Raw genomic sequence first — 288,358 nt, 5'->3', positions numbered from 1 at the left:
AGTGTAGGGTTCTTACCCAGATGGGGTTTGAACCCCAGTCTACAGCGTAGAGGGCAGAGGTGTTACCCACTACACTATACCAACCAATTGTAATGCCCAAGACATGTCCAAATTAGTCTCCTGGACTGTTTTTTAATTCATGTGGCTATTCACAGAGTAAGCTGCTTGGCATAATGGATCTAATTAAGCTTAACTATGAATCAGTTACTCAGTGTACTCAAAAGATCTGTCCTTTTCTGCATTTTCCAGACAAAAACGCATAGCAGAGCTCTGAAACGCCCACAGGTTTTATAGAACCTGAAAGGATCTGTATAGAGTCCATTACATTGCCGAGAAATGGGGTTTTCTTGGACAAAGACGTGCTGCCTACCTCTCACTCATCTCACTAATTTGCATCCTTACTGCACTCTGTCTATGTCTCTCTCACCCCTGCCTGTCCATTTCTCTCTCTTTCACTCATCAGTTTCTCACCTTTTCTTTCCCTCTATAGTAAATCCATATAAATAAAAGTGTCCCACTGCACTCAAGGGGGTTCCTAAGGACGACGCCACAGGAGAATTACTGTTGGATCTCTAAAGAACCTTGCAATAGAGCTCTAATTTATGGTTGGTGCCACAAAGAACCACTTTTTTGGTTCGTAGCCTCTTTCTACAGAACCCTAATGGCCACTTTGCTGTTGAAAGGGAACTGACTCTATATGTAATCAGTGTAATCAAATTAAATATTTTCTCCTGTAACTCTCTTATTAGATTAACTAGGACACTGTTGACTCTCTATGTGTGAAAAAAGACTTTGTGTTGAGCTGTTAGTGAGCAATGAGGGACGGGGAGGTGAGAACCAGCACAAATGCAGCTTTCTGCAGTTTTGTAAATTAAGAACATGTCTATTGAAATATATTTCATCAAAGTTATTGTAAAAAAAATGCATGGGACAAAAAACAGGCGGACTCCAAAACAGGTGGAAATTGCAGCTTGTGTGAAAAGACCATGTGCCTGGTCGTATTAAGCATGATATATCTTATCATTTCAATAATAAGCCTTAGTAGGTAATAAGCCTGGGATTTAATAAAATATATAAAAGGGCTTAATAGCCTTTTCTGTCTTCAGTCCATCACAGGAGTTAAATAAGAATTAAGAAAACAATAATGTTAAGCACTTGGATTGTGCACATGCCTATTCCAAAATAAATATAAACCTGCTGCCGAGAGATATGCCGATGTGAAGTTTAAAACTTTTTTGTGGTGAAAGTTTAAAATGTCTTTCACCACAAAAGACAATCAAACATCAAATCAAATCAAAATGGCAGAAAAAATCATGCCTTATCCCGTTTTATTGAGTCTGCCCGTTGTGCTGTGTAAATACTTTGTACATGATAATGTACATATAAGAGACCTAATTTCCAGTCAAAAAAGGTCATTGAATGCAAGTTATTCATTTTTCAACATCAGGAAAAAAGGAGAAAACATGTATTTAACAGAAAACTACAAAGAAGCCTTAATAACTAATATAATATCAATTTCAATTAAGTGTGTACACCCTTTACCTTTATAACAGCTTCCATTCTTTACTTTTATTAGAGTTTCCATTCTTTACCTTGTAATCAATGTAATCAAATTAAATATTTTCTCCTGTAACTCTCTTATTAGATTAACTAGGACACTGTTGGCTCTCTGTGTGTGAAAAGTGACTTTGTGTTAAGCTGTTAGTGAGCAATGAGGGACAGGGAGGTGAGAACCAGCACAAATGCAGCTTTCTGCAGTTTTGTAAATTAAGAACATGTCTATTCCAAAATAAATATAAACCTGCTGCCGAGAGATATGCCGATGTGAAGTTTAAAACTTTTTTGTGGTGAAAGTTTAAAATGTCTTTCACCACAAAAGACAATCAAACATCAAATCAAATCAAAATGGCAGAAAAAATCATGCCTTATGCTGTGTTATACATTCTGTATTGTGTGGGAATGTGCTGAAGTTGTATTTTAGGCTGCCTATCTTGTGTTTACCCCTATATGGTCATGTTTGTCACACCTGTTACTTGTCCTGTATAAGCTGGGTCTAGTCTTGGCATCAGTCCAGCTATAAAACTGTGTCAGTCCAATGTCTTACGGGCTGGCTGGATGTCTGGTACTTGCGCGCACAACGAATAAACTTCACTTGTCCAGACAACAGACTGCGTCCCCTGGTTTGGAGAGGTTTCGGATTTGTCACTTGCCAAAATTATTCGCTCGTCTGCCTTCACACGCATATGAACTTGAGTGACATCCCATTCTTAATCCATAGGGTTTAATATGATTTCAGCCCACCTTTGCAGCTATAACAGCTTCAACTCTTCTGGGAAGGCTTTCCACAAGGTTCAGGAGTGTGTTTATGGGAATTTTTGACCATTCTTCCAGAAGCGCATTTGTGAGGTCAGACACTGATGTTGGACGAGAAGGCTTGGCTTGCAGTCTCCGCTCTAATACATCCCAAAGGTGTTCTATCGGGTTGAGGTCAGGACTCTGTGCAGGCCAGTCAAGTTCTTCCACACCAAACTCGCTCATCCATGTCTTTATGGACCTTGCTTTGTGCACTGGTGCACAGTAATGTTGGAACAGGAAGGGGCCATCCCCAAACTGTCCCCACAAAGTTGGGAACATGAAATTGTCCAAAATCTCTTGGTCTGCTGAAGCATTAAGAGCTCCTTTTACTGGAATTAAGGGGCCGAGCCCAACTCCTGAAAAACAACCCCACACCATAATCCCCCCTCCACCAAACTTTACACTTGGCACAATGCAGTCAGACAAGTACCGTTCTCCTGGCAACCGCCAAACCCAGACTCGTCCATCGGATTTCCATACGGAGGAGCGTGATTCGTCACTCCAGAGAACACGTCTCCACTGCTCCAGAGTCCAGTGGCGGCACTTTACACCACTGCATTCGATGCTTTGCATTGCGCTTGGTGATGTAAGGCTTGGATGCAGCTGCTCAGCCATTGAAACCCATTCCATGAAGCTCTCTACGCTGTTCTTGAGCTAATCTGAAGCACACATGAAGTTTGGAGGTCTCTAGTGATTGACTCTGCAGAAAGTTGGTGACCTCTTTGCACTATGCGCCTCAGCATCCGCTGAGAGGAAATATTCTCAATATATGTTATTTCCCCTTATGTTATTTTCTTAAGGTCTAAACCATTTTCATTGTAGAGAGCAAACGGCAGAGAGGTGAAACTTGTCGCAATCTCACCTTGCCCGATCACTTCTTCGTTTGTCTCACGACCTTAAGGTGATACCATCAACCCCCCCTTATCTCTACCCCCTACATCTCTATTCATATCCCCCGTCTACAACCCCTCCTTACTCCTCCTCAAAGTCTTTTTGTTCCTCCGTCTCCCTCCTTAGTTTATAAGGTTCTTTTAAAATATTCTTATTAGACTGGACTGCAGACTGGAATGCAGACTGGACTAGACTAGACTGGTGACCAGACCAGACTGGTGACACACTGATGACCAAGCTGTGCTCGTGCATGATTGTCCGCATGCACGTGAATAAGACTAGACTCCTTATCTTGCTGATTGACTGCTGATCGACCACACTGTACCCATACTCTGTATGTGGAAATAAACTCCAGTCAACGCTGAAGCTCCAGTCTCCTGACTCTTGGTGCCGAATTTCTAACACCGCTGACCCCGCTCTGTCATTTTACGTGGCCTACCACTTCGTGGCTGAGTTGCTGTCGTTCCCAGTCACTTCCACTTTGTTATAATACCACTGACAGTTGACTGTGGAACATTTAGTAGTGAGGAAATTTCACGACTGGACTTATTGTACAGGTGGCATCCTATCACGGTACCACGCTGGAATTCACTGAGCTCCTGAGAGTGACCCATTCTTTCACAAATGTTTGTAGAAGCAGTCTGCATGCCTAGGTGCTTGGTTTTATACACTTGTGGTCATGGAAGTGATTAGAACACCTGAATTCAATGATTTGGATGGGTGAGTGAATACTTTTGGCAATATAGTGTAGATCAGCAACGGGGTCTGTTTACTCTCCCTGTGAAACACTGACTTACATCAGTTTAAAACAACCTGATGTGTAGATGAACTGTTGAATCTCACAGTGTGGAGGATTCTACACTCAGATCACTTTAGATCAGCATTTGAATAAACATGCATGCCTGGTTTTATCTTTTGCTGCATAATATCTGTAAAGTGTCTCTCAGTGTCTGTGTTTTTCTAGTGGACTTACTATGAGTCAAATAACACATATTAGAAGCTTATTTCCAGGAACTTAGACTCTTTTGCCTTTATTTTGTAGCATCTATCTAACTATTTTTAAAAGCTGTTGATCATTTTCTAATTCTGGTCTGAGTTCTGAGTTCCTCTTTACAATCTTACTGTCTGATACTATCTATAATCTTCAGCAGCTGAGTTACTTCATCAGGCCTTATTTCAATATAAGAGCTCAGAGTGAGAGAAATATTCACATAAAACTAACAGGATTGTGTAGAACTGCTCACTCCAAGTGTTCATGTGTGTTCTTTGTTCTCAGATGTATCTGTAACATTACGGTCTTATTCATTAAATGTCTGTCGAACCACAAGGGCTTCTCTATGATCTCTAAGAGGAAACAAACAGGTTGTTCGTTTGGGGAGACTCCATTTGGACCTGCCCTGATCTGCACTGACTCACTCCAGCTCCACCTCCATCTGACCTCCCCCATCTGCACATATAGGCTACATTTGAAACTGAATGATACCATAATAAATAGTACATAAAAATAGTACACCATCAATAGAAGTGCATTCATTAGTGTAAAATTGTGTAGTACAGTAGTATGTGGTTTTGGACGCAGCTATACTCTCCTGTTTTGAATTGACTCTACTCAGCTGCTGCTCTGTTCTGGCTCCACCCTCGTAACTTCACACACCTATAATTCATTCTATGGACATTGTCACTCCTACATCTACCTCAGAGTTTGGCTTCTCACTTTTCAAAGTCTCTGTCGCTCCAACTGAATTCTGAGCCGTAGTTTTCCTTGTCTAATATTTTCCTGTTTGACCCCTGCTTTGTTACTGGTTGTTGCTCATGGATTTGCCTTCTGTGTATCTGCCTGTCTGTTTTCTGCTCCTGTTTGTTGAGACTATGACTGTTGGATTGTACCTACTAATGTTATTCTGCATATGCAGCCTCTACAAGCCCTTATCATTATATCAAGACTATTTTACTGCATTTTCATTTTACAAATAAACAGGAGAATTCGTGTTGATTAGTGGCTGTGTTTGTTGAGGGATGTGTGAGTTGTGTTGGGTGTGGAGAGTGAATGTAACCACAAGCATACACATTGCACATCACCGGTTAGCTGATGTTCTGAGAAAGGGGAAGTTGCCTGTTGTCCTAAAATGCACCATGTGGTTACTCTGACAGGTTGTCTCTCACAGTGTGTTTCACTGCATGAAGTTAGCGAAGTACAAAAGTCATCTATAGTCTTCTGATGAATTCAATGACCTCTGAAATGTGAATTCAGTGCCTTTACTCTCCTTGTGCTCTGTCTGATTAAACACGTTTATTGATCACATACAGTAGACAAAGTGCACATAAGCAGAGTGAAACTTGTTAGTGATCAACAGAGGCACTGGAGAGGTTGTGAAAAAGGAGAAATGACGTAGTGATTGTTGAGGTTTCCTGAGAAGCAAAGAGAATATGAGAGAGAGACACACAGGCAGTGTGGTAGAGAGAGTGTGTGTCTTTCTCTCTGAGGGACATTAGTGTGTGTAGAAGAATCAGTGATGATGGAGTGTTTGTATCTTCTGCTTGTTGTGTTTCACTTCACTGCAGGTGAGAGCAGTTATTTCACACCTTCATTCAGAGTTCTGGATGTTTTTTCTAATTCATAATAAGATGTGAGGTGTTCTTTGTATGTGTTTGTCAGGCTGCTCTCTCTCAGGTAATCAGACGAAAAAAGAGGTCAGAGGACACACTGGTCATTCAGTACTGCTGCCCTGCTCCTGCACTGACCTGCAGACCAAACCAAACACTGTTATATGGGAGATTAAATCAAAAAAATCTGGAACCTCAGAATATGAAGAAATATACTCTTCACAGACTGGACAGCACAGAGACAGAGTCAGACTGACCAATGAGAACTCAGGAAACCTCTCTCTACTCATATCAGACCTGACTGAAGAGGATCAGGGAGACTACAGGTGTTCAGTCCAGGAAGATTTTAAATTTATCAGACTTCATATTGAAGGTAAACCACTTTTTTCAGCAGTGACTCTAAGTTAGTAGTGACTTTCCAGGAATAATCAGCAACCTCTCTCTGAGTTTTATGGTAATATAAGTGAAGTGAATGAACAGAAAGTGAATTATTGTGTTTGTGAGTGTTTAAAGTTCATGTTTTTGGTCATTGTTTATCTCTGCAGTGAGAAAAACTCCAACACACTTATGGACAACAGACCGAACAACAACTGCATCAGTCTCTCCACCAGAACTGCCCACTACAGACCAACAGACAGACAACCTACAACTAACTCCATCAGTAGATCCTCCAACTACAGCTGCAGAACACACAACATTCAGTCTACAGCTAGGTCAAACTGCTGTCCATTTTAATCATCACTGAAAGAAAGAGCCTCTCTGCTTTCTTAATCTTTACATGCGTTTGTTTTATTATGCAGGTCTGGGGATCCTCATAGTTATGCTGCTTCTGGTATTTGGAGTAGTGATGGTCATCTGCTGGAGACGCAGAGGTGCAACACACACACACACACGCACATTCTGTATTGGCTGAAAATGGATCTTTCACCTCTTTACAAAAACATCTACATCTAGATCTTAATGAATTGTGTGGATGTTGGCTTTAAAGCCTGATTAAATATTTCATTTGTAATTATGGGATAGTCCAGCTTGATTGTAATCCCCCTTGTTCAAATACAGCTTTTCCAAAAAAAGCAAGTGAATTTCTTTTAAAGCAAGTATAAAGTACAGACTGTTCTGCACAATGCTTATAGGAGACCTATAGATGAATCAACAAGCGGCAAACTTAAAAAAGCAACAGCAAACTAGATTTGCATTTCCTGAAGGAAATACAGTGCTTTCAAAGCAAAAAATCATACAGTAATATTAACATGAGACAGAAGCAATGAAAAGAAGGAAAAAGAAAGGAGGAAAGAAATAAAGGACTACAAAAAAGGAAAGAAGTACGAAAGAAAGAAAGAAAGAAAGAAAGAAAAGGAAAGAAAACAAAATAAAGAAAGAAATAAAGTAGGAAGAAAAAGAAAGAATGAATAGAAAAATGAATATCTGGGGAAAAAATCTGATAAAATCAATCAGCCTATAGCATGAGGTTTGATAAGTTTCAGATGACTTACATGTTAATAATGATGAAAAATGAAATTAGCTGCTTTAAACGTAAAGATGAAGGAGTAAAAACATAAAGGATGAACAAAGTGAAGTGACAAGGTTGAAAAGACAGGCTGAAGGGAAGAGCAGTGTTCAGTAGAACATGCCTTAACCATTTAAAACATCTACTATCAGTACCACAATGAGCTATCAATTTACATCAGAGATGTCCAGTCTTATCCACAAAGGGCCGGCATTGGCTGCAGAGTTTCATTCCAACAAAGCAGGAGCTCACATGATCAGATAATGAAGAGATTAATTGATTAAACAAGTGAAATCTGGTGAACGTCTTCTTGTTTAGAGTGAAAACATACAGCCACACTGCAGTGGATAAGAATGGACACCCCTAATTTACAGCCTTGTGTAAATGATGTTGGATGTTGCTCTTAGATCCTCTTTATCTCTTTAAACACACTAACATTCCTCCACACCTCCCATATAAAGCTTAGTGATGAATTATGTTTCCCTTTAGGAAGGAGAAGTGGAAGGAAAGTGACCGCTGAAGGACATTTGGGCTTTAACAGAAAGCAGGAGAATCAGGTTAGCACACTTTGTTTTTGCTGCTGTTGATATGGACCCAACTGTGTTAAAGCAGTGCATCACATTCAGTCAATGTGATGCATTTTATTTCTTTGCCTGTGTAGGTGAATGTTAGGAGTCCTGCTTAAGGACACTTATTGGTGTAGCATTGAGTGTTACCTACTGCGCTTTACTAACTACAGATTGCACTGTATGGGTTCTACATTAACAGATAGGATTAAACTTTATTAAATCATTATACAATATGCATTTGTATTGTTAAACAATGTGTAGGTAGAGTAATGCCTATGTACATGTTCTCCATTTGGTAGTGAGTTACAGAATGTTTTCTTGTATTGTTTCTTTTGGAACAGCACCTGTTGTAAAAAAGCCACTAGAATGTGTATGTGCATGTGTTAGAGAGCTCTTGTATGTATGATATATATATATATCTATAATTTCATCATTTTTCTCTCTCCACAGACTGTGTCTGATGATGTGATGTACTCTACTATAACCCACAGTAACACAGCCACACCAGCACGTGTTCAGATCAACACTGGAGAGCAAACTGAATACGCCTGCATCAAAACAAACTAAACCAAATAAATATACAGACATGCACTCAGAGTCTATCACAGAGTAATGCACAAATATCCTATTTTCACATTTTCTTGTTTGATGGTCATGTTTAAAGTAATGCTTTAATTACCATTTTACAATTTTACCACTTTTTATTGTTTATCTAGTCGCTTACATCACAATAAACCAACATATATATACAACATATATATACAACATAAAGATTATGGCACTGAATATTTTACTGCACTTTCAAGTTACTAATAAATAGCAGATTTGAATTTGATAGATTTGTGTTGATTATGGTTGCTGTGTTGTTGACAGTCTGTTTAGTGTTGTGTGAAGAGAGTCAGTTCATATGTAATGACCAGTAAACCACAAGTATGTTGACTGCATATCATTGGTAAGCTGATGTTCTGAGAAAGGGAAATATTATGGGGTAAGTTTCTTACAATGTGCATTACAGTGTGCAGTGCAATTCAAGTGAATTCGGTCAGCCAAATGGACAATTCGGCCATTTTCTTCTGGTGAATTCAGTGACTGAATCAAATCCAGACATCATTTTGGAGTGCTGCCTGAGTTTGTTGCAATGCTAACTATTTCTAAAAGTTCTTGACCACTTCTTCATTCTGGTTATGAGTTCTGGGTAAACACACAAACCCTTCTGTTCCAGCTTACTGTCTGATCATTATCTACCATCTTCAGTGGCTGAGTTATTTCATTAGGCTTTATTTCAACAGATGAGGTCAAAGGTAGAGATAAATCTGCACATAAAACAGGATTGTGTAGAACTGCTCACTCCAAGTATTCATGTGTACTCATTGTTCTCAGATGTAGCTGTAATATTACGTTCTTATTCATTAAACATTTGTCGAACCACAGGAGCTTCTCTGGGATCTCTAGGAGGTAAATACATGATGTGGTTAAAAAATATGCAGCTAAAAGCTAAAAACCGGCTTGATTCTTATCTGATAGCATGATGCTAGTGCTACAGTGTTCTTGAGTACATTACTGAAAACCCAAACCTCTGTGTTCCGACTCCTTCAAAAGTAAACTAGTTAATATCCGTTTCATTACTACAGGTCTATTATATTTCCTCCCAAAACTCTCATTAGAAGTGTAGTTTACGCATCTTTGAACAACTTCCATTTCACTTCTGTGTGGGTTCAGCAATAACAGTCAGGATTTTACTTATACACATAAAACACTTCTATTTATGAAAGATGTGTATATACAGAATCTATTCTCTTCTTTTATTGTCATGCTTCAGTTACTATTCAGTTCACTACTTAACTTCTTTCTGGACACAAGCACTCTAATGCTGAGATAATAATTAGAATTTTTAATTATTTGCTTTAGACAGAATTGAATGGCGAGATGTCTTCACAGCAGTCACATGCCTCTTCTACAGTGTGCTGCACCAGCTGGAGGATGGTCTCCTTGACTTGTCCAGCAGTGTTCACCTCTTCTGCTGTCATTACACGTTTATTCGCTGCTTGCAAGCCCAGCTTGATATATTCAGAGATGGCTGGGACAATCATCCCATTTCAAATTCACTCCCAATCAACTGTGGCACACGGACAACAACACAACTCCATAGATGAAATGATGAGGTAAATATTTGTGAAATGTACTCAGCACAGCTTGGAGTTAAGACAGGAGAAATAATGACTACTTATCTCACAGGATTTGCACATCTCTCTGATTGACTGGGAGAGCAGTGGCCTTATACCCTGTGAAACCAACTGTGGTGTCCATGTTTCTGAGAGTGACTGCCCTTTGAGACCTGATGACCTGGCTGGACTTTGTGCAGCTGTGGACCCAATGGGACCCTCAACATGCATGGAGGTAGCAGACAGTTAGCACCACTGAAGTATATGCACAGCAGTGGCTATGTATAAGGTCATCTCTATGAACTGTTTCTCATATCCCTCTGAAAAAAAACCTTATTGAAGTCCTGTTGTATGAGCTGGATCAGTGAGTTCACAAGCATTAGCTGTGTGCTCAGAACACTGCTGACTAGCATAATCTACTTAATTAAAGTTAGGCTACTAATGCTAATGTACTCTAGTTTTTCTACTGTTATTCAGATGGGGGAGGGATCATGCTTAGTACAACTCCAGTGCGTCATGATTTCAGGGCCACCTAAAAAATCCTGAACACAAAAATCATGAAAAACAATTTAATGGTCCAACTCCACAATTCTGTAATACATAACTCAGTCTTTTCTGACTCTTTTCTGCAAAGAGAATATGAGAGAGAGACACACAGGCAGTGTGGTAGAGAGAGAGTGTGTGTTTCTCTTTGAGGGACATTAGTGTGTGTATAAGAATCAGTGATGACAGAGTGTTTGTATCTTCTGCTTGTCTTTTTCCCTTGTTTTCTGCATGGAAATTTTAAATATATCAGACTTTATGTTAAAGGTACATTATTATCCTAGTTTTTCTGTAATGACTGTGAACAGCATTAACCTAATGATGTTTGGATTCCATCATTATGGAAGTGCAATGAAGATGACTTATATTGGAGAAAATAGGAGGTAAACAAATCCAGCTGGTGCAATAATGGACCTTATAGGTTTAACAATGACTTTTGTTCCAGTATCAGATGCTTCTCACATTAAATTGAGGACAGAAATAGACATTAAAGTTGTCAAATCTTTGCACATTTGATTAAGATAACCTCATATTAAAGTTTGTTCTGACAATTCATAAAGACAAGGTTCCGTTTAGATTAACAGTAATGTTAATACCCAACTCTGGTAGCCTTAACCAAGTTAGCAAAGGCCAAGTTGAAAGTTGTATATAGGTGTTTATGTCTAGTTTTATGTCATTTGTAATGTTGAAGTATTGCCAACATTGCAAGTGTTATCCTGTTTGTAAGCTAAACTAAAATTAAAAAAAATCCACCTCCATGAATTCAGACAAACAAATACATGAACGTGAATCACATCACAGATGGAATAACATATAAAAACCCTCTAAAATCTTTGTAAGATTTAAGATTTTCAATGAGACAAACGATGCTGCATTAAATAAATATGCACCTACGTGATTGTCTTCACTTAACTAATATTTATATACTTTAACCAGCCACTTCATTAGGTAAACCTCCTTGTCATTGTCCATTTTATTAGCTCCACTTACCATATAGATACCATATAGTTACAGACTGTAGTCCATCTGTTTCTCTGCATACTTTGTCCATCTTTTACCCTCAACTCCTTCCTCAGTTGGGAGTAGGACAGGTTCATTGGTAGAGTTATGGGGATGAGGAGACAGGGCTGGTTCTTCCTTTTTTTTTGGGAGCCAGATTTTTCTGACATGATGCTCCTCCAGCACTTCATTGCTAGAAAGTGAACTCTGGATGTTTACTTCTTGACAAAAACAAGAAAAAGAAGTTAGTTTTATGAGTACATTGTAAATAAAACATTTCATTAATGATGATACGTTAATAAAATAGTACAAAAAAAAAAATGTAACATCCTAATAATTTTTTAGGGCCCCAGTCAGTCACAGGCCTTTAGAACTGTTCTTACTTTTCACCCCATACAGCACCCCTGGTTGCATCTAATTGAGTGGACAGTGAGTGGACATAGTGTTTAAAAACTTCTTACCAGAACAACACACATTAACACACCACCACCACGTCAGTGTCACTGCAGTGCTGAGAATGATCCACCACCCTAACAATACCTCCTAGTGGTGGTCTTGTGGGAGTTCTGACAACTGAAGCATACAGTGAAAAGAGGCTAACAAAGTATGCAGAGAAACAGGTGGACTACAGAGCTACAAAGGGCACCTGTATGTTAAGTGTGGCTGATAAAATGGACAAAGACTGTAGATACAAGGAGGTATCTACATATTTAATGAAGTGGCCGGTTGATGTGTAATAAACTGGAGCGACATATTTGATCCAACTTTTCAAGAGCAGTGTGACATCATAACCTACAATCATTGAGGCCACTGAATTATTTTAGATGTAAGATTTTAAATGATCCCAATCTCCAGCTTTCTTTAGATAAACTGAGCAGATGTTCCCTTCAAACCTCCCTCCATCACAATGTTAGAATAAGAGCTGAAGCCATGAGGAGGTATTCATTTTCCTATGGACTCTACTAAGTATTTAACTGAAGTGCTTTATATAGTCATGTGCAAAAAATTAGGACACCCCATGAAAACCTTTATCTTTTTTAACATACTTAAACATGTGGACATTTGATCTTTATTTCATCAATATTGAGAGATGGAGGTAATAGAACTATACATAACTAAAGAAATATAATTTGTAATATGTGTAAATAGAAATGCAATTTTCTTGTGAAAAAAAGTTTAGAACGCCCTCACATTTATTACTACTAATAAAAATGCATAAAATTAGAATCAGGTGCACCACATCAGCTGCAAATGATTAAAACATTGTTAGAGAAGATTTTGGAGGAGACTGTCTTATTTAAACCTCCGATATTTAGTTTATTTTGCTCTAAAATGCTGAAGTGTGTGGAATCAGGCTGTCTTAGCAAGTTTAGCCCAAGAGCAGATCTCAAGATGTATAAGGAAGTCTCTAACAATCCTAAAATGTCATCATGGGACCTACAGGTAGCTCTTGCCACAGTTCATGTCAAAGTACCTGCACCTGCCATCAGAAAGACATGGCACAAGTTTGATTTTCATGAGATCTGTGCGAGGAGGAAAACCTTGCTGTCAAAAGAAATCCCATCAGGGCAAGACTAAAGTTTGCCAGAGGACACTGAGACAAAGACCAGGACTTCTGGAACAATGTGTTTTGGACAGATGAATCCAAAGTTGAATAATCTGGTCACAGTAACAGAAGACATATTTGTGTCAGGTTTTGGGGCTGCTTTGCTGCAGCAGGGCCTGGCAAGCTCTCCATTATAGAATCCACTATGAATTCCTTACTGAATCACAGGGTGCTTGAGGAAAATAGTCATCTGTCTAAAAACTTACGCTAAAGTGGAGGTGGACCGTCAACATGACAATGACCCAAAACATTCCAGTGAATCTACTAAGGATTATTTTTAATAAAGAGCTAAATATTTAATGGGGTGTCCTAATTTTTTCACATGACCGTGAGCTACTTAGCTAACTTAGATTGTGGGTGATTTTAATGTTTACTTTTGATGTTGTAACCAAGAACATAATCTCTCTTCCATATTAGTGTCACACCTCATTAAAGCACTTCAGTGAAATCTTCTCCTCTATTAATCAACAAGGTGAAACTACTGAGTCAGTTTCATTTAATGAGATATTTTTGTTATTCAGAGTCAATTAATGGTTTTCAGAAATATACTAGATTACACTATGACACATCTACTGAACATGCTCTCTAACTGACTAGTTGAATCAGGTGAGTTTGAGCAGAAAATCACCAAACAGCTCTAAACTCTACATCTAGGAGGATTCAGCTGTACTGTTTCCTCCTCTGGTGCAGTTTGTGGTTAGGAGTCCTGCCTATGAACAGATAGCAGCGGTCAGTTGCTCTCAGCTAGGATCAAAATGATCTCTCCATTCAATGGCAGCTCTCTGAGTGCAGGTCTACCACCAAACCACTGCACATCATATGTACTTCCTCAGAGAGATTTGCTCAAACCAACCAAGAATGCTGAAGCTTTGATCAAAAACACATTTGATTACAATTACAGATTCACGATCACTGAAAATGAGCAGCATCGCTAAATACTGTTTATGGTGACGTCTGTCTTAGTATTTGAAGATGTTCAGTTATAATTAAGCCTGGTGTAGCAGAATTATTTGGTAACACTTTATAATAAGGGTACATGAACTGGCAGTAATTAAGGCATTTATTAATGAAAAACTATTCAGAAAGTAATGAGTCATTAATCAGGAACAAATGAATAAGTCATATATGAACTACCACAAGACTAAATTACTAACACATGTACTAATGAATGAATATGAAAGTAATAAAGGTTTTATTCAGTGTCTGAATTTATTAGGAATTCATGTGTTAATTAATGTTGTCACAAGATCCCACTGAGACACAGTGCTCTGGAATATTATGCCTATCAAAGTCAACTGTTTTTTTTTTTTTTTATAGCTCCATCCTCTCATCATCTTGTCCTTCTTCTTCATCATGTTGTGTAAGCAGCCTTTTTATTTGTCTGTTTCTATCTGTCAGGTCTCGAGTTTGTTGTTTTTGATTTCTTATGTTACCTCATCTGTTTCTACCCACCTAGTGACTGTTTAGTAAAATTAAAAGCTTACACTGACATTGTTTTGCAACTAGTCCTCATTTGTGACAGTTGCCATAGTTTTAATTCATCTTTCATGTTAATAATATGACATGTTTTAACTCCTGTATTGATACACAGTGCCTCATGAGGGAATAGTTTAGCCTACAGTTACCACTGAACTCAGAAATGAGTTAATTATTGGAGTGTCTTTCTCCTGGGGTCATAAGAATCCTTAATTGTATGCACATTTTTGTGCTTTCCCAGATCTAGTACACCTGATTGAACTCAACTGCTAATTTACAAGCTCCTGTTGTGCTGGTTGAGGTGTGTCAGAGTGAGAAAAATACAAAACTATGCAGTGTCAATTCTCAATTCACTATAAAGAAAGCAGTGATTACTGATAACTCATGATGAATTCATAATGTTTGTGCCACCTAAAGTAAAGTGATGAACCAGTCACACTTTATTACTCATTAAATACTGATTCTTCACGATGAATTCATGTTTGTGCCCCTGAAAGTGATGAGCGAATCACAATTTATTACTGATTATATACTAATTCTTCATGATGAGTAAAATAGCAGGGGTTGATCATTTTACTTACCAAAATGACAGTCATTCTTTTGCCCTCTCAAGAACAGTGATGAAGGATAAGTAGCTACAATATGGCTCATATGAAAACATGACATTGACGAAATTCACAGGAATAAAAAAGCATATTTTATTATCATCTTATGGCTTCTAAGCTACACAATACACAGAACAAGAGCACGTGAACATGTCACTGTAACACGGAAAATGAAGAGAAACGTGTTACATTGCAAAATGCTGTGTTTCCATTAATAAAACATTTAGATATAGCATATTTTTGAAAAGAATAATAGATGTATAATGGGAAACACATTTTCATTTTCTGAAGGTGGTATTTCTCAGAATAACTGTGGCATATATTAAGATAATTCACAGCTTTATTTAAATTAAATGCCTATTTTCAGTAAATAAACTAGTTTACAGTTTATTAAACATACAACTGTTTATGTTTCTGTTGTAACAGTATGACATTGCAGTATGACATAGGTAATCATAAATTGCATGAATAGAATGAAACTAACAGAGCTTCTAGCAGCTCGCCAATGTCTACCAACATTCTTTTTGTATGCTTAATTAACACATGAATTCCTAATTAATTCAGACACTGAATAAAGCCTTTATTACCTTCATCTTCATTCATTAGTACATGTGTTAGTAATTTAGCCTTGGGGTTGTTAATATATGACTTATTCGTTTGTTCCCGATTAATGACTCATTACTTTCTGATTAGTTATTCATTAATAAATGCCTTTATTACTGCCAGTTCATGTACCCTTATTATAAAGTGTTACTGATTAGTTCAAGATAAGTTGAGGGGGAGATGGGACTGTGACTGAAATCAGCTCCACATTTTACATTTAGAAGCCAATTTGCACTTTCAACCAATAGAAACCAAAGAATTATCTACTGATTCCTATAAATTATATGATTTATTATACATTTGATTTAGTGCCTTACTGTTATTTCATAAGTATTTGTTTTTGCAATAATAAAACAGGCCAACAAGTTGATTCCTGGTTGTGGCTTTAGGTTCAGTGTTTTATTTATAAAGAGTTTAAGTGATTTGGACAGTCAAAACATGCAGAAATGGAACTGATGTGAAAATAGGTGTTCATGTACTCATTCATTTGAACAGCACAGGGTAGGTAATGTAGATGGTGAGAGGATCAGTGAGGTTTCAGTTTTAACGCTTTGGCGCCACCTGGTGGATGATAATGATAAACACACAGTTGATTCAGCTCAGCAGCGTCTATCAAAATATTATAACCACAATAATGTCTTTAACAAGAGAAACACTGCATTATTATGAAGGTAAATCACATCACATCAGTCTTCTATAAAGAAATGATGCTGTTTGAAACCTACAGTGAGAGTGTGTGAGCCCAAAGTATTAAATAATTCAAGAGAAATCTCATCACTGACACACTAATTCACGTTTCTGCAGAGCTAAAATGTGTAGAATATTCACTTTTCAGATTTTAATGATCTTTATAAAACGGATAGTTCCGATCCCAAAATCTGATTTTCTGAGCCGCGTTTGAAGCCGTTGTAAAATCCACAGCTACGACCCCCTCACAACAACTGGACTTAGTATTACTGCGCTACGGCTCGAAAAACCCTTCCGCTGTTAGTGGATTAATCTTTGACTCTAATGCTAAAGTACCGAGTGTACTGATGAAGTAAGAATCTAACGAATGTCACCTCAATGGCTTACACGCTTCAAATGTCCGTGTTTCAGTTAGAAGTAGGTTAGCGTCAAACCCAGGCTGAATCCCAAACGGCTCCGTACTCCCTAGCTAACTAAATACTCCCTAACTAAATAGTGCGCTGTGTAACATTACGTTTAGAAATTCTATCTTCTTCTGTCAGATAGTGCACTGTTTGTCGAGGATTAATGTGGATGAATCCCAAAATGACCATTTTTAGCGATATTTTCATGGTTGCATAAATTCCTACGTAGCTAGTGCACTATGTAGTTAGGGAGCAGGGAGCCGTTTGAGGTTCAGCCCCAGCGTGAGAAAAGTGGCCTCGTTACACTGACAGAAAGTGCTTATGAACTGAAAGTATTTGCATTAACCAGTGCTGTGTTACATATGTTCACTTTATTAATCAACAGCAGAATATTTCTGTTGTTTTATATGCTGTGCTGTTTATTAGGTTGTTAAAACTCGTTTTAATGTTTCTTTCTCTGAAGTTCTTTACACTCCTGTGGGAGGATTTACAATAAATATGTCTTGTTTAAAATCTTACATTTTATTTAGTGCTTTTAGTTTAGTTTTATAGAAAAACTAAACATTATAAATGAGAGTTAGAGCTTTAAAATTGATATAATCAGTCACTTGACTGCGGTTTATTGATTGACGTCACAATTAAGTTCCGCGGTGACGTCACACTCGGTGTAAAAGCAGCTCTCACTTCGTATTTGGTCATTAATATTTTTGACGACCGAAGAGAGCGTCGCTGTACGAGCAGTGAACGAGAAACAACACTTTACTGTAAGTTCTTTTTTATTTATTCACTTATAATAATTATTATTATTATTGTTGTTGTTGTTGTTGTTGTTGTTCTAGTGTCGACGCTGAAATGAAAATCCACACCTTACACATGTAGTTTATAACCTCATTTGTAGTGAAGTGGAGAACAGTGAACAATTATAATAGACCAAAATCTGTTAGTTCTACTAGTGAAGAATGTAAATGATTAACCGACAGATAAACAGTTGTTCGACCGATTAAAAAAGCACATTAATTAATTTAATTATAATTTAATTAATTTAATTTCCCATAAAAACAGTTTTGGCCATAAAAGGGTTCTTCTTTTGTTAAGACGTAAAGCTTGTAAAAATAGAAGAACCCGTTTTGGTGCTATTTAGAACCATTTTCAGAAAGGTACTGTATAGAACTACACAACACATTCTCTATTAATCTAAAGAACCATTTCACCATGCAAAGAACCTTTTAAGAGTGTAGATAGAGCTGCTAAAAACAGTGGCCCCACTTTTTGAGAAGACGACAGCAAAACTACAACAAAGTACCAGATCAAAAACAAACATCCACAAGTGATGACAAGACAGACAACTATCTGGTCCATGTTCTCTGAGAGAAAGTGTTGCTGCACGGCGCTGTGAGGCGCTTTCGAGAGTTACTGAGCTAAAGCTGCTCTGGTCATTGGCATTCATCTTTTTTTTTTTTTACTTGGACTAGTAATGAGTGGAAAATAGAGGTTAACAATATAGAACCTTTTTTAGCCGCTTGGTTTAAGATCAACAGGATTTTTACGTAGGATATGTTTACTATGGTTTCAAGCTGTTTACATCATATACATACTGATTCCTGACCCCACCTATCAGTGCTACGATCCACACTCCATACAAGGAACACTTTGTAATATCTGAGCACATTAATACAGAACTCAGTTCATCAGAATTCAGTCAGCTTTTAAAGCAGTTTGGCCAATCAGATTTCAGAACCAAAGCTATCAGTTTTGTTAATGTTTTTATGGATCAAGTTCTTGATTTTAGGTTTGCTGGTTAAAGATTAATTAATAGCTACTGACGGCATCTTATTTGTCGAAAGAATGTGCCTTAACATTCTAATATAGTGAATTTGTGGTAAAGTGCAGAAATTAATGTTTTATGTATTTCTAAACAATTTCTTTGTTATTTTTGCTTATTTCTGCTTTCTAAAATTTCTGCTGTATTATTCTCTCCACGCAATAGGTTGAAAGAAAAACGATGAAGAAGAAAGAGAGAAGAAAATGCTGTCCTCTTATTTGTTGTGCAGCAGTGGAGGATGATAAAGTGAGCCAAGAGCTCCGTGTGCCTCCCTGTGGGACAGTAAGTCAATTGAGGAACATATTTCCAAGAAGAGTAAGTCGAATTGTTCAGTTCCTTTTCAAGTTTGCTTTAATACTAAAATATATCATGTGGAAAGAGAGCATAAATATGCGAATGATAAATTTAAATCTTTGGCCAAAATGTATGAGCTGATTAGAGTTCTTATAACAACTGCTAATGTTTTAATTGGCCCAATCTGACATCGTCTGCAGGTTTATCACTGCCTCTTTGATCATTTGTTCATCTCCACTTCTTTCCATATCCATAACTTCATATCAGGGCTTGGCATTTTTACATAACATGTTTACTTTATGAGGTCTGTCTAACTTATAGGTTCACTATAGAAGTGTACAGATACAGACCGCAGCCCATCAGTTGTGCACCACTCGTTATGTGCCCTCCACACCAGCGGCGTCTAGATTTGGTCCTGGTGCAACACCCACTACCATGCCATTACCATACTATTACGACTGCTAGACTGAGAGTATGTTGTGTGGAAACTCCTGCACTTCAGTGATTTTCAGATCAGCAGTCGTACTGGCATGGTAATGGTGTGGTGGTTGAGTTTTGTGATGGTATGAGTGTATCAGGCACAGCTGTGTTGCTGGACACAGAAACTACATCTATGACAACGTATTGGCTATAGTCTATAACTACACCAAATAACATACCTGCAATGTTGGTGTTTCCGATAATGTTTCAGTAAAGATTACTTTAAACAGAGCTCCAAAGAGCTTCAAGGAATGAAAATATAATCCAGAAATGATTTATGTAATTTGCTATGAACAAAAATGCGGCTTAAAACATAATAATATTTGACTGTCCCTGAACAGAAACTTTAATTGAATATTTGTTATCTATCCGTTTATGTTGTTCTGTGTGGCCCATTAGCTTATTATTTATGTCTTACCTCAAAACTTGCAGATGCTTTTTTATTGTCTCGCGTTATTTCATTAAGTGTATTATTTTATAAGATGTGTATGGCATGTGTCTGGTATTTTAGTGCTTAGACTATAGATTCATTCTGTTATAATGATAATCTCTAAATGCCATTTGTGCTTTTCCATATATTTCACATCATTTTGTTTATTGCCTGTCATGATGCAAGAATCCATTTATCGGCCATTGTGTCTATGCACTGAACATTATGCTCAGTCTGTACAACTAAATTTAACAGAAACATCAAATTTTCATCCAATTTAAAGCTTGAGGAGAACCAACTGGTTTTAGCTTTGTTTCTGAGTTCTGCTTTTAAACTTTTAAACTACTACTTGGAACATCTGCTGTTTTTCTAGGTAGAACATTGCAAAGCACACAATAAAAATGACCTTCAGCCAATCCACTAATTTGATTTAGCATTTTGCCTGTAAAAACTGCAGTTAATTTATTAATGATTTTATTCCTCTGCTGTTCTCCTTATTCCCTTTTTGAACCTTAAAATAGATGACGCCAGAAGACTTCATGAAAGGTCCTGGAGAACAGCCTTGACTGTGCTGAAGCAGTTGAGGAGAAAGTGGTGGAGACAGACACTGGAGAGACTGTCATCTTCATGAGGTCATTAGAAAGTATCTCCAGCAGCCTCAGTGGAGTGGATGAGCAAATTGTCAAGATGCAAAATGGACTTAAGTGCTCGTCCATGGAGAGCTGCAGTGACAGTGTACCCATTAAGATCCGTCTCAAAAATGTATTTAACATCACAAAAGGCATCTACTTTAGCAAAATCCACGATGAGGTCATCAGATCCATGAGATTAATGCTGCCACAAGAGACGAGGGACACTGTAAACATAAACACAACTTTCATCATCACCTCCAGCATTTATGATGACTTACTTGAGAAGGTGAGAAACTTTAACTTTGATGTAATTTATTTCAATTTTTTATCTTACATTTCGTTCAAAGTTGATGGATTTAGATATTTATGAGAATTGAGTAAGATATAAAGCATTTAATATACATATGAGTAAATCTTACGCTAATATATAATAACAGAATATCGCTGAAACTAATTTATCTAATCAAAGCAGGATTGTGAACATTGTGAGTGTTATTTAATCATGTTTTCCCTCCATGACATTAACAGTTCTCTTTCTTGCGTTATTGTTTCTCTAGATGAACTCTGCTCTTTTGGAGATGAATCTTCGAGCTCAGTCTTGGGACAATTCTGCTCTGAATGAAATCATGGATGTTGCCAAAAGTCTACTTTTAACAACTACGAAGCAGCTGCAGGATTTTTTGGAAATCTGTAGAGTGTGTGGCTGGTTCAGAGCGTCTCGAGGTTCTCCCGTCAACATTCAAAATGAGCTGGAAGCTATGGAACCGCCTCTATCAATGAAAGTGGTTGGAGGTATTTTTCAGACTATGCTGAGCATCAGCTCTGAGGAAATGTCAAGCGGTGCTCTGGACTGTGGTTCAGATACACCCCTGAGAAACTTCCTCCAGGCTGTGGCTGACAAAATCAAGTCAGAGATTTCCTGTGAATCAGGCACGCCGAGGCAGTCGAGCAGTCCATCTGATACCAGCATGGTCTCTGAACAGCCTTCCCCTCAGGAGCAAACTGATATTGCCACAAAAGAAAGACGTCTAGTGGCCATCTATTCTTATCTGACAAAGAAGCTCCGGATCGGCTCTAATCGCCCTCGTTGTGAAAGAGTTTTGAAGAGCATCATCTTTAACAACGTTACTGAGGATAATAACACGAACTCTGTTAAGGGCTTTCTGGTTAAGGCGTCCAAGATGGTCTGCCAAATCATTAACAAGGAGACCTCTGAGACTGTTACGACATCAGAAAGCGACAAAAGCCAACAGACGAGTGTGGAACCTCCTGTGTTCGACTCTGAGCTGGAAAGCATCATGTTAGCTGCAGCCTCAGGAGTCGTGAGTGCTCTGGTCTCTGAACTAAAGAGCACCTTCAAGGAGGACTTTGAGCTGGTGGATCCTTCTGTTGATCCCACTCTGTACACCACACAAGTCCACATGGTGTCTGATAGAGTCCTGAAGTCCATCCAGGCTGAAATGAAGAAAGTTCTTATTACAAATATTTTCATGAGAGCAAATGGAACCATGAACATTGAAGATGATTCCCAGCTGAGACTGAATCTCCTGTTAATCTCTAGGGAGATACTTCACAGCATTATTCAGACCATCATGGCAGTTCTAAAACAGCTTAGAGTGACGGACTCTACAGAACTTTATAAACGATTTCTGCGGAGTTTGCAGGGATGTCTGCTTCGATCCTCGTGGCATCTGTCAAAATTCTGTGATGTGTCCAGTGAGGACTCCTGTGACCTGCAGCCCAAGAAGTGTAGCGTCCTTAAAGTCAGGATTCCCAAGATTATATATCCGAAGCTGAGACTTAAGGTACTGTTTTATTCTTATTTTCAGGAACAGATCTTCAACCTGTGCACTATTCTGTTTGGTCATTAAGTCATTTTTCTGGTTTCTTTTCTGCGTATATTTTCTTTCAAATCACTGCTCTTTCAATATGTGTAACATTTCAGTGGATTATTGACATGTTCTCCTCTTTTTAATGTAATACAGAAAAACAGGATAGAACCCATGACTGATCCCGCACAAGACCTGACCCAGAATCAGCTTGTTCCAAATGGTAATTATGTTAGTATTCATTTCTCTCGCTTCAGTTCAAGAAAGTACTTTATACTATCAGGATTTTACACATTGTTTAAAACATGTAGAGAAAAGAGGAGGATCTGAAATGACTGTTAGTGAGGGCACATTAGAGGCTACCAAACAAACTGTGCTCTGAAGCATTAATGTTATAAATACAGCAAACCACACAGCTTCATACTGATATATTGTTTGCCTGTTGCCCACCATCCCAATATTTAGACCAACAATCCATTATTAGCAATAGTTGATTCTGTTTTGAGTTTTTAATGTGAAATCATTTTCAGATCTTTCTCTTGTGTGTTTAAAACTGCATCTTCTCTTTTCCCTCCTCTAGGAGAGCCATCAAACTCTCAGGCTCCCAGTACATCTGTGACCATCCCTGTCCCGAAGAGAAAGACCTTCTTCTCCAGGGTTTCTGCAGCTTTCTCCAGGGTCTTTTGTAGAGCAGAAAAAACATCAGCTTAATCACACCAGCTGCCGATTGAAAGGGGAACTTCACTGTTTAAAAACAATTATGTAACATTCAATATTTAAGCTGTTAACAAGGTCATTCTGAGTGTTTTTTTTGTGAAATGGTTCATTGTACAGAAACGTACCGAGTCAGAATTTTTCATAATTTTTTCATAGGTGATATGAACCAGACTTTGGAAGAATTTAATGCCTCTAAAAGCTCCTTCACAAATAAGTATTTTGTTAAATGGTTATGAATGTGCTGCCTGATGCCTGATTGCATTGTTTTGTGGTAGTTTTGAGAAGATTTGGCCAAAATCCAATTATGGCAGTAAGTTTTTTAAGATTTTCACTATTTTACCATCATCAGCATTAAACATAAAAAATATAATATTTTTTTAGTTATGTTTAGGTTAGCTTTCGTTTTGGATAGCAAATAAAATGGCTGAATTTGCATTGTAGACATTGTGACCCCTGGTTACTATCACCACCACTGTAAAGAAATCTGAGTCTGTAAGTTTCTCTACAAAGAACCATTTCACTTCAAACCACTGTGAATGATCTTGTTTAGATCTCATGATTAAATTGTGCAAAAAATGGAATTCTCCCCTAACCAAGACATCTAACTATTGAAATAAAAAATAAAATACAGTTTTATAGTGTGTCGTTACAGAATCAATAACTGTATAAAATGATGCTGAGTCTGACTGTAAGCATGTAGAATTTTGGGCATGTTGGCTTTATTTTCATTCAGGTTAAAAATCTCTCTCTCCTGGAGAATCGTGTTATGTGTGCAAACATCAGTGCATATTCAAAATTAATTATATGAGTAATGTTTGCTGACTTTCCTTCAGGATCAATAAAGTATCTATCTATCTATCTATCTATCTATCTATCTATCTATTAGATTTTTCAGATAAAATAACACTCAGGGAAGGCAGTTTTAGTGTATAGTCATTCGGGCTGGCCTGAAGAACATTTTACAGGCTTTGAATACACATTGATATTTTCTAATGAGATCCAGTCAAATCACTCAGTTCCACTGTCTATAGTGTCTAAACTGTATTTCAAATAATAATTTCCCAAAAATATGATCTTGTTGGTGTGGCAGTAGCAGAGCAGCAGTGTGGATTGAATGTATGGCAGCACTCAGATAGAGAATCGTATTACGTTATGTTTAATCAAGAAATCAGTATGAATTGCTGTCAGAAACTGTAAATCATTCATTTCAGTTAAGAAACCTGAGAGCAGTTAATCCTGACCAACCTCTGTAGTCGAGGTTTGAGCTAAACAGAAGTCGAGTGTTACTTTGGTCTTTCTGTTGCAACACAATATAGAATATAACTCAACCAGTGTTTCCCACTGATTTGAAATATACATTAGTGCTGAGGTGTAGTCCAGGGGATGGGGGTGGGGTGGTGGTGAAATGATAGTCTGAAATGTAATTGTGCTCACCAAAACAAACCCTCATCCCGCAGTTTATTGCCCTTCGAACTACTTCCGTTACACATCAACAATAATGCTCAAGATCCCACTTAATACTGTTTTGTTTGATACTTATATGAGATACATATAATTCACTTGCATTGATAAGAGATGTGTGTATATACAGCAATGCACATGTACATGTATGCTCTCCACTGAACAGTGGGGTTAATGCTTATTTCTCCTGCAGCTTCCATCAGAACAGGATATAGTGTAAAAAAAAGTCATCAGAATGAAATCTAGACAAAAGATCAAACTGATTTTCCTCATTGTATACAGACTTTTATGTATCTGTGCATTCATTGGAAAGCCCAAAATGTATGTATTATATGTGTAATTTCCTCATTCTCTCTCTTCACAGACTGTTTCTGATGATGCGATGTGCTCTAGTACAACCCACAGGTACACAGCCACACCAGCACATGTTCAGATCAACACTGGACAACAAACTGAATACGCCTGTATCAAAACAAACTAAACCAAATCAATAAACAAAGACATACTAAGAGTCTATCACAGAGTAATGCATAAATGTCCTTACATAAATGTAATACTTCAATCGGCATTTTGTTTAGACTAGAGTTTGATATTTAAAGGCATTTCAAACTGTCCTCATCCATAACTAAAAGGACGCCATAGTTCAAGTTCAAGATCATGGCTTTGTTTATTTTACTGCACTTTCATTTTACTAATAAACAGGAGAATTAGATTTGTGTTGATTGTAGTGGCTGTGTTTGTTGAGGGATGTGTGACATCTGCTTGCTGTTGGCTGAGTTTCACCTCGGATTGATCATTTTGATTATTTTTCTCATTGTTTGTGAAACTAAATGCCCTCTTTGAATGGCAGGAAGATGTAGCCCCGATAGCCGCGTAGATGATCATTGCCTGCGATTCTCCTGCAACATAACAGACAGACAGTTTCCTCAGAGTCTGTCTGGTTCTTTATTCTAAATACACACAGTTTCCTGCTCAGCCTTTTCAGTCGTTTCTTATACTAATAACAATCTGGCGCTGATGTGTCAGGAGAGACAGACTGAGTATTTCTTTATGGGTGAAATCGATATGAAAGTATAGCTCCACCAACTCCTCACCGCCCCTCATTTTAACACGAGGAGGTGCTGCTTTCCCTTTGCAAAGCCTTCGGCTACAATATTGTGACCTTTCCTGGTATTAATCCCACTTTAATGTCATAATTCTACGACTCTTTTTCTCGAAATATTACGACTTTTTTTTTAACTAGTACGACTTTTTTCTCGAAATATTACAACTTTATTCTCGAGGTCTATTATTTTTAGTTTTTATTAACAGTGGCCCTAAAACGCTGTTGTATTCAAGGGTTAAAACCCTTGCTTAATGGATTGAAAGTGAAGTCAATAACTGTGTCTACACAACCCCAATTTTCAGTAAAGTTATCTAATAGTCCCAATTTAAAGTATTTTTTAATGAAATCAGCTAGCTTAACCACTAAGGGAGCTCAAAGGGGTCAGAAAAGTGCTGGAACACAATGTCAGTCACTCTGGCCAAGGCTAGCTTACTCACTGAGATCATAGCAAAACAATATATTGTTTTAATCTAAACTATCTGTTGTGTTCTTCCAGCCGTTTACAGTGACACATATGTGGGCCCACACTCTCATAACTACATTACGTACAGATTAGTTTCATAACAGTTACTGAAAGATTCATAGCAGTTTCTGAATAATAAGTCTTAAGATTAACAGCTGAACAAAAACACTGAGAAGCCTGATCGTTTCTGCAGAACCCAGAGTTCACTGCAGGATCCAGAAGGGTTTTGTGGAGCTTTAATGGACGAGGCCAAGCACTTGAGTAACCTCAATTTCAGAGTCTGGGAGAAGATGCTCCCTACTGTAAGTACCTTCAGAAACACAGTGAGGCAATGATGTACCACTGCTGACAACCTTCCATTTGAAGGAACAAGAAGACAAGCCACTCATGATCAAAGCTTTATTCTGAAAAGATTCTAAAGCTGTTTTGTTAGAGATGTTCAATAAAACATCTGTGGTAGTGGTTCTCAATGTGGGGGCTGTGGGGCCACTAATGCAGCCACAGAAATATAAGTTCCAGTTTTGTTGGTTTCCTTAAAGGCCTTCACTTTTCACACAAATGAAAATAGCATTAACCACAAATCTTGCCTATTTGCACTCCACCTAGTAAATAATGTGACTAGCACACCAAAAGCTTATTTTTGCAGCCATTTTATACTTTCCATGAACAAAAGCAAGGCAGCATTTATAGAAGCTATGTTCAAAGGAGAAATGGAAAAGATAGTTATTTAATATTAATCAGAAAATAAGAGTGTGATTTTCCATTTACTATGCAATAAATATTACATGTAAAACATCAATTTAACAATAAAAATCACTAAAGGTTAAACAGTGTTATCTAGGACAGTAGAATGGTGCTGGTTGGTATAGTGTAGGGAATAATGAAACTGCGCTCCACTAACTATAATAGTTATTGTTTTTTGTGCTTATGTACTTCACATGGTTCTAAATGCACTGCCCATTATTGTTGTCTTAATAAAAAAAAACAAAATACATTTGATTACCCCTTCAGATCCACTTAAGTTGCTGCCATTAAAATTAAAATCTACTTTTAAGAATCATGTTGACATAATTTGTATTATGTACATGTACAGGAATAAGCTTGTGCACATAGCAACTTAGAACAAATGCAAGTCGAGAGAGTGTGATGAATTACTTCACACTATGTCACAATATACTTTTCTAAACATATCATAACTGAGTATCATAAAAACACTTAAAAACACTTCCTAACAGCATGTTTGATTACAAATAAAGCTGAATTACTCCGGTTTAATTTGGCTTTATGTAACAAAATCATTGAATTCATAAAATCATAATATTTTCATTAAAACACAAAAAGTTTGCTTTATTGCAGAAAATATTTGTATGGCTACAATAAACCTCTGCCTGCAGACTAAAACTCGGTGTTTCGGGATTGACATGAAAACGTGGGCCAGCATTTTTTAATTGTTTAATTTTTTTGCATTGTTTTTTTTAATTAAAGTCATGACAAATCCAAATCCAAAAGATTTAAAACTAAACATTAAAAAACATATAAAAATGTAAGTATTATTTTCACAAGTGTAAATTTAGGGGTTAGGGTTTGGGAAGGCCACCTCCCAACAGAAAGTACCCTACAAATTATGATTTTGTATATTTTTAGTTTATTATTATCTCAATTACTGCCTTGGATTTAAATAGATTCTAACATAATCTTCGTAAATATCTAAGGTCATAATAATAAATTGTTTTTTTAAATAGTCTTTTTTTCTGTGGGACCTCAAATTGGATTAATTCAGTAGAATGGTCCATTTAGAAGAGCATAGCATAGGCAGCATAATATAATATCTCAATTTGCAAATGTGTATTTTTTACTGTATGCTGTGATCATTCTTACCAATGACATATTACAAGACATATCACAATCATGATATTTAGCAGAATCATCGCAATACTAATATTTCATCCATATCATGCTGCTCTTTGGTAGTGTTTTGCTTGATTTATGACAATATCTTTTTAGATGAACTTTTGGCCTGGTTCGTACTTCTCTGTACAGTTCCTGTGACCGTGGACCTAAAAACAGCCCGCCCCTGTCTGTACCAGTCCGATGACCTCACCTCTGTCCACTGCAGCAGCCCATGTCCTTCTCTCCCGAGCAACCCTGAGTGTTTCCACATCAGTGCTGAGGTGCTGGGCCACACTGCCCTCTGCTCTGGCATCCACAGATGGGACGTGGAGGTAGGAGCCAGTGATAATTGGTTCCTGGGGATAGCCAGTGCCTCTGTTAGGAGGGACACAGAGTTTTCAGGACGTCCAGAGAACAGCTTCTGGACCCTGTGTCTGAGGGACGGAGAAAACAGGGCCATGGCTTTCTCCTGTCCTGTGGAGGGGGGTACCCTATACACGTTCACGCACACATTCACAGAAAAGGTGTTGCCACACTTTTATACGTAAGTAAGTACCAAAGCCTGTGCTTATTTCAGTGATGGAGAATTGACCTCTACTGAAGTTGACGTTTAAGTGTAAATAACATTGAAATATGCTGCTGTCACTAACAACACTGTGCTTAAAGCAATAGTTTGAGAAAAAAATCAAGTACACACAGTGTTCGCCAGACCCTAAATGTAGTTGACCAACCAAAACATGTTAGGGTTGAAAGTTTTGCACTGAAGCTACAGCAGTCGGATGCAAATGTTTGGTGGGGTCAAATGAAAATAATTAGAAATTGTGCATTAAAATTGACATGCCAAGTACACTTGCCTTTATAGCAAGTGTACTTATTTTGATGTAGAAAATCAGCAAAATATGAAATTGGACTTGGGGGGGTTCAAGACTATACAAGACTAATGTAGCTAAAGGTAGTGAAAGCTTATAGCTCACCAGTTAGCAGAATGCAAACTGCAAGCCTAAATCATGATGTCAACCTCGTTGTTAAGACTTACGCATGTGGTGTCTGACATTGTATGATATACTGTTATCTATTAAAATGGACAGACAAAAGGCTTCAAGGTGGCAGTGTTTTAGATATGCAACATTTTTTTCACTAGTGCAAAATAGGAGGGGGGCAGGGAGGACGTGTCCCTCCCAGTTTGGAATTATGTGTGATAAATTCAGGGGGTCTTGGGATGATTAAGTACATACCGTATATTGCTGCTTACAAAGTTTTTTAAAGATGGCTTTTTTCATAAAACCTTCCACACCACTGATGTAGTAAGCTTTGTAAGCTAAAACAGAGAGGTTGGGTGAATAGATGCACTATGCACACACTGAGCTGTATAGAAAACATTCTCTGTTAGTGAGCAGCAGCCCTCAGCTAACAACAAATCTGACATTACTTCTATCAACATTATGTGATCAGTGTCCAAATACGCTACAGAGCGCCCACATTTGGAGCGCTGGTTTGTCAGGAAGGGTCAGCCACTTAAAGGAGAGCATTGAGGTACCTCTTATGACAATGTATTTCTGCTTATTTTTCTCTGTATTCAGTTTATAAAGTTGCCACATCACTTCGCTCAGAATTCTGTTTTTTTTTCACATTAAAAAGTTAAACCCATAGCTTGATTCTGTGGTCAGTGAACCATTTTTGTGTGCTTGAAAGCCCATTTTGAATCCTACTGGAAGATCCAGTCTGTGACCTGGTTTCAGCTTTTTGCCAAACAAAGACAGAATTCTTCTTTCAATCTTCCATTTTTTCCTACAAAGTTCTAAGGTAGGAAAAACACACCATCACACCAGATCATCCACCATACTTAGCAATGTGGTTCTGTACAACTGTCCTTTAGCCCAAACTTTTCAAGAGTGAAGTGAGTTATTGCCAAAAGCTTTATTTTTGTCTCATCTGACCACGGAACCCAATCCCAGTCAAAGTTCCAGAAGTGTCTGCCAAACTACAGGTGCTTACATTTGTGATTAGAAGAACTTTCTTCTGGGACATCTTCTGAATACTTTGTTGGCAGGGAGGTGGCATCTAATTTTGGGGACTTGGAGACCTTAAAATGTGAAGTGTTTGATATGGTATAATCAGTCTGTAAACAGAATTCAGCACAGCATGCTGTATAAAAGTGTAGAACACATTTAAAGCATCATATTGGCTTTTTTACAGAAATTACAGAAGTTCTTTACATGCTTTTTATATAGCCGTCAAAATTAGCTAATGAGGTTGATGGTAATCAAAGTTCCTCCACTTTCCCATACTCTGGAAATCAGAAATTTAGTTCAGTGAGGTGTGAGGGGCCTAGGCCAACCCCTGAAAAACAACCCCATAACATTATCCCTTCTCCACCAAACTTTACAGTTGGCACAATGCAGTCAGGCAGGTAATGTTCTCCTGGCATTCGCCAAACCCAGACTTGTGCATCAGACTGCCAGATAGAGAAGCGTGATTTCTCACTCCACAGAATGCGTTTCCACTGCTGCAATGTCCAGTGGCAGTGTGCTTTACAAAACTGTCTCACTGTATGGTCTCACTGTATGTTTTTGACTTTTCTATTTTTTTTTTTGTTCCTATGCTCTTAGAGAGTTTTTCCTGACACTGACTCACTTGGTGAGATAATATTATTGTGGGTCTGGACTGTTGCTGTGCTTTGCTGTCACTATAGGCTATAACAGGTGTGCCTGGGGATATCTAGAGAAACAGCAGGCGCAGTCCATGTCCTACAGGCTGTAGAGGGGGAGACCACCGGGTTAATCCTGCCATTAACTCAGCTCAGAGGATCTCTGTGAGCTGTAAAGAAAGAAGGAAGCCACAGTAGGATCAGGACTGACTCAGTCTACCATCCAACCAAGCCACAAACATATTGCCTTGACTGGAACCACATGTGGTCACAGGAAGTTGGTGAAAGGTATTAAAGTAATGCCATCTAAATTTGAACGATGTCTGTATAAAACATGGTACTTCATGCCTATGTTTACGTCAAATATATAAAATGAATCATACACATAAGCATTGCCATGTATTCAGTACCTTGTAAGTGCACATTCAGTGGACGCTGCGGATATGAATGTGAATTCCAAAGATTTGTACACAAATACTGAGCACTGAATTCTCCACTAAAGCATTTTCAGTAATGACACTTCACTATGTAGCTGTTAAACATATATCATCTGTAACTGCATCAGACTGCTGAGAAAAACAAGACAGAATCAGTCTGTAAAGTGTAATGTACTTACCTGAACACATGATGGCGCCACAGTCTAACTAACAAATGCTCTAACAGATGAGATGGGCAAGGTGAAACAATCTATTCTACCCTGTCAGATCTAGTTTGGCAAAAAACTACAGTATGTTGAAAAGCATCACTGCATTGGTCTAGAGAATTTTGCCTTTGCCCTCTTTAAAATTTGAATTTTCTCACAGTTACTTTTTAGTAATTTAAGAAAAATGCTTCAAGGAACAAAATTACCATAGAACCAGTACTCGCTAATTCTTTTAGTATTTTTAGGTTTCTTATTGGTACCATACCCTATAAAAGTTTGGAATCACTTGTCATATGATAATTGCTGTTATTTTATACAGCAGTAACTTATACAGCATATATTTAAATATTATTAAACTAATCAAAATGTTTTTTGGGGTGTTTTTAATATTTTCAGTTTGTTGAGAAGGTCAAGTTGTTAAATGATAATATGCTGCAGTTACTTACAGCATAAACAGTAATTATACTTTAATTGCTAATTATTAGTCATTTTTTTATGTTATCTGCCTTCAGTTTTGATAACCTTTCAAGTACAAGCTATGCTGGATGTTATCTTTTTATAATTAATTATGACTTGTGATAATTATGAAGTTATTTACAGCTCTGTTCACTACTGTGGATGCATTAACATTTCTTCGTTCTTCACAAGTTCCTGCTATTATACTAAGAAGTTGTAAAGTAGTGGTATCATAATAAAATCATTCTATACATGCATTTTTAGATAAAAATGGTTTTATATGATTAAAAACAGTGATAACAAACTACAAACTTTTAAATGTATATAAAGACCAAGTGGTCCTTTAATAATGATTTGACAGTTTTTCTTTCTTTTCTTTTATTAAAAGCACTTACTGAGACTCTTTTATCCCAAGGGCAGTTATGACATTTGGACTTCATTTTGAGTGTGGGTACCTTAACTCTGAACATGAATAGTATTGACTTTTTTATCTTAATTTTTGGTCCCAAATTATCCATTTATTTTTCTTATTAATTTTACAAAGTCGCATTAAAGACTGAAAAATGTCAGCCATCGTTAATATTCATTTATATTAATTTATATTCATTTCTGACTTTACATCCCAAAAAGCTTGCAATTTCAATAAGGGTGTGTATACTTGCTTAACATAAACGCAAATATGACCAATATGGTAGAAAAACATATCGCTGTTGTCGGAAGAAAACCTTTGTGTTTTTCAGTTTTTGACATAATTTAAAAATACCTGTTGCCCTTTACATTGTATGTACATTTCATGATGAATGGACTAAAAGAATTGACCTAAAATGACTTTGAAAAAAGTCTGATCCCATTAATATACATTAAAAATAAAGTATGTTTTTTCCTTTTGCTGTAAAGTTCTCATTTTGGAGATACAAAGTTTTCTTCTGACAACAGTGATATGTACATATATTTGCTCATATTAAAATATATGTTTAATATATTTTGTTCTACAATATACCTTTTTGAATATTTACATATAAGTCAGTTCTTCACTATACAGATAATTTCCTGTTCTCTGAAGTGTTAATTCGAAACACACAAACGTGAGGAATGACTATTAGGACAATTGATTTGAGATGAGATAACGTCCACTAATCTAACACCTGAGACACATTGTGTGGATCACAGTGTCATGTTTCACTGTCAGAAGAAAAATAAATCAAAGATAACAAACAGCCCAGAGTGTCTGGAGACTGGAGCGTCTGCCCCTCAGGGCTGTCATTCTGTTATCCTGCAAACGTGTGCCAAATCCCACAGGGGAACAGAGAAACAAACAACAAAAGAACACACAAATACATACCTGTGGACGCGGCCCACCATCATCTTCACCCTGTAATAGATAACACCTGCTGTTGTGTTGAAAAATTACCACGAGGATAGAACCATTCATCCCTGTTGCTCTGATGCTTGTGAAATGCCACAAAATTAATACACAGCTAGAGACTGTTGATAACAATGCCTGTTGTGCATGTGAGCAATCTATTTACAAGGAGATACGAGCACAGATCATTCTCTGAGGTGTGCTAATGATGGCCTGTTCTTCCAAACAGCCAACACGATGTGTTTTGGAATCTGAATCAGCACAATCTCATGAGTGTTCCTTATCCATGCAAAGTCACCTTGAGGCGATTGTGGTCATCAATTAATTATAACAGCTGTAAAATACATACAAAAGAAAATGTCCAGTTATGCCTCCACTTTAAGCAAGGCCTCAAAGCCTTCATGAGTTGAATTACACATCCCCGTACAGTTGTCTCAATATATTGTAGCGTTGATTGCTGGGTGGTTTGCCAAAATGCACTCAATTTCTTGACTTTATTTTCTTTCTCCTCTTGCTGATGCTCTCCCAGTGTATACTGTAAGAAAAAAAGAGACTTTTTTGTTCAAGTTAGAAACAATGTAAATGTATCCTCAATGGTACAACAATGGTTTCAATGTCCAACTGTGTACCTTAAATATGTTTTTCCCAGAGGAAAAGTACTGTACCTTTTCATGAACAAATGCTTTAAAACAGAACAATAAATTTAAAAGCCTGGAGACGAGACAGGGTGCGTGGATTATGGTACAATCACGCTCCCTGACTAAAGGTACTGAGACATACCTTTGAGGGTACCACCCCAATGTCAAGAAGGACACCACCCCAGTGATAGTTTCATACCTTTTTTTTCTGAGAGTGTAGCAACATTCTACCACTCAGACTAAGTAAACTGTCAAGATACTCTTCATTTCACAAAACTGAGAAGTGTTTACAGGAGACTAAATATGATAAGTAGCAAAACATGTTTTCCCAACATGAGGTGACATCTGAAAATCGCAACAATGTGTGTCCAGACAGGGCTAAAATTATTAGACCACTGCTATCTTCAATAAAAAACAGTAAGTATTCTGGCTATATTGCCAGAAATAAATTCACAGAGCACTGCCTGTAAATGAATGTTGAAATATATATATATATATATATATATATATATATATATATATATATATATATATAGAACATTCATTTGAAATTACTCCAGGACCCCATGTAAACGTAATCCCATTGAAATCAGGCTCAGTGCTTTGTTTTTCATGATTTAACTCATCAGCTGACATTGTACCCTCCATTTTGAGTGTAATGTGTCAGAACTAGGAAAACTGTGACCAACATCCTCTCGGGTGCAGATTTAGGTATGTGAGGAGGCGTGATGAGCTTCAATCCGGCCACACTAAGAAAATTAACATTCAGTTTACTGCGGCTACAGCTAGTCGTGCAAACTGTGCATAATCCCGCAATCTAAGATTGCGTTCAGCTTGTGAGCAACATGGTTTAATGCTTGGAAAAAAAGAAAAAATGTTTAATGATTGGTGTAATTCCACTCCAGTAAAAAAAAAGACACTTGGGAAAATAATTGGGAAACAGTACATTTCATAGGAATTACTGAAAGTTGTAAGTCTTTAAAGTTCTGCTGTTCTTTTGCAGGAGTGTTATTCTGGTGGTAAATATTCTTGTAGCATGTGTTTAAGGCCACAGCCTGGCAGCAAAAACTGGTGCTTTTTTGACCAGATTTTATTCCATTTGCGCCTGAAACCAGGCAGAAACGGTTCAGTACATCTTTATTACTCCTTTTTAGCTGAGTGGGTTTTTAGCGCCAGCCTGCAAGGATTACAGGGTCTACAGGACAGGAGCACTTGCAGCTGTTTTATCTTTTGTTCAGTATGCCAAACTCAACAAATAAATATCATTCAGTAAAATTAGCCGAGAAATGTCAGTGGTATTCTCTATAGAGGATGTGTTAACTTAAAAAATCAATAAAACATGCAGTATTTTGTATTTGACAGGATGTTCAAAATTTTCCATTTGACTGTAATTTGTGTTATGCTAAAGGTATAAGCTCTACCAGGAGTGTCCACAGATGTCACACATCTCTCCGGCTCTGAGGCACACTCAGACTCCATCTCCCAGAATCCTCTGAGAGATCACCTGACTCACGTGACCCCTGACCTTCCCTCATGCTCCAATTAGTGCTCACAGTCTCCTGAATACTCACTTTGTTCACCTGTGTTCAATGTGACATGACTTGTTTAGTTTAGTTTAAAAGCCCGGGCTTTAGCTTAGCCAGATTGTGAGATATTGCTTCTCTTGTAGAACTACTGAGTGTTTCTCCTGTGTTTTTGTGATTGCCTTTTTGTGTTTGGACTGTTTTTCTGGATTTCTGGTTTTTCTCTTTTGTGTTTGCTCTCTGGTTATGGTTGCCATTTTGTGCCTTTTTGCTTTTTTGGATCTGACCCATGCCTGTTTACTGACCACAATTCTTGTTAAACCCTTGGATATTAAAGCCTCATCTTTTGTTTTTTACCACGAGCGTCTGGCCCTTTCTGTCCTCTTTACAACAGATAGTTAGAGATGAAAATCATGTCCTGCTGGATGTAGAGGAGACTGTCAGAGTAATCCTAGGAGGCCTGAGTCAGGGTTGTCATGAACATTAATGTTCTGAGGCCATTCAGAAAAGGGGAGTTGATAGTATTCTGAAGACAGCAACACTGCATTGCTATCATTTTGGTAGGCAACATCAGGTTCATGCAGCAGTGCTGTGGAGATTTGTAATGAGGTAACAAATCCATAACTGATCCAGCAAAGGCAGTTAAACACGTTTTTTTATATCACTTTTGAAATCCTCATATTTGAGTATATAGCCTTAATTTTATTTTATTTGTTGCTGTAGTGATAAATAACGAAAGCTGAAAGCTAAATGGCTGAGATTTCCTGCTGCATTGTTAGTGTCCCATCCCAAACTGCATTATAGTACACTAAATAGTATGTAAAGATAGCACATATACCATTAGAAGCACACTCAGTAGTGTAGTAGGTGAAGCACAGGAGTGTGTGGTTTGGGATGCATTGTTAGCTCAGCCAATGAGACATGTTCGACAGCTGCTCATTAAACATCTCCTAGCGAAAATTTTATGCATTTGTTGATTAAGGATGATTTATTGAGGTAAGCTGATGTTAACTTCGCGATGTTAACTGCAGCACCATTTAAGGTGGAACGGAAAATTCAAATGAGAAGCTGGCAAATAAGAAGCTGACTTCAGCTTTAAATATGTGTGAGTTTACTATTTAAGCGCTTTGGCAGCTGTGGTGACCATTTTTTTAGTTTTTGTAAAATCTCATGGAACTAAATGTTCTGAACTCTGGAGATGTGCAGGCTGTACGGATTCAGTCCACCAATCTAGCTGATCTTCTCTTCGTAGCGTTTTCTGGAGACTTCATCTAAAGTGTTCACATAATGTTTTCATCCTTTTTGTGGTCATTCTGCTCTATTTTGCTTTGTTTTTATCCACCTACAGGGTTGTAACTACAGTAACAGTAATGAGTCCAGCTCTATCAGAGCACAGTCAGAGTTACAGCTTGCCTACCAACATGGCGATGTGGTCTTCCATGACACAATCAAATACTATGAATAGGAGACAGTTCTCTGTAGGGCCATGTAGACCCAATCCCACTTCTTGTTTTTACCCCTACCCCTTGTTTTCAAATGTCATTTTGCCCCTTGGTACAAAGTTACAATGGGTAGTGGTTGAAATTTCCGAAATGGGACAACCCTCAAATAAAAACGAACACTACTTCATTAACAGGCTCCTAGCGGTGCTCTGTAGTCTGCAGTGATAGCAGAGGAGGGTAAAGTTCAGCAATCTTGTTGCTGGTCTTCAGTTAAGCATCATATGCCTTCAAAGGAGGGGGTGCGACAAATGTTTATTATTGCCCACCCTACATTTTTTCTTTCCTCGTAACAGTCAGTTTGTAGTGTGCCTCTAAAAAACCTCCGTTTGGATGGCCAGGTAGCCCTCTTCACCCTACCCCTCTATCTTAACAAAAATCGGGACACCCTACCCCTAAATATGAATGCCCAAACTGGAGGGATAAAGGCAAAGTGGCATGGGTCGAGGGGTGAAATGGGATTGGGTCGTAGTCTAGAACACGGCTAACCTAGGCTTTGCTGTCAGGTCAAAAACAACTTATTGTAGAATATTGGCAAAATGTTTTACAGTTCGCTCATTTTGATCAATGTCTTTGTCTTTGTATATAAATGTAAATCTACATGGAAACACAAATTAAGTCTGGGATAGTGAATTAAATGATTATAAACAGATGAGCCAAGAAATTATAACCATTCAAAAATGAAGTGAATGGCAGCGCATGTAAAGGTCTGGGATATATTTGATGAAAAGTGAACAGTCAGTTCTTGTAGTCATCATGTTGGATATGGGAGAAATGGGCATGTGTGAAGACCTGAGTAACTTTGACAAGGACCAAATCATTACCAGTGGGTCGGAGCAAATGGTAAGGCTTGTGGGGTTCTCCTGATCATCAGCAGTACTTACCACCAGTAAGTAATGTTCTGGAAAACCCTGGGTCTGGGCGCCACCTACCTAAATATCGTTGTGGACCAGGTATATCCCTTTATGGCAATGGTATTCTGTAATGGCAGTGGCCTCTTTCATTATAGTGTACTGTGCCACACTGCACACATTGTTTGGGAATGGTTTGAGGAACATGATAAAGAGCTCAAGGTGTTGCCCTGGCCTGCTAATTTCCCAGATCTCAATCTGATTGAGCATCTGTGGGATGTGCTGGCACAACAAGTCTGATCTGTGGTGGTTCCACTTCACAACTTACAGGATTTAAAGGATTGTTTTGGTGGCACATGGAGGATCAACAGCATATCAGGCAGGTGGTCATCATGTTTTGGCTCATCTGTGTATGTAAATAGAATATTACAGTGCAGAAAATGTAGACGGCTTTGACACATACATGCAAATTTGGGTAACACTTTACAACACTGGTCCACAAATAAGCATGTATTAATACTTAACTAATGCTTTCATCACAGCGAATTAATGCATGGACTAATACTGAACACATCAGGAAATAATGAAGTGTATACATTAATAAAGAACTGTGTCAGATATAAATAGTCATTAATAAAGGTAATTATTAAGTATAAACATATTTCTAACTCCTTCTATTAATTAATACCATGACTTGATATATTATTTAAAACCCTTTCTATAATGCATAATGTTTGTTTGGAGATGATGTAGGTTAACACAAATTATAATAACACAATAGGCTAATAACTCATCTGCAGGAAAATCAGTGGCTTGCATCCAGCAGGTTAAACATGTTTACCAAAATGCAATATTACAGATTTTTAGTTTGGGGGCTGAGCTCAGATTGAAAAAATCACATGATGTGCTGTTTAGGACAGGAAAAAAGTGGGTATGTAATGATAAATTAGCAAATTTATGGCTTAACGTATTTATACATTATCCACATTATAGGCATATAACCAATGTCAAAAAAGGTAGTAAACATGCTCAGAATATTAAAGAATGTATAATTTGTATGTGTTGTGTCATGCTTAATTACATTCTATTGGTTAATATTAGGGGTGGGAATCTTCAGGCACCTCACGATTCGATTCGATTACGATTCAGAGGGCTGCGATGCGATTATAAAACGTTTATTGATACATCTCAATGCATCTTTTTTTTCTATACATGATTTCTATTTTCTTACTGTCTGAGGACTTGGTAGTTTTAAAACAAAGTATTTGTAATGATCCATAATGCATTTACGTCCAATATCTTTTATTAATAAAACAAATGGAAGTGATGTGGCAAGTGAACTGGAAGACTCTCATTCACTGCTCTTGTTTGGAGACGCTGCTGCCACTCATCTGCGATAAAATGCACTGTTAGGTTGAAATAAGATCCAGTGGTAATGGATGATCACGCAGCACATTATATAGTCTTTAGTGATTTTATAACTTCAGTTTTGGTCTCGTGATAGGGAGGGGGTGCTCGAAAGACTGCAGGTCACGTAGCAATGAGGTTTTGCCGAGCAAGTAGCGAATGAAAAAGGAAAAGAGAAAGACAGACGCACATTTGGAGATGAATGGACTTCGCATTTATAAGTAGCGCACTTGGTTTCCTGGTACGTTAAATCTGCAACGAGAGACTGTCACACACTAAGTAAAAAAGTTGCGAAGATGAAGTCGCTTCTCTTTCTAATTTTCCCGTTCCACCTTAAATGGTGCCGCAGTTACATTCGGCGTCTCAGTCAGAATTTAAGGTGGAACCGGAAAGTTCAGCAAGAAGCTGGCGGGTGAGAAGTGACTTCAGCCTCGTAAAACAGCCGAAAGCTGAGAGACATTTTACAAGAAACTATTCAACGTTTGAGGAAAGGTTTTCTGGCGGAGATGGAAGAAAAGCGGCTATAGCTAAAGCTTAAACCAGAGCAGAGTAAGTCCGCGTTTTCGTTTATATTGTTTAGCCTATACTAGGACATTAACACATACTGAGACATACTGGACGTAAATGTCGTGGCTCCCAAGGTGGTTTGATTTTTATTGAAAGGACAAAATGGCTCCTCTTATCATTTGTGTTGTGACTCCTGACCTATCTTTTAATGCAGAGGGAGCCGGTCGGATTTCTCGCTCATCCAATTGTGTTTTTGTTATGTGCCGCCACACGACTGTCCGGGCGCTGCACTTACCCACTTCCAAGTTCCACCCTTTGCGTTCCGTCAACATTACATTATAAATTAAATATTTAGAAAATCAATTTTTGACATTTGTGAATCGATTCAGAATCATCCATGTCTGCATCGCAATGCATCTAAGAATCGATTTTTTCCTGCACCCCTATTTAATATCATTAGTTGACATATTTATTTATAGTCTATTTGTTCTATGTTCAGCATTAAGTAATGATGATGTGCCCCACCAAGTAAAGTCATGGTGTAAATACCTTCCAACCTTATTTATTGCCATTCTTTGGTTATGCCTTTTTCAGTTATTGCTTCTAATATTGAACTAAAATTTTCCCAAAGGCTAAAATCTCATTAATCGACGGTAAATAAGGTTGGAATGATTTAAAAATTAGCACAAATGCTACTCATATTCAACAGAAACGCGGTGCTGCAGAGCGCATGCGTCGAGCGAGAGCCCTCTGTGTGCGACTGAAATTATGCCTGAACATAAATACCCTGTGGGCTATGTAGACTTAGTGACGTGAACCGCGATGGGAAAATCAGAAAAATAGATAGACAGTATTAAAACACTCTGTACACCCGCTTCATCTCGAAAAATTCGGACTAATTTTAGTCTATGTTTGTCCGGCACGACTGTCCCGCGCGCGCTCGAGTGGGACAGAAAGGGCGGAGAAACCAGAGCCGGTTTCGTTTTTTCAAACTTCTCTGTTTCGGTGTTTCAACAGCGCTGATTTGACATGAAATGCATAATGTTAGTTAACCTATATTGTTTTTTTCTCATATGATGCTCAGTTTTGCTGCAAGTTTAAAATTGTGTGTTTCAATAAATGATCTTCACTGATAATTCTGTGTAGTGCTTTTCAGTCATTTCACTGATAAGGAATTTCTTATATGCTGTAAATTAATGATATATGGATGTATTAACTAATGATTTGTAAATACATATTTACATCATGACTTTACTTGGCGGGGCACATCATAATAAATTAATGATGAATTTAGACAAGTTACATGAAATATAAATGTAATGACTAATGATGCACAGACATCATATCATTATCGAATGTATCGTTACATACTGTCATTTTTCCTGGCACATTATTACTGATTAAGTAAATCAGCATTACGTTGCGAGGGCATGGAACTGAGTCCAGCCCTCGTCATGTAATTGTAATGAAATGTCTAATAATTCATTAATTATAAAATGTTCACACAGTGATGCCATAGAGTTTCCTGCAGATTAGTGTATTGGTTATTAGCCTCTAATGTGGTCAACCTACATCATCTCCATCAGACATTATGCATTATAAAATGTGTCCTAATTGATATATTAAGTCATGGTATTAATTAACAGGTTGAGTTAGAACTATGTTAATAATTAATGACTGCCTTTATTAATGGTTATTCATAATTGATTCAGTACTTTATTGATATTACACTTCATTATTTTCTAATGTATTAAGTATTAGTCCATGAATTACTTTTGATTTACTGTGATAAAAGCATTAGTTAAATATTAATATATGCTTATTTGTGGACCAGTATTGTAAAGTGTTGCCCAAATTTGCATTCCTTCACCTGTAGATTTGATTTACTGCAGGTAAAGATGAACCAACATTATGATAGTGTTTCATGTTTAGTTTATTTATGCTTCAAATTGATTAGATGGATCTGATAAACATCATCCTACATCCATTAACTCGTAACAGTATACAAATGCTGTGAAACTAAGACTCTACACAGAAATATTGCACAGTATTTGTTGTGTTCTCAGTGTTTTTTAAAAGCACTATTAAACTATTACATATTTATTTCAGTAATTAGTGAGAGAGACATTAAGATTGCCAAGGCAAAACCAAATTTATGTGGATGATATAATGTTATTTATTTGTCTGAAACACATGATGGCGCCACAGTTCCAATCATATCTACAGTCCCAATCATATAGAAGTAGAACCAACAGCAGCTGGAAACCTGCACTTTCTTCCCAAGTAGGGATTAGTGTCCCTGTGTAGTCCCAGTGGTCAAATGGTATCCTGTGTTGTGCCAGAAAACATGTTTCTCCATAGACTTCCATTCAAAAATACCTACATTTTCTGGTTACATACATTTTTCGAAACAATGTTTCAGCCTCGAATTATTAGTTTTATTATATTTCTACCAGTGCTCATTTTAAAGGCAAACAAAGCATAAAAAGTGCATTTTCTTAGCTTTTATGTTGTCTCCTCTTTGACTCAGGATACACTGCGGTTTTAGGATTGTGCCTCCTTGCATTTAGAAGCAGGGTAATTACAGTCCCTCTGCTTTTGCAACTAAAGGTAATATTTCTTGTTATGTATCTACAAGCTAATTTAATATAAGCTGATGATTGAGATTACCTTGGACTAGCTGGCTAGATAATAACTTTAACTCTAAACAAGTAGCTCAAGTAAAGGCCTTTAATTCGTTTTTATATGACTTTTCCAACCTCTCTTTATCTCTTAGCTGTTTTTGTTACTGTGCTCTTAAGACTAATATAAGAAAAATGAACTCAGTTCTGATTGGCTGCCTCATACATAAAGCACTGGGATATAATAACTTTTAATGGATGCGGCTAAACTGCTGTAGGCTGAATAAGTGGATATATACAAATCAGTTGGTTCTCATGCTGAATTCAAAATAGGCTGTTTTTGCAGCTTATAGTCATGTGAAGAAGTGAGTGCACCCATGAGAAGTAACACTTTTCCAACAAGTGGTTTAACAACATGCAGAATTAACATTTTTGTCATATTTTATACAATTGAAATGAACAGTAATGCAATTTTCTTATGTTGAAAAGGTAAGTACACCCCAACATATATCACTACTTCAAACAAGTCAAATCAAAATCAGGTGTTAATGATCAGAACACTGTTAGAGAATATTTTGGAGGGTCTTATTTAAACCTCAGGTATGGTTTGATTTGCTTTTTGTTATTGGAGTGTGTGGTATCATCATGCCTAGATTAGAAGAGCCCTCTGAGGCCTTCAGAAGGAAAGTTGTAGATTATTCCACTGTCTGGAAGATCATCTGCAAGAAATCCCTCAAATATTTTACATGAATGAGGCATGGAGAAATATGCAAAAATTTCTTCCAGTAGATGTCAGAAACTGCTAGGCAGTTATAAGAAATGCCTACATAACGTTGTTTCTGTCAAAAGGGAGCATTACCAATTACTGAATCTAGGGGTGTACATAAGTAAAATATTAAACACAGTAAAATTATTTCTATTGACAGTTTAAACCTTTTTTTTCTGAAAACATCTTGACATGCAAAATAATGTCACATTCAAAACATCACAAGACTAGTCTGGGGATCAGGTCTCCTATGCAGATCCTTTATTCCTCTATGCTGGTGAGAGCTCTTTTTTCTTTTTGCAGGAGAGCATCTTTAAGATGGACTGGGGCAGAAAGGGCACCTTTTCTAGGCGGGACAGGTAAACGAGGGGCTGGATGGTGCTGCTGATGTTCAGGAAGGCGAAACCCACTGGCTGAATGTAGCAGCCGAAGGCCATCGGAGAATAGTGATCCTGGAAGGGGAATAACGCCACCGGAGGCAAGTAGTTGCACACAATAATGCACAGCAGCGACAGCACCATCTTGAAGGCCTTCTTCTTCATCGGGTGCATCTCGTCTTTGCCTGCACCCCGTGAGCGCTTCAACGCCCAAAGAATGGATAGGTTGCACACTATCATCCAGGCAAACGTGGCCAGGATCTCACCTGTGAAAACCTTCTCAAAGTTTGGGAGGCCTCCGATCGTTTTGGCTGAGGCGTAAGCAAAAGTGAGGCACAGGACGAACACGGAGAGGCTGATCCTGTACTTGATGGCCTTCAGCTGGCTAAAGGCTATGGGGAAGAGCACAGCCACAAAACGGTCTAGGCAAATGCAGGAAAGGAAGAGAGGGCCGCTGGTGTCCTTCACACCATAAGAGAACTTCAGGGCCATCCAACCTTTCATGCTCCTCCAGTGGTAGAGGTTGATGAAGCTTATAGGGGCCATGAGCCCAAAGTAGGCATCCATGAAGGCTAGGCAGCCGAGGAAGATGTCAGATGTGGTGGGCTCATGCCTGTTGTGGATCAGGATGGCGATGACCAGGATGTTGGCTGGCACTCCTATGGCTATGTTAAAACTTTGCACTACCATATCAAAGAGGATGCCCTCCACCATGTGTTCACAGCCCTCAAACGCACTAAAGGGCTTATTAGTAGCGTTGACCTGCTCCAGGGTGATGTTATACGGGGAAGGAGTAGGGTCGAGGGTGTAGTTTGCTCTGGAGTAGATGTTGTATCGCTCCCACATGGCTTCAGTACAGTTGTTCCTGCTGAATGTTCCTGCCGACAGACAAAAACAGTAGCTTTTATTAGCTTCTATTGTGGAGTAGGACAGTCTTGCATAATTAAACTCTTTCTTGTCATTATCACCATCATCACTGAAGTGGGAGTTGGTAGCTGATGCAGTGCTGTATTAACTAGTGTTGTGAACAATCGATTGATACTATTCATTTCACTTTTTTTGACCCACATAGACCTCTGTGACCACCTCGCTAGAGGTATGGTTTGTTATGCTAAAGTGAGCGAGTTCACAGCGTTTGCGACCAATCTCAGTCAACAAAGAAAACAGTGGCAGAGCTGTGTGGATTATTTTGGTTTCAAAGCAAATAAGGATGGAAAAACTGTTCTGACTGATTGTGCTACCTTGTCAAAATGTTCTACTGTAGCATATATTTGTAGGTAGCTGTGTACATAAAACTCTAGATAGGATATTTTTATAGCTTAAATCACCATATTCAAAAATACTACCAGCTTTCAAACTACGAAGCTGAAGTCAGCTAGCTAACAGCCAATGTTAATACTAGCTAATTCTACTTTCCCAAACAAGGCCCTGATCTGTGTTTTTTAATTTGTCTGAAATATGACACAATACCAATATGGTACAGCAGCTGTTGCCAACTCAGCCACTGTGACTAGGTGGTTGTGTGATTTTCATAGTGTCAGTGTGCGCCCATACAATTACAACTGAACAATTTTATAATTTAAACATAATCCAAATGCATTTTTGAAGATTGCAAATGTGTATAAGTTAAATCACATATTAATTTACACTTTGACACCATTATGGCATAATCACATAAGACATGAATAAGCAGCTCCAGAAATGCATTTTAATTTAAGCCAAACTTAAATCAGTACTGGTGTATCAAATGGCAAATTAAAATGGTACAATTTCATTTCATTTTTTTTATTCAATTCCAAAAATGCACATATGAGTGGGAATTTTAAATTCACACATATGAATGCGCTTATTACACTTACTCACATATTACATTTTCATTTAAATTTTGCAACTGATATAATAAGGACAGGGATAGAGAGGTGGGTTTCTTCCACGTTTTAACCAAGTTTTGACATTTATGGCCCAAATTAAAGGCCTAATAATTAATAGTCACGATTTGCCACTGGTATGGGCTGAGTTGTGAATAGTGCGTTTTTAAATGTTTCAATCAAAAGTTTTTATTTCAAAGTCAACAAAGATATTTTACCATTTTATTCTTTATTATAAAGATAATTCCATTTCCTGTTCTCTGAAGTGCTACATCTAATTTAAAACTCACAAACATGTGGAATGCCTGAAGTGCCTGAAGTGCCATTTTGCCCAGAACAAGAGATGTCCAATAATCTCACACCTGAGCAGCAGTTTATGGAATGCAGTGTCGCATTTCACTGTCAGAAAAATAAATCAGTGACTACAAACAGCCCAGAGTGTCTGGAGACTGGAGCATCTGCCCCTCAGGGCTGTTATTCTGTTATCCTGCAAGCTTGTGCCAAATCCCACAGGGGAACAGAGTCTCTGCACAAACAGAGAAAGAACGCACACACACACACACACATCCATGCTTGGACAGGGACCACCACAGAGAAAATTAGCCCACTTCCTGAAACACTAATGTACTTGTTGACTTCTGAAGAGTGCGAGGTGACCACCCCCCACTTAACATCACTGGCTCTGCTGTGGAAATCGTCCAGAGCACCAAGTTCCTCGGTGTCCACATCACAGAGAACCTCACCTGGTCCCTCAACACCAACTCCATAGCCAAGAGAGCCCAGCAGCGCCTCTACTTCCTACAGAGACTGAAGAAAGCTCTTTTCCCCCCTCCCATCCTCAGCTGAGCAGCTGCATCATCGCCTGGTTTGGGAATTGCACTGCCTCCGACCGCAAGACCCTACAGCTCATAGTGAGGACAGCTGAGAGGATCGTCTGGGTCTCTCTCCCCTCCATCATGGTCATCTACACCAAACGCTGCATCCGGAAAGCCACCAGCATTGTGAACGACCCCATCCATCCCTCACACAGACTTATTTCATTGCTGCCGTCTGGTAGAAGGTACAGGAGCATCCGTGCCACCACTGTCAGACTCTGCAACAGCTTTGTCCCTCAAGCAATCAGGTTTTTAAACTCACAAAGACTGAACTAAATCCCCCCCTCCTGCCAACACACACACACACACACACACCTCTTTTGATGCTCTACTTGCACTATCTATCTGGAACATTGCTGCTAATACTGTGTTTACACTGTTTTACTACCTCAGTAACTGCTGTGTTTATGTATGTTATCTGACGTAACTTACAGATCACAGCATGTTAAATATGTCTGCACCTTATTCCACTACCTCATGTCCAGAAATCTGTGCTGTGTTGGTGCTACACTGTCCGGTCTGTTTACTGTGTCTAATGTCTGTTTAATTTATCGTATTTATTGTATTGTTTCTAGCTTAATTTTTGTTTGCACACTGTCTGCACGTTCGCACTTTGTAATTTTGTACTTTGTACTTTTGTACTTTTGCTCCTTGTTGCACCTTGTTCCTGGAGGAATGTAATTTCACTCCACTGTGTACATAGATGGAATGACAATAAAAGCCGCTTGACTTGACTTGTAAGCTTCACCGTCCCCCTGCTGTAGTGGAGAGTCAGTTTGAAAAGCACCAAGAGGACGAAACCATGTGTTTCTCACTCAAACTGACTCTGTTGCTGTTGCTATAAACACTAATGTATCATTTAAGCAATCAGTTTGCTTCAGAGTGAAACCCAAGTCACTCAGCTGACATAGTTTACTGATACAAATGCTTCCTTGTGTTTAATGGTGAGCGTGAAAATTACATCAAATGAACAGATTGTGGCCCAAAATCTCCTGGTGTTTAGTGGAATTCATTATGCCAGTCATTTTCACCAGCACCTCTAGACCGCAAACAGCAACACAGACCCATAGCATCAATGATCACCATATTTGACAGAGGGTGTCAGGTGCTTGTCATTGCATGCAGTTTTATATTGTTGTTGTTGTTATTTTTATTATTATTATTATTATTATTATTATTATTATTATAAGTATTATTATATCCTAGAGAAACAGGAAATGGTCATAGATAACAGTGGAGATCCTGAAGACTAGGAGCAATAAAAAGAAAGATTTTTCCCCCAAATATGCAAATTTCTTTGATTTTATTGAGAATATTCTTTAGGGATTCCAATAATTTTGCTCCACGTTTTTAAAGAATTCACTACTTTTAAAGTAAGACAACACTCTTGTAGAATGACCTCTATTAGATAAATGGTTAGCAATTTCACAAAACATTTTTGAGGAATATTTGAATCATTATATGTATTTTTTACTTTATATGAACGTTTTTGCTCGGTTTCCTGAGTGTTGCCAATAATGAGGAATATTTGAATCATTATATGTATTGTTTATTTTATATGATTGCTTTTGCTCAGTTTCCAGTGCCAATAATTCTGGAGTTGAAGGTATAACATTACTTACAATACTGCACATTGTGAAAAGATGCAAAACTACAGGGACTTGTTAATAAAGATCGTTGTCTGAGTCGGGTTAATGACATTAATCCGATCATTTCCCCCACATCCAGAAGGATGTAGGGTTGCACGTTTTGTTTTGCTACATTTCTGAATATCTCCTTGTGTTTGACACTAGTGATAGCAATCACAAGTACAGCTTCAGCTCATCAGCTATTTATCCAGCCGTGTATTCAGTGTGATGTGTCAGAGCAGAGAACACAGTAACTGTGATTGAAAAACACACAGTCTTTTAAAACACAATCTTTTATAGAGGAGTGAGTGCTTAGCACCACCCTGCGAGGTCTATCGGGATGGGAGTTGCCCTTCAGCTGTGAGCCTGCCCGGGCCGTCTGCGGCACTGCAGGTCCCTCACGGCTCCTAAACAGGCTTCATCCTCTTCCCTCTTGCTCCAGCCTCGGGCTAACACAGTTGCTGTTTGCTAAACAGGCTCTCTAGAGATGACCCTCATATTGAACTTTGTTTTCAACTTTGTGGCTCTGGGAATTGTGACCAGTTGAAAGGTAGAAAACAGACAGCTGATTTAATAAGATGTGTCACTGGAGGGATTAGGCTGTGAACTATTCATTTAGGTACCGATGTGCTCTTGCAAGGTTTAGCGATTAAGAAAAAAGTGTTAAGCAAGGAAATTTAAAATTGAACATGTTTATAATTCAGAAGACCATGCCTAAATAACAGATCAACAGTCACTTGAATGTGGTTAGAAAAACTGAAGATGATGATGATGGTAATGGATCATGATACAAAAACTTACAGCCAGTACCTGAATGACTACTTCAAACCCCTAAAACCATATATTACTATTTGGTATGTATAATTAATTACTTTATGAACTTCTATCTATATTAACATTAACCACATTTGCATATAGTGGCTTAATGTTTTTCATCTACAACTAATTTCCACAGAGTACAAATAAGCCTCTAAACAACCAGCATGGGCATCTGAAACTAAAGACATCAAGCTTAGTGCAGCGAGCGCAGACAATCAAAATGAACGTACAGGAACTTATTAAAACTGCCCCACCAAAACAAGCACACTTATATACACAATTGATGCTACGTACCTTCTCTATCCTGGGGATATCTGCAGTCTCGTCCACCACAGTATAAGCTGAAGGGCCCTTATGGAAAGGTGTGGATAGTTAGAGACAGCTCTTTATAAACTTTGTTAAGCCCTGAGGAATTAGGCATATTAAGGAAAGGGAGGGTCTTCTTGATCAAAGCTTTTTGGACCACATCCCTGGAGAAATTGCCGGTAGGCTGTTTTGTTCGATGTTCTCCAGTGAGATGTTTCGTCCACAGGTGAGAGCGGGACCCAAAGGTATTTTTTCAGGTCAGACAGTAAAAGAAAGGGTGATACAAAATGTTTGTGCATATGAACCGACTCCCTCAAGGAGAGCTGTTGACTCTGGTGGTATTTTGAAAGTGGCATCTGAAGGAACTGGCAATTGATGGAAAGAAATGACAAACAAGGCATGAGGAACCTAAAGTGTACAAACCAAACTAAAATTTACACAGCACAGGATCTTCACCTCAAATGAAAAGGCAATGTCGTCAGGAAGACACTGTAGAGATGAATGGACATATGTGGATTAATGGACATGTAAAAGTAAAAGATTCTAGTTGATGATCCTCTTCTGAACCAGTGATTTTTCTGCAGTCTCTCTGTTAGTTGATTTATTACATTTAGAGATCCACTCTCAGTATTTCTACATCAAGTGACTATAGTATTCATCGTTTTCTCCAATTCTCAGCTGGCTTTTGTTCATCTGAGAGATCGAGTCTCTGATGAGACCAATGATGCTACACCTAAAGTCATAATTTACATTATAAAAAATAATCCATGTTGAGTAAAAAATTCTTAAATAGTTTCTTGGGCATTATTATTGTTATGCCTATGAGCATCTATAACCATTACACTGAATAAAACAGCAAAAATGTATGAATATGCACAATTATGCAAATTAAAAATGTCTCTTCGCCTACTGGTTTCTGAACTGTGCCCACTCCCTCCACTACAACGCATGCTGCATTTCACTTTGGCGAATGGGGAATATATTTTGAGCTTTATTACCACTTCTAAGTAATTTAGGTATAAAATCTAACTTTATATTCTTTTGGCCTTTCAACTCGTGTCATGGCATGCCACATTTTGGCTTCAATTTCATTTTGGCTGACTTGCGTTGTAACATAATTAACTACTCATAAAATTTCGTTACAGATATAACAGGTATATGAGGTATTCATAGACAAAAAAATAATGAAGCCAAGCCAAGCTGTTTGGCTGGGCTGCTTCACGCTAGGCTGTTGAAAATGGCATCACATGGCACAATCAATGGATTCCATGTGTTTTTTTTAGCTTAAACATACACAACATTTTTCCAAAATGTTGATTTTTGCAGCTGAGTGTGAGGAGGTATAATAGGTCTGGAGGCTGTATATAAAGTAGTGATATTTTTAATCCATCACCCAATTGCTAAATGTTTAATGTGCTAAGGGGAGCAAAGCAGAGCTAATTAGCTATTGCTAGCTTAGCAGGCTTATAACATAGCTCCCCAGCTACAAAAAAACAGCATAGCTGGTCACTAGAAAAAACACACAATTACACCACAAAACATGTTAAATTCTGTGTTTATGTCACTTCAGCACAAGTTACTTGACTTAACTCACTTAGTTTTGAGTCTTTATTCTCTAAATCTGTGGATATTGAACCTGTGTTGTGGTGCTACCGAAGACAATGCTTTAGCTAACAACTGCACATATTTGCTCCCTTGGATTTGAGTCTTCACCCTCTATTGCATCAATGGAGCTTCAGTGGCCCAGAGTCGAACCTGTGCTGTGGTGTGTCATGCTGTAGCATGTTACACTACTGGTACCTGCTACTAAAACAGCCCTTCACCAGTTTATTAGACAGATGCTGAACATAGATTTGACACTGTTGTCAGCGCCATTACTCTATTATAGATAATGGCTAACTGCACATCTCAAATAAGGTAGCTACATTATGTTCTGTAAGTTTCCCGTTGCCACATTGTAGCATATTTTATAGGGTGACCAGGAATCCCAGTTTTTGGTGGCCTGTCCCTGGCTGGAACTGTCCCTGGTAATGTCCCCATTACACCGAAAAAAGTCTCAAGAAAGACCTGGCAGCAGAGCAGATGGGCAGACGTCTTGCATTATGCTTGTTTTGGCTGACAGAGGTTGATCTCTGTCTCCCCAGAACTGGAGCTGCCCAAGGACGTGTTCAGTGCTTAGGGACTGGCTATTGGCCACAGGTCTTTTTTTTCTGTAGCCATGAGTCTCTTTTTCCATAGTTTACCTCAGCTTCACTCACCAGGCTACTGTATGATTTTCTGACACGGTTTACAAATTTACTTACTTAGAACCCAATTTTTTCAGTCGGCCTTCACCAGAGTTTGTTAATGTACAGTTAAATGAAAATACATGAAACTGCAAATTATTGCAAATAACAGCAATATTTAACAAATAAAAGCTGCTAGCTGGGCAGTACATCTCTCTCTAGTGTGTTAGAGAGAAATTCAACTATTTGTTATATTATAAAGAGAAAAATATATAATATATATATAAAGAGTTCAGTCCAGTCCAGACAATATATGGGCGTGATGGCACACTCTTCATAGGTGCACATCATTTTAAAACAAGACAATGATTATCTAGTCTCTCAGTTAAGGTTTAGCTACAACTCTGGATTAATGCAAAATGGAAAGCAATGGATTAACATTGACTATTGAAAAAATATTGGATTTAGTTTGTTTGTATCTCATTCTGTTCTGTATAGGTCCACTTCATCTTAGACTGACAGATGCAGCAAACTAAAGGAATGATTGTGGTGGGAGCACTGGGGTGTCAAGTGTGACTGTGTGGCAATTGCAAATGGTTTACACAGCTCATGGGTCAGGCAGAAGGGCTCCTAGCAGAATTTTGCTTAGGGCCCCAGGGAGGTCAGGACTGGCTCTGCTACGAAGATGAAGCACAGCCGCCCATGTGAGGCTGAGACGTATGAGCGATGAGGCGTGAAACCCAGAGCAAGTGTATTTCAGCTCTCTTTAACACCAGCGCTCCCCTGACTCTCTCTGGAGCTCTCTTAAGCCCAGTGTGGGGCCTGATCTGCGTTCTGGGACATGATAGGGTCGTGTCCCACCAGCCCAGAGGCCCTGGAGTTACTCCCACCCCACACACACGTCACTCTTGATCCCCTATTAAAGCTCCTGTTCCTCACACACACTAGGATTAGGTGTAGGACTGAACATTCAGCCTGCATTTGATGCTGAACCTGATCATGATGAAGAGGTGATGGACGTTTAAACTAGAATGAAGAGGAAGTCTTTCGTACCATGTATAATACACTGCACCATCTTGAAAAGCCTCAAGAAATGTACATATGTGTATTTGAAAAGGGCAAAAGTGAAACATTGTATAAATTCTCAAACAGCTGTGCCCATTGACTTGATTAGGATGCTGCATTTCAGAGGTTTTCTCTGTCTAATAGTAAATGATTTTAAAGATGCACCTTTTGGATTGTACGCCATGTAGTCCTACGCTCAGTATACGATAAAGGTCTAAAGGCCTCTATTACATTTAACTGTGCATGTGTCTATGCTCTGGTGGATGTGCTCTGTTTGTTTTCTGTGTGTTCCAGATCCACTCTGGTCCTGTTCTGATGCTCCTGACCATGTTTTCCCTTATGCCCCACTCTCACCTGCACATCATCAGCTAGAAGCCTCAAAAGATCCCTGCTTGGTGGATGCTGCTCTCTTGATTTTTTACTTTATACTGTTTAACTGGTTGTTATATTGTGGCAAGTTAATTGCCTTGTTTATGCTTGTGGCATGAAATCATGCCTTATCCCATATTATTGAGTCTGCCTGTTGTGCTGTGTAAATACTTTGTAAATAATGTACATATAAGAGACCTAATTTCCAGTCAAAAAAGGTCATTGAATGCAAGTTATTAATTTTTCAGCATCAAGAAAAAAGGAGAAAACATGCATTTAACAGAAAACTACAAAGAAGCCTTAATAACTACATATATAATGAAATATCAATTTCAATTTAATGTGTCCACCCTTTACCTTTATTACAGTTTCAATTCTTTTCCTTTCAGACTTGAAAAGAAATCTGCAGGGACATTTTCCACACCTTCAGTCTTAGAGGTTGGTTGTATTTTCTGCTTCTCACAACTGAAGTAATCCTGATTACAAATGTAGATGCAGTCTACTGTCCAGTTTTGATGTTCTAGTGCAGATTTTCTTCTTTTTTGTCTGTCCCCTTTTCTTAGTGAGGGCATCTTGACATCTACACATCCTTTCAGACCATCGGATTGTCTTCTCACAGTGGAAGGATGGACAGAAACACCTGTGGATTTTTCAGATCTGAAGCAAGAGTGGAGCTTGATTTTCTCCTCTCTCTCAAAGACAAAAGATTTAAGTGCTGTTTTGTCTGATGGCGACAGTTTTGGTGTTCTGCTTGTTCTTTTATTTTCTCTGTATCTTTTAGTAGAATTTTCAAATCTAGTTTTGGCAGCTCCTGATTTTTAACTTTCTCCTTCCTTATGCAAGTGGATTATTTTATATTTAATCTCATCAGATTAGATCTTCTTTAGTCTTTTTGGATGCACATTAGGAAGGTAATTAAGGTGTGTAACCTTGAGTAGTTGCTTGTGTGAATGTTAATATCTCTCTAAAGGGAAACATAATGTCTGTGACTCCTTTGGGAACCACCTTTGTTGGGAGGACTCAGCTGTAGCGCATTAGTTTTAAGAATGGAAGTGGCTGTAATTAAATGAATGATAAATGAAAGTAAAGATTTTATCATTTAAAGACCAGAAAGCCCCTTTCAGATGATGGACTTTGGAAGTGGAAGGAGGAGGCAAAACACATGAGTGCAAGTTTTGTAACCTGTTTTCTGCTACTCTGTACAGGTGTTTAATGAAGGTACAAACAATGTAAATATCCATCAAAGGTACAATATTTGTGTATTTTAATGAGTTTTAAAGGTACACTATGCTTACCTCTGCAGGGAAAAGGGCTGAATTTGTATCTTTAACCTAATGTTTTTAAATATAAAAATAAAATATGAAGCCTGAAGTGAAGACAATGTGTATAGAGTAAATGCAACTTGCAAAATATAACTGTGATGGAATATATGGAACAATTATGTTCCCTAACTAGATACTGAAGATGTACCCTTGAGGGTACCACCTGTGACACGAGGGGGGATACAGTGGATTTATTCACAGCTGTGGGGTTTTATGGTGTTGTGTATGATGAAAAGTCCGGCAGCAGGAGCGCCAGACAAAACTTGTTAATTAACAGTAAAAGCATGTTTTCTCGATGATGGTTAAAATCTGTAAATAGTCATTTAATTCATAGAAATACTGACTTTACTTTATTACTAGTGATTCTGACAGCAACAACCATTAAAATAAAACAAATGTCTGTGAACTAAAAGCTTTTTTTCTTTTTTCACACTCTACATGGATACAATCTGTTTGCTGCCAGATCAGCATCTAATTGATCTTTCCATGATGGCTTAACTGAGTATTATTTATTTATTGATGTTCAGTGGTTACAAAATTATTTCTATGTTTTCATTTAATAACAAAAATGGATGTACATTGTTTCGTTTATGTTCTGTTGACTTTAGATGGTGATTCTGAATTTTTCAGAAGTTTCTGATTTTGAAGTTTTAGAGAAGAAGGAACTGAGAAGAACTTCATCATCATTTACTTCCAAAAGTTACAATGTCAAGTCAGACTAAGACTATAATATAGCAATAATTCTCTGTCTCTGAGAAGTCTCTGTCTTGACTCAGACTTGTCTTAACTACACTAACACTAACTACACTTAACACTAGAGAGGACATTTTTGGACAAAAACACTAAAAAGAAGCACATTTCTGAGTTTTGTCAGCCTGATGAGGCTGGGCAATACAGTGCTGCGCTAAAGAAAATTACATGACAGGACATATAACATAGTTTTAGGCCAGAATGCCCCTTTATTGAACAGCTGTACTCTATAAAAATCAACACAGTGTGTGCTGCACACCCTTCAGTGTGCTTCTTTATAGAAGAAAGCAGTTAAAGAGTGATTCAGAAACTCACTGCAGCTGTGAGAAGCTGCTTTAGAGGCACTGAAAGCTCAAGAGGGCAGTAGTGATCTAGGTTGCTGTGCATGGCTTTTGGTGGGAGCATAACCGTCCACACTCTCATCAGCTGTCCAGACTTGTAATGCCCAAGACATGTCCAAATTAGTCTACTGGACTGTTTTTTAATTCATGTGGCTATTCACAGAGTAAGCTGCTTAGCATAATGGATCTAATTAAGCTTAATTATGAATCAGTTACTCAGTGGACTCAAAAGATCTGTCCCTTTCTGCATTTTCCAGACAAAAGCTGTGTTACATATTTCTTTCCCTCACACTCTGGCTCTGTATAATGGCATATAATGAATGAGCTGTAGCTGGTTATGTCATATCAAAGCTGAGAAGGGTGGATAGATGTCATTTAGCTTAAATGGCACTTTAGTGCCTGTGCCACTCGAAGCTGTTTAGGTCTAAAAGTCAGAAATGGATGAGGTGCTGGTGGGGTGACACATAGCAGAGCTCTGAAACGCCCACAGGTTTTATAGAACCTGAAAGGATCTGTATAGAGTCCATTACATCACCGAGAAAAGGGGTTTTCTTGGAAAAAGACGTGCTGCCTACCTCTCACTCATCTCACTAATTTGCATCCTTACTGCAGTCTGTCTATGTCTCTCTCACCCCTGCCTGTCCATTTCTCTCTCTTTCACTCATCAGTTTCTTACCTTTTCTTTCCCTCTATAGTAAATCCATATAAATAAAAGTGTCCCACTGCACTCAAGGGGGTTCCTAAGGACGACGCCGCAGGAGAATTACTGTTGGATCTCTAAAGAACCTTGCAATGGAGTTCTAATTTATGGTTGGCGCCACAAAGAACCACTTTTTTGGTTTGTAGCCTCTTTCTACAGAACCCTAATGGCCAGTTTGCTGCTGAAAGGAAAACTGACTCTATATGTAATCAATGTGTTGTTTATTTAGTGGCGATGGTGTTTAGATGTTGTGAAGAAAAACTCCGCCGATACTGAGTTGCCAGTAAAAAGGTTTATTACATAGTAAAACAGTATCATATCAAGCACTATAGAGTACCTGAGAGAGGATCTGTGCCAATTCTAAATGTCCCCTCCCGAACAGACTGACCAACAAATTAAATTAAGAACATGTCTATTGAAATATATTTCATCAATGTTATTGTAAAAGAAAATGCATATTTTTGGCCTACATACAGTTTGTGTAAAAGGAACAGAATTAATAGGCATTTCATTTAATTCTCAATTTGGTTTATGCTGGGGTTTGAATGCTGAATTTACAGAAACATTAAATTTACGAGGGAAACTCTGCTTTTAAATTTGCCATTGTTAAAGTTCTGAAAACTACTACTCACGTAACATCTGCTAATTTTCCAGGCAGAACATTGCAAATTGTACACTGATCTTCAACCAATCCACTTATTTGAGTTTGTATTGTCTCTGTAAATCTGCTGTAGATGTATTCATCATATTTTACTCTGTTAAAACTTTCAAATAGATGACGGAGAAAGACTCCATGGTGGTGCTGGAGAACTGCCTTAACTGGGATAAAGCAGTTGAGGAAATGATGGATCCAGATTTGGAATTGGACACGGAGGTGACCGTCATCTTCAGGAGGTCATCAGAATGTGTCTGCAGCAAACTCACTGCAATGGATGAGCACATTGTTAAGCTGCAGAGTGGAATGAAGTGCTCACACATTGAGAGCTGCAGTGACAGTGCGCCCATCAGAATGTGTCTCAGAGAATTATTTAACATCACGTAAGGCACCTATTTCAGCAAAATCCACGATGAGCTCATCAGATCTGTGAGATTAATGCTGACACAAGAGATGAGAGATGCTGTGAACATAAATACAATTTTCAGCCTCATCTCCAGCATTTATGAAGACATGCTTAAGCTTTAACTTTTGATGTCATTTATTTTAATTTTCTATCTTAAATTTCATTCCAAAGTTGATGGATTTATACATTTATGAGAATTGAGTAAGATGTGAATCATACAACATACAAATGAGTAAATCTTACACTGATATATAATAACAAAATATTTCTGAAACTGATTTATCATAACAGAACAGGATTGTAAACAATTAAAGACAATGTTATTTATCATGTTTACCCTCTGTGACATTAATAGTTCTTTTCTTGCATTATTGTTTCACTAGATGAACTCTGCTCTTTTGGAGATGAATCGTCGAGCTCAGTCTTGGGACGATTCTGTTTGGAATGAAATCATGGATGTTGCCAAAAATCTGCTGTTAACAACTACGAAGCAGCTGCAGGATTTTATGGAAATCTGTAGAGTGTGTGGCTGGTTCAGAGGGTCTCGAGGTTCTCCTGTTGACACACATGACGAGCTGGGAGCTATTTTTCAGATTATGCTGAGCATCAGCTCCGAGGGAATATCAAGCGATGCTCTGGACTGTGGTTCAGATACACCTCTGAGAAACTTCCTCCAGGCTGTGGCTGACAAAATGAAGTCAGAGATTTCCTGTGAATCAGGCACGCAGAGGCAGTCGAGCAGTACATCTGATTCCAGCATGGTCACTGAAAAGCCTTCCCCTCAGGAGCAAACTGATATTGCCACAAAAGAAAGACGTCTAGTGGCCATCTATTCTTATCTGACAAAGAAGCTCCGGATTGGCTCTAATCTCCATCATTGTGAAAGAGTTTTGGAGAGCATCATCTTCAGCAACGTTACTGGGGTTAATAAGGCAAACTTCACTGAAAGGGAATCATGAAGTCTCTTCAGGCTCTCCGCTAAGTGCTTTGTGGGGAAGGCATCCAAGATGATCTTCCAAATGACTAACAGTGAGACCTCTGAGATTGTTATGGCATCAGAAAGTGACAAAAGCCAAAAGACAAGTGTGGAACCTCCTGTTTTTGACTCGGAGCTGGAAAGCATCATGTTAGCTGCAGCCTCAAGAGTCGTGTTTCAGTCTCTGAACTAAAGAGCACCTTCAAGGAGGACTTTGAGTTGGTGGATGCTTCTGTTGATCCCACACTTCACACCACACAAGTCCAGATGGTGTCTGATAAAGTCCTGAAGTCTATCCAGGCTAAAATGAAGAAAGTTCTTATTAGAAATATGTTCATGAGAGCAAATGGAGCCATGAACACCCAAGATGATGCCCAGCTGAGACTGAACCTCCTGTCAGCTTTTAGGGAGATACTTGAGACCATTACCAAAGTCTGCAGGAATGTCTCATCCAGTCTTCGTGGCATCTGTCAAAATTCTGTGATATGTCCAGTGAGGACTTCTATGACCTTCAGCCCAAGAAGCATAGAGTCAACTATATTTACATTGTAGACATTAAGCCCCTGGTTACTATTACCATTGCTGTAAAGAAATCTGAGTCTGTAAGTTTTTTTACAATCACCACTTCACTTCAAACCACTCTGAATGACTTTATTTACATCTCAGTGATTGAATAAATTTGGAATTCCTCTTTAAACAGGACATCTAACTATTGAAATAAAAAAGTAAAATGCAGTTTTTAGTGTGTCGTTACAGAATCAGTGACTATAAAATGATGTTCAGTCTGACAGTAAGTATGCAGAGTTTTGGGTGTTTTGGCTTTATTTTCATTTAGGTTAAAAATCTGTCTTCCTGGAGAATCATGTTATGTGTGCAAACATCACTGCATGTTCAAAATAAATGATAAAATGATATAAAATTTGGTTATTCAAATAAAATAAAATAACACTCAGGGAAGGCAGTTTTTAGTGTGTAGTCATTCGGGCTGGCCTGAAGAACATTTTACAGGCTTTGAATACACATTGATATTTTCTAATGAGAATTTGAATATTTGTTCTAAAAGTTACCAGAGATCAAGAGAGTCCAGTCAAAGTGATCCAGTCAAATTACACAGTTCCACTGTTTATAGCATCTTAACTGAACTTCAATTAATAATTTACTAAAATGTGATGATTTTGTTGGTGTGGCAGTAGCAGAGCAGCAGTGTGGATTGAATGTATGGCAGCACTCAGATAAAGATCACTGTACTTACATGTTTAAGATGATTCATCAAACGTCTTGGGTCTCCATGATATACCAGCCTCTTATTGCAGATTTATTACTGAGCATTTTTTGTTCTCTGATAAGTTAACGTGCTCCTACATGTGATTTCTCTGGCTTCTCTGTGTGGAAAGTGGTGCAGCTTGTTGTGCTGCACCGCTGAGTTTATGTGGATGCTTGGCATGAATTTATGATGCATTCAACTGAACCACCTATAATTTATTTTTGATATTTTACACATATAATAATCTCAGTTGATTATCACTGTGTAATGCTTCTTCTGATGAAGTGTTGTAGTTCAGGCTACAATTTTTGTGGGTTACAAAAAGATGAAGCTTCTGAATACTAAATAAAGAACTGAATATCAACATAATCAATGACTACTCAACTGTTCAAATTATTCAGGTGTATCCGTATGGTCACATAATCAAGACAGTTTAATATCACTAACAGCAGAGTCTAACAGCAGAGGTGGGGTGGTGGGCATGTGATTTGGTGTTTTCCCACTTGGAAGACTCTAAAGCAAAAATAAACGTATAACAATTTATATAAAAAAACATCAATTTACAATCATTGCACTCAGTTATTATAAATACACACACTTCATTATTCATGAGACTTTGATGGTTTCAGTTACATATAAATATTAAAAACATTACAAATTCTAAAATACATGTTTAATATATATCTATTAAGAATTGCTGCTGTGCTGGTCTTTAAGACAGAGTGAAACTATCAGGCTAATGAGTGAATATCAGTTTGTTTGAATGTCACTTTTTTGTCAACAAACTCACATAATTACACACACACACAGACACACACACACACACACATATATATATATATTGACATCGAAAGCCTGGCAATCTCACCAAAACACACCACACAAGCCAGCAAGCTTTGCCAGATGTAGTAATTAAGTTACTTTGGTTGTGTTAGTGTAAAGTTTGAGTAGCTGTTGTTGGTATATAATAGTGTGAAAATGAACAGTTTCATATGACATCATTTTACTGTGTAGGAGTGTTAGCTTGCTTGTAGCATGTATGCATTATTCATATTTTGACTGCTAAATGACACAATTCAGATGGTCCAGTGTAGGAAAATGTACATACTGCACAACTGTGCTGGAGCATTTATGTTTATTACAGGCTGAGACAGCAGCCAAAGAAAACCAGCGCAGGAGTTCCATGACGCCATCTTCAGAGTAACAGTTGGACTTTAGAGGTCTATACTTATCAAGGTATCAGCCTGAGGATGGCTGAGCCAAGCTGGGAAGTTAAGGAGAACACACAGAAAACCAAAAATTGATTTGAAAATATAGCCTGCTAAGGCTACTCAAAACTTCAGTTTAAACTCTCTCTCTAAAGCCATCTCTCCTACTGGCTTGGAGAGCCTCAGTTTTTAGGGTCCCAGCTCCTTCCCAAATCAGTCCCAGGGGATGAGCCTTAGACACCTGGCTTGGGGCTCTAGTGGAAGCTCCGCTTCCAACCACTGCAGTATGTCCACTATTAGATACTTAGAAATCTACAAAAGTATATTAGCACCTCAAACTCAGTCTGCACTGTTTCAGGTGAGCTTAATCTAACATCTAGAACTGCTTTTATCCTGTACTACATTTACTGCATCATATCTGTCTAATGTTTCTCACAGAGCATTCTGTCCTTATTAATAAACCTGCTATTAATCATATCACACATATTAGACTCTTATTTCTTTGCACGTTCTTATTTTGCATATTCTTGACTACTTCCTGATTTTGTTTAAAAAAAAATTTCAAACCTTCCTGCTCCATCTCTCTGTCTGGACATCAGTTTTACTTCATTATTTCAACACATGAACTCAAATCTTTGCAAACTCCAGGTGCTAATATGTCCTCTTGGTTCTCAGCTCTGTAAAGCCTCGGTTCCACCACAGGTTCTTCTTTACTATCTCTAGGAGGGAAATGCCACACAGCTCTCAGAAAAGTGACACAAAATGTGTTGCTCTTAATCAAAAACATTGATGTGTCTAGCTAAGGACAGAATGGACGTTTTCAACGCATCTGTTTTAAGATTGTCCAAGTCTGCTGCATTTACTGCTGATCCTCCCAACAGTTTCCTTTCATCTGAGTTAAGTCCTTCATCAATGGACCACAGCTGTCAGTCTCTTTGTATAATAATAAGTGTTGTACTCCTGTTTTATTCTAGTTTTCACTGTTTAAGTGTGTTTAATGGTCACACACACTAGACAAAGTGCACATAATCAGAGTGTAACATGTTAGTGATCAAGAGAGGCACTGAGAGGTTGTGAAAAAGGAGAAATGACAGTGATTGTTGAGGTTATAAATACATTAGTGTAAGATTCTCATTTTGTGGTCTTTCTGTATGATTTGAGAGATGAAGAAGTCAGTACTGAATCTGATGTGTTTAAGGGAGTAAAACAGTGAGAGGAAATCTGAGGAGTAATCGTGAAGGAATCTGATTCAGCATGACTGCTCACTGTTCTGTGGTTGTTAGAGGGCAGAATTTGGAGTTACAGAATTAGTGTGTCATCCTAAATAATCTTATTTTAAAGTGCTCATTTCCTACATCCATATTAATCCATCCATCCACATTCACACATCCTACATTCCAACAACCACAAGGTGTTTTGTTTATGGACAAAAAACAATTAAGTAGTTGCAAATTATTTTAACATGACAATTTATAAGTTACTGCACATTTAAGAATGATCTATGTAAATGAACTTTGTACTGATTGGCTGATGTATTTGCACCTTATTTCAAAAACAGTCTGACTCAAACACACGATCAACATTAATGGGCGGGGCTAAATTGTTATGGGTTGAATTGGTGAATGTATATAAATGTTTAGTTCTTTGTGACTTTACACAAACAATTGGTTAATAAATGATTATTTTGCATAAATTGACTGCATTTGTGGACTAAATGATACATTTTTTAACTTCAATAATATTTACATACTATATCAAAATATAAAAAGTAAAATGCGTTTAAAACTGCTCAGGTTAATTTAACCTTCATACACGTCTTAATCCCTGAATACAGAGCAGACATGATAAAACAGTCTGTATGATTCTGAGTCCTGCAGTAATAAACCAGCATCCAGTTCAATCTGATATCTATCACACACTGTAGAGACACAGAAGAATAGATTGTGTTGTTCAGATTCAAACTTCATTCTGTCGTGTTTACTCTCTGCCTTTTATTTTCATAGAAGCAACAGCAGAAATATTCAGCTGTTGCTTTTCCATTAAGTATAATTGCTGCTGAAATGCAGACTTCCAGAAACAGCGCACACTCGTGTATTTGTGTCTTCTGTAGGCACAAAACATCAGTTCAAATCAAAATGGCAGAACAAAATCATTATGCTATTTACACCCACACTCTCTAAATTTTAAAGTTTTCGATAAAAATAATTAATTTTTACACTATGATTAATCTGCTGTTTTATTTCTTGATAAAAGTGTAATTGTGTATTGTGTGGTGAGTCTTACTAAGCTGGATCAGCTGTATGTTTTTCTCTAAAATACCACCAGGGGGAGTCCCAGTGCTGTAACCCTGACTGCACTGCTCCTCTAACCATGTAGATCAGCAACTGTGTCTGACCTTACTCTCCCTGTGAGACACTGACTTACATCAGTTTAAAACACAGTGTGGAGGATTTTACACTCAGATCACTTTAGATCAGCATTTTAGTAAACGTGAGCCTGGTTTTATTTTTTTGTTGCATAATATCTGTAAAGTGTCTCTCGGGGTCTATATATTTCTAATGGGCCTACTATGAGTCAAAAAACACATATTAGAAGCTCCAAACTCCATTTGGACCTGATCTGCACTGACTCACTCCAGCTCCACCTCCATCTGAACTCCCCATCTGGAGATTCAGCACATATAGGCTACATTTAAAACTTCATACTACCATAATAAATAGTACATAAAAATAGTATACCATCAATAGAAGTCCATTCATAAGTGTATGGGTTCTATGGACATTGTCACTCCTACATCTACCTCAGAGTTTGGCTTCTCACGTTTCAAAGTCTCTGTTGCTCCAACTGAATTCTGAGCCGTGGTTTTCCTTGTTTGATATTTTCCTGTTTGACCCCTGCTTTGTACTGGTTGTTGCTCATGGCTTTGCCTTCTGTGCACCTGCCTGTCTGTTTTCTGCTCCTGCCTGTTGAGACTGTGGTTGTTGGATTGTACCTACTAATGCCATTCTGCATATGCAGCCTCTACAAGCTCTTATCATTATATCAAGACCACTTTACTGCATTTTCATTTTACAAATAAACAGGAGAATTCATGTTGAATATAGTGGCTGTGTTTGTTGAGGGATGTGTGACAGTCTGCTTGCTGTTGGGTGTGGAGAGTGAATTTGTATTTGATATTGAGTCTGTAACCACAAGCATACACACTGCACATCACTGGTTAGCTGATGTTCTGAGAAAGGGGAAGTTGCCTGTTGTCCTAAAAAGCACCATGTGGTCACTCTCACAGTGTGTTTCATTGCGTACAGTGAAATTCAGGTGAATTCTGTCAGCCAAATACAAAAGTTATCTATAGTCTTCTGATGAATTCAATGATCTCTGAAATGTGAATTCAGTGCCTTTCTTCTCCTTGTCTGTTTTGTAACTAATCAGATTTGCTTTACTCAGTATCATAATTAAATTATACTGTAACTGCTGTAAGAGTAGAATGAAGCCATTAATCTACTGTAATAACAGCCTTTTTATCAAACCAAGCACGCAGAAAGGCTCAGAACATACAGCCAACCGGTGGGGGAGGTCACCACCATCCACACACTTCACACTACCAGTGACTCCCCTCCCACACACAAACACCCTCACCCCCAACACAGAACAACACATATATTACATACCTTTTGCCTAACAACAACAAAATATAAATCATAAAGTGTATCTCTTTTAACTGGGGTGTCTGCCTCTCGTGAGCCTCTTCCCAGCATGTCAGCTCCTGGTTGGCAGCGTGCCCCATGGCCGTCGTAACAATATTAAATCCATACATTATAGTGTGCTGACTGGATTTGTAGATCTTCACCCTACACTGTCAGAAATAAAGAACTGTGCAGGTACATTTTTAGTCCTTTATATTATTCTCAACAGTTACAGTAATGAGATATTAGACATTTATTTCATTGCACATTAGTCATCGTTTTACTGCTCTTTATTCTACTCATCTCTGATTAAATGTGTTTATTGATCACATGCAGTAGACAAAGTGCACATAAGCAGAGTGAAACATGTTAGTGATCAACAGAGGCACTTTTGAGGTTGTGAAAAACGAGAAATGACATAGTGATTGTTGAGGTTTCCTGAGAAGAAAACAGAATATAAGAGAGAGAGACACACAGGCAGTGTGGTAGAGAGTGTGTGTTTCTCTTTGAGGGACATTAGTGTGTGTAGAAGAATCAGTGATGATGGAGTGTTTGTATCTTCTGCTTGTTGTGTTTCACTTCACTGCAGGTGAGAGCAGTTATTTCACACCTTCATTCAGAGTTTTGGATGTTTTTTTCTACTTCATAATAAGATGTGAGGTGTTCTTTGTGTGTGTTTGTCAGGCTGCACTCTCCCAAGTGATCAGATGAAAAAAGAGGTCAGAGGACACACTGGTGATTCAGTACTGCTGCCCTGCTCCTGCACTGACCTGCAGACCAAACCAAACACTGTTAAATGGGAGATTAAATCAAAAAAATCTGGAACCTCAGAATATGAAGAAATATACTCTTCCCAGACTGGACAGCACAGAGACAGAGTCAGGCTGACCAATAAGAACTCAGGAAACCTCTCTCTACTCATATCAGACTTGACTGAAGAGGATCAGGGAGACTACAGGTGTTCAGTCCAGGAAGATTTTAAATTTATCAAACTTCATGTTGAAGGTAAACCACTTTTTTCTAGCAGTGACTCTGAGTTAATAGTGTCTTTCCAGGAATAATCAAGAACCTCTCTCTGTGTTGGATGGTAATATAAGTGAAGTGAATAATTAGGAAGTGATTTATTGTGTTTGTGTTTATGTGTTTGGTTGTTATTTATCTTTGCAGTGAGAAAAACTCCAACAGACCCAACAAAAACTCCATCAGAACCGCCCACGACAAACCAACAGACAGACAAACTATATCTAGGTCAAACAACTATCCATTTAATCAGCAGTGAAAGAAAGGGCCTCTTTCTGCTTTCTTATTCTTTACATGCGTTTGTTTTATTTCACAGGTCTTGGCATTCTCACAGCTTTGCTATTTCTGTTATTTGGAATAGTGCCGATCATCTGCTGGAAACGCAGAGGTAACCCCCCCCACACACACACACACACATTCTGTATTAGCCTGAAACTGTAGCATTCACCTCCTTAGAAAGTCATCTACATCTAGATTTTCATGAGTTGTGTGGATGTTGGCTTTAAAATCTGATTAAATATTTCACTTGTAATTGTGGGATAGTCCAGCTTGATTGTAACCCCCTCGTTCAAACACAGCTTTTCCCAAAAAAGCAAGTGAATTTCTTTTAAAGCAAGTATAAAGTACAGACTGTTCTGCACAATCCTTATAGGAGACCTATGGATGAATCAACAAGCAGCAAACTTACAAAAGCAACAGCAAACTAGATTTAAATTTTCTGAAGGACATACAGTGCTTTCAAAGCAAAAAAACACAGTAATATTGACATGAGACAGAAGCAAGGAAAGAAGGCAAAGGAAAGGAAGAGAGGAATGAAGTAAAAGAAAGAAAGGAAGGAAGGAAAGAAGGAAGAATGGAAGAAAAGAGATGGAAAGAAAGACCAAGAAATAGAAAGAAAGAAAGAAAGAAAATAAAAGAATGAATAGAAAAGTGAACATCTGGGGAAAAGATCAGATAAAAAGCAATCAGCCTATAGCATGAGGTTTAGTAAGCTTCAGATAAGTTATATGTTAATAAATAATAATGAAAAAATGAAATTAGCTGCTTTATACGTAAAGATGGAGGAATGAAAAACGTAAAGGATGAACAAAGAGAAATGACGAGGTTGAAAAGCCAAAAACGGCTGAAGGGGAGAGCAGTGTTCAGTAGAACATGCCTTAACCATTTAAAACATCTACTATCAGTACCACAATGAGCTATCAATTTACATCAGAGATGTCCAGTCTTATCCACAAAGGGCCGGCATGGCTGCAGTGTTTCATTCCAACAAAGCAGGAGCTCACATGATCAGATAATGAAGAGATTAATTGATCAAACAAGTGAAATCTGGTGAACGTCTTCTTGTTTAGAATGAAAACGTACAGCCACACTGCAGTGGATAAGATTGGACACCCCTAATTTACAGCCTTGTGTAAATGATGTTGGATGTTGCTCTTAGATCCTCTTTATCTCTTTAAACACACTAACATTCCTCCACACCTCCCATATAAAGCTTAGTGATGAATTATGTTTCCCTTTAGGAAGGAGAAGTGGAAGGAAAGTGACCGCTGAAGGACATTTGGGCTTTAACAGAAAGCAGGAGAATCAGGTTAGCACACTTTGTTTTTGCTGCTGTTGATATGGACCCAACTGTGTTAAAACAGTGCATCACATTCAGTCAATGTGATGCATTTTATTTCTTTGCTTGTGTAGGTGAATGTTAGGAGTCCTGCTTAGGGACACTTATTGGTGTAGCATTAAGTGTTACCTACTGCACTTCACTAACTACAGATTGCACTGTATGGGTTCTACATTAATAGATAGGATTAAACTTTATTAAATCATTATACAATATGCATTTGTATTGTTAAACAATGTGTAGGTAGAGTAATGCCTATGTACATGTTCTCCACTTGGTAGTGAGCTGTAGAATGTTTTCTTGTATTGTTTCTTTTGGAACAGCATCTGTTGTAAAAAAGCCACTAGAATGTGTATGTGCATGTGTTCGAGAGCTCTTGTATGTATGATATATATATATATATATATATATATATATATATATATATATATTTATAATTTCATCATTTCTCTCTCTCCACAGACTGTGTCTGATGATGTGATGTACTCTACTATAACCCACAGTAACACAGCCACACCAGCACGTGTTCAGATCAACACTGGAGAGCAAACTGAATACGCCTGCATCAAAATAAACTAAACCAAATAAATATACAGACATGCACTCAGAGTCTATCACAGAGTAATGCACAAATATCCTATTTTCACATTTTCTTGTTTGATGGTCACATTTAAAGTAATGCTTTAATTACCATTTTACATTTTTACCACTTTTTATTGTTTATCTAGTCGCTAAGATCACAACAAACCATACAACATAAATATTATGGCACTGAATATTTTACTGCACTTTCAAGTTACTAATAAATAGCAGATTTGAATTTGATAGATTTGTGTTGATTGTAGTTGCTGTTTGTTGACAGTCTGTTTAGTGTTGTGTGAAGAGAGTCAGTTCATATGTAATGACCAGTAAACCACAAGTACGCTGATTGCATTTCATTGGTAAGCCGATGTTCTGAGAAAGGGGAAGTATTATGGGGTCACTCAGAGTTTGTAAGTTTCTTACAATGTGCATCATAGTGTGCAGTGCAATTGAAGTGAATTCGGTCAGCCAAATGGACAATTTCGGCCATTTTCTTCTGGTGAATTCAGTGACTGAATCAAATCCAGACATCATTTTGGAGTGCTGCCTGAGTTTGTTGCTATGCTAACTATTTTTAAAAGTTTTTGACCACTTCTTCATTCTGGTCTGAGTTCTGGGTAAACACACAAACCCTTCTGTTCCAGCTTACTGTCTGATCATTATCTACCATCTTCAGTGGCTGAGTTATTTCATTAGGCTTTATTTCAACAGATGAGGTCAAAGGTAGAGATAAATCTGCACATAAAACAGGATTGTGTAGAACTGCTCACTCCAAGCATTCATGTGTACTCATTGTTCTCAGATGTAGCTGTAATATTACATTCTTATTCATTAAACATTTGCTGAACCACAGGAGCTTCTCTGGGATCTCTAGGAGGTAAATACATGATGTGGTTAAAAAATATGCAGCACTCAGAGAACTGGGCTGCAAAGCTAGTGCTACAGTGTTCTTGAGTACATTACTGAAAACCCAAACCTCTGTGTTCCGACTCCTTCAAAAGTAAACTAGTTAATATCCGTTTCATTACTACAGGTCAATTATATTTAGAGCTGATCCTCCCAAAACTCTCATTAGAAGTGTAGTTTATTCATCTTTGAACAACTTCCATTTCACTTCTGTGTGGGTTCAGCAATAACAGTCGGGATTTTACCTATGCATATAAAACACTTCTATTGATGAAAGATGTGTATATAAAAAGATTCTATTCTCTTCTTTTATTGTCATGCTTCAGTTATTATTCAGTTCACTACTTAACTTCTTTCTGGACATGAGCACTCTAATGCTGAGATAATAATTAGAATTTTAAATTATTTGCTTTAGACAGAATTGAATGTCGAGATGTCTTCACAGCAGTCACATGCCTCTTCTACAGTGTGCTGCACCAGCTGGAGGATGGTCTCCTTGACTTGTCCAGCAGTGTTCACCTCTTCTGCTGTCATTACACGTATATTCGCTGCTTGCAAGACCAGCTTGATATATTCAGAGATGGCTGGGACAATCATCCCATTTCTATAAACTGCTTCTCATATCCCTCTGAAAAAACCCTACTGAAATCCTGTTGTATGAGCTGGATCAGTGAGTTCACAAGCATTAGCTGCGTGCTCAGAGCACTGCTGACTAGCATAACCTACTTAATTAAAGTTAGGCTACTAATGCTAATGTACTCTAGGTTTTCTACTGTTATTCACATGGGGGAGGGATCATGCTTAGTACAACTCCAGTGTGTCATGATTTCCAGGGCCACCTAAAAAATCCTGAACACAAAAATAATGAAAAACAGTTTAATGGTCCAACTCCACAATTCTGTACTACATAACTCAGTCTTTTCACAATTTCTAACATGTATGTGTTTTGAAACAAATCTCTGAATTTACTTAACAGGGTCTTTAAGTGCTGCTCTGTGTAGCAACGTTGTTTTGTGACGTCTTAGTATGCAGCAAAGGGATTGAGAAATAACGTAGTGATTCTTGAGGTTTCCTGAGAAACAAAGGGAATATGAGAGAGACACACAGGCAGTGTGGTAGAGAGTGTGTGTGTGTTTCTCTTTGAGGGACATTAGTGTGTGTATAAGAATCAGTGAAGACAGAGTGTTTATATCTTCTGCTTGTCTTTTTCCCTTGTCTTCTGCATGGAAATTTTAAATATATCAGACTTTATGTTAAAGGTACATTATTATCCTAGTTTTTCTGTGATGACTGTGAACAGCATTAACCTAATGATGTTTGGGTTCCATCATTATGGAAATGCAGTGAAGACGACTTATACTGGAGAAAATAGGAGGTAAACAAATCCAGCTGGTGCAATAATGGACCTTATAGGTTTAATAATGGCTTTTATTTCAGTATCAGATGCTCCTCACATTAAATTCAGCACAAAAAATAGACATTAAAGTTGTCAAATCTTTGCACATTTGATTAAAATAACCTCATATTAAAGTTTGTTCTGACAATTCGTAAAGATAAGGTTCCGTTTAGATTAACAGTAATGTTAATACCCAACTCTGGTAGCCTTAACCAAGTTAGCAAAGGCCAAGTTGAAAGTTGTATATAGGTGTTTATGTCTAGTTTTATGTCATTTGTAATGTTGAAGTATTGCCAACATTGCAAGTGTTATCCTGTTTGTAAGCTTTCCTGTGTATCACCCGTTTTTTCATTTTACTCTGACTTGTCTTTTCATGTGTCCCTAACTTGCTTTATTGCTGTATTTTTGATTCTCTTATATATTTGACCCTGGACTGTTTTTTGGATTTCACCTCTTGGTTGCCGAGTTCTCTGGTTCTGACCCTTGACTGCTGTGACTACATCTATCATATTAACCCTGAGATCTCTAGTAAAAACTGTCCCGCAAGCATCTATTCTGTTTTGATTTCATAACACATAACACACAGTAACACAGCCACACCAGCACACAAGTCTGCATCAAATCAAACCAAATAAATATGCACTCAGAGTCAATAATAGAGTAATGCACAAATGTCCACAACTTGTATTTTCTTGCTTTAATGCTCACTTTTAAAGTAATGTTTCTCATAACATGTTGGTTAGAGTGTTACATTTAAACAATAAAACCAAAAAAATCTACCTCCCTAGAACATCAGCATACAATATTCAAGATTGTATGCTGATATAATAAACAAAAACATTTTATTTGTATTGATTATGGTGACTCGGTTTGTTGTTACTTGCTGTTGTTTGTGGAGACTCACCTCATATGTAATGCTGAGTAAACTATAAGTCGATGGTAGTTGGTTAGCTGATGCTCTGAGAAAGTCGAAGTTGCTAGCTTTTCTAACACCATATGGTCACTTAGATGCAGTGTGGGTCTCACAGTGTGTCTCATGGTGTGTAGTGGAATTCAAGTGAATTCAGACAGACAAATACACTAATGTGAATCACATCACATATGGAAGAACATATAAAAACCCTCTAAAATTTTGTAAGATTTAAGATTTTCAATGAGACAAACGATGCTGCATTAAATAAATATACACCTACGTGATTGTCTTCACTTAACTAATATTTATATACTTTAACCAGCCACTATTAGGTAAACCTCCTTGTCATTGTCCATTTTATTAGCTCCACTTACCATATAGATACCATATAGTTACAGACTGTAGTCCATCTGTTTCTCTGCATCTTTTGTCCATCTTTTATCCTCAACTCCTTCCTCAGTTGGGAGTAGGACAGGTTCATTGGTAGAGTTACTGGGATGAGGAGACGGGGCTGATTCTTCCTTTTTTTTTTGTAAGCCAGATTTTTCTTTAGGAATCTGAGACATGATGCTCCTCTGGCACTTCACTGCTAGGAAGTACCGACCATGCGTGGTTTTGGGGTCAGATTAAACTATTTAATGCAAATTGGGGGAGGGGTTTGTTGGGCAAAACAGAGGCTCTCTGGATAATTACTTCTTGGCAAAAAAAGAAAAAGAAACTTTTAGTTTTATGAGTACATTGTAAATAAAACATTCTATTAATGATGATAGGTAAATAAAATAATACTAAAAAAATATATGTAACATCCTAATAATTTTTTAGGGCCCCAGTCAGTCACAGGCCCTTAGAATCATTCCAACTTTTCACCCCATACAGCACCCCTGGTTGCATCTAATTGAGTGAACAGTGAGTGGACACAGTGTTTAAAAACTTCTTACCAGAACAACACACATTAACACACCACCACCACGTCAGTGTCACTGCAGTGCTGAGAATTATCCACCACCCTAATAATACCTCCTAGTGGTGGTCTTATGGGAGTTCTGACAACTGAAGCATACAGTGAAAAGAGGCTAACAAAGTATGCAGAGAAACAGGTGGACTACAGAGCTACAAAGGGCACCTGTATGGTAAGTGTGGCTGATAAAATGGACAAAGACTGTAGATACAAGGACGTATCTACATATTTAATGAAGTGGCCGGTTGATGTGTAATAAACTGGAGCGACATATTTGATCCAACTTTTCAAGAGCAGTGTGACATCATAACCTACAATCATTGAGGCCACTGAAATATTTTAGATGTAAGATTTTAAATGATCCCAATCGCCAGCTTTCTTTAGATAAACTGAGCAGATGTTCCCTCCAAACCTCCCTCCATCACAATATTAGAATAAGAGCTGAAGGGATGAGGAGGTATTCATTTTCCTATGGACTCTACTAAGTATTTAACTGAAGTGCTTTATATAGTCATGTGTAAAAAATTAGGACACCCCATGAAAACCTTAACCTTTTTTAACATATTTAAATGTGGACATTTGATCTTTATTTCATCAATATTGAGAGATGGAGGTAATAGAACTATACATAACTAAAGAAATATAATTTGTAATATGTGTAAATAGAAATGCAATTTTCTTGTGAGAAAAAGTTTAGGATGCCCTCACATTTATTACTACTAATAAAAATGCATAAAATTAGAATCAGGTGCACCACATCAGCTGCAAATGATTAAAACATTGTTAGAGAAGATTTTGGAAGAGACTGTCTTATTTAAACCTCAGATATTAAGTTTATTTTGCTCTCAATTGCTGAAGTGAGTGGAATCAGGCTGTCTTAGCAAGTTTAGCCCAAGAGCAGATCTCAAGATGCATAAGGAAGTCTCTAACAATCCTAAAATGTCATCATGGGACCTACAGGTAGCTCTTGCCACAGTTCATGTCAAAGTACCTGCATCTGCCATCAGAAAGACATGGCATAAGTTTGATTTTCATGAGATCTGTGCGAGGAGGAAAACCTTGCTGTCAAAAGAAATCCCATCAGGGCAAGACTAAAGTTTGCCAGAGGACACTGAGACAAAGACCAGGACTTCTGGAACAATGTGTTTTGGACAGATGAATCCAAAGTTGAATAATCTGGTCAGAGTAACAGAAGACATATTTGACGCAAACCAAACACATTTGGGCACAAAAACCTCAGACCAACTGTGAAGCATGGAGGTGGAAATGTCAGGTTTTGGGGCTGCTTTGCTGCAGCAGTGCCTGGCAAGCTCTCCATTATAGAATCCACTATGAATTCCTTACTGAATCACAGGGTGCTTGAGGAAAATATAAGACCATCTGTCCAAAAACGTTTTACTTTTAATGTGGTAACCAAGAACATAATCTCTCTTCCACATTAGTGTCACACCTCATTAAAGCACTGAAGTCTGTCTCTGTACTGATCACTACTAAACACTTCAGTGAAATCTTCTCCTCTATTAATCAACAAGATGAAACTACCGAGTTTGTTTCATTTAATGAAATATAATGTTTCTGTTTTTGTTATTCAGAGCCAATGAATGGTGTTCAGAAATATACTATAAGATTACACTATGACAGGTCTACTAAACATGACTAGATGAATCAGGTGAGTTTGAGCAGGAAACTTACCAAACAGCTCTAAACTCTACATCTAGGAGGATTCAGCTGTACTGTTTCCTCCTCTGGTGCAGTTTGTGGTTAAGAGTCCTGCTTCTGAACAGATAGCAGCGGTCAGCTGCTCTCAGCTAGGATCAGAATGATCTCTCAGTTCAATGGCAGCTCTCTGAGTGCAGGTCTACCACCAAAACACTGCACATCATATGTGCTTCCTCAGAGAGATTTGCTCAAACCAACCAAGAATGCTGAAGCTTTGATCAAAAACACATTTATTTACAATTACAGATTCACGATCACTGAAAATGAGCAGCATCGCTAAATACTGTTTATGGTGACGTCTGTCTTAGTATTTGAAGATGTTCAGTTATAATTAGGCCTGATGTAGCTGGATTAGTTCAAGATAAATTGAGGGGGAGATGGGACTGTAACTGAAATGAGCTCCACATTTAACATTTAGATGCCAATTTGCACTTTCAACCAATAGAAACCAAATAATTATCTACTGATTCCTATTAATTATATTATGTATTATACATTTGATTTAGTGCCTTACTATTATTTCATAAGTATTTGTTTTTGCAATAATAAAACAGGCCAACAAGTTGATTCCTGATTGAGGCTTTAGGTTCAGTGTTTTATTTATAAAGAGTTTAAGTGATTTGGACATTCAAAACATGCAGAAATGGAACTGATGTGAAAATAGGTGTTCATGTACTCATTCATTTGAACAGCACAGGGTAGGTAATGTAGATGGTGAGAGGATCAGTGAGGTTTCGGTTTTCAGCGCTTTGGCGCCACCTGGTGGATGATAATGAAAAAAACACAGTTGATTCAGCTCAGCAGCGTCAAAATATTATAACTACAATAATAGCTTTAACAAGAGAAACACTGCATTATTATGGAGGTAAATCACATCAAATCAGTCTTCTATAAAGAAATGATGCTGTTTGAAACCTACAGTGAGAGTGTGTGAGCCCAAAGTATTAAATAATTCAAGAGAAATCTCATCACTGACACACAAATTCACGTTTCTGCAGAGCTAAAATGTGTAGAATATTCACTTTTCAGATTTTAATGATCGTTATAAAACGGATAGTTCCGATCCCAAAATCTGATTGGCTGAGCCGCGTTTGAAGCCGTTGTAAAATCCACAGCTACGACCCCCTCACAACAACTGGACTTAGTATTACTGCGCTACGGCTCGAAAAACCCTTCCGCTGTTAGTGGATTAATCTTTGACTCTAATGCTAAAGCACCGAGTGTACTGATGAAGTAAGAACCCGTTTATGTTTAATCTGAGGGGCTGAAAACTTATTTTCTTCACTAGAACTAGGCTGGTCAGCTAGCTAACAGGCTAAAAGATAACGCTAGCAAACATGCTAAACAACTCCAACATTAATATCACAGGCTTGAATTAAAGTACTCACGATATGCTTCACTGAAAAACGGCAAAATAAAAGTCTAACGAATGTCCGTGTTTTAGTTAGAAGTAGCATGGAACCCAGGCTGAATCCCAAACGGCTCCGTACTCCCTAGCTAAATACTCCCGAACTAAACAGTGCGCTGTGTAACATTACGTTTAGAAATTCTATCTTCTTCTGTCAGATAGTGCACTGTTTGTCGAGGATTAATGTGGATTAATCCCAAAATGACCATTTTTAGTGATATTTTTCATTGTTGCATAAATTCCTACGTAGCTAGTGCACTAGCTTATGTAGTTAGGGAGCAGGGAGCCGTTTGAGGTTCAGCCCCAGCGTGAGAAAAGTGGCCTCGTTACACTGACAGAAGACTCGCGGTGGTAATTTGGTGACCGAAAGTGCTTATGAACTGAAAGTATTTGCATTAACCAGTGCTGTATTACATATGTTCACTGTTATACGAAAAAAGTTTTAAAACATCATGAAATGTCTGCAGTTTACAGTGATTGGCGCCCCAGCGTTTTTCTCCTCATTCAGCGGTCAGTGGTCGCTCAGCAACGATACCTACATTTCCTGGCCGAATACCTGTTTATGTCGATTATTATTAAGAACAAAATGATCATCTAAAACATTGCGTCTTTTAATATATTTTATGTTGTGTCCCGTTTTATAAAAGCAAAAAGCCACTGGAGGCACTGCCTTACTGCGATTTTATCACGGGGAAGGGTTTTCTTTCTCCCTTCCCCGTGAAAATCGCAGTAACCCACGGCCTCTCGTTTACAGCTTATTGCTTTATTAATCAAAAGCAGAACATTTCTGTTGTTTTCTGTGCTGTTTATTAGGTTAATGACAGTAACACACATTCATGATACTGAATGAATATTGAATTAAACACGTTTTAATGTTTCTTTCTCAGGAGTTCTTTACACTCCTGTGGGAGGAATAGACTTTACAATAAACACGTCTTGTTTAAAATCTCACATTTTATTTAGTGCTTTTAGTTTAGTTTTATAGGAAAACTAAACTTTATAAATGAGAGTTAGAGCTTTAAAATGTACCCAATCAGGCACTGGCTGCGGTTTATTGAATGACGTCACAATCAAGTTCAGCGGTGACGTCACACTCGGTGTAAAAGCAGCTCTCACTTCGTATTTGGTCATTAATGTGTTTGACGACCGAAGAGAGCGTCGCTGTACGAGCAGTGAATGAGAAACAACACTTTACTGTAAGTTCTTTTTATTTATTCACTTATTGTTGTTGTTGTTGTTGTTGTTGTTGTTGTTGTTCTAGTGTCGAGGTTGAAAAGAAACCCCACACCTTACACATGTAGTTTATAACCTCATTTGTAGTGAAGTGGAGAACAGTGAACAATTATAATAGACCAAAGTCTGTTAGTTCTACTAGTGAAGAATGTAAATGATTAACCGACAAATAAACAGTTGTTCGACCGATCGGATTAAAAAAGCACATTAATTAATTTATTTTATAATTTAATTAATTTAATTTCCTATAAAAACAATTTTGGGTTCTTCTTTTGTTAAGAAGTAAAGATTATAACAATAGAAGAACCCGTTTTGGTGCTATTTAGAACCATTTTCAGAAAGGTACTATATAGAACTATACAACACATTCTTTATTAATCTAAAGAACCGTTTAAGCAAGAAATGGTTCTGTATAGAACTCATGGTCCTAAATAGAACCATTCCTTTTACGACAAAAGCCATGAAAACCATTTTTAAGAGTGTAGATAGAGCTGCTAAAAACAGTGGTCCCACCTTTTGAGAGGACGATAGCAAAACTACAACGAAGTACCATATCGAAAACAACTATCTGGTCCATGTTCTCTGAGAGAAAGTGTTGCTGCACGGCGCTGTGAGGAAATCACACATGGGTGTGTAAAATTATAGAGAAGGTCGTGGTGACGGTGACGGCTTTCGAGAGTTACTGAGCTACACTGAGCTAAAGCTGCTCCAGTCATTGGCATTCATGTTCAAAGAATTTGCCTAAATGTTCCAATAAGTGAATTTGTGATAAAGTACAGAAATAAATGTTTTATGTATTTCTAAACAGTTTCTTTCAATTATTTTTGCATATTTCTGCTTTTTAAAATTTCTACTATATTATTCTCTCCACGCAATAGGTTGAAAGAAAAACGATGAAGAAGAAAGAGAGAAGAAAACGCTGTCCTCTTATTTGTTGTGCTGCAGTGGAGGATGACAAAGTGAGCCAAGAGCTCCGTGTGCCTCCCTGTGGGACAGTAAGTCAATTGAGGAACATATTTCCAAGAAGAGTAAGTCGAATTGTTCAGTTAAATATGCGAATGATATATTGAAATCTTTGGCCAAAATGTTTGAGCTGATTAGAGTTCTTATAACAACTGCTAATGTTTTAATTGGCCCAATCTGACATCGTCTGCAGGTTTATCACTGCCTCTTTGATCATTTGTTAATCTCCACTTCTTTCCATATCCATAACTTCATATCAGGGCTTGGCATTTTTACATAACGTGTTTACTTTATGAGGTCTGTCTACCTTATAGGTTTACTATATAAGTGTACAGATATAGACTGCAGCCCATTAGTTGTGCACCACTCGCTATCTGCCCTCCACGCCAGCGGTGTCTAGATTTGACCCACTACCATGCCATTACCATACTAGTACGACTGCTAGACTGAGAGTAGTAGGTGTGGACAGTCCTGCACTTGAATGATTTTCAGCTCAGCAGTCGTACTGGCATGGTAATGGTCTGGTGGTTGAGTGTTGTGATGGTATGAGTGTATCAGGCACAGCTGTGTTGCTGAACACAGAAACTACATCTATGGCAACGTATTGGCTATAGTCTATAACTGTACACCAAATAACATACCTGCAATGTTGGTGTTTCCAATAATGTTTCAGTAAAGATTACTTTAAACAGAGCTCCAAAGAGCTTCAAGGAATGAAAATATAATCCAGAAATGATTTATGTAATTTGCCATGAAAAAAATGCAGCTTAAAACATAATCATATTTGACTGTCCCTGAACATAAACTTTAATTGAAATACTTGTTATCTGTTCTATTTGTTTATGTTGTGTTCTGTGTGGCCCATTAGCTTATTATTTATGTGTTACCTCAAAACTTGCTTTTTTATTGTCTCGCGTTATTTCATTAAGGGTATTATTTTATAAGATGTGTATGGCATGTATCTGGTATTTTAGTGCTTAGGCTATAGATTCATTCTTTTATAATGATAATCTCTAAAATGTCATTTGTGCTTTTCCATATTTTTACATCATTTAGTTTATTGCCTGTCATGATGCAAGAATCCATTTATCGGCTATTGTGTCTATGCACTGAACATTATGCTCGGTCTGTACAACTGACTTCAACAGAAACATCCAGTTTTCGTCCAATTTAAAGCTTGGGAAGAACCAGTTGATTTTTAGTTTTGTTTTTCAGTTCTGCTTTTAAACTTGTCATTGCTAAAGTTCAGAAAACTACTACTTGGAACATCTGCTATCTTTCTAGGTAGAACATTGCAAAGCATACACTGAAAATGACATTCAGCCAATCCACTAATTTGATTTTGCATTTTGCCTGTAAAAATTTAACAGTTAATTTATTAATTTATTCCTCTGCTGTTCTCCTTATTCCCTTTTTTAAACCTTAAAATAGATGACGCCAAAAGACTTCATGAAAGTCCTGGAGAACAGCCTTGACTGTGCTGAAGCAGTTGAAGAGAAGGTGGTGGAGACAGACACTGGAGAGACTGTCATCTTCATGAGGTCATTAGAAAGTATCTCCAGCAGCCTCAGTGGAGTGGATGAGCAAATTGTCAAGATGCAAAATGGACTTAAGTGCTCGTCCATGGAGAGCTGCAGTGACAGTGTACCCATTAAGATCCATCTCAAAAATGTATTTAACATCACAAAAGGCATCTACTTTAGCAAAATCCACGATGAGGTCATCAGATCCATGAGATTAATGCTGCCACAAGAGACGAGGGACACTGTAAACATAAACACAACTTTCATCATCACCTCCAGCATTTATGATGACTTACTTGAGAAGGTGAGAAACTTTAACTTTGATGTAATTTATTTAAATTTTTTATCTTACATTTCGTTCAAAGTTGATGGATTTAGATATTTATGAGAATTGAGTAAGATGTGAATCGTACAACATACAAATGAGTAAATCTTACACTGATATATAATAACAGAATATCTCTGAAACTAATTTATCTAATCAAAGCAGGATTGTGAACATCTTGAGCGTTATTTATTTTCCCTCTGTGACATTAACAGTTCTTTTCTTGTGTTATTGTTTCTCTAGATGAACTCTGCTCTTTTGGAGATGAATCTTCGAGCTCAGTCTTGGGACGATTCTGTTCTGAATGGAATCATGGATGTTGCCAAAAATCTGCTGTTAACAACTACGAAGCAGCTGCAGGATTTTTTGGAAATCTGTAGAGTGTGTGGCTGGTTCAGAGCGTCTCGAGGTTCTCCTGTCAACATTCAAAATGAGCTGGAAGCTATGGTGCCCCCTCTGTCAATGAAAGTGGTGGGAGGTATTTTTCAGACTATGCTGAGCATCAGTTCTGAAGAAATGTCAAGCGGTGCTCTGGACTGTGGTTCAGATACACCCCTGAGAAACTTCCTCCAGGCTGTGACTGACAAAATGAAGTCAGAGATTTCCTCTGAATCAGGCACGCCGAGGCAGTCGAGCAGTCCATCTGATTCCAGCATGGTCACTGAACAGCCTTCCCCTCAGGAGCAAGCTGATATTGCCACAAAAGAAAGACGTCTAGTGGCCATCTATTCTTATCTAACAAAGAAGCTCCGGATCGGCTCTAATCGCCCTCGTTGTGAAAGAGTTTTGAAGAGCATCATCTTCAACAACGTTAATGAGGATAATAAGGCAAACTCTGTTAAGGACTTTCTGGTTAAGGCGTCCAAGATGGTCTGCCAAATCATTAACAAGGAGACCTCTGAGACTGTTATGACACCAGAAAGCAAGAAAAGCCAACAGACGAGTGTGGAACCTCCTGTGTTCGACTCTGAGCTGGAAAGCATCATGTTAGCTGCAGCCTCAGGAGTCGTGAGTGCTCTGGTCTCTGAACTAAAGAGCACCTTTGAGGAGGACTTTGAGTTGGTGGATCCTTCTGTTGATCCCACTCTGTACACCACACAAGTCCAGATGGTGTCTGATAGAGTCCTGAAGTCCATCCAGGCTGAAATGAAGAAAGTTCTTATTACAGATATCTTCATGAGAGCAAATGGAACCATGAACATTGAAGATGATTCCCAGCTGAGACTGAACCTCCTGTTAATCTCTAGGGAGATACTTAATACAGTTATTCAGACCATCATGGCAATTTTAAAACAGCTTAGAGTGACGGACTCTACAGAACTTTATAAACGATTTCTGCGGAGTTTGCAGGGATGTCTGCTTCGATCCTCTTGGCATCTGTCAAAATTCTGTGATGTGTCCAGTGAGGACTCCTGTGACCTGCAGCCCAAGAAGTGTAGAGTCCTTAAAGTCAGGATTCCGAAGATTATATATCCGAAGCTGAGACTTAAGGTACTGTTTTATTCTTATTTTCAGGACCAGATCTTCAACCTATGTAATATTCTTTTCGGTCATTATGTATCATTTTTCTGGTTTCTTTTCTGTATAAAGTTATTTTATATTACTGCTATTGGATTATTGACATGCAATTTTTTCCCTCTTTTTAATATAAAACAGAGAAGCAGGATAGAACCCATGACTGATCCCGCACAAGACCTGACCCAGAATCAGCCTGTTCCAACTGGTAATTATTTTAGTGTTCATCTCTCTCGTTTCAGTTCAAGACAGTATTTTATGCTTTCAGGATTTTACACATTGTTTGAAACGTAGAGAAAAGAGGATCTGAAATGACATTAGAGGCTACCAAACAAACTGTGCTCTGAAGCATTAATGTTACAAATACAGCAAACCACACAGCTCTGTATTGATATATTGTTTGCCTGTTGCCCACCATCCCAATAATTAGACCAACAATCCAATATATGTTTTTCTGCATACTCTTTCTCCCTTGTGTAGTGTTTTAAACTGCATCTTCTCTCTTCCCTTCTCTAGAAGAGCCATCAAACTCTCAGGCTCCCAGTACATCTGTGTCCGTTCCTGTCCCAAAGAGAAAGACCTTCTTCTCCAGGGTTTCTGCAGCTTTCTCCAGGGTCTTTCGTAAAGTAGGAAAAACATCAGCTTAATCACACCAGCTGCTGATATAAAGGGGATCTCCACTCTTCAACTTCTTCCAAATACTGTATAATTCAGTGTTTAAAATGTAAACAGTGTCATTCTGAGTGGCTTGTTGTGAAATGGTTCATTGTAGAGAAACTTAGAGAGCCAGAATTGTTCACAGTGGTGGTGATAGGAACCAGACATGTGAAGAGTTTAGTGTCTATAAAAGCTCCCTCACTGAAAATTATTACATTAAATGGTTATAAATGTGCTGCATAATGCCTGAGACAATGTTTTATGGTAGTTTTGAGAAGATTTGGCCTAAAACTAAAAAAACAAACATTTTCTGAATCCTTTCATGACTGACAGTTTCATCCATGATATTATGAAGCCAAATATTCCCACAATTTTATCAACGTTACATATTAAAACCTAGATGATTTGTAGGTTCGCTTTTCCTTATGGACAGTAATTAAAATGGCTATATGTGCATTGTAGACATTGTGACCCTTGGTTACTATCACCACCGCTGTGAAGAAATCAGTCAGTAAGTTTCTCTACAATGAACCATTTTAATTCAAAGCACTCTGACTGACTTTGTTTACATCTTTTGAATTTGAATCCTTTGAATTATGCAGAAATTTTGGAATTCCTCTTTAACCAGGACATCTAACTATTGAAATAAAAAGTAAAATGCAGTTTTTAGTGTGTCGTTACAGAATCAGTGACTGTATAAAATGATGCTGAGTCTGACAGTAAGCATGCAGAATTTTGGGCATGTTGGCTTTATTTAATTCAGGGTAAAAATCTCTTACTCCTGGAGAATCGTGTTATGTGTGCAAACATCACAAACAATAATAATAATAATAACAACAATACTAATACTCCCCCTGAAACCCAGAAGGACAAGCGGTTTGGAAATCGAAATAAAAACAGCAACAATAATAATAATAATAATTCATTATTCAAATAAAATAAAATGAAAACATTCAGGAAAGGCAGTTTTGGTGTGTAGTCATTCGGACTGACCTGAAGAACATTTTACAGGCTTTGAATACACATTGATATTTTCTAATGAGAATTTAAATCCTTGTCACCAAAGATCAAGAGAGTCCAGTCAAAGAGATCCAGTCAAATCACACAGTTCCACTGTCTATAGCATCTGAACTGTATTTCAAATAATAATTTACTAAAATGTGATGATCTTGGTGTGGCAGTAGCAGAGCAGCTGTGTGGCAGCACTAACATAAAGATCACTGTACTTACATGTTTTAGATGATTCATAAAACATGTTGTGTCTCCATAATACACCAGCCTCTTATTGCAGATTTATCACAACACATTTTTTGTTCCCTGATCATTTACAGTGCTCATACATGTGATTTCTCAGGCGTCCCTGCTTTTTTAGCTTTATTGTCTGTGTGTAAAGAGGTGCAGTTTGTTGTGCTCTGAACCAGCTATAATTTATTTATTTTTTAAAGTTTTACATATATAATAATCACTATTCTATCTAAAGGCTTTTTCCCGATTAAGTATGTTGCAGTTCAGGCTACAGTTTTTGTGGCTTAAAAAAAGACGAAGCTTCTGAGTACTAAATATTGAACTGAATACCGACATAACTAAGGACTACTCGATTATTCAAATTCTTTAAGCAACCCTAAAAATCACCGAGTCTGACAGTAGAATTTTGGGCATGGTGGTGTTTACGTTTCATGCAGGTTGGAAATGTCAGGCTCTTGGAGAATCATGTTACTTTACATATTACATGTGCAGGCATCAGTTCATATTCACAGTTAGATATTTACACCAGTGAGCAGTTGCTTTTAGCAGAAAGGAGAATAGTCGGATTTCAGCACGGTGGAGGGGAGCCTGTGCTATATTGATTTTCACCCCATTGTAGAACAAGCTTGAATTTGGAAGTCACAAACTTAAAGACTATCAGAAATTTAGGATTAGTTCCAAGATTAGTTATGATTTCTACTAGACTCATGGCTTTATATGATGTACCTGCAGTTCAGTAACTGTAGGATAGTAACCTCAGTTTGGATTGTGTTACCGTTCGAATGCAGTGTTGTCTAAAACTATTGAATATGGTGTTTTGTAATGAGATACATAAAGTTATTTAATATGACACTGAAAAAGAGCAGAAAGAGAATGTAATCAGCACTATTTCCCTTTGACTTCAAGTCATCAGTTAACAATTTGAAATGATCTTCTGAAGTATTTTGCAAATTCAGAGACAGAAAGCACAGATCTTTGGCAAAACTCTTTCCAAAACTGTTCAAGTTTGACAAAGAAATCAGTATGAACTGCTGTCAGAAACTGTAAATCATTCATTTCAGTAAAGAAACCTGACAGCAGTTTATCTTGATCAATCTCTGTAGCCGAGGTTTGAGCTAAACAGAAGCTGGGTGTTACTTTGGTCTTTCTGTAGCTACACAATATAGAATATAGCTCAACCAGTGTTTCCCACAGATTTGAAATATACTTTGGTGCTGAGATGGGGAAGGGGGTGGGGTGGTCGGCTTGTGATTCAGTGTATTCCCGCTTGGAAGACCTACCAGCTCGAAAGCATAAAAATATAATAACACAATTTATATAAAAAGCATTTATTTACAATCATTGTGCTCAGTTATAACAAATATACACAATTATTTATAAGACTATGAGGGTTTCAGTTACAAATGTTAAGAACTGCGCTGGTCTATAAGACAGTGTGAAATTATATCAGGCTAATGAGCGAATATCAGTTTGTTTGTTTACACTTTTTTGTCAACAAACTGCCACATAATTATATATAAATATGGATGGTCTGACCTGCTGCTTGGTGCACTGTGCACACTGCCGTTTGTCATATAGCTCAGTTTTTATCTGCTATCTTTGTAATAATAAAGACTAACACTAACACAGTGTATATAATCACTGGCAAAAAGGATTAAATACACCAAAAATCAAGATGTTAGCTAGACTCGAATAACGTTTTTTATTCAAATGTCTGCTGAAATGACCAACATGCACTTCACTAATTCATAACTATTTCTTCAGACTTTATTTCAGTGAGGTTTCAGTAGGTTTAAGTCCAGAAAGGAATTGCAAAAAAATGAAGGTCTTTGCTGAAAGTGAATTTGCACACATTATGGTTCCTGAGCTGTGGGTCTCTCAGCCTCCTCCCGTGACCTTAAAATATCTACTTAAAATACTCATCTGTTAAGTAAATATTAGATCAATCACAAGTGTAACTGCAACTAGGTGTTCTTTATAACTAAGAGACATAAATTTTAGTCAGGACATCTTTGCTAGTGATGGGTGGTCTTTAGCTAACATTTTGCAAGTGCTGCATTGAGTCTTCTTGCTCACTCCCTCTGTCTCCTTCACTCTTTCTTACTCCTGGCTGGATGAAAACACTTCAAGGAAAATTACACAGTTACTGTTTTTCCATTGGTTGACATGAATGGACACACATACACACACACACACACACACACACACACACACACACACCCCACAATTTCTAAACCGCTCATCCTTCTGGGTTGCGGGGGCTGCTGGAGCCTATCCCATTGGACAGGAAGCAGAATACACCGAGGACAGGTCACCAGTCCATCACAGGGATATGAATGGACAAACTGACACAAAGCTAACCCAGAGTAAAGACAGGCACCACCTGCTGTTAAGGTGTGAAAGTAAAATATTTTATCTCTAGCTTCATGCTGAAGGCTGCTTCAGACAAGACACTCCAATGCAGTCAGGACTGAAGGAAGTGGAAATGTTTTTAAATGTTATTTACGATGCATTGTTTTAATGAAACTTGAAGAATAATTTTACACCCATTTAAGATAAACAGTGAATAGTTACTGTAGTGCTGATCACTCTTAAATGTAAGTTTTATTTCTAGGAGTTTAGATCAGAAAAACCTGGAACCCCTCACTTTGAAGAAATATACTCTTCACAGACTGGACAGTACAAAGACAGAGTCAGACTGACCAATAAGAATTCAGGAAACCTCTCTCTACTATCAGACCTGACTGAAGAGGATTAGAGACTCTACATGTGTTCAGTCCAGAGAGAATTAAAACACGTCATACTTTGTGTTAAAGGTAAATTATTATCCCAGTTTTTCTGTAATGACTGTGAGCAGCATTAACATGATGTTTGGGGTCTCTCTCTCCACACACTGTTTATGATATGATGTACTCTCATATGTAATGCTGAGTCAACTTCAACTCTGTAGATTGCACATCACTGGTTAGCTGACGTTCTGAGAAAAAGGAAGATGCCAGTTGTCCTAAAACACACCACGTGGTCACTCAGATACTGTGGGGGACTCACAGTGTGTTTCATCATGTGTAGTGGAATTCAGACAGACAAATACATGACAAAATGATCTCTCAGTTCAATGGCAGCTCTCTGAGTGCAGGTCTACAACCAAACCACTGCACGTCATATGTGTTTCCTCAGAGAGATTCGGTCAAACCAGCCAAGACTGACATGTTGAAGCTTTGATCAAAAACACATTTGTTTACAATTACAGATTCACGATCACTGAAAATGAGCAGCATCGCTAAATACTGTTTATGGTGATGTCTGTCTTAGTATTTGAAGATGTTCAGTTATAATTAGGCCTGATGTAGCTGGATTAGTTCAAGATAAGTTGAGGGGGAGATGGGACTGTAACTGAAATGAGCTCCACATTTACCATTTAGAAGCCAATTTGCACTTTCAACCAATAGAAACCAAATAATTATCTACTGATTTCTATTAATTATATTATGTATTATACATTTGATTTAGTGCCTTACTGTTATTTCATAAGTATTTGTTTTTGCAATAATAAAACAGGCCAACAAGTTGATTCCTGATTGAGGCTTTAGGTTCAGTGTTTTATTTATGAAGAGTTTCAAGTGATTTGGACATTCAATACATATACAAAATATATATTCATGTACTCATTCATTTGAACAGCACAGGGTAGGTAATGTAGATGGTGAGAGGATCAGTGAGGTTGCGGTTTTAATGCTTTGGCGCCACCTGGTGGATGATAATGATAAACTCACAGTTGATCCAGCTCAGCAGCGTCTATCAAAATATTCTAACCACAATGATTTTGTTTTTATTTTTACCCAATTTTCTCCCCAGTTTAGTCGTCTCCAATTCTACCAGCTAGTTAGGACTCCCCCAATCACACAATACTATCAACGATACTGTAAAGTGGAGAACAGTGAAAAATTGTAATAGACCGAAGTCTGTCAGTTCTAATAGTGAAGAATGTAAATGATTAACCGACAAACAAACAGTTCTTCCACAGATTGATTTAAAAAGACATTGATTAATTTAATTATAATTTAATTAATTTAATTTCCAGTAAAAACAGTTCCTGTTTGAATCAGTGAGTTTTCCGTTCAGGTTGAGGATCGTGTTTGAATTGTCCGCTTGAGGGCGCGATAGGCAACTGGTTCCGCTACTCTCTTAAAAAGATGCTTCTTTACAGGTTCTTTATTAACAGGAATGGGTCTGTTTATAACCATGTGTTCTGTACAAAACGTCTTAGAAAGTCGTTCAGAAAATCCGCCCATCCGCGGCTCCATTCGCAGTAAAATCCAAGTCTCCAGGCTGCTGCTTTCCTCACAGCGCGGCTTCGCTCCGTCTGCCAGGCCCGCTGGTCTCTCTTAGCGGCAGCTACAGTGTGCTGACAAAATGTACTGTGGCGTCTCCGCGCCGCGTTGTAAGTAGTTCAGTGTTTTTAAAGAGAAGTAATGTTTATGTTGGGCTGTATTAGGTTGATTCGTAAAGGACTTTTATGTTGAAGAGCCTGAATGCGGGTGGAGTGGTGGGTTTTCCGGAGTAGAGCAGAGGGCTGTGTTTTTAGCTGTTGCGCTGGAGAAGCTGTGTTTCTTCTCCCCGTGTTTGGCTCTGATGTCAGCAAATTAAACACAAAACTGCGTTATGGACCAAAAACTGGAGTCCTCTAAGTTTCTCCAGAGAATCCTGACCGGTACAATATTTCTAGTTCGCCTTGGTTGATTGTCTACATGTAGCAAAACAACAACAGAAAAAAAACGAATTTCCCCAAATGAAAAAGCGAATAACGTTGGTTAACAAACAAATATCTGAATAGTTGAATATTTTGGTCCAGCTCTAGTTGTATATGGTTCTATATGGCACCAAAAAGGGTTCTTCTACTGTTAAGAAGTAAAGTTTGTAACAATAGAAGAACCAGTTTTGGTGTTATTTAGGACCGTTTTTAAAATGGTAACTTAATAAATAGAACCATACAACACATTCTCAGTTAATCTAAAGAACCATTTCACCATGCAAAGAACCATTTAAACAAGAACTAATTCTGTGCAGAACTCATGGTCCTAAATAGAACCATTCCTTTTACTAAAGAACCCCTAAAAACATTGTTTAAGAGTGTAGATAGAGCTGCTAAAAACAGTGGTCCCACTTTTTGAGAGGACGACAGCAAAACATGTTAGTGATCAACAGAGGCACTGAGAGGCTGTGAGAAATGACGTAGTGATTGTAGAGGTTTCCTGCGAAGCAAAGAGAATATGAGAGAGAGAGAGACACAGGCAGTGTGGTAGAGAGAGTGTGTGTTTCTCTTTGAGGGACATCAGTGTGTGTAGAAGAATCAGTGATGAGTGTTTTTTTAAACAGGGAATTTAACAGCCCTGTAGACAACATGTAACTTTGCATTTGAATCTAGTTTGATTATTAAATTTTCTGCTAAATTATTATGAGCTATTTCATAGTTAAATGTTGGAGCAATTTACTGATTCACAAACAGTAAAATTCCTTAGCCTGTGTGTGTGTGTGTGTGTGTGTGTGTGTGTTAACGTCCTTATCAATACAAACTGTCAGGTCTAATAGCTTGGCTGATAGCAAAACTTACTGTTTTATTATTGTTGGCCTACATATAGTTTGTGTAAAAGGAACAAAATTGATGGGCACTTCATTTAGTTCTTACCGGTTTAGGAATGTTGTGCTGGAGTTTGAATGCTGAATTTAACAGAAACATTAAATTAAGGAGGGAAACAATTGATCATCTACTAATTTTCTAGGCAGAACATTGCAAATTGTGCACTGATCTTCAACCAATCCACTTATTTGAGTTTGTATTTTCTCTGTAAAAATGGCTGTATATTTATTCATCATATTATTTCTTTCCCTTTTAAAACTTTTAAATAGATGATGGATCCCGATTTGGAATCGGACACGGAGGTGACTGTCATCTTCATGAGGTCCTCAGAAAGTGTCTGCAGCAAACTCACTGCAATGGAAGAGCACATTGTTAAGCTGCAGAGTGGAATGAAGTGCTCACACATGGAGAGTTGCAGTGACAGTGCATCCATCAGAATGTGTCTCAGAGAGTTATTTAACATCACGAAAGGCACCTATTTCAGCAAAATCCATAAAGAGGTCATCAGATCTGTGAGATTAATGCTGACACAAGAGATGAGAGATGCTGTGAACATATATACAACTTTTGATGTAATTTATTTCAATTTTCTATCTTAAATTTCCTAAGCTGATGGATTTATACATTTATGAGAATTGAGTAAGATGTGAATCATACAACATACAAATGAGTAAATCTTACACTGATATATAATAACAGAATATCTCAAACTAATTTATCATCACAAAACAGGATTGTCAACAAGTCAAGGCAACGTTATTCAATCATGTTTACCCTCTGTGACATTAACAGTTCTTTTCTTGCGTTATTGTTTCTCTAGATGAACTCTGCTCTTTTGGAGATGAATCTTCGAGCTCAGTCTTGGGACAATTCTGTTCGGAATAGAATCATGGATGTTGCCAAAAATCTGCTGTTAACAACTACGAAGCAGCTGCAGGATTTTTTGTGTGCGGCTGGTTCAGAGCGTCTCGAGGTTCTCCAGCGAACATACATGATGAACTAGAAGCTATGGTGCCCCCTCTATCAATGAAGGTAGTGGGAGCTATTTTTCAGACTATGCTAAACATCAGCTCTGAGGGAATATCAAGTGATGCTCTGGACTGTGGTTCAGATACACCCCTGAGAAACTTCCTCCAGGCTGTGGCTGACAAAATGAAGTCAGAGATTTCCTCTGAATCAGGCACGCCGAGGCAGTTGAGCAGTCCATCTGATTCCAACATGGTCTCTGAACAGCCTTCCCCTCAGGAGCAAACTGATATTGCCACAAAAGAAAGACGTCTAGTGGCCATCTATTCTTATCTGACAAAGAAGCTCCGGATCGGCTCTAATCGCCCTCGTTGTGGAAAAGTTTTGGAGACCATCATCTTCAACAACATTAATGAGGATAATAAGGCAAACTCGACTAAAGACTTTCTGGTTAAGGCATCCAAGATGGTTTGCCAAATCATTAACAAGGAGACCTCTGAGACTTCTATGACATCAGAAAGCGACAAAATCCATAAGACTCTGGAAAGCTGGAAAGCAGCATGTTAGCTGCAGCCTCAGGAGTCGTGAGTGCTCTGGTCTCTGAACTAAAGAGCACCTTTGAGGAGGACTTTGAGTTGGTGGATCCTTCTGTTAATCCAACTCTGTACACCACACAAGTCCAGATGGTGTCTGATAAAGTCCTGAAGTCCATCCAGGCTGAAATGAAGGAAGTTCTTATTAAAAATATATTTATTAAAAAAAATGGAGCCATGAACACCCAAGATGATGCCCAGCTGAGATTCAGCCTCCTGTCAGTTTCTAGGGAGATACTTTAGACCATTACTGTGGCCATCATGGCAATTCAAAAACAGCTTAGAGTGACGGACTCTACAGAACTTTATAAACGATTTCTGCAAAGTCTGCAGGAATGTCTGATCCAGTCCTCGCGGCATCTGTCAAAATTCTGTGATTTGTCCAGTGAGAACTTCTATGACCTTCAGTCCAAGAAGTGTAGAGTCCTTAAAGTCAGGATTCCCAAGATGAGATTTCCAAAGTTGAGATTTAAGGTACTGTTTTATTCTTTATTTCTGGAACAGATCTTCAACTTATACAATATTCTTTATTTGTCATTATGTCATCTTTGTGTTTTTCATATCACTTTGTCTTCATTAAGTGTAATACTTCAGTGCTGATTCTGCTGGATTATTATTCACATACAATTTTTTTTCTTCTTTTTTAATATAAAACAGAGAAGCAGGATCGAACCCATGACTGTTCCTGCACAAGACCTGACCCAGAATCAGCCTGTTCCAAATGGTAATTATTATTCATCTCTCTCGCTTCAGTTCAAGACAGTATTTTATACTTTCAGGATCTGAAATGACTGTTAGTGAGGGCACATTAGGGGCTACCAAACAAAACATGCTCTGAAGCATTAATGTTATAAATTCAGCAAATCACACAGCTTCATACTGATATATTGTTTGCCTGTTGCCCACCATCCCAATAATTAGACCAACAATTCATTACTAACAATAGTTGATTCATTGAGCTTTTAGTATAAAACCATTTTCAGATCTTCAGTTTTTCTGCATGCTCTTTCTCTCTTGTGTAGTGTTTTAAACTGCATCTTCTCTCTTCCCTCCTCTAGAAGAGCCATCAAACTGTCAGGCTCCCAGTACATCTGTGTCCGTTCCTGTCCCAAAGAGAAAGATCTTCTTCTCCAGGGTTTCTGCAGCTTTCTCCAGGGTCTTTTGTAAAGTAGGAAAAACATCAGCTTAATCACACCAGCTGCTGATATAAAGGGGATCTCCACTCTCCATCGTCTTCCAAATACTGTATAATTCAGTGTTTAAAATGTAAACAGTGTCATTCTGAGTGGCTTGTTGTGAAATGGTTCATTGTAGAGAAACCTAAAGAGTCAGAATTGTTCACAGTGGTGGTGATAGGAACCAGACATGTGAAGAGTTTAGTGTCTCTAAAAGCTCCCTCACTGAAAATTATTACATTAAATGGTTATAAATGTGCTGCCTGATACCTAAGACATTGTTTTATGGTGGTTTTGAGAAGCTTTTCACCTAAAACTAAAAAACCAAACATGTTTTCTGAATTATTTAATGACTGAGAGTTTCATCCATGACATTATGAAGCCAAATATTCCTCAAAGAAAACATTTCCACTATTTTATCAACATTACATATAAAAACTTAGATGATGTGTAGGTTCACTTTTCCTTTTGGACAGTAAATAATAAATAAATCAGAGTCAGTAAGTTTTTTTTACAATGAACCATTTCACTTCAAACCACTCTGACTGACTTTGTTTACATCTTATATATTTAATTATGCAGGAATTCTGGAATTCCTCTTTAACCAGGACATCTAACTATTGAAATAAAAAGTAAAGTAAAGTTTTATAGTGTTTCGTTACAGAATCAATGACTCACTCCTGGAGAATCATGTTATGTTTGCATGCTGTTATCACTGCATGTTCAAAATTAAATATATGAATAATATTTGATTATAACATTCAGGGAAGGCAGTTTTTAGTGTATAGTCATTTGGGCTGGCCTGAAAAAAAGTTTTTCCCACTTGGAAGACCTACCAACTCTAAAGCAAAAATTTATATAAATTGTGTTATAAATTATTTATAACACTTATTTACAATCATTACACTCGGTTATTACAAATACACACAATTCTTCATTTATGAGACTTTGATGGTTTCAGTTACATAAAAGATTAAAAACACTAAGAATTCTAATGTACATGTTTAATATATGTCTATTAAGAATTGCTGCTGTGTTGGTCTTTAAGACAGTGTGAAATTATATCAGGCTAATGAGCGAATATCAGTTTGTCTGAATATCAGTTTATTGTCAACAAACTGTCACAGTTTGCTGCAACATGCAGCACTGCTGTGCAATAAACTGACATCATAAGATTGACAATCTCACCAAAACACACCATGCAAGCCAGCAATCTTTGCCAGATGTAGTAATTAAGTTACTTTGGTAGTAACAGAGTAAAGTTTGAGAAGCTGGTGTTGATGTATAATAGTGTGATGTGACGTCATTTCACTGTGTAGGGAGTGTTAGCTTGTTTGTAGCATGTATGCATTATTTACATTTTAACAATTCAGATGGTCCAGTGACACTTGAAGGAAAACGTACACACTGCAAGACATGTCTGTGTTGGAGCATGTATGTTTAATACAGGGTGAGACAGCAGCCAATGTCAAAAACCTCATTCATTTTTCCAAAAGAAAAACATCTCAGCAGTTCCTAATATGGGCAGGACACCAACGTCAGAGTAACAACTTGACTTTAGAGGTCTATACCTATTGTGGCGTCACCCTGAGGATGACCAAGCTATGCTGGGAAATGAAGGAGAACCCCAAGAAACACACACAGAGACCAAACATGGTGCACAGTGGAGCTTTTATTTTAACATGACCAAAAAACAAAACCAAAACTTAATCTGAAAATGCAGCCTGCTAAGGCTACTCACAACTTCAGTTTAAACTCTCTCATCAAAATCCTCTCTCCTACTGGCTTGGAGAGCCTCATTTTTTAAAGTGTCCCAGCTGTCTGTAATCAGGGGAGGAGCCTTACACACTTGCCCTGAGGCTCTAGTGGAAGCTCTGCCTCCAACCACCACAAAATGTTCAATTAGACAGATACTAAGAAATCTAGTATTAACACATAAAACTCCGTCTGCACTGTTTCAGGCGAGCTTAATCTAACATCTAGGCCTGCTTTTTATCTTGTACTACATTTACAGCATCATTTCTGTCTAATGTTTCTCACAGAGCGTTCTGTCTTCTATTAATAAACCTGTTATGAATCATATGACACATTTCAGACTCTTATTTCCTGGAATCTCTCAGTCTTGTCTCTATATGTTACACATTCTTGCCCACTTCCTGGTTTGTTTAAGTTGTGGGTAAAACTCACACAATTTTCAAACCTTCCTGCTCCATCTCTCTGTCTGGACATCCATTTTACTTCATTATTTCAACACATGAGCTCAAATCTTTACAAACTCCAGGTGTTAATATGTCCTCTTTGTTCTCAGCTCTGTAAAGCTTCTGTCCCACCACAGGTTCTTCTTTACTATCTCTTGGAGGGAAATGCCAAACAGCTCTCAGAAAGGTGACACAAAATGTGTTGTTGTGCTTTTTGTGTTTCACTTCACTGCAGGTGAGATCAGTTACTTCAAACCTTCATTCAGAGTTCTGGATGTTTTTTCTAATTCATAATGAGATGTGAGGTGTTCTTTGTGTGTTTGTTCAGGCTGCACTCTGCCAGAAGGACAAACAGTAAAAAAATGTCATAGGACACACCAGTGGCTCAGTACTGCTGACCTGCTCCTTCACTGACCTGCTCCTGCACTGACCTCCACAAACCTCAGACAGTCACCTGGAGGATTAGTAGAAATGAAAGAGAAACTGAAGTGTTCAGTGATGATCAGTACAGAAACAGACTTCAGCAGTTTAATGAGGATCTCCTGCTAATCTCTTTCTGCTCACATCTGTCCTGAGAGAAGAAGGTGAGGGACCTACAGGTCTAAGTCTTTCCATTGTCTCCATACACCTTTAGTGTCCTGATGGTTCAGATGAGCTGTAAAATGATGGAAGTATAACTTCATGAATTTTCACAGGCATCTACAGCGGAATTCCAAACTGCCTCTGCTACAGTGACAGAAAATGTAATGCTCATGGACAAGACTTTGAAACACACTCATTACATGTGCATGTGTAGCAGTCTGAAGTTTCTCCAAAAGGTTTAGCTTTGTGTGTGTCATGTGAGTAGCAAGAGCTTTTAAACTGTTTCACAATTTTAATTATCATAATATGTGTCTTATTCAATAGCAAAGATAATGACAGACCTTTTAAATGATGGTTAGCGTGTTTGGCTATTTCTTTAAATTTATTTAGAAAAGGACTTCGGGGTTTTCGCTTGTACTTTCCACTTGGTGCAGGTGTTTATCAGTTTTAGAAGGTAAGTAATCTCATCACAGTGTGAGAGAAGTAAATAGTCATTTTTAATAGTTTGCTTTTTTTGAAAAACTAACCCAGCACATTGATGGACAGGACAGAGGGCATCTGATCAATTGTGCAGCAACAGATGGGCTACAGACATTAAGATATGAAGTGCACCCATATGTGTATGTAAGTGTCCTTCACCTCTATAAGTAGTTTTATCTCATAACAGCTACACTGCATTTTATTGATCAAGTGTCTGGGCCTTTTCTGGGCCCAAGCTCATTTAAGATGGAAGGTGGTGAAGTGGAAAAGTGAATACCAATCAAAATGGGATTTTTTTTTGGAAATTATGGATGCTGCATCCTCTGGACGGAAGAGAAGAGGGATAAAGTTGTTATTGGCGAACAGTTCAAAAGCCAGCATCCATGATGGTATGGGGGGGCATTAGTGCACATAACACGGGTGACTTGCACATCTGTGAAGGCATGTTTAATGCGGAATGATATATACAGGTTTTGGAGCAACGTGTACTGCCACATCTTTTTCAGGGAAGACGTCTTTTTCAGGGAAGGCCTTTTTCAGGGAAGGCCTTGCTTATTTCAGCAAGACAATGTCAAACCACATTCTGCATGTATTATAACAGCATTGCTGGGTGCTAAATTGACCTGCCTGTAGTACAGACCTGTCACCACTGATAACATTTGGCGCATTATGAAATTAAAAATATGACAAAAGAGATCCTGAACTGTTGAGCAGCTGAAATCCTATATCAAACAAGAATAGGAAAACATTTCCCTTTCTAAACTACAGCAATTAGTCTCCTCAGTTCCCAAACACTTACACAGTGTTATTAAAAGTAGAGGTGATTCAACGCGGTGGTAAACACGCCCCGTCACAACTTTTATGTAACGTGTTACTGGTATCAAATTCAAAATAGGCATATATTTTTCAAAATACAATAAAATTTCTCAGTTTCAACAGTTGATATGTTGTCTTTGCACTATTTTCAATTAATGTTATGCCCCAACCATAGGTTCAGGTCTAGGAGGAGGGAGGAACAGTAACTAGAGGATGGAGGAGTGCAATAAAGGGGTACAGAGACCAATATAAAGCAGCTAAAGTTTAACAGTTTTATTATACAGACAAATAAACAACACACACACACACACAAGTTAAGCTACAAATAACAGGGTACTGTAGTACAGTTGTTACAGTGGTACTGGCAAGCTGGGCAATCCACCCAGGAGGGGACCACAGACAGTACAAAAGGAAAGAAATAAACAAAAAGTAACTATTCTAAACTAAGAGCTAAAACAACTCTAGCTACCACCCTATGCTAAGCTAATAAAACATACAGGGAGTGGTACCTGCCTCTAATCTAGTGTGTTTAGACAATCATATACCTACTGATGTGAATGTAGGTGCGCGCACAGTCTAACCTGCCCTTCCTCCCGGGAGAAAAGCACCAGTTTAAGAGACTTTAAAGCCAGTACACTCAGACAAACAACAAAAGCTAACAAAACAGCTAAAGCTAGCAAGCAGAGACTAAAGCAAGCTAGTGCACAGGCACTGACATGTAACAATTAAATATAGAGTTTAAATTACTTGCACATCATTGCATTGTCTTTATTTACATTTTGCACAGCATCCCAACTTTTTTGGAAACAGCGTTGTATTTACATACACATATGTATATTTGAATATCCCTGGTCAAAATACATGTACAGCTTCTTAGTGAAAATAACATATCCGCCATCTATAGTGTCAAATACAAGCACAATCCTATGTGACCCACAAAGTTATGTTCAATTTCTGTTAATAATAGCCTGTTTCACAATGCCTTGCACTACAATCCACAGCATGCACTGCAGTGTACAGTCAAAGGGACAGTAGTTACACCACAATTCTATGCTATTCCACACCAGTCATTTCAGCAAATGCAATAGCTGTGTTTGAGCTGCAATTCAACCAATTTAAACACTTAGCTCAGCAGCTCAGAAAATGATCTCAAGAATTAATGAACTTGCTGCAAAGAAAAGATGCCAGGTGTCTAGATCAAGCACCTAGGGAAGTTTAAAAGACCTGTTCAAGGTTTAATGCAAGTGCCTATATTTTGCTGTTGATACTTTGCCGCATGTGGAATAAACAATGGCCAGTTTGTATTATAGCAAAATGTTATTTTACAATGAAGTAAAAATGTAGAAATTCTCTGGCCCACAGATCTGTTGAGATTTTTTTAATATGGCCCTTTTAGTGGTTGAGTCTGACACCCCTGATCTACAGTTTAAGAAAAACTTAAATGTCATTATCTTGCTTAGTGTTGTGCACAATTAATGTTTTTAAACGTAAAATGTGCCCTAGCTTTTGCATAGCCATGTTTTATGCTTTTTTTTTCTCCCAATATGTGTAATTCAGCGAATAAACAGTAATTGTGCATTAAAAGTGTATTCTCTGTAGAGCATGTGTTAACTTATTTTCACTTAGAAAATCAACAGTACGTGTAATTTGGACCAATTTTTCCATACGACTGTACATCCTATATTCCCCCTTCCCCAGTCTATGGCTGTTAAAGTGTAAAACGTTTCATTATCTGTACACAATTATGTAAGCAGGAATGCGTCTGCTGAATAATGACTCGCAGGTGAGAGAACAAACAATGAAAGATGGAAGAAACGTGAGGCTGGAATTCCCCAAACCAAGAGCCTTCATGCATTCCGGAACAATGAAAACATCCAAGACAAGCTTTTCGACAGAGTTAATATGAAAACGACATATGTGTTTATGTGCTTTTTAAGCAGGAAAAATACAACCGGTTTTCATCTGGTCACACTAGAGATGCATTTTAAAGAAAAGTGTAAATGGAATCTGGCCAGATTTTATCCAGATGTGATCCAAACACAAAATACATGCTAATACAGGTATAAGACTCTTTAAGACTGATAAATGTAAATGACCTCTGTACTGAGTGGCAGTGGTGTGTTGCACTTTTTTCAAAAAAAGTTCAAGATGAAACACTCACATATTAAACTTGAATGCACATGGCTAAAAGGCTATTCGTTGAATAGTTAGATACATGTAAATGTGCTACTTTTTGTGACATCACACAGTCAATCAATTGAATTTGGATGGTGGATTTGGATAGTGTTTGCATAGACTGATATTATTTATGGATTGAACAACACATTTTTAAAATCAATCTATCACACATTGTACAGACACAGAAGAATAGTTTGTGTTCTACAGATTCAAACTTCATTCTGTCATGTTTACTCTCTGCCTTTTCTTTTCATAGAAGCAGCAGCAGAAATATTCAACTGTTGCTTTTCCATTCAGTATAAGCATTGCTGCTGAAATGCAGACTTCCAGAAACAGCGTGCACTCGTGTGTTTGTGTGTTCTGTTGGTATAAAACATCAACAAGATAATGAATAAATTCAAAGCCAAATCATAACAGCAGATTAAGATCTTATTTCATTGTGGTGTTCAGACTCAGACCCTCTAAAATCTTTAAACACAGTTCTCTTTGATGTGATTAATCTGCTGTTTTATTTCTTGATAAAGGTGTGATTGTGTATTGTGGGATGAAAGTTACTGAGCTCGATCAGCTGTATGTTTTTCTCTAAAATACCACCAGGGGGAGTCACAGTGCTGTAACCCTGACTGCACTGCTCCTCTAACCATGTAGATCAGCAACTGTGTCTGACTTTACTCTCCCTGTGAGACACTGACTTACATCTGCTTAAAACATACTGATAAATGTAGGTGAACTGATGAATCTCACAGTGTATAGGATTCTACACTCAGATCGTTTTAGATCAGCAAAAATGTGACTGTTTTTTTTCTCTTATTACAACTCCTGTCAAGCGTCTTTTACAGTATCTGTTTTTTTAATGGACCTACTATAAATCATATAACGCATATTAGAAACATATTTCAATTTTCAACGTATTTAGAATTTAGTACTTTTTTCAGCTTTTACATCATTCTAACTATTTTTAAAAGTTCTTGACCACTTCCTCTTACTGGCCTAAGTTTGGAGTAAACACACCTCCATTTCCTCCATCTCACTCTTTAGTTATCATTCACCATCTTCAGGGAAGAACTGACTTCATCAGGCCTTATTTTAGGACATGGGCTCTGAGAGGTTACGATAAAGGAGGTTTCCTGAGAAGCAAAGAGAATATGAGAGAGAGAGACACAGGCAGTGTGGTAGAGAGTGTGTGTTTCTCTCTGAGGGACATTAGTGTGTGTAGAAGAATCAGTGATGATGGAGTGTTTGTATCTTCTGCTTGTTGTGTTTCACTTCACTGCAGGTGAGAGCAGCTATTTCACACCTTCATTAAGAGTTCAGGATGTTTTTTTTCTAATTCATAATAAGATGTGAGGTGTTCTTTGTGTGTGTGTGCAGGCTGCACTCTCTCAGGGGGAACAGAGGTCACAGGACACACCGGCGACTCAGTACTGCTGCCCTGCTCCTGCTCTGACCTGCAGACCAAACCTCAGAGAGTTACCTGGCAGATCTATAGAAGAGAGATAGAGTGGACTGAAGTGTTCAGTGCTGATCAGTACAGAGACAGACTTCAGCAGTTTAATGAAGACTCTCCTGCTAATCTCTCTCTGCTCATATCTGACCTGAGAGAAGAAGATGAGAGAGAGTACAGGTGTCAGACAGAGAAGGAGCACAGAGACTTCAGCCTGTATGTTAAAGGTAAACAGTTCAAACATTCAGTGAAAGTTTGTTATGATTGAAAGTCTGTTGTGTCAAAGTGATGAAACATGCAAGAAAACTCTGACATAATCATATGAAAGTGGCATTAAATTAGCAAACGTGATTGTTTAAATTTGTTGTTTGGATGCCATTTTGTTTTTTTGTTTTTTTGTTTTTTTTTAGCAGAGAATATTACCTCAAACAACTATGATTAAAAAGCAGTGAAGGTGAATAATTACTGTACTGCTAATGAAGCTGTATTTAAATGACCTCTGTTTTGATCGACTGCTGTGTTTTCCAGTTCATTCAAGAAATATTTCACCACATGAGCTCAAAGTGGGAGAAATCTTCACATAAAACTAACAGGATTGTGTAGAACTGCTCACTCCGAGTGTTCCTGTGTGCTCTTTGTTCTCAGATGTATCTGTAACATTACGGTCTTGTTCATTAAACGTCTGTCCAAGCACAGGAGCTTCTCTATGATCTCTAGGACGAAAATACATGATGTGGTGAAACAGACACAGCACTCAGAAGCTAAAAACTAGTTTGATTTTAGCTAATAGCATGATGCTAGTGCTACTGTGTTTTAATTTCATTTATATTCTTTTTTAAAGTGTTATGACTTTAAATGAGTACATAAATCCCCCCAGCATCTATGCACATTTAAAGGGTAAGGATGTAAACAAATTCTTTCAGGAATTGTTCACAGTGGTGGTGATAGGAACCAGATGTTGCCTCTAAAAGCTTCCTCACAGAAGGTTATTACAGGAAATGTTATGAATTCACTGCCTTATTTCTGTTCGTGTCAGAGAGGTACATTCAGGGTATTGTGAGGCAGCATTGTGCCCAAAGAAAACTTTTTTTTCCCAGAACTATTAGCACCACTTTTACCATTACATATTAAAACTAAGAACACACCTCTAGATTCTCTGGTGGTTTTGGTTTGTAAATAAAATTCCTATTTTGGTAAGCAGGAAAATGGCATTATTTTGTTCTTTTTCTGCTATGCTACAATATATTTGCACTGTAGATGTTGTAAAACAATAAATTTAATATAATAATTCTCATTTTGCTGTTTCTTCCTGAAGAAGTCAATAGTGAATCTGATGTGTTTAAAAAGGTGAAATAGTGAGAGGAAATCTGAGGAGTAATTGTGAAGAAATCTGATTTTCATTTACTAATTCAGCATTCAGTGCTGTAAATTCAGATTTACCGAATTAGTTTATTCTATGTTTAATTTTGATTTAAAGGCTACATACATATCAATCCATCCATCTACATACACACATTCTACATTCCTGCAAACACATGGTGTTAAGGTTTATGTACCAAAATAATACGTCTTCATTTATTTTTTCAGTCTAGGTCAGATTTAGTTGCTGTGCCTTTAAGACTGATCTTTGTAAACTGATTGGCAGATGAATATTGCACCTCATGCAAAAACAGCCCAAGCAGAAACATTTGTTAGTCAAACTTGAATGGGCGGAGCTAAACTCTCTACAAACAATACAACTTACAATCAGGAGAGCAATTTCCTTAAATCAATCAACGTTATTTTGTATATATGGACTGTATTTGTATGTTTTTAAAGTTGATCAATGTTTACATTCTATACCAAAGTTGTATTCGAAAAATGAAAATGTGTTAAAAACTGCACAGGTTTATGTAACCTTCATATTCAGCAGTTTACAAAGGAGAGTATGAGAGTATTTTCTATCAACTGTCACTACGCTTTCCAGAGTTTTACAGATATCCAGTGAAATTCTGTGTTTTCTGTGAGAGCTGTGTTAGTGTTTTGTAAACGTATGTGATGAGTGACATGGGAATGTGTTACAAAAGGACATTTTACAAAATTTGCTAAAGGACACTTCTGCTTTCCTAAGAAAGTAACTGTAAAGATTAACTTAACCCCAGATTTGTTAAATGTGTTTTAACAATTGTGAAAAACTGTCATCTTTACCATAATATGAAGATTCACATATCCAATTACACCTGAACACTTTTACTTTTTAGCAGAAAAATCTCAGATTTAAAAAAAAAAAACAGTAAAAAGTAAATATTAACTGTAGTGCTGATCACTCTTGAATGTTTAATTTTTTTTAGGTTGTGATCTGGTGAAAAGTCGAAAGGTAGAGGAAGTGATGAGGTTCGCAGGAGAGTCTGTAGTCCTGCTCTGCTCCTGCACTGACCTACAGACCAAACCAAACACTGTTAAATGGAAGTTTAGATCAGAAAGATCTGGAACCCATAACTTTCAAGAAATATACTCTACACAGACTGGACAGCACAGAGACAGAGTCAGACTGACCAATAAGAACTCAGGAAACCTCTCTCTACTCATATCAGACCTGACTGAAGAGGATCAGGGAGACTACAGGTGTTCAGTTCAGAGTCATTATAAAGATGTCAGACTTTATGTTAAAGGTAAACTATTCCTCCAGGTCTCTATGATCATGTAAATTAACATTTATTAATAATTACTGTTATTGTCAAAATGCAGTGATGGTAACAGAGATTAAATGAATAATCAGGAAGTGATTTATTGTGTTTGTGTTTATGTGTTTGGTTGTTATTTATCTCTGCAGTGAGAGAAACTCCAACGCACTTATGGACAACAGACCCAACAACAACTCCATCAGAAGATCCTCCAACTACAGCCACGACTGAAAGTGAGAGAATCATGTGAGTCCCAACAGCCTCACTGAGTCACATTTACTAAATTATTTAAAACCCACTAAACACTCCATCAACCTGAAGACCTTTACTCAAAGTTCTGCACTGGAGCTGAAGAAGCTCTTTATGATTCATTTTGAAATACGTCACATACACAATCATTAATATTGACTACAGTTCTGTGTTGAATTCAGACTCTGTTTTATACATTGATCTACTGTTGTTGAGACGTGTGTGTGTGTGTGTGTGTGTGTGTGTGTGTGTGTGTGTGTGTGTGTGTGTGTGTGTGTGTGTGTGTGTGTGTGTGTGTGTGTATGTGTGATCTCTCTACAGGTTGTGTGTTGCACGTTAATCTTCACTAAAACTGATAAAGCTACACACACTTGCTGATTTCCATCTGAAGAAAGAATGAATCCACACTCACACTGATCTCTCTGCAGGGTTTCCACTGAACTGTTCACTGCTTTATGGAAATACTGCCATATCTGCACCTAAATAAGATTCAGATCTTAATGTCAGAGACTGAAAGAAAATCTTCTGTCTCCTCTCCTCCTCTTCCTTTAATCACACCACTGAGATTGAACTCATTCTGATGCTCATCTTTAACACTGATTTAACCTCAATACTTCTGCATTTTCATCACTCTCTAACCACAACTTCACATTTTTATATTAGAGACAGAGCTTAGAGCCTTTTACACCATTTTAGTCTTCTCTCTGTACAGACAGTACGACATAATAAATACATCAGGATTCTCATTTTGTGGTCTTTCTTTGTGATTTGAGAGATGAAGAAGTCAGTACTGAATCTGATGTGTTTAAGAGAGTAAAACAGTAAGAGGAAATCTGAGGAGTCATTGTGAAGGAATCTGATTCAGCATGACTGCTCACCATTCTGTGGTTGTTAGAGACTAGAATTTGGATTCAGAGTCACAGAATTAGTCTCTTATCTTATATGTTTGATGACTTAATTTAAAGGCTTATAAATCCACATTCCCACATCCTACATTCCAACAACCACATGGTGTTTTAGTTTACATACCAAAAATTAATTCCTAAGTCAAAATGTATTTTTTTCATGATGATTCTTCAATCTATGTCTTTTTTAGTTACTGTGCCTTTGATTATATTTGCACCTAACTTGAAAAACAGTCTGACCTCAAACACTCATAAGTTATACAGTAATATTTACATATTACACCAAACTCTTATTCCAAATAGCATAATGTGTTAAAAACTGCACAGGTTTATTTAACCTTCATACACATATTAATCACTGAATACAGAGCAGACATGATGAAACAGTCTGTAGTTATGAGTCCTGCAGTAATAAACCAGCATTTCAATCTGACATCTATCACACATTGTACAGACACAGAAGAATAGATTGTGTTGTACAGATTCAAACTTCATTCTGTCATGTTTACTCTCTGCCTTTTCTTTTCATAGAAGCAGCAGCAGAAATATTCAACTGTTGCTGTTCCATTCAGTATAAGCATTGCTGTTGAAATGCAGACTTCCAGAAACAGCGTGTACTCGTGTTTTGTGTGTTCTGTAGGTATAAAACATCAACAAGATAATGAAAAAATTCAAAGCCAAATCATGATAGCAGATTGTGGTGTTTAGACTCACACCCTCTAAATATTTAAACACACTTGTCTTTGATGTGAACACAGTTTTTTATTTTATTTCCTAATGAAGGTGTGATTGTTTATTGTGTGATGAGTGTTACTGAGCTGGATCAGCTGTATGTTTTTCTGTAAAACACCACCAGGGGGAGTCACAGTGCTGTAACCCTGACTGAGTCCCTAATGACGCTGCTGCTATGCATTCAGCTATACCTGGTGCAAATTTATTGCATACTCTCCACTTTGCCTGTTGTATGGAAGCTCTCCAAGATTATCCGTTTACATGCCTTTAGTACTGAATTGTGAAACATCTCAGCAGCCAGAAGGGATGGACAAAATGGAAATGTATAACAGAGGAAGCATATGAGAGTGGCAGACAATGGGCTCAGAGGACATCTGAAAAGAGCAGAAAAACATTAGGATAGAATGGCCAGAACATCTGTGCTGCAGCCAGGCGTCTGTGTGCTTATGAAAAATCTTACACTGTGAGGTGGCCTGGGCAAACTCTGCAAATGCAGAGATGACTGCATACACACTGATGTACAACAAATGCTGTGTTCTTCCAATCTATAAGCTCAAGCCTGAGAAAGGTAAAGGACGTGCAGAGTGCTGTTGCTGTTAGGCAAGTTGAACAAGGGGTAGGTACTGATGAGGGCGCACAGACACCGGATGAACTGCAAGTTTAGACACCAGCAGCAGCTCTACTTATAGACATACATTAAGAAGAAAAACCAAAAGTTTACCTACCAGTGAACAGGCCCCTCATTCCAGCTACAAGTGACAGTGATGGTCATGAAGAGCTTATCATGTTCCAAGAAAAGAGATGCCCACAAATAGTCTTCAGATACGAAAGGCTTTGAACCTCTGCCTGTTGTGCTGCTGGCCATTAGACAGTTTTATGCCGCTTCTGATACAGGCATTGCCCTAAACCACTTCACAAGGGCTGGTCCCATGGCTGCCTCATATTCAGCCATACTTTGTCAACCTCCTTATGTATGTGGATTTCAGTGACAGGATCGAGTGAACTATTGATACCATGGACTGTTGGTAAGTACTGTTGATGCCAAAACCACTGAAGGAGACTGCTGGGTTTAAGAATTGATTTGAGAACTGTTAAACTCAGGGACTTTGAGACTAACAGCCTTGAATATTTGGCTGCTGTATCACTGACTACTTTGAAGACTTTTCTGCCTGTGAAACAGGCAAAGAGGAAGAAAAGAGGGTTACAAAGATATTTAGGGCCCACATTTAAGCAAAAATGTATGTCTGAATTTATCTTATTACAACTTCTCTCAAGCGTCTGTTATAGTTTCTGTCTTTTTATCTAATGAAGGTGCTACATGTCATGTCACAAATATTAAAGGGTCATTTCCTGGAATTTAAAGCTGTCTGCCTTTAGTTTTGCAGCATTACGTCATCCTATTTTTAAAAGTTATTGACCACTTCCTGGTCCACTCTGGTAAGGTACGTTCTGAGTAAACAAACCTGTTCCACCCCTGTTTGATCAGCCACCTCATCTTCAGTGGCTCAGGATTGTGTAGAACGGCTCACTTTAAGGGTTGATTTGTACTCCTTATTCTCATAGTAGCTGTAACATGTAACAAAACCTCTGGGTAAGGAGCTTCTCTACAATCTCTAGGACTAAAATACCTACATAAAAGTTTCTGTTCATCTGATTTTAGTAATTTCTGTTATTCTCAATATTTATAGATATTAGTAAGGATTGTTTTCTATTATTCTACTTAAGTGTGTTAAATGATCACATACAGTAGACAAAGTGCACATAATCAGAGTGAAACATGATCAACAGAGGCACTGAGAGGTTGTGAAAAAGGACAAATGACGTAGTGATTGTTGAGGTTTCCTGAGAAGCACAGAGAATATGAGAGAGACACACAGGCAGTCTGGTAGAGTGTGTGTATGTTTCTCTCTGAGGGACATTAGTGTGTGTAGAAGAATCAGTGATGATGGAGTGTTTGTATCTTCTGCTTGTTTGTGTTTCACTTCACTGCAGGTGAGAGCAGTTATTTCACACCTTCATTCAGAGTTCTGGATGTTTTTTCTAATTCATAATAAGATGTGTGTTCTTTGTGTGTGTGCAGGCTGCACTCTCTCAGGGGGAACAGTAGTCACAGGACGCACTGGTGGCTCAGTACTGCTGCCCTGCTCCTGCACTGACCTGCAGACCAAACCTCAGAGAGTTACCTGGCAGATCTATAGAAGAGGACAGGAGTGGACTGAAGTGTTCAGTGCTGATCAGTACAGAGACAGACTTCAGCAGTTTAATGAAGACTCTCCTGCTAATCTCTCTCTGCTCATATCTGACCTGAGAGAAGAAGATGATGGAGACTACAGGTGTGAGACAGAGAAGGACAGCAGATTCTTCAGGCTGTTTGTTAAAGGTAAACAGTTTAAATACTCAATAAAAGTTCATTATAATTGAAAGTCAGCTGTGTCAAAGAGACTGAAATGTAACTCTTACAAAGAAAACTCTGACATAATCATGTGAAGGAGGCATTAAATTAGCAGCTGTGATGATTTAAAATGTTATGTTTGGATGCCATTTTGATTTTTAGCAAAAAATGTGAATAAAAAGCAGCGAAGGTGAATAATTACTGTAGAACTGATCATGCTATATGTAAATGACATCTGTTCTGATTGGCTGCCATGTTTTGCAGCTCATTCACGAAATATTTAGCACATAAGCTCAAACTGTTAGAGAAATCTTCACATAAACGATTATCGACTATGTAAATCACAGATCCAACCCAAATATAAGTTGGTGCACTTAAGCATCCACTATACTTAAAATCCATTTTTTAAACAAAATCTCAATAGGTAAGACTGCGATTGTATAAATCACCTTTAAGCAATAATAGACTTATCAATAACACATGCTTCTACTGACAAATAACAATCTCCATCTCAAGTTTGGGACATTGTTGCTTTCTGCTTACATTTTTTCTCTTTTTTGCTGAATGGGGGTGTGCAGTGCATTGTCTTGAAAACACATGGTTACAGTATCTGGTAGAAGCCACTGTCTAAAGGGGTCCCAATCAGTTTTATAATAATGACAGTCTTACCTGTTACTTCATCTGATAAATATGTGTCTACAATCTCCTTTATCCATGCTTACAGTCCGCAACCAATGACAGCTGATAGCTGAGTCAACAGCTGTGCACTATGCAGTTTACTTATCTATAAATATGAGAGTATTTTCTATCAACTGTCACTATGTTGTCCTTAAGTTTTACAGATATCTGGTGAAATTCTGTTTTTTATGAGAGCTGTGTTAACTGTTTTGTAAACGTATGTGATGAGTGAGTGAAAGCAATGAGAATGTGTTACAAAAGCACACTTAACAAAATTTGCAAAAGGACGCTCCTGCTTAAGAAAGTAACAGTGAAGATTAAATCGATACCAGTTTTGTTAAATGTGTTTCAGCAATCATGAAAAACTGTAATCTTCACCTTCAAGATGTCAAGGTAGAGCTTGAGTACTTGAGGCTAAGGGACACAATAGTGGTCAGGGACACAATAGTGGTCAAAACACTCCAGACCAAAAGAATCATAAAGAGAAGTCCAAACGTAGTCCAGGGTCAAACACAGAAATGCAAAAATGACGACAACTGACCAAAAAGGAAAAGGCAAAAAGGTCATATACAAGTTCTTCTTCTACTAGGTTTTTTGGCGGTTTGGATCATGGAGCACCAATATCAGGATTTAACATGTATCGTCTAAGCAGACTAATAGGTCATTTAACAGGGATTATGATGTAACAGGAGAATCAGCCATTAAAAGAAAATTTAAAAAAAACTAAATTCTATCAAACAATCCTGAAATTTTCAGAAATCTAATCAACTTTCCTTGCCTACACCCTGTGATATCTTGCAGCAATTTCTTAATCGTTAACATTACTATTTCCCCATAATCAGCGAAAACCTCTTTCCTTTCATTTTCATATGTTTTGCAATGTATTAATACATGCTCCACAGTCTCAGGCTGCTCACAGTGTGTACATTGACCAGTTAAATGTTTCCTAATCCTGAATAAAGAATGATTTAACCCACAATGTCTGATATGTAACCTAGCAACTACAGTATCTTCCTTCCATCTGTTTACAGTTGTCACTCTGGACCTACTTGTTTTTAAATATTAAAGATGTCACCCTCTCATTTTCTTATCCCACATTTCCTGACACATCTTGATAGCATTAACTCTTATAATCGTTTTTGCTTCCAATTTACTCAACGGTACTATAACTTCAATATGCTCAAATTTGAGGGGCATACACAGGTAAGGCGGCACGGTGGCGCAGCGGGTAGCGCTGTCGCCTCACAGCAAGAAGGGCCTTGGTTTGATTCCCGGCCAGGCGACCAGGGTCCTTTTTGTGTGGAGTTTGCATGCTCACCCCTAGTCTGTGTGGGTTTCCTCCCATGGTCCAAAGACATGCAGTCAGGCCGATTTGACATGCTGAATTGCCCCTAGGTGTGAATGTGTAAGTCTGTCTGCCCTGTGATGGACTGGTGACTTGTCCAGGGTGTATCCTGCCTTCTGCCCAATGACAGCTGGGATAGGCTCCAGCACCCCACCTTGACCCAGAAGGATAAGCGGTTTAGATGGTGTGTGTGTGTGTACACACAGGTAATCAACAATAAAAAGAAACACAACATGCAACTGGAGATCTTCATAACTGACTAACCTAAAGCCCAGGCTTATATGCTAGGGAATGTGAAATGTAGAAAAGAGAATCCACTAGCTGACAGAGATGAGGGTGGAGACATAGGTTCCCCCAGAGACTCATGGGACTTGTAGTACTTATCACAGTCCATGGATACTACAGAATCTGCTGGGTGCAAGGAACAGACAGACGGTGTAAGAAGGTCCTCAGCAGTAGGTGTGACACAGACATAATATGAAGACGCACAGATCCAGTTATACATGGACACTTTTGGATTTTAGCAGAAAAGTGCTCTCTCAGTAACAGTAGATAGTAAAACAGTAAAAATAAATATTAACAGTAGTGCTGATCACTCTTAAATGTTTCATTTTTTTCAGGTTGTGGAGAGACAGAGAAGGTGAAAGGGTTCTCAGGAGAGTCTGTAGTCCTGCTCTGCTCCTGCACTGACCTACAGACCAAACCAAACACTGTTAAATGGACGTTTAGATCAGTAAAATTTAGCATTTATAACTTTGAAGAAATTTACTCTACACAGACTGGACAGCACAGAGACAGAGTCAGACTGACCAATAAGAACTCAGGAAACCTCTCTCTACTCATATCAGACCTGACTGAAGATGATCAGGGAGACTACAGTTGTTCAGTCCAGGGAGATAATAAAGATGTCAGACTTCATGTTGAAGGTACACTATTCCTCCAGTTCTCTGTAATGACTGTGATCATGTATATTAACATTTATTAATAATTATTGTTTTTGTCAAAATTCACAGTGATGGTAACAGAGATGAAGTGAATAATCAGGAAGTGATTTACTGTGTTTGTGAGTGTTTGTGTTTATGTGTTTGGTTGTTATTTATCTCTGCAGTGAGAGAAACTCCAACACACTTATGGTCAACAGACCCAACAACAACTCCATCAGAAGATCCTCCAACTACAGCCACGACTGAAAGTGAGAGAATCATGTGAGTCCCAACAGCCTCACTGAGTCAGATTTACGAAAGTATTTAACACCCACTGTTGCATTCATACAGGCGAACGAGACAGTCAGCAAGGGTTTCAGAATGTACCAAATGTATTACAAACAATTAAACTACATGGCAGCTGATGCTTACAGGTAGTGATGGGGTCCTTCTTTCTATATATATATATATATATATATATATATATATATATATATATATATATACAGTCTCTTCTTTGCATGGTTGAGTTTTAACTTGTGTTTGTGGAGCACGGCCATCCACTACTGGTTTTCGGCCTTGCATACAGAGATTTCGCTGGATTCTCTGAATGTTTCAATGATATCATGTACCATAGATGATGAAATCCCCAAGCTGTTGCCAATTATCCTAATTAGTTGTGAGATGTTCCACCTGTTTTTTATTTTTTTAACCGTTCCTCAACTTTACCAGCCTTTTGTTGCCCTGTCCCAACATCTTTGAAATGTGTTGCTGGCATCAAATTCAAAATGGGCAAATATTGTTCAAAAAACAATAAAATTTCGTGGTTTCAACATCTGATATTTTGTCTTTGTACTATTTTCAGGTAAATATATGGTTTGTTATGACCCACAGTATGTTGTCAGGGTTCTTAACAGAGACAAATAGCAATGTTGACTTAAGGTTTGCCAATGCTAAAAATAACAAACAAAACCCTCGAACTAACTACGTAGTCACCTTCTACCTTATCTGGCTGAAAGAAAAGGAAACGAAAGACAGCTTATCTAACTCCCCACATAACCACTAAACAGATGAACAAAAAACCCACGCCCAAAATAAACCGCAACCAACCCTACAACTGGTGAATTTATATACAATATATACAAAAGGTGGACTAACGTTAAACAGTACAAGGGCAAACTGATCTCAGGGTCAGATAACAAGCAAAGGTCGAAACACAGAACAGCAGAGTGACACAATCAAACACACAGTAAACAAGCTAGAGAGCAAGTGAGTACTAAGCTGTAGCAGACGTGTATGTTCCCAGTATGTGATGTGACAAAATACACAATATGCTGGAGGTGAGGACAGCTGCAGCTGGACCAGAACATGGAGTGAACTCTGAGTGGAGATATGAGACACGAGCTGGAGCGAACTGTGTGGCACTGCAGATAAAAGTGAGAGAGCGAGAGAGAGCCATACACACAATACCCACTGCATTACAGTGGAGTGTAACAGGTTTAAATGATTTGCACATCACTGCATTCTGTTTTATTTACAATTTGCATAGCGTTCCTTTTTTGGAAACCAAATTGTATTACAACTCCAATCAAGCGTCTCTTTTTCAGGAATTTAGAATTAAGCCCCCTTATTTTTGCAGCACCTACATCATTCTAATTATAAGTTATTATAATATATAAGTTATATAAATATATAAGTTATTGACTACTTCCTCATTTTGGCCTGAGTTCTGAGTAAGCACACAAACCCTCATCTCACTTTTTAGTTATCATCCACCATCTTCAGTGGCTGAGTTACTTCACCAGGCCTTATTTCAACACATGAACTCAATATGAGAAATCTGCACATAAAACTAACAGGGTTGTGTAAAACTGTTCACTCCAAGTGTTCATGTGTGCAAAAAGGAGAAATGACGTAGTGATTGTTGAGGTTTCCTGAGAAGCAAAGAGAATATGAGAGAGAGACTCAAATGAGAGAGACTCAAAAAGTGTGTAGAAGAATCAGTGATGGTGGAGTGTTTGTATCTTCTGCTTGTTGTGTTTCACTTCGCCGCGGGTGACAGCAGTTATTTCACACCTTCATTCAGAGTTCTGGATGTTTTTTTCTAATTCCTAGAGGCATTAAACCAACAGCTGTAATGTTTTAAAATATAGGCAAGGCAAGGCAAGTTTATTTATATTGCACCTTTCATACACTGTGGTCATTAGAAGTTCTTTACAAATGATACAAACATAATTCAAATATAATTTAAAAAGTAACAAATTAAAGCTGAATAGAATAGGAATTAAAGCTGCTCAAACAGGAACATTTTAAGCCTGGATTTAAAAGTGTCCAGTGTCGGAGCTCATCTAATGTTCTCTATCAAATGGTTCCATTTAAGAGCAACATAGTAGCTAAACGCTGCTTCTCCATGTTTGGTCTTCACCTTCGGCAGGACTAACTGACTAGTTCCTAATGATCTGAGAGTTCTGTTCTCCTCAAATCGCTGCAACATATGAAATAAATATGCTGGTCCTGCACCATTGAGTGATTTATGTAGCAGTAATAGTATCTTAAAGTCTATTCTGGTAGCCAGTGTAAGGATTTAAAAATGGGGTGATTTATTCCTTTTTTACTCCTAGTCAGAACTCGGGCAGCTGCATTTTGAATGAGCTGTAGCTGTTTGATTATCTTTTTTGGGAGTCCAGTTAGGAGACCAGTAATCAATCCTGCTAGAAATAAAGGTGTGGATGAGTTTTTTGAAGTCTGGTTTAGTTAGAAAATCTCTGATCTTGTTGATGTTCTTGAGGTGATAAAATGCTGATTTAGTGGCTGCTTTGACGCGACTGATAAAACTGATATCCGAGTCCATTAGTACACCAAGGTTGCATGCTAGTTCTTCAGATTTAGATAGGCAGCTAGTCTGTGTCTCAAATTGCTGTTCCCAAATAAAATAACCTCTGTTTTATCTCTATTCTGTTGCAGAAAGTTATGTCCCATCCAGTTCATGTTGTACACAACTGAAGCACTTTCAAACAGATTCAAGGGGACCATAGCTGTTCGGGGAGAGGGCCAAGTAGATCTGAGTATCATCTGCATAGCTGTGGTAAGATATCCCATAGTATTCTTCGAAGGCTGGAGGTCGTTCTTCCATCTGCTCTGGGACCACCTGTAAAGAGAATGAAAGAGAGAGGTGATTAAGACACAGTATGGACAAATGTTTAATGTAGTCAAACACAGTTGAGTGTTCAGCATGTTACTGATTGTGTAAAGAGTGTATGCGGTAGGGGAATTACCACAACGTTGTTATAGTGTACTGCATTTATGTTTGGTGGGAACTGTGAGCTTAATAGGGGCTGCGTTTTCCTAGTAAGGAGGTTCTTTAGCAAGGGATTAGCCCTTATACCCTTTTGTTTGTTTGGACTAGTTAATGTAAAAGTCAGTTAGTTAAAGGCTGGCAATACGCCACAATTATTTTCTGTTTCTTAGTGTTGTGTGTGTTTGTATATCTCTTTTTCTTCTCGTTTAATCTTATGTTGTGTTAACTGGTTTGCTGAGTTCTCTCAGAAGAATGGCTACCTTGGCACCTTCCCTTAACCACTCGCACTATACATCCCACGCTACTGGGGAGAAGCGGCCCCTCCTTATCACAGTAACATGCTGGCGGGCTATCACACTTGGTACTATGATTAGTTCAAAATCCTGACTGAAATTTGTCTAGACAGCTATTTAGGGACAGATAGCCAGTAAGTTGCTTGAAGACTACTTTCTCAATGATTTTCCAATGAAAAATAGATTTAAAATTAGTCTGTAATTACTGAATATAGTTGCTTCTAGGTTTTTCTTTCACAATTGCACTTTTGCATATGTTAGAAAAAACCCTCGTCTATCTATCTAATGGAGAGAACACAGGCTCGTGGTGGATATACACTGTGTTCCAAATTATAATGCATGTGATATATCAGTAGGATTTCAGTATAATGAACATTTAGCTTTCAGTTTTTCAAATAAAGTGTTTGTCTGTTTTATTTCCAGGTGATCTTGATTAAAGGGAAACTTAAAGAGATTCTTCCACATTATTAAGCAAGTCACAGTTCTCGTGCAGTATGGGGAGGAAAAAAGATCTTTCTGAAGACGAAAAGCATGAAATAGTGCAATGTCTTGCAAAATGCATGAAAACAATTAATATTTCATGAAAACTGAAGAGAGATCAGAGAGGGCCGCCATAATAGCACCACAGTTGAGCAGCAAACAGGTGTTTGAAGCTGCTGGTGTCTCAGGAGAGCTTCTTGATGCAGGATCTTCCACAGGCTGGCAGCTGTGCATACAGCTGTATTTCAGCCACTCCTAAGCAAAAAGAAAAGTTTGCAGTGGGCTCAGAAATACATGAAGACTATTTTTCAAACAGTTTTATTCACAGATGAATGCCGTGCTACACTAGATGGCCCAGATACACACCTGCTTTAAGAAAAAAATTATAAATGACAGCACAGCTATACTTTTTATGAGCAAAATGTGCTACATGAACAATGATCCAATGTGTATTCAGCCAGTAATGAAGGAAGCTTTGCATTCAGTTTGGAGACTGATGTTTGGGGACCAGGGACCAGTGGCTCTACAGGGGCGCTCTGACCAGCTGACTCTTCAGGTTCTTTCTGCATTATGTTCACTGCCTTTATTTTATATATATATATATATATATATATATACATATATCTGGATAACCGTTAACCGTGAGGATTCTCCTCAGAGCATTGCCCAACCAGACTCACCCATTTTATCTCTGCGCTTGCCATCACCGTCAGGTGGCGACACCACTTTGGTATGGCTCACATATATCCATATTAGTTTTCCCTGACATTTTACAGCAGAGGGTGTGGTAAGGAGGACCTGATATGACTGGGTGTTGTGCACTTCACCCACTGTCTTCTTTTCTGAGCAGCAACGGCTTCAGAAAAGTCTGTTAAATTGTCTGTCAACGTCACTCTCAAATCAACAGGCCCAGGGAGTGACATGGGATGACCTGTAATAGTTTCATATGGTGACAGATGGGTATTATTATTTGTTGATGCTCTGATGCTACAAAGCACAGCGGGTAAGGCATCCATCTATGGGACCCCTTCATAGTGTAGATTGGTCAGTCTGGACCTTAAAGTTCTATTTGTTCTTTCAACCTGACCTGAAGAGTGAGGTTGATAGGGACAGTGGAGATGCCACTTTCTTGACAAACTTTCCCAGTAAAGTGAGCCCCATGATCATTCTCAATAACCTTTGGAAGACCCCACCGTGGAATAACATCCTTCACCAAACATTTGGCAGTGTGCAGTGCAGTACCTTTGGTAGTGGGATATGCCTCTTGAAAATGTTCAAACTATTACTAAACAAGTCTACTTTCCTTGACATCTTGGCAAAGTGATGTAATCTACCTGAAATTCCTGGAAAGGCCCACTTAGTGGTTCCATAGTCTGGTAGGGAAGTGACACTGCAGGGCCAGAAATACCCTTAAAGCCGGTGGAACAAGCAAAACAATGGCCCTCTCCATATTTGTGGAAATTAGGATTCCACCACACTTGGTTGAAGCGATGAACTATCTGGATTACTCTGGGGTGGCCTAGGCTATGTTTAGTAGTCAAAAAATAGGGAAGGAATGTGTCAGGAGCCACATATTTATGCCCCTTAACCCAGAGTACATCTCAAAGAGTCACACCATGCTCATCCAAAGTCCAACCTTCCAAGCCTGAGGCCTCTTGGTTTAAAGCAAGCAGGTCATCCAAATTGATAACAACAGATTGTTCACTGGGTGACAGGACATATTCAGTAGGCAGGAGACAAGCCATTATAGCTTCAGCTAAGTAGTTCCTATGGTATTCAAAAGAAACAGAAGAGGAATGGGCCTGTATTTTAATAGTGACTGGGACTTTGCATCAGATCCAACACACCCTGTCCAACCAAATCCTCCACAATGTGTTGAATACCTGAAAATGCTGTAATATTAATTAGATACTGCTTGGTATTTGGGGGAGGAATACCAGTCAGTTTGACAGCTTCAACCTTTAGTAATCCACAGTCTGTGGGAGATTTGGACCAAGTAGGGTGTTCTTTAATAGTGGACAACCTAATGGCAGCTAATAACCAAGTCTCATAATATAGAGAAATTGTAGGATTAGACACAAACTGGATAATTATATATATACTTAAAATAGGAGATATGCAAATCTGTCCCACCCACCTGAGTCTGACCAGTAACTCTAGAAGCCTAGCCTTCTTTTTTTTAACAGAGGTATTTTTAAACAACTCGCCAGTGTTGAGGGTAAGACAGACATGTAGGTGTAAAATAAAATAAAAAAAATATTTGTTGCACAGAGTCTATCAATTGAAAGGCCCTGCATCCTGCATTCTGTCAGAAAGTGGTGGGTCTACTTTGAAATGTGATGAGTCAAATGCCTGCTTGCCTTCATGGTTATGGCAGCCCTGGGACCTATTATGAATCATATAACACATATTGGAAACTTATTTCCAGGAATTTCAAATTTAGCACCTTTATTTTGCAGCACACCATTCTAATTATTTTTAAAGGTTCTTGACCACTTCCTCTTTCTGGCCTGAGTTCTGAGTAAACACACAAACCCCCCTCCATCTCACTCTTTGGTTATCAACCACCATCTTCAGTGAAGGACTGAATTTATCAGGCCTTGTGTTAGTACATGGGCTCAAACTAAGAGAGAAATCTGCACAGAAACTAACAGGACTGTGGAGAACAGCTCACTCTAAGTGTTCATGTGTGCTTGTTCATTAAATGTCTGTACAACCACAGAAGCTTTTTTACAATTTCTAGAAGGAAAATACATGAACTCATTTAAAGACGTTTTTCCAAGAGTGCTGCAGAATAGCCAAACTTTTTGTTTGTTTTCCAAAAGAAAGTGACTCCTTCAAAAGTAAACTAGTTGATCTCTGGTGGTTTTATTGCTGCAGGTCTACTACATTTAGAGCTGATCCTCCCAACAGTTTCCCTTCATCTGATTTTAGCCTTTTATCAGTCATTCTCTACAGTTATAGTAACGAGATATCAGACATTTATTTCGTTGCTCATTAGTAAATATTCTACTCCTCTTTTACTTTACTCATTTTTATTTAAATGTGTTTACTGATCACATGCAGTAGACAAAGTGCACCTAAGCAGAGTGAAACTTGTTAGTGATCAACAGAGGCACTGAGAGGTTGTGGAAAAAGGAGAAATGACGTAGTGATTGTTGATGTTTCCTGAGAAGCAAAGAGAATATGAGAGAGAGACACACAGGCAGTGTGGTAGAGAGAGTGTGTGTTTCTCTTTGAGGGACATTAGTGTGTGTAGAAGAATCAGTGATGATGGAGTGTTTGTATCTTCTGCTTGTTGTGTTTCACTTCACTGCAGGTGAGAGCAGTTATTTCACACCTTCATTCAGAGTTCAGGATGTTTTTTCTAATTCATAATAAGATGTGAGGTGTTCTTTGTGTGTGTGTTCAGGCTGCTCTCTCTCAGGAGAACAAACGTTAAAACTGGTCACAGGACACACCGGCAGCTCAGTACTGCTGCCCTGCTCCTGCACTGACCTGCAGACCAAACCTCAGAGAGTCACCTGGAAGATTAACAGAGGTGAAAGAGAGTGGACTGAAGTGTTCAGTGCTGATCAGTACAGAGACAGACTTCATCAGTTTAATGAAGACTCTCCTGCTAATCTCTCTCTGCTCATATCTGACCTGAGAGAAGAAGATGATGGAGACTACAGGTGTGAGACTGAGAAGGAAAGCAGAGACTTCTGGCTGTATGTAAAAGGTAAACAGTTTAAATACTCAGTGAAATCATATGTAATCAAATAAAGGAGGCATTAAATTAGCAGCTGTAATGTTTTAAAATGTAGTTATGTTTGGATGCCATTTTGTTTTTTTAGCAGACAAATATTACCTCAAACAACTGTGATTAAAAAGCAGTGAATGTGAATAATTACTGTACTGCTAATCATGCTATAAGTAAATGACCTCTTTTCTGATTGGCTGCTGTGGTTTGCACCTCATTTGTGACATATTTCATCACATGAGCTCAAAGTGAGAGAAATCTTCATATAAAACTAACAGATTGTGTAGAACAGCTCACTCCAAAGGATCTTTGTTCTCCGATGTATCTGTAACAATTTGTTCTTGTTCATTAAACGTCTGTCCAACCACAGGAGCTTCTAAATGATCTCTAGGAGGAAAATACGTGATGTGGTGAAACACAGGACTCAGAAAACTATAAGCTAAAAATAAGTTTGATCTTGGCTGATAGCATGATGCTAGTGCTACTGTGTTTTTAATTTCATTTATATTCTCTTTTAAACTGTAATGCTTTAAAAAGATTAAATTATTAAGATGTAAAACAAAGTCTTTCAGGAATTTTTCACTGTCATCTCTAAAAGCTCCCTCAGAGAAGGTTTTTACAGGAAATGTTATGAATTCGCTGCCTGACTTTGTTTCACGACAGTTTTAAGAAGGTTTTGTTCTAAAACTCATTTTTTAAAAGCTGTTAATGTCAGAGAGGTACATGCAGGGTGTGCGTATGTGAGGCAGCATTGTGCCCAAAGAAAACATATTTTTTTGGATTTAGCACTTTTCTAAATTGTTCAGTACAAGAGTATTAGTAGAAAAAAAAACTATGAGTAGAAAAATGACATTATCTAGTTCAACATATTTGCATTGTAGACACTGTGAAACAATAAATTTAGTATAAGAATTCTCATTTTGCTGCTTCTTCCTGAAGAAGTCGATACTGAATCTGATGTGTTCAAGAGAGTAAAATAGTGAGAGGAAATCTGAGGAGCAAATGTATAAGAATCTCATTCAGCATTCAGTGCTGTAAATTCAGATATACAGAATTAGTCTCTTCTATGTTTGATGACTTAATTAAAAGGCTCATATCCTACATCCTTATCAATCCATTTATCCACATAAACACATCCTACATTCCTCCAAGCACACAGTATTTTAGTATCAAAGATAATACATCTTTATTTATTTTTACATGACTATTATCCAATCTATGTCTGATTTAGTTACTGTACCTTTAAGACTGATCTATGTAAATGACCTCTGTTCTGATTGGCAGCTGAATTCTGCACCTCATTCAAAAACAGTCCAAACGTGTTCCGAGAAACACTCGTCAGTTAAACTTGAATGGGCGGAGCTAAACTCTCTACAAACAATACAACTTACAATCAGGAGAGCAATTTCCTTAAATCAATCAACGATCAAACAACAACCATAAAAACCCACAAAATACAGGATTCAGTTTTAAACAATTTAGCCTTTATTCATGCTTTGTGGTGGTTATAGGCTGAATAGGTGGATGCATGTAAATTGGGTGGTTTTTGTGGCATCACACAAACAATTGATAAAAAAACAGGATGATTTTAAGTTTTGTTTTGTATATATGGACTGTAGCACACGAGGAACAGACCGCGTCCAAACAGTCATCAGTATTCATTTAACATGAACTAAAGAAAACGGCGTTATAATCAGCGGCCAAACGCGAAACCTGCTGAGATCCGCTCTCACAGCTCGACTCCAGCCTGAGGCAGCGTTAGCCGAGCTAGCTGATCTGAGCTAAACAGGTACCTTGTTTACGGTTTTCTTCTGTCTTTTATAATGATTCTGTTTATTAAACTGAAAATCTGGAAAAGTGTCTGTCAGCTACTTTAGTTAACAGGTGTCGCCCACAGTCTGCAGTTTACCCGTTTATACAGCCTAGTTTAGCTGCTCTAGTGTTTTGGAGATAAAGTTATTAAGAAACACATAAACATAAATACGAAAAAAATAATATTATAGATTATAACAGAACGCTAGAAATTATGTTATTTACATGGTTATTTGTAATCAAAGAAAAAGAAAAGGAAAATAAAAGAGTCAAGGCAAATTTCAGGATATATAATAATCAATAATAATCAATAACAGTTATTTGGTTATCCTCACTGGTCGTCCCTCAGGTTGTGACAGGCTGTCACGTATCTCGCTGCGTGTGTGATCAGCTCGCTCTTCCCTCCTAACACGTGCGCCAGTTTCTCAGAGTCACTGCAGAGCTCAAACTCAGGACAGACGCTGCTCACTTTCTTATAGAACTCCTTTCTAATGGAGACGTATCTCGGGCACTCTGTGAGGAAGTGCAGCTCCGTCTCCACCACTGAGAGCTCACAGTGTGAGCACAGTCTGGCCTCTCTGGGTAACCAGGTCTGTCTGCCCCGGCCAGTTTCAATGGCCAGACTGTGCTCTCTGAGTCCGTACATCGTCAACACTTTCCTCAGTTTTCTCTCTTTAATTGTTGTGAGGTATGGTGCTAATGTATAATCTCGATTTAGGGCCGAATAGCACTGAAGTTTGTGTTGTTGATGTGTGGTCTCTGTCCGGTGGGTGTATTTTTTTTTGTTTGGTGATAATTTGGTTGGGTCTGATTTTCTGGTAGAGCATGTGGTCAGGCTGATTGGTGTCTGTGATGTTGTTGGGTTTTAGGTCACTGAGACTCAGGACCAGCTGGCTCAGGGGACTCCTGTCGATGTTCAGCTCCTAACTGGCCAGTGCTTTATAGTGGAGTCACTGGGGGTCACTGGATTTTATGTGTTTCCAGAAATTTAGAGCTCTTTTCTCAGTAGGTGACAGAGCCATCGGCAAAAGGACTCCAGTGGATGACCCTGAGGCAATTGTGGAGCTCTTTGAGAGAGAGCAGCGGAAGACTGGGGGTGGCCAAAGAAGAACTGGGTAGAAGAACTGAGTAGTCCGCCTGCTTCCCCTGCTTATATTTTTGAATATTTAATAGGAGTGGATATTGTCCTAATTCTCTCTCTCTCTCTGCCTTGGTGTTTGTCTTTACCTGTGAGAGGCTGTGTAGCTGTTTAACTGCAGTAAATGCAGTAATAATGTCTGATTCTGTATGAAGTGATCAGCATGATTTCTAGTGAAATATATTACAGTAAAATCAAAGCTGGATAAATTGCTGATGTTGCTGCTGATTTTAACGGTAGAAATGTTCTGAACTGATATCAGTGAAAATACACAGTTTGAATGCTGTGAAGGTGTTTACTGTCTGTAGAGGTTCACATCTATTAACATACGCTAGAGTCCAGGGAGCTGATGGGCAGCAGGACACTCACTAAAATTACATTATTAATTAAGCGACTTATAATAATTTTAATAATTTGATCATTTTGACTTTTTTTTTTCTTAAATGAACTGTAAAAACCTCTGCAGTCTTTCAGGGATTCTGAAATACTTTACTGGAAACAGATAAACTAGGACATCTTATATAATCATCTAACCATGAAATGCATGCAGTTTAATGTAAACCTTCTTCCTTACACAGCTCACAGAAAGGTGTGTAAATGTGCACTAGCAGAGTGAACTGTGATCAGTCTCAGCTCTCAGAACTTTTGTTTTAGTGTTTTTCTGTGCAGATTATTTCCAGTGATGTAGCCGTAGCTGCTCAGAAATACACTATATTGGCAAAAGTATTCACTCACCCTTGCAAATCATTGAATTCCAATCACTCCCATGGCTACAGGTGTATAAAACCAAGCACCTAGGCATGCAGACTGCTTCTACAAACATTTGTGAAAGAATGGGTCGCTCTCAGGAGCTCAGTGAATTCCAGTGTGGTGCCGTGATAGGATGCCACCTGTGCAGCAAGTCCAGTAGTGAAATTTCCTCACGACTAAATATTCCACAGTCAACTGTCAGTGGTATTATGACAAAGTGGAAGTGATAGGGAACGGCAGCAACTCAGCCACGAAGTGGTAGGCCAGGACAGAGTGGGGTCAGAGGATGCTGAGGCGCATAGTGCACAGAGGTCACCAACTTTCTGCAGAGTCAATCGCTACAGACCTCCAAACTTCATGTGGCCTTCAGATTAGCTCAAGAACAGCATAGAGAGCTTCATGGAATGGGTTTCAATGGCTGAGCAGCTGCATCCAAGCCTTACATCACCAAGCGCAATGCAAAGCATCGAATGCACTGGTGTAAAGCGCCGCCACTGGACTCTAGAGCAGTGGAGTGGTGTTCTCTGGAGTGACGAATCACGCTTCTCCGTCTGGCAATCCAATGGACGAGTCTGGGTTTGGCGGTTGCCAGGAGAACGGTACTTGTCTGGCTGCATTGTGCCAAGTGTAAAGTTTGGTGGAGGGGGGATTATGGTGTGGGGTTATTTTTCGGGAGTTGGGCTCGGCCCCTTAGTTCCAGTGAAAGGAACTTTTAATGCTTCAGCAGACCAAGAGATTTTGGACAATTTCATGCTTCCAACTTTGTGGGAACAGTTTGGGGATGGCCCCTTCCTGTTCCAACATGACTGCGCACCAGTGCACAAAGCAAGGTCCATAAAGACATGGATGAGAGAGTGTGGAGGAACTTGACTGGCCTGCACAGAGTCCTGACCTCAACCCGATAGAACACCTTTGGGATGAATTAGAGCGGAGACTGTGAGCCAGGCCTTCTTGTCCAAAATCAGTGTCTGACCTCACAAATGCCTCACGTTCTTGAGCCTGGAGCAAATTCCCCTGCGTTAAGTGCCCCAATGCTTGGAGTTTTGCCCTAGGGTCAAGAACATACTGGATTCTATTTTTAGAATCTTCCTCCTCCAAATATTCTTTAATGACATCTAGGACACCCCTGCGTCTCCTCCCATACAATAACTCAAAAGGAGAAAACCCTGAGGAGGCTTGTGGGACCTCTCTCACTGCAAACAACAGGGATTCTAGCCACTTATCCCATTTTGTAGCATCGTCATGAACAAACTTCCGAATCCTATTTTAATTAAAACATTCAACCAGTCCATCCGTTTGGATAGTTTGTATTTGTATAGTTTGCATAAAGTGTGTGACATAAACATAGTGCCCTGATCAGTCAAGATATCTTTCAGGATCCCAACTCGAGAGGGGAGTTAACGAGTTGACATTCATGGCATGATGCACACCACCTGCGTACATCTGCGTGAATGCCCAGCCAGTAGAAGATGATTAAGTGTTTTTTTCTGTCCCAGATGCCCTGCTACAGGGCACATCCCCATGGGCACACTGCACCTTCACCTTGGTGTGTTCACCAACACACCTGCCTAGGTTTCGCCACAGCTTTTGTGGGCTCAGCTGTCCCCACCTGTGCGGAGAGAGAATGGAGGCCATGAGTAGCTGCCGGGAGGGGGCTGCGGTTGGCCGACGGGGGGTGTTGCGGGGAGGGTGAGTGCAGGGCAAAGGTTTAGAGGCTAGAGCTCCCTTTTTTCTGGGAGCAGGAGTAGGGAGAGAGAAAGATGGAGAGAGAAAGGTTTGCTGTGTGGAGGGTCCTGCTCCCGAGTACCCTGCCATGTGTGTCTCTGCCAGCTTGGTGGACCAGCGATTCCAGTTGGTGGCACTGGACCCACGCTGCTGTCTCGTCAGGTAGGCATGCGATGAACTGCTCCAGCACCACCAGATTAAGTACTTTCTCAGAAACGCGTTCTTCAGACAATTGCCACCTCCTGCAAGAATTGTGGAGCTGTTGGGCCAACATGAAGGGCCGGTGAAACTCCAGTAGCGTCAGCGAGCAAAACTGCTGATGATGTTACTCAGGAGTCTGACCAACCCTCTGAAGGCTGGCTTTTTTTAGCTCGTCATACTCCAGCTGTGTCTGCACGGGGGGCTATTGGGCAGTCAGTTGGGTTTCCCCTGTAAGCAGGGGAAGCAGGCGGACTACCCAGTTCTTCTTTGGCCACCCCCAGTCTTCCGCTGCTCTCTCACAAAGAGCTCCACAATTGCCTCAGGGTCATCCACTGGAGTCCTTTTGCCGATGGCTCTGTCACCTACTGAGAAAAGAGATGGCTATAAGTGGGCTGGCAGAAACAAGGCAGGGGTGAACATTATCAGCTACTTAGCCTGCTGGTTCGACATGACTAGTTCTCCGTCCTGCACGTGATGCTTGGCCACACCCCCTCCTCCACACTCAGATTTTAAAAAATCAAGAAAAGTAAATAATAAATGCGGTGCTGATCACTCTTAAATGTTTCATTTTTTTCAGGATGTGATCTGGCGAATAGTGAAGAGATAGAGGAAGTGACAAGGTTCTCAGGAGAGTCTGTAGTCCTGCTCTGCTCCTGCACTGACCTACAGACAAAACCAAACACTGTTAAATGGGAGTTTAGTTCAGATAAATCTGAAACTTCTCCTTATGTAGAAATCTATTCTGCACAGACTGGACAGCACAGAGACAGATTCAGACTGACCAATAAGAACTCAGGAAACCTCTCTCTACTCATATCAGACCTGACTGAAGAGGATCAGGGAGACTACAGTTGTTCAGTTCAGAGAGATCGTAAATATATCAGACTTCATGTTAAAGGTAAACTATTCCTCCAGTTCTCTGTAATGACTGTGATCATGTATATTAACATTTATTAATAATTACTGTTATTGTCAAAATGCACAGTGATGGTAACAGAGTGAAGTGAATAATCAGGAAGTGATTTATTGTGTTTGTGTTTATGTGTTTGGTTGTTATTTATCTCTGCAGTGAGAGAAACTCCAACACACTTATGGACAACAGACCCAACAACAACTCCATCAGAAGATCCTCCAACTACAGAAACCACTGAAAGTGAGAGAATCATGTGAGTCCCAACAGCCTCACTGAGTCAGATTTACTAAAGCATTTAAAACCCACTAAACACTCCATCAACCTGAAGACCTTTACTCAAAGTTCTGCACTGGAGCTGAAGAAGCTCTTTATGATTCGTTTTAAAATACATCACATACACAATCATTAATATTGACTACAGTTCTGTGTTGAATTCAGACTCTGTTTTATACACTGATCTACTGTTGTTGTGTTGTTGTTGTTGTTGTTGTTGTTGTGTGTGTGTGTGTGTGTGTGTGTGTGTGTGTGTGTGTGTGTGTGTGTTCTCTCTCTACAGGATGTGTGTTGCGCGTTAATCTTCACTAAAACTGATAAAGCTACACACACTTGCTGATTCTGAAGAAAGAATGAATCCACGCTCCACACTGATCTCTCTGCTGGGTTTCCACTGAACTTTTTACTGCTTTATGGAAATACTGCCATATCTGTACCTAAATAAGATTCAGATCTTGATGTCAGAGACTGAAAGGAAATCTTCTGTCTCCTTTCTCCTCTTCCTTTAATCACACCACTGAGATTGAACTCATTCTGATGTTCATCTTTAACACTGATTTAACCTTAATACTTCTGCATTTTCATCACTCTCTAACCACAACTTCACATTTTTATATTAGAGACAGAGCTTAGAGCCTTTTACACCATTTTAATCTTCTCTCTGTACAGACAGTACGACATAATAAATACATCAGTGTAAGATTTTCATTTTGTGATCTTTCTTTGTGATTTGAGAGATGAAGTCAGTACTGAATCTGATGTGTTTAAGAGAGTAAAACAGTGAGAGGAAATCTGAGGAGTAATTGTGAAGGAATCTGATTCAGCATGACTGCTCACCATTCTGTGGTTGTTAGAGGGCAGAATTTGGATTCAGACTTACAGAATTAGTCTCTTATCTTCTATGTATGTATGATGACTTAATTTAAAGGGCTCATATCCTACATCTGCATACATACATACATCCCCACATATATGCATTCTACATTCCACCCACCAAACCCCCAAAAAACAGGACAGTTTGAGATATTTGTTTGTATATGTGGAGTGAATGATATATTTTTAATTTTTAATTATGTTTATGTACAACATGAAAGTGATATGGAATGGGATAAAGGTGTCACTGAGTTTTTTTTAGCTGCATCTGCTGTATGTTTTTCTCTGCATCAGTCAGGAGTCTCTTACAGTGTCGTAGTTTCTAGTGAACCTACAGTGAAACATATGACACACGTTAGAAGCTTATTTCCAGAAATGTAGAGCCTTCTTTTGTTTTTCTTTTTGTGCCAGCAGCATTTGCAGAATTCTAACAATTTCTAAAAGTTGTTGACCACTTGTTCATTCTGGTCTGAGTCCTGATTAAACACACAAACCCTCCTGTTCCATCTCTCTGTCTGACCATCAATCACCATCTTCAGTGACTGAGTTACTTCATCAGCCCTTATTTCAACACATGAGCTCAAACTAAGAGAGAAATCTGCACATAAAACTAACAGGATTGTGTAGAACTGCTCACTCTAAGTGTTCATGTGTACTCTCTGTTCTCAGATGTAGCTGTAACATTATGTCCTTGATCAGAAAACATTTTCAATACATAATGTGGTTAAAAACATGCAGCACTCAGAAAACTGGGCTGTGAAGTTAAAACCTGGTTTGATTCCTAGATAATAGCATGATGCTTAGTGCCACAGTGTTCTTGAGTAAATCACTGAACTGAACAAGCTGTTCCAAAAGTGCAGATTAGACAAACCTCTGTGTTCTGAAAGGAAGTGACACCTTCAAAAGTAAAATTAGCTAATCTCTGGTTATATTACTGCAGGTTTACTACATTTAGAGTTGATCCTCCCAACAGGTTCCCTTCATCTGATTTTAGTCTTTTATCAAAGTCATTCTGAACAGTTATAGTAATGAGATATTAGTTATTTATTTCATTGCACATTAGTAATCATTCTACTCCTCTTTTATTCTGCTCATCTGTGATTAAATGTGTTTATTGATCACATACAGCAGACAAAGTGCACATAAGCAAAACTTGTGTGAAACATGTTAGTGATCAACAGAGGCACTGAGAGGTTGTGAAAGAGGACAAATGACGTAGTGATTGTTGAGGTTTCCTGAGAAGCAAAGAGAATATGAGAGAGAGACACACAGGCAGTGTGGTAGAGAGAGTGTGTGTTGTGATGATGGAGTGTTTGTATCTTCTGCTTGTTGTGTTTCACTTCACTGCAGGTGAGAGCAGTTATTTCACACCTTCATTCAGAGTTCTGGATGTTTTTTCTAATTCATAATAAGATGTGAGGTGTTCTTTATATGTTTGTCAGAGGACGCACCAGCAGCTCAGTACTGCTGTCCAGCTCCTGCGCTGACCTGCTGACCAAACCTCAGACAGTCACCTGGGTGATTGGCAAGAGAGAAGATTTTACTGAAGTGTTCAGTGCTGATCAGTACAGAGACAGACGTCAGCAGTTTAGTAAGGATCTCCTGCCAGTCTCTCTCTGCTCATATCTGACCTGAGAGAAGAAGATGAGGGAGACTACAGATGCGTTTCAGTTCAGACTCTCTGGGGCGGCTGGGCTATAATTCTTTACTGCTGTATGATAATGTTAATGCTTAAAAGAGCTTGATATGATGTTTGAGTGAAGAGGAACTGAGCTGAATTTTAATTGTACAAAATTGTCAAAATGAAACTCTTTTCTTAAATGCATTTTGCTTCATGTTGTGAATGTGTTATAGAAATATTTCTTCTTTTGTTGCCAGAAAACCACCAGAAAATTGTCAGTTTGTTAAATTTCCTTGTTACATACAAGCTTTTATATATTTGTGTATAAATCAGAATTTTAAACCTGTATTTCTGTTATCAGTGAAGGGTTTTGTTGTAAAAAGAGTTTTTGGGAGTGAGCTTCGTACATATAAGAAATATCAAGACTATATTGAAATTAATTAATTTATTTAATATTTATTTACATTTTTTTAAATTTAATATTATTTATTAGATAAATAAAAATGTGCTTTCCATTAATATTAGCTGTTAGTGTTTAAAAAACTTGCTATATTCCAAGTTTTTACAAACACATATACAGCGTTTTTCAAACTCTTCATATATAACTTTTCTATTCTCTTTCACTCCACAGACTGTTTCTGATTGTCTGATGTAGAGTAGTACAAACATGTACTCTTATTACACTTTTCTACTTTAATGCACATTTTGATCCTTTTAATTTAATGTTTAGTTAAATTAAAAGGATCAGATCAGAGTAAATCAGATTAGACTACAAGATGAGGCAGTTACACTAAGAGGGAGGTGGGACTGTGACTGGAATCAGCTCCATGTTTTGAATTTTGTAGCCCATTTTCAGTTCCAGTCATTAGAAACCAACGAATTATCTGATGATTATTATTATTAAATATATTATATTTCTTATGATTGTTATTTAAAAAGGCTTTGTTGCTGCAAAACTAAATCTGGCCTACATGTTGCATTAATTCCTGAGTGCAGCTTTAGGTTTAGTTTTTATTCATATAGTATTTGACTGATTTGGACAATTAATCCATGCAGAAATGAAACTGATGTGACATTAGATGTTCATGTAATCATTCATTTGAACAGCACAGGGTAGGTAACGTAGACGGTGAGAGGATCAGTGAGGGTTCGGTTTTAACGCTTTGGCGCCACCTGGTGGATCAGAATGATAAACACAGTTGATTCTGCTCAGCAGCGTCTATCAAAATACAACCACAATGATGTTTTTAACAAGAGAAAACACTGCATTATTATGAAGAAACACATCAAATCAGTCTTCAATAAAGAAATGATGCTGTTTGAAGCCTACAGTGAGAGTGTGTGAGCCCAAAGTTTAAAATAATTTCAAGAGAAATCTCATCACTGACACACAAATTCACAGATTTCTGCAGAGCTACAAGGTGTTTCAATGAACTTTAATCAACAGCAGAACATTTCCGTCGATTTCTGTGCTGTTTATTAGGTTAATTACAGTAACACACATTCATGATACTGAATGAATATTGAATTAAAACACGTTTTAATGTTTCTTTCTCTGGAGTTCTTTACACTCCTGTGGGAGGAATAGACTTTATAATAAACACGTCTTGTTTAAAATCTCACATTGTATTTGGTGCTTTTAGTTTAGTAAAAACTAAACTTTATAAATGAGAGTTAGAGCTTTAAATTGATCCAATCAGGCACTGACTGCGGTTTATTGAATGACGTCACAATCAAGTTCAGCGGTGACGTCACGCTCCGTGTCACATAAAAGCAGCTCTCACTTCGGTGTTTGGTCGTTCACGTATTTGACAACCGAAGAGAGCGTCGCTGTACGAGCAGTGAACGAGAAACAACACTTTACTGTAAGTTCTTTTTTTATTTGTTCACTTATTATTATTATTATTATTATTGTTGTTGTTGTTGTTGTTGTTGTTGTTATTGTTATTATTATTGTTGTTGTTGTTGTTGTATTATTATTATTGTTGTTGTTGTTGTTATTATTGTTCTAGTGGTGAAGTTTAAATCCATTACACATGCAGTTTGTAACCTCATTTGTAAAGAATGTAAATGATTAATAAACAGTTGTTCGACTGATCGATTTAAAAAACACATTAATATAATTTAATTTGATTTCCAGTAAAAACAGTTTGTTTGGATCAGCGGGTTTTTCATTTTCAGGATTGAGGAGGATTGTGTTTGAACCGTCCTCTTGAGGGCGCAATAGGCATCTGGTTCCTCTATTCTCTTAAAAAGATGCTTCTTCAAAGGTTCTTTAGTATCAGGAATGGTTCTGTTTAGAACCACGTTTTCTGTATAGAACGTCTTAGAAAGTCGTTCAGAAAATCCGCGTCCGCCGGTGTTTCAGTTTTTTAAAGAGAAGTAATGTTTATGCTGGGCTGCTTTAGGTTGATTCGTAAAGGACTTTTATGTTGAAGAGCCTGAATGCGAGTGGAGTGGTGGGTTTTCCGGAGTAGAGCAGAGGGCTGTGTTTTTAGCTGTTGCGCTGGAGAAGCTGTGTTTCTTCTCCCCGTGTTTGGCTCTGATGTCAGCAAATTAAACACAAAACTGCGTTACGGACCAAAAACTGGAGTCCTCTAAGTTTCTCCAGAGAATCCTGACCGGTACAATATTTCTAGTTCGCCTTTGTTGATTGTCTACATGTAGCAAAACAACAACAGAAAAAACGAATTTCCCCAAATTAAAAAGCGAATAACGTTGGTTAACAAACAAATATCTGAATAGTTGAATATTTTGGTCCAGCTCTAGTTGTATATGGTTCTATATGGCACCAAAAAGGGTTCTTCTACTGTTAAGAAGTAAAGTTTGTAACAATAGAAGAACCAGTTTTGGTGCTATTTAGAACCATTTTTAGAACGATAACTTACTAAATAGAACCATACAACACATTCTCAATCTAAAGAACAATTTCACCATACAAAGAACCATTTAAACAAGAACTAATTCTGTGCAGAACTCATGGTCCTAAATAGAACCATTCCTTTTACTAAAGAACCCCTAAAAACATTTTTTAAGAGTGTAGATAGAGCTGCTAAAAACAGTGGTCCCACTTTTTGAGAGGACGACAGCAAAACATGTTAGTGATCAACAGAGGCACTGAGAGGCTGTGAGAAATGATGTAGTGATTGTTGAGGTTTCCTGCGAAGCAAAGAGAATATGAGAGAGAGACACACGGGCAGTGTGGTAGAGAGAGTGTGTGTTTCTCTTTGAGGGACATTAGTGTGTGTAGAAGAATCAGTGATGATGGAGTGTTTTTTAAACGGGGAATTTAACAGCCCTGTAGACAACATGTAACTTTGCATTTGAATCTAGTTTGATTATTAAATTCTCTGCTAAATTATTATGTGCTATTTCATAGTTAAATGTTGGAGCAATTTACTGATTTACAAACAGTAAAATTCCTTAGCCTGTGTGTGTGTGTGTGTGTGTGTGTGTGTGTGTGTGTGTGTGTGTTAACGTCCTTATCAATACAAACTGTCAGGTCTAATAGCTTGGCTGATAGCAAAACTCACTGTTTTATTATTGTCGGCCTACATATAGTTTGTGTAAAAGGAACAAAATTGATGGGCACTTCATTTAGTTCTTACCGGTTTAGGAATGTTGTGCTGGAGTTTGAATGCTGAATTTAACAGAAACATTAAATTAAGGAGGGAAACAATTGATCATCTACTAATTTTCTAGGCAGAACATTGCAAATTGTGCACTGATCTTCAACCAATCCACTTATTTGAGTTTGTGTTTTCTCTGTAAAAGCCGCTGTATATTTATTCATCATATTATTTCTTTCCCTTTTAAAACTTTTAAATAGATGATGGATCCTGATTTGGAATCGGACACGGAGGTGACTGTCATCTTCATGAGGTCCTCAGAAAGTGTCTGCAGCAAACTCACTGCAATGGATGAGCACATTGTTAAGCTGCAGAGTGGAATGAAGTGCTCACACATGGAGAGCTGCAGTGACAGTGCATCCATCAGAATGTGTCTCAGAGAGTTATTTAACATCACAAAAGGCACCTATTTCAGCAAAATCCACGATGAGCTCATCAGATCTGTGAGATTAATGCTGCCACAAGAGATGAGAGATGCTGTGAACATAAACACAACTTTCAGCCTCATTTCCAGTATTTATGAAAACATGCTTAAGAAGGTGAGAAACTTTTGATGTAATTTATTTCAATTTTCTATCTTAAGTTTCATTCCAAAGTTGATGGGTTTATGCATTTATGAGAATTGAGTAAGATGTGAATCATACAACATACAAATGAGTAAATCTTACACTGATATATAATAACAGAATATCTCAAACTAATTTATCATCACAAAACAGGATTGTCAACAAGTCAAGGCAACGTTATTCAATCATGTTTACCCTCTGTGACATTAACAGTTCTTTTCTTGCGTTATTGTTTCTCTAGATGAACTCTGCTCTTTTGGAGATGAATCTTCGAGCTCAGTCTTGGGATAATTCTGTTCGGAATAGAATCATGGATGTTGCCAAAAGTCTACTTTTAACAACTATGAAGAAGCTGCAGGATTTTTTGGAAATCTGTAGAGTGTGCGGCTGGTTCAAAGCGTCTCGAGGTTCTCCTGTCAACATACATGACGAACTAGAAGCTATGGTGCCCCCTCTATCATTGAAAGTGATGGGAGCTATTTTTCAGACTATGCTGAGCATCAGCTCTGAGGGAATATCAAGCGATGCTCTGGACTGTGGTTCAGATACACCCCTGAGAAACTTCCTCCAAGCTGTGACAGACAAAATCAAGTCAGAGATTTCCTCTGAATCAGGCACACTGAGGCAGTCAAGCAGTCCCTCAGAACAGCCTTCCCCTCAGGAGCAAACTGATATTGCCACAAAAGAAAGACGTCTAGTGGCCATCTATTCTTATCTAACAAAGAAGCTCCGGATCGGCTCTAATCGCCCTCATTGTGAAAGAGTTTTGGACAGCATCATCTTCAGAAACATTACTGAGGATAATAAGGCAAACTCGACTAAAGACTTTCTGGCTCAGGCATCCAAGATGGTTTGCCAAATCATTAACAAGGAGACCTCTGAGACTTCTATGACATCAGAAAGCAACAACAGCCAACAGACGAGTGTGGAACCTCCTGTGTTTGACTCTGGAAAGCTGGAAAGCAGCATGTTAGCTGCAGCCTCAGGAGTCGTGAGTGCTCTGGTTTCTGAATTAAAGAGCACCTTTGAGGAGGACTTTGAGTTGGTGGATCCCTCTGTTAATCCAACACTGTACACCACACAAGTCCAGATGGTGTCTGATAAAGTCCTGAAGTCCATCCAGGCTGAAATGAAGAAAGTTCTTATTAGAAATATCTTTATTAAAACAAATGGAGCCATGAACACCCAAGATGATGCCCAGCTGAGATTCAACCTCCTGTCAGTTTCTAGGGAGATACTTCAGACCATTACTGTGGCCATCATGGCAATTCAAAAACAGCTTAGAGTGACGGACTCTACAGAACTTTATAAACGATTTCTGCAAAGTCTGCAGGAATGTCTGATCCAGTCCTCATGGCATCTGTCAAAATTCTGTGATTTGTCCAGTGAGGACTTCCATGACCTGCAGTCCAAGAAGTGTAGAGTCCTTAAAGTCAGGATTCCCAAGATGAGATTTCCAAAGTTGAGATTTAAGGTACTGTTTTATTCTTTATTTCTGGAACAGATCTTCAACTTATACAATATTCTTTATTTGTCATTATGTCATCTTTGTGTTTTTCATATCACTTTGTCTTCATTAAGTATAATATTTCAGTGCTGATTCTGCTGGATTATTATTCACATACAATTTTTTCCCTCTTTTTAATATAAAACAGAGAAGCAGGATCGAACCCATGACTGTTCCTGCACAAGACCTGACCCAGAATCAGCCTGTTCCAAATGGTAATTATTATTCATCTCTCTAGTTTCAGTTCAAGACAGTATTTTATACATTCAGGATTTTACACATTGCTTGAAACATCTGAAATGATCTGAAATGACTGTTAGTGAGGGCACATTAGGGGCTACCAAACAAAACATGCTCTGAAGCATTAATGTTATAAATTCAGCAAATCACACAGCTTCATACTGATATATTGTTTGCCTGTTGCCCACCATCCCAATAATGAGACCAACAATTAATTGCTAGCAATAGTTGATTCATTGAGTTTTTAATGTAAAACCATTTTCAGATCCTCAGTTTTTCTGCATACTCTTTCTCTCTTGTGTAGTGTTTTAAACTGCATCTTCTCTCTTCCCTCCTCTAGAAGAGCCATCAAACTCTCAGGCTCTCAGTACATCTGTGTCCGTTCCTGTCCCAAAGAGAAAGATCTTCTTCTCCAGGGTTTCTTCAGCTTTCTCCAGGGTCTTTCGTAAAGTAGGAAAAACATCAGCTTAATCACACCAGCTGCTGATATAAAGGGGATCTCCACTCTTCAACTTCTTCCAAATACTGTATAATTCAGTGTTTAAGATGTAAACTGTGTCATTCTGAGTGGTTTGTTGTGAAATGGTTCATTGTAGAGAAACCTACAGAGTCAGAATTGTTCACAGTGGTGTGATAGGTACCACTGTTTTATGGTAGTTTTGAGAAGCTTTTCACCTAAAACCAAAAAACCAAACATGTTTTCTGAGTCCTTTCATGACTGACAGTTTCATCCATGACATTATGAAGCCAAATATTCCCCAAAGAAAACATTTCCACTATTTTATCAACATTACATATAAAAACGTAGATGATTTGTAGGTTCGCTTTTCCTTTTTGACAGCAAATAAAATGGCTATATTTGCATTGTAGACATTGGGACCCCTGGTTACTATCACCACCACTGTAAAGAAATCAGAGTCAGTATTTTACAATGAGCCATTTCACTTCAAACCACTCTGACTGACTTTGTTTACATCTCAGTTATTGAATTATGCAGAAAATTTGGAATTCCTCTTTAACCAGGACATCTAACTATTGAAATAAAAAGTAAAAAGCAGTTTTAGTGTGTAGTCACAGAATCAATGACTGTATAAAATGATGCTGAGTCTGACAGTAAGCATGCAGAGTTTTGGACATGTTGGCTTCATTTTCATTCAGGATAAAAATCTCTCAATCCTTGAGAATCGTGTTATGTTTGCATACTGTTATCACTGCATGTTCAAAATTAAATATATGAATAATATTTGATTTCAAATAAAGTAACACTCAGGGAAGGTAGTTTTAGTGTATAGTCATTCGGGCTGGCCTGAAGAACATTTCACAGGCTTTGAATACACATTTATATTTTCTAATGAGAATTTAAATACTTGTTCTCAAAATCACCAGAGATCAAGAGAGTCCAGTCGAAGAGATCCAGTCAGATCACACAATTCCACTGTCTATAGCATCTAAACTGTATTTCAAATAATACTTTACTAAAATGTGATCTTGTTGGTGTGGCAGTAGCAGAGCAGCTGTGTGGATTGAATGTATGGCAGCACTCAGATAAAGATCACTGTACTTACATGTTTAAGATAATTTTTTAAACTTCACGTGTCTCCATGATATACCAGCCTCTTATTGCAGATTTATTACTGAGCATTTTTTGTTCTCTGATCATTTAAAGTGCTCCTGCATGTGATTTCTCTGGCTTCTCTGCTCTTTTAGCCTCTCTGCTCTGTGTGGAAAGCGGTGCAGTTTGTTGTGCTCTGATATGAGTTGATGTGGATGCTTGGCATGAATTTATGATGCGTTCAACTGAACCAGCCATAATTTATTTATTTTTAATGTTTTACATTCATAACAATCACTGTTATATCTAAAGATTTTTATGATTTCATATGTTGTATTTCAGGCTATAATTTTTGCAGATTACAAAAAGACAAAGCTTCTGAATACTAAATCTAGAACTGAATACCGACATAATCAATGACTACTCAACTATTCAAATTATTCAGTCCAGCCCTAATAGTCATAGAATCAAGACAGTGCAAATCACTGAGTCTGACAGCAGACATTTGGACATTGTGGCGTTTACTTTTCATGCAATTTGGAAATATCTGACTCTTGGAGAATGATATAACATGTTTAATCAAGAAATCACCTGACAGCAGTTGATCCTGACCAAGCTTTGTAGTCAGCTTCCAGCTATACAGAAGCTGAGAGTTACTTTGGTCTTTCTGTAGCTACACAATATAGAATACAGCTCAACCAGTTTTTTACTACATATTTAAAATATACATTAGTGCTGAGGTGTAGTCCAGGGGATGGGGGTGGGGTGGTGGTGAATTGGTGTTTTCCCACTTGGAAGACCTACCAACTCTAAAGCAAAAATAAATAATTTATAACACAATTTATATAAATAGCACTTATCTACTCGTAATTGTGCTCAATTATTACAAATACACACAATTCTTCATTTATGAGACTTTGATGGTTTCAGTTACATAAAAGATTAAAACCGCTAAGAATTCTAATGTACATGTTTAATATATGTCTATTAAGAATTGCTGCTGTGTTGGTCTTTAAGACAATGTGAAATTATATCAGGCTAATGAGTGAATATCAGTCTGTTTGAAAATCACTTTTTTGTCAACAAACTGTCACAGTTTTACTGCTGCTACAAGCAGCACTGCTGTGCACTGAATTAACATCATAAGATTGGCAATCTCCAAAACACACAACACAAGCCAGCAATCTTTGCCAGATGTAGTAATTAGGTTACTTTGGTAGTAACAGAGTAAAGTTTGAGAAGCTGGTGTTGATGTATAGTAGTGTGATGTGACGTCATTTCACTGTGTAGAAGTGTTAGCTTGTTTGTAGCATGTATGCATTATTTACATTTTAATAATTCAGATGGTCCAGTGACACTTGAAGGAAAACGTACACACTGCAAGACATGTCTGTGTTGGAGCATTTATGTTTATTACAGGGTGAGACAGCAGCCAATGTCAAAAACCTCATTCATTTTTCCAAAAGAAAAACATCTCAGCAGTTCCTAATATGGGCATGACATCAACTTCAGAGTTAGAACTCGACTTTAGAGGTCTATACCTATTGTGGCGTCACCCTGAGGATGACCAAGCTATGCTGGGAAATGAAGGAGAACCCCAAGAAACACACACAGAGACCAAACGTGGTGCACAGTGGAGCTTTTATTTTAACATGAAAAACAAAACCAAAACTTAATCTTAAAATGCAGCCTGCTCCAATTGTTTGTGATCAGGGGAGGAGCCTTATAACAAATCTAGAAAACTATAATAACACATAAAACTCAGTCTGCACTGTTTTAGGTGAGCTTAATCTAACATCTAGACCTGCTTTCATTGTTTATTACATTTACTGCATCACATCTGTCTAATGTTTCTCACAGAGCGTTCTGTCTTTATTAATAAACCTGCTATGAATCATATGACACATTTCAGACTCTTATTTCCTGGAGTGTCTCAGTCTTGTCTCTACATTTTGTGTCTATTATTCTTGAACACATGCTGATTTTGTTTAAGTTGTGGGTAAAACACAATTTTCAGTCCTTCCTGTTCCATCTCTCTGTCTGGATGTTAGCTTTACTTAAATATTTCAACACATGAGCTCAAACTCTAAGTGTTAATATGTCCTCTTTGTTCTCAGCTCTGTAACGCCTCTGTCCCACCACAGGTTCTTCTTTGCCATCTCTAGGAGGAAAATGCCACACAGCTCTCAGAAAAGTGACACAAAAAAGTGCACATAAGCAGAGTGAAACATGTTAGTGATCAGCAAAGACACTGAGAGGATGTGAAAAAGGAGAAATGATGTAGTGATTGTTGAGGTTTCCTGAGAAGCAAATAGAATATGAGAGAGAGAGACACACAGGCAGTGTGGTAGAGAGTGTGTGTGTTTCTCTTTGAGGGACATTAGTGTGTGTAGAAGAATCAGTGATGATGGAGTGTTTGTTTCTTCTGCTTGTTGTGTTTCACTTCACTGCAGGTGAGATCAGTTATTTCACACCTTCTTTCAGAGTTCTGGATGATTTTTCTAATTCGTAATAAGATGTGAGGTGTTCTTTATGTGTGTGTGTGTGTGTGTGTGTGTGTGTGCGTGTGTGTGTGTGTGTGTGTGTGTGTGTGTGCAGGCTGCACTCTCTCAGGGGAAAGAGAAAATCATTGTGCATTTAATTGTGTTCTGCTGTGTGTTAGTGAGTGTGGCTGTAATGGTCTCTGTCAGTGTGTGTTTTGTGGCTAGAGGTGACCTTCCTGCTATTTTCACTGAAATTTAGTGGCCTTTTCTGCTTTGTTCAATAAAAGAGCAGCTTCCATGAGCAGATAATAAAATATAAAATATAAATGATAAAATAATAAGAATTATTATTTTGTTGTTTCTTCCTGAAAAAGTCAACACTTAATCTGATGTGTTTCAGAGAGTAAAACAGTGATTCTGGTTCACTATTCTGTGCTAGAGGGTAGAGTTTAGATTCAGGATTACAAAATTAGTCTTCTCTGTGTTTGAGGGACATATCCTACATTTGTCTTGTATTTTAATTTTGCCCTGATCTCCTCTATGATGTTTATGGAGCTTTATTCACCAGAAATAGTTGTAATTCACTTTCATGTGACCATTTTCAGCCTCTGTTTATACCTTAGAATTAAACAAACTGCTTGTGTAACAGTGGTTTTAAGACTGATGTATGTAAATGAGCACTGTTCTGATTAGCTGCTCTGCTCAGACTCTGCCTCTTACAAAAACTGACTGTCTGAGATGAAACACTCATAATGAGATAAGCGTGAAGGGGCGAAGCTGAGCTGCTGTAGGGAAAAGGCGAATATCTGTAAATATATTGGTTTTCATAACATCTTTAAAACAATGACTTGAGAATGGGAAGATATTGGATACTTATTTGCATATACTGACTAAATTATGTCTTTTTAGATTTTAACAATACTTACATTCTGTTTTAAATAGTTTCATGGACAATTTAAGAGCACTGTGAAAACAACAGTAAAATATCTTTAAAACTGCACAGGTTTATTTAACCTTCATACACGTCTTAAACCCTGAATACAGAGCAGACATGATGAAACAGTCTGTAGTTATGAGTCCTGCAGTAATAAACCAGCATCCAGTTCAATCTGACATCTATCACACACTGTAGAGACACAGAAGAATAGATTGTGTTGTTCAGATTCAAACTTCATTCTGTCATGTTTACTCTCTGCCTTTTCTTTTCATAGAAGCAACAGCAGAAATATTCAACTGTTGCTGTTCCATTCAGTATAAGCATTGCTGCTGAAATGCAGACTTCCAGAAACAGCATGCACTCGTGTGTTTGTGTGTTCTGTCGGTATAAAACATCAATAAGATAATGAAAAAATTCAAAGCTAAATCATAACAGCAGATTAAAGTCTTATTTGATTGTGGTGTTTAGTGACTCACACCCTCTTAAATATTTAAACACACTTCTCTTTGATGTGAGGACAGTTTACTCTATGATTAAACTGTTATTTTATTTCTTGATGAAAATGTGATTGTGTATTGTGAGAGTTACTGAGCTGGATCTGCTGTATGTTTTTCTCTAAATCACCACCAGGGGGGAGTCACAGTGCTGTAACCCTGACTGCAGTGCTCCTCTAACAATGTAGATCAGCAACTGTGTCTGACTTTACTCTCCCTGTGAGACACTGACTTACACCTGTTTAAAACATACTGATAAATGTAGGTGAACTGAAGAATCTCACAGTGTGGAGGATTTTACACTTAGATCACTTTAGATCAGCATTTTAGTGAACATGTCTGCATCTCGTTACAACTTTAATGTATTTTACCTGTCAGGGGCCTTTCAGAGTGTCATGACTTCTATTCAATCTGCACTTAACCATATAACACTTTCTACATAGGAAATTTGTCATTTTGCTGCTTAACTGTGCACTGTCTTGGAGCAGCACAGCATCGCCAGTAGAACATTGGAGGGCCTTGTCCAAGAGCAAAAACAGGTATACTCAGTCTGGGGATTTGAACTTAAACACACAAACCCTCCTGTTCCATCTTCAGTGACTGAATTACTTCATCAGGCCTTATTTCAACACACAAGCTCAAACTGTGAGAGAAATCTGCACATAAAACTGACAGGTTTTGTGTAGAACTGCTCACTCCAATGTTCATGTGTACTCTGTGTTATCAGACATAGCTGAAACATTACATTCTTGTTCAGAAAATGTCTGTCTAACCACAGGAGCTTCTCTACTGTCTCTAGAAAGAAAATATGTGATGTGATGAAACATAAACAGCACTCAGAAAGCTGGGCTGTGAAGCTAAAACTGGTTTAATCTTAGCTGATATCATGATGCTAGTGCTACAATGTTCTTTGTAAAGTCAATCTTACACTTAGTTCATAGGGAATCCAAAGATTTTTCAAAAAATTCTGCATTAGTAAATGGTTATGATGTAAAGTCATTCAGAGTGGTTTGATGTGAAATGCTACATTATAGAGAAACTCAACATGTAAGACTTCTCTGCAGTGGTGGTTTTAGGAACCAGATGTCCAACTCTAAAAGCTTCCTCAACAAATGTTTATGAATACGCTGACCGATGCTCGATATATAATATTTTATGATAGTTTTAAGATGGTTTTGGTCAGATAACAAGGCAACTCACAGCACAGCAAGAGTCAACCTGGCCCGGACTATCAGAGTGGCAAAGCGCAACTATGCACAGAAAATCTCCAGACACTTTCTAAACACCAAAGACATACGTATGTGGCAGAGCATTCAGGCTATCACTGACTACAAAGTGACATCATATGTCTGTGATAGTGACGCTCCCAAACACACTGAAGATATTCGGTGTGCACTTTGAAAAACAGACCAACCCTAAAAACAGACTACCCTTTTCCGGGGGTGACCTACAGGAGCTGGCTCTAAAAATATACATGGCTGGGTGCTCAGGGTATGTGCTGACCAGCAAGAGGCTTCTTCAGTATTTCTCTGAGACAGGCAGTTGTCCCAGAGTGACCACCCTCAAAATGATTACCATCATACCTGTGCTGAAAATTTGTTCTGTTGCCTCAATGAATACCGACCCAAAGCACTTCAGTCATCATGAAGTGCTTTGAAATGTTGGTAATAAATCACACAAAGAGGAGTCTTCCTTCCATACTGGATCCATTTTGGTTCACGTATACCCTAACCAGTCTTCAGAGAACACCACATCCTCTGCTGTTCACCTCTCCCTGACCCAACTGCTGAATTCAGAAAAGATGTTTATGTGAGAGTGTTGTGATTCATGACTGTGCTTCAAAGCAAAGCTCAAACCTCATCATCAGGTTTGCTGATAATCCTGCGGTGGTGGATCTTATCAGCAACAATGACAAGTCAGCATACAGGGAGGAAGTGGAGCAGCTTGCACACTGGGGCGTAGACAACAATCAATGGCTGCTGACTTCAGGAGGACCAGCAGTCATTACTCTTCACTGCACATTAATGGTTCAGCTTTGAGAGTCAAAAGCTCCAAGTGTCTTGGTGTGCACATCACCGATGACCGCTCAACACCCGCCTCGCCAAGAAAGCCCAGCAGTGACTTTGCTTCCTGTGGAAGATGAAGAGAACAAACCTCCCCCCTTTCCAGCCTCTCTACCATCTACAGGACAAAAGACAGCATCCTAAGCAGCTGTCTCACTGTCTCATATGGGAACTGCACCGTCTCAGACCGCAGGAATCTACAACAGCTTGGAAGGAGAGCTGAAGAGATCATTGTGGTGTCTCTACCCACCATTAACATCTCCTACCAAAAGGTCTTCATCCACAAGGCCGCTAGCATGGTGATGGACCCTTCCCGCTCCTCTCATGTACTGCCATCTGGCAGAACATATTGAAATATCTGTTACAACCCCACCAGACTCTACAACAGCTTCTTTCCCAAGGCAATTAGATCACTGAACACACTCAACATCCACCTGGACCAATCTAGATGATTTACAATATTTACCACAGATGAATTACATGCCCCTTTATTATCACTGCACAGTTTGAGGCAGTATCATTCCTACATATACCTCAGAGTTTGGCTTCTCACTTTGAAAAGTCTCTGTTGCTCAAACTGAATTCTGAGCCGTGTTCTCCTTGTTTGCTATTTTCCTGTTTTTTTTTTACCTGGTTGCTGCTTATAGATTTGCCTGCTGTGTGCCTGCCTGTCTGTTCTCTGCCCCTGCCTTCTGTGACTATGAGTGTTGCCCCTTATAAAATTAATCTCCACATGCAGCCTGTATACAAGTCCTTATTGTTACATTAAGGTTATTCTACTACATGTTCATTTTACTAATAAGCAGGAGAATTTGTGTTGATTATAGTGGCTGTTTGTTGAGGGATATGTGACAGTCTGCTTCCTGTTGGGTGTGGAGAATGAACTAAGACGTAATAGTGAGCCTGTAACCACTAACTTATACATTGCACATCACCGGTTAGCTGATGTTATGAGAAACACAACACAAAACAGAGACATAATTAAAATAAAAATTAATTGAATAAAGGTTAATCATTGCACACATTTACATGCACACCAATAATATGATCATTATCGGTTTTCAGCAGTTATGATTATCGGTTATCTGATTATTCAAGTGGTCAAATATACAGCATACTTTGATTTCTCAGATTGGATTAATCTGTGTGAATTACAGTGGTCCAAGAAGCCCTTGATTAACCATTTGGACCACCTGAAAGCCACAAAATCAAATTTTGGGGGTTCTAAAAGAAACTTAAAGAACACGATAATGCAATGTTGAGCGGTTATGGTGAAGATCCTTTTTGTAACTCTGACTGGATTGTGTTGGGGACAGTGGCTCTTATAAGTGATGCTGGTCAGATTTACAGTGGCATGTTTTTTGTTTGCAGAGTGAATAGCATGTACATGTATCATGCAATTTACCTAGTTATGTTATGCTTAGAGTATATGGTGCCATTCTAAATTGTTACTTTATATTCCATAACACCAAAGAAACATTTAAGTGTTCAGCGACCAGTGGAGTATAGAGACTGTCTGATTACAAGCAGGTACTTCACACACTAATTAAAGCCATTATAAAGAGAGCTGGATTTAAGCTTAGTAATTGGCACATGTATGTCCTTACTCTGATTTCTTTCATTTTCCTAATTGTGTGCATGTGTGAAACAAAGGCTAGAGCTGTCCCAGAAACAACAAGCATCATTTAACACAGCACCCACACACTTGGAGTGATGCTGAAACCAACTATATGTTTGAATATTCTTCATCTTCTAGATGATGTATATTCATATTTGCCAGTAAAGAGCCTCCATGACACATCCTTTTTCTTTGGTGAGCTTACTGGCGGGTTACTAAGCAGAAATATTGTAGATCTGGAGTTTTCCTATTATCAGATTAACTGTAAAGTAAATGTGTCGAATGAATTACTGACGAAATCTGATTTTCTGCAGTTATCATATTATTAAGTGCAGGTAAACACACCCTTGTGGCCCTTGTCTCTTTGGGGTATGCAGAACCGTTTCACAACAGTCCTGCACAGAGCTATTTGTGTAGTACTATTTGTGTTGAGAACTTGTTGGTGTTATAAAATAGTCTCTTTCTGCAGGTCCACTAATGGCCATTAATAAATATAATCAAATCAAAGAGTGCTGCAGAACAGCCAAACCTCTGTATTATGCCCATTCTGTGTTCAACAAGGAAGCGACTCCTTCAAAAGCAAACTAGTTAATCTCTGATTTTATTACTGCAGGTCTATCACATTTAGAGCTGATCTGCCCAACAGTTATAGCAATAAGATATTAATCATTTATTTCTCTGCACATTAATAATCATTCTACTTTTCTTTTATTCTACTCATCTCTGTTTTATTGTGTTTACTGATCACATACAGTAGACAAAGTGCACATAAGCAGAGTGAAACATGTTAGTGATCAACAGAGGCACTGAGAGGTTGTGGAAAAAGGAGAAATGACGTAGTGATCGTTGAGCTTTCCTGAGAGGCAAAGAGAATATGAGAGAGACACACAGGCAGTGTGGTAGAGAGTGTGTGTGTTTCTCTCTGAGGGACATTAGTGCGTGTAGAAGAATCAGTGATGATGGAGTGTTTGTATCTTCTGCTTGTTGTGTTTCACTTCACTGCAGGTGAGAGCAGTTATTTCACACCTTCATTCAGAGTTCAGGATGTTTTTTCTAATTCATAATAAGATGTGAGGTGTTCTTTGTGTGTTTGTCAGGCTGCAGTCTCTCAGGTGATCAGAAAACACACGAGGTCAGAGGTCTCACTGGTGGCTCAGGACTGCTGCCCTGCTCCTGCACTGACCAGCAGACCAATCCTCAGAGAGTCACCTGGCAGATCTTCAGAAGTAGGAAAACCTGGACTGAAGTGTTCAGTGCTGATCAGTACAGAGACAGACTTCATCAGTTTAATGAAGACTCTCCTGCTAATCTCTCTCTACTCATATCTGACCTGAGAGAAGAAGATGAGGGAGAGTACAGATGTGAGACTGAGAAGGAAAGCAGAGTCTTCAGGCTGTTTGTTAAAGGTAAAAATTTTAAATACTTAGTGAAAGTTTATACTGATTAAAGTTATGTCAGAGACTAAACATGCATCTCTTACAAAGAAAACTCTGACATAAATATACAAATAAGGCATTAAACTAACTGCCAGGATGTTTTAAAATGTATTTATATATGGACACAAAGTTTTTGAGAAGAAAATTTCTACCTCAGAGAAATGTGACTAAAAAGCAGTGAAGGTGAATAATTACTGTAGTGCTGATCACTCTTAAATGCAACTTTTATTTCTGCAGGTTGTGATCTGGTGAAGAGTGGAGAGATAGAGGAGGTGATAAGGTTCTCAGGAGAGTCTGTAGTCCTGCTCTGCTCCTGCACTGACCTACAGACTAAACCAAACACTGTTAAATGGGAGTTTAGTTCAGAAAAATCTGCAAGTCTTCGCTTTAAAGAAATATACTCTTCACAGACTGGACAGCACAGAGACAGAGTCAGACTGACCAATAAGAACTCAGCAAACCTCTCTCTACTAATAGCAGACCTGACTGAAGAGGATCAGGGACTCTACAGGTGTTCAGTCCAGAGAGATTTTACACGTATCAGACTTAATGTTAAAGGTAAACTGCGTTTTCCTGTAATAACTGGGAGCATTATTAGTGACCAGTGAAATGTCCGATGGTAACTGATGAAGTGATTTTTTTTTGTGAGTGTTTCTGTTTTTCATTGTTGTTTGTCTCTGCAGTGAGAGAAACTTCAATACACTTATGGACAACAAGCCCAATAAAAACTCCATCAGTCTCTCTATCAGAACTGCCCACTACAGACCAACAGATAGATAACCTACAACAAACTCCAACAGTAGCTACAGCAACAGAACTGCCCACTACAAACCAACAGACAACAGACAGTGTACAGCTAGGTCAAACAACTGTCCATTTTCATCAGCACTGAAAGAAAGAGCCTCTTTCTGCTTTCATAATCTTTACATGTGTTTTTTTTATTATACAGGTCTTGGGATCCTCACGGTCTTGCTGCTTTTATTACTTGGAGTAGTGACAATTATCTGCTGGAGACACAGAGGTACAACACACACACACACACAAACACACACACATACACACACACAGAGGCCTTTAGAATGTCAGTTTTTGTGTGTTTCTTGGATTTGAACCTGAAGTTTTTCCATTATTTCCACTGATCCTAAGATAACTGTGTTAATTTCCAACTACAGCTACTTTAATCAAAGCCATTCTGAGCCAAATATCTAAGTGAAACTGAATTGGATTGTATCAAGATCCTCTGTAAAGTTTAGTGATAATGTTTGTTTCCCTTAGGAAGGAGAAGTGGACAGAACGTGACCAACAAAGGACATCTGGACCTTAACAGAAAGCAGGAGAATCAGGTTAGTGCTCTCATAGTTTTCTGCTGATGATCTAGACTCAACTGCATTTAAAGTCAACCAATCTGGGGCATTTTAATTCTTTGCTTAAAAGACTTTTATAGAATGTTTGACTAAAGAGGAACTGTGAGTTTAAGTTGTTATGTGTTGTTGATAGTCTGAACTGAAATTGTGCTCACTCAAACACTCGTCAGATGTATGCATGCATCGATACCATTTTTTTAGACCGAACATGAGTACATATGTTTTAGTGCTCGCCAATATTTTACAAAGACAGTTTTTTTTAAAAAAATCACCATTTATACCTTGCAGTTCTACTCAGTCAAACAAAGTAAAGTCTGTAACTTTGACAATACAAACTTTGGGAGGAAATGTCGACTGTTTTGCTAACCTCTGTGTCTCCACTCATATCGGGGAAGCAGTTGACATTGTGTTTGTGTTTAAAATGGGCTGAAATCGCACAGTGTATTCCTGCTGAAATTTGTCAAGGCGGAATAAATAATGAATGACTTTATTGGCTTTGTGTCCGACTCATCGCGGATTCAGTAACATTCCTCTGTGTGAGCAGAGCCTCCTTCACCACCAGCTTGAGTAATTTCTTTACTAGCGCGGTAACACATACTAGGCGTACATCACACAGTATCAGTGGGTATCCAATGTTGGTATCGGTCCGTTTTTATGAGTACGAGTAAATGAGCACGTTCTGATACCTGATATCAGTATGTGTATCGATGCATCTCTAATCAGAAGTGTAGCTTATTCATATTTGAACTACTTCCATTACACTTCTGTATGGGTTCTACATTAACAGAGATTCCACTTTGTACCATTTTGCTTGATGGTTATGTGATATGCATGTGAGGCACTTGTGTATATACTTAAATGCACATGTACATGTATGCTCAACATTGAACAGTGAGTTGTAGGATTATATTTTCTGCTGCTTCTATCAGAACTGAATAGAATGTAAATTATAATTTTTTTATTGCATATAGACTTTTATATATTTGTGTATTCACTGGAAAACTCAACTTGTAGGTGTGTTGTATACATAATGTCACTATTCTCTCTCTCTCTTCTCAGACTGTTTCTGATGATGTGACATACTCTACTATAACCCACAGCAACACGGCCACACCAGCACAGGATCAGATCAACACTGGAGATCAAGCTGTATACGCCTGCATCAAAACAAAGTAAAGTACATAAAAAATAAATAAGGAAATGCACTCAGAGTCTATAACAGAGTAATACAAAAGTGTCTTTATTTAATTATTTCGTGCTTTTATGCTCACATTTAATGTAATGCCTCAATTCCCATTCCCAATTGTTTTGACTAGAGTTCGACATTTACAGGCATTTCAAAATTTCTTCCTCCATAAGTCCCATAAGCAAGAGAACATCATATTTTAATGCCATGACTTTGTTTATTTTACTGCACTTTCATTTCACTAATAAACAGGAGAATTTGATTTGTATAGATTATAGTGTCTGTGTTTGTTGGGGAATGTGTGAAGGTCTGCTTGCTGTTGTGTGAGTCGTGTCACTTCACACGTAATGCTGAGTAATCCAGAAGTCTGTAGATTGCACATCTTTGGTTAGCTGATGTTCTGAGAAAGGGGAAGGTGCCAGTTGTCTTAACACACCATGCGGTCACACAGAGACAGTCTGTTATAGTATGCAGTGCAGTGACTTATGTACAACTGACTGGACTTGCTCCACTCAGTTACATAATGAAATTATACCATAACAATTATCTGAGGTTGTTGAGTTTTTCCTCTGACTCAGTCCTGTAGATCTTATAACAGCTCAACTCTTTAAAGAGCACAAATTATGGAAACCAAACTTTCCACACTTTTTTAAACAAGACTTTGATGTAGCATATAAATATTGTTAAAAGTTTCAAAACATGCATATAAGGCCCGAAGGCAGCCCACCTTGAATTAATTAAATTGTTGTGTTGTTATGAAAACACTTTTTTCCTTTTTAAACCGGGCCCTCTCTAGCCTCTCCACCACCCCCAGTACCAAAGGACTACTTTAATATTTTAATTTGTAAATGTACCTGTCCAATATCCCCCAGATCTACCACCCACACCATAACACAGGTGAGGACAAAACATCAGAAAACAAGGTTAAAAGGTGACAGATTAAAGGGCCAATAGAATATAAACCAGATTTTCCTCACTTTTTTAAATAAAAGTTTGATCTATTATGTAAACATTGATAAAGTTTCAAAACATACCATTCACTATCCAGTACATACAGTCTATATATGGAAACTAAGCTGCAATAACAGCCTGTTTTGAAAATCAGTGCATTTCTATTCATCTGACTTTTCAGCCTACAGCAGTTTAGCCCTGCCTGTTGTGGAGCTCAAGAATGGGTATCAAATACAAGAAAGAGATTTTAGCAAGGGTGAAAATGTTTCATTACATGTTGTAGTTTCATTTCTGAGTGCAGCTGAAGTCTGTTTTTGTTATACCTGATCTGTTAATAAATAAATCCATTGTGTAATAATGAGATGATGCTTTTCCAATTTATTAGTATTGTTTTTTGTTTGTTTGTTTGTGTGTTTGCAGTTGTTAGAGCGGAGAGCTCTATTGCAGAGAGATCCCCTTAAAAGGCACAAGGAGGATGATATTGAAATGCTGTACCCCAAGCAGATGGAGATGGTGTGAACATGTCCAGTGTGCATGACAGTAACTATCAGTAGTCTTGACTACACACTGTGTGCACATGTCTGTATTTTAAAAAGGTTTTATTTTATAATATGCATTCTATGTACAATCTTTTACCGAATTAATTGTATGTTTGTGTTCTTGCTCATTCTGAAGATGTTTTTACAGATTATTTCCAGAATGTTGTAAGCAAGTAGTAATGTGTTGATTCTAAAGCCTGGATTATATCATATGTGTGTGTATACACTAGATGCCATTTCAAAGTTTGTTCCAGCTGTTAAAGTTGTGATGTCCTGTATTTTTATTGAGGAATAGGAAATGTGTAGTGGAGATTTCATTGCAATATGACTGTTCAATATCAAGCCATGGGTTGTGGCAGTGCTCTTCTTGTGTCCATTTAAGTATTGAGGTTGAACTGCAAAGTAATAGTGTTGAAAATGTGGTGCTCCCAAACCTCCATGATCTTTATCTTTTTCCAGTGTTTTTTTTTCTTATTTGAGTTTTTTCTTGGGTTTCTTTTTTTGTTACTCCAGTATAGCTTGGTTGTCACTGTGTCTAATGTATTCCATCATTTCAAACAGTATCATTTTAAATAAGCAGTTCATGTTTGGTAGAACTGTCATTTTAATTGTGGCAATACATCCTATCGTAGAAAAGTTCATCCAGTGATTTAAATAATCTGCTGTTTTTTTTAATAGTAATGTAAAATGTCTACTAAGTAATTTCTCTCAGGCAGTTTGGATGACATTTTTATTCCTAGGTATGTGATGTTACCTGTTAGTAATAGTTAGGGGATAATTTTGAGGTACAGCATTCCAGTCAGTCCCACTTGTGGAAATGAAGATTTTTCCAGTTAATGGAATAATCAGATGAAAATTAATCAGTTTGAGTGCTTTTTAAATAGATTTAATGGGGTTGTGCAGAAAATGTAGTATGTTATCTGCATTTAAACTAATCTTGTGGTTGATGTTGTGGGTTGAGATACTATTGATTTTATCTTTCTGTCATATGGCAGCTGCTAATGGTTCTATGAATTATGCGAATAATAATGGAGAGAGTGAATATCCTTGTCAAGTACCATGAAAAAGTGTAAAGCACTGTGGGGTAATATCATTAGTTATAACAGACACCATGGGTGAGCAATATATTTGAGCCCAGTGTACAAAAGACTTTCCCAGGCTGAATTTATGTAACATGCTAAAAAGAAAGTCCCGGTGAACTAGAAGGTTTTCCTGCATCTAAAGATCAAACAACAGTATTTGTATAGGTTTCCTCCACGAGCTTAATAAGGGATGATAAGACAACTTATTATTTGATTAGTGTCTCCTTTTGAAAGTGGGCTCCCAAGTAATTCACCTGTCTAAGCATTGGTCCTTCATCGGGAAATCTCGAATTCCGGCCCCAGTGATGACATAGCTACACCAACTCTTGTGTTTCTGTGTTTAAAATACATTGAAAATATGAGAAATCTAAACTTTCATTGAGGCACAATAATTCAAAATTATTTTTTAAATATATAAGAATGACTGGTGCTTGCCGATGATCATCTTTTTTTATTCATTTTATTAGTGTTGTCAGTTTTACTTCATTTGAAACTTTTACTGAAGTGCCCCATTCGGTCTATACAGCACTACCAATTACAGGACCTTCATGCAGAAGAGTGGTCACCAACCAGCTGGCGGTAAAGACAGGCAGGACACACCGACAGAGGAGCGACAAGCGTCATGATGGCAAGTTATACAGTTCTATAAACATGAGCATTAAAAGGAACAAAATTGCAGCTTGTCATATCTTTCCCCAAAAGGATAGCAAAGCAAAGCCTGTCATAGTGGTTTGATTTGTGAAGACTGAGCTACTAAGACAGGCAAAGAAGCTGAAGGGGACAGAGAGTACTTGAATGAGCACCTCACAAAAAAGAACGCTGACATTGCCAGACATTCATGCATCCTAAGGAAACAAAATACAAGCAACATGGACAAGAAATTGCAAAGTGATGATATGGCTAACTGTAACACCTGAAGAGGCCAACACACCATTTATCAATTTACATGCTTCATAATTTCATGATCTAGTTGACTTTAATACTGCACTGATAATGTACAAAGCACAAAATTATTTACTTCCTAACTGTATTCAGATGTTGTTTGAAATTAGAGAGAGCCTGTATGAACTTAGTGGAATAGGTATGTTTAAAAACATGTAAAGACAAGTATAAAAAACAGATGTACATTATATAAGTATTGGGACACCTACACATTACATCTATAGGAGCTTTTATGACATCCCGTTCTAAGTCCATAGTCATTAATATGGAGAGTTTGTCCCCCTATAACAGCTTCCATTCTTCTGGGAAGCTTTCCACAAGATTTTGGAGTGTGTCTGTGGGATTTTTTGCCCATTCATCCAGAAGAGCATTTGTGAGGTCAAACACTGTTGGCATTTTTTTGAGTTTAAAAAAAAATGAATATATATATATATATATATATATATATATACACACACTTGTCTTGCTGAATTTAACAGAATGGGGAAAAATGTGGCTTTGCAAAAGTTAGGGTACATTATATATGTATACATGTGTGTGTGTGTGTGTGTGTGTGTGTGTGTGTGTGTGTGTGTTAAATTCAGCAAACAAGTGTGTTCTCTGAAGAGTATGTGTTCACTTATTTTCACTTAAACAATCTACAAAACACATAATTTGACCAAACGTTAGCATTCTACTGTACATCCTACAGATCACTCAAACCACATTTGAAGGTAGTCAGAAATGGATCTTGACCACATTTAACACAAGTGTAAACAGAATGTGTTTTCATTATTCATATACAGTTACATTAACAGAAGATGGTGGACACACTAGGCTGGAGTTTAATGGAATCAAGACCATTGTTCAAGACCAAGAGTTTATCCAGATATGACAGAGACACCAAAGCATGTTTACAAATGGTGCAAAAAGTTTCTTTAAGACTGATGTATGCAAATGACCTGGTCTAATTAGCTGCTGTGTTTTCACACCTCATTCAAAATACAGTCCGAGCTGAAACACTCATAAGTCAAACTTGAAGGGGCGGGGCTAAACTATTATAGGATGAATGGGTGGATATATGTATATGTAAATGTGTTGTTTTTTTATGACATCACGAATATATATTTGTTTGCATATATTGTATTGATTGTATTTGTGAATTAAATGATACATTTTTATATTTACATACTACATCAACCTCTTATTCCAAAAATGAAAATGTATTGCAAAACTGCACAGGTTTATTTAACCTTCATATACGTCTTAATCCCTGAATAAAGAGCAGGCATGATGAGACAGATTGTAGTTATGAGTCCTAGCTATGAGGACACCGAGGTCTGGACCTCGGTAGTTTCTTAAGGATTTTTTCACATTTCCCCATTCATGAGACTAAATGTAGAAACAGCTCCATTATGATAACGTGGTAGTCTGCTCAGGGCCACAGCCACGGTGTCACAGACCTACCCAAATGCGTATTTATTATACCGCACTTTTCACAATAATGAAATTTGAAGTTTTCTTTGAGCGCTGTTACTGTATTATGACCAATCAAAATCTGCCAAGCTCCGCCTTATTTTCCTAAACCCTCCAATCACTGCTTAGCAACCGCTGCTACACACAATTACTTCAGTAAGTTATCAGAGGCCATAATATTCGTAACTATCATTAGGACACCTGGCTCCTAAGGGTCTGAAGGGTTTTATTAGATTCAGTGTGGAAAAAAGTCACGTAACTACCCAATGAGCAGTGACTGGTTTTCAGCTGACCTCAGAACAGCTGTGGTTTGGCCACAGACTTAGCTGCCCACTCTGTTTACTACTGTATGAAACGCTATAGCCCTGAGTACCACAGTGACTTTGACTTCTTGAGATGTTCAGGTACGCAGCACACATGCTAACATGTAACATTGCCATGGTAAAATGTAGCTAGCGAAGAGTTCATGAGCGCAATTAGCACATTAAGATTGTAAAATGCAAACCCTATATTTCATTTTTTGTTTGGACTGCTCGTACTGTTGCTGGCTAAATCAGCATGCTTTAGTATAGCGAGCTTTCCTGTTAGCTGGGGTTTGGTACAGACAGCCTTTTATAATGTATATATAATGTGTGACTTGTCAGTAAGCAGTGAGGACAGAGATGCAGGAGAGACAGAAAGAGAGAGAAAGAGAGAGAGGGGGCAAATGAAAGAAAATCAAAACTACCACATGATTTAGCAAAGTTTTCAATATGTGTTTTCAGCAAATGTTTCAAAATAAACACATAAATAAATAGTTATACGATTAATGGAATAACCTTAAACAGGAGAAGTGGAGTCAAATCAGTTTATATATGTCAGTAGCAGTTTATAAGAGAATGGAGGGATGCGGAAGGAAATGAAAGGAAAAGGTACATAACAGTTATGGATCTCAAGTACAGGTAAAAGTATTAGTAAATAAAATTATTCAAGTAAGAGTAAATAAGTAGTTAATTGAAAAACTACTTAAGTACTGAGTTACTTAGTTACTTTTTCATATTTCTGCTGTCACAACCTGAACATACACTACATTGCCAAAAGTATTCGCTCGTCTGCCTTCACACGCATATGAACTTGAGTGACATCCCATTCTTAATCCATAAGGTTTAATATGATGTCGGCCCACCCTTTGTAGCTATAACAGCTTCAACTCAATGCAAAGAATCTGCATTGAATCTGCACAGAAAAACACTAAAACAAAAGTTCTGAGAGCTGAGACTGATCACAGTTCACTCTGCTAGTGCACATTTACACACCTTTCTGTGAGCTGTGTAAGGAACAAGGTTTACATTAAACTGCATGCATTTCATGGTTAGATGATTATATAAGACGTCCTAGTTTCCAGTAAAGTATTTCAGAATCCCTGAAAGACTGTGCAGAGGTTTTTACTGTTTAATTGAGTTCATTTAAGAGAAAAAAAAGAGTCAAAATTATTAAATTATTAAAATTATTATAAGTCGTATTGTAATTTTAGCAAGTGTCCTGCTGCCCATCAGCTCCCTGGACTCTAGCTTATGTTAATAGAACCTCTACAGACAATAAACACCTTCACAGCATTCAAACTGTGTATTTTCACTGATATCAGTTCAGAACATTTCTACCGTTAAAATCAGCAGCAACATCAGCAATTTATCCAGCTTTGATTTTACTGTAATATATTTCACTAGAAATCATGCTGATCACTTTATACAGAATCAGACATTATTACTGCATTTACTGCAGTTATACAGCTACACAGCCTCTCACAGGTAAAGACAAACACCAAGGCAGAGAGAGAGAGAATTAGGACAATATCCACTCCTATTAAATATTCAAAAAAGAGCTCTAAATTTCTGGAAACACATAAAATCCAGTGACCCCCAGTCACTCCACTATAAAGCACTGGCCAGTCAGGAGCTGATCATCGACAGGAGTCCCCTGAGCCAGCTGGTCCTGAGTCTCAGTGACCTAAAACCCAACGACATCACAGACACCAATCAGCCTGACCACACGCTCTACCAGAAAATCAGACCCAACCAAATTATCACCAAACAAAAAAAAAAATACATCACCCACCGGACTGAGACCACAAATCAACAACACAAACTTCAGTGCTATTCGGCCCTAAATCGAGATTATACATTAGCACCATACCTCACAACAATTAAAGAGAGAAAACGGAGGAAAGTATTGACGATGTACGGACTCAGTGAGCACAGTCTGGCCATTGAAACTGGCCGGGGCAGACAGACCTGGTTACCCAGAGAGGCCAGACTGTGCTCTCACTGTGAGCTCTCAGTGGTGGAGATGGAGCTGCACTTCCTCACAGAGTGCCCGAGATACGTCTCCATTAGAAAGGAGTTCTATAAGAAAGTGAGCAGCGTCTGTCCTGAGTTTGAGCTCTGCAGTGACTCTGAGAAACTGGCGTACGTGTTAGGAGGGAAGAGCGAGCTGATCACACACGCAGCGAGATACGTGACAGCCTGTCACAACCTCAGGGACGACCAGTGAGGATAACCAAATAACTGTTATTGATTATTATTGATTATTATATATCCTGAAATTTGCCTTGACTCTTTTATTTTCCTTTTCTTTTTCTTTGATTACAAATAACCATGTAAATAACATAATTTCTAGTGTTCTATTATAATCTATAACATTATCTTTTTCTTATTTATGTTTATGTGTTTCTTATTAACTGCTTTGGCAATAGTGTGTTTCATTACATTCATGCCAATAAAGCACTGCTGAACTTGAGCTTCGAGAGAGAGAAAGAGAGAGAAAGAGAGAGAGAGAGAGAGAGAGAGAGAGAGAGAGAGAGAGAGAAGGCGGAGAGGTGGGGAGGGATCAGATCAGGCCAGTCAACGACAGCGCGACAGAATCACTGCTCTTCACTGAGTTTATGAAGAGCCTGTATTAGACTAAATTTCTTGTCTCAAAGCCGTTCACGACTGTTTATCTCCAAAACAGCAGCTAAACTAGGCTGTATAAACAGGTAAACTGCAGACTGTGGGCGACACCTGTTAACTAAAGTAGCTGACAGACACTTTTCCAGATTTCCAGTTTAATAAACAGAATCATTATAAAAGACAGAAGAAACCCGTAAACACGGTACCTGTTTAGCTCAGATCAGCTAGCTCGGCTAACTCTGCCTCAGGCTGGAGTCGAGTTGTGAGAGCGAATCTCAGCAGGTTTCGTATTTGGCCGCTGATTATAACGCCGTTTTCTTTAGTTCGTGTGAAAATGAATACTGGATGCGGTCTGTTCCTCGTGCGTGCTGGTTAAGATCTCCTTTATCTTTCTTCACTAAACTGGATCTCTCTGTACTGTTTTTCCTGCTGGAGCTGCTGTTTTTTGATTGGTGAACCTTTTAAATTTAACCACGTTTTGTTCCTATACGTTTCTGAACTGATACGCCCATAATTTATTTTTACTGTGTAACGTTATGAAAATTAAAGTAACGAAGTAAAACTATTTAATTAAAAATTAACTCAAGTAGAGGTACTATGATTTAATTCTACTCCAAAAAGTACCACTACAAGGAAAACTGTACTCAATTACAGTAACGACAGTAAATGTAATTCGTTACATACACCTCTGCATGTATGACTGTTTTTTCTCTTATTACAACTCCTGTCAAGTGTCTCTTACAGTTTCTTTGTCTAATAGATCTACTATTCATTACTACTCATTATATATTAGAATTATATGATTACTAATTTACATTTTAAAACTTATATGAACACTTCCTCTTACTGGCCTGAGTTCTTTGTAAACGCACAAACACTCCTTCAGCTCACTTTTTGGTTATCATCTACCATCTTCAGTGAAGGAGCGACTTCATCAGGCCTTATTTTAGTACATGAGCTCAATGTGAGAAAGAAATAATGTGGTGAAACAGACACAGCACTCAGAAGACTATGAAGCTAAAACTGGTTTGATCTTAGCTGATAGCATGATGCTAGTGCTATTGTGTGTTTTAAGCTCGTTTGCACAGTTTTTTTTTAAAGTGTAATGCCTTTAAATGGGTATATTTTTGCACAGCTAAACCGTTAAGATGCAAACAGAGTCTTTCAGGAATTGTTCACAGTGGTGGTGATACTTCCCTTTGATGTGAACACAGTTTTACCCTATGATTAATCTGCTGTTTATTTCTTGATAAAGGTGTGATTGTGTATTGTGTGATGAGTGTTACTGAGCTGGATCAGCTGTATGTTTTTCTCTAAATCACCACCAGGGGGAGTCACAGTGCTGACTGCACTGACTGCACTGCTCCTCTAACCATGTAGATCAGCAGCTTTGTCTGACTTTACTCTCTCCCTGTGAAACACTGACTTACATCAGTTTAGAACATACTGATAAATCTAGGTGAACTGAATCTCACAGTGTGGAGGATTTTATATTCACAGGATTTCAGTAAACATGTATTCCTGGTTTTATCTTTTATTGCATGATATCTGTAAAGGGTCTCTCAGTGTCTGTGTTTCTAATGGAACTACTATCATATAACACATGTCATAGTAGAAGCTTATTTCCAGGAACTCAGAGCCTTCTGCCTTTATTTTGCAGCATCTAACTATTTTAAAACTATTTTTAAACTGTTAAACTATTTTTAAAATAGTTGAACACTTTCTCATTCTGGTCTGAGTTCTGAGTTCCTCTTCACAGTCCCATAAAAAATGGAAAAATATATATTCCAAATGTATTTATGAATTTAATAAATTTTTTGCAATGTATGAAAATGGCCAAAATATTTACTTATTATTTATTATGTATGATTAAATATATTTGTAAAAATAAATATATTTATAAATAAATATATTTGCATTTATTTGTATTTGTTATATGAATTTTTCAATGTAGTTTTAACAAGGGTTACACTAAATACTACTGACTTGTGTTACGCACTGTACTTTGCATTTACCATGTATGTAAGCAGTAAGACAGCACTCACACAAAGTCGATTTCAAATAAACAAGATACAAAAATCATAACTGCATTTTCAGTGTATCAGTACCTACAACACTTGCTTTCACTATGTTAAAGGTTCATTTGCCAATATTTAAAATTAAGATACTGAAATACAAATTCAAAAAAGGTATTAAAAACAGTAAAGTGCTTTAGACAAAAAAAATCAATTTTCATACATTTTCAAATGATTAATATATTTACATATTTTGTATGATACATCTCTATGTGTATTGTTTCTCTATGTATTTTAAGATAAATATATTTAAAAATATATTTGGTTAACATGGCAATATATTCTGAAATACATTTTAGTGTTTGGAATGTATTTCAGAATTAACTGCAATGCATTTGAAATGTATTTCAAAGTGTCCATATATATTTTTTCTGTATGGGTAGTAGAAAGAGGCCCGACTTTAGGCTGTATGTTAAAGTTTAAAAAGTTTAAATGTAAAGACATAATGAGTTTTTATGATTCAGTCAGCTGTTTTCAATGAGACTAAAAATGTATCTCTTATAAGCAAAAACTCCACAATGCTGCAGCTCCTACACTTAATACAGCAGTCCAATAACCTTCTAGGCACGAAATGAAATTGTTACACGTGGACAAAGCTTTTTTTGCAGTAAGGTTGTACCTCAGAAAAAAAAAATTAAAAAGTGAAAGTGAATAATTATTGATCACTCTTAAATGTAAGTTTTATTTCTGCAGGTTGTGATCTGGTGAAGATTGGAGAGACAGGGGAGGTGACAAGGTTCTCAGGAGAGTCTGTAGTCCTGCTCTGCTCCTGCACTGACCTACAGACCAAACCAAGCACTGTTAAATGGGAGTTTACATCAGTAAAATCTGCAACCTCTTACTTTGAAGAAATATACTCTTCACAGACTGGACAGCACAGAGACAGGGTCAGACTGACCAATAAGAACTCAGGAAACCTCTCTCTACTCATATCGGACCTGACTGAAGAGGATCAGGGACTCTACAGGTGTTCAGTCCAGAGAGATTATAAATATATCAGACTTCATATTAAAGGTAAACGGTGTTTATCTGTAGTGATTGTGAACATCATTAATAGTGATTTTTACTCCAGTGTTGTGTTTGATGGTAACAGATAAAGCTAATCAGGAAGTGATTTATTGTGTTTGTGAGTGTTTGTGTTTATGTGTCTGGTCGTTATTTATCTCTGCAGTGAGAGAAACTCCAACAGACCCAACAAAATCTCCATCAGCATCTCCATCAGAACCGCCCACTACAAACCAACAGACAGCATTCAATCTACAGCTCAGTCAAACAACTGTCCATTTAAATCAGCATTGAAAGAAAGAGTCTCTTTCTGCTTTCTTAATCTTTACATGTGTTAGTTTGTTTTATTATACAGGTCTTGGGATCCTTGTGGTGTTGCTGCTTCTGTTATCTGGAGTAGTGACAATCATCTGCTGGAGACACAGAAGTACAACAGACACACACACACACACACACACACACACACACACACACACACACACACACATACACACATACACAAACACACACACACCAAGCCCCAGATTGGATCATTCACCACATTAAAATATTGTTTAGTTTTTGTGTGTGTTTCTTGGATTTGGACCTGAAGTTCTTTGCTTAAAAGACTTCTAGAGAATGTACTGGCAAACAGGAACTGTGAACTGAAATTGTGCTCACCAAAAAAACACATCATAAGTGTAGTTTATTTATATTTGAACTACTACCATTAGACTTCTGAATGGGTTCTATATTAACAGAGATTCCACTTTATACCATTGTGTTCATTGGTTATATGAAATGCATGTAAAGCACTTGTATTGATAAAAGATGTGTATATACATAAATGTACATGTACATGTATGCTCTCTCAAGTTCCAGATCAGGGCTTTGTTTATTTTACTGCACTCTCATTTTACTAATAAACAGGAGAATTTGATTTGTATAGATTATAGTGGCTGTGTTTGTTGGGGAATGTGTGAAAGTCTGCTTGCTGTTGTGTGATCTGAGTCACTTCACACATAATGCTGAGTAATCCAAAAGTCTATAGATTGCACATCTTTGGTTAGCTGATGTTCTGAGAAAGAGGAAATTGCCAGTCGCTTAACACAGGCCATGTGGTAACTCAGAGACAGTCTGTCATGGTCTGCAGTGCATTGTTTTATGTGCAACCGACTGGACTTGCTCCACTCCCTGATTAAATTATACCATAACAATTATACATATCTTGACTGAGGTTGTTCAGTTGTTGGAGGGAAATGTGGGTCGAGAGTCACTGTTCCTCTGACTCAGTACTGTCGACCTTGATTGTTTGTTTGTTTTAAATGGTAAAAAATTTCTCATCTGACTGGTCTTTGACGGAGCTGCTGCCTCTTAATTTCCATCTACAGGTAGAGGAATTTAGGAATATAAAACTGTGTTATGATGACCTCTTCACACTTAGCTTAAGTTGCTTCTTGTTTGAATTTTCCACTTTAAATGCTGCAGCAGTTACTTTCTGGCGCCTCGCAGCGGGAACATTCGAACAAGAATCTGGCAAACAGGAAACAACTTCAGCCTCGTCCTTTTCACTGACATTAGCTTACTGTAAACAACAATATACAGTGAATACTGGTGTCATTGTTTTCAAATACTGAAGAGAAATCAAACAACGAAGAATATAAAGAGCTGCCGATAATGTTATTTTCCTCGTTTGTTAAAATAAAAAAAAAAAAAACAGATATCCAGCTATGCTAACCATAAATTGCCACAAATCATATTGGAGGTGGATATATTAAGTCTGTTTAACACTGTTTCACTCTGTACATTGTAGATTTTGAATTAGGTCTAATGTTTATTTTAGTGAGCTTTTAGCCAAAATCCTGTGTTCAGCTCGGTTATCGATTACTTTGTCATGCATAAAGAGACTCTCCCCCAGGTCTGATACGATTGGCTGAACATTACGTTAGTCAATCTCTGGTAGTACAGCAAAGGCTGCATTAGAGCAGCAGCAGCAGCGCCTCCCCCCAGGTTGCACGCTGCTATTACAGTAGGCTATATTGTGAACGAGAATAAACCATAGACGACTTGGAATAGTAATGTACATTTAGGAAGGGGGCGGGGTGGCTAAATAACATTTGGAGGGGGGCTAAAGCAAAGCCCATGAGTAAAATGAAGGAGAAATATTCAAGATTCTGCCCTATTTGTAGGTCACTACTCAAATTTAAGCAACATCGTGACATTGACCATGTTTAGACCTTTGTAAAAAAAGTCAGACTTATTTGTGGAGTCCAGCTCAAGTGTTATGTTGATATGCTGACACTCAACTTGTTATGTTGAGAAAATAATTTGTAATGAAAACCCATGTATTAAATTAAGTAAATTAAATTATGCAACATAGAAGCATTTTCACTAGTGGACTCTTTTGGACCCCACTGTAGCCTACATTTGGATTGAATTGAAAGATTAATAGCCCCATGTAAACAAAAGATTACATTTAAAAATTACTGTTTAATTCAGTGTTTGAGATGTAAACAAAGTCATTCAGAGTGGTTTGAAGTCAAATGCTTCATTCTAGAGAAACTTACCTACTCTTTCTTTTCTTTACAGTGGTGGTGACAGGAACCATCATGTCTACAACACAAATACAGCCATTTTAATTGCTATCCAAAACCACCATTTATAGGTCCATTGTCTTCTGAGTTTTTATATGTAATGTTGATGATGATGATAAATCTGGAAAAATACCGTTTCTTGTGGGACTGTTTTGCCTTATAACACCCTGCATGTACCTCTCTGTCATGAATAGCTCTAAAAAACACATTTCAGGCCAAAACCTGAAAGTGTTCATAACCATTTTATGTAAGTTCTTTCTGTGAGGGAGCTTTTAGAGGCATTAAATGCTTCGGACATCTGGTTCCTATCACCCCCACTGTGAACAGTGGTGACTCAGTAAGTTACTCTAGAGTTCAGTATTTCACACCAAACCACTCTGAGTGACTTTGTTTGCATCTTAACCATTAAAATATGCAGAAATTTTAAATAAAATTGTGGAATTCCCCTTTAACGTGATACACTGAGGAACAAACACTCACTTTTTAGCCATGGTTTGTTGGACTTGAAACACCTTTTAAACATCATTCTTCAGATTTGTGCTCAGACAAGCTCAGAGAACATATTCATTTTTGTCATTTTTCGGTTTTTTACATAATTTAAAATGCCTGTTGTCCTTTACATTGTGTGTAAATTTCATGAAGGATGGACCAAAAGAAACGGCCCAAAATTACTTCGAAAAGTCGGGTTCCATTGACTTACATTAAAAGTAAAGTAGTTTTTTTTTTCCTTTTCCTGTAAAGTTACCATTTTGGAGATATGAGGTTTTCTTCCGACAACAGCGATATGTGACTTTTAGGTGTGCAAATTGATGGGTTAAGCTTCGGTTCTCATATTTATTATTATAGGGGAATCTAAAAATGACGCCCCTTTTACAAACCTAGCCTGAGAAGAGAAGACTCCGTCCCCTACAGCGGAAATGAACGCAGATGCCTTGTGCATTAAGTTTTGGCGCGAGTCTTCGTAGCTCGTGGACTACAGCTCACATTCTCTGCTTTATTTTGTGTCGCTGTATTGCAGCATGTCCGAGTCCGTCACAGAAGCTTGTCAGGACTATCTGAATTGTTCGGTTTGTCTGAACATATTAATGGATCCTGTGACTATACCCTGTGGCCACAGTTACTGTATGGAGTGTATTAAAGAGTGCTGGGATGAAGAAGAGCTCCAGAAGAAGGCGTACAGCTGCCCGCAGTGCAGAGGCCGCTTCCCCACGAGGCCTGTCCTTAACCGAAGCACTGTCCTCACTGACGTGCTGAGGGGTTTGAAAAGCCCTGCTGACATGCAGGTGAAGTTAAACGGTGGAGAGTGTAACTTCTGCAGTGGAGAGAAACGCAGAGCCGTAAAATCATGTCTCACCTGCGTGGCGTCTTTCTGTGAAACTCACCTGAAAACTCATCTCGAGTTTCCGGTCCTTCAGAGACACACGCTGGTTGAACCCTGTTCGCGGTTACAGGAGATGCTCTGCCCTCTTCATAACAAACTCCTCGACGTTTATTGTGTCCGGGACAAGCGCTGTATCTGCCTTCTGTGTGCTATGGATGAGCACAGTGACCACAAAACGGTCTCTGCTGCTAAAGAGTGGTCCGAGCAACGACAGGTGAGAGTGGCTGAAAAGATAATGCAGAACCGTGTGAGCAGAATAGCTGTCGTTAAAGGAGTATTTCACCGACCCAGCCGAGTGTCTTAATAGTTCATTTGTTTAGATGTAAACAGCCGTACATAGTGATCTAATGAGAAGTGTTATGTACCCTGTTAGAAAAAACAGGGTGAGTTGTGTTTTGGATGTCGATATGCTGGGTATGCTGGTCAGCAGCAACGGAAATTAATATGCTGGTCACCAGTCTATGTTGTTTTGGGTGCTGGTATGCTGTTCAACCAGAATGACCATGACCCTGGTGGATGACCAGCTAAACCGACACTAGAACAGTAAAAAAAACAGCCCAGATCAACATACACTGATCAGGCATAACATTATGACCACCTCCTTGGTCATAATGTTTGGGTGGTGCATCATTCTCAGCACTGCAGTAACACTGATGTGGTGGTGGTGTGTTAGTGTGTGTTGTGCTGGTACGAGTGGATCAGACACAGCAGTGCTGCTGGAGTTTTTAAACACTGTCTACTCGCTGTCCACTCTATTAGACGCTCCTACCTTGTCAGTCCACTTTGTAGATATAAAGTCAGAGATGATCTGCTGCTGCACAGTTTGTGTTGGTCATCCTCTAGTCCTTCATCAGGATGCTGTTGGCTGGATATTTTTGGTTGGTGGACTATTCCCAGTCTAGCAGTGACACTGTGGTGTTTAAAAGCTCCAACAAGAGTCCAAACCTGGCAAACATGAGCTTTAACTGGAGTTAAAATCTAGTTTTATAGGTAAAATAAAAAATCTTATGCACTTCTAACCCAGAACTGCAAGCAAGTATGTGTGTGTGAGAGAGAGAGAGAGAGTGTGAAACTTGTTCACTCGTTCTGCATTTGCTTTACCAGAAACCACTGCAGAACTTGCAAGAGAGATTTCCTAGACTACTACAACGTAGAGAGAAAGAGTTGCAGGCACTTAATAAGGCTGTCAAGACTTATTCTGTAAGTTTTATATATATTTTTGTTCATTATTTTCACAAGCATAAACATATGTTATTTAAGTTTAAAAATGCTATTTTTTTATAATCCCAACTTCATAAAATAATAAATTTGTTTAATGTTTTTTTTATAAAACGTTTTGTTTTGTGTTGTGCCTGTTGATGCAGACTTCAGCACAGGCAGCTGTAGAGCTCAATGAGAGTTTCTTGGCCGAGATCACTCAGTCCATGGAGAAGAAACTGTCTCAGACGTCTAACCTGATCCAAGTCTATGAGAAGAAAGAGTTGTGCCAAGCAGAAGGCCTGCAAAAGAAACTGGAGCAGACAGTTGCACGTCTTAAGCTGAGTGATGCTGAGTGCGATCAACTTGGACACACAGATCAGCACATACTGTGTCTCCAGGTAGAGTGACAGGGTCTTTTAACCATTCTGAGTGAATAGCCCATCTGGAAAGCTTGTGTAATTTTTTAATATAGTTTCATCTCTTGATTCTCTTGGCATGTTTGGTTTGTGTTTCGACAGGAATTCCTTTCTCTCTCTGCATTTTCTGAGACGGAGAGCCTGCAAAGCAACCCAGTGAAAGAAAACCCCTCGTTTTTGAATGCCGCTGGTCTTTTATCAGGACTGAAGGAACAGCTGGAGAAACTCTTTGATAAAAAAATGAATGAGATGACAAGTGCTGGTAAGACAATTTACATAGTACAGCAATAGATCCATGGGATTAGAGTAATTCAAAATGACCTGTAGTTAAATCTCCCTTTGCAGCTATAAAACTCAAAATTGTCCTACCAGCCAACCCCAAGACCCGGCAGGAGTTCCAAGAACGTAAGTCATGAATGTTTTCATGTTGAAACACCATCAAACAAGTGCTCTTCAGACATACGCCCAGTATGATTGAGTAACGAAAAGTAACTGAACGTATCTGTGTCTGGAGTTTTCTTATTGTGTAGGGCCATAATCCAAAGCAGTTTGGTGCTTTCCCCTGTTAAACACTTGATTCAACTCATTAATTCATGGCCAGGTTCAGTAGGTGTGCTAGAACAGGGACATCACCAAACTCCGCTGGACACTGGCTTTCCAGGACCAGAGATGAGAACCCTAATCTAAAAAGCTTTTTATGGTTTCCTCTTTGGTAAACATGATTGTGACACTGTATTGCACACTGTTATCTATAAAACATGGACAAAAATACATTACATAGCTAAAAATAGTAGTAATTGCTAAGGACGCACTAAAATTTCAGCCATCGATAATTTTTCTGGAACTAATCGGAAGTCAGAAATGACAGGAAATTCTAAAGATTTTGGCAGAGATTTAACAAGTCTACAATGGAGTGTCACACTTGTCAGATAATCTCTGTGATAATGAAAATATGAAATAGTGACTGAAAATGTTCCTTTTGCTGTTCTGCACTGATCAGCACAGATGTGCATCAAACAGTTTGAGCATCAGAAAATCAACAGTGAAACACTGATTTAACTGATTTACTGAAAATCTTTTAATAGATATCACATATTAAATAATATGATATTGCCTAACTCAACATCACCTATTAATAAACAACTTCAATTTGAAATCTTTTGTTTTGAAATGTTGTTACTACAAACACGTCCAAGATCATGCTAGGGTTTATGGCTGTTTCCTCTCTTTAAGTAACGCACACGAATGTGAGCAGGCTAATAACTCCCCCTGCTGGAGAAACATGTGAACAGTGACTCCTAAAGACACATTCAGATGCACTTTCAATAAGGCATTTTCTGATATTAATGCGAAGAGGCTCTGGATTTCAGCTATAGATGCTGATGCTTGTGTGAAACCATGAAGTATTACGAAGCATTATATTTTCAAGTTTACAACTTCTCCCAACCATCTGGACGCTTAAACTGTTGAGAAAATGCTCGAATTTTCCTCAGAGGATATGTTTCCCCAGCAGAGGCAGTGGAAAATTTACTTTACTAGTTTTATGGCTTAATAATGCCCTTTAATTGCTCAACAGCAACACTTGAGTTTTTCCTCCCATACCTGAGGCCATTTGCATTCAGTGTTTGTTGCATCTCGTCATTGTAAAAGCTGTTTGCATGCCCAGCTGCAGTTCACCTGAAAACAGAAGGCATAGGTTATCTTTAAGCAAGCTCTGATAGGGTGCATGCCATGTCTGAAAGTTATCTGCTATCTGAACAAGGTGATTCATTAAATGTGTTGCATGTCTTGCAGTATCTAATCTGACTGCTCCAACCAGGCTGTTTACAATAAATAAACTCCTGCATTAGTCATCACGGTCATCACCATGCGTGTTAAAATGTTTTGTAGCGAGAAAGTGAACAACGACAAGGCAGAGTAAAAATAAACCAAACTGCTGCTTGATTTAAAGTAGCTTGGACCACTAAAGGCCACTGAAGGCTACTCAGTTAGTTAGTTTAGTGGTGTCAATCCATTGGATCCATTTTTTGCCCATATTTTGAACGGTAGAGGGAGGCACCTTCAGGGCACCTTCTGCTGAAGGGTTCAGTGATCAGATAAACACCAATGTCAGGCCAGAGTAAAATGAATAAGGCATGCAAAGTTCATGAGTTTCCAGGCGACAACCATCATTTGAATAGAAAAAACGATCAACACAAGTGATTGGTTCTTGTATTGAACTAATTTACATATTAGTCACCATACAGCAAGCAGGTTTCAATCTAACAAGATTTGATTGCCAAATATAAATGTGTGTGGTTAAATCTAATCAGTTTGCAATCCAGATACAAGTCACTTGTTACTACTAGATGTAGTCAGGGCATTACAGGGCTGTGCAAGAGTACTTGAGTACTTGGTTTACCTGGTTGAGGTGCCAGTATTCAAAGACTGAAATCACTTTTTGGGTACTTGTTCTAATTGTCCATCAAAAAGACAGAGAAAATATAGAGACTAACAATTCAATGAAACGCCACTGTTATGATTTAAACTGCCTGTTTTGTTCATATTTGTGAGGCAAGTATGCATATTAAAAAGCAGATGTACACTCTTGGGCAAAAAAATTGGCCAAGCCCAAAATGGCAAAAGATTAATGGTCTTAACAACAGATCATTAAGCAAATGTATAAAGAAATTTAATGTGGGAGAGCTTGTCCCTTTGATTTATATAAATGTTGAGGTTTTTGGTGTAAATTTGCAGACGGTCTTTTACAGAAAGAAGAGTCAGTATTTTTTCATTTACCACTGATGACTTCAAACAAGGCGGCACGGTGGCGCAGTGGGTTCGATTCCCGGCTGGGTGACCAGGGTCATTTCTGTGTGGAGTTTGCATGTTCTCCCCGTGTCTGCGTGGGTTTCCTCCGGGTACTCCGGTTTCCTCCCACAGTCCAAAGACATGCAGTCAGGCTGATTGGACGTGCTGAATTGCCCCTAGGTGTGAGTGAGTGTGTGAATGTGTGTGTATGTCTGTCTGTCTGTCTGCCCTGCAATGGACTGGCGACCTGTCCAGGGTGTATCCTGCCTTCCGCCCAATGACAGCTGGGATAGGCTCCAGCACCCCACCGTGACCCAGAAGGATAAGCGGTTTAGATGATGGATGGATGGATGGACTTCAAACAATTGAAAAACATTGCTGAGCAAGTTTGTGCTTAATGTGAGACAAAATGTTCTCTATAGGGTTTGAAATAAGGCTCTGAACCGGCCAAAACCATCTGTAAAAACCATTATATTCTGGGCTTGGCCCATTTTTTTTTTTGCCCAGGAGTGTAGAACGACTTGATCGCTGAATAGGCTAACTGGTCTAGCTGATGTTAAGATTTCCCTCTGCTTTTTTCGCTCTGTTTTCGAATGTATTTCTCTGCTTTCTGCAGAATTTTTGTGTCTCTGAATTTTTTTTAACACCACTATTTACACCAGAGCTATCATTTAAAAGAGTGAGCTTATTCGCTTAACCCTTGCAAATACTCAAATATCAAAATGACTCTAAATGCACATCCCTATTGCTGTATCCTTTAGAATTGGTGTTAATGGTAAATAATGATGTCTATCTTGTCAGATTTTTGCCAGCTGAAGCTGTCCCCTGAGTCAAGTCATGCATCGCTAAAGCTGTCTGAAGAGAACCGAAAGGTTGAGCATTCATCATCGTCCTCATATTCCAGGGTTCAGCCCAATGCAGAGAGATTCACTTCTTTGTACCAGGTTCTGTGTGATAGTCCTGTAAAAGGCTGCTGTTATTGGGAGGTCATGAGGAGCGGCACTGTTCATATTGCCCTGTCGTATGGCAGTATACCCAGGAATAGCGGTTATAGTGACAGCAAGTTTGGATATAACAATCAGTCATGGAGTTTGGAATGCTATGACAACAAATGCACATTTTGGCATAACGGTAATGCCACTGAACTTTCAGCATGGTACCTGAGTAAAATAGGGGTTTATCTGGATGAAGGTGCAGGTATGCTGGCTTTCTACCAGATCTCTAGCAATTCTGAGATGACGCTGCTGCATAAAGCACAAGTAGAATTGACAAAGCCTGTTTATCCTGGCTTCAGACTCGAACGCGGTTCATCTGTGACTTTGTGCTAGTTCCTTTTTGCTCTGAATACTGTGTAAAGCATAGGATATACTCTATGCATCTGGCATTTGGGGGATCTCTTGCACTTGTAATTTAGGTGGGTGATATGGCAAAAGTGTAAGGACAATACTGCAAGACTTTTGTACAATACAAGGTTTCACATTTTAAAAAATACTCTCAAAAACTGAATAGTGATTTGTACAGTGCTGCACAAAATCTGTTTAAACAGCACTTATGTTCTCTTTGTAATCCAATGTGCAGTTGGGAAGTGTTACATAAGTATATTGTGACAATCACAATAATGATATTGTTATATTGATGAGCCTCTTTTGTAACATTTTTTTCTTCATTCATGTTCAGAACTTAACAACCTGTGTATAATCCGACAGAGAAAATAAAGCACATGCAACACCTACTTGAGACTGTCTTAGTGGTGTAACCATTTCAAGTTCATTTTAGGTGTATTCGACTCATTGGACTCTACTCATTTTAACTCTAAAGCACAGTATAGCAGTTGAAGATTTTGCCCAACTTCACAAAAGTTCAAGCAAATTAAATTATTAAATGTGAATACTGAGGCCGCACAGTAAATCTAGAGTATGACAAATGTACAGTACCTTTTCATTATTTTCTATTGTAGTTATGCTGAGTTATAGTAAAAACTGAGGCTGAAGCTATATTAAATCTTTAATCTTGTGTTATAACTAAACTCTAATTCAGTATCTATGGCTGTTCCCAGAGCACATGGACTTTCACTCCAAGGCCTGTCCTTGCAGGAACAACGTGCTGGCTGAAGAAGATGGAGCTCCCAGTGTAGTAGTAGTTAATGTAGTAGACTGGTGACCTGTGCTTCCACATTATGACAGCTGGGATAGGCTCCAGCTCCTTCTGCGACCCAGAAGGATAAGCGTTTTAGGAAATGTGTGTGTGTTAATGTAGTATGGAAATTGTGCTTTATTTTATTTAAAAGTACATTTGTTATATCATAACTTATCAGTAAAAAAAATGTAATCCAACTGCACAAAAGCAAACGTTCACCTTAACCCCCATATTACTTTAAAACAAATATTGAGATACTAATCTAAATGCCAATCTCCAAAAGGCTAAAAAAAAAGTCATCATCCAACACACCTGACTTAAAATTTCATTAACATATCATATGCGAAAGTTTCAATACTCTACGTCAAAATAACATGTTTGTTGATTTACCTTACGTCACCCTCCAGACGTTTTTCAAATTCAAATGCTAAGTTGAAAACGCTAGTTTAACTGTATCCCTGCATTTCTGTGTATAAAGACTGGAAAAGGTTCATATGGAAAAGCCACAAGTTCCCCTAGTTGGTCAAGACCCACTTCCAAACTACATAACAGGGAATCATTTTTGACAGAATTATTCTAGGCCTGATTGGCGAGTAATAAATGTCCACTACTGCCAAAGTTTAGACTTTTTCGTCACTTCCTCTTAAAACACGCCCCGCACTTAAAAGTCCCACCCACTTTGATTGCCTTTGATTGATTTTAACACTATGGCATATTTTGTTTCCCTAATGCTGATATAAGAAATATTATTTTTAACGAAATACGATTATTTCGTTCCTGGTCTTAAAGGTAAAACCTAGCACCACGATGAGAAATGTACATTTATTTGGTATTATTATTCAGTCAAAATTAATTTATCCCAAAGAAAAGTTACATTACATACAAAAACTCAGAAGATACGTGTGCGTTCACTGGTGGTTTTGGATAAATAAAATGACTATATTTGTGTTATGGACATCAGGACTCTTGGCTCATTATTGCCACCATTGTACAGAAATCTGAGGCTGCAAGTTTCTCAATGACTGCATTATTCGGACATTTTGAAAAATTGGTGGAATTTCCCTGTAAGCCTCATGATTTGTAATAATTTTTGCTGGCTGTAAGTTACTCAAATTGGCGTCCAGACTTACTAAAGTGGGCTTTCTGATAGCTAACACAAATACCTTAATGTATCGTTGGTCTATTTTGTCAAGCCTCCTCACCGAGTGATCTGTATCAACTCACGAGTCTGCTGTCACACTACGCAACCAGCGTTGAGTTCTCCCATTGGTCAGTCCGCAACAACACAGCGCACCAATCACAACTCTTACATACGTGGAGTTTCCGTTCCAAGCCACCGGTCCACTCTACCAGGTTTCAATGCTCCGCAGCGTCCTGTCCAACTTTGGCAAGTGAACTTTTGTCTGTTTAATATCACTGTGACAAAAGGAGAACTTCAGATACTGTGTGTTGAAATCATAGACATTCCTCCAGTTAGTTGTGCGCAGAAATGCTTACTTACCACATTTTGTTTTGCCTGCTGTAGCCAAGTTAGCTAGTTGCTAATAACAATAATAAAGCTTTCCATTACCATCCATTCAAAATATCAGCCAGCTCGTTAACCTAGTTAGATAACGTTACATTACATTTGTATATAAGATACTAGTAAATGGTATAAGTAATGCTCGACCGCTCGTCCCAGGTTCTACATTAGTTAGCAAATGTCACTTCTGTTTTGCTCACTGTTGCAAAGAGCAGGAGTGACAAAGTAATGACAGTAATATAGCTCACCGTTTGTAATAAGTTGGAGTAACGTTATTAGCTAGGTTAGCTAGCTCGCAGGCTGCATTATAGTTAACCTACACCTATTAGTAAAGACTGCGTCGTTCAGTTATCGTAGGTAGCTACTATAGCCAGGTTCTATTAGCTGCTGATTTCAGTGCTATACTGTGAGTTAAAGGGGGACTCCACCGGTTTTTCACAATGTCTGCATAATAAAACGGTTTAGATATAAACACAGTCATTCAGTGTGGTTTGGTGTAAAATGCTTATTTAATCGATTCATGGTGGAAGGATACATGAGGGATGTTCTAAGGCAAAACAGTCCCCGAAGAAAACTTACATTACATACAAAAACTCAGAACATATGTGTGGGTTCACTGATGGTTTTGGATAATAAATAAAATGACTATTTGTGTATGAACATCAGGATTCTTGGCTTTTTATTGCCACCATTGTACAGAAATCTGAGTGTCAAGTTTCTCTGCAAATGAACTATTTCACATCAAAGCACTTTGTCTCAATGGGTGAATTATGCAGACATTTTGAAAAATTGGTAGAATTTCCCTGTAAGCCTCATGGTTTTTAATAATTTTTTGTGAGTTACTCAAACTGGTGTCCAGACTTATTAAAGTGGGCTTTCTGATAGCTAACACAAATACCTTTATTGATGCAGAAGTGTTCTCTATGTCTCTTAAAGTAGAGAGCTTATATATTTAGTTAATGTAAATTCACTTAAATGTAATTTAACTGAGGACTGACAGAGGCTGGAAAACAGTACCTTTTCTATGTGCTAGTGTTCCTTCAAAAGAAAGTAATCTAGTTTGAAGCAGAGCTAACCTGTGTTTTTGTCCAGTTTCTTTGTTGAGCGGTGAACAGTTTCCATCAGATTTATGCTAAAACCTTGGATGTGTGTCACAGACAACAGCAATGACCAAAAAAAAGGCTAAAGCAAAGAAGCATAAGAAAGAACGAAAAAGATCGCCCACACCCCCCTGTGAGGATAGAGGGAAGGTAAGGAAAGTCTTAAAGCAAAGTTTGGTTGAAATTTTAAGTTCTTTATCTGCCTGTCTTCTGTGTTCTAATTAAGATCTTCATTTAATCACTTTTTTATTACTTAAGCGAAAAGATGACAGAGAGACTCCTGGCAGGTCAAAGGAGAGAAACGAACATGAGCATGCGTCTAGGTGAGTCTCAGTACAGCTGCCCGAGTGGCTGTCTTTTCCTGTTTTATTTGAGGTTTTAATGGTATTTCTTTTATCTGTTGTGCAGGAGAAAAAGCTCTGGCGGTCCACAGTCAGCTACGGAAGACAGTCCAAAGAAGGAGACGTACAAAAAATCAGATGTAAAAATCAAGCAGGCGGTGTTCAGAAACAAAATATCTCAGGACAGCGATCACAGAGCATCACATAGCTCAGTGAAACGTTCCTCTTTGGAACATTATGTCCCCAGCACAGGGAAAAGCTCAAACAGCCAGACTCCATCCAGGTCTTCTTCTATTGTCTCATCCCAAGAGCTGGAGGAGCAAAGGAAGAAGCTAGTTAAGAGGAGGTCTACATCAGAGGACCCCAGACAGAGATCACCCAAGGCTGCATTTCTTCCTGAGGAGCAGAGCAAGAAGCTAGAGAAGAGGAGGTCCTTGCCAGAGGAGGATTACCCTGCGGCCAAGAGGCGGAACACTGAAGAGCGGGTTGATGTTGGTGTGGTGCACCGAAAGTCTAAGGAGTTGAGTGAGCAAAGAAAGAAGCTGGTGGACCGCGGGCCCAGGGAGTTACGCAAAGAGGTTGTTTCAGAAGGGAAATGTAGCTGTCCTATTAAAAGAGAAAGCAAGCACTCGAAGGAGATTTCATCCTCCATCAAAAATACAAAAGCTACCCAACATGTCGGTCCTAAAATGCAGGACAGCGACAGACAAAAAGGGCGGTCTCACTCTGCACGTCATCAAACCTCAGGAGAAGAGCTGTCATCATGTCCTCGTCTTCCAGTTACTTTCAAGATCCCTAAGAAGTCTAATGTTGTAAAAGCACAGATGGATGCACATGTTTGGGACAATCATAAAATGTCTGCAGTCATCAAAAAGCATTCCATCCCTGTTTCTGTGAGCTCTCCACCTGCACAGCCAAATAAACTGAGGCCTACAGACATTTCTGCTCGAGTTCCTCCCTGTTTAAAGTCACATAAAACATCATCTTTACCTCAAGTCCAGCTTGGGCAGTCTAGTCCATTGAGAGAGAGAAGCTCACCAAGGAACACTGCTACACAACATGTAAGGCTGTATATTTTTTGCTGATTTTCTCCTTAACAATTATGCTCTGATGCTTCAGGTAGGGGTGGCCGACACACAAAACATACCACAATATTTTGACACAGACCGTAGCACCACTAGTGTCACATTAATAAGAACCGGCATCGAAAATTCTGGGTACAAAGATTTTAATTCAGTGTTTCACATACTCCACTGCAATAAAGTGCATTGAATACACTTAGTTCTGCTCTCTCTGTAATTAAACAACCAGTCAGTCAGTGTTTTTTTCTGACGATATCCATAATACGCTCTTTAAAGCCTCTTGTTTGTCACGATAACAAAATTCATCATGATAATCATGAAATATTTTAATATTGCCCTACTCTAGCCCCAGTTTTGGGAGATTTTAAATCACTCTTTTGTAAGCTATGATCATGCCTATGTAATTACAATGATGTCCAGGGATGTAGAGATGGAAAAAAAATCCCAAAAGCTCGCTTTGAAAGCCTTTCCAAGCCTTATTAGGTCTTTTCTTATTTTTACTTTAACAAGTTAGACAAAACACTGGATTCACAACATTTTTCCCCTTTTAGGCTCTTTGTCAAGGTACTTCTACTGAGCACACAGAAACATTTGACAATGACCAAGAGGTGAGTGTCATGGGGTAATCTGACATTTTGATGAAGACTTTGTGTCTATGGGTGTCCTAACTTTGTGTTGCATTTGTAGATGCAGCTGGTTGAGGAATTGCACTTGGCCCGCTCTGACAAGAGACTGCAGGTGAATGTGGTGGAGAGCTATGGAGAGCTTACCTGCATGGATGTCGACCCGCCAGAAGAGGGCATCACTGTGACACATAGTAATATCTTCCAGACTTATGCAGAATACATTACCAACTGTACTTACATTAAAAAGGAATTCCACAGATTTTTCTGTTTTTTTTTGTATAATTTCATCTTTAAGACGTAACCATCCGTCAGAGTCATTTGATGTGAAATGCTCCACTCCAGAGAAACCTCAGAAAGTCAGAATAGTTCACAGTGGTGATAGTTTTGTGAACCTTTGGCTTAAAACTTAAAAAAAGAAGTTCATCACAGAGGTACATGCAGGGCATTGTAAGTTTTTTTAACCACTGTTTTACCTTTTATCAGCATTGCATATGAAGGAGCAGAAATTGTGCATAGGTTCACTGGTCATTTAATATATTAAATAAAATGGCTATATTTGCGTTGTAGACTTTGTGACCCCTGGTTCCTTTTACCACCACTGTATAGAAATCTGAGTTGGTTAGTTTCTCTACAATGAACCATTTCACAACAAATAGCTCGGAATGACTTTGTTTACGTCTTAACCATTGAATTATGTAGGCATTTTGAAAAACAGTCGAATTCCTCTCTAAAAGCAAATGAAAATGTCAGTGTTTTTCTCTGTGTCTTTCATGTGTGTGCATTTGGCATCTTTAGGTCAGGGGCAGCACCTGCAGGACCTCTTAATTGTGCTGGACACCAATGTTCTCCTCAGCCATCTGGACTTTGTGAAGAAGATGAGGTCTCATGGGCTTGGAGGTAAGATGGAAGGGGTTGCTTTCTGAGTATACTTACAATATCCATATAATGGATAGCAACAGAATAGGTTTATTGAAAGGTTTGTAAGGGTCTTGCTGGGTGTCCTTAGTGTCACTGTTCTGTTTTGTGAACTGAGACTTCTAGTGCTTCATTTCTCTTTGATCCTGAAGTGCGGAGCATAAACACGCAGACATATTATTTCTGCCTGAAGTGCTTTTTGTGAAAGTTTTATTCTTGCCTGGACTTTCCCTTTTAAGTCACTCTTTGTGTTTGTGTCCTTTGCGGGCCGCAGCCTTGGGCTTCCCTACACTGCTGGTCCCCTGGGTGGTTCTTCAGGAACTGGACTCACTGAAGAGTGGAAAATTGTCCAGGGAAGTGGAGCACAAAGCCCGGCCGGCTGTCCATTACATCTATAGCTGCTTGAAGAGCCAAGAGCCACGTCTCTGGGGACAGTCCATGCAGCAGGCCTCCCAGGCTTCCTGTGGGTTGTTTAAACTTAATAATATTCACATTTTGAGAGTAATGCTATATTTGGAGAGCATATCATTGGAAGAAAACCAGTAACACTTTTAATGGTCCGCTGCAGACGCTTTGTTAGATGCTCACCTTGTCTTTGAAAGCCTTGTTTTATGTCTGTTAAACTTGGCTTTGCCCTAACTTAAATCTAACACTTGCGCTAAACCTTACCTAATTCCACTTTTTTCAAAATTTCTCCATGTTTAAATTGTTAGGAAGTCATTCAGAATGGTTTGATGTGAAATGCACCATTCCTGCGGAGTGTCAGTTGTTCGCAGTGATGGTGATGGGAACCAGACTTCTGAAGAATTTAAAGCCTCTAAAATAGGGTACCCAATCCTGTTCCTGGAGATCTACCACCTTGGAAAGTTTAGATCCAAGACTTTTGGCTCTAATGTTAAGACTCTCATTAAATGGATCAAATAGTAAAATAGTACCCAAAAAATGTTTTTTTTTCCAGATTTACCTCTCTTTTACCATTATCAGCATTCCTTATAAAACTCAGAAGACATATGCAGGTTCACTGGGCATTTTAGATTGTAAATAAAATGGCATTGCAGCCACTGGTTCCTGTCACCGACTCTGTAAAGAAAATCTTGGGAAGTTTCTCGTAAGACCACCTAGAATGACTTTGTGTACATTTAAACAACTGAATAATGCAAAAAATGAAAGAACCTTTTATGTCCTTGTGAATGTATGTGCTTCACCAGCACCAGAGGGTGCTGTGTATTAATATAAGGTGTATATCCTTTCAGGTGGGCTGGGCGTCGTGAACAATGACGATCGAGTGCTGCAGTGCTGTCTGCAGTACCAGATGTTATATCCAGAGGGCACTCTCATCCTGTGCACGTGAGCACATACTCTATTCACTCAGTTTGACCTCTACTGTCTGATTGTCACCAAGTGAAAACACATTGTAGTGGTTCAAACACATTGCAGAGTATACGCATTTCCTTTAGCTTGTGTTTTTTTTTCATGATTCAGATTGTTTTTACAATCAGATGCAGAAGAAAACTTGTTTGTTTTATTGATCTCCCACTTTTGCTTTCTCTTTCTCACACTCGTCCTCTGTACCTTTGTAATTCTCTCCTCCTTTAATTCTTGCTTTGACTATAGTAATGATAAGAACCTGTGCAGCAAAGCTCTGCTGAGTGGAGTTAATGCCCTGAGTAAAGCAGATCTTGTGGAGCAGGCAGAAGGAAACCCTGGGCTGTTCAACTGCAGCCAAGGCCAGCATGCTGCCCGTCCACCTTCAGGACACACCAAGGAAGGTCAGGCACCTAGCATGCCTCACATGCATTTCTGAAGGCAGAACTGTCTTATCGTGATATTTCTGGTTACGTATTGATACAGAATCTCAGACTAAGGTTTAGCTTACAACTAACAGAATTGGTGCACAGAGATGCTGACCTGTTATTGATGCAAACACTCAAGCTTTATGAAGAATCAAAATCTGTGTGGCTAAACGTCACTCACTCAGTCGCTCACTCAGTCACTCACTCGCTCAAAGTATGTGTGAGTCTTTATTTTTGTTTCTATTTGGAGGCAGCTTGTTACAGTATTGCACAACAACATCTGTTTCTCTGAATTTATATTTTACAATGTCCCTTTTCCTCTACTCCCAAACAGAGCACAGTATTTTTTTCTATTCTTTTGGGGTACAAAAAGTTCTCAGGCAAGACAACATCTAAAAATTCAAGGCAGCTTTTATTGCAAAACTGCATATTCCTCCCCGTCTGTATTCAGTTGAACGTACCCCGCATAAAAAAGCTATGATGAGCTGCCAGTTTTTTCCATAATAAGTGGGTTACCTAATCTTTAGTCTTTTTTGCTAAAAGCAAGGCAAAAAAATACATCTGAATTGTGTTTAGTATACATATGTGATGACTTCTTATTCCTTTGAATATGAAGAAAAGGTTCCCTTTTTCATTGCAAAACAGAGCATGAGAGAAAGCTGTGTAATGAAGAGGAGGAGGTGAGCAGGAGAACGGCATCTTGTGCAGAGTGGCAGCTGAGTGAGTGTGTGCCTGTGCTGGAGAGCAACCTGCAGAGTGCTCTCTCTGCAGTTCTGGAAGAAGAGATGAAGGCTGCTTATGGAGAGCTGTGGACAGAGGTGACATTGAGATGCACATACACATTGCTTCACTATTACCTTACAGCAGAGTTCTTCAAATCCAGCCCTTGAATCCATTTTTTGGTCCTGGATTTTGCAGTCACTGATAGGGTTGATGACCGCTTACATGATAAGGTCAGCTAAAGAGTTATTACACTATAAAGCTGATTTATATATATATAATAAATATATTACTTTGTAATAATAAATATCAGTCTTGTTGAAATATTAACACTTTTTCAGACTATCAAAAGAACATTATAATTGTATTCAGTTCTGCCTCTGCAGCGCCGTGTCAACTCCACTGTAGACACAAATGATTGTATGTTGCTGTATGCAAATCAGTCTGCCATGGTGTTGTCGACCCCTGCCTTGCATCGCGCTGAACAAGTTTGAAATATTTGAAGAATTTGAAGACCTCTGTTTCATGTAGCTTGCATTTTACAGTTTTTGTGGACCCTATGCTAAAATTCCCATTCGTTCACATCTTTGAAGTAGATGTATTAAAATATGCACATTAACATTAATTTTCTTGATATGTGTTGAGAATTGAATACAGTCATCATATATCAGATATCATGCTGTACAGTGTGTGACAACTAAATGAACTGGGATGGTTTCTATAGCTGTTTCAATATTTGATTTCTATAGTTCTGTTTAACACAGTCTGCATGATATTCATCAAAATGACAACCATGAATGTGAAGCAATAAAAAAAAACACACGGCTGTGCAGCTCTTGTGACTGCAAAATTGATATGGTGAGCTGACCTTGATTGATAGGGTGAGCTGACCTTGGATGGTTGATTAGCCAAAATGTTTGAAATGGTAAGTGGAGAGAGTAGGTCTGAGCCAGAACAACTAAAATCATCCTAGCATTCAAAATTCTGTTTGACCTGTATTAACTTGAAAAAGTACAAAAACACATTGTAAATATTTAGTGCCCTCCACAAATATTGGCACCCCTGCTAAACATGAGCAAAATGAGCTGTAAAAATATTCTTTATAAATTATCCTTTTAATTTTTTATTCAAAATATTATAATCTAACTTTTAATCTATATTTTATTTTAAAGTATAATGATTGAAAGAAAAAACTAAATAATATCATGAAATAATTTACAAATTTATAAGAGTGAAATCTAACTCAAGTATAGTCCCATTAAACGTTATGAAACATTTAAATGCTCAGTCATGATTTCCTGATTCACTGGGGAATATATATGAGGTGAAACACAGGCCAAATTCCCTCAGGCAATCATCACTATAAGAAAGACCTGATGTAGAATGACCATGATGAACAAAAGGTTGTTGAGCTGCAGAAATCATGAAGTGGCTACAAAATAGCTATTTGCCTATTTTGCCTATTTGCCTATTTCCACTATCCGGGCAATAATTAAGAAGTTTAAAACAACTAGAGATGTTAAGAATCTGCCAGGAAGAGGACGTATGTCTATACCAATCCCACACACAGTGAAGAGCATGGTCTGAGGGGACAAAGAATCTCCAAGGATCACAGATAGGGAATTGCAGAGAATAGCTAGATATTGGGGTTAGAAAATCTCCCAAACCACAATCAAACACCACCTGTATAATCCACAAGTTGTTTGGGGGTTGCTAGAAGAAACCTCTTCTGTCAAGGATAAAGAAACTCCAGTAACTACAGTTTGCCAAACGTTACTGGAACTTTAAGTAGGACTGAGTTCAGTGGGTTTTTAGAAGCAAACACCAGAGGTGTTGTGTGGACACAAAGATAGCCATGCAGAAAAGTACCTCATCCTCAGTGTGAAGTATAGTGGTGGATCTGTGATACCTTGGGGCTGGTTTTCTTTCAAAGGCTCTGGACAGTTTATTCGGATACAGTGTGGACCTTGGAACCTGAAGGATCGGGAGAGGGTCTGTATGGTCTCAGATCCTATGCCATGTGTTCTCCAGTCTCATTAAGCATTATAGAAGACTCAGAGCTGTTATGTTTGCAAAGGGAGTCTGCACAAAGTATTAAATGAAGGGGTGCCAATAATTGTGGAAAAATATTTATTTCTTGATAAGATTTGGGTTTTTTGGTCATTGTACCTCAAATAAATGAGCAGAACCTTTAGGCAACGCTGGACTACTGTGCTAAAATATCAGCATTTTATTAATTTTACTGCATTTGTAACACAAAACGAATAAAAGTTTTACTTCTCCTTAATGTTAACCCCGGTAGATGTGCTCTGAATCTCAGCATTTTTTAAATGTATGATATATGTACAGTTGTATGCCAAAGTTTGGGTGCCCCTGGTCAGTTGACATGTTTTGTAGATTTTCTAAGTGAAAATAAGTTAACACATCCTTACAGGGAACACACTTAAATGTGGCATTGTTCTGCAGGTTCAAATGCACAATTTCTATATGTTTGGTGAGTTTAAAGTATTGGGGGAAAAGATAAAACACAATATAAAATGTGCTATAATTCTCACACAAGCAGTGTTTTATTTTTTAGTTTTTCCCCCCAGTATATACTGTTCAGCAAATGAACAGTAATTGTGCGTTAAAATGTGCAGAAATGTGTGTAAAATCTGGGACAAAACAAGTCATTTGACCAGGGGTGCCCAAACTTGGGGCATATATGACCGTAAATTCATCAGTATCGATAGATGGGTACATGAAGAAGATCAGATATTGACATCAGCCCACAATTTCCATATCAGTGCATCCCTTTTCATCACAAACATAAGCTTAGATACGTTTGTGGGGACCACAGTTTAGAAACACAAGAGCTGTACAAGAAGAATTGCATGGTTGAGTTACTCAGGAAATGAATCATCATCCGGTTCTACTAAGTGGGATTCTTAAGAACTGGATGATGATTGTATTTATCCACTCTCTAGATGACCTCATATCTCCTCAGGCATTATAGTGATATTAGTGTGAAATTTTAGTAATAGTTGCTGTATCTGAAAGTAGTTGACTATTCTGTGATGATCAGTATCCATATTTCTCAATCCTAGTCACAGCACTGAAAAGGTTATGCATTTATGTCCTGGGATGTTGATCTTATGTCACCATTCTTAAAGGAATCCTCCAGCATTTTTCAATCTAATCTCCATCCACAGCAAGTTTCCATAGACAAGAGTTTTTCTGTATTTCTGGAAATAGCAACATGCAGTTGCTTTAACACTGTCACAGGCTTTTACTGTGAGTAGCTGACTTCAGCTTCATATCACCAAAGAATTAGGGGTGGGTAATAATAAATAAATGTCGCACCCCCCCCCCGCCTTATGATGCCCTAAATTCGCTAAAGACCAGTAGCGAGGTTGCTGAACTTTAACGCTTCTCTGGGTGGTGTACAGAGCACCACTAGTAGCCTGTTAATGAAGTAATGCCCTTTTTTGTTTGAGGGTTGTCCCATTTTGCAGGGGAAGATTTTAACCACTACCTATTGTAACTCAGTTCCAAGTGGCAAGGTAACGCTCGAAAACAAGGGGCAGGGGTAAAAGCTATAAATGGGATTGGGCCCTTTATCTAGGTTAGGCCTATCAGCTTCTGAGTTGCTGTGAGTTTCATGGTGTATTGTTACTTGACAGTTGTTCGGGTGCGCCCGGTCAAACAAGACATGCAGAAGTGCTTTTTATGGCCCAGTGGTAGAGGCTGAGCATTTACTATTTGGCCATGGCACTGAGGTGGGAGGGTATTACATGGGAAGTAATTTATTTTTATATGCACTTCCTATAACCTTCCTTTTCACTTTTATTGGTTAAGCACAAAAAAGGATTAATGGGGAGATTCCAAAGAATTCAACATTTCTGCACAATTCAATCTTTGAGATGTAGTAAGTAGTCCAGAGTGGTTTCATATGAAACGGTTCATTGTAGACAAACATACCTTCTCTGATTTCTTTGCAGTGGTGGTGACAGGAACCAGGGGTTGTGACATCTACAGCGCAAACATAGCCAATTTGTTTAATACTCTAAATGACCTTGCATCTGCGTATCTCAGAGAATGTCTTGTCTGTTCATGTTTCAAAACGTGATGTTCGATCTGCAGATACTGGCCTTCTGCAAATAACCTTTGTAAAAATCAGAAAACGTGAGAAGGCCTCATTCAGTTTTTATGCTTTAAAACAGTGGAACTCACTTCCACCTTCTGTTAACAGTCAAGGTTTTACACACTTTTAAGAAACATTTGAAAACATGTCTTTAACATTGAAATAAAATTGTACCTCTTTTGATATTTCCCTTTTTAATTTGATCTGTGCCTTATATGATTTTAATTTAATACTCTTAAGCTTTAGCACCTGTCTGTAGAGTGCTTTGATCTGCCAGTGGGATGAAAAGCGCTCTATAAATGAAGCTAGCCTAATTATTATCCAAAACTTGACGTTTTTACATGCAATGTCTATAGTGATAAGGTAATCATAAATATGAAAAGATACGTTTTCTTTGGATGCTGTTTTGCCATACAACGCAGTGCGTGTGTCTCTCGCCATGAATGGATGTAAAGAAATAAGTTTTTCGTGTTATAACATTCTCTGAAGTAGCTCTGGATCCTATCACCATAGATAATTCTGATGTGGTACGTTTCTCTAGAATGTAGCATTTTACATCAGACTACCCTGAACATCTTGCTAACTTAGTTATGCAGAAATATTTTGAAAAATTGGTGAAATTCTTCTCTAACAGAGCCTTTGCTTGGTAAGGCTGAAGGCAGTGCTGCAGCTTACATAAGAGAGCTGTGTAGAGTGACCCAGAATCTAACATATGTTGGTAGAGTTTTTTTCCCATTTGTTTTTCTTCTTTTTTGCATGTAGCTTTTCTCACTGTAAATATACAACAATGAGCAGCTTCATTACGTATACCTCCTTCTTTGTCTATTTGTCCATTTCATCAGTTCCACCTAACATATAGGTGTTTTTTAGTCCATCTGTATCTCTGCGTACTTTATTAGCTTTATTTTACCGTGTTCTTCGAAGATCAGGACCCCCACAGGACCACCACAGAGCAGGTATTATTTGGGTGGCACTGCGGTGACACAGGTGTGGTGGTGGTGTGTTGCGCTGGTCTGAGTGGATCAGACACAGCAGTGCTGCTAGAGTTTTTAAACACCTCAGTTTCCTTCTGAACTGAGAATAATTCACCAAGCAAAAACATCCAGCCAGCAGTGTCCTATGGGCAGCGTCCTGTGACCACTGATGAAGGACTAGAGGACGACCGACACAAACTGCAGCTACAGATGAGCTACTTTCTCTGACTTTACATCTAGAAGATGGACAGACAAAATAGGAGTGTCTAATAGAGTGGACAGTGAGTGGACACAGTGTTTAAAAACTCCAGCAGCACTGCTGTGTCTGATCCACTCATACCAGTCAGTCACTGACACCAGGCTAACAATTGTTTACATCTACATTGTTTTGTGTTTTGTGCTTTACTTCATTCATACCCAAAGGTAGCAGCACATTTAGCTGAGAAAATGAGCCTTCCTTTAAATTGATCTCATATGAACATGCTAATGTGTTTGCTTGAACATTTTGTGTGAAGTCTTTTACTTTTGTACATGACTGAATTTACCCTTCTCTGCCAGTGAGCTGTGGGAATTACTGTTTAGTATATGCCTGTTAAGGCATTGACACATTGTGATGTGTAGTGCTCTGTTCATTTCAAATTGCTTTGTGTTTTTTTTAATTGTATGTGGTTATGTCTATTTTGCAGATAGTGTATTTGAAACCTCCGTGGACTCTGGAGGCTGTGCTGCAGTGTTTCCGGAAGCATTGGATTGCTGTGTTTGGGAACATTATCAAGAGAAATCTATTGAGTTGTGTGGAGACACTTGGCAGCTGTTTGTGCTTGGGTGAGTGTTTGTGTTTTTGAGTGCACGATATTGTACCTAAGCAATGCTGAAAAAAAGACTGATTCTTTTTTGCTATACTGAATGTTTGTGCATCTCAGGAAAATGTAATGCATTCAGATTTTGGTTCAATTACGCTGTTCATTGTGCCACTCACAATGCAGTGTTTACTCCTTAGATATCTAGAGTTATTGTTGTCATTTTGCTATACAGTTCAAATGTAATTTTATAATAATGTAATTAGTTACATGATGAGCTACATTTATATACAGTTACAGAACCCTACTAAGTTTGATTACCATGACTTATTATACTATTAATTTAATTTGTCGCCAAAACTGTAATTAATCTAGCAATAAAGAATGGAATTGCGAGTATCAGGTGACTTTTATCGTTCAGTGCCCTCAGGGCTGGCTCTAGCCTTTTTTGGGGCTCAGTGCAGGACTTTTTAGGGGGGCCCCCACTCTGCTAGCTGATGTACTGTAATATTAAGGGCTAACAACAATTGTAACCAATTATTTCTGATAATAGATGCTTGTTTGGAGTTCAAATAAGTTACAGTTAAATTTACAGACAACCTTCTAAGCATTCTTGACCCACAACGCGTTATTTCTTGCTAAACCGGCTAACTTTAAGGTCAGTTGAATCTAACCCTGGTGGCAGTGGTGCTTTTTAACATTGTAAATGCTTTACTTTCTATGTATTTACATGTTTCATGCAATTGGCTGTTCTTGATAAATGTCCTGCTTCCATGTGCACGCCCATGTGGGTTAATCACAGCCTGAGGATCAAAACCTGAACTAACAGACAAAGTCGCTAACGGCTGTTGTAAAATGAGTTTACCGGATCTGTGTTTGTTAGGTTTTGTGAACCTGAAACTTATTTCGAAAGTCTTTGTAAGTTAAACCTGCTTTGTTAGACAGACCCAAGATCAACTACTTCTTGTTGTCCAACTACAAGCCAAAATTAATGGCAGAACAAAAAACAAAGACTACCTTTATCTATACGCCTTTTCTCCTCATCTTCTTCTCTTCTTTTCAAGTCCACTTGCATACGCTCTTTAAGGTTGCTTATTAGGATCACTTAGATGGGGTACAGGCCTATTTACATGTGATTCACATTCTAAATTGATAGGTTCAGATCTGCACTACCAACTTGACAAACACATCAGCAGTTGTCTTGCTACAAGCAAACACTTTTTATTAATTTCAAATCGTAATAAAAGATCTCCTCTTCTACTTACAAACACAAATGTGATATTGATTAAAAGTTCAGAATCCTCACTTTGTTTCTCCACTTGTTTCAGTTAGCCATGGGTGAGAAATTATAACATGTCTTAGTTATCACTGGTAATAACTGCAACTTTTAAAGGTTAAAATAACATTCAAGTATGCTATCCCACCAGCACTGGCTTTTTACTGTTTACAAACTCAAGACTGAGTAGAGCTCACTGTTATGTGTGTGTGCAGGTAGGGTTATGAGTTTGACCTGGTTCTGTCGATCAGTGCCGTGGTAACATGACTGTGCTTTTCCTCCCTGCTGCTTTTGGCCAGCAGCCACGATTGAATGAGCAAAAGAGAAATAGAGGGCGGGAAAAGGAGGTGGGGGAGGAGGAGAAGCAAGGAGGGCACTGTAAGAGTTTGTGGAGGAGTGGAAAAGTACTGCTCCCCCTCTCTCTCTGTGCCCAGGATATCGTGCCTGCCTGTATCTGATCTGCTGCTTATGGCTTGTGTGGGAGGGTGTGGGAATGTCTTTATATGACCTCTAAAAGAGCGTGACTACCGTTCTGTAGGAATATTTGTAGTTGCCTGCGTATGTGCATAAAGTGCTTGCACAAGGTCTCTTTCTCGCACTCTCTCTCTCTCTCTCTTTTCTCAGAGCTCCACTCAGCTCTATTATAAAAAAAAAAATCACTCTGAGATTATTATATGAACTGCTCCAAATGATCAGCATGGTCAGCTCCAAAATTCAATTCAAAAGTCAAATAAATTGCACAGTATGGCACAAATGTCAGATGTTTACAAATGTCTCTTTGTTTTTAAAATTTGAGGTTTTATTATTGAGGTTGAATTATTTAACAGAAAGTTTTACAGAAGCTTCAACTTCTAAATATTTTGTCAGTATTTAGTGTGTCTACATTTATATTATGTCTTTCATTACTTTAAGAAGACCTTCTTTCAGTTTTTTTGCAGGCACATTTTTCCACACGTCTAAAGTTCAGTCTCAGAGATTGGTTGCATTTTCTGCTTCTCACAATTCAAATAATCCCAAACACATGCAGTCATATTGGGATCTAGGTTGGGTTGCGCTGGTTTTGCCTAAGTTTATACTTAAGTTTGTACGTAAAGTCTTTGCTCAGTCCTTAGTTAACACTAGTTAGTTTCAAATTATCCTTTTACTAAATTTGGTTGCCACCACAGATCCTTAAGTAGTGTCTTAACTAGTAACAACTAACTAATGCACATATTGCGTTAACATGATGATAACATGTTCAGAACAGTTATGCAATCTATAAACCCGCTGCCATGAATATGCAATGGCAGCTTACGCTAACTTTTTCCATTAAAAAGTGCAACTGAATAATTCATTTTCAATTCAGTCAATACCAAAATGAATATTTGTAGCCCTTGTCTGTTAATTTTTTTTTAGATTTTCTTGTGACAACCAAATATGCAGCTTTTTTAAATGATGGTTTCTCGCTAAGTGACACAGCAGCAGCATAGTAAGCTATAAAAAATAATATTAGATAAAATAGCTATATTTTTGGCCTTTTTTTTATTCTGTATGGTTTCCATTGGTGTCCCCTGCTTAGGGGAAGTGTAATTATTAAGTTACTACTTAGCTTAATGTTAAAACTAGTTTGTGTGGTGCAACTTGTTTTGATTTAGTAATGTGTAAACCAGAACTTAGAAAACATTTACGTTACAACTAGCCTGTGTTTAAATATACGTACAGTTGGTGCAAAAGGCCCCTGGGTTCTGAGGTGGTCAATTTCATTGTTCTGAGAACACCAGCAGCTTCTTTGTTCACTTTCTCATCTTCTAGTTCATTTTCTTTGTAAAGGCTTCTTCACAGCTACACACCCTTTTAGGCCCATAGTATTGAGTTGTCTTCTCACATTGGAAGTATGGACAGTGGATTTCTTTAGATCAGATCTGAGATCTTTAAATACTTTTTGTTGAAGGTGACAGTTTTGGTGTTCTGCCAGGTCTTTAGCAGTCTCTCTTTCGTTTACATTTTTTTTGAATCCCAGTCCTAGAAACTCTTAGAAACTTTTTTTTCCCCTCTTTCCCCTTCTTTAAGTGGACTATCTTACATTTAATCTCTTTAGAAATATCTCCTAAAAAATCAATAACTTATACTTAATGACTGTTTTGACTGCAGGTTAAGTAAATGAGGGGTGGTCTCTGTCTTCTGCACAGTACTGTAACAAATTTATGACTCGACCACATTACTGCAACAGGAGTCATCAATTTGAGTCCTGCAGGGCTGACCTCCTTCACAGGTCAGTGAGTTCCCGCAAAAAACACCTACGAAATCTAGCTACTAACTGTTGGGTTGAATCAGGTAGAAAATCACCAAACTGTGCAAGATTACAGCCTTCAAGGACCAGAATTGTTGACCACTGCTGTAGTTTAGTTTTCTGTGCTCTGATACATGATTAGCTTATATCTGGGTGTTAGATCCGAGAGAATTAAGCTTTCGGCGTATTTGTCAGTAAGGGTGTTTTTTATTCTCCTGCTGTCTCTGTAGGTGCATCAGTGGAGCGCGGCTCTGTTCTGACTGCCTTGCGCGCAGCTGAGGAGCTGCTGATGGAGCTTAGCGGCAGGTCTCAGTACAGTGGCCACGTGGCAACAGCTCTCTCCTGTCTCCAGACTCTACGACACAGACTGCAAGGCCAGGTGACTCCAACACACACATGCACAGGTTCAATAGAGTTCTCAGATCTGTTCTTGAAGCATCACATAATTTCTTTACAGTGGTGGTGATAGGAACCAGGGGCTGTATTACAGAAACATCCTATCATCCTGTCTTAACTGAAGATCTGACAGGTCAAGATAAGATTTCTCACAAATCTGTATTACAGAAGCAAATCTTATCTTAATTTAGGAATCTTGTTTTATTGTACAGCATCCTTATTTTAGTTAGGAAATCTTCACCTGCTTGATTGAGGTCGACAATCAACTGTCATGCCAGCTGCCAAGCAACCGATGTGCACAGCTGAAATGGAAACATGTAATCAAAATAATAAAGTTAGTTAGCCAGACAGTTATCATTACTGTTGTGTAAAAGGTCAAACAAAAGTGCAGTAAACTAATGTTTTTTCTATGAACTGGCAGAGAAAGAATGATGTTGCTCTATTCTGTTAAAAGATTTTTGCATTACTTTTTTTTGCATAACTTTTTTTCAGCCATTTTCTTCAAGATCTGGGTTAGCAATATGTATATGTCAGCTACTCACATTCCTCTCCCTCACATACTGAAACTGCTCTCTGCTGCTCCGAGTCCCAGCCAAAATTCCCAGCAACTAGGTTATTTTCTAAATATGGTAACAGTTCTTGTTATGAAGGTTTATTACACCGTTGTTTGTAGCGTAGCTAGAAACTGCTTCCTACTTCCTACTTTTGTAAGATTTTCCTATAAGCGATTAACTTTATTTATGAGAACACTAGTTATGCACCTTAACTGTAGCAATAAAATGATATGTTAGCTTAGTGTTACGCTGTCTGCCCTAAGATCAAGGCTCACAGTGTTTTCCCTGCAATTCTTTTTTTACAGGCATGATGCACAATAGAGCACACAAGAAATTTCCCCACTGTGACCACAAATGACCTTGCTGTGGCATGTCTTTACTATTAAAACAAAATATTAGACATTTAAAACCTTGACAGGGGCTTTAAAACGATAAGTTTTAACTTAAAACCTTTTGTGTGGCTGAATTGTTTTCCCCTCTCCTAACTATTTATGCACACTTGTAACAGAAAACAGACTGTTTACTCCATGTAATAGTCTTCAGCCTATTCAGAATTACCTACGTTAAGTGATGGTTGCTAAGTGCATAAAATAGCCTAGACACCTATAAGGAGAAGACATTTGTCCCAGCATAAGTGGAATGTGTTTGAATGTTTTTAGGTAAAACGTTAGTCGATTCAGCAGTTGAGCTATTCTGTATCAGTGAATTTATCTGAAAAACTGCATAAATGTTCTCGAGTTCGGACATCTTAGAGTTGAATCAGCTTTTTACAATTTAGCCTGTTAAGAATTTACAAAATCTTTACTTGATAAATGTTTGGTCAATGTAACCTTCTTGAGTAAAACTCACATCATTCTGGTTTGCTATTGGCACGATATATTAGCATATTGGATGTGTTTTTCAACCTTGTTTAACCTGCAATCTGTGTGTGTCGTCTTTCTCCTAAGCCTACCTTCCCTCGGGTGGCTACCTGTTTTGTAAGTGGTAAACACTCAAGTTTCAATTAACACTGACTTTGGTTAATTGAAACCAGTGCTGAGCGAGCCAAGTTACCAGGTTCCCACCTGCTGAATGTCGTTTTGTGGTGGTACTCAGTGCTAAATAGTCAGCTCTAGGCAAGATGATCCAACACGGTATTATGTTGAATTGTTAAGTGGCAAAATTTGTGTGAAGGCAAAGAATTTAAGTTAAATGACATAACTGCTGCACATTAGAATCAATAAATTGTATTGAATTAGTACAACTATTACATGTAAGTTCAAAATACTCTGTACTTCTAAGGTCAACAAAATGAATGGCGTTAGTACAGTTTGCTCAGTTTACTTAAGTATGCAACAATGAATGTGTGTTCATACTCAGTTCAGGAAATTACATTCAAATTATTTGAATTACTTAAACGGTTTAAGGCAAACAATTTCAAACAATTTCAAACATTTAGGTTTTACAGTGTGTCAGGCAACATATTTGTAGCCATTTTGTGTAGTAACTTTCAGTAGTTTAACTGCTACATAACACTGATATAACCATGTCTTAAACTTGTCATGGCAGATGTCAAGCTGTCATGCTGCGATTTATCCTGACAGATTTTGTTCACCAATGTACACAGTGTCACATGCTTTTTTGCACTCTAGTACACTCTAGTAAGCCATCATGATATTAAACATTATTTGTCATGACAGATATTATAAAGGTAATGCTAGGATGATAACACCGTCATAACACCGTGTTTATGGCATGGCTATGTAGCAGAGTTCACGTAAAGTGTAAACAAACTTTCTATGAAGTAGCTTTTAAAAACATTAAACCCTCCAGATGTCTGGTTCCTGTCACCACCACTGTCGTTTGCCATCAATTTACTCTGAATGACCATTTAATTATGCAGACATTTTGAAAAGTCAGTGGAATTCCACACAGCAGGGCTTAAACTACACTGATGCTTGTGACCAAATTTGAGCTTGCCAACAATGCAAAGTGTAGAGATGGAATGTAAATGTGTTTGTGTATGTAACTGTTTGTTTGCTTGTTTCAGCCTCAGGAAAAGACAGTGGAGGACACCAGTGATGGTGACACCCTGATGGCTGAGGCGGTGGAAGATGTAGCACCACCTCCCCAGACCTCTCCTAATGAAGTGTGGGCTTTTTTTGAGAGCCTCTGGAACAATGTCTGTCATGTCAGGTGAGAGAGGGCTCTCAGAAAGAATAGGGAGCGAGGAATTCATCTAGGGTTGTCATGATTACTTGATTAAACTTAAAAAAAAAAAAGTTAGTTTGCATATTTTAAATTCTGGTCACTCTTACAGTAAGTAAAAAAAACTGATAGAGTTGTTTATGTGTTTTTTGCCACATCATATTCTTATGTTTCACTTTGTGAAAGCTTTTATTTTTCCAGTATTCTGTAATCTGCTATGGGCTGTACATGGTTTGTAATTGTTCATGTATGTCCATTTTTGTTTTCTGACAATTTTTTAAAGAGCCCAAATTTTCCTCCCTTTTGTTAAATAAAGCAGTTTTAACTAATATAACAAAAAATATAACAAAAACCTTCCAAACGTACCATTCACAACATACTTCGTATATGGAAACAAGCAGCAAAAAGTCTATTTTGAATTCATTGTTTCTATGATGTTATGAGACATCATTTGCATATATCGACCTATTCAGCCTACAGTTCAGCCCCGCCCAATCATACTGAAGTTATGAAGAGTGTTTCAAGTGCTTTTTGTAATAGGAACAATACAGACAACAGTACAGAGCTCAGTTTTTCTTATGTCAGTCTTAAAGACACAGTAACCAAAACATCCTGTTTGATTCTAAGGGATAAAGATTGGAAAAGGTTGGAAAAATATCATGTAAAAATGAATCATGACTGTTTTGTTTACATAAAACCACAAAAATGTAATAAGTTGAGTGAAGGCAAAAATTAAATACAAGAAAAATCTATAAAAATGTACCATTTAAAACTCTATCTTCAAAATAATCAGTAGATTACTAATATAATGGAAGTTTTACCAGCTGGGAGATGATCATTTTAGCTGTTACATACTGATTGATATTTAGTTTGTTATTAATTATAATGTTGTTTGCTAATCAGTGTATCAAATATGCTTTTTCTTAGTTAGTGCTCATGTTAACTATATTACTATATAGCTGCTACACATATTGTATGTAAGTGACGTTCATTGTATGTTCTGTAAAATAAAGTCTTGTTAAAATTCATCTCTCTCTCAGCTCGACTCTGTTCTCGGCACTACAGTACTCACCAGACTCAATGGAGACAGTGCAGCTGTTCTTCACAACCCCACCTCAGGATGCTCTGACCTGCCTCCACCGGCTCTCCACTGCTCTCACACAGCTGCTGGAGGCCTTCCAAAGGTACACAAATCTTTTTACTCTTTCACTATTGCGTTAACCCTGTCGTGAATCCCATATTTCTCTGGAGCTGATGCAGTTTTACAGTGACTTTGAGTTTAGTGTAATCTCTGTGTGCTCCAGTGCCTATATATCTTAGGCATATCAGGATGTTTGTATTATTCTTTTAAAGTGAATGACAATCCTTTATTCAGAGTTAGCTCTCCTTCTGGTGTGGTGTGCATGAAGTCCAGATATTGCTGTTTTTTGGGGGATTCGTGGCTACACGCCTGCTGCTGTAGAGACTGCAGCCTCTTAGCATTCCAGACAGGTGCTTCACTAATGGAATTTTTCTCAGTGTGCCTCCAGAGCGTGTTTTTCAGGAGAGGAAGGCTATGAGGCTTGCTAACAGCTACTCATTACGGCGAGGTCATCTGTGTGTGCGCGCACAAAAGCCACTCTTTGTTGAACTTAGTCCGCTTCCAGCCTCTGTGGTTCTAAGCAGCAGGCAGATCCGCATCAGAAGTTAAATCAGCTGTTTTTTTTTGTCCTGGTTAGGCTAGTCTTGAGTGAGCAGTATGTTTTTGTGATAAGCACATTGTTAAGGGCTGCGATTACCGAACAGGTCAAATTACCTGACAGGCAGCAAGAGTTACATAATGACATTGGTGAGAACGTAACATTGGAAGTCCAACTGGCTTTCCTGCTAAGGACTTAAACTCTCCTCTCCTTTGTGAAGAGCAAGTAACCATTTGGTTAAACAGCCAGTTACAAAACATGTGCATACTCTACCCTGAGCTAGTAGCCTGTAAAAATGCTAAAAATGTGATGCCTATTCTCATTCACAGTGTGTAAAATGCAGAGACTGTGTGGTAAAATGTATGAAGCGCTAATGACTGTTGTCACAACAAATCTGCATCATCAGGGGAAAGGATTTTTAAAGGATTAAATATATATTTATTCATTTTTCTAGGCCTATATTGAAAATGAAATACGCTTGTGTACATATGCATTTATTCCTTTTTGTAGCCTGACTGCAGACCTGAATAAAAAAGGCTGTTAAGGGCATCCTGACTGTTTTTAGACTAAAGCACCTCATGGAACTCGCTCGTGTTTCACAGACTACAAGTTCTCCATAAGTGAGTGCTGTTAGCAGTCAAACTTTAGATTCTTCACTGAGAGCATTGCTTTGCACAGCAGTGAATGGGGCTTTTGTATTTATTTATTTATTCATTTATTTATTTATTTATTCATTTATTCATTTATTCTATTCTTTAAGGAAAAGGTTAGATTTCTGTTTGTACTTGCAGTCAGAGGCACACTATTTTAATAACAATTCATCGCTTATCATATTGTCATTGTCATGTCCAACAGCTTTATCGGACATCACGTTTTATGTCCATATCGTGTAGTCCTAATGCAGTGTTTGCCATAATGCCATAATTAGAGCAGCTGCATATTCTAATCAAGGCTATAATCAGACAGCTCATTACTATACAGCCACAGTGACACAATTTTTATTTCTTTGTGTGACCACAGCATTGACATACAAGTTAATCTTTTTTCCATATTTACAATTAAAAGTTTCAGAACACCACCATAACTCCAGTACTGAGTTTTCTAAAACGCTAAAGGTCACTCATACAGACAGGTATGTTTGCATTTGTTGACATGCCAATTAATGCCATCCCATATGCAAATTACTTTGCTTCCTGCATGATAGGCCAGTAGGGGTGGGAATCACTACAGGCTCCTGTCTATAAGAACCTACACTATATTGCCAAAAGTATTCACTCACCCATCCAAATCATAGAATTCAGGTGTTCCAATCACTTCCATGGCCACAGGTGTAGAAAACCAAGCAGACTGCTTCTACAAACATTTGTGAAAGAATGGGTCGCTCTCAGGAGCTCAGTGAATTCCAGCGTGGTACCGTGATAGGATGCCACCTGTGCAACAAGTCCAGTTGTGAAATTTCCTTGCTACTAAATATTCCACAGTCAACTGTCAGTGGTATTATAACAAAATGAAAGCGATTGGAAATGACAGCAACTCAGCCACGAAGTAGTAGGCCACGTTAAATGACAGAGAGGGGTCAGCGGATGCTGAGGCGCATAGTGCGCAGAGGTTACCAACTTTCTGCAGAGTCAATCGCTACAGACCTCCAGACTTCATGTGGCCTTCAGATTAGCTCAAGAACAGGGTGTAGAGAGCTTGATGGAATGGGTTTCAATGGCTGAGCAGCTGCATCCAAGCCTTACATCACCAAGCGCAATGCAAAGTGTTGAATGCAGTGGTGTAAAGTGCCACCACTGGACTCTGGAGCAGTGGAGACGTGTTCTCTGGAGTGATGAATCACGCTTCTCTGTCTGGCAATCCAATGGACGAGTCTGGGTTTGACGGTTGCCAGGAGAACGGTACTTGTCTGGCTGCATTGTGCCAAGTGTAGTTTGGTGGAGGGGGGATTATGGTGTGGGGTTGTTTTTCAGGAGTTGGGCTCTGCCCCTTAATTCCAGTTAAAGAAACTCTTAATGCTTCAGCAGACCAAGAGATTTTGGACCATTTCATGCTTCCAACTTTGTGGGAACAGTTTGGGGATGGCCCCTTCCTGTTCCAACATGACTGTGCACCAGTGCACAAAGCAAGGTCCATAAAGACATGGATAAGTGAGTTTGGTGTGGAAGAACTTGACTGGCCTGCACAGAGTCCTGATCTCAACCCGACAGAACACCTTTGGGATGAATTAGAGCAGAGACTGTGAGCCAGGCCTTCTCGTCCAACATCTGTGTCTGACCTCACAAATGCGCTTCTGGAAGAATGGTCAAAAATTCCCATAAACACACTCCTGAACCTTGTGGAAAGCCTTCCCAGAAGAGTTGAAGCTGTTATAGCTGCAAAGGGTGGGCTGACATCATATTAAACCCTATGGATTAAGAATGGGATGTCACTCAAGTTCATATGCGTGTGAAGGCAGATGAGTGAATATTTTTGGCAATATAGTGTATGAACATTTTCATAACATGTAAGAATGGTGTCATAAACATGGCTGTAAATATAAAATAAATATATAAAGTATAAAAATCCATTACACTTTATAGCCATGTTTATTATGCATTATGAATTGTTAATGCATTTTAAATAGTGTTTGTCACACATTATTATGTCAGCACTGGTTGTACAAAGGAAACTCCTAGCTTGTAGATTGCATTATGACTAGCAGACCTGCCTCCTCACACAGAATTTATATACTTGTCTCTTTATGCATACCGATTGTTATTAATGGACATATTATAACCCCATTATAAGAGCTGGTAAGTTATATTTGTCAGCCCTAAATAAAGTTCGGCATACTATGCTAAGGCTTGCTCCAGTATGAGTTAGACTTTAAGTTATGAGCTGAGGTTGTGATGACTTTCAGCTTGCTCGTCACAGATGGGCAATAAAGATGGTTGGTTTATGCAGTATTGTAAATGATTTTGATCAAGGCATGTAAAGTAAGTACTAAATAAAGGTTGATTATGAGAATAAATAGTAGGTACAATGGTAAGGTTGTAATTAAGGCAGAATGCAGCCATTAAGACTCAGCTTGCCTTGGCATGTCCTGACCTTCCTGTCAACAGCTGGCTATTTCGGTTTTTGGAGGAATGCTTTTGAGCCTTGGGGAACAGAGCTGATAAGAAATTCATATCTACTGTGCCTTCTTAAGAGGAAACACGTTTCCAAGAAATGTCAGTATTCTTCAGTAGAATTCCATGGAAAACTACATATTAGGTGGCTTAATGTATTTTATATAACATGAACGAGACTCAGGAATTCTTAGGAACTTTAGGTAAAGAAGTCAGGAAAGTTTTTTCACAGAAGAATGTTTAAGAATTTGTGGACCACATTCACTTATGCTATCATTTCTTTTTAAAATGACAGTTCAGATCAGTTTTTGCAGGAAAAATCACATGAATAATTTCATGAGTCTGGCTTCATGGCTACTTAATAAGATGATGGAGACACTTTATTTAGCCTCCCATTTGAAAGAAAGGACTGTGGGATTTTAAAGTCTTCTGTATGTCTGTTTATCTGTTCCATTAAAGGCTTTGTGAAGTACCAGTGCTGTGTATTTAGTCAAATTGGTACTGTGGTGTAAAGGATCTAACTGGCTGATGTTTGTTTTCTCTGGGATTGTTATGTTTATTTTAGAGATTTTTTTCCAAAAGCAGCCTCTTCCTCTTTAATCTAATGGGTGTAAATGACCGATCAGCGTTGAAATATTTGTCTGAACCCAACGGACCCAAGTGCTTTCACCAAATTTGGACGTCATTTCCCAAGTATCTGTCAGGCTAAGGTCGAGTTCAGATTTTATGTTCGGGCTCTCACAGCCCGCCTTTCACTTTTAACAGCTTGAGTCACTCACTCGTGTTATCGACACAATTTAGCACAGAGTCTTCAAAGCCTTTACTAGGGATGTGCATTTAGACTGTTTTTCATATTTGAGCGCGGGTGTCATTGTACACATGTTAATATTCATTTTTTTCAATACTGGGGTTGCGAGATGTTACACACTGTGTATCAAATGCAGTTAGATTACATGCTATAAAATTCATGATTACGGAAATGGTTTCTATGGTTCAATTTAACACAATCCATGATAGCACAGCTCTCGGAAATTGAAAAAACTGGTTTAGTTCTAATTTCCTGTTCCACCTTAAATGGTGCAGCAGTTGCACTCTGGTGCCTGAGGAGAATTCGAATAAGAAACTAACTTTAGCGTTGGGTACCTTGGACAGTTGATTAGTGAAATAGTGAGCGGAGAAAACAAGCTTTAGCTGGGAGGAGTGTTGTGAACTCGCACTCATCTCCTGTTTGAGAACACTTTGTTTCCCGGTCGAGTACAACAGTGACAGACAATGAGTGGTAGACTGAATGGTGACATTGTTGCGCAAGTGCAAATACCTCAACTATGCTAACTCATTGTTTCAGTTACTGGAGCGAGGAGAAAACACGAGTCACAGCAGCTACTTCACACAGGTTTCAAACAGCCACCAAGCAGAGTCTGAACGAGCTAACCAGTTGTAAAGTCCACCTTTATTCGGTTGTACAGATCACCTGTATTCAGTTATGGATTCCACAGTTTGCTTGGATTGATTAAGCTACGTTAGAAACACACTCATTTTAGCCAGATGTTAAGTCCCATACTTTCTATACAAAAACACAAGATCTGATTGTAAATGAACTTGTAAAGCTCAGTTTGTTTAATTTTGAGATGTAGCCTTATAAAAATATAATAAAGATAATCTTTAAGATGTAAATGAAGCAATTCGGAGTAGTTTGAAATTCTTTATCCTAGAGAAACTTATCTAGTTAGCATTGTTCACAGTGGTGCTGATAGGAATGCCTCTAAAAGCACCCTCACAGAAAATGATTGCATGAAATGGTTGCAAATGCACAGATTCCTCATGCCTGAGACATTGTTGTCCAATAATTTTGAGGTAAGATTTTGGCCCAAGACATATTTTTAAAATCAGTTAATGCTGTAGAGGTACATGTAGGGTGTTGTAAGGAAAATAGTCTCTGAAGAAAACATATTTTCAGATTTAACACTATTTTGCAGTTATCAACATTGCATGTAAAAACACATGTAGGTTCACTGCTGGTTTTGGATAGTAAATAAAACGGCTATATTTGTGTTATGGAATTGGCAACCCCTGGTTCCTGTCACCACCACAGTAAAGAAATCTGTACAAGTTTTTCTACAGTGAGCTATTTCACATCAGACCAATCTGAATGACTTTGTCTCCACCACTTAATTATGCCGAAATCTTGAAAAAGCTGTGAAGATGTGAAGCATCTCATGGACCTGGCTTGTGACTCTCTCAGTGACATATTCACTCATATTTAGCAGGCTGAAGATTCTCTGCGGGGGGTGGGGTCCTGTTAGTGCTTCACATGAATGACACTGTGTCCTTGTTAAATGATGTCAGCAGTTGTCAAAAGTTATGACGTTCATTCTGAGATCTGTGTTCTTGTTTAAAATAAATTTGAGACAGGAGCTGGCTATATTTCCTGTAGAGATTACACGCACATGATCTCTTTGTTGATTGTATGTCACTATAGGCAAAGTAATACAGAGGTGTTCAGTGCTGTAATTAAGCTTGCTTTAGTCAGGCCACTCTGATGGATCTGATGTGCATTCAGCTCATATGGCCTGATTTGCATCAGTAGTTTTCTACTCTGCAGTAAAGATTCAGCAGTATATCAGGTGCATTTCACACCTACTCTTTTGTACACATACATTTGGGTGCATGTTTGGTTTTTATGTTTGTTCTGACTATGTTGAGAGCTGTAGAGGGACCAGGAGGGGTGCAGAGGCAGATTTGTTGCTGTTTCCATGGATACAGCTAAGAGTAATTTTCATGTGCTGGAAGCAGAGAGATGACTCATCAGAGTGAACACACACACACACCTTTTGCCTCACTGTCCTCTCTCTATCTCTCTCTCTCTCTCTCTCTCTCTCCTCGATCTCATTTTGCCCCAGAACGAAAACCAGGGTGCATGTGTAATAAAGAAATTGCTTTCTCCTCTCAATCTCCCCTCATTTTCTCAATCCCTCCCTCCCCCTTTTCCTCATTGTCCCACGTTCCTCATTGCCCTTCATGTTGTTCTCCTTCTCTTTTTTCATTCTCACTTCCTTCTAGCTATTGCATTTTTTGCTCATCTTTTTTCTTCTCTTTCCTCCCTATTCCCTCACCTAAACCTAAGCATGCCTCTGGTTTCTCTCTGTCATTTCTCTTTCTCTCTTTCTTTTATGTGTGTCTTCTTTGAAACCTCATTGTCTCAGGCTCTTACGGTTGCTATTTGCTCATGAAACAGCTTTGTTCCATCTCTTTGTTTTAGTCATAAAAACCTCCAGTAAAATGTAAATAGCGTGAGCTGTGATTTGGTCTCAGGCACGAGCTGAAAGACAGTGCTGTAGATCATCACAGTCTTGATGTTATTCTCAGTAACAAACAACCTTGAGTTTTTGCATGTAAAGCAAAGATGCCCTGAACAGTGTTTCAAATATGTGTTTTAATGTTGGCAAATTCTTCCACCAAAAAAGTAGTTCCACTACAAGCATGAACACAACTACCGTGTGTTACAGCCATTGTTGTTATTATTTGCATAAGAAAGCTGAACAAGCTCAAGACAACTCTACTTTCACAGTTCTGTTATGTGGCTGGAAATGGACATGATCATGGTAGGTACCAGAATAGCTCTGGGTTTGGATTTATAACCGTACTAGGCTGTACCGTATTGCCTAGTGGAAAAAACCCACTGGGGCGGTTTCATACTTGATCTTTTTTCAGACCCTCGTCCTTTTGACCCCAAAGTTCGTTACATTTGGCCAAATGTGGATTCAGTTGTTCATTTTTTATTAGTTTGGGTACAGCCCAGAATAATGATCACTGGTCTTTCTGAAAACGATGATGTGAATGAATGTATGAAAGCTGTCTTCTTTCTGCAGCGAGTAGTATGGTTGGTTTATTTTGTCACATTACTTTCTGATGTTTTACATTGGCAGGGAAGGAAACCGAAGTGGGCCAAGCACTTGCTTTGAGATATTGAAAAATGCACAGCTGGTGTCGTCCTAAACAGTTAAAAAAAGTTATAGTTGAAAACCTTCACAAATAAAAACAGCTTCTCCTTCACAGCTTCCTGCACAAGGACATGCCGCATATCTAAAAACCTCTCCTTGACGCTGTTTGAGTGTCGGTAGCCAATTGAAGAAACTACAATAATAAAGGTTGGAGCTTACTGGCATCTGCTTATTGTCAAAAAGGAATGGATGAAATTATTAACATGCCCAGAATCTGTTCTTGGTGCAGATTTTAGTTTTAAAGCAAGTGTGAAAACATGTTTAGTAACTAGTGCTCAGTGGAATTTAACAGGTACGGTTGAAAAAAACATGCTGTTGTCACATATAACAACATAGGTAAACGCTTTTCAACAAATCAGACTTTGTGGTTGCAATACTCAGTATTTTTGTATGAACACTTGAGTCAGTGACATGCCTTTTTTGTGTTAGTTCATTTTTCTATTAAATAATTTAATAAATAGATGACATCACATTATTACCTGCTTTATGTGAATACATTTTTATGTTCATCAAAGTATTTATTTTTGTCTTTTTTTGCATCCCAGAGTCTAAAATATGTCATGTGGTCCAACCGTCCAGCCATATATGCAGATTAAGCAAACTGTGAAGCAGGGTAATTTAGTCATATTAAATAGTTGTGAAATAGGGTGGTTTTTAAAATATTCAACCCTATGAAAAACATGTAAATTCTGATTTCCTCAAATGTCATCTGGCACAACCTACAACAAAGAACCTTTATTCTGACATTGAAGGCCAGGGTAAAAGACTGGGCAGTGTATTGCATCATTTAAAAAAAGACCCCAAGTGACCTTCATAGTGCCATGCCAGTTTGAGTAATTTTTGAGACATGTTCAGGCTGCTTGAGTTTGATTTGATTGGTGAAGTGGTAGTGGTAGTCAGGTAGTGTGACTCCAGGAAAACCTGTTATTATTATTATTATTATTATTATTATTATTATGCAAAATTACTTGAAATAATATTTAAACTTCAGTTCAAGGACAGAGGTTTATATTGGTGTCCAAGTACAAAGACTAGTTCATGCATGTTTTCAGTAGCAGTAAATAACTATTGTTATTAGCTATATAATAGCTATATAAAGAATAGTGTTTTTATTAATGATTGATTGTCATTTAAAAAGAATGTATACAATTAAAAGCAATGAAACAAATATACTAATATAAATATACTAAATAGAAATTATGCAGTTGCAAAAATGCACATCATGTCTTTTTTAATAAGATTTTTTTAATAAGATTTTTCATTTTAAATGCCTAGTCATTGACCCTTTTGCATACTTTGTGGAGGATTACCACACAGAACTCTTGAATGACTTGATTATGTACAGATAAATTGAATTTATTGTTGTCCAAGTGAAGAAACTGCGCTTTGACCTTTCTGGTCTGGGGTTTGATATGCACTCATTATATAAGGTGTATTGTTTTTTGCCGCCATACATAGATGAGTAATTGTGTTGTGGGTTTGCTCTCTTTTAGGGTACTATCTGTGGACAGCACTGTAGAGGACGCTCAGGCCATGCTCACTGTTATTCACACTAGTGAGGTAAGGCTGGCACAAACAAGATCATCTCCATCATTCCAGGGCCATGACTACAGTACCCTTTGAATATTCGCTTGTTAGTTTCTGTCTTTAAACCATGACATTTGGTTGACTGTACATTAAAACAGTCCTGTTCCTCAAAAGAACATATGTTTACAAAATGTACCGCTGTGGTTTTTGCTTGGACATGCTGTGGCCAGTTGGATGGAGAAAAAAAGCTTGGTTTTGAAGCATTCATTTTCACAGTACTGGCACTGGTGCTCACCAGCAACAGTTAGGTTTAACTGAACTTTCTCCAAAGGCTCACTTCACTGACCGTGACTGAGGACGTTGAGAACGTGCCCTGGAACACGGTGCGAGTTGGAACAAAAAAAAATGTCTCTGTGTTTCAGATTGCTGCTGTGGAGCCACGGTTCACTGCCAAGGACCTGTTTGAATGCCTGTCTCAACGAGAGTACAGGTTAGTTTACGTTGGGTTTCAATGTGGGTGTAAACACACAGAGCATGGTGTGATCCCAAATCAGTCGTTTCCTGTCTTTAAAGTGGCTGTGTAAATCGTTTTAAGTGTCGCTCTTGACTGTGGATTCATTGCTGTGAGGCTGTTGCAGGATATTGCTTCAGCTGGAGAGGTGAGCCTTCTGTTTTCAGTGCATCAGTGGTCATGCAGGTGTCTGTTGCCTCCGATGGACTGCTGTCCAGTGTCCATTTTCACTGGGACATTGCATCACAGTCCTTTCCAAGATCCAGCAGTCAGTTCCACTGAGTGCTAGCCTCATGCCTGCAATTTTTAACAAATACACACCATTGTTAAAAACGGAGGAATATTATATAACTAAATTCTTAATGAAGTTAAATGTTTTTTATATTTGAATTTCTACAAGGCCAAAGTTGGCCTCTCGTGAGCCGGCTTTTTGTTCAAATTTTTCATCCCACCTTAAATGGAGTACCAGTTACATTTTGGAACGTGTACAAGTGCCTGAATGTAACTGCTGCACTATTTAAGGTGGAGCAGAAAATTCGAATAAGAAACCTACTTTAACTTTGTAGAATTCTCAAGTCATTTGCCTCATTTGTGCGTCCCATACCCGTGCTTGTGGAGACAGTGTTGGATTTTGAAATACAGAGTCAATTACACTGTCAGTAGAAGCTGGTCCACAGCTATTTTTGCTCAAAGGCCCTGACCGCAGCGTCGTCTGATGCAACTGAGTTAGGCAGTTTCTCAGGTGGTACGAGGGAAAACAAAAGCACAACAGTCACTTTGGTGGCTCTGTTCCGCACTAAGTCTAACCCCAAACAACCAGCCTTTCCTTTATGTCCGCTGCCTCGCAAGCAACGGAAGAGACTAGACAGTGGGAGGTGATGCATTTTATTTTTATTTTAAAAGTGACTGAAACATCCCTGAATCTGCCACTCATCTAAACGGGCTAACGTTAGCATAGTTTGCACAATATTTTTCATGTATATATCTGCTGATGCTGATACATAAGCTTAATACAGAACGTAGAACATCTGTCTGGGTTAGCATTACAGAGAAATATAATAATTTCTGTAGCTTAACAAATACAGCAAAATAAATAAAAAGCAGACATTTTAGCACAGTAGCCCGGCATCGCCTAATCGTTCTGATTTTCTGGTGTACAATAAATAAATTGTTAAAAATTGGTTTGAAATAATGTGTTGTTGCAATAGTAACCCTGCTCAGTACGAGAGGAACCGCAGGTTCAGACATTTGGTGCGTGTGCTTGGCTGAGGAGCCAGTGGTGCGAAGCTACCATCTATGGGATTATGACTGAACGCCTCTAAGTCAGAATCTCACGTAAAAGTAACGATAATGTTGCGCCGCGGATCTTCGGTTGGTCTGGCATAGCCGGGGATCCCTTGCCCCCGGGGGGCCCCGGTGAGCAGAGCCGTCCGTGACCGGGCCCAGGTGCGGACGGAAAAAGCGCTGCGCCCTCTTTGATCTCACACCGCAAGTTTGTGTGGAACCCGGTGCTAAATGACTCGTAAACGACCTGGGGCCAGGGTGTCGTGAGTGGCAGAGCAGCTCCTTTGCTGTGATTCATTGAAAGTCATCCCTCTGTCCAACCTTTTGTCCACTCTAATGTGGGGCTCTGTGCTGTGGCCAGAGTGGGCAAAACCAAAGCCCTCCATTTTGGAGGTCCCGTGGGTCTCCCAGTGGCCGTGGTTCGCCTAGGTGGCAGCTCCAGGGGGGTTTGTGACCCAAGCTGCAAGGCCGACCAGATGGCACTATGGTCGGCCACAGGCTTTAGCTAAGCCCTGTATGGATGAAACGCTGCGAAAAAAAAAGTGGTCTACCAGTGGCCGGAGTAACACTTGGAAAAATCAGCTAAGTTTTTCTGGGTTCCTAGTGGTCAGTAAAAATGTTAAAAATTTGTCGACCAGTGGTCTACCAGTGGGCATCAGTTTCAGAGTTTTTCTGGTCTCCCAGTGGCCTGGGAATGAATATCTGTCTGGTGCAGACTTTATTGTATATTATTTTTTTTTAAGGACTTGTCTTTACCAACGTGGCATTTAACAGTCCTCTACAGTATCTTGATACCACCAATGAGAATGTACATTCAGATTTAGAGAAAAAGGCCGCTAGTGCAGGAAGGAGTACTTGGTGAATGTTTGATTAGTTTAATGAACTTGTTTTCTCTACACAAGTCTGGTCCTGTGCCCAGTCAGGCCTGAGCTAGGTGTTCTTTAACTGAGCTGTGCTGTCCGGTTCTAGCTGGCTTGGTAAGCGCTCTTTTTACCCAGTACCAAAACACTAGCTCTGCATGGGGTCTAACCCAGTTCTGCTGTTTATTAGGCTTTCATCACAACATAGCATAGTGTAATATAATGGAAAAATCTAAATGCTACTGTTTGATATTTGACCATTTGGTCAAGTAGTCTTTTCAAGGACAGACAAAAGGCTAACTGGCTTAGGTCAATCATTGCACAGCTAATGCGTACCACACACATGCAAATACTTTATTTGAACACGTTGGGAAAACAATAAACATGAAATACGGCTATTTTGAGCAGAATAAAGTAAATAACACAGACTAATTCTCATGCACTGTGTTTGGATCCACACTTGCTGGCAGACGAACTGTTACAACAAACTTGCCTTATGCTTTAAGCACCTGGCTGATATTTAACACCACAAAAGACACACACAGTAGTGCTAATGTTTCCTCCTCTGTAATAATCCACCTGATTATAGCCTGTTACATAACCCATTGTTCACTTTGAGCGCTGAGGTTATTCCTTTGTGAATCTTTGATTCAGTTCTGAAGGTGTACAGTATAACCAAAGGCAATGTAATACCCCTGGAGTGCAAGGTCATGTGGCATTTCAGGCTTATGCTTTGCCACACTACAAGACAAAGCAAGTTGATTCATATAGTGCATTTCATACACAAAGACAATCCATTTTGTAAATGTGCTTTACATAAATAAAAGCAAAAAGGAAAATCAAAAGGAAAAATAAAGGCAAAGTGCATAGAGATGAAAAACAAAAAACAATTAAAGTGCTAAAAATATACGAAGTGCAGTAGCTTAAAGAAATAAAACAGATAATATTGACCATATCTGGAGCCTCATATTCAGAATCTAATTCAAGGTTAAATAAAATAAATGAAATGAGTGGAGGCTTTATCTGCTTAATACAGAGGTATTATGCCTTTATGCCTAACATAAGAAGCAGGGGCAATTCATCGGTTCAATTAGTCAAATAATTGAATAAAATTCAATAAATTAACCATTCTCAGAAGTAATGATTAGTAGCACTAATCTGTAGTATGTACTGTGTGCAGCTATCTGTGTTACTTTCAGAAAATCATCACATGGATTTTGTCCTCTCTCCAGTGAGAGCTGCAGGTATGTTAATAGAAGGCTGAGAGCTCAGAGGGTGATTAGCGGAGCCAGCATGTGGTTAAATTTGTCCCTGTGAGCAGCTCCGTTCAGTGTAAGATGAACTGCACAGTCATTATTATTAGTATTAGTATTATGCTGTCAGTGAGTGCTGTTGGAGGTTGAGGTGTTCAGAAAGCTTTGTCCTGAACTCGTTAGCTTGTCATGATGTTGATGAAGTATCAGTTGCAGAAGCCTATTACATTTTTGTTTGTTTATGTTTTCCTGGCAAATTCTCCACATACATAGTTGCACTGTTTTTTCAGATTTGGTCACTTCAGAGAGTAATTGAGTTTGGATGTTGAGGGTATTCATGATGCTTGATGTATTAGTGGTGTCTGTGTGTGTGCATTATGGCAGGATTCTGAGTGGTCTATGGTTGCCATGGTAGCAGAGTGGTCAGATGGGGTAACGGCCGGGTTGGTCTAATGGAGTGCTTTTTGGAGGATCTCATCTAAAGCAGCCACTCTGCATCCTCTATAGGGGCTGCATGATATGAGAAGCAATAAATTATTAATAATATAGTGGGCCTCTGACTGAATGTGATGCAAGTACAGATTTTCCTTTTCTTGTTGCGTAAATAGAAATATAACTAACCTTTCCTTTAAGCAAATAGCAAAAGAGCGTACAAAATTACAACACACACCATTGTGCAAAATAAAAGTAATGAAATACTAATAGCTGCTGACATTAGAGCTGCAAGCACATTTTGTGCACCGTAAGGTTGAACATGGCCGCACTGCTGCTAATGATGCCCCTTTGTGGAGTTTGTAGCCTGAGAAACATGAGTGAGTTCCATGAGTTGACTCTTGGATATGTCTCTAGTTTGTGAACTGGTTTGAATGCTGCACATTCATAAATATACATAATTTGTCTGGGGAGCGTGTAAATGTCCTTTCCAATTGCCACTAAACACATTTATTAAAATGTAATATATTTTTCTGGGAAAATTATGAAAAACAACACATTTGCACATGTAGGACACACTTTTGTTCAGAGAGAGCTAACAATGGTCGTCTTGCTCAATGGTTGTGAGACATGTTTGCGTAATGCATGCGGATGTTGTAGTGAGAGAACATTGATGAAAGAAAACGTGAAAATTATATAACAATAAATCTGAGCTGGAGGTGGGCGATATGGCAATAATGTAATATCACAATATTTAAGGAAGTTTTCACAATACATGGTATGTCTCGCTATATACATATTCCAACTTGTGATACATTTTTAAAAAAGTAATGCAGCAATTAAAAAAATACTATCAAAAAACAATTAAATTGTTAATCGAATTAAATTAATTGAATTCAATTAATTGTATTCAACATTTCACATACCGCACTACGCTAAATCTAGTTGAACAGGACTAATTATGCTCACTTGTCAGTCAAACATGTAGTTGGGAAGTGTTCTAAAGTATTGATGATATCTACAATACCGATAACGATACTGATCACGATAATGATAAATATTGTCATATTGCCAAGCTCTAAGCTGAGGGTTACACTGCTATATTACAGAATATTGCATGACATTACAAATAACATTACACTCTAGATTTATGTCAGAGTGTCTCCTTAACTTTAAAAAGGTTTTAATTATAGTTAGGCCACATTCGAATTCTTGTAAGCAAGTATGATTATTATCAGGACTCAAGACTTTTAATTCTAGCATAGCTAGAACAGCAGCATTCTTCTTATGACATGTAATGAACTGAAAAAGCACACAGAAATGTATAGTTTCATTTCTACTGAATGACACTGTAGAGGAGCATATTGGCTGTCCTTGTGTTACTGTGCACAGGTTGAGACCTTATAACTCGGTGACATGATGAGTGATGAAACCAGTAACACCTACTCACTCCGAAGACGTCTTCTTTCTTCTTGCAGTGACACAGGTCGACAGCTTGGATTGCTCTCGCACAGCTCAGTGACACTGGCAGAGCTTCAAGATCCTGTACTCTACAGGCTGTCAGAGTGGCAACATACCTGCTGAGATCACTAGCTCTTAGACTGTTTTACTGGCCGAAAAGAAAGCACAGTGTCGTGAAAAAGTAGTAATTCCTGCAATTTTGTCACATTAAGTGGTTTCAGACACTCATTCAAAATGCAATACAGGACAAGGAGAACACGAGGAAACACGAAAGTTTGTAAATGATTTCATTTGTTAAAGAAAAAGTTTTGCAACTTTGCAGCCATATGAAACAAATAAACACCGGTTGTGACATTAAATTCTTCCCATAACTGGAGATCAGTCTTTGGAGGAATTTCGGCCTGCTCTTCACTGGAGAGCTTTCAAGCATGAACTGCCCCTTTAAGACCCTGTCACATTTCAGGTGGTGTTCACAGGATTTTGACTAGGCCACTCCAAAATCTCAATTTTGTTTCTTTGGAGCCTTTTAATGTGGACTTCACATTGTTGTCTTGCTGTATAACCCAGTTGCACTTGAGCTTCAGATCATGGACTGATGATTGGACATTCCCCTGCAGGATTCATGGTTCCATCAATTATGGCAGGTCACCCAGGCCCTAGCACAGTTTAGATCATACCATGCATTCAGATGTGCAGAAGTAAGTTATTTTCACTTATTTTCTCGTGATTTGACAAGAGGTGCACAAACCTTTGCATACTACTGAATATTTCAGTATATAGTATTTCCCATTTTCCCAAGGCAAGTTCTAAAGAAACATTCCATGAAATTAGATCATATAATACCTTCATTCCTGTTGCATATGACCCTTGAGAGTGACAGCACTGGTTTATGAGCTCCTTGTAGTATTTATCTTTCCCCTTTGCTCTCAGGCACCTTGCCTCTGTGGTTTATGATGTGTATACGTGATCTTCTCATTGTCTCCTCCATGCACGGTCAGTCAGCTAGCCCTGTTTCAGCCTGCCCTTATTTTCAGCCGTGCACAACATTGCATAAACAGGCATTCAGAGAAGAGGAAACCAGAGAGGAGAGGCAGAGAGGGTGGGCATTGGGGGTGGATGTGCATATGAATTCCTTTTTTTTTTGGTTATGTAACATGTTCAACAGTGAACAAAAGCAGTGGAGGCTATAAACAAACAAGCAGCAACAGGTTGGGAGGGAGGAATCAGGGGATACAAAGCACAAGTGGGGCCTTATCCACAGTGTCTTTGAGTCCTTTTTAACAAGAGGAACTGGTCTACAGGTCTAAGACTACATTAGGAGAGGAAAGCAGTTTGTAATACTTCGGCTTATCAGTGCTTTTGTTTAATTTTTAGTAAACACCATTTTCCTTTTGGATAGATTACATTCTAGATGTTTTGATTTGGAAAAAAAGAAAAATATACTGAATATGAATATTTGAGCAAAAATAAAATAAATAAATAAATTTAACTTATTTTCCAAACGTAGGTCTTTGCTTTGTAAGACTTACCTGTACAGAACATTTGTGAAAATTCTGTCCATAAAAAATAAACACTTTGATCTCTTAGTGCCACTAAAACTTGCTGCTTTTTCTATGTTGCTTTTGTTCAGATGTGTCAGAATTCCCATATACATAGTGATTGCCAACTGGGTTTTAGTTCTTTACATTTTCTAGCAATTATTCAGGAGCATTCATCCAGGAGCTGTGCTGTTCTGTCTACTGCAGACACTTTAATGATTTTCCACAGACTTTGTGCAGACGTTTCACTGTGCTTTGGCCCTCAGCCACTTCCTGCGTACGTGTGATCTTCTTCCTGTTTGTAGCTTGCAGTGTGGAGTGGAAGTCATCGGCAAGTCATGATTGTGTGGGAAGTGCCGCTGTAGAGAGCTTGGGGAAACGGTCTATGTCTGTTCAGCTGGACTCAGATAACATCAGGAATGCTTTGTGATGTACCTTCTGTCTGAAAAATCTTTAATGTCCTACTGTACAACACTAATCTCCAAAAGAATGATAAATATGAGGCCATTCTGTGTAGCCTACTGCTCTTGCTTGTGCAAGCATAGGTGGTGAACATAGTTACAGGGAATTCTCAGTATTATTGAATTAATTTGACTCTGAAAGTTACCGACATCTGTCAAGCTTAAATGCATATGTTCAGAGTGACCTGACTGGAAGTTCAGCAGGATATTCTAAAATCTACATTTTTACAAATGACACCTCGAAAAAATGAATCTGAATTATGCATTGTTTTTGTTTTGTTTTTTTTTCTCCATCTGTGTTGTGCTCACTTACCATTTTTGGCTGAGAGGTTGGTCTGGGGAGTCACTGGTGGGTCCAGCATCCATCTGATGCATTTCTTTGTGTGTATACTCAGGTTCAAACATCTGTGGTTGAGGCTCTTTTGTAGAAAATGTCCTCAAATTTGTAATTGGACATTGTATTGATGATCTGAGCACACTCCCGTAGCTCCTCTACCTACAGTGTGTCTGTTGTAAATTCGTCTTGTTACCAAATTGTGCTCAGGAAAGAAGGGATTCCAGGTATGCTAAATGGTTGCTCCTTCTATTAACTACATGGAGAGATTTTTTCTTTTCTTGAAGTTTGTAGTAATACTGCATTCTAAATCACATTGACTTGTCTGCGAAACCTGAATAAAGATCTGGGTGCAGTTTATGAGGGTTGAGACGTTTTGGGCATGCATTTACAGAAATTATTTGGGTGACTTCCAGTCTTTGTGAGCAATGTAAGCCTAGATGCTCCAGTTCTAAACTAAAAAAGCATAATTTGGACACCAAGCATGTGTTTGCTCATCGACTGCACTTGGGGTAAGTTAGTTTTTTAGTTAGTTCGTTTTTTTTTTTCTTTCACTGGATGCCCCTGGACTTCCACAGTGAGGCATTGAGTGTCCATGTCTTGCAGAAAAATCAACACCCAACTTATTCCAAGGCCACAATTAACTGCAAAAGTGTTGACAATTTATCACTATAAGAAATTCATAATTATGCTGCAAGATTTTGGTGCAGGTGTAGCAGCAGCATTCAAACACAGTAGGCGTTCAACTTGTCTGCCTCACACTGTTTGTCATAAAATTGCAACACAGATTGGCCAAAATTAAAATAACACTTTTGCCAATTGCTGACTGCTGTTTGGAGCAAAAATAGGCCAATTCCAATCATGCACCCCTAGTGTGAAATGTGCACACCTAATAAGCTCTTGGTGACATGTTTAATGACTGTATGATGGAGTTATCAAAATGTCCACGTCTGTAGACATCTTAATATCCTTAGAAAGCCTAAATTCTTAACAGTTGCAGGTTAAACGTCCAGTGTTCTGCTTCCCTTACATTTGTGTACTTGTTCATTCTAGGGAAAAGCTGTGTGTAGGAGGAGCCCAGCTGATGGAGCTAAAAGCAAATCTGGATCGCTGTGCAGCTACTGTGTGTGGTCAGAGTGAAAGCAGAACCTGAAGCTGGTAATGAAACACAACCAAGCTACACTGACAGCCTGTTCACATCCACACTACAGCGGGGCAGCTGAGTGGTTCAGTATTCAGATGGACTGAAGAACGTTGTTTACATGTGTGACTACCACCAAAACCTCATCATCTTACTGCACCTCCGCTTTTATACCAGGCTCATCACAGTCAGAACACTAGGAAGTTGTAGCAGTTGTGGAAGTTAATCTAGGTTAACCTTTTAATCTGTTCTGTACGGTGCCCAACAAGACCCTATTCATTGTACAATTTAAAACACTTTGCAAACTCATAAACGTGCTGCAAACACAGAACACTTTCACCAACATGACTCCATCAGAGCAACATTTTACAGACGCACTAATAAAGAAAAAACACATGCAACTTCAGAAACACTGCAAAGCCAGTCACAACACAATGGAAGTGAGCCACAACACCACAGAAATGTTTCTGGAAGAAAGGGCTCAAAGGGGATGGAATATCTGTGATGGAAAATCACTGACAGAAGTAGATAAGACCGCTGACACATCCCAAGTTCATAGTTAACTTGGCTGGCATAGCTGTACTGTTCTCTAGTATTACTACTTTAACTTTTACAGCTAATTCCCATTACAATACAGTGATTGTAGTGATATGCTCAAATAAAAGTTGACTTACTTTTACCAGATGTTTGTGCTGCATAGAATTTAGAAGTCTGGATGGCTACATCCTCTTTAAGTGTCCTCTGGAAACATCTCTGTTGTGTTGTGACAGACTTATAAGCATTTCTGAAGTTGCATGTGTTTTCTTTGTTTGCAGTGCATTTATGTAATGTAGCATCGGTGTTGTCAATTTGATGAAAGTGGTTTCTGAGTTTGTGGAGTGTCTACGACTTTACAGCGCATTTGTAAAATGCATTGCCCGTGTTGTCATTTTAATGAAAGTGTTTTCTGCGTTTGCAGCTCGTTTCTTATTTGCAGTTTGTTGGGTCTTTTCTGCCACCGTAGTTCTGAGACCAGCTTTACCTTTTCTACTTGGTTTTCTCTGTGAGAAGCTGGATCTTGCGAAAGTCGGGAGAGGCCATGAGCTGTTGCTAGAATTTTCTGGATTGTTATCTTGAGATAACAAGTTAATTATCTTGTTTTGTTATATTGAGATCACAAGATAATTCACTCGTTATCTCAAGATAAAACTCCAGAAAATTATAACTACCTCGTGGCCTCTCCGGACTTCCATAGGATTTAAATTCGTGTTCTCATTTACAACCTGTTTTAGAGCCAGTTTAATTTTTTACTTTAACAAATTACAGATGCACTTGGTTTTGTGCAAAAGTTTGGGTACCCCAGTCAAATTATGTTTGTTGATTTTCTAAGCAAAAATAAGTTAACTCATCCTCTATGGAGAGTGCACTTCTGCACATTTTATTGCACAATTACTCTTTATTTGCTGAATTTAACATATTGGAAACATAAAATGTAGCCTCTGCAAAAGTTATAGCACATTTTGCATTTTGTATTTTATTCTAATAAATTCTAAATGTGCAGAAAAATGTTTCTATATAATTATTTGTTATTTTCACTTAAAACATGTAATTTGACAGGGGGTGTTCAAACTTGTCGTACATATGACTGTACATTTACTTATTTTAATACTGAATAGTATTGCACAGACTCTCTGTTGTGAATGGGAGATATTACCATGGTTATCTACAATGTAAATACGTTCTCAGTCGGTCTGAGGATGGAAGAGCTACCTCATTAGGAGATGCTGCATACAGCTCTAAGGAAAGGTTTCACCAAAAAGTGCTAGCTTTGCTAATAATGAACAAAAGCTAGAAAGGACCAGTTAGCATACTGTTTCCCACTTTTATGAAGTGCTATTCATGTTTAAACTCCTTCATATGCACTGCAGTGTTGAATGTGTCTCAGTGATTTGAAGGACTTCTGTGTTCGTTCCTGGTCAGTGCTTCTGTCCTCACAGCTGGTCAGAAAGACTGCTGCTTCTGCTTTGCTCAGTTTAAATTGTTGCCTTTAAGACTGGATTGTTCAAAACCACTGGAGCCGTTGGAGGCTTTGGATGTGTTCATGCATTCCATTTGAGTCAAGATGCCTTGCAGATTTGCTCATCTTCAAGCAGTGGTTTTAGATCAGACGTCTTTTGACTTTGCTTTGAGATCAGTGAGCATCTACAATACTGTGCAAAAGTCTTAGGCTGGCTTTACACGATGAAACTTCCATGTAGCTTTAGTTGCCTGAAACCTACATTAAGCTAAATTGCAGTTTGCATAATGTAAAGAGTGCTGCAAAACTGTAGCCACAACAGTTGCAGACATCTCAACTTCAGTTTCATGAAACAGCCAATCAAAACACTAGTAACACATCACATGTTCAACATACTGATATCAAACCACTGATTTCACTGGATCAGTGGACAAGTAAATAAAACAGAAGATGGTTTATTGGGCTGTTAAAAAAGGGACCACCAAACTTTTATATTACTACAGAAGTGGAGACGGAGATGTGGACTGTGATAAACTTGTGATTCTAGGACAGAATGAGCAAGACATCAAGTTGGCTGTACTTATAATATCTACTTAAACATTCTTTTTCAAAGGCTTAACATAAAAACAACAGATAACTAATATATATTGTAAAGAACTATAGACAGAAAAATGACAGATATAGAAAAAAGAACACCAATGGCAGCAGGAAAAACATGCCAATAAAATAAAAATGTTTGAATGGAAGTCTAAGTTAGTATAAATAATATGAGTAAATGCATGTGTTGTGTGCAACTTTCATAGTTTTTAATTGATTTGTGTAACTGTCAAATTGCACAGAAATTGTTGCATGCAACTCACAACATGCAGCTATTTGCATGAAAGTTTCACCGTGTAAAACCATCTGAGAAAATGATATGTACAGATATTTATCTAGACAGAAGGCATTTGTTTGTTAAATAAACACTATCATTAGAATAAATACAAAAACAAATAAACAATACATAGTGATTTGATGTGTAGGAGCGTGTTAGCTTAACTATTTCCAAACCTCTCCTCAAGAAAGCCCTGCAAACAGTTACTATCCAATACCTGCTTCAGCTAATCAGTGCTTTATTGAATTAAACCGGGTGCTGCTGATGGAATTTAACAAATCCATGCAGGGACTGAAGTGCAGTGAGAAGTCAGGACCCAAACCTATATTCTTCTAACTGTATTGTTCTTGCCAAAATATTAATATTAAAATTTTTTTAGTTGTTTTATTGTATTTGTTTATTTTTATTTGTTTAAATGTATTTTTACTGCCAAAAACACACTGCTAAGATAGCACTTTACCTGAACCTTGCTACATAACATTGCCATAAACATGGTGGTGTCACGTCATTACAGATTATGTCCATGCCTTGCTAGCATTACCGGTAATTGTCATGACATATGGCATAACATTTAATGTCATGATGGGTAACTAGAATAGAAATTTAGTATGAGACATTTAGGCGAATAGAAAACGAGAGGGCGTGTGTGACATCATGGCTGCCATTCAATCACAGGAGTGCCATAGATCATCACAGCCATTGTGTTATTCATGATAACACACACCCTTGAGTATTCAGATTCATTTATACAATGTTTTCACAAAATAGATTTAAAAAGTACAGCAGAGAACTCCAAATATTATACCAAATGTGCTTTAATGGCAGCTGTTCCTTCCTCCAAAAAATGTAGCATCCTTTTGCATTACGGACAGTGCAGTAAAGTGGGTTTTGTGTTGGACATTCGCTGGATATTCTACAGTGTCTATTTGATTTTTCCTGGAATAAACATTCAAAAAGGAGAAAACTACATTTTCTCACTCCTGTAAAACAGAACAAACTACAACCAAACATATTTCTGAATGTATGTCATTAATTTTCTGATGTTTCATAAATGCAGATTACTGATGCTTTAGTCCTTATAGGACCGTCTAAACAGTGCAAAACAAATTTCCCATCTATTTAGCTAAAAGACTAAAATCACATCAAAATAAAAAGACAGCATCACTAATCAAGAGAGCAGCTTCCCTTACCTGGGATTTGTAATACGCTGAAAGGAAGCCACTCTCTTTACTGCAACTGATTTGATGTAATTTTGCCTTCTTTTAGCTAAACTAAAAACTTGTCTGTGTTATGCACTTTGTAGACAGTTCCTTAATGACTAGCATGTCGGTCATCTGAATTTCTGAAACATTACCTACATAACAACAGATATTTTAGAAATATTTGACTGTAGTTTCATGAAAATATAGGTTTTATCATTTTTGAACACGAAATCCATGAGGAATTGAGAAGAGAATGTCTAATATCCAACGAAATGTCCAAGTACAAAACCAACTTTTACTGTGCTATCAGAGATAGAGCCTAAAAATGTTGCAGTCTCAGGTTTAGCTCAGCTTTTTCTAGAATTCAGTACTTGCCAGGTTAACCTAAACGTTGTTTTGTTCCAGTCAGTCTGTAAATAGAACAATTCTCATCCATATATATTATATAAAAGCTGTCATGACATCTAATATAGCGCCTGTCATGATAATTAACGGTAAAGGTAACATGGCACTTAGACCAACTGGCCACTTCATTAAGTACACCTACCTTGTGTCTGCACACTTTGTCCATTTTATCAGCTCCACTTACCATATCAGTGCACTTTGTAGTTCTACAATTACAGACTGTAGTCCATCTGTTTCTCTGCATACTTTGTTAGCCCCCTTTTACCCTGTTCCTCAATGGTCAGGACCACCACAGAGCAGGTATTATTTGGGTGGTGGATCATGGTGACGTGTTAGTGTGTGTTGTGCTGGTCTGAGTGAATCAGACACAGCAGTGCTGTTGGAGTTTTTAAACACTGTGCCCACTCACTGTCCACTCTATTAGACACATCTACCACGTTGGTCCACTTTGTAGATGTAAAGTCAGAGACAAGTAGCTCATCTGTTTCTGCACAATTTGTGTGGGTCATACTGTAGTCCAGGTGTGGTCCTGGAGGGCCCGTGTTCAGCACAGTTTGGTAGTTTCCCTACTCAAACACACCCACTAAACCTGGCAATTAACAGAGAAGTGTAATCAGGGGTGTCTGAGTAGGTAAATCACCAGACTGTGCTGGACACCGGCCCTCCAGGACTGGAGTCATGCACCCCTGGTTGGTGGACAATTCTCAGTCCAGCAGTGACGCTGAGGTGTAAAACTCCAGCAGCACTGCTGTGTCCGATCCACTTGTACCAGTGCAACACACACTAACATACCACCGCCACATCAGTGTCACTGCAGTGCTTAAAATGATCCACTGCCCTAATTAATACCTGCTCTGTGGTGGTCCTGTTGGGGTCCTGACCACTGAAAAACGGTAAAAGAGGGCTAACAAAGTACGCAAAGAAACAGATGGACTGCAGTCTGTAATTGAAGAACTACAAAGTGTGCTTACATGGTAAATGGAGATGATTAAATGGAGTGTAGAAACAAGGAGGTTTACTTAATGAAGTGGCCTGTCGGTGTGCATTACTGAACATAATCTGTCATGATGACTCATCACAGCATATTACATTTGCCTTGGCATGTTTATGTCAATGTTATGTAGCAGGGTTAAATGGTTATCCTAAGTCTTTTGCACAGCACTGAATACGAGCAAAGTCATTATCTCTGTGCTTTCTTCCAGTCTCCAAAACCTCAGATGGTGAGCCTAAAAAATGTATTGTGTCCAAATCACAAAGCAGAGAATCAAATTGAGGCATTACCTCATTCTGCACTGACCCCCCCTCAGATGACATCATTGAAAGGGATGATGATATAATGATGCCCACGAGGGCTGTTTATTTCAGGGATGTCAATAACTTATATGCAGTTCTCTTACTCTGGTGCCAGTAAAGATGACCAGCTTGTAGTCAGACATGAAACAGTCGCCCGTACAGTCGTATGCAAAAGTTTGAACACCCCCAGTCAAATTACATGTTTTGTTGAAGTAAAAATAAGTTAACATATCTTCTATAGGGAGCAAATGTAATAATTGCACAATTTAATTAATGCACAATTTCTATTTGCTGAAAATTGTATCAGAACTTGTGCACCAGCCACATTTTCATGTTTATTTTTCCCCAATGTGTTAAATTCAGCAAGTAAACAGTAACTATGCATTTAAACGTGCAGAAGTTTGTTCTCTGTAGAGGATCTGTTAACTTATTTTCACTTAGAAAATCAACAAAACATGCCATTTGGCCAGGTGTTCCCAAACTTTTGCATACCACTATATATACACAAGGATTCTGGAAAACTGCTCAGTGGAATTTTGTACAAAATAAAAGCTATGCAGTCATTTTTTTATTTTTTATTTTAGTTTTTTAAATACTGTGCATATATTTTGTATTTGTTTAAAATGGGTTTCAGATAATATATTTCTTTTTGTATATTTGCTTCAAATGAAAACTTGCTGACATATCTCAAGTGTCGTCTCCTGTCCTTTGCTGTCTAAGGATGCTGGCTTGGGCTCCTTGCCCGAGACTGAGGCAGAGACAGTTCTGCCAGTTCTGAAAGGAGCAGGAGAGGTGACGATAGCGCCTGAAGATTATACCTACTCTCATTAACACAGGCAAGATAAAGTTGCTTGCCTCTGACGTAACAGTACGATGAGGTCAGCGCAGGATTTAGCCTGAACTGCTTCTGACTCTTCGCACACTGTGCTCCTGTCAGAGGACATTGATGGGCAGCCTCAGTGTGAGTGTAAGAGGAGTTAGGACTCAAGGAACACACGCTATAAAATATCTTCCACCACAAGTAACCGTTTCTCAACCATTGTGTTTTGAAGGAGGTGCTGGTCAGTCTGCTTTCCTGCTAGGGTTGGGTACATGAATTTTCAGGGGAGCCGCCTAGGGCCCCCATGAGTCAGGAGCCCCATGAAAATACAAATTAGATATACTGTACGTGTTGTGGTTAAATATCCTATTCCAAATATATGTATTTGACTGGTATGAACAAGTGATGTGCTAAGTGATGATCTACACTGTGGCATTTGGCCAAAATCTAGTGGGCAGACATCTCCAGAAATGGCCTTCTAATTCCTTTTGAACCTCATGACCTGCCCCTGTGGCCTACTTCCTGTCTGTCACTGCTGCTTACAGAGGGTTAATACTACTAAATGGCTGGAATGCAGGAGGAGGGGTTTGGACAGGAACTGGGCATCTGACAAATATCAGTGGAGGGAAGTGTGACCTTACTGACATATAGAGGGAAGGGAAGTTCTGATTATCTCTTTTGTTCCAAAACACATTACAGATAACATTTAGGAATGTGCTATTTTGTCCTGATATACATATTGGGGGTGGCCTCTACAAATACAAGAAATATCAGGGCTATATATTATGATTAAAATCACCTTTATTAGTGATAATGCAACATGGGTTCCATTATGAGTCAGCTGTTATTCTTTCCAAAATCTTGTTATATATGACATTTTGGATTCTGAAATCAGGCATCCGGTAATAGACAAGTTATCTGCCTGAAGAGTTCAGCGCTTCATTGTAACTTCATTCTTGACAGCTTTCTCAGAAATTATGGAATCATCTACAGCTCTGTTCATCATGACAGAAACATCCAAAATGGCTGTTTTATTTATAAAATCCATTTCATTACTTGAAACCTATGAAGCCGTACTAACACTAGCATCACATTACTATCAATCATTTAATACATGTATCTGCATTATATGATTGAAAAGACTACTGTTGCTTTCCACCGATTGAATTTTAGATCAGAACATTGTAGCTCATTCTCATTCTTTGTGAGTTAGCCCTTTTCTAGCACCTTCTCTCAGTGGAAAATATGACTCTGGCCTTGTCCATTCATCTTGTCTACTGATCTCGTCTACCCACACCCCCCTTTGCAAGATAAGCCGTACCTACACAGGCCAGATTAGAGTAATCCAACCAGAATTAGACATAGACGCTAGAGTCCCTGTTAAAATGTCCAAGAGCTTGTAAACCACATAGATTTACTAGATTTCAGAGAGTTCCAGTCTGTTCCAATTATTTTATATTATGACACCACCAACCCACCTGCTGGTAATAATGGCATTCACAATTATCAAGGCCATACTGACTAAAGTTTTTTCCCCCTGAAGTTGTTGGAAGTATTGAAAAAAACAATACTGCATGGATTCACAGGTTGAAATGATTTATTAGTTAAGAAATATCAGTTTGTAATAAATGGGATACAGAATTTCACCCCCTATTTTGTCTACTGTGAAAACAAAGCCTTGGAGAACTGTTTTCCTTTTGAAATTCTTAACACAAGAAAGATTAAAAAAGGTGTTCAGAAAAAAAAACAAAAACAACATATCAACGATGAGTTAGTCAAAATTGCAGTAACAAAATATTCTAGTGAGCAGGAACATTGAAACATGGTCAAGAAAGTGTGTACGCATTCATGTATACACTTGTGTAACTAAACTGGCACCGATTAAAGTTCATAACTCGAGTTATCTGCATCTCCTAGCTCATCTATCTAGCTATAAGTTAATCAGCAGTGTATCAAAAATATAAAAAAGGCCATCATTAAAGATTGGTAAAGCAATCCCACATAATGGGTAATGCTAAAAGGAAAGCTATGTGTGATCATCTTTTGTTGAATAAGGCTTTTATATAACCACAGAGCATCAATACGTGAGCTAATATTACAAAATCCAAAGAAAATAAAATCTAATTCAACTGAATTACCTCTTTAAATCAATTCAACCAATTAATCCTGCTGACGAACAATGCCAACTTGGTTACTGCCACTCACGGTGGTCAGTAACTCCATTTATTTTCGTTGCTGGAAATCCCAAACACCAAAAATCCAAACCTTTTCAGCTCAAAAGAAAAAAAGTACACTCAATGTGCAATAAAGGTTGGCATTCTTTGTAAATTAAAGCAAAAACATGTTGAAAAGAAATAACACAATAATATGTACAACACAAAAAAATATTGTATGCAATATGCAAAAGCTTTAAGTTGCTTTCTGCAACCCCCAATGAACCTGAAACCCTCCCCAGCCCACCCACTTGCAAAGTAAGTAGTCAGTCTTCACTGAAGACTCCCGTGATTCCCTGCCTCCTCCCCTTCCCCATCTTCAAGCCCAACCCCAACCCGCTCACATACACATCACGAAGCACGATTACGTCACTAAGCCTGTTAGTTTGAGACAGTTTACACCCAACTCTCCCCTCCCCTGCTACCCCCACCATGCCCCCCAACCCTGTGCTCAGGCTCCCACCAGTACTTAGGTGCTGGTGAAAGCCTCAGCGCAGGCGCTCCACTCGTCCAGCTCCGGGTCGTACGCTTCCATGGTGTTGAGGAAGTCGTTGCCGTCAAAGCCACCCACAGCGAAGATCAGGTCGCCCAGCACGGCCACGCCTGCGTTGCTACGCGCCGAGTTCATGCTCCCCAGCATCCTCCACTCATTCCGGGCAGGGTCATAAACCTCCACGCAGCTCAAGGCATGGGAGCCATCAAATCCACCCACCACAAACAGCTTCCCTGTGAGGTAACGCGAGAAGAAACTGAGAACCTCTTCCCACTTGCACATGTCTTGGTCTGGCTTACTCTTTCATTTATATTCCAACTTCTGTTAATGCTAACTTATGTGTTCCCAAAGACTGGACTGAGAACCTCTGTGCTGGAACCAGAATTAAATAGCAGTTTTAATTGTTCCATTTGGTGTTTTGGGCCAGACTTTCAAAAACAGTCCCTGTCTATTCTGAACAACTTTCCCCTGCAAGATCAAACTTACCTGCATAGATTCCGACACCGGCCCCTCTGCGAGCCACGTTCATGGGGGCAGTGAGGGTCCAGGTGTTGTTCTCAGGATTGTAGCGCTCAACACTGTTCAGACAGTTCCATGACTCTGCTCCACCAATCACATACATGAAGCCATCCAACTTGCACACTGCTGCCTGATGCCTCCCTACACAAACAGATGCATACTTATATCATCACTTCTAATATTTATATCACTTTTAAGCCATTGCTGGAATCTACAAGCTAAAATGTCTGCAGTTATACGGGTGTCAGACACTCACTAATGTTTAATGGGGCACAGCTGGTCCACTCCTTGGTGACAGGATCAAAAGCATCACAGTTCTTCAAACCTTTCTGCCCACAAGGGTCTGATCCCCCAACAACATACAGCTTGTTGTTCAGAGAGCAGACACCTAGAACAAGACACAAAGAATGTATATTAAAACCAGCAGTGTTTATTATTTAAAAGCTACAAGAGTGTGATATCCATTCTCAGTTTGCACACCTGCATTGCAGCGATTGGTCCGAAGCTCTGGCACTTGAGTCCACTCATCTGTGCTTGGGTTATACGTCTCCCCACAGCTCAGCTCATCAGAATGGCCATTGGAGCCACCCATTACATAGAGCTGACCCTGGTTGGTTGAGGAATGGGCAATTATCCACAGTGTGATATGGAAAGACTACCAAACTGTAGACAACCCTGTAATTATTACTTCAAGTGGGCATACATACCATGAGAACAGCCATCTGAAAGCGAGCCCGAGGTGTCCTCATTGGGGCAATGAAACTCCAGCTGTCAGTCTTCAGATCGTAACATTCCACAGTCCTTAAGCATTCCTCACGGTTATAACCACCTAAGGAACAATCACAGCCAGAATCAGACGTCTATTCAAGCCAACAGTAGTATAGCACTGCATGAATAACTAACAGGGACATTTGCACATCCTTTGAGAGCTATTTCTTAAAACTTTCCCCCCAGTATCTAACATCTAAAACAAACACCTCCAGCAGAGTTGCTGATCTGGGCTCAAATCCACTGACCTGCTGCAATGAGTCGTCCATTGAGGGCAGCAGTACCCAAGCCAGAGCGAGCATAGTGCATGGGAGCCAACAGCCGTTCAGGTTCCTCGTCCAGAGACTTGGCCTCAAAGCTCAGGCTCTTCTGCAGGCACGGTGTGGCTGAGGGCGAGGCCTGGGGACTGCTCCGCCCATGAAGGAAGATCACACACAGTACGCCGTTCAGCACCGCCAGACACAGGTATGTACTGTCTGTGAGAGAGACAGAACAATGATGAGCCAGTTGGCAGTGTTGAAGAAGCGGCAACAACATGCCTCCCTCCTTCACTCTCCTTAAGGGTTCTGAATTAATGGCCACTCATGACGTAATCGTGGGCTGCTATGGAAAGACATTGTCCATTGTTAAAATGGACATTACTCTTGTCTGCAGTCATAAACCATCAAAAGAACACACAGTAAAGTACCTGATTCCGTTTTTGTTCTCTACTATTTTTTCTTGAGTAGAATTTGGATGGCATTAGTTTAACATGTGAAATTACTGAGATGAGGTAATAGCATATTTCCCACATCTCTCATGACATGAGTCATTTTTATGGCAGAGAGTCTGGTACTTTTCACAAAATAATGTGGCCAAGAACCTCCTACATTGTCAAAAAGAGACTGACTGAAGAGCCAAACAACCACTCTCAGCCTGTTTTGGTGTTAAAGCTTGCTCTTAGACTCATTTTTCATCACGGTGTCTACTACAGGCAGCTGTTTGCTATAGCTGACTAGAAAAAACGCAGTGTGTTCAGACAACACAAAGGCAGACAACATTCTGCAGCAGGACACTTACTGGTGGTCTTCTCAGAGGCGATGTACTTCCACTCCTGCTTGCAAGGCTGTTTGACCGAGCCAGGGGAGAGGCTGCCGGAGGAGCTGCTGCTCAACTGCCTGTGAACGTTCTCGCGTGGGGTCTTCTTCTGTAAAGGCACAGTGCAGCTACAGACACTCGGCCCAAGCACACAATCACACACACCCCAGAATCCCAGACCCCTACACTGGCACAACCCTACGAAGCTAAACTAACCCCCTGGGCTAAATTTAATCACAAAGCTGAACTTACTCTGGATCCAACAGAGAAAGAACATGTGTAGCCTAAATACTAGAAGTGTACACCCAGTTCAGAGCCACACTGTAAGCAGCATTAGAACATACTCAAGGCCACACATACATACATTAGAGCGATCACCTACGCTCTCTTACAAAGAAGCCTGCACCACGAAGCAGCTGCTCTATCCTACTTATTTAACTCCAAACTAAAATACAACACTGGCTACAGTGAGCAGCAGGGCTAACGGAGCAGGACTAACAGGCTTGCGGTCCAGCCTGGGAGGGGCTTGGTGCTGGTTTTGTGTACCTGCACAAACTGAATGTGGTCATCCTCAGCGCCAAACACCTCAGCCTGGCCCTCAAGCAGGCCCCCATCGAGCAGCTTGTGATCGGCCGAGTAGTACAGCATTTGCACCTGCAAGACACACAGCGACACAAGAACCCATGTGGCTGTCTCCATGGCAACAGGGCACCCGGCAACATGGGACAAGGGAGGGGAGAAAGAGTGGAAGGGGGAGGAGGGGGAGACGTCGCAAGCTTGCCGCCGGGTTGCTAGACGCTGGTGAGAAAGCCTCTTTTAAGACTGCAAACACAATGTGGCTTCTGTTCAGGCAGGGTTTGGAAGCAGGATGGCACAAGAAAAAAAAGGGAAAAAAAAAAAAGCAGATCTTCTGTGGGTGCTCCTGAGGCCACCGCTGCAATCAGTACTGCAGATTCAGACTCTCACACACTGTCGGCAGCATCACAAACCAGGAGCTATTTGTTAAGCTTGAAGAGGAAACAAGAGAAAGTGGGTCCGCTATTCGTCATCACCATGGAACAGGCCTTTGGAGCTGCCGGCCATCTTCTTGGCTGAGGAGGTTAGTTAGGCTGAACTAAGATCACATACATTCCAGGGAGACTTAAGCTGTTTTACAGACTGCTTCAACGGCTCCTTCAAGAGTACGCTGTCGGCACAGGGCAAGGACTTCTGCTCAAGCTAAATTTAACAGCCATTTTACAGTCAAATAAATGACAAACACCTTAAACAGCTATAAATAAAAAGAACAAAAAGTACATCCAACCAGAACAGAAGGTATTAAAAAAAATAAAATGGGTGAGGAAACAAAATGGGTGAGCCAAAGGGCCTGAGATGGACTCATCCAAGCAAATTTAAACATTCTCCTCTACCAGTTATGATTTAGTCCAGTGGCCCAATTTATTAAACTTCTGGTAGAGGGACATCCACTCATAAGAATTACTAATAACAGATGGTACAGACATACAGTACTGTGCAAAAGTCATAGACCATTTAATTTATTTCCAGTCAAAACGGGCAATAAATACAAGTTATTCCTTTTTCAGGAGATATTTCTGAGGAGAGTAGATATCAAATGAAAATAAGTGGGTTTAAGAAAATACAACCAACTTCTAAGACTGAACTGAGGTGTGGACAAAAAAGTTTCCTGCAGATTTTTTTGAAAAACTGAAAGCAGGTCTCCGGAAGCTGTAATAAAGGCGAGGTGTGGACACAATAAATAATGAAAAATGTGTTATATTGACTTGAGGTTGAGGTTTCTGTATAATTTTCGATTAAATATACATCTTTTTCTTACTTTCCCTGATGCTGAAGAATTAATAGCTTGCAGTTAATGGCCATTTTGAGTGTAAATTACTTAAACGAAACATGGTCACTTTTTTGCACAGTACTGTTTATTATGTAATAATATTACATAAATAATTATTTATAATGCCTCATTCTCTGATTAATTTTATTACAATTTTTGATATGCAAATAGATCTTGTATTGCTGAAAACCACATTGAGTGGTTCCACAGGCCAATTGTGAATACTCAAATTGGGCTTTTTCTTAAATGGGCATGTTTTGGTAATTTGGAGAGGCTTGAGGCTAGGTTGAATTTGCGTGCTGAAAGCTGTATTTGTGCACATGTGAGTGGGTTGCATGGACAGATGGGAGCTCAGCACTCCTTTGGCTGTGGCTCCTCTGTCTTTTTTTCCTCCTTTCTCTTTTTCTCTGACTCATTACCCTGGTGGCCCCAGTCGTGGCTTCTTCAGTCTGCTCAGAGTCCTGTAGCTGTTTGCTCTAATAAACCTAAAGAGAAACAAATCAACGGGGAGGAAGAGCTGTTAGTGCTAATGTCCATAGCCTACACATACATGCTCACACACACCTGCTCAGGAAAAAGAGAGACATCAGTGTGACAGCAAAAAAAAAAGGCTCTGTCAAGTTTGAAAAGGAGCGGTTGCAGTGATGGTTACTGTACAGGCGGCTTTAGAGTTTCTGCTCACCTGGACTAACCTCTCGGCTTTGCAGAGTGCGCAACAGCCCCACACTGTACCTACTGCAAAATATATACTCTTAAAACCTGGGGGGAGGGGAGTTTGTGGTAAGGGAAAGGAGAGGAACAACAAAAAAATGGAAAACAGATAAAACAAAACCATCCAGCCAACGGGCTGAGTGTGAGCTTGTGTGAATAGACCCGTTGAATTGGTGAATGGAAAAGGGGTGGGGGGGATAGAGGGTAAAAAAGAGAGAGGGGGACAGAAGGAGGAGAGGACGCTCACATAGGAGCGCAGTACTGACCTCCTCCATCAGTCTCTCCAGCGGCTCCCCGTTCTCCCACAAGCTGCGCTGCACCCAGCTGATCACCTTGGAGTACAGCTTCCCGTTACTAGGCAGGGTCAGGTGATCCTCCAGCATCACCTCCAACTGCATACACATCACACATACCACACATTACTACGTATACATTTAATGCATGCGAGGCAATGAGGCATTCATATTGTCATTAGCATAAGTCATTAATAAGGCTACTGAGGTTTTTCTATGATGTTCAGACACATCCTCAAAAAGTATGAAAGGACTTAGAGGTGATCCCTGGGGAACTCGCCTTCAAGCGGGGCAGTTTGAGGAAGTCTTCCTGCTCTGATATTTCCAGAAGATGCTCCTGGATGTAGCAGTCAATCTTGGCTAGAAGACGGGAGTCCCCCATGCTGCTAGCAAAGTTGCGATAGGAGATGGCATTCTGGGAGTCCATCTTAGAGAGCAGGTAGTCTCCACAAATCTAAAAACAACATAACCATAAATAGATCAAGTTATTTACATACCAGCAGACAGGAATTTGCATTAAAAAAAGTTCCTCCCAGCAATGGAGAACCACAACAAGCAGAGGTGTATCAGGTGTGTCAGTGCAAACAACACTCCAAACTTTGCCTCCAGGACTCAAACACTACAATGCTGCGCCGTAATTGTAAAAACCATAATTGGTCATAATTAAAAGTGTCAAGTTACGTCAACACCAAACATTGCATCCTGCTGGAGTTTTAAACAATGTAAACAGAGATGTGTCTTAAAGTCTACCTGCTTCACTCTTTCCATCTTGAGCCTTTTGGCTGCAGAGTAGACCTCCTTAACCAACTCCTTATCTGCCTTCAACCTTAGAGAAAAAAAATGCAAATCCACAGGCAATGAGAAACGGTGAAGTTGAAAAGCTGCACACTGTTACTGATACCTCACCACAGCAACCATGAGAAATAGCCATAAGCCTCTCTATAACAGAGGGATAACCTTCAGTATAACTGAGAAATTTGATAAACGCCTGAGTAAACGTACTGGGCAGTGTAGGCGTAGTTGAGCAGGATCTCCACAGCTTCAGGGTCCAAGTCCTCAAACTTCACATGGGAGATGCCATGAGGCTCCAGGTCACTGTTAAAGATCTCAAACAGGTACGGGCTGCAGCAGGCCAGCACTGCGCGGTGCGCCATCAGCTCATGACCACACACCTGGGGGAGGTCAAAGGACAAAAGGTCACCACCAAGTCAGTCCCATTGCCTACAGCCAAACTGACACATTCAAGTGGATAATAGTTCTCGATATCATTACGCAAACCAGACGCTACAGCTCAGCTTAAAAATGCAAAAAGCAGGTTAGAGGTCCAAGGTACAATTGTGATGTAACCGAGAAGCATGCAGCATTTTAACTGCATACACTGATTCTCTTATTACTTATTCTCTTTTAAAAGACAGAAACACTAATAATTAATTCTTCAGAGATTCAGGATGGCCCCTTTCGTTTTGGATTGTTTAATCAAAGTTGAGCTGGAGGCATGTGTTACTGTACCCACTCTATTAGGAACTGGGACAGATTTCCTTCAGCCTGCCAGACAGTTTTTTTTCTCCCCCTTAGAGAGTTTCATTCACTGGTTAATGGATGCCACTTGGCTTATGGCCACTGATAGTTCAGTAGACTAAATTCCAGGAACGAACACTACTACTTAAATCACCTCTCTTCTCATACCGCCTCACATTTCAGGAGTGACTCATCTGAAACCCTCCGGAGGGAATCAGAATGCAGTTTTCAGTGTTGACCACCTGCAGTATTTAACTAGATAGTCCAAAATGAGCACTTGTGTTTTAGAAATGACAGGCCTGTAGACAAGAGCTCATTCTTATCTTTCTGTCCTGATCTCTCCTACGTGCTCAGGTTGTTTGTCAGTGGGGTTGTCTGACATGCATCAATGTGATGTTATCTGGTTGCGTGACAACAAATTACTTTTCTTGACTAAATAAATAACAAAAAAAAGCAAATTCATGGCTTTTAGGTATCCTTTAGGGCTTCCATAATTTGCTGAATTTTATCACATTGAGGAGAAAAACATGACCTGTACAAAGTTTTCCAATATGTCAAAACTGCACACTAAAATTGACAGAAAAAAAGTCATGTTCAAGACGTGTTCATACATTTGCATACAACTGCATAAACATCTGAACCTGGAAAGGACTCATTATTATTATTACTACTACTAGTATTGTTACCTGAAGTCTGACATCGCAGAACTGGCCGCTCTTCCTAAGGGCGTTCATCTTGGCAACAGTCGAATCCAGGAAACTCTCATCCTCAAAGATCAAATATCCGTTGGGAATCATTTTGGCAGTTTTTTCAAAGTTGAGCCTTTAACAGTAGATAGAAGATATACATAAGGTTCAAAACTTTGTTTTTAGTAACATGCACAGAAGCTTGGTCTCTAACTTGGCAAAAAACATGTACAATGAGACGTGAGCTTTCTGTCCATGCTACACAAAAGCCTCCCTTAATTAATTTATAATCACATATTTCTCCCCTCATTGTGCGCACAAAGCAATTAGGCTCATGAATGAGTAATGGGCTTACCTAATCAGAACTGACGTAATTCAGGGAGACGCACTTGTGCCGAGAAGCTGTAAGATGGCACCCAGGTCTTTCCTTCACTGCGGAGAGGGTGGCAGAGGTGATGCCAGGTAAGCAGCAGGGCACGGAGCAGGGGGGAAGGGGGGGCAGCCGCACTAACACAAACTCTCAGGCTTAGAGCGACTGTAATCAAGTCCTCGCGATCCCGTTGGCTATAGAGTCAAACCTTTTCTGTGTTGATCGTGTATTATAACCTGCAAGACACAGAATGAGGCAAATATAAGCTTTTCTTTTTTAAATAGGAGCACATGAGAAGATTATCACTGGGACAATGTGGAGAGATTGCTGCAGATCAATACACATATCTAGGTCCCAATACTCCAGGCCATGGTCCAATTCACAATCCAATATTGCGATAACTCAGAGAGGTTCGGCACAAAGAGGCATGAGACGAGGTCACACAGAGGATAGGCAGCAGGCCTGGGTATTGCCAACTCTTAATGACATGTCACAGTGGGGTATATGACGATATTGCAATTAGATTGAGACAGGAAATGCTTGCATCTCTGCTGGTTGTATGTCCACCATAGTGCATGTGTAGCAAACAACAAGCTGGGTGTAGAGGTGCAGAGGCTGATTTACTGATCTTCTGTAGCTACTGCCATCCAAAGCACAATTGCACAATTATCAGGAATCATATCAGTATCAGCAGATAGTCATCATTAGATACAGTGCGTCATCAAATGATGACATATTTAGAGCAGAATGTTTAGGTAATGCTGTGCTACTGTACTAAAATATCTGCATTTTTATGTATTTCTCTTACTACACTTATATATACACATATATACATACACATATATATATATATATATATGTCACAATTTACATTATATTAATACCAATCAATATCAATTTTTTTAAATGCATGTGTATTGGCATCAACAAATATGTCCCACAGTTCCCATATGAGTGCCTTTCTAACACAGACAGTACTGATGCAAGGGTTCAAAGCATTGATGCAAAATCATGAAAAATACGATTAACTGTATTGAGGCATGGACTGGACGTGGATTAAAACACGCTAATCATGAAGTACGGCATATTGGAAATTAGCTCTCTTAGCCTACTTAATCCTCTAAAAGTAGGATATCAGTCATAAGATTGGGTCTTACTCATTCTATTTTTCCTCTCCAATGTCCAATCCAGCATTTTCTGCTAATATCAGTCCGAAATTGATACCTACCATCTCTATAGCACACTATAAGGACTGATCTAGGATCAGCTTTTGCTTTGTTATTCGTCCTGACAAATAAAAGCTCTTTAGATGAACCAGATGTGAAAACAGCGATCTGTCAATCCATGACTGAACTTGTCCATCGCTGCTCTATATATAGATATACATACACGCATGCACGTATTACATATATACATACATACATACATTTAGGCTCTAAGCCCAGATCAGCCTGCACTCCTTCAGCCACGTGTCTCACACATCCAGATAGGAGTTACTAATCTGGCTCCAGCTCGGCCTCTTGCAGTCCTCAGCCATGGAACTGACTTAGTCCCCACAACCAATTATATTCTACCCCAAAATGTATACACGCCTCACCATACAGACCCCACCCCCAGATCACTCTGCATTCCAAGCAAAAGGCCCACCCTCTCCGCCCACTTCTGAGCTCCACACATGCTTGCACATGCTTTTCTTCTCTTCTTGCCAATAGCGTAGCTTCTCCCTTTAGACACACCACCCAGTCAGTCCAACCTCCTGACAGCTTTTCTGGAACCTTCCGTAAGCTTCACATAAACAGCATCAGTTCAACAGGTGGCCTAGTTTTCAGGCTAGTTTGGGAAGCCAGAGATAAATCCTAAGTAATTTATTACCACATTTTGCAAGTTTCACAATCAACAGAAGAGGGGAAAAAACTCTGGGAACATAGTACGTGCACGCTATGCACGAAAAGCTGCTGGCACGTGTCTCCATCCACTTTATCTTCAGCTTTTACAGATCAGCCAAGTGATGACCTCCCAAGAAAACCTGCGTTTCACTAGTTAAGAGAAAATAGCAGTCAAAAGGCGTTATGCTTGGTAAAGTGGGAGTAAACATGTTTTCCTCTTGGGGACAAATGCAGTGCGGAACACTTGTAAAAACTGGAAAGACGTTTGAAACCAGAAACCCAACATTGAGCAATTTTCTCCAGCTGTCCCTGATGTCCTTATTGTTCTGGCTGGCTACTTGTGTGCTGAAACGTATTAAAGATGAGATGCATGAACTCAATCAGCCTGTGGTAATTCCCAGGATTCCACAGGGCCGCTTGAAGGCAAGTAAGTTTAAAAGAATTCCATTCCGAGTTCACTGCAACAATTGAGGGTGTTCAGACAGTTAAGGTCAAAGATGGGGTTAGTCTGATATGCCATTGGTGACCTTAAAGGAAAACTCCAGTGTTCTTTGGGAGTTTTGGCCAATTTTCTCCCAATTTAGTCATGGCCGGTTCCACCCACTAGCAAGATCTCCTCCATTACACAATGCTACCAAGCTGGTTGGTTGAAGGTATCAGCCCACTGGATTCTATCAGAAATGTGTTTTAAGTCAATGAGCTTTTACGTGTTGAAATCACTGCCTGTTGTAATCAACTGCATGATGCAGATGATAGCCCAACAGTTCTCCTTTAATGTGAGAGTGGATGGTCCACGTGGTGCATTTATCAGAGAGGTCAGCTTAAGATAAAGCCTTGCAGTGACTCAGCTAAACATAAAAAACCTTTGCTTCACGTGCAATGTCCTCTACTGGAGGAGGCAGGCTGTGAAGGACAGAGCTGAAGGAAAATTGACAAAGACATGGAGACTAGCAATAAAGAAATACATTGTGAGTATGCATTCTTCTGCACTGTGGCTTTGACCTCTGCTAAAGCACAAGTTCAGCTGTGTGGAAGTGAAAAATGGCGAGAGAGGAGGAGGAATGGCACACTGTGGTGGCTGTTGTTCTACTGGCTGCTAAAGTGTTTAGCAGATAGCTAAGAATGCACAGCAGTGGGGATGCATTTCTAAGTCACTGTGGAAAAATGGGATGTAATGTTCTGCACGTGATTCTACACACAGTGCTCTAACAAGCTCTCCCCTGTCACTAAAGCATGAAACAGGTTGCGTGCGTGCGTATGCGACTGCAACTGCACTAATCTGTACCATGGGACCCTTCCTCACGCTAGTCACGCTCCACACAGGGACCTCAGCCAAGCCTCCAAAACCAGTGGACTACATATCCCAGCAGTCCTCTCCTTCTCTCTCAAAGGCATTCAAAGAGTTGTTTACTTCTTTGCTTCAAAGAAAAGTCGTCTCTGTAGTCTTTGAGGTCTATCTGGAGGGACTGAACAGATGAGATCAGACACTGTTCGGGTGTTAAAATAAAACCCTCCTTTTAAGCACATGCAAGGCTTACACAACATTAAAAAAAAAAAGTCATGGGCAGGACAGAATGTACAGAGATGGCAGCAAAGGGAGAGGCGAAATGAATCATTTATTGCAGCACTCTCAGAAAAGAACGGAAGCTCATAACCACAGCTGAAGAAGAAAAAAAAATGGAGATGTCAAAGCCTTGTCTTGTAGAGTTGCAAATGTTATTCAGGAGAGCGTGGGTTTTGGGAATGCTTTACCAGCAGAGCGAGGAGGAGGGAACCCGCATGGTGAAAAAGCTCTTTATGTGCAGATGTGTGTTCATTCAGGCAGCCTCAATTTCCAGAGGTTAGGTAACATCTGGCAGTATTTGCATGGCCTGCATGTCTCCCTCACTCTGGCTGTTCTTTCCACTTGCACATAAAGTCAAAGAACCAGAAAAAGGGGCCACTCTTAACTCTGACTCACTCCATCCACATATACAAAAAAATGGTCTATATCTCCTCCTTACTGTAATGTGCTGCTTTTCAAATGTTTCTATAGTCACATACAGAAAGCAAGCCTACCATTAATGTTAAATCAAGGCTAAATCTGGCTAAACCCCCCCATCCTAAAACAGGCCTGGTACATTAAGCTAGGTACATTAAATTGGACTTTGGCAGCTTTACTTGTTTTTAGATCACAATCTTAGTCTATTAACTGCTGCTGTGGGAAGGCAAAGGGCAAGGCAGCTTTTTCACAGCCTCGAGACGCTGATTATCTGAGCCATTATAGAGTGCACCTCTTCCTAAGCCCTATCCTCTATTAATACATTTTCTAACTTAAGAGCAGAAGTCATCAAGAGAATAGAAATTACAAATTAGGCTTTAGCTGAGCAACTGTCTGACTCTCCATGTAGGAAATTTGTTCTACTTAGACCAGGATTAACGATACAATAAAATAAATAAATACAACAGAGCATTGCTTGGTTTTATAATTGCAAAGAGGGAGAAGAGTTCTCTTCTGCAAGTTATCATCTCTTCTGTCCAGATGCAAAGCAACTTATGGAACTGGCTTGCAACTCACTCATGTTTAGCAGACTAAAAATCATCCACAAGGGGGCTCCAGCAATGCTTTATAAGAGCAGTGCTTCACATGAATGAAACGGTGTCCTTGTTTTTTATATTATATTATATATATCAGCTGAAGACGTTAATATACCCGTCAAAAGGCCCTTCCAGCATCGAGCAGCAGGTCTGGGAAACACCATCACCTCACAGAAAAACCATTCACTGGAAACGATTTGTTGAAGTATAAACAAATCACATGATTTTAAATGATTCCCCACTTGCTATATGGATTCCCCTTGGTCTTTACGGAATGAAAAAAAAAGTCTCTCTTTTCTCAGCTTTCTCTCTCTTTTCCTCCAACCAACCAACCCACATGGTATAAATATGGGGTACTTGCACATAACAGATAACCAGTCCCTGTCTAATTATCTACTGTACTCACTATTCGGGCCAGAGCAGTTGCTGATTCACTCATTTCTATTGAAGGCCAGCACAATGGCTCTAAGAATGGACAGCAGAGAGCCCAAAGTGCAACACTATACACATTAATATTAACTGTAGCAGCTGCATCTTAAAACCAAAGTTTATTGTTACTCTATGCAAGCATCATAAAAGGCCCTGGGCATCTGGTTGATTTTTATGGAATAATAAACAACTACCAACAAAATAAACTACCCATGGGGTGAACACAGGCCTAAAGAAACGTGCGTCAGATGGCAGATCGCGAAGAGAAGGAAGTGGTTCAGAAAAGAGAACGTCCTTTGCGTAGACAAGTTTGTGACCGGATTAACTTCTTATTCAACAACAAGCGTGGAAGCTCAGAGGAAACAGATTCGATCTATGGTTTGAGATGTAACTCAAGTCTAGACTGCAGAACAAAGGCAGCAATGAATGTTTTATTGTGCATGTCCATACAGACTGCAGCAGTATAAAAGGACCAAAGGCATTTCAATAACGTTTCAGGGACTTTGTGGCCAGTTACTAAGCAGTACTAAATAATTAGCAGCTGGCAACAAAGACTGCCACTAACTCATGCCATAGTCCTATTATCTCTGGCAGGATTTGTATTTGGATGTTGCACCTTGCACACTGGCAAGCACAGCAGCTTGTTTCCTGCTGAAACCAAAAGAGCAAAAGAAGACTGTCCAGCACTGACGCATGGCCAGAAAGAGAACTATCCACTTCCTGTAAGAGAGCGTGACCAGCATGTTCTTATTCGGCAATAATGTGAGGAGATTAAGAGAGGACTAGCCATAGCTGTTTTCTTGTTAGAAGATTGGGGAATATCCTCTGTTCTACAGAAAGTTAAGAGTCAGAATTATTCCCGGTGGTAATTGGAAACAGAAGTCTGAAGTGTTTAATGCCTCTAACATCACATGAAATGGCTACAAATACACTGTCTGATGTCTGAAACAATAGTTTTGCAAGAAGCTCTTGGCCTAAAATGTATTTTTTCCCCAAATGTGTTCAAGGCAGAGAGTTGCATGTAGTGCATTTTAGGGCTAAACAGTACCCAAAGGAAACTTATTTTGGATTTTACCACCATTTTCTGCTATCAACGTTACATATAAAAACTCAGAAGGCATATGTAACTTCACTGGTCACTTTGGCTAGCAAATAAAGTGGCTGTGTGTGCACTGGAGATATCATTTAATATTAAACTACTCAGAATGACTGGCTCAGCAACTGAGATGGAGAAAGTTTGAGTGGAATTCCCCTTTCCAGCAACAAGATTTCCAGCAAAAGTCTTAGCATTTGCCCTTTAAAAGGAATGGATGATGTCCTAAAGGGGAAATCCACTGATGTTTTAAAGTTTCTGCATAATGCAGTCACTGAGATGTAAAGAAATAGTCTTTGGGGACTATTTTTGCCCCACAACACCCTGCATGCATCTCTCCATCATGAATGGATTTTAAAAATTACATCTCAGACAATCATAAGCATTTCATGTAATAACCTTCTGTGATGCTGCCTAGCTTTTAGAGGCATTCAACTGTACAGACGTCTGGTTTCTACTGTTACAGCTCTGAGCAATTCTGACTCAGTAGGTTTCTCTAGAACACAGCATTTTATACCAAACCACTATGAATGACCGTTCATTACTTAGCCTTTTTTTTTTTTAATTTTGAAAAAAACGGTGGAATTGCCCTCTACCATGCACTGTAGGATAAAGGCAGGACTAGTTAACGTTTTTAATGTGAATGCCCGTACAGACTACAGCAGGACTAAATGACCAAAGGCGTCTCAATGACACATTTTAGAGACATGTTTGGTAGCTACTAAACAACCACTGACTGCAACAAAGGTTGAAGTGTAAAATCCCATCTTAGTTAATCCTGTATCAGTAAAGACCCCTTCTCTCTGTCAGGATTCATCTTTGGCTGTTGCATCTTGCACAAAGAGCTCAACGCACGGCCAGACAGAATCGCCTAATGTAATGCGCCCTTCACAGATACAGGAAGAGGTAAAATCACAGCACATGGGCCAGCAAGACTAGACGTGTACAGTACGCCCTGAGAAAAGCCACTTCAGGCCGCGCTTTCCTGACATTTGGCCATTGAGAAACAATACAATTCCGCCTGGCCTTTCAGTACACGCAGGCGCTTTTGACGACTCTCACGTGTACGGCTGCAAAACTGAACTTTGGTGTGGAATTAATAACAAGATAAACGTTATTAACCGACGGGGAGTCCCTGAAACCAAATACTACATATTTATCAATTCTTCCACATATATCAGTTCGTTAAAAGAAGAGAGTCAGTCAATTCCGACAACACCCTTCTAAGCCCAACGGTAGCTACGCGCTGAATTCTACACAGATGCGCATGCGCGGCACCACCTCCCGACACCTCCTGCGAGAGCTGATTGGCCAGAACCGCCACTATGAGCGGCGCTATTGGACGCAGAGCCTGTCAATCACTAGCCTTAGCCACTGCATTTATTTCCAGCGTAGAGGTTCTTGCATCATGTCTAGCTTCGACCAAGAGACCGTTCATCCCGCCACTAAGAAGAAGCCAGGCTCAGAAAGTAGGTCAGTGGGACTCAATATCTGATGTTGTAAAAAGTAAAATGTATTCCGAAACGTTTAAAAAGCACAACAAAACGCTTCATGGCGACAGGCAGAACCTCAGTTTCGGCGCCAAAGAGCAGCTGCCCGTTATAACTGATACAGTTACAATTAGACACAGCACCGGACATTCACTTCCCAACAACGACAAAGCAGAAGTTCAACACTGATTTGGTCACTTAAGTTAAGTGTCTTAACCCGAACTTCTTTTTATTCACGAATGAGCCTGGGGTGAAGGTGTAAAGGAATTATGCTTAACGTTACTTACATTCATTTCCATCCGCATGGACTTGACTAAGCCATAGTTTCCTGAGCTGGCTAGGAATCTGACAGGTAAATATACACGCCATCAATGGGGACATGAATTCTACACTACTTAGCGTTATGCCTCTTATCATTTGACTTTCACCGGTGATTATTAAAAACGCCATACTTTACCATTCCTTTGTCTTCGTGTCTTGTGATTAAGCAGGTTAGCATCAACGTCCTATTCAAAAAGTAGCTCGCCTCGAGCCCATAACTGAATATATGGTTCATTTGTTAAGATGGTTTATTTGTAAATGCCATTTCATAAATCTCAAAAAAGGCCACATGGACCATCTGGGCGCGCAAATCCGGGCACCGACACACCACCTTCAATGCACCACCACCACACAGAGACACTGCCTCCATACAGACAAAGAAAAAAGACAGTAAAGCTTATAGCAATATAACCTATATAGGTTAAGTTAGTACTAAAAGTAACCTACAGTTAGCATTTATCCTACCATTACAGTCCAGTTCCTGTAACGTGGTGCCTCTTTATCTCCAAACGCAAGCCACAGTAAAGCCACTACACAAATGACTCAGGACGGACATAAAGCACTTCTTACCTGATCAGGTTGACAGTAGACGATGGGAGACATATTTAAGGTGAATTCAAAGGCGTCTGACAGGGATATTGCCGTAGTAGCAGAGTCAGAGCACTGGAGTGTGTGAGAGAACGTATGTCTGCTGATCCTCGCGCTGCGGGGTGTGCAAGCTCGAGCTGCTGGCGCGCTCCACTAAAGCCACACCGCGGTGACGTAGAGCCGCAGCCCCGCCCACGGAAAAGTACGGAGTGAGGAAAAAGGATAAAACTGGTCCAACTACATATCATGTTAGAAAAGACCCTATTTTCTCATCGGGTTGCATGTATTGTTTGATTTCTGTTGTATGGGGTATAAAGTACGAAGAGAGGGATCTTAATAGGATAAGCTTTCATTAGTTGCTTCGTAGTAGGATTTTTTTTTTTTGGATTCAGAGTGACCTTGAACATTCCTGTTTACTGAAGTGCTAAAGGTTATTAATTTATTTAATTATTTATTTATTGGGTTTATATTGACCATTCCTAGTTAATAACAACTTAGTGTTTTTTTTATTCTGACCTTGAACATTCCTAGTTATATGACTACTGTGTGGTTGTATTTTAAATAATGTGTTATTATTATTTAGTTATTTCTGAATTGCAGTAGTCTCATTTGACTGTAGCATAAGGTATAAAGAAAGGTGGGCCACTGTTTATTGTATCAAAGCACGTTTTTTTTTTTTTCCAGTAGTAGGCTAGCTATACTTATACACTTTTTAAAAGGGGAATTCTATACCTTTTTCTAAATGACTGCATAATTCAATCATTGAGATGTAAACAAAGTCATTCAGGGTAGTTTGATGTGAAACAGAGAAACTTACAGACTTTGTTTACAGTGGTGGTGATAGGAACCAGGGGTCACAATGTCTACAACACAAATAAAGCCATTTTATTTACTATCCAAAACCAGCAGTAAACCCACAGGTGTCTTCTGAGTTTTTATGTGTAATGTTGATGGTGGTAAAAGAGTGGTAAATCTGAAAAAAAAAGCTTTCTTGTGTACAATTTTGCATTTACACCCTGCATGTACCTGTCCATCATAAGCGCATTTTGCAAAAAGGTATATTTTTGGCCAAAAGTGTACCTAAAAACTATCATGAAACAATGTGTCAGACAATAGCTTCCTGTTAGGTAGGTTCTGGAGGCATTAAACACTTTGGACGTCTGGTTCCTATCACCTCCACTGTGAACAATTCTTTCTCTGTAAGTTTCTCCAGAAAGAAGCATTTCACACCAAACCACTCTAACCATTTAATTACACAGACATTTTGCATTCCCCTTGAAGTACAGCTGCTCTCTTTTAGCTGTTTCATTGCCCACACTACACATACACTACACATACACTAAGCTCCTTTTCATCTTACACCACAACCTGCATGTTCTGTCACTGCATCATTACAAGATGAGTTCAGTTACATCCTGATACAGTTAACATATTTACATTTGATCATACAGCCTAAAATAAAACATTATGACCTTATGGCTGCTTAATAACTAGAGAATCTCTTCCCCCCTAGTGAAGAAGCTTCTAGCTTCTACTAAGTTGTGAAGCAGATTCTCCATGGTGGGAGGAACCTTCCAGCCGGTTTGTAAAGCGGGTGAGAGCCGGAGCTGACGTCAGAGCAACGAGATATCCCTCAATCTCCCGTGCAGGTAAGCTTCTCTCTGTCTCTCAATGAGAGTTGTAAGTGCTAATTAGATTAATGGATCAACACCACGGCTGCAGGCATGATGAACCTGAGAGAGAGTGTTAATCTGTTCATTCAGTGCCAGGCTGTGTCTGTAATGTCATGATAGCAGAATAGCCGTAACAGGGCATTAGAAACACACGGGGCCTTTGTGTACAGAAAAAGCTCGCTGACAGCCAGCGGCTTGTCAACTCACGGATCAGGTCACCCCAAAACAAAGTTACGTTTGTGACCGAGGGATGGGATTATACTAGAGATCCTGTTCGAATTCAGAGCCATTGTGGTTCTGTCATGGGGGCAGGCCAGGAGCGTCTTTGTTTGTATATGTAATAATAACACTGGTTTGTACTTTCTGAGTATTCAGTGAAGATCTGTTCCTAAGCAACGAATCATTACTGATCCCTCTCTAAAATAGTCGCATAGCAGTAGACACCAAAGCTTGCTGTGCACTTTGGATATGCTTTAACGAGTTTGGCAATAAATGTAGTCATTTTTGTTGCCTGAATTTTGCTTCCTTTAATTTGCCCTAGAGCTACTAGGTCAATGTAGCTAACAAGTAATGAAAGCATACCTCATTATTGAGCAAAATGCAAACCGCATACCTAAATCTGCCCCACACTGGGTCAAACTTTTCTTTAATCTCAAAGATACTTGCTTATGTGGTTTCTGGCACTGCATGATGTACTGTTATTTTTAAAAAATGGACAAAAGTATGTTTCATAGCTGGAAACGGTAGCAGCAGCCATCATTAAGTCTAAATTGTAGTAGCAATCTCACCTGGGCCTTTTATTTGGGCCATCAATATAAAAAATGAGATCTATATGGACCTGCTTATGGAAACAAAAGGGATGAAATCTTAAACAAAAAATCAGGATCCATTTTCACTGTAGTATCTAGGCAGATACAACTACGCAAACCTTCCCACTGGTTAGGCTATCCAACACTAAATCACATTCTATTCTCTGATCAAATGAACCAAATTATATCACATAGCAAAAAACACCAGTAGTAGCCAACCTGAATTTTACCTGTACTTTTGTCCATGTTAACCAGAGGTGAACACTCAGAACCTTATAGGTTTTCAAAAATGTCTGTAATTTTTAGTTCATTGTTACTTAATAGAACCTTTTGCAGGTTGTATTTAAACTCTGCAAGTGTTGTAGTAATGCACTTATGTCACTGCTAAGTTTTGGTTGGAAACAAAAGAGTTAAAGTCACTGAATGGTAAACTGTCCAATCAGGATTTATTTTCTTACCATATAGGTGGATACAACCAAGCAAGCTCTGCCATTGATTAGGCCTTCAGGAGCTGAACAGAACACATTAGAGAAACTAACAGCATAATTAGGAACTGACAGTAGAATTAACCAATCACATGTTGGTTTTCAATGAGAGGGAGCGATTTAGTGAAAAAAAAAATTGGGTCACACAACCAAATACAGCATTTCAGTCCTCATCAATTCACCATCCTTATTTACGTGGTGATAGGACATCTAGAAGATTTTACATTAAATGATTACCAGTATGCTCCCTGATGCCTGAGACATTGCTTTAAGATAGTGTAGAGATAAGATCTTGACCTGAAATGTTTTTTAAACAGCCATTTATGGAAGACCTGTATGTGCAGGGTGTTGTATGACAAAATACTACTTTAAAAATATGTATTGTTTCAGATCTACCACTACTGTACCATTATCAGAATTACATATAAAAACACACAGGTTCACTGATCATTGTGGATTGTAAATAAAATGGCCATATTTGCATGATAGAAATCATGACCGCCTGATTCCTATCACCACCATTGTAATGCACCATTTGGCAACAAACCACTCTGAATGACTTTGTTTTCATTTCAGTGATTAAAATATGCAGACATTTCAGTAAAATTAGTGGAAATCCCATTATATCATGGCATATTCCTGCCTCTGGACTTTCACTTTCTTTGAAGGAGTAACAATCTCAGAACACTGGAGTGTGCATCATCACACCTATTAGTTTTCAGCCTGTGTTAGTGCCTCGTCCTGTTCAGGCAAGAATGAAGCCCAGCCTCTGCTCACTGAGCATTGTGAAAGAATTTGATGCGACTGGTGGTGTCAGCTTTGGGCCTGCGCTGTGTATGCACTGTCCCCTGGGATTCAGCCCGACACTCCGCCTGTCTGATTCATAGATGGGGCTGAGGGGGCGGAGGGGGGGACAGAATGGGACTCATGCACTGCGTCTGCTCTATTTAGCCACTCACATCAAAATGGGGCAGCTAGAGAATAATTCAGAAGACTCTGCATTGCGTGAAACACAGCGCAGTGCTTAGACAGATGAACAGGTTTGACGTAAACATGTCTCTCTTGTAAAGGAGAATGAAATGCAGCACCATAGACTAGGAGCTTGAAACGGAAAACAAACAGTATTTTTCCCAGTGCATAATTGGGTGAAGGCTTTATGCTAACATTAATAATGTTATTAGATATTCCCAGTTATTTTCAATAGATTCACGGCTTAGAAATGTAATGTTTTCCTTCTTATTCTGAACAGAAACTCAATTGTTTTGTTCCTGCTGTAACGTCTCACCTTTCTACTGTTGATAACCAGTTGCAAATAAAAGAATGTTCTTCTGATAAGATACATATATTATTCAAATAACCCAAATCAGTCATTTGTTTGTTTCATTCTGGAATTTGAATTGATTTTATCACTATTGTCAGTTAGATTTCATGTAAAATGCTGTTAGTTTTCATCTTGATTTTCAGTCTCTGTTTGTAATCTTTGCTGTACACACTACCTGGTAAGTACATGCAGTCGCAGGCAAAGGTTTGGACACTCTAGGTCAGATTACATGTTTTTCAGTGCACAATTTATATGAATTTGATGAATGTAATATATTGGAAAAATAAAGCTTTTTAAAAATATAATATGTGCCATAACTTTTACACGTCACATCTTATTAGTTTTTTTTCTCCAAAATGTTAAATTCAGCAAATAAACAGAAATTGTGCACTAAAATATGCAAAAGTGTGTTCTTTGTGATGACTTATTTTCACTTAGAAAATCAACAAAACATAATTTGACCAGGGGTGCCCAAACTTTTGCCTACGACTGTAGCAGCAGCCAACCTTCAGGGCCAACCAGGCCTTAAGAGAAGGCCAAATAATTTATGTGAAATAAAAAATGCATGTTCAATTTTTTGTTCATGTGTATTTAATCGTCATGCTTGTTGTATTCAAACATTGTTTGTTTTGGTTGGAAACAAAAGGGTTACAATCTTGAAACAGCCAAAATAAAATTATCCAATCAGGATTTCTTACTCTGTGATATCTAGGTAGATACTGCCATGTGAGCTCTCCCATTGGTTAGGCTTTCAGGAGCTGTACTGAATGCCTTACACATAATTAAGAAGTGACAATGCAATCAACCAATCACAATTTGATTTAGAGTTACTGGCTTTTGTGTGAAGAAATCTCTTTCTAGGTCTTGTGGACATCCTAGATACTGCAAATATGAGCAGGTTGTTAGAAATGGAAACAGTGGCAGCTCTATGACAGGGATCTTTACTGAAACTTGTGTTACAAGCATGTCTTTACAAGCTTCCAATGTCTGTGTTTAACCTAGAACACCCAAAAAAATATTTATTTGAATTGCTTAGCGCTAACATACTACTAAAATCCCATATGAGCACTAGCAAAAATTAGCATTATCATACAGGTGTTTTTTTTTGTTGTTGTTTCTGACAAAGTTTTTACAATTATAACCCTCTAATAAACACAGTTCTGCACCGGTACTTAGGAAATATGAGGAAGAACATGGTGTACTGTGACGCATGCCAGCTTGTGTGTCTTAAGTTACAAAAACACAGTTCTGTGGGTTATTGTGACCAGAACCTCATTATGAAATTTTCATCTGTGAGAGACCTCTTCTCATAACAAAGCTTGGCATATGACTGGTGCTTCAGGCACAGGGAGTGGTTTGGTGGGAACATCTTAATCAACACTGGGCAAAAACGTCAGCATGGCACTAAGTCCAGCAAGTCCAAGCTAGTTCAGTTAAGAGAGGTGCTGTTGGAGTTTGGGGCTTGTGGGGCTTGAACCAACACCCTGCTGCATCACCAAACCAAACACTAAGCCTAAAATCAGGCCTGTTTTCAGTGTAGTAATGATTCTGTGTACATTTGAGAACAAAGCTTCCTGTTGTAACAGACTGTGTAATACAAGCAAGACAAATTTGTCAGTCAGAACTCAAGATTGAATCTTGTTCTAAACACAGTTTCTTAAAACCAGGCTTGGATTTCTGTACACGTAGAGTTGGGAGAGTCAGTTATCCTCTCCAGTCACTCATCGTCTGGCACATTCAATTTTATATATATATATATATATATATATATATATAAATATATATTATCAATAGTATTCGACTTTCTATGTTAGTGATGAAAAAATGAAATAGCCCCATTTTAAAATGCTTTTTGGATTGACTTAAACTTTTCCTTATTTTCCACTATAGCCTATGTAGTAATATCTGATTAGCCAAACTTTTATCTTATTAAACTAACACGTTGCTAGCTAGGTACTAGAACTCTCTATAATAATACCACTATTAGGATTAATGCTTGTTACTTTAGCATCTATTACTGTCTGGGTACTGTTAGCTTCCTTCATTTCTTGGTTGCTTTGGTGTAATTCTATTTAATAGTATCTCTCTCATTTTCTGATTTAAATGACAGTGTCTGTACAGTTTTCTGTTTGATGATTTGATGATTCTGAAAAAAATGTTGTAAAAGAAAATCTCTAAAAAAACACTTTTCTTTTTAAAAAATCTTTTTAAAAAACACTAAATTGTTACTTAACAGCAAAAAATGTTTCCTCAATGATGGTAAAAATCTGTAAAAATACAGTCTTTCAATTTCTTAGAAATACTGCCTTTTACTGTAATTCAGCAGTTTCACTATTTCAACTAGGTATTCTGACCTACATTATTTGCCATAATAATAACAGTTAGGACCATTAAAAAAAAGTAAATGTCTGTGAAATAAAGGAGATCAATTGTTTTTGTAAGTTTACATTATATTACTGTAAATGAACAACAGCAGTGTTAAAATACAGTATATGTGTGCTTTATTTACAGCATAAAATTGACCATTACACATTACACTTTGACAGTACTTTGACAGTGGACATACTTTTTTACAGTGTAGTGTAACTTTCTGCAGGCATTGTGGACTACTGGGATATTTTTAATCAACACAGTCAAATAAAATATTTTCCCTGTTGGCTCTGTGTGTGAAGTGTTGTAACTCTGTGTTGAGCTGCTAGGAGGCAATGATGAGTGAAAGGCAGGGGGTCCTCTGCAGCACAACTGATTGATGTTCTTTCTAAAAAATCCAGTTCACTTTCTGGTTTGGTAAATCATACACATTTCCATCTATTGAAGATATATATGCGTAGTTTAAATGAGGGACCTTTAAAACAGGCGGCAATTGCATTTTATGGGTACTGGGGTAAAAGGTAAATAGTACTGTGACATTCAATATAGGTAGGAAAGCTGTAACCTGGATAATCTATATGTAATACTTACATAGAAACTGATTAGATCCTATCATATGATGACTGTGATGCCCCAGCAAGGTGTCCCTCAAATGTTAAGCAAAACCTACATCTGTGTTTTCTAGTCCTTCTCTCACTGACTACTACAGAGCATACCAGTATGCTGAGGCGCAGTGCATGCATCAGTATGACTGAGCATAATGAGCACAGAGCACACTGCAGTCGCTGAAACCTGCCCAGACCTGATTTTGCTTGTATCTTTGAAAAGTTCCAGACACTGCAAAAAAATCTGAACAAGGTGTCGTAATCATGAAGTGACAACATGCACTGATAAGAGATGGCTGTAGTAAAATGCAGACTGACACATATACAGCATACTGTACAGCATGACCTTGTCTTAAGTGAGGCAGTAGGTTTGTGTCTCTCTGTGGTTTGAGGCCCAGTTAAAGAATGACACACTTTCTCAGTATAGCAGCTCGGACTCAGAGCGATGCTGCAGTAGCGTCCTTCTCTCTGACTCACCCTCTGAATGGGACGATTCATGCCGCATTATTTATGAAAGTCCACCCTGTGCTGATTTCTTTTCGCTAGCCGCATGACTAAGTCATTAATAATCAGCTCAGAAGAGAAAAAGGCATTGCTGAATAATCATAGTCATCCTTTAGCTCATGTGGCCCATGTTAACTCTCCTGGGTCCTAAGTTAACCCAACTTTTCTTACATTATGTTTAGGGTTGGGTGATATAACGGAAATAAGGTATATTGCAGTATTTAAGAATAATGCTGGTGTTTAAAAATGATGATCGTATTTCAAATTGTTGTCAGATTTCTGTTCCACGTCTGAACGGCCAAATAAACATATTCCACTCATTTACTGTTCAGAAGAGCTCACTGATTGCATGATACCCTCTGAATGGGTGTCATTTTAGCATGAGTTAGCTGAAACTAAGCCTGTACTGTGATGTGTGGCATATTTAGCCAGCTAACTAAGGTTTTGTTAGCTTAGCCAAAATGCTACAATCCAAACATTTCAGAAGTGGTTCATTTTCAGCTTTCTGTCACTCCAACTTGTTTGCTGGTCAGCAGCAATGGAAAAAGAGCTGGACACCTGCATATGTTGTGTTTTACTATGCTGGGTGACTAGCTAAACCAGCACCAGACAAGCATAAATCAGCCAAAACCACCTCAGACCAACATGGAATTCATGCTGGTCTGTGCTGTTTCTTTTTTTCTGATGGGTAGCCAGAATGTTCTGTGGTGAGCAGAATTGTTATCATGCAAGCTAAGCTAATGTTAACCAGCTCCTCTCTCCAGTTAGCAGCACTGTTTGACAGATAGATTCGTGAATTGTGCACTGGATTCTCTTATTTGGTGACCATGTACATGAACAAAATTTTTTTTTAATTTTGATATAGAACAGGTCCAGATGGCACAAAATAAGTGACATAATTGCTTTTATTACTACAATTAGATGGTTTGTAGACATGAAACAAGCAAATGACTTTGATTAAAGTTATTGTTGCACATACAGTCTTGTTTTGCATAACTGTCCTTAACATTTTTGCCATATCTTTGCCACTTTTTGCCACTGGAACTCAAACCTGCCAATACAAAATGTAAATCAAATGTAAATGCAGTTCAGTATGTAATTATATAATTATGTGATATAATTTATAATATATTAGTATGAAATATAAATATCAATAGAAGGTATAGCAAATGTTGATAATAACTCGACTACTAAGAGTTAAGTGCCATCTCTACAATGTTTCTTGGTTAGTAGACATGGTCTTTTGTATTTGCAGATGTTGGCTGGTCAGTTGGTGAAAAAAAAGCAAGAGTTCTTGTTACAGCAGGCATCAGGTGCTACCCTCACACGGAACACAGGCAGCTTTCCATTAACTGCACAGTTCCCATGCACATCTACAGCATTCCCTGTGGACACAGATAGGTGCATAACATGTTTTTAACAACATCCCCTGAGCATGTCACTGTACTCAGAAAGGCCTAATAGTTCTTCTATAATCCTGAGCCTAGGAAACGACTCACTTGGCAGCTTGCAGCTATTTTACAATCTAATGAGTTATCATTGCATGGTGATAAAAATTACTGATGACTCTGAGCTGGCAGAAAAACAAGCAGCGTTTAAGAATCGGCCCAGTTCCTAAAACAACCACTCTGTGCAAGTGGGTTGTTCATCGATAGATGCTGTTGCAATAAGACCATCAATATTCAACAGTGGCCATTCTTCAATGGCCCATCTGTTATTTATTTTGGGCTGTGGACTGTAACGTTGCCGTTCTTACACTAGATCTCATGTCAGCAGAAATGACTGGCTTTGGTCATTTCCTCCTTGTTAGAGGTTTATGAGCTCATTCATAAATAAAATGGGTTCAAATGAGGTTAAATGGAAATACAGCTGTTATTATTGCAGTAGGTTAGAAATCCATGCTTTATTTGGTAACAGGGAAGGTGGAAGAGTGTACTATTTACGTACTTTTGTTGGATTTTACCAGTGATTTCAAATATGTTTTTGAAACATTAATGCAGCTTTTAATTTGGGGTTTATTGGTCTTGTACCATTCAAAGAAAAACCTAGTCTTGTATGATTGGAAATAAGTGCCTGGGAGCACTGCCAAGATGACCGCTGAGTGGACAGACCTTCTTTAAGACTTTGACACCACTGCATTAAACTGTATACTCTCTATGTGGGCCCACATTTCAGTTCCTCAGTCTCATACTAACATAACTTACATATTAATTCCATAGTTTCGTAGCAGTTACTCACAGTAGTTCAGTCTTAATATTGATAACTGATCAATAATAAAGCAGATTAAGCGGTTGTTGGGTTATTTGTATCTATATTTGGTAAATCATAAAGAAGCTTTAAAACATTTCCCTCACTGTAAGCCAGGTAAGGCCAAGCAGTGGGTATGTGTTCACATTCTATGGCATTTAAATGTCATTTATTATAGTTATGGTGAAATTATAATAATCAAGGGACTTATACAGAATACATATTAAGTACAGTACAGTGCAAAAGTTAGAGACTACCCTTATTCACATATTCAAAGGCTATTTGTTTTTATAAAGTTTGTGTCTTTGAGCCATCTCACGCCGTGTGGTCTGAGGCCTCTCGAGACCTTGGCAGTCAGCGGCCCCTTGGGCACTGGTCCCACTGGCTTGGCCAGTAACTCATCCCTGTAAATTACTCACTTTTAGGACATATTTCTGAGAGGATTAGATATAAGATAATCCACTTGCATAAGGAAGGGAAAGCCAAATGGAAAAAAACCTGTAAAAACAGGAGTTTACAAAACTCCACAGCAGCTGTTGGTGTTCTCAGAACAATGGATTGTCCACTCCAATGTTTCATGAGAAGCAGAAAATGCAACCAACTTCTAAGACTGATCTTAAGAAGTGTGAAACAAATATCCCTGGAGCTTTCTTTGAAAAACTGAAAGCAATTCTTCCGAAAAGAACAGAAACTGTAATAAAGGCAAAGGGTGAACACATTAAAGCACGGGTGCCCAAACTTGGCCCAGGAGATCTCCTGGAGATTTCAGATCCAACACACCTGGCTGTAGTAGTCAGATGCTCCTGAAGGCCTTCATTACCTAGATCAGGCGTGCTGGATTAGGGGTAGAGCTAAACTCTGCAGGGTGGTAGACTCGCAGGACCAATTCATATTTTCTGAAAAGTATGTAGCTGCCAAGGATTCAGTGTAATTTTCTGTTAAATGTGTTTTCTTCTTTTTTCCTGACACTGAACAGTGTGTAATTAAATAAACCGATACTTTTACATATTTACATATACACAAAAAAGGAACTGTGTGAATGGAGAGTTTCAGAATAAGGTCAGAATCTTACATCCCTCTTCCCCTGTGTGTGTGACTGTAAACAAGTGACGCTGATTCTCTCTCAGTGCTGCGGACTTTACTCTGCCCTGCAATTTGCAAACCAAAATCTCTTTTCCTCTTTTCGCTCTTAATCTCTTGCCCATGCTCACACTCACCCACTGAGGCCCATGGGACTCAACACTCACATGAAAAAGCACTGCATGTGCATTCATTGATATTAAAGAACAATGTGCATAGCTGGCGTTAAACATAAGCAGAAACTGCACGTGACAGAAGCCACGTGTCATCACAGAGACTCCAAGTAACTTAAAAAAAAAGTTTTATGTTTTGACAGTAAACAGCTGTGGTGTCTGTTAAGCATGTGACCTGTGTGGTGTGTATGTATCTGTGTTTGTGTGTCAGTGAGTCCCTGTCAGTCTACCCAGCATGTCATTAACCAGCAGTCGTGCTGAATACAGGCTGTTTTGAGTTTGAACTGATTGCCCTGCTGACCAGTCCATCAGCAGCCACTTAATAAACAGCAAACTGGAAAGACATGTTTGGTGCCTGAAGCTTGCTTCTTTACTTTTGTACTGGAGCTAACATAATAAAAGTCTATGTCACCAAAAACATTTTGAATGACGTAAGTACTATTTGAGCAGGTTTCGTTTATGTGGGGAGGTTACATGCTTATTCTCCGACTGACCTGGCATCACTGGAAGTTAGACAGTTACGGCACTCCAGAGCCCTATCTGAGCTGGATTAGTTTTACCAGAGACGGTCCAGTAATGTAATTTATGTGTGACATGAATAGCTGATTCGTACGAGATAAAGGATCTGCATAATTTCCCCAAATGACCCCAAATAGCCCAGATCAAAAATCATTGTGTGGATGTTTAGGCCAGCATTGTGCAAAAGGTACCACGCTTCCAAACAGTAACAACACATAGTGCACCTAAATGGCAAATATGGTAGCAAAAAAAGCCTGAAACATGACACTGGATGAGGGAGGGGTCTTTACATCTCATTTCAGAGTGGTGCAATTTGAAATGATGGTGCACAGTCATAGCGCACAGGAGGGAATACACCCTGAATTGTGTTACAAATGTCCTTGATGACTGAAGATCTTGATGACTGGTCGAAGTTTAGTGAAAGTGAAACTTACCAAATGCCGGCCAACAAGACAGAAAATGCATTGTCTTGCAAGAGGCACCTTCCAGATATTTAATTTTCTTTCTCCTTGTAATTTGGTCTTCACCAAAAACGTGATCATGAACTTGAGGATTAAGGAACTGGGTCAAATCAAGTTCCATGTTAGCAGGTAGCCTTGTCTTCAGATTGCAAAAAGAAGAAAAAATTGGTGGCTGTTTTTCATTGCCTGGTTTTGTTATTACATCACTGTGATGTGAATTTGAACAGGACTGCATTTACTGAGGGAGCTCCAAATACAACGAATTATTAAGTATTATACAATACACTCTGGAATTGTAAAAAGACTTGTAAAAACAGACATTGCAGATTTGTACTGGATTAAAATCACAGATCTCCTCAAAAAGCACATAAATTACAGCACATCCAGCAGTGAAGCTAATCCAGCTCGAATAGGCTTAAACATATAAATTTCTATGTCCACAAAGAATGAAAAGGTGAATTAAAGCAGTGTGACCTGAGCTCAAACGGTTCCTCATGCTCAGGCAGAGAGCACTGTCTGTGCTTAGATAAAGGACAGAGTAAAATGTTCTATATTGTTTTTTTTAAATTGGTACAATTTAATAAATGGTACAACTGTCTAACTATTCAAACATCAGATCATGGGTTCAAATCCCAGTGAAGCCACAGCCCTATAGTCAGCAGCTTGTAGGAAGCACAGAATATTATATTCTTGACCAGACTGAGATCAGATGCAAAACTTAAACTTTCAACTAAACTATGCTGTTCACTTGAATTGCAGTGCACAGGCTGCCGGTAAGGCAGTGGTCTCCAACCCTGGTCCTGGAGAGCTACCTTCCTGCAGACTTTAGTTCCAACCTGTTTCCAATAAGCTGTCATGTCCCTTAATTAACTCTAATATATCTGATCGAGCCAAGCAGGGATGGGTTTAGTTACTCAATTAAAGCTTTGCCATCACACCAAAAAAGTGCTCAGAAGTAGAACATGTGATGGTGATTTTGCTTACCCTCAACCATCTAGCTGTCTAAAGTGAATGCAGTGTGCCATTCCAAAATGGTCATCAGTTCAAACTAAAAAGTTACTGCAGGTAACAAGCAATTGAACTCGTTTAATTCTACTCAGATGTTTTGTTCAATGTATTTTTTCATTTTTTGAGGTGAATAAAACCATGTGAAGTAACTTTTTCCGGTTGAATGGACAAACCATTTTTAGAGTGTAGACTTCCATTTTTTATTAGCTACATTAGCATTGTAGTTCCAGTACAAAACTGAAGAAGCAAACTGAAAAACAAACATGAATTGGCTTACTGACAACATTTGAGGTAGGAAAACTGTTTGATTACTTAAATGTCTGCAGCAGTAGTGTACAACTTGATTTTTCATTGGATTCGCTCCTGGTGATGATGCAGGTTTTTTGCAGTTCTAATTTTATTCCCATGAGTTTTCACATGTAGTTGCTCCTGTAGTCTTGCAGGGCCAGACGTGATCTCGTAACAAGAATACACCTCTGGGGAAAACATTACAATTTTGGTTAATTGCTGAATTTGGGCAAAATTTGCTGCTAACAAGGGTACACCCCCTCTAAGACCCACCCACAAATTCCTCTATTCTGGGCTATTTAATGTCTAGAACACAATGATAACACAAACAAAGCAAGCTAGCAAGCAAAAAGCTATTGCTAGCTAACGGAACTGTTTTTAACTGTTAATTTTTACCACAATGTGTTCCTTTAACACAAACACACTATACAGCTATGCTAACTTACATTACATCCATGGGCTAATGACAGGCTTATTGCTCATCTAACAATGTTGACAAGTGCACCATCACGCCTTGTTTTGGGATCTGCCTTAATGACGAGTTGGACTGGTGTCGAAATTTCAGACCTATGTAAGTCTATGCTCCTGCCTACATTAGGCCCAGAGTTTCTCGTTTGTGTTATGTCACGTCTGGACACAAAAGACTAATGTTCCTGAGGACTCAATCAGCTATGTTAAATCAGTAGAATTTAAAAGACATTTCCTGTATAATACGCTACGAATACACTACTGCAAACTAATGTAATATTTTGGGAAAACACATTCGATTAAACTAAACATCAATAAACATGCTGCTGTGTTTTATGTTGGTTGTTGGCAAAGTTCAGTCAAATGTTTCTAAAACTTCACTACTTCCTTCATCCTACCTCCTCCCACAGCCGGATCCCCTCTCTGTAGCTGAGAAGACAATGCACTGCTCTCATGTTGTTATGGGGAATAATATAAAATTACTTCTCAGTTATTACTCAGCCAAGAACAGACTGTTTACCTAAGTGATCTCCTCTCCTGTGGAGTTTACACACAGTCCTGCCTCTCTCACCTCGCCCACTTCTCTCTCTCTCTTTGTTCATTCTCTTTCTTTGACTCCTCTTGTCTTTCTCGGTGTTATCTGAGGAAAGTGGGTCAGATAGGAGCCCACACACTGCTGAACTGTACTGCTTTACTCTTGGCACTGAGCCTCTGCAGCCCTGTTTGCTTTTCTGAGCGCGTTCCGGTGGGTCAGCACAACTTCATCCATGGAATAACAGAGGTAGTGTGTTGCCAGTTCTCATCACTAGCAGTATCACTGTGACCTAGTGCCTCTTCCTCTGACATTAGCCCCCTAAACTGCAGGCTGATTCAGATTTTAAGTCTTATTATTATTATGTAACTACTATGAAACTATTCTGTGGGTTATTTAAGAGTAAGGAATTGAAGTGTGAATCCACCCACATGATTTCTTTATTTCAGTGGCAGACACTAATAAAGTACACTGTACCAGGTTTTCTTTACAATTCTGCATAATTGAGTGGTTGCAAAGAAAGTTATTCAGAGTGGTTTGATGTGAAATGGTTCACTGCAGAGAAACATTCTGGCTCTGGTTTCTTTACAGTGGTGGTGATAGGTGTACCCCTCCACCTTAGATTAAATCATTGTCAAAAATGTAGTAAAACAATGTTTTACACATCAGGCAGCATATTTGTGTGAGGGAGCTTTTTAGAGGAATTACACTCTTCAGACATCTGGTTCCTATCACCACCTCTGTGAACAATCCTGACTCTCTAGATTCTCTAGAACAGATCATTTCACACCAAACCACTCTCATTTTGTTTACATCTCAACCACTAAACAATACAAAATTTTAAAAATCAATGAAATTCTCTTTTGACTACTTTTTTGGAAGATTTGGACTTTATTTAAGCATTTACATTTATTTTTTTGAGACTTTTACTGTCACTTTACTACATTTTACAGTAATATCCTGCTTTTAACTCCACTACTTTCTGCAAGATAGTGTGAAGTAAAAACCAGATTTTCCATATAAATGCATTTTCTCATCAATAAATCAGACCAATCATGCACTGAAATAAATGTTCCTTTAAATTTGCTTGATTCGAATGTGTGCATTGGTTCCACAACCAAGAAACGTGTTACTTCAACACAATTACTGTTGTTCCTAAGATAGATTGGTAATGTAATGTATTTTATTCATGTGGAACCCGAGGTACACATTTCAATCAAGCAAATTCAATGTGTAGTGCACCTTTTATTAAATAATGAATGTACAGTTATAGCTTAGCAACTGTAACTATGCCCAGGCAACTCTTACAAGCTTTCAGAATTAAAGAAGAAAATGCTCAATGCAGAAGACGTAAGAGCTGGATTGTTAGAATATCTCACAATACTTTTACTTTTTATACAGTACTTAAGTACATTTAAAAGCAAGTACTTTTGTATGGGCCCTGTGATGGACTGGCAACCTGTCCAGGGTGTTTCCTGCCTTCTGCTCAAAGACTGCTGGGATAGGCTCCAGCGCCCCCTGTAAAACTCAGAAGGATAAGTGGCTTAGATAAGTGTGTGTGTGTGTGTGTGGGTACTTTTGTATGGCAACATGTTCCAGATCTTATTTAAATGCAAATCCAAATCTGAAAATGCTAATTCAGTTGGGTATTTACAATTGTATTTCCAAAGTGTTCATTCTTTGAGACATAATTCAGATTGAAATACAAAATGTGAATTTGCATTTCTGTGCATAATGGCTGTTCAAGTTAATTTTGAAAAGCGAAGTGCTTTTGACATTTGATTTTTTTATTGTTTTTTTTATTTTTTAACGGTCTGACATATTCAGTCATTTGCAATTGCATTTCCTCATCATTGCACTCCAGCTGCAATAACTGCTGCTGCACCATTTAAGGTGGAATCAGATAATTCGAACAAGAAGCTGGTGGATAAAGCTGCTTTTACACTGAACAAGGCAAGGAAAACAAAATGTCAGAAAGCTTTGCCTTTTGAGATTGACTTTAACAGCCATTATACACAGAAAAGCAAACACACATTTTTTGCATTTGAATTATGTCAAATAATTCACTCAAATTTTAAAATGTGCATTTGAATTTTCAAATTTGCAGTTGAATTTATGAATGTGCATTCAAATTTTTAAATTTGCATTTGAATTTTCAAATGTGCGTTTGAATTTGTATATAGTCTGGAATATGCTGCCATACTTTTGTGCTTTTAATTCCTGTAAAAACATAAATGGAGCACTTTTACTTGGGTAAAATCTTTCCAAAGGTGTCTCTACATTTACTCAAGTACTGAGTTTGAATTCTTTGTCCACCATTTGTCCACCACAAGGAGAGTGAGTGAACAAAGATAGAGAGAGGGAGAGAGAGAGAGAGAGAGAGAGAGAGAGAGAGAGAGAGAGAGAGAGACAGAGGTCAAAGTGAGAGAGGGAGGTAACTGAAGTAAACAGTCTGTTCTTGGCTGAGTAATAACTGAGATGCAATTTCACAGTATAGCCCATAACAACATGAGAACAGTACATTGTCTTCCCAGATAAAGATCGGTCTTGTTTCAGATGGGAGAGGAGCTTGTGCAAGTACATACTGAATTTCCAGCCACAGCGTAGCAACTGTAACTAGGCCCCGGCAAATCTAACAAGCTTTCAGAATGAAAGATTTTTAGCTAGACTGACAACACGAGGAGGAATGTTGGATTTTTAGAATATCTCACAATACTTTTACCTTTGATACATTTAAAAGCAAGTACTATTGTGTTTTTAACTCAAGTATTTTACCAAGGATATCTTGATGTTCACTCAAGTACTGCATTTGTGTTCTGTGTCTTCTTTGCTTTTGCCCTGTTTTTCTTTCTTTTTTGTTTTGTTTTTTATCATTTTTACACATTTGTCCTACTTCTCTCTTTGTTTCCGTCCTTGTATTTACACATTTTCTCTCTCACCTTTTTTGCCATTTCATCCTCTCTTCCTTCCTTTCGCTTCTGCAGCACAGAGGTCATTACCCTCCAGAGAGACATGTGTGCGCACACACAAACACACAAACACACACACACATACATACAGTGAAGTGAGGAAAGAGGACTACTTATTTTTTTAATTTTTACTTATTTGTTAAACTTACTAATGCAAAAGTAACACATACTGTTTCTTGTATAAGGCTTTAGTTACTTTAGTAAAACTTGTTAAGATCAGTTAATTTGGATAAATCCTACAGACAAAAAACTTCCCAGCATTCTTAGCAGTTTTGTTGGTTTATGTTAATTAACTCTTTAGTTCATTAGTTCTCTACACAAATCATTAATTTTGTGTTGTTTAATGTTCTCATGCTAACATGTGAAGCCTGTGTGCATGTTATTGTTACTTTCACCATGACAGTATTTTGTGTTCAGGTTTACCAGTCAGGCAGTGAAAACCAGCAACCAAGCAGTTTCTAACAGAATGGCAAAACATACATGAAGCCATTTGTGTTCTCAGAAAGGGGCACAGAGGTAGCTTACAACTCCTGTTTGTGTTGTAGCAACACCGCCTAAGTGACCAGTTGGCAAGGAAAGCAATTCAAATGCAGCACTAACATAAACAGTGTAAGGCTACTGCAGATTCTGACATGTATGGACCAATCCACCTAATTAGTTTAAACTACACAGTCCCACAGTAAAAACTATTTAAAAAACAATGAAATATTCAGACCATAAATATTTACAATGATTATGTTATGTTTTATTGAAACACAAGGTATTAACCACAATAGTAATGACCTAAATATATACAAAATCATCATTTTTAGGGTAGTTTCTATTGGGAGGTGGCTATCCCAAACCCTAACCCCTAAATTTTAACTAACCTTTTTAGCATATTTACATTTTTTGCATTTTAATAATATTTTTAAAGATGTTTTTGAGTTCTTTTAAAGTGAAGTTCAAGGATTTAGATTTAGCGTAAGTTTAATTTTTTAAAAAAAAACTTAAATCAAAAAAAGCTGCCCCAGGTTTTCATGTCACTATCGAAACAAAAAAAAGTTCATAGGTGGAGCCTATTTTTAGCCACGCCCCTGCATTTTAAAGCAGGAAGTGAGACTGCATCTCTGTCCCTCGTGGCCACATGGTGGGCAGTTAGATCCCATTGTTTTGACGTAACTATGTTACAACGTCTGAAAATCATAGTGTCAAATGAAGTCAACTTTTTTTGTTTTAATGAAAAATATGATTTTATGTGTGTACAGTTGTTCAAAGCTGTGTTTTAAAGTGTTCAGATTTCCATCTCTCCAAAATTGCCAGTTCTGTTTGCAGCATATTGGCTGGTGGGAATATTAAGCTCTAAAACAGAAGCCAGGGGCTAATTAAAATCTGCCCAAGGCCAGACTTTGGACACCCCTGGTGTAGCCATTTGGCTTATTATTTATGTCTTACCTCCAAACTCCCAGGTGTTTTTGGATCAATGTCACGTCTTATGTGATTGTGTTGAGGGGGGAAAACTTCTAGTCCTTCAGAGAAAGTCTAAGAATCTCCGGGAACTAAAAAAATTAATGTCTGTAATTTTTCATGTCACTCATGAATTTGTGAATGCCTGTGCTTAATCTTGAACTGCCTTTTTAGAATGTTCCATCTCACCTTAAATGCTGCAGCAGTTATATTCTGATGCCAATGAATTTTCTATTCCACCTTAAATCCTGCAGCAGTTATATTCTGGTGCCAACAAATTTTCCATTCTACCTTAAATGTTGCAGCAGTTACATTCTGATGCCAATAAATTTTCTATTCCACCTTAAATCCTGCAGCAGTTACATTCTGATGCCAACAAATTTCCATTCCACCTTAAATGATGCAGATGAATTTTCTATTCCACCTTAAATTCTGCAGCAGTTACATTCTGATGCAAGTGAATTTTCCATTCTACCTTAAATACTAAAGCAGTTATATTTTGGTTGAATCATCACTAGCTTAGCGCTAACAAATTAGCTTCTAGAATCCTAGCAAATGCTAGCAGATGTTAGCGTTATTGTTGAGTCTTTTCCAAATGTTTTCAAAGAGTTTTGGCATTTTTGGCCCAAACCGAAGGCCAAGCTCTAGTAGTCATGGTTTGCTACTAGATTTCATTCAGTGCATCATTTTACAAGATTAGTATGATACGTAAATGTTTTTTAGTGCTGATAGTGGCTATAGATATGTTCTGTAATAATGTTCTGTAATCTCTGAATGTCCTTTGTGCTTTTCCATTTGCACATGATTTTGTTTGTCACGTCTCATGATGCGAGAAAACTTTTACTATTTTAAAGCAGGAAATTCGCCAACCCTGTGCATAACACGTGACATTGCATTTGCACTTATTTTGATCATAACAACCTCCGATAAATTATTATAAGCTATTTCATAGCTATATGTTGGAAAACGTTACTAATTCACCAACAATAAACTTTGTAGCCTGTGTATATGTGGTCCTCATCAACACAAACTGTTGGGTCTAATAGCTTTTCAAACTTCCTGTTTTATTATATCAGGACTACATACAGCTTGTGTGAAAGGAACAGAATTACCTAGTTATTTTTTTTATTTTTTTGCCCTTACATAGGAACGTTATGTTGTGGTTGGAATGCCTGAACAAAAATGTTAAAATACTGGTTCAGCTCACAGCGAAGCAATTGATATATTTTTTATTCCCTTTCTGAGCTCTGCTCCAGACCAACTTTAACTCAAGCAAGCATCATCCATTATTTAGCACATAGGCCTGTGAGCCTCATACATGTTTTAGGCCCACTTCGTGACTATGAGAATTTTGCAGGGTTAGAAGAGGAGAACGCTCCCCAAATGGTGCATAGGTGCACAGTCATGACATAACCGCTTTATCTATTTTAATTTCATAGTACAACAAACATGAGGCATTTTTGTGATTCTTTAAAGCAGTGGTTCCCAGCCCTGGTCCTGGAGGACCCCCTAATCAGCACGTTAGTGTTTGCCCTGGTCCCAACACACCTGATCCAACTAATCCTCTAATTAACAAGCCCTCCCTGAGTTGAAGTGGGTGTGTTTTGCCAAGAAAACACAAAAATGTGCAGGTCAGGGGGTCCTTCAGGACGAAGGTTAGGGACTACTGCTTTAAGGGTCTGTACACCTAATGTAGTTAATCAGGCAAGATATGCTTGCACCTCTGAAGTTTGCTTCTTTAAATTTTGGAGTTATACGGCTAATATAGCTAACAAGGGGTTAGTAGCTAACCAGACGTCCAAAGCAGTTAATGCCTCTGAAAGCCCCCTCACTGAAGGTTATTAAATGAAAAGGTTACATACACACTGTCTGATGCCTGAGACAATACAAACCAATAAGGTAAGATCATGGCCTTAAACACTTTTTTACCTCATTCATGGTGGAGAGGTGCATGCACTAGTTTACCATTATCAACATTACCTATAAAAACCCAGAAGACACGTGTAGTTTGATTGGTAGTTTTAGTCAGTAAACAGAATGGATATATTTCCATTGTAGACATGGCAACCCCTGGTTCCTACCACCATCACTGTACATAAATCTCTACAATGCACCATTTCACATCAAAGCACTCTGAATGACTTTATTTCATTCTCAGTGATTGAATTATTCAGACATTTTGATAAATATGTGGTAAATAGAGAATATGGAAATATATATGAAGCCCATTTGCTTTGTCACATGACCTTTGGGTTGTGCAATATGTTTAGGTGTATGAATAAAATGAGATTTGTCCTCTAGAAGCATGTGACAGGCTTTTCCCTTTGTTTATCCGTCTTTTTTGCTCCAGTCTCACTGTGCTGTTCCCTCTCACCTCATTTACTGCTGTTTCAGCATTAAGTGGAAATGCAAGAGATTTCAGTTGCAATCACGTGTGGGTGATGTCCGTTGGTGGCCAAATGAGTAAAGCACAGCGGTGTTCCTGTTTGAGGAGGTTAGTTTACAGTGTTTGTGCACGCGTTTGCACCTTATTTTAACCCACAGATGGATCCAAAATATGAAGTTTTGGACTCTGAATTGCTGGCTGTGAAAGCACTGCACCTGCTCTTTTTTAGCTCCTTCATCAGTTTCTGAAAAAACCCTCCTGCGTATGGCCTGTTTAACCAAACTGAAGGACGAATCACGATGGAAAAAAGAGCATCTCTTCACGAATCAGACATTCATGAGCTGCTCAGCGGGGAGTAGCTCCAGCAGCCTGTACATACCCACGCTGCTCATCTCCTACACATCCTCATGTAGATGACAGCTGGTGCCAAGCTGCAAGATGACAAGCTTCATAAGCCTGTCGCCTTGCCACACGGCAAACTCAGACACTTCCAGAGATCTTGATCCAGCACTGTGCATGTTCAAACTAGCTTTAGACTGACCCCTGAGCAGCCCAGGGATGTGAATTTAATGTTTTTGTGCTTCTTTTGGCTGTGAGAGGCTGATTTTACACATCAACCTTCAACCAGGCAGTGAGGTGGTAAAGAGCGCAGTGGCGGGGTGGGGAGGATTACACTGTCATTTGATATATCTTCATGTTTTGCAGAGCCTCTGTCTATTCCGAGCGAGGGAATTCTTAGGAAATTTGTAGGAAATGTGTGCAAATTCAGCACACCATGCCTACTGTGGGAGAATCACATTCCAATTCAGTTCGCCAATCCCATAGGGTACACATGAACTGAACAGGAAATGCACATAAACGGATCAAACTAGGAAAATTCGTAAAAAATACAATTAAAATTTTAAAATTTTAATTCCTTTTTTTTATTGAAAAATTTTTGTCATTAACTTTTTTTACTTTGACACCACTAAATCCTAAACATGCTGTTTACTCCCTAGTTCATATATAAAAGCTACAAAAACAGCCCATTTTCTATTTATTTTATGTTGCAGGAACAAAAACACATTAACATACAGTTGTATGCAAAAGTTTGTGCACCCCTGGTCAAATAGCATGTTTTGTTGATTTTCTAAGTAAAAATATGTCAACACATCCTATATATAGAACACACTTCTGTCCATTTTAATGCACAATTACTGTTTATTTGCTGAATTTAACATATTGCAAGAAGTAAATTATAGTAACTGTGCACTAAAATTTGCAGCAAAGTGTCATTTTTAAGTGCATTCTCTGTAGAGGATGTGCTACTTTATTTTCAACAGTTTTTGCTTCAAAATTCATGCACAGTGAAGACGTCTGTGCATTTCCAGTACCCAAAGAAATGTATTTTTTTCCAGACAATTTTACCATTATTAAGAGGTGGAGTCATTGTTTCTCTGATGTCTAGACAATTGTAGCCCTGCCCATTCACTCTGAAGGTATAAGGAGTGTTTCAGCCTGAACTGCTTTTTGAATGAAGCACAATACAGGACAGCCAGTGAGAAAAGCCTTGTATGCCCCAAAAATGTAGCTTCACAGGAGAAAGAAAACCATTTGTGACTTTCAATGTAAGTTAAATGGCCACCGGCAGGCCCAAAGTTTTATTGCACAATTCTATAACCCAAGAACAGTCCCTGTAGTTACTGAATAATAGGTCTTAGTGTGTAATAAGCCTGGGATTTTTAAAGTAACAAGAATTTATTCCATGTCATATTGGACCAGTTTTATTGGTCCTTTCTTCATGAAATTTTAACACAGTTTAAATGGCAGCTGACATCTTCAAATTAAATAAAAAAAAACAAGAGATATAAGGATTTGTTCCAACAGTGATGATAAATCACTTACAGCAAAAAAACTGTTTCAGTTTTCTGTCTGTTCAATTCTAAGGGATAAAATGAGGTCGGAAAATGGTCATGTAAAATAAATTATGGCTTTTTTTGCTATAAAAGCCCACATAAACATCATAAGCAGATTTCAGTGAATAAAATAACAGAAACATGTTGGCTGTGGGCCCTTTTACGAGTGAATAAGAAGGTGGGCGACCAACCCCCTGTGTCTGCATCACTGGTTTGGATATTGCCAGTTCACTGAGTCTGTTGTCAAGCCTTCAGTTACTCAGACATCTCTTAAGGCCTCTGTTAATCCCTTTGTGCTGGGAACTAACAGGCAGTTTCGAAATCAGGCTCATTGCAGTCACCAAACATGCACTTCTGTACCTCAGAATTGTTGAAAAAAAAGACACCAAATAATGAGGCCTCAGTCAGATCACAAGGGACTTATCAGTCTTTATGTCATCACTCAGAATGTTCTTGCTCATTTGCCTGTGTCTCTCTTTGTCTCTGCTTTGCATACACTGTGGTAGGCTTGTATTCCTGACTTTGTGAGATATTTCCATTGCCTTCTGTAATTGAATGCTAAATGCAGGGTCTGACCTGTAAATGCTGTGCTACACTTAACTCTAAAGAGGAATTCCACACGTTTTTTTTTATTTCTGTGTAATTAAATCATTGACATGTAAACATCATTTAGAGTGCTTTGATGTGAAATCTTTCATTGCAGAGAAATGTACCAATTTCTTCACTGTGGTGATGATAGGAACCAGGGGTGGCAACATCAACAACACAAAAATATCAATTTTATTCACTATCCAAAATGACCAGTGAACATACACATGTCTTTAGAGTTTTACATGCAATGCTGATGATGGTAAAATAGTGGTACATCTGAAAAAATAAGTTTTCTTATAGTACTATTTTGCCTTACAATGCCTTGCATGTATCTCATGTATCCCTGAATGTATTTGTATTTTTAAAGCATTTTAGGCCTAAAGCTTATCCCAACTATCATAAAAACAATGGCTCAGGCATTAGGCTGCATATTTGTAACCATCATGTAATAAATTCCTGTGAGGGAGCTTTTCTTTTTTTTCAGATGTCTGGTTCGTGTCACCACCACTATAAGCATATCTGACTCTTGAGTTTCTCTTGAATGGAGCATTCCACATCAAACCACTCTGAATGGCTTCGATTACATCTAAATGATTTAACTTAAGCAGACATTTTTTTTAAAAAATATTGAATTCCCTCCTTACGTTCAGGAATCTATCGCTAATCGCTCTTTTACTTTGTCTAATTAAAGCTGCACTTTTAACAGAAAAGCATTGTCACTCATAGGAAGTAACCAGTATTAAAATATTCTGGTTGTCCATCATCCTATGGAAATTTGGTTAGTTAAAAACATACACACACACAAACACACACACACACACACACGCTCTGCCAGTCAACTCAGACTTGAGCATCGATCTTGTGCTTAATCAGTGTTGTAAAGCTGAACAGTCACAGTTTTCCTCCTTATTAAGCACAACAAATCGAAGCGTTCAATAGGCAAATTGGCTATCACTATGGTTACCGTCTCCAGCCACGCTGAGACATCAGTATCAGTCTATGACAGCAGGGCTGCAGAAGTGGATGAGGTAATAGTATGTGGTGAGGAGATTATATAATGTAGGATGTCACATGTGGATGAACGTAGGGAAAATCTCTCTTTCTCTCTCTCTCTCAGCTGCACATTTCACAGCTGTAGAATCTTATTGCCTCTGGAGCTCCTAAATTAAACACCACTCTTATTTATTTAGTGGTGGACAAACTTATAAGGAAGGCGACACACTACCCATAGCATTATACTATCAATGCCACCACACACCATGGCAATCCAGAGGTGAACCTTCAGGGCCTTCTAGGCCTAATGATTTCTGGTAACTAAAAACATGGCTACGATTTTTAGTTCAATTTATTTGATAGAATCATTCTGAAGTACCCTCTTTTCACTGTTAAGTTTTAGATGCCAACAAAATTGTTAATTTCTTGAGATGTTCAATAGACAATTGGCGATTTCTGTGGTATCTAGGAAGATATAGCTAAGTGAGCTTTCCTGTTGGTTAGGACGTCAAGAGCTGAAGAGAATTCATAATGGCTCAGATTAACAATCAGCATAATTATAAAGTGACTTAACATAAGGAATCAACCAGTCATGTTTTATTTTCCAGTAGGTGGAACCAATCTCACTGACGGTAAACACCAGCGACAGCCTAATTCATGGAAACGAAAAACAGCAGCAGCTTTATGCCAGCGTCTCTACTGAAAGGGTCATCGTGAAACTGCTACAAGGTAAGTCTCAAGCAATATTGCCAAGTAAAATTTAAATCACAGAAATGCAGTGAGCAACCAGGCCTAAGGATAAAAACAAATTAAAAAAGGGGAGGGGATAAAAATAATGCTATAAAGCCACAGCAGTCATCATAAAGTAAATAAGAGCCTAAGGAGATGGCTGCTGCATGCATCAAAGAGACAGATTCATTTAATGCTTAGAAATGTGGAGTTATTATTGTTGTTTTACCATACATCATTGCATAATTAACTATATAGTTAGCATAATTAGATACATTTTGATTTACGTTTTGCATCAGCTGGCTTTTTTCAATTAGTTCTGATCAAAAATGACAAATGTACACTATATGGCCAAAAGTATGTGGATTCCCCTTCCAATTCAGCCAAGCCAATTGCTAACAAGTGTATAAAATCAAGCACATAGCCATACAATATCCATACACTGGCAATAGAATAGAGCTCAAATTAGAGAGCTGAAATTTCTGCCCTGCGAAAACTGCCCTAGTCAACTATAAGTGCTATTATTGTGAAATGAAAGCATGTAGGGGAAACAACAGCTCAACCATGAAACAGTAGACCACACAAACTCACAGAGCAAGGCTGCCGAGTTCTGTTGCATGACTCACACAAATTCCCACAGGCAAACCAAAATCTTGCGGAAAGTCTTCCCAGAAGAGTGAACTGTTATAACTGCAAAGGAAGGCCAACTCTGTATTAATGCCCATTGTTTTGGATTCAGAAGCTCCTATAGGTGTGATGGTCCACATACTTTTGGCCATGTAGTGTGAAAAGGATGGGTTTTTCTTATTTTGACCAACAAGACTGTGCTTGTTTTAGTGAGCTATAAATAAAAATTAATTAAAGGAAATGTAAGAGGAGACGTGGACCTAGGAGACTAGGAGAGTTGAAAACAGAAGCAGTGTTGCATTCTAATGGGCCTGTGTTTTCTTTAATGGAGCAAAGTGGATGAGTAATTGTGCTCTGCTTGTACCCCATGTAGAGATACAGAGTGTATCTTTGTGTACTCCCTTCACCCTCCAAGATCAGACAGTTTATTATCATCTCTGCTGAATGAACATTTCTGAATTAGGCCGAGCATGAGGGGTCCTGGTTCATACTGCTTTCAACAACAGGTCTTTTTAAATGCACTGAAGGTTGAAGAGAATACATGTTTTTATGGTGGCCTAGGCAGCCTTCCCTGCTGCTCTTCGGTGAGACGTCAAGGACGCTGCCCTGACTTTTATTGTTGCTGTTTTGAAGTTTGTGAAGGTCCTGTTGGTGAGACTGGCCCTTAACCTACTTATCCTTGCAAAACTACAAGTGAAAGTACTGTCTCCATGAAGGCTTTTGATAAAATATATACAGTAGCTAATGGGGCATTATTCAGTCACTGCAGCCTTTGTTTATGAAGGCAGGATGTAGTCTAGGACGAGCAGGAGCTCTCCTGTTCCCAGTTGTCAACAGTCGTAACAAATACATGGTGTCTTTTAGTTTTAAAGGGCCTGTATCCTATTATTTTCTTGGATTTTGTTTTCCCCCATGGGGTCCACTTATAATGTTAGACTGGTTGTTATGTATGAAAACCGGTCAAGATTCATTGTGCATGATCATTTTCCAACTTCCCTTTATCCCTGACAATTAAACAGGCTGTTTGACTCTCCTGTGTTGTGCTTCATTCAAAAAACAGTCCAAGCTGAAACACTTCTTATAGCTCCAGAGTGAATGGGCAGGTCTGCTGTACTTTAGGCTGAATAGGTGAGCATATGCAAATGTGGTGGTTTTCATGACACCACAAAAACAGTGACTTTACTTGTTAATAAAGGTAAATGTGAATAAAAAAATAAAATAATGAAAACAAAAAATAGTGAAAAAATAAACAATAAAATAGTGAAAAAAAAATAGTGAAAAACCTTTTGTTTGGGTACTAGAATGCATGGACTTATGCACTCTGCATGCACTTTAGGGCTAAAACTTTATCAACAAAATTATCATAAAAAATATGTCAGACATCAGACAGCATATCTGTATGAAACCGTGAAACGCTTCAGACATCTGGTTCCTATCAACACCACAGTGAACAATTCATTCTGAATGCCATTACATCTTATCAATTGGGTTGTGCAGAAATTTAGCAAAATTGGTGGAAATTTCCTTTAAATGTGTTCAGTTTTGACCTTCTCTGCCCACTGTAGCAAACACGCTTGGTCATTCAGAGTGGTTTGATGTGAAATGGTTCAATGTACAGACTCGAATTTCATTACAGTTGTGCTGATAGGAACCAGGACTCCTGATGTCTACAACACAAATTTTATTTACTATCCAAAACCACCAGTGAACCTACACGTGTCTTGTGAGCTTTTATATGTAATGTTGATAATGGTAACATAGTGATAAATCTGTAAAAATAAGTTTTCTTTGGCGAGTATTTTGCCTCACAACAGCCTTGCATGTGCCTCTCCACCATGAATGGATTTCTTTTTTAGAAATGTGTTTTAGGCCACAAAACTATCCTCACAAAGCTATCATAAAACAATGTCTAAGGCATCAGACAACATACTTGTAACCAAATCATGTAATAGCTTTCTGTAAGGGAGCTTTTACAGGCATCAAATGCTTTAGATGTTCCTTTCACCACCGCTGTGAACAATTCTGACGCGGTAAGGTTCTCTAGAGCAGAGCATTTCACATGAAACCACCCTGAATGACTTTACATCTTATCTATTTCATTATGAAGAAATGTTTAATTAGTGGAATTCCCGTTCAAATGTATTGGATTTTGACCTTCTGTGCTTTCAGCCTGCTATAGCAAATAGACCTTGCTCCTCATTCGTGTCTGTTAAATAATTAAAAGCAATGTAAACATTTAACCTGGCTCACAAGCCGGAGATAGCCATGCGCCATTGAAGGAGGAAGAATTGTGAATGAGCGGAGAGGCCTCGGGTTACTGTGCTCAAACGCTGAGGGTCAGTGGCATGGCCAGGATCTGGCCTTTTAAAACATTACCCTGTTTGCCCTGGTTTTGTGCATAGGCACATTGGACTGTAAACAGCAGGTGCAATGTCCGTAACGTTTTAACGTTTAACCAGGGTCTGACCTCTAGAGAGGGCACACTAGGCTGTTGTGTACTTAGCCGGACCAGGGGAAGTCCTGAGCAGGATGGCCCTTGGCCTTGATGGGGTTATCAGTGTTAATGGCTCCCTTTTAGACAAACTGTACTATGCACAAGTTTGAAAGAGACCACTTTCATTTGTTCAGTTTCCAGTCAAAGTACAAGTACAAAGCACAAGCTATTCATTTTCAGTGTCAGAATAAAAGCAGGGGGACATATATTTAATAGAAAATTACACAAAAGCCTTCAAGGCTAAGTATTTCATTGCCACTTTGAACTCCTCCATCCTTCCAATCATAAATCAATGAGTTACAGCTCCGAACTAAATCTGTTCCCAAAGGAATCACTAACATTATGTTCCCATTCAAAGAGACACTAATAATAATTAAATACATGAAGGGTGGCCTCTGACTTTTGTGTAGAACTGTATAATGTACTATTTGGGTGTATAAGCCATTTTGTGACCTACATAGTTCACATCATAGGCAGTAGAGTGTGATTTGAAATTCAATCAAAGCGTTTTTGTGATCCTGCTTTGTGTTTGGATGGGCCGTGAGGAACGTGCCTTGGCAGTGGAAAAGTATTTCAGCCATTTGCATCCTCTCTTAGTCAGTATGTAAAACTGTGGGTCTGAGGACAAATCTAGTTGAAAGAGGCCTATGCGTTTGTGTCTGTTTCTGTGCAAATGTCCCCTTAAGGAAGAGAAGGAGTGGAAGAAGTGACAGATTACAGGTTTTTATATCAGGAAACTTGCAGAGAAGTCGTTGCTTCTACCCTCCGCTCAGACATGGAAGATCTTTCACGGAGAGCAGCATTCATTAGATTAGAAATACACATGTTCATCGTCGACGGCCAGTTTTTCTGAAGCTATCCGCTCAGATTTTGGATTCTGGATTTTAAACAAATCCCAGATGTGCCAATGAACTCACTCAGTTTCACCAAGTTAATCCAATCCCAGAAGCCAAAATCTGATCAGATAGCTTTCGAAAATCTGTCCCCAGAAGATTAAGTGCACACCAATGAGGGAAGCCCAGCTCCTTTGCTGCTGCCAAAGTGCAGAATCATCGAGGAGTAGGACGAATGGCCCATGCCGTCACGTACTGGAGCTGTAGTGCTCATCCAAATGCTACCAGTGTACAAGCTGTGTGTGTGCAGGATACTGTCATATATTCACTCATTTTTCCAAATAGGTGCTGTAGACTCTCTATACCAGTATAAGTACAAACCTCACAGTTTAGTGTATGATTATTTGTACAGTTGCTTAATATAAACAGTAAAACACTTTATATTCTTAACAACTTTATATTTTCACCCATTTTTTGGGAATCCGAAAGGTTTCTATGTGAGTGGCTTGTCTGAGGTGGGGGGTCTGGGGTGGCACCGGCCTCAAACACATGTACCGTCCATTGCTGTAACTGACACAAAGACACAGAACGCTTTCACTATGGAAAGAACCCTGTAATCTTTCAAAGGTTTCTTTAAGTGTTCATGGATCTATATAAAACCATTCTCTTAACTAAAGAACCCTTGAAGAACCATCATTTTTAGATGTGTACTACAACCAGAATGAGATGTCCACTGTAATCTAGCGTGTTGATAGCATAGTATCATGAAACATAATTAAGAAACCAGCAAGTAGATTAGGTTATATTGTGTCTCATTAATTGTATGAGTAGTCTATCTTCCCATTAGCTGGGGTTTGATAGAGACAGCCGTTATAGCATGATTTTAATATGGTGTTTCATCTAGACACTACAGTGTGTTTTTCCAGTAATCAGTGAAGATCAAGTAAAAAGAGAGAGAGAGAAAGAGAGTGAGTGGGAATAAATGGAGGAAATACCTGGGTAACCTGAACAAACTGCTGTATTGTGGATGTACAGTGCAATATAACAAACCGGTTTTCCTGTAATTTATTTTCAACATGTTTTCTATCACATGCCCATTTTTTAAGGAGCCTAAAATGTCTGATATGAAAAGAACAAAGGTTTTGTGAGATGAGTGGCAACAGATGATGTTGTGACAGTTAGGGTTTATTAATGGCACTTTGCCAGCGCCTTAGAAAAACCTGTTTTTTTTACATTGCCAAAGTGAGATGGCATGATTAACAAAAGATAAAGTACTGTGGAAAAGTATGTGATACTTGAATCGTACATACCTGTAGTGTTCTTTTCAAAAGTAAAACAACTGAAAATGGTATGCCGTGTGGCATTTCTCAGACATTAGCCCATCGTAAATATGTTAATGACAATCTAAACAGCTCATTAATCTTCGAGATTTACCCTAACTAGCTAAGATGTGATTACTAATGTAAAATCCTCTTTACTGATTGCAATTTCTTTAGTTAAATATCAGAAAAACAAGTTCAAGCAGGACAATGTAGCACATATTTAAGTAACTGGCAAGCTAGCTCTTCATTACACAACAGCTAGTAACAGACATGATATGGAAAAAATATTATATCATATAAATACTTCATTTTTTTCCTTAAGTCATGATATACAAGTCATGATAAACAATATGCATCACGTTATTTAGTTTCTCTTTGATTCAATAAATTGGAACAGACAAAATAGAACTTGGCGTGCTTACAACTACAATGATTTTTGTTCAACCGCACTAAATCCAGTTAAATGTCCGTGATACACTCAGAAAAGCGTAGTGTGATATTATTTATCATGATAAAGTAAAATTATCATATTGCCCACCTGACTGATGTCAAGGTTGGATGTTTGGCTCACAACTTATGAGGTCTGGTTTGATTGGCCAGGCTGTGCATTGTGATCTTCCCCAATGCCAGAGGATTGCCTTGCTGGTGAAATAGTTCTTCAGATTGATGGCGAATGTGTACATGGTTCTATATAGAACCTTTTTTGAAAATGGTTCTATATAGCACCAAAAAGGTTGTTCTATTGTTAAAAGCATTACATCATAACAAAAGCATAACCCTTTTTGGTTCTATACAGAACCACTTTCAAAAAGAACCATACACCATACACAATGCATTCTCCATCAGTCTGAAAAACCATTTCACCATGCACAGAACCATTTAGGCACTCTATTTAGAACTCATCGTTTTAAATACAATCATTTTACTAAAGAACAATCCAAAAAAAATTACTTCATGTAGTAACAAGCAATTAATCTAGTTTTAATCAACAGTTACACTGATTGAAAGATTCATTTAAAGTGCATATTTAGTTTGAATAAAACAAGTTAATTTACTGGTTACCATATCAAGTAATTTTTTTTAGGTTGCTCTGACAAGCCATTTTTTACACTGTGCCCGCTTCTGCTCATCTCTCTCACACACTGCTCTGTCTATGAGTGGATCTGCAAAGCAAATACATTGCTGATCTGGATTTAGTGGATGTTTGAAAATAGCCAAAGAATTGTACACATTATTATTGTATCCTATATTAATGTAATAAATGATAATGCACTGATGCATTTTGACGCACCTACTAAAGTTTAAAATGAATGAGTTGGAGCTCAAGGTTCCTGAGGAGATAAAGCTGTTGCCAAAAGGCCTGACCCGGGCTGAAGAATGAACGGCAGATTGCATCACTGCAGGCTTATCAGCTCCATGTGAGATAAATTTGTTTCAAAGATCAGGCACTAAACCTTTGCATACTGAAGGCCATTGTCTCAACAAATTGCATCGGGTTGTCATGTCACGTCAGGGGATGTTTGCCTTCTTCCCACTGGAGCTACATGATGTCCAGTCTGTTCTTATAACTCGATTGTGTGAATGTTGCTCATGTTGCACCATGTGCTGGTGCACTGCTGACCCAGAATGCCTTTCTGAGCAGTAGAGGCTGTTTAATCTGCTCCTGGGGGAGTGTCTTGGATGCATTGGCCTGGCTGATTGCCTTTGATTGATCCAGAGAGAGCAAATTTAGGAAAAATATACTAATGGCAGGTCAGCAGGTTCATACTGTATATTGCTTATGTATTCCTAGTCTGTCAAAGGTTTGGAGACACTTTGCTTCTTGCTTGAGTAATGTTTGTTTTTCCCTGCAAAGTGTCTGTTTGCATAAACTTCAGGTTAACACTCATCAAAGTGTCCTTGGTATGAAGGGCAGGTTTTAATTAAGTAATGTTTTGGACACTTTTGGTCTAAAGATGATTTTAAGTTTACAGAAATCAGAGGATGTTTTCTTTCATACCATGATATTTTGTGATTACGGAATTTTTAAAGCTACATTTATTTATTTATTCACTTACCTATTTATATACCTTTATTAATTATTAAAATTAAAAATCTCTTTTGCAACTGAGCCCTGGCCAAAAAGGCAGCGCACAGCAACCAAGAAACAACAACTACAACACCACCACCATAAACAAAACACAAGAGTAATCATAACGATACAATTCTGTAATCGTAATCTTACAGTCAGTCAAGGAGATAAACGACTCCAGTATCACACGTTTCTGCAGATAGAGCACTGTAACTAAAAGCTGCCTTGCCATATTCAGTCCGTACTCTTGAAACATCCAGCTAACTATTAGTACGTAAATCGTACCGAGACTTATTTGTTGATAATAATGCAGACAGATATAAAGGAAGCTGACCAGTAATTGCTTTGTAAACAAAAATAATCCAATGGATTTGTCTTCACACAGAAAATTGGAGGCCAGCCAGCCATTTCATAAGGTTTACAGTGATGAGTTGAATATATAACGTTATAAATCTTGATACAAAATGATAAACAGAATTCAGTGAGTGCAGTGTTGCCTGAGTTGTGCCTACATAAAATATAACCATAGTCTAAAAGAGATAAAAAGGTTGTTTCAACTATTTTTTTCCATGCCTGTTGAGTAAGTGAAGGACTGTTCCCAAAATTAAATCCCAGCTTTACCTTTAGCTACTTCATCAACTGTTAATCCCAGCTTTTCCTTAAGCTTCTGTATTAATTGTTAAACATGCAATTTAAAAGATAGCTTATCAACAAACATAAAATTCAAGTATTTATAAGATGAAACTAGTCAACTGGTCTGCCCAGCAGTGTGTGAATTTGTGGCAACAATGATTTTTTACCAATATTTAGTTTACTGCATCACCCACTACAATCCCACCCTTCCTCAATCATACCCAAGCAGTGCTCACAAGAATAAAAAAATACATAAACAAATGAATTAAAAACAGAGTAGGTTTAGTATACAAGTCAATAAATCATAAATAGTTGCCTAATTGCAGATGATTCATAGGTGTGTTGTCCTGAATTTTAAAAATAAGAAAATCTCCCCTGTATTTCTCAAAGCCCCTAGTATTTCTCTTTGTTTTTCTTTATGATAAATAGTATTTTCCCAAGAGGGCTGTAGGAAGAGTCTTCCTGTATCCACATAGAAAGTTTAGGGGGTTCAGATGATTTCCACTTAATAGTAATACATTTTTTGGCAGCGAGGAGTGCTAGCTTAATAAATCTAAGGTTTACCCCTATTTTTTCTTGTAACACAGATTTATCTCCTAGAAAGGTCTTGGTAATAGGGGTATATTCACTCTGGTGACCTCCAAAATAGCATCTAAAACTGCATTCCAATATCCCTCCAAGTCAGGGTAAGACCACAGCATATGTAACAAAGTTTGAATTGCCAATTTACAATATATCGGCATATACTGGGACAATATATTGAGCAATCATTGTTCATTTAATATATCCTTTCAGGAGTGTATATCCGATCTGTGTTAAGTTTGTAAAGAATAACATATGTTTTGTTTTTTGATCATTAAGAACCAGCCTTAGAGAGCAGAAATTGTGCTGAAGAATCACAGATGCTTCCTGAGAGAGCCTCTGCCAGTGATAGGGCAGAACAGTAGATAATGGGTTCATCTGCATAAAAGTGAACATCAGCATTTAAAACATTATTGCAGGAGTCATTGATGTATATCATGAACAACAGAGGTGAGTGAGTGAGTGAATAAGTAAGTAATCTCTGTAGTGCATTTTGAACAATGTTCGTTGCTCCTAAGTGCTTTACACAGACACTGTCATAGAAAAGATTAAAGGAATAAACACATTTAAAAACCCTAAGCCAAACAACACAAATGTTCCTTTGAGCAAATATAAAAGGACGTAAACGTTAAAAGAATGGGTCTGCTATTCTTGTCTTTCTCTCTGATCCTGTAATATGAGTGTCCATTAACTAGAGGACAAACCAGCTAAACTCACTCTTCACTGCCAGAACCCTCATACCTGTGAAACAAGGTTTTCTCATGACCCTCTCCTTCGTCCGACTCTTTCACTGCTGCTAAAATGTAAACTCGATCCTGTTTTTTCACCCTGGAGGGTCACGATGTGAGACAAAGCAGCGTGGCAGCCCATAATATTTACACTGTTGAGTTTTAAGAAAAGACAGGACAATCTTTGTTTTCATGGTTACGCTCCAAATACAGGGCAATACTGTTATCCTCTGGCCATGCAGGCCCAACTGACTAAGCATAAATCCCATCTCTCTCTGAATTTCTTTGTTTCCTTTTTGACATACAGCCATGAACAGGCCAGAAAACACATATAAACATGATTCATCAGACTGTTTTTCCTCTGATATATTTCCTCTTACTACACACAGAGATGTAAACTACAACATATCTGATACAAACACAGATACGATGTATTTGTCTGGTAGTGCATGTTGTTAATAAGCGACTTGTCTAAGCGATAGTTTGGTGGAAAATCTGTTCTCAAATGTAGTCGGTCAGCCAAGACACTGGTCTGGTGTCCAAAGCTTGTGATATTGAAAGTTCGGATAGAACTTAGGCTTCAAGATGGCTGCTACTACTAGCTATAGCTATGTCACATACTTTTTATCATTTTTATGCATAACAGTATGTCAAATAGCACAAAAACAAAGCACATTTGAGATTAACTTGTTAGCTACATTAGCCTCATAGCTCCAGAGCAAAACTAAAGAAGCAAACTTCAGAACTAAACTTGATTGGTCTTGGCTGATTGACTACAATCAGTGGTTAACCTCTTAAATAACCCCACCTACAGGCCCCAAATTTTATTACACACTTCAAAAATCCAAGAATAGCTCAACCAGTTTATACTGAAGTCCCTGTAGTTATAGCGTAATAAGTGTGTAATGAACCTGGGATTTTAAGGGGTTAAACTAGTCCACAGCACACTGGAGTGTTAGGGTTGCCACCTCAGCCACCTCATCTCAACTTTTTTTTTACAAACATTAGCAGACAGATAGCTCTGCTCACAGTGCAGGCTAAGGTTGGTAGATATCAGTTCAGCTACAGAAGCTAATCTTCTCGGCTATCATGTTAAAGTGCATAAACACGTCACCAGCAGTGCACCTTTCCTAAATAATTGTCTCTACATTGAGGGTAATCAAGCCGTTCTTTGTAAACAAATGGTTTGACAGGCAACCAAAAACCTTTACAATCCAGGGAAATCTTGACAGGCGGCAACCTTGAGTGGAGCTCAGGCATCTTTGGTTTGTATGAATCGGAAATGGAGCTGAGATCCTGTACTGTAACTACTGAGTCACTACCGAGGAAGCTAAATCATGTGTTTGGTCAGACGGCCTGTTCCATGTCAATGATTTTTTTTAATTTGACAGCCTTGCTCTGATGTTTAACTGGCTGTTTGCCAACTGACTGTTGCTAAATGCATTTAGAGGCACCCATTTGCATCTAGCTAGCTAATCAAGTGTTTGTAGATAATTATTGCTAATCAGCTCCATAAATTCAACAAAGTAAAACTGGTCACTTATGTTAGGTAGGAAAAACAGGGTTTTCAGTAATTTGAGAAGTTTCCAACATGCTGCACAGGAGTGAACTATTTTATGAGTTTCCTGTATTGTTTCTACTACCAGTCTCTTTAAAACATGAGGCCTGTCCTCCAAGAATACAGTTAAAAAAGACAGACTGTGTGGCACCATTGATTGTAACAGTTCATTAAGCTTTAAGGCGTTAATGTGACTATTGTCAATAGTTTTGATGCTAGATCTGCTGGAACTAGGACTGCTTAAAACAGCCACGTAAATGAATTGATGTCTGTGCTGAGAACTCCATGTAATACCATATAAACACCCCCCCCACACACACACACCCACCTCCCCACTCTCCAAAATCCTAATCCAACCCCTGACTGCATTTCAGGCAAGAGGAAAATTGTGGAAATTTGATTCTTCCTCCAACTATTGTGAAGATGATGCAATGCTTTGCAATTGTGTGGCCTGTTGTAGTCATGTGTTTTCCTTTGTAATCTCATGCTCTGAATTATGTTTACAGCGCAAACACAGGCTCTTTTCTAGGAACAGCAGAGTGGTGTGCAGATGGTTTGTGCTGTGTGAAGTGTGTGTGCTGCTGTCGTAGGAACAGTGTAATAAGTGACCAGGGCAGACTCACGTCACAGCGTGTTTCCCCTTGCCAGTGCTGACCAATTTTCCCTGGCTGAGCACGTACCTGCTGTTTTCATGACCCTGTTGGTAAGGTGACACCAACTGTGTGCTACCATTATTTGGATGGCTAACTCTTTCTCATGTTTAGTGGAATTTTTTGACACATTGGCCTCTCGTACAGTAGCTGACAGCTGAATGGCCCAATGAGAAGAGAATATAAGGGTTGAAAACAGGCACTTTACAAATTTAGTGTAGTGTTGAAATATTTTAATGAAAAATGATTTTTCATTGTTTCATTGTGTAAAGCAAGCAAAAAAAAAAAAAAGGTTCAGTTGATTTGAGTGACTTTGTGTTTTAGGCACATGGGGAATTCCACCATTTTCTTTTGGGGTTTTGTTTGCTTGTTTGTTTGTTTTGGTGGAATGTCTACATCACTAAATCGTTAAGATTAGTGATGCACTGAAATGAAAACTCCTCAATCAAACCAGACATTCAACTCAAAATCGAAACCCAAAAATAGAAAGAACGAGTTTCTTTTATGTGGTTCATTCAAAGTCAGAGTTTAAAACATGTTTAGAGCTTTTAACTGACTTGGACTTTGTTAAAACAAAGAATTGAACATTCCACTCTGACCAAAACAGTCATAACACTACCAAAACTTTACCAAATGTTTTGGTAGTGACTGTTTCGTTATTGACAATTTCATCTAATTTCGAGAAGAGCTCAAAAACGCTAGCCAGTACATGTCTAACAAACACAGCTTTGAACACTTGCACACAAAAAATCATAATATTTTTCATGAAAACACAAAAAAATGTACCTAATTGCAGAAAATGTGTGTTTTGGTGACACTGACTTTCAGAGTTTGGGACATATTTATTTCAAAACAATGGGATCTACCTGCCCACCATGTGGACATGATGGACAAGGATGCACTTCCTGCTATAAAATGCAGGGGTGTGGCTGAAATAAGGCTCCACCTATACATTAAAACTCTGTGTTTCGGTAGTGATATGAAAAAGTTGGACAGCATTTAAATTTTTTTTTTTTAGTTAAAAGTTAAAATCAAAATTTAAAATCTATATCTTTCAACTTTCTACACTTTTCAAACAACACCTTTCAAAAAGTTTATCACCAAAAGAAAGAAAAGCGTGTAAGCTAAAGACTGTACATAACACAGCTGTAGTGGTCTGGGTTTGTGTTTCACTGTTTGTCTGCTGCTTTTCGGTGCATCCTGGTTAAGATGTAAACAAAATTATTCAGAGTGATTTGATGTGAAATTCTCACTTCACATCCTTTTGTTTCTGCTAAAATGAGTGATTAAACAGCAGCTACAGCAAGTTGATCAGGCACCTGTTGATGGATAGTTTTCAGGGTTGTTTTTGTGGGTTGTTTTGGGGTTCATTCATGCTTTGGCATGGATCGTGATCCCCAAGATTAAGCCTTCTCTGCACTTTGCCATGCTGTGTGTGCATCTCTTGAATTCATTTCTCATCTCTCTGCGGGGCCGTGTGAAGTCTGGGGCTTGGGGCAGTCACAATGGATGTCCTCCCCAAGTGATGGCACAGGTGAAAGAGAATTTAGGGAGAGAGTATGAGAATTGGAAGCCCAAAAAAACTTAACTTGCATGATTAATGATTAGAAGCAGCTATTTTTCAACCATTCAATTGGCAATCAGTCTTTTTTTTATTTTTGCAAATCTGTGTTAAGTGAGTTAAGTGCACTTGTGCTGTATTTAAATGCACCTCTGCCAAAATGTTTTAGTGTAATTACACATGACTTGTGTTAAGTTGTCAATTGCCTCTTTACTTTCAGTGTAGCTTTTTATTTGATTCATGTTATTTAAATAGGCAACATATTTTTAATTTGCAAATTTAAAATGCCAGTTTGACCCTCTAATTTTTTTTTTAATTCAACTTTCACTAATATAAAGTACTTGAAATGTGCCAGTATGTTTCATGAGTTCATTTAGCTCATACAGTGTGAACTTCGGGTTAGAAAAAAAAGGGGTCAATAAAAAATGGGTCAAAAATATAAATTCATGATGTATCCCTAATAATCCCTAAAGATAAGTTTGTGCACATGGAAGTATGTAATTCTACTACAAACCCATTTCCAAAAAAGGTTGGGACAGTAGATAAAATGCAAATAAAAACAGAAAGCAGCAATTTATATATCTGCCTTGACCTGTACTTGAACAAAAACAGTACAAATCTTATTAACTTCATTGTTTTTGTAAATTAATGCTTGCAACACATTTCAAAAGTTGGCACAGGGACTGTTTAAGACTAGGAGCATGCAGGAAAGGCCAAGTCCATATGAGCAAGAATGGTCAAGGCTCACCACATTGCAAAAACAATGCAGGAGCAACAGTTTAAAAATAATATTCCTCAGCCAGGGACTGCAAGGACTTTTAGTTAGTTCACCCTCTATGGTACATAATAATGTCAACAAATTCAGGTAATCCAGAGAAGTTTTTGTGCATATAGGGCAAGGCCGAAAACCATGACCGAATGCCGTTAACCTTTGACCCCTCAGATGCCACTACAATAAAAAACTGGCCTGCATCCGTAATGCATATTACCACATTGACTCAGAAATATTTTGAAAAAACGTTTTCAATAAACAAGTTAGGACTGTACTACGCATCATGAAGTCATACATCAACAACATCCAGAAACGTTGCCGACTTCTCTGGGCTGGAGTTCAACTAAAATGTTCTGATGCACAGTGGAAATGTGTATTGTGGTCTGACAAGTCAAACTTTCAGATTATTTATGGAAATAATGAATGTCTTGTTCTCCAGGCCAAAGAAGAAAAGGACTACCAAATTTGGGAATGAAAAAAAGTAAATTTAAATAAAAACAAAATGCAATGATGTGCCAATCATTTAAAACTTCATGAGGAGCCACCTGAGAGGCTTTTCCCACAGGACTGAAGAAGACACTCATTTGCTGAGACCTTGTTTAAAATAAACATAAGCATCAACTTCACTCTTTATATTTGTCTTACAAACAAATTTTAAGCATTTAAGCCTTTGTGTCAAGATTAAGAAAACCACATTTAGGCAGGCGTACAGTAACAGTATATCAGCAGTCTTTTCTAGAGCATTGTGAAAGTATTTGACTAAATCAACTATTCTGGATCAGACTGGCATGCACTTGCCTGTTGCCTGCATTCAACTAAAACCTGTACTTCCTAGGTCAGTAAAGCTGTTGCTGCATGCGTAACTGTGGTATGTGGGTTTCTAAACACCCGTCTGCACCTCATTGTGTGTGGTGTGTGTGTGTGAAGTTGTGTTTGGAGGTGTGTCTGGTCTGGGTGTGTTTTTGCATTCATGCACACTCAATCATGTGAGAGCATGTGTATGTGCACGTACGTCTGTACAGAATGTACATCTTGTTTTCATTCCAGACAGTTCAGAACACGTAGAATGAGCATGAGAGAGAAAGCGAAAGCATCCCAGATATAAGCAACATACAGACGTATGCACAACTTTGAACACCCCGCAAAATCACGTTGCTTTTTTTAAGTGAAAATAAGTGAACATGTCCTCCACAAAGAACTTAAATATGGCTTTTTTGGCAAACTGTAGTGCACAATTTCTGTTTATTTGCTGTGTTTTACATATGGGAAATACATAAAACACCTACCATAACCTTTGCACAGGCCACATTTTATGTTTTATTTTTTTATGGTAAATTCAGCAACAGTTGTTGAACAATAATTGTGCATTAAAATGTATCTCTGTGGAGGATGTTTTCCCCTATTTTCATACAGAAAATCAACAAAACATGTCATTTGACCAGGAGTGCCCAAACTTGTAGTATTCCTCATTATAAGAGAAACAGTTTATAAGATTATTCAACCTACTTCTAGATGTTTATGCTTATTTTCTGTACTTTTTTAAAGACTTTGGGCCAATTGGGAGAGCGGTGAGGCCTCCCAGAATGCTGTGCAGCTTTCCACAGCCTTGTTTAGGTTAAATTTAATGTTCAAAGTGTTGATGCTTATAAGGTGTAAAACGTGTCATGTATTGTTTGGATTTTATCGAGTCATCTTCTGCTTAATTAGTGTGGTTCAAGTGCGCCCTCTCTGAGTGACGGTTTCTGTTGGTGACCTTTCTCCATTCCCCTGTGGGTGAGCAGTTCCTCTCTCTGCCTGCTATTTCAATAAAGAGCATTTTTTTTGACAGAAAACAGCAGGCTCCACATCTGGCATGTGCTGGAAACCAAGTTAACATATTCGTTTACAGCAGAGATTTTCAGGCTGCTTGTATAAACAGAAAAAGAAAAATCTTTATCAAATGCTTTTAACATTATTCAGCAAAAATCAAGTTAGTGTGCCACTAATGTCTGATAAATAGAAATGTTTATGTAGCTGAGCAGTTTGTTTTTTATTTTTTTTTATTCTATATGGTGCATCTTACTCACAGTATCCACAACCTGACAGATAACTGCAGTGTATGTAATCCACTGAGTGCTAGGCTTTGCTTTGAAGAACAGTTTAAAATCCATAAAAATTAAATAAAAAGTAAGTCTTTCTGGAAATGTGCTTTCAGTCTGTTTACCATTTACTGTGCAAGGTTCCCTTTGGTTTCATTTTGAGAGAAGAAAATGGAACAAAACAGTCAAACAAGCTGTGTCAGGCAAAGCATTGCTTTAGGACAGAGTAGAGGTGTTCACTAAGCATGACTTCATTATCTTTATTAATGCAAACCTAAATATTATCTTATACCATGAAGTATTTGATACACATTGTGATACTAAATACCATCTATATGACACTAATGACCAGCTGATGCTTTTGTGCTACGTGTGTCTATAGAGATATAAAAAGCAGTAGTAAGCTGCTGCTGTAATGGTAATATTCACTTTTGTAGCCCTACTGCCACAATCTGTTTATACAGCACTGTGCAATATCATCAAAATGACCATTAAGTGCAATTAGTTATAAGTTATTTACTTTTCAGGAGATATTTCATAAGAGGTTAGATACATAAGGGTAAAGTCCAATTAAAATAAATGACAAGACAAATTTCAAAACTGGAGTTAAAGAAGTTTTTAAAAGATCCAATCAACTGTGTACAACCTGCCAGACCACCAAAACTATCACCATCAGATAAACACTAGTTAAAGCTTTCATCTTCAAAAAGCATAGGAGCAAATCAAGCTCCACTCTTGCTTCAGATCTGAAAAGACCAGAAACTTTTCAGTCCAAAAGAAGAAAATTTGCAAATCAAACAAAGAAGCTGCTGGTGTTCTCAGAACAATGCACTGTCCACTCCAGAGTCCAGACCTCAACATCATTGAATGTGTTTGGGATTAATTGGGTCATAAGAAACAAACCAACTTCTAAGACTGAACATTGGAGATGTGGAAAAACAACCCTGCAAATTTCTTTGAAAAACTGAAATCTATAATAATGACAAACAGACACACTACTGAGCAATTTTATGACATTTATTTGCTGAGGTTTCTGTGTAAATTGCTATGAAATATGTTTTCTGTTTTTTTCATGAGAGAAAAATGTATAACTTGTATTTAACTTGTTTTGACTGGAAATTAAAGCAACACTGTGCATTTTGGGGATATGGAGACTCCACTGGTAGAAATGTGTAATTGCATGATGTGGACAAATGTTTTCCAAGCATGTGAGTTTTACATGCCGTATTTAATGTATGTTTTCTTTTCTACTGCCTTTTCAGGTGGTGTCTGACTTTTGCACAGTACTGTATGATACCATGATACCGTGATATATATAATGAAGTGGCAAGTGTTATACACTGACTTGCCACTTCATTAAGTACGGCTCTTTGTTCCTGCACTCTATTTCAACAGCACCTCTTATATAAGTGCACTTTGTAGTTCTACAATTACAGACTGTAGTCCATCTGTTTCTCGGCACACTTTGTTAGCCCCCTTTTACCCTGTTCTTCAGTGGTCAGGACCCCCATGGACCCTCACAGAGCAGGTACTATTTGGGTGGTGAATCATTCTCAGCACTGCAGTGACACTGACGTGGTGGTGGTGTGTTAGTGTGTGTTGCGCTGGTCTGAGTGGATCAGACACAGCAGTGCTGCTGGAGTTTTAAACACCTCAGTGTCAGTGCTGGACTAAGAACAGTCTATCAACCAGAAATGTCCAGTCAACAGCACCCTGTGGGCAGTGACCTGTGACCACTGATGAAGGACTAGAAGATGACCAACACAAACTATGCAGCAACAGCTGAGCTATCATCTCTGACTTTACATCTGCAAGGTGGACTGACAAGGTAGGAGTATCTAATAGAGTGGACAGTGAGTGGACAAAGTGTTTAAAAACTCCAGCAGCTCTGCTGTGTCTGATCCACTCGTACCAGCACAACACACACTAACACACCGACACCACGTCAGTGTTACTGCAGTGCTGAGAATGATCCACCATCTCTGTGGTGGTCCTGGGGGGGTCCTGACCATTGAAGTACAGGGTAAAAGCAGACTAACAAAGTATGCAGAGAAACAGATGGTTTACAGCCTGTAGCTGTAGAACTACAAAGTGCACCTATATAGTAAGTGAAACTGATAAAATAGACAATGAGTGTAGACACAAGGAGACGTACTTAATGAAGTGGCCAGTCTGTGTATATTCAGATGCTATATTTAATAACAAATCTTATGTTAAGATGTCATTTTTTCACAAATGTTTCGCAGGACTGAATAAGGTATATGCTGAAGGTGTTCTTTACTAGACTGTGTTTGTGGCTGTATTATGCTCTCAGAGGAGATGGTCACATGCGGCAGCTCTTGAAGGCCACGTGCTGTCCGCTGCAGGCTGTAGAGGCAGCACCGACTACTACACATTACACACACACATATATGCACATACATACACATACAGTAGGACAGAGGAGACTGTCAATGGATATTAAAAGTAAAATAAATGGTGCAGACAAACTGTCTAAGATTGCATTTACAATTAATAGAAGCTAATATCTCACCAACTGGTATTGTGCAAACATCCTTGCCTCACACTGTGCTGACTAGTTAAGCCGTCTCAAGTAGATTTGCTTCTGTGATTTCTGATACTGTTTGATTATATGCACTGTGATCTATACTAAAATAAACAGGAATACAGACAAAATTCAAGCTCTGAGATGGCTGCTGATATTGTTTTAGCCTACTTTTGCCCCGTTTTACAGATTAGCCACTCTGTGTGGTTTGAGGCTAGCATGTGATGATTTAGGCAAGTAGTTTGTGAGAGTAAATTAATAAATAATAAAGTGAACTCCTTTATTAATAAAATTGTCGTTTTAATGGCTGATTTCAATCCCTCCTCCATGACCCCAGTGCCTCATTCTCATCTGATTAAGACGCGTGACCTCGCCTGTTGGGTCTCTTGCTGCATGTAAATCTTTTTGGTCGCCATGGTGAGAGAAATATTCCTTTGGGCTCCATGTCTATCTGGAAACTGAGAGGCGCTGTTGAATATGAATTGTCCATTATGAAGTCCATCATGCTGACCTTATACTGACTGAGCTAATCAGTCTTGTTAGCTGTGATCAGGTGAGTGGTACACAGACTGAGGGGGTGGGGGGATAGAGACAGAATGAGGAAGAAGAAGAAAGAGCAAGAGAGAGAGAGAGGTTGTTTAAGGACACATCCCCAGAGGACGAGAGGGAGGTCGTGTTAATCAGTACCAGGCTGTGTTAGGAAAGTGAGCTGGAAGGTGTTCAAGCTGTATGTTGTTCTATTAAACATGAAGACACCGTTAAAATGACTGAAAGAGGCCTGCTGTTAATTTCACTGCCTTAAGGAGAGCCACATGTACGATCCTTTCTTTAAACTATTTCTTAAAAATGTACACAATTCTCCCATTAGTGCTCGTTAGTGTATTAAGACCTATTTGGATCGGATTAGAAATAGAAAATAACCGCTATTGTATTCTGTGGAAAAAGAGTTTCTTAAGTAAAGAGGCATGAAAAGAAACGTTTACTTGTGTTCTGTGTGGCAAAAAATAAGCCAATATCTACTGCCCCCCTCAAGTATACTACGAACTACTAGAATCCCATAGGAAAGCTCTGCAGATGTTAGCATTACCATAGAGGTGTGTGTTTTCCTCATGTTTTGATGGAGTTTTGACATTTCTGACTTGAATTGAAGGCTTAACTCTCATGGTTCTCTACTGGTGGATGTGGATCATTCAACTGAAGTGGTTCAAAGTCAGAGTTTAAAACCCATTTTGGACTTTTAACTGACTCGGACTTTAGACTAAAATCCTTTTGCTTTGAATGACCCTGTATTTTAATTATGTTTCTTTTATTAAAATAAAAAATTGAATATTTCATAACCTACAGAAACATTCATTACTGCAACCTTACTAAATGTTTCAGTAATGAATGTTTCTGTAGGGACAATGTTAGCTAATTTTGAGCATTACTTAAAAATGCTAGCCAGTACATGACTAGCAAACACAGCTTTAAACAGTTGGACAAACATAAAATTACAATATTTTTCATTATAACACAAAACGTTACTTAATCACGGAAAATATGTGTTTCATTAGTGACAATTCTTAATGTTATACACTGATTTTAAGATTTTGGGGTGCATTTACTTCAAAGCAATGGGAGTCTCACTTTCTGCTTTAACATGCAGGGGTGTGGCTACATTAAGGCTCTGACTACCTTTTTTGAAAACCTGAAACTCATAAAATCTTTTAACATGACTTTTAAAGGAATCTAGAAAGATCTTTAAAAAACATGGAAAAAGTGGTAATGGTAGTGATAGTGTCACAAAGCAGCCCCAGATCATCACAGGACCTGGATGACTTGTCATAATTGGTGGAAGCATTAGTTCTGCTCTCTATCAAAAAATCCTGAAGGAGAATATCTGCCAGTCAGTTCATGACCTAAAGCTCAAGCACAGTTGGGTTATGCAGCAGGACCGTGATCCAAAGCACACAAGCAAGTCCAACTCTGAAAGGCTCAAAAGAAACAAATTTAAGGTTTTAGAGTGGCCCAGTCAAAGTCCTGACAATCCCATTGAGATGCTGTGACAAGACCTTAAACAAGCAGTTCATGCTCTAAAACCCTCCAGTGTAGCTGTTATACAACAGTTCTGCATCATCATCACTTTTCATCGTCTGTATTATTTATACAGCACTATTAAACAATTAACAACAAAAGGACAAAACAGGTATAACATTCAAGTATAAACGGAACAATGAAAACATAATGAAAACAAGTAGATCATTAACAGAGATTTAAATGAAGATAGAGCACAAAGAAGAGTGGGCCAAAATTCCTCCACAGTGATGTAAAAAATGTTTGATTGCAGTGATTTGTGTTTTGAATAAATCTTTCTCTTCAGTAAATGGAATGAGCATTTAAAAGCTGCATTTTGTGTTTACTCGTGTTCTCTTTATCTTATATTAAAATGAGTTGGATGATGAGAAACACATAAATGTAACAAATTAGCAAAAATAAAAAAACGAGGTGGAGGCAAATACTTTTTCACACCACTGTACTGTTATCTATAAAAACAGAGAAAAGTATTTTGCGTAACTAAAACATACTAATGCTGAAGGCTGTCAGGCCTTTTGCTCGTTACCAGTCTTTGGTGCTTTAAATGGGTTTTTCTTTCTTCTCTTACACACACACACACACACACACACACACACACACACACACACAATGGTGCCGGAAACCATTTGTGTGATGCGTTGGGAGTGAGGTGTGTTGTTGTTGTGAAGTTAAAAATAGATTCAAAAACAGCAACCATTGAGTTTGGACTAATAAAACATCCTGCATAATCAGTACAAATGTACACAGGGAGAGAGAGAGAGAGAAAGAAAGAGAGAGAGAGAGAGAGAGAGACAGAGAGAGAGAGAGAGAGAGAGAGAGAGAGCGTGTGTTGTATGTGTTGTGCGCCCTGTATTTTCCCCAGTGTTTTCTTCACTCTGGTAATGAATGACTTCCTTTTAATTACAGAGAAGAAACTTGAGTCGAGAGCAAAACACTTCGCTCTGCTCTCTGCAATAACTCAACCATTTAGAGTGGAGACGCCTGACGATGGCCACGTATTGCGTGTGAATGTTTGTGTGAATTGCTGGAGTAGTGCAGCTCAGAACTGCTGCCCTTTCTGCTCTCCTCAGAAGTATAAATGACCACTGAATGACTTTAGAATCACTGAAAGTTCTGACTTTTTACCTTGTATTTCCACTTACTGACCACTTTGTTAGAAACACCTACCTTGCATGTCCACTCCCAGGCCATGCTATTAGAAACACCTACCTTATACTTCCACTCACTGGCCACTTTATTAGAAACACCTACCTGGCTTGTCCACTCAATGGCCACTTTATTAGAAACACCTATGTGGTTCGTTCACTCACTGGCCACTTTATTGGAAACACCTACCTTATACTTCCACTCACTGGCCACTTTATTAGAAACACCTACCTTGCACGCCCACTCCCTGGCCACTTAATTAGAAACACCTACGCTGTATGTCCACTCCCTGGACACTTTATTAGAAACATCTACCTTATACTTCAATTCACTGGCCACTTTATTAGAAACACCTACGCTGTACGTTTACTCACTGGTCACTTTCAACTGTCTTGTACTTCCACTCCCTGACCTTTTTATTAGATTTTTATTAGAAAAACCTACCTTGTACGTCCACTCCCTGTACCCCATACCCACTGTACGTTGCATCCCTACTACCTTGCACTTCCACTCACTGGTCACTTTATTAGAAACACCTTGTATGTCTACTCATTGGCCACTTTATTAGAAACACCTACTTTTTGGGGCCATATATAAAGGTGTACAAGAATGTATCTCATCTGTTGTCATGAACAATTTATAAGCTGCTCTCTAGCCCATTTGTAACTGGTCGGCATTTGACCACAGGACCACTACTGACCAGATATTATTTGTATCAGGAACAATGGTGTTGCTGGAATTTCACACACATCAGTGTCACTGCTAGGTTGGTCCACCACCCAAAAAATATCCAGTCAAGTGTGGCTCTGGTCAGAAAGTGACCTTTGATGAAGAGTTGGAAGAGAGTTAACACAAACTGTGCATCACCAGATGGGCTACAGCCTCTGACTGCACACCAGCTTGGTGGAGCTACGCAGCAGTGGTTTCTTATAAAGTTCCTGGTGAGTGCTGTAGCGATGCATAGTCATTTAGAGAACAGCAGCACAATGTCAAATGGAAGTGTTATCACAGGTAGTTCAGGACATTCAGAGTGCCAAACATGTCATTTGCAGCACTTTCAGGTTTGTGTGCTGAGATCTTTGAGTCAATATTGAGCGAGGACCACGCGACCACTGTGCTACTAATATCCGCTAATGTTCAGCTGTTCTCTGCTTTATTTGACTTTGTAAGTGAGTTGTTATGTAACAGGCACACATCCGCCTCTGAGAGCAGGAGGAAATGGAAAGTGTACTAGAACAAGAGAAGAGGACTGAAGAGTGTAGCTGTGCCTTAGGAATACAGAGAAGAGAGAGAGCATACTGACAGAGAGAGAGAGAGAGAGAGAGAGAGAGAGACAGAGAGAGAGAGAGAGCATACTGAGAGATAGACAGACAGACTGAAAGAAAGTGACAGAGAGACAGGCAGACTGACGGAGAGACATAGAGAGAGAGACAGATGGACTGACAGAAAGAGCGAGAGAAAGACAGAGGGAAAAAGACAAGGGCAGAGAGAAAGAGACAGGCAGAGACGGACAGAGAGAAAGAGAGAGAGAGAGAGAGAATATACTGAGAGGGGGAAAGACAGAAACACTGAGAGACATAGAGAGAGACACACAGTGAGAAAGACAGAAGGGCAGAGAGAATGAGACAGGCAAAGAGAGACAGACAGAGAGAGAAAGATATGTACAGAGAGAGACAGACTCAGAGAGAGAGAGAGAAAGAGAGACAGGGACTTAGAGACAGAGACAGACTGACTCAGAGAAAGATAGACTGAGAGAGAGACAGAGACAGACTGACCCAGAGAGAGGGACAGACTAAGAGAGAGAAAGAGAAAAAGAGAGACAGAGACAGACATCAGAGAAAGAGACAAAGAGAGGGAGACAGAGAGAGAAAAAAGATTTGAAAAAGAAGAGACAGAAAGAGAGAGATGGACAGAGACAGACAGACAAACAGAGAGACAGAAAAAAAATAAAGAGAAACAGATGGACTGAGAGAGAGAGAAATAACAGACAGATTGAGAGAGAGAGAGAGACCAATGAAGAGTTAACCTGAGTAAAAAAGCATAAGGAAGATGTGAAAGGTGGAGAAAGGGAGGGAGAGAGGGAGAGAGAGAAAGAGAGAGAGGGGAGGACTGTTTCCCAGGGTGCTGTGTAGAGTATCTGCTTGTTCCCACTGTGTTGTTCAGTGTCTCCTTGTTCCTGTGTGTCAGTGTGTATGTGGAATGTGGGAAGGCTCATTGTTTCTGAAGCTGCAGGTCAGTGAAGGTCATTCCCACGGACGCACCGGTCCTGTTTGTCCTGCCAGACTGAGACACAGGGATGTGTATGGCCATGACCGAGCCAAGTCTGCCTCTGTGAGTCTGCCGTGCAGTGCCAGAACTCAGCCACAGCATTCCAACTGCTTTTAATGAGATTCCATAATACCATCACATCTCTCTGAGAATCAGAGCCGTCTTTGATTTTTTTTTTTTTTGACATCCCAAAGCAAAGCAGGATCCATTACCCTGCTGTAAGAGCATTTGTCCTGTGTCAGAGGACAAAACTGCACAGTTTAACAGTTGTTGTCATATGCTCTGCTATTCATAAATCACTTGTCAGGTTAATAATTGTTGTTATTTTGTTCAATATAACAATATATTAAACTTTACAAAAAAATTTTTTCAAGTTTTCATTCTGTAGAGGATGGGTTTGATTTTCACTTAGAAGGTCTACAAGACATAGAGAAAGACAGACACACAGAGTCAAATAAACTGAGAGAGAGACAGATAGAGATAGGCAGACTGAGAGAGAGACAAAGAGAGACAGATAGACTGACAGACAGAGCTAGAGGGAGACAGACAGAGAGAGAGAGAGAGAGAGAGAGGGAGACAGACTGCCAGACAGAAAGCTAAAGCAAGACATTAACAGAGAGAGCGAGAGAGACAGAGAAAAAGAGAGAGAGAAAGAGAGAGGGAGAAAGAGACAAAGAGAACAAGAGAGCCTGAGTGTTTTCCCCCAATGCTTCCCTTACAAATACCATTCTGAGTAGTTTACAAATTTATGGCATGTTTTATTTTTTATTTTATTTTTTAGTTTTTAAATAAAATAGAAATTATGCAGTAAAAAAATGCAAATCTGCTTGATTTTCATTTACATGTGCTTCTTTTCATTTAGAAAATCAACAAAACATCATTTGACCAGGTGTTTACACTTCCATCTATTATTATGTAAGTTATGTGCCTTGAGATTTGATGACAACTTTTCAAATATGAGGCATTCAGGATGTTGATTTTATGACTTTTTCTCAGTCATTATATAATCATGTAAACATCTGATCACCTGCAGCTCTGTCATTCAGGACATCTAACAGCTTTCTAGCCTCCTACTAATTATTTGAGACCTATGAGGTTCCACAGTGCTGGCATATGATTTTCTACCAAATTCCACCACCCACATTTAACCCTGCTGTTGTGTTCTGCCCCCAGGGCTGTCCAGTGTTGACATATGGGGGAAAATGACTTCACTTTGTCCTCACTCTCCTCAAACCTTATGTCATGTTTCCGCATTGCATTTCCGCTGGATTTCATAACACTGTTTCCCTCCAGCCAAAGGCCTGTCCATCTGTTTGACCTGATAACAGCTGTAAGTCATCCTTGACCATAAGGCAGAGGAGGCGGACACTATTAAACGAATACTCCAGCTTTTTTCAACCAAAGCTCTGTCTGTAGCATATGCTCGATTACAATGGACAATAATTTCAATACATTTCTCTTGTATTTAGTTCAAATGAACAGAAACCATTTTGACTTGAAACTTACAATGGAAGTTGAGTTTAAGGGGGCTTCCTACCTACCTTGTTCAGTGCAGATCTATTGAACTTTTTCTTCAGTTCAGTCCATTTTTTTTAGATTTGTGAACATTTCATACTTATCCAGATGCCCACTGAACAACTAAACCAGGAAACAGCAGAAATCATGGGTCTCGGTCTGATTCCGCTGCTAGCAGGAGTGCATCCACATTAGAAAAACCAGCATAGACCTGCATAGCTGATCACCAGCAAAACCAGCATATGTTATATTTTGGATGCTAGTTTGTTGGTCAGCTGCAAAGGAAGTTAATATGCTGATCACCAGCAAAAAAGCCTATGTTGTGTTTTGGCTGCTGGTATGCTGGTCAACCAGCATGACCGTACTGGGTGACTAGCTAAACCAGCACTAGATCAGAATAAACCAGCTTAGACCAGCATGGAATTCATGTTTTTCTCTAGCTTTTGCAGTGAAAGTGTAAGAAAACTGAAAGCAAAATGCTAAAAGGCTAGCCTGCTAATTGGTGCTTCGCTTCTATGTCTTAAAAAAAAAAACAAATACATGTTAAAATTAACAAAATTTAAACAAATAATGAATTATGTTTCAGACAATACAAAAAATACACATAAAAATGTCAGTAAATAATTTTTATTCTTTTTCTTTGGCTTTTCAGCAAAACAGATGGAGTCTGCTAACTGCCAGAGTTTGTGGAATGCCTGCTTTTCACGCTCCAGTCAAATCCTGGAGAATTAAATCATGACCCGCCCACATTTATTTCTTATTTCACACGGCAATGTGTCACGTTAAGAAAGAAAAAGGTCTTCTGATTTCTGATTCGCATTGACTTTAATATTCATAGTAATTCACTTTGTGCGACAAATATGGCAGAAAATGATTAGGCTGAAAAATGAAAAATCAGGAGTATTCCTTTAACCACTTTGGGTGTAATGCTGTGAAGAGTATGTACGTACTTAAGGGGTATGGGAGGTCATGCTTTGGAACCAGGAGAATGGGGCCAGAAAGCAAAGACACAGATTGATTGTTTTCTCTCTGCAGCCTCATTTTTCCGTGTGTGTAGCGTACAGTATGAAGCAGACAGATGGGCAGACAGTGGTGAAGGCTGGAGGCGTGCTGGTCCAGTGTGAGAGGAGAGCAGGGGGGTTGTGCACTTCATATGACCCAGATTCCCCCGAGATAGCCTGCATTACAGTAAAGCTTGGCTAGCACGCTAGTAGGCTAACCACACGTATTACAGTATAGTGCGCTAAGACAAGGAGTGGCCTGAAGCTTGATGCATGGCTTTCCCAGCTCCACTGCATGAGACAGTCAGCCATTATCAGTTAAGCAGTTAGAACAGTTGTCTTACTCTGTGTGAATGGTTACCTTTCACAGGGCAATAACCAACCAGTGACTGACAAGTGATGTGCCTGTCTTACCGTTAGGTCAGTAAACAATGGCCAAAACCTTTTTTTGCACACATAATGTATTATTTTGTACATATCAATATGAACAAAACAAACATATTATTCACGCGCCACAAATTAACAGCATTACAATTATAGCTTTGAGATGTCCACAGTAAGAAGTAATTAGCTTTTTGCAGCATGTGATTCAATTTTGGCCTATTCGTCTTTGCAAACTGCTCTCAAATTCCCAAGGTTATGTCTGGGTTGTTGTCTTGTTGAAATGTCCATTCTCTTCCCTCATTCAGTTTCTTGGCTGATGAAATTAACCCCTTAATATCCCAGGCTTATTACATACTAAAGCTTATTGTTCAGTAACTACAGGGACATCAATACAATACGATATAGAAGTGTGTAATAAAACTTTGGGCATGCCGTGGCCATGTAAGGGGTTAAAATCTCCTCTAATATGTCCTGGTACATCACTCCATTCATTTTTCTTTCAATGACATGAAATGTGGTTATGGTGTCCTTGGGATCATACATGCAACCCTTCTATTCCCCAAACATGCAAACTGTATTATTTTCAAAAAGTTGTATTTTTGCTTTGTCTGATGAGAGTACATTGTTCCAAAACATTGGTCCATCTCTGTGCTTATGTTTTTTTTGGCAGAGGAGTTTTGTGTGAGGCATTGGAATGGAGATGATTGCAGTGCAGTTCATTGCTCAGTGTTCTCTGTGTAACTGTTTTTACTGCTGCTTTCAGGTTCCTGCAACTCTTTTCGATTGACTGCTGGCCTGCTCTTACCTTCCTTATCTTTAGTCTGTGAGAACATTGTGTAATCTTACGTGGTGCACCTGTCTGAGGACTATTCGTTGTGGTTCCATGAATGTTCCACTTACATATCATGGAACCAGTTGTACTGACCTGGATGTTTAAAGTTCTTGCAAGGGCTCTGTGGCCTTTTCCATTTGAGTGTTGTTTAATAATGTTGTCCCTGAGAACTTTAGAAAGCTCCATCATCTTCACTATGATTGCTACTTGTTGCATGAAATCTTTGCAGTGTGCAATGTGTTTTCTAGTGACACCAGGTGCAATTTACATACATTTTTTTCCTGATGAATTACGTTTCAAATGAATGGCTTGATTCCTCCAAATAATGTATGTGGTTTGTCTGCATCACAATAAACAATAAACATTTTTTTTGCATTTGCGTATTGCGGCCTTCTATGATATCAGTATTGCAAAAGCCAGTATTGTGATGATAACAATTACTAAATAATATACGATGTAGCCAAATTTTCTACACATAGTTCAAAGCAACTAAAAATCCCTATGTCAATACTGCTATATGTGGGTAAATTCCCAACTGTAACTGATCATTTTAAGCAAATTCAGGTTGATTCCCTTTTTCAGTGTTTACTTTTGGCTATGAAATACGATTAACTAGATTGTTCATTTCTCAGCAACTTTAATTTTAGAGTGGAAAATCTTGCCTACTACCATCATTTTCTTGTGAATGATAGGAATAAATGAACTCTTTGTACTGTGGCTTCCACACTAAAATCACTAAGCTGAACCTAGTTGCAAAAGTTCTGGCTATGCCCTCGTAGCTGGGTCATGGAGCCTGCGGATAAAGCTTTCAGACTTTGGTGCTTGTTAGCCAAAGGGCTGTTTTATGGCACAATGGCAACTAGCTACTAGTGTACAGCTGTTTCATAAATAAAGACTATTTTCCACTTATGAACTGTACATAAGCTCAAAGCCTTGGTTGGCTTCATGTCAGTTAAAGCTCAGATCTAAATTTTGATCCATGTTATAATCAAAGCCTTATTGTCCCCAATTAAATCCATTCCTGGAATGCCGCTGCACCACTCAGTTTAGTACTCTCCTTGGTCCAGCTCCCTAATGCCTCCAATGCCCACGTGTTCTTGGCCCAAGGTTTTGCATCCACCTGCTCTGCAGTCATGAGAACCAGCTTCAAGCCAAAGAGAAACTTTATTAATTTCAAAGAATGCAGCAAATTTACAGTAGCAACAAAACAATTCCAGAAAATAATGCTGTTTCATGTCATTGCAATATTCTGTAGCTCAACACTGTATCCCTCAGCCTCATCCGTTTGACAGAATTCAAGATTGTTTTTCTTCATCAGTGTTCTCTCACTACAAGACACAGAAAACACAGCATGCATGATACAGATATACATACAACCATTGGGTACTCAACCAATCCTGACGGCTACCTGAGCCACTGAGCTATAGGTTAAGAAATACAACCAAGCTAGAATTAGTGCCTCACCTCAGGCATTGATTCTGTCTTTATGCAGTGCAAAGAAGAGATGTTTTTACCTTTTCACCTACAGAACTAGTAAGATATGGCCACGAAGCTAATTTGCTCACTTTGGCTTTTAGCGTGCTGTCTTCCTCATCTGATGAGTTACTTTGTTCGAGTAGCCCATTCTTACCATTGTAACTTTTATAATTGCCATCTAGAAAAAGTAAAGAAATTGAGAAAGACAGAAAGAAAGAATTTCAGGTTTTGAAGGTTTCCAAAAGGTGTGCTTAAATGCAAATGAATTTACATATAATATAAATTGAGCTAGTTATTGATAACATTAACAAATAATACAGAAATACCAATATTTATAACATCATTCTTTCTTCTGATTTGGTTGCTGCATAAACTTAAAAGTAAAACTTAAAAGTAGCTCTATATTGTATAATAGTGACTCTGTACTGTTTAACAGTGACTGTATAGTGTATAACTGAAAAACAGTGACTCTACACTGTATAACAGGACCTCTATACTGTATCACTATATAATAGTGACTCTACTATATAAAAGTAACTATACTTTGTAACAGTAACTGTATACTGTATAAAAGTGACTGTATACTGTATAACTGTATAAAAGTGACTGTATACTGTATAACTGTATAACAGTGATTCTATCCTGTATAATAGTAACTATACTGTATAACAGTGACTCTATACTGTATAACAGTGACTATACAATAAAAGTGACTATATTTTATAACAGTATAACAGTGACTCTATCCTGTATAACAGTAACTATACTGTATAACAGTGACTCTATACTGTATAACTGTATAACAGTGACTCTGTACTGTATAACAGTAGCTGTATACTGTGTAACAGTGACTATACAGTAAAAAAGCGACACTAGACCTTACAACAGTAACTATACTGTATAACTGTATAACAGTGACTCTATACTGTAGAACAGTAACTGTATACTGTATAACAGTAACTATATAGTAAAAAAGTGACACTATACCTTATAACAGTAACTATACTGTATAACTGTATAACAGTGACTCTATCCTGTGTAACTGTATAACAGTGACTCTATACTGTAGACCAGTAACTGTATACTGTATAACAGTCCCTGTACAGTAATAAAGTGACTCTATAGTGTATAACAATAACTGTATACTATATAACAGTGACTCTATACAGTGAAAAAGTGACACTATACTGTATAATAGTGGCACTATACTGTATAACAGTGACAGGTGAAGAAGCATGACCCTACGTTTCATTACAGTGACTGTACTGTATAACAGTGACTTTATACTGTATATCTGTAACTGTATTCTGTATAACAGTGACTCTATACAGTACAATATATATACAAGTGACACTATACTGTATAACAGTGGCACTATACTGTATAATAGTGTGTGTGTGTGTGTGTGTGTGTGTGTATCTGCATCCACACAGGGACCTATGGGGAGCGGTCCTGCTGCCAGCGAGTGCTGGCCTGTTACATTACCAGGGGGCCCAAGTGCTGTGTGTGCGCTCTGCTTCTGTCAGTGCCAAACAAGGCATTGTGGAGCGTTTATTTACAGGCATGTCACCAGCGGACTGAAGAATGTGCAGACAGCACAGGACGAAGGGTCCAGAAAAAACAGGCGAGCGCTTTTTTGTTCAGTAGCCGCTGACCACTCCGCAACAACAGAGCTGCATTCCAGCGAACCTCGGTTCACTTTAAAGCAATAGTTTGGAAGAAAATCAAATGTAAACCAGCCAAGACATGTTTTGTGTTCAATGTTTGGTCCAAAGAAATAACAGAAGTAAATCAATTTGAGATTACTTAACAGTGTGAGGCAAGCGTGTACTGATTTCACTGCAAAAAGGATGTTGTGGCAAGTGAAATCATCGTAAATCGTCTGAACATATCTAATATTTCTCATTACAAGATTTTTCTAAGAATATCCAACCTATTTCTACATATTTTTACTTGTTTTCAGTCATTTGTCTAGTGAAATGATCTCATTCCATCCAGCAAATTTTATTTTTCAATGGAATGAACATTTCACTTGAAATGTCTTGAAATAGGTTGAACAATCCTGTAATTTATTTTTACAGGAATTGCATGATGAGGATTATTAGATGTATTGACTTCATTTAAGATGATTTCACTTACCGATATTTCAGTTTTTGCACTTTGCACAGTACCAACTGGTGGCTATAAGCTTCCATAGCGCCGTACAATACAAAACTACAAGCTACAACAGCCTCATAGCTTCAGTGCAAAACTAAAGAAGCAAATTTGTCTTGGCTGATTGACTACATCTGGAATAAGAGGGAATTGTTTAGAGAAACTAAACAATGTTTTGTGCCTATGATAGTTTTTCTATCATTTTCATTCTCTTGGTAGTTGTTTTTTCTACAACTACAGGCACTTTTAGGTCCTCAGGATGGACCATATCA

The 288,358-nt window shown here is 38.6% G+C and overlaps 5 protein-coding genes and 1 long non-coding RNA gene across 9 annotated transcripts; 4 read left to right on the top strand and 2 right to left on the bottom strand.

Annotated features, from left to right (window-relative positions):
- Nucleotides 1-43,324: 43,324 nt before the first annotated feature.
- On the bottom strand, nucleotides 43,325-44,278 carry LOC118815157 (G-protein coupled receptor 183-like). The gene has a single exon (XM_036581081.1). The coding sequence runs from the start codon at nucleotides 44,276-44,278 to the stop codon at nucleotides 43,325-43,327; it is 954 nt and encodes a 317-aa protein (XP_036436974.1).
- A 70,821-nt stretch (nucleotides 44,279-115,099) lies between these two features.
- On the top strand, nucleotides 115,100-123,630 carry LOC118816210. The gene is made up of 5 exons (XM_036582730.1): nucleotides 115,100-115,220; nucleotides 115,314-115,622; nucleotides 121,847-122,167; nucleotides 122,339-122,435; nucleotides 122,739-123,630. Exons 1-5 carry the CDS (start codon nucleotides 115,172-115,174, stop codon nucleotides 122,755-122,757), a joined length of 795 nt encoding a protein of 264 aa, XP_036438623.1. The 5' UTR covers nucleotides 115,100-115,171; the 3' UTR covers nucleotides 122,758-123,630.
- A 27,577-nt stretch (nucleotides 123,631-151,207) lies between these two features.
- LOC118816280 (tripartite motif-containing protein 16-like) lies at nucleotides 151,208-164,688 on the top strand. Its single transcript, XM_036582806.1, has 7 exons — nucleotides 151,208-151,518; nucleotides 158,592-159,168; nucleotides 160,059-160,154; nucleotides 160,319-160,552; nucleotides 160,673-160,832; nucleotides 160,916-160,975; nucleotides 164,162-164,688. The coding sequence occupies exons 1-7, from the start codon at nucleotides 151,208-151,210 to the stop codon at nucleotides 164,686-164,688; spliced, it is 1,965 nt and encodes a 654-aa protein (XP_036438699.1).
- A 2,117-nt stretch (nucleotides 164,689-166,805) lies between these two features.
- On the top strand, nucleotides 166,806-207,172 carry swt1 (SWT1 RNA endoribonuclease homolog). 2 transcript variants are annotated; one of them, XM_036582344.1, is made up of 18 exons: nucleotides 166,806-166,883; nucleotides 168,176-168,268; nucleotides 168,377-168,441; nucleotides 168,527-169,520; nucleotides 170,093-170,149; nucleotides 170,229-170,358; nucleotides 170,963-171,064; nucleotides 171,357-171,545; nucleotides 172,336-172,429; nucleotides 172,697-172,851; nucleotides 173,521-173,693; nucleotides 179,379-179,517; nucleotides 183,268-183,416; nucleotides 186,017-186,162; nucleotides 187,215-187,358; nucleotides 196,455-196,521; nucleotides 196,911-196,978; nucleotides 205,676-207,172. In XM_036582344.1, exons 2-18 carry the CDS (start codon nucleotides 168,185-168,187, stop codon nucleotides 205,773-205,775), a joined length of 2,856 nt encoding a protein of 951 aa, XP_036438237.1. In that variant the 5' UTR covers nucleotides 166,806-166,883; nucleotides 168,176-168,184; the 3' UTR covers nucleotides 205,776-207,172. The 2 variants fall into 2 exon arrangements, with proteins under 2 accessions (XP_036438237.1, XP_036438238.1); XM_036582345.1 differs by having other exon boundaries at nucleotides 166,861-166,883; nucleotides 168,377-168,445; nucleotides 168,530-169,520.
- A 6,760-nt stretch (nucleotides 207,173-213,932) lies between these two features.
- Nucleotides 213,933-231,376, bottom strand: ivns1abpa (influenza virus NS1A binding protein a). 2 transcript variants are annotated; one of them, XM_036582342.1, is made up of 15 exons: nucleotides 231,214-231,376; nucleotides 222,833-223,083; nucleotides 222,478-222,613; nucleotides 221,276-221,445; nucleotides 221,024-221,099; nucleotides 220,554-220,727; nucleotides 220,247-220,372; nucleotides 217,970-218,077; nucleotides 217,406-217,532; nucleotides 216,595-216,822; nucleotides 216,286-216,407; nucleotides 216,059-216,185; nucleotides 215,835-215,966; nucleotides 215,546-215,719; nucleotides 213,933-215,292 (listed from the first exon to the last, which is right to left on the bottom strand). In XM_036582342.1, the coding sequence occupies exons 3-15, from the start codon at nucleotides 222,586-222,588 to the stop codon at nucleotides 215,036-215,038; spliced, it is 1,932 nt and encodes a 643-aa protein (XP_036438235.1). In that variant the 5' UTR covers nucleotides 222,589-222,613; nucleotides 222,833-223,083; nucleotides 231,214-231,376; the 3' UTR covers nucleotides 213,933-215,035. The 2 variants fall into 2 exon arrangements, with proteins under 2 accessions (XP_036438235.1, XP_036438236.1); XM_036582343.1 differs by lacking the exon at nucleotides 231,214-231,376 and adding an exon at nucleotides 224,274-224,401.
- On the top strand, nucleotides 229,908-287,830 carry LOC118815922. Of its 2 annotated transcripts, none has more exons than XR_005007839.1 (4): nucleotides 229,908-230,305; nucleotides 232,745-232,880; nucleotides 256,666-256,783; nucleotides 287,366-287,830. It is a non-coding gene; the product is annotated as an uncharacterized LOC118815922 (long non-coding RNA). The 2 variants fall into 2 exon arrangements; XR_005007840.1 differs by having other exon boundaries at nucleotides 256,663-256,783.
- The last annotated feature ends 528 nt before the right edge of the window (nucleotides 287,831-288,358 follow it).

This window comes from Colossoma macropomum, unplaced genomic scaffold (assembly GCF_904425465.1).
Source record: "Colossoma macropomum unplaced genomic scaffold, Colossoma_macropomum, whole genome shotgun sequence".
Taxonomy (NCBI): Eukaryota; Metazoa; Chordata; class Actinopteri; order Characiformes; family Serrasalmidae; genus Colossoma; species Colossoma macropomum.
The sequence above is the reverse complement of the archived record's forward strand: the minus strand, read 5'-3'. Positions and strand labels throughout refer to the sequence as shown.

Bases quoted from the DNA above. Each gene is read 5' to 3' on its own strand.
- ivns1abpa (XM_036582342.1), bottom strand. From the start codon at position 222,588: ATGATTCCCAACGGATATTTGATCTTTGAGGATGAGAGTTTCCTGGAT. The intron at 216,408-216,594 runs GTCAGTGGATTT...ATTGTTCCTTAG, and splicing joins TGGACGACTCATTGCAGCAG to GTGGTTATAACCGTGAGGAA. The intron at 215,293-215,545 runs GTAAGTTTGATC...GTTACCTCACAG, and splicing joins CGGTGTCGGAATCTATGCAG to GGAAGCTGTTTGTGGTGGGT.
- LOC118816280 (XM_036582806.1), top strand. From the start codon at position 151,208: ATGTACGGACTCAGTGAGCACAGTCTGGCCATTGAAACTGGCCGGGGC. The intron at 151,519-158,591 runs GTGAGGATAACC...GCTGTATTGCAG, and splicing joins CACAACCTCAGGGACGACCA to CATGTCCGAGTCCGTCACAG. The intron at 159,169-160,058 runs GTGAGAGTGGCT...TTGCTTTACCAG, and splicing joins AGTGGTCCGAGCAACGACAG to AAACCACTGCAGAACTTGCA.
- LOC118815157 (XM_036581081.1), bottom strand. From the start codon at position 44,278: ATGTGGGAGCGATACAACATCTACTCCAGAGCAAACTACACCCTCGAC.
- LOC118816210 (XM_036582730.1), top strand. From the start codon at position 115,172: ATGATGGAGTGTTTGTATCTTCTGCTTGTTGTGTTTCACTTCACTGCA. The intron at 115,221-115,313 runs GTGAGAGCAGTT...GTGTGTGTTCAG, and splicing joins TGTGTTTCACTTCACTGCAG to GCTGCTCTCTCTCAGGAGAA. The intron at 122,168-122,338 runs GTAAACTATTCC...TTATCTCTGCAG, and splicing joins TATCAGACTTCATGTTAAAG to TGAGAGAAACTCCAACACAC.
- swt1 (XM_036582344.1), top strand. From the start codon at position 168,185: ATGACCAAAAAAAAGGCTAAAGCAAAGAAGCATAAGAAAGAACGAAAA. The intron at 170,359-170,962 runs GTAATATCTTCC...TGGCATCTTTAG, and splicing joins GGGCATCACTGTGACACATA to GTCAGGGGCAGCACCTGCAG. The intron at 196,979-205,675 runs GTTAGTTTACGT...TGTTCATTCTAG, and splicing joins CTGTCTCAACGAGAGTACAG to GGAAAAGCTGTGTGTAGGAG.